The sequence below is a fragment of the Bos mutus genome, chromosome 8 (assembly GCF_027580195.1).
Source record: "Bos mutus isolate GX-2022 chromosome 8, NWIPB_WYAK_1.1, whole genome shotgun sequence".
NCBI lineage: Eukaryota > Metazoa > Chordata > Mammalia > Artiodactyla > Bovidae > Bos > Bos mutus.
In genome coordinates this window covers 48,260,140-48,504,887 of record NC_091624.1, presented here as the reverse complement: position 1 = coordinate 48,504,887, position 244,748 = coordinate 48,260,140, and the positions used below count along the sequence as shown (strand labels likewise).

Genomic DNA, 244,748 nt, shown 5'->3' with positions numbered 1-244,748 from the left:
AGGTTCGATCCCTGGGTTGGGAAGATCCCCTGGAGAAGGGAAAGGCTACCCACTCCAGTATTCTGGCCTGGAGAATTCCATGGACTGTAAAGTCCATGGGTTTGCAAAGAGTCAGACATAAGTGAGCGACTTTCACTTGCACTTTAGAAGGAACCTCAGATAGTGTAACATGCTCACTTTAAAATTATTAACTTATCTTTCAGTGGAGCCCATGACTTTATCAGTGATGGACGGTGTCTCCTAAAAAGAACTTTCTGTCATACTGTTTCACTCGTACAAATCCATGATTTAAAACTTGGAGAATATTTGTCGTTCAGTCACTCAGTTGTGTCCGACTCTTTGCGACTCCATGGACTGCAGCATTCCAGGGTTTCCTGTCCTTCACTATCTCCTGGAGCTTGCTCAAACTCATGTCCATTGAGTCAGTCATGCCATCCTACCATCTCATCTTCTATCATCCCCTTCTCCTACCTTCTGTCTTTCCCAACATCAGGGTCTTTTCTAATGACTCAGCTCTTCAAATCAGGTGGCCAAAGTATTAGAGTTTCAGCTTCAGCATCAGTCCTTCAAATGAAGATTCAGGGTTGATTTCCTTTGGGATTGACTGGTTTGATCTCCTTCAAGTTCAAGGGACTCTCAAGAGTCTTCTCTAACACCACAGTTCAAAAGCATCAATTCTTCAGCGCTCAGCTCTCTTTATAGTCCAACTCTCACATCCATATGTGACTACTGGAAAAACCATAGCTTTGACTATATGGACCTTTGCCGACAAAGTAATGTTTCTGCTTTTTAATATGCTGTCTATGTTTGTCATAGCTTTTCTTCCAAGGAGCAAGTGTTTTTTAATTTCAAAGGCTGCAGTCACCATCTGGAGTGATTTTGGAGTCCAAGAAAATAAAGTCTGTCACTGTTTCCATTGTTTCCCCATCTATTTGCCATGAAGTGATGGGGCTGGATGCCATGATCTTAGTTTTTTGAATGTTGAGTTTTAAGCCAGCTTTTTCATTCTCTTTCACCTTCATCAAGAGGCTTTTTAGTTCCTCTTTGCTTTCTGCCATAAGGGTGGTGGTGTCTGCGTATCTGAGGTTATTGATATTTCTCCCGGCAATCTTGCAACTTGTGTTTCATCCAGCCCAGCATTTCGCATGATGTACTCTGCATATAAGTTAAATAAGCAGGGTGACAATATAGAGTCTTGACATACCCCTTTCCCAATTTGGAACCAGACCTTCATTCCATGTCCATTCTAACTGTTGCTTCTTAATCTGCATACAGGTTTCGCAGGAGGCAGGTAAGGTGGTCTGGTATTTCCATCTCTAAGAATTTTCCAGTTTGTGGTGATCCACTCAAAGGCTTTAGTGTAGTCAATGAAGCAGAAGAATATACTTGGTTCATTCAAACCATGTCTCCTGAATGTCTCACAGGGAAAAGTTCTGTCAGGAGATTTAAAATTCTAAATCTGCTCTTTCTCCATTTATTCAAAAGAGCAGGTGTCTGTTATTTATCTTCAACAACAAAAATGAACAGTAGGGTAAAAGAACTGATGCTAGCAACTTCCCTGGTGGTCCAGTGGTTAAGACTTTGCCTTTCAATGCAGGGGTTGCAGGTTCAATCCCTGATCTGGCAGCTAAGATTCCACATGCCTGGTGGCCAAAAAACCAAAACATAAAACAGAAACAATATTGTAACATTGAATAAAGACTTGGAGGGAAAAAAAGAATTGATGCTGTCTTATTACTACATAGAAATTCCCAAATGCCTGTTTCTCAGTCCTTCCTTTTTCTAACTCAAGAATAATATATTAAGTGGCTTCTATTGGAATTTTAAATCGCATTAAGTAGCTGTATTGGACTAGCATCTGATGCAGTTATTCAAAATGATACTCACTCCATCCTCGGCCTGTGCCACCTCTGGATCACCCGCCCAGGTGGGATTAATGCCTCCCTGTGTTTATCAGTTACTGGACTTGCATTGTAGTCTCTTATTCTTTATACACCAGCTTCCTTGGGTAGAGGCTCTACCTGGTTTCTCTCTGTGATTCCAGCACCTGCCACACAGTAAGAATGAAAAGATCAGATGGAATGCCTGCCAGCTTTGTGTTGATGGAAGGCCTCCTTATCCACTGGCAGCAGTTCCTGTTGTGTTTTTACTGTCTTTGGTGTTGGTTTTGCTAATTCCTTGTTTCCTGGTCCTTCTTTAGAAACAGAAGTTTGAGAGAGGTGAACTTGTGGCCAGTATAGAATAGAGTGGGCTTCTGTGGTGGCTCAGTGAGTGGTAAAGAATCCACCTGCCAATGCAGGAGACAGGGATTTGATCCCTGGGTCAGGAAGATCCCCTGGAGAAGGAAATGGCAACTCACTCCAGTATTCTTGCCTGGGAAATCCCATGGACAGAGGAGCCTGGTGGGCTACAGTCCCCGGGGTCGAAAAAGAGTCAGACACAGCTTAGTGAAGAAGCAACAACCTAGGATAAAGCCGAGCAAAGCAAACAGGTCACTAAGAAGGTTAAAACTTCGATCTTGGCCATCTCTTAGTAATACTGTTTATCAGCTAAGCCATTTGGGACATTTTTGGTGGAAGGTGTAATTCTTGGCCAGATAACTCCGAGGTCAGGGGCGGCGGCTGAGAGGAGCTACCGGGCGTCCGAGGTCAGGGGCGGCGGCTGAGAGGAGATACCCCGCGAATGAGGTCAGGGGCGGTGGCCGGGAGGAGCTACCCCACGCCCGGGCACCCGAGGCCAGGGGCGGCGGTCGGGAGGAGCTACCCTACGCCCGAGGCCAGGGGCAGCGGCCGGGAGGACCAACCCCACGTCCAGGAAGCGGTGGCTGCGCGGGTGCGGGAGGGCCTAGAGGAGCTATCCCACGTTGAAGGTCAGGAAGGGCGGCGGTGAGGAGATACCCCTTGTCCAAGGTAAGGAGCAGCGGCTGTGCTTTGCTGGAGCAGCCGTGAAGAGATACCCCACACCCAAGGTAAGAGAAACCCAAGTAAGATGGTAGGTGTTGCAAGAGGGCATCAGAGGGGAGACACACTGAAACCATACTCACAGAAAATTAGTCAATCTAATCACATGGATTAGATTAGTCAATCACATGGATTAGGTCCTAATCACATGGATTAGGACCATGGATTGTCTAACTCAGTGAAACTAAGCCATGCCCGTGGGGTGGGTATGGCAGAGAGATCTGACAGAATGTGGTCCACTGGAGAAGGAAATGGCAAACCACTTCAGTATTCTTGCCTTGAGAACCCCATGAACAGTATGAAAAGGCAAAATGATAGGATACTGAAAGAGGAACTCCCCAGGTCAGTAGGCACCCAATATGCTACTGGAGATCAGTGGAGAAATAACTCCAGAAAGAATGAAGGGATGGAGCCAAAGCAAAAAGAATACCCAGCTGTGGATGTGACTGGTGACAGAAGCAAGGTCCGATGCTGTAAAGAGCAATATTTCATAGGACCCTGGAATGTCAGGTCCATGAATCAAGGCAAATTGGAAGTGGTCAAACAAGAGATGGCAAGAGTGAATGTCGACATTCTAGGAATCAGCGAACTGAAATGGACTGGAATGGGTGAATTTAACTCAGATGACCATTATATCTACTACTGCAGGCAGGAATCCCTTAGAAGAAATGGAGCAGCCATCATGGTCAACAAAAGAGTCCGTAATGTGGTACTTGGATGCAATCTCAAAAACGACAGAAAGATCTCTGTTTGTTTCCAAGGCAAACCATTCAATATCACAGTAATCCAAGTCTATGGCCCAACCAGTAATGCTGAAGAAGCTGAAGTTGAACAGTTCTATGAAGACCTACAAGACCTTTTAGAACTAACACCCAAAAAAGATGTCCTTTTCATTATAGGGGACTGGAATGCAAAAGTAGGAAGTCAAGAAACACCTGGAGTAACAGGCAAATTTGGCCTTGGAATACGGAATGAAGCAGGGCAAAGACTAATAGAGTTTTGCCAAGAAAATGCACTGGTCATAGCAAACACCCTCTTCCAACAACACAAAGAAGACTCTACACATGGACATCACCAGATGGTCAACACCGAATCAGATTGATTATATTCTTTTCAGCCAAAGATGGAGAAGCTCTATACAGTCAACAAAAACAAGACCAGGAGCTGACTGTGGCTCAGATCATGAACTCCTTATTACCAAATTCAGACTGAAATTGAAGAAAGTAGGGAAAACCACTAGACCATTCAGGTATGACGTAAATCAAATCCCTTATGATTATACAGTGGAAGTGAGAAATAGATTTCAGGGCCTAGATCTGATAGATAGAGTGCCTGATGAACTATGGAATGAGGTTCGTGACATTGTACAGGAGACAGGGATCAAGACCATCCCCATGGAAAAGAAATGCAAAAAAGCAAAATGGCTGTCTGGGGAGGCCTTACAAATAGCTGTGAAAAGAAGAGAAGCGAAAAGCAAAGGAGAAAAGGAAAGATATAAGCATCTGAATGCAGAGTTCCAAAGAATAGCAAGAAGAGATAAGAAAGCCTTCCTCAGCGATAAATGCAAAGAAATACAGGAAAACAACAGGATGGGAAAGACTAGAGATCTCTTCAAGAAAATTAGAGATACCAAGGGGACATTTCATGCAAAGATGGGCTCGATAAAGGGCAGAAATGGTATGGACCTAACAGAAGCAGAAGATATTAAGAAGAGGTGGCAAGAATACACAGAAGAACTGTACAAAAAAGATCTTCATGTGTGATGTGTGATCACTGACCTAGAGCCAGACATCCTGGAATGTGAAGTCAAGTGGGCCTTAGAAACATCACTACGAACAAAGCTAGTGGAGGTGATGGAATTCCAGTTGAGCTATTCCAAATCCTGAAAGGTGATGCTGTGAAAGTGCTGCACTCACTATGCCAGCAAATTTGGAAAACTCAGCAGTGGCCACAGGACTGGAAAAGGTCAGTTTTCATTCCAATCCCAAAGAAAGGCAATGCCAAAGAATGCTCAAACTACCACACAATTGTACTCATCTCACATGCTAGTAAAATAATGCTCAAAATTCTCCAAGCCAGGCTTCAGCAATATGTGAACCGTGAACTTCCTGATGTTCAAGCTGGTTTTAGAAAAGGCAGAGGAACCAGAGATTAAATTGCCAACATCTGCTGGATCATGGAAAAAGCAAGAGAGTTCCAGAAAAACATCTATTTCCGCTTTATTCACTATGCCAAAGCCTTTGACTGTGTGGATCACAATAAACTGGAAAATTCTGAAAGAGATGGGAATACCAGACTACCTGACCTGCCTCTTGAGAAACCTATATGCAGGTCAGGAAGCAACAGTTAGAAGTGGACATGGAACAACAGACTGGTTCCAAATAGGAAAAGGAGTATGTCAAGGCTGTATATTGTCACCCTGCTTATTTAACTTATATGCAGAGTACATCATGAGAAACGCTGAACTAGAAGAAACACAAGCTGGAATCAAGATTGCCAGGAGAAATATCAATAACCTCAGATATGCAGATGACACTACCCTTATGGCAGAAAGTGAAGAGGAACTAAAAAGCCTCTTGATGAAGGTGAAAGAGGAGAGTGAAAAAGTTGGCTTAAAGCTCAACATTCAGAAAATGAAGATCATGGCATCTGGTCCCGTCACTTCATGGGAAATGGATGGGGAAACAGTGGAAACAGTGTCAGACTTTATTTTTCTGGGCTCCAAAATCACTGCAGATGGTGACTGCAGCCATGAAATTAAAAGACGCTTACTCCTTGGAAGAACACTTATGACCAACCTAGATAGCATATTCAAAAGCAGAGACATTACTTTGCCAACAAAGGTCCGTCTAGTCAAGGCTATGGTTTTTCCTGTGGTCATGTATGGATGTGAGAGTTGGACTGTGAAGAAGGCTGAGTGCCAAAGATTTGATGCTTTTGAACGGTGGTGTTGGAGAAGACTCTTGAGAGTCCCTTGGACTGCAAGGAGATCCAACCAGTCCATTCTGAAGGAGATCAGCCCTGGGATTTCTTTGGAGGGAATGATGCTGAAACTGAAACTCCAGTACTTTGGCCACCTCATGCGAAGAGTTGACTCATTGGAAAAGCCTCTGATGCTGGGAGGGATTGGGGGCAGGAGGAGAACGGGACGACAGAGGATGAGATGGCTGGATGGCATCACTGACTCGATTGACGTGAGTCTGAGTGAACTCTGGGAGTTGGTGATGGACAGGGAGGCCTGTTGGTCTGCGATTCATGGGTTCGCGAAGACTCAGACACGACTGAGCTACTGAACTAAACTTAACTGAATGCCCTTCTATCAAGTTGCTTCTGCACATTTGTCTTTACCATTCAGTGATGCTGAGATTGATTTGAACAAAATCTGTTTTGAGAAATAATGACACCAAACATCAACACAGGGTTTTTGATTTACTGGAAAACAAAATGCTCATCTCTTTTATTAAAGATTTTCACACTCTTCCAGGAAAACATCTATTTCTGCTTTATTGACTATGCCAAAGCCTTTGACTGTGTGGATCACAATAAACTGTGGAAAATTCTGAAAGAGATGGGAATACCAGACCACCTGGTCTGCCTCTAGAGAAACCTATATGCAGGTCAGGAAGCAACAGTTAGAAGTGGACATGGAACAACAGACTGGTTCCAAATAGGAAAAGGAGTACGTCAAGGCTGTATATTGTCACCCTGGTTATTTAACTTATATGCAGAGTACATCATGAGAAACACTGAACTAGAAGAAACACAAGCTGCAATCAAGATTGCTGGGAGAAATAACAATAACCTCAGATATGCAGATGACACCACCCTTATGGCAGAAAGTGAAGAAAAAGTAAAGAGCCTCTTGGTGAAAGTGAAAGAGGAGAGTGAAAAAGTTGGCATAAAGCTCAACATTCAGGAAATGAAGATCATGGCATCTGGTCCTGTCACTTCATGGGAAATAGATGGGGAAACAGTGGAAACAGTGTCAGACTTTATTTTTCTGGGCTCCAAAATCACTGAAGATAGTGACTGGAGCCATGAAATTAAAAGACGCTTACTCCTTAAAAGGAAAGTTATAACCAACCCAGACAGCATATTGAAAGGCAGAGACATTACTTTGTCAATAAAGTCCGTCTAGTCAAGGCTATGGTTTTTCCAGTAGTATGTATGGATGTGAGAGTTGGACTGTGAAGAAAGCTGAGCGCCGAAGAATTGATGCTTTTGAACGGTGGTGTTGGAGAAGACTCTTGAGAGTCCCTTGGACTGCAAGGAGATCCAACCAGTGCATTCTGAAGGAGATCAGTCCTGGGTGTTCATTGGAAGGAGTGATGCTGAAGCTGAAACTCCAATATTTTCGTCACCTGATGCAAAGAGCTGACTCATCGGAAAAGACCCTGATGCTGGGAAAGATTGAGGGCAGGAGGAGAAGGGGACAACAAATGATGAGGTGGTTGGATGGCATCACCAACTCAATGGACATGGGTTTGGGGGGACTCCGGGACTTGGTGATGGACAGGGAGGCCTGGCGTGCTGTGATTCATGGGGTCACAAAGAGTCGGACACAACTGAGCGATTGAACTGAATGATCTAATGTGATCTACCTGGACTTCTCAAGAATAACAGGTTTAAATCCCAGAGGAAGTGAATCCTGTCCACCTTCTGAAATAAACTGAATTCCACTCTATTTAAATAGAAAAAAAAAAAAAAAAAGGTTGTTGGAAAAGATCCATAGGTCCTTATCAGCTCTCAGCTAAGTATGTTTAGAGCTGTCAGCCCCAAAATATTTTTCTCTCCAACATCACAGTTCTTGCCAGATGTCTCTTCAAGGTTTATTTTAAAAGAAGGAAGGGAGTTCACAGACTATGCTTCCTGTATAAGAACAATCTTTGACCCTGGCAGTGGGTGGGATTCTGAAACAGTGGCATCAATTATAGTTAAGGAGTAATCCAAAAGTGCTCAGAAGCCAAGAAGGAGTCCTTTCTTCCATTAGGTTCTGAATATTTTTCTCCATCTGTGGTTTGCTTATCTCCTGAGGTTCCCTAAGAATAAACTCAGGCAATAATCCACAGAGTTTTTGTAAGTATACACATTAAAAGAAAGCCATCAGGAAATTCCAAGGAGAGGCCCCTGAAAAGAAAATTTGTTTTCAAAATGTACCTTTTTTATGACTGGAAACAGCATAAGTGTACATCCATCATAACATCCATACATAAGCATACCATAAAAATGTCACAAAAACGTAACAAGCCTCCATACATTTTAAGTGTTTTGTAGGTTTTTCTTTTGTTTTCTCTTCCATTTCTTGTGAGCCATGATCATTCCTTTCATACACCTTTTATAGTCCCTCCCCCCTACATAGGGAGCCCAGAAACATGTGTTGAATCTCTTTGAAACAAGGAATCTGAAATAACATATTGAAAAGAAATCTTTGATGCGGTGATTCCAAATGAAACGTGGTCTTAAAGTATATATCATCCTGTAAAGTATATATCATCCTGTGTGTGTGTGTGTGAAGTCATTTAATAGGAGTAATGGGGTATTGTTATCACTGTCCGTGTAGGGGGTGGTAGGCAGACAAGCAGACCTGGAGTAAAAGGCTGTTCTGGCCCTAGGCTGGCGGAGGGGAGCACTGAAGGGACAGGGGAGACGTGTAAGGAAGGTACACAGTCTAGGCCCACCCAGTTAAAGCAAGAACTGAATGAAAAGGGACTCACCTAGTGGGCTTCCCAGGTGGCTGGCACTAGTGGTAAAGAACCTGCCTACCAGTGGAAACAGTGGCAGACTTTATTTTTCTGGGCTCCAAAATCACTACAGAGGGTGACTGCAGCCATGAAATTAAAAGACGCTTACTCCTTGGAAGGAAAGTTATGACCAACCTAGACAGCATATTGAAAAGCAGAGACATTACTTTGCCAACAAAGGTCCGTCTAGCCAAGACTATGGTTTTTCCAGTGGTCATGTATGGATGTGAAAGTTGGTCTACAAAGAAAGCTTAGCGCTGAAGGATTGATGCTTTTGAACTATCGTGTTGGAGAAGACTTAAGAGTCCCTTGGGCTGCAAGAACATCCAACCAGTCCATCCTAAAGGAGGTCAGTCCTGAATATTCATTGGAAGGACCGATGCCACTCCAATACTTTGGCCACCTGATGTGAAGAACTGACTCATTTGAAAAGACCCTCATGCTGGGAAAGATTGAAGGCAGGAGGAGAAGGGGATGACAGAGGATGAGATGGTCGGATGGCATCACCGACTCAATGGACATGAGTTTGGGTAAACTCTGGGAGTTGGTGATGGACAAGGAGGCCTGGCATACTGCGGTCCATGGGGTTGCAAAGAGTCGGACACGACTGAGTGACTGAACTGAACTGAACTGAACTGAACCAATGTGGGAGATATAAGAGATGTGGATTCAAACCCTGGGTTGGGAAGATTCCATGGAGTAGGAAATGATGACCCACTCCATTATTCTTGCCTGGAGAATGCCATGGACAGGGTAGCCTGGTGGGCTACAGTCCAGAAGGTGGCAAAGAGTTGGACATGATTAAAGGAACTTAGCATGCATGCACCTAATGGTCCAGTGGTTAAGATTCTGCACTCCCAATGCAGGAAATAAGATCCTGCATGCTGCATGGTACAGCCAAAGGAAAAAAAAGAATTAAATAAAGAGCAGCCCTGAGTTTGGGAGATGGGGAAAGGGAGGGCACCCATGCCCACAGCCCACATTCAGTGCTGCCAGATTTGTGGCCCACCTCCTGGCCAGACCCTCTGGTCCAGCCACCCCTAGGTATTTCCCTGCGTGAACCAGGCAGGCTCTGTGCAGCCACTAGTGCAGCACAGACCTTAAAACAGTGGTTTGTTGTAGCCTAGTTGCTAAGTCCTGTCCGACTCTGTGACCCCGTGGACTGTAGCCTACCAGGCTCTTCTGTCCTGCCTATGATTTCCCAGGCAAAAATACTAGAGTGGGTTGCCATTTCTGATTAGCAGTGATAAAGTATTCACATATTGCGGTCTGGGGAAGTCATTCTGGCTTATACATGACATAACTTGAATTTTACGCTAACTAAAACAGCCTTGTTTGTGGCATATCAAACATACATTGTACATCTGCTTTAATGATCAAGAAAAGGGTACACTGACCCAAAGTAAAGAATGTTGTGTGGAAAGTAAAGATTCAATGTCTCCCTTCCTGGGACACCAGTGCTGATATTCCTTCAATGATAAAACTCCCTTCCCAGGTGCCGAGGTCAAACTGACTCGCTGTGTATGTGTTTTTTTTTTTTTTTTTAACAAAACCTTGAAGGAATGTATCCCTGACTTGTTGAGTGCTCTTTATTCTGTGTGTGTGTGTGTGTGTGTGTGTGTGTTAGTCGCTCAGTTGTATCTGACTCTTTGTGACCCCATGGACTATATAGCCCACTAGGCTCTTCTATCCATGGAATTCTCCAGGCATGAATACTGGAGTGGGTCACTATTCCCTTCTCCAGGGGATCTTCCTGACCCAGGGATCAAATCTGGGTCTCCCGAGTTGCAGGCAGAGTCTTTACTGCCTGAGCCACCAGGGATGCCCTCTTTGTTTTGACAACATATAAAACTGCTGAAAACCCTGTTTCTCCAGAGCAGTTCTTCACAGTTATCTGCGATGCTGTCTTCCAAGCTATCGTCCCTCAGTTCAGTTTAGTTCAGTCGCTCAGTCGTGTCCGACTCTTCACGACCCCATGAATCGCAGCATGCCAGGCCTCCTTGTCCATCACCAACTCCCGGAGTTCACTCAGACTCATGTCCGTCGAATCAGTGATGCCATCCAGCCACCTCATCCTCTGTCGTCCCCTTCTCCTCCTGCCCCCAATCCCTCCCAGCATCAGAGGCTTTTCCAATGAGTCAACTCTTCGCATGAGGTGGCCAAAGTACTGGAGTTTCAGCTTTAGCATCATTCCCTCCAAAGAAATCCCAGGGCTGATCTCCTTCAGAATGGACTGGTTGGATCTCCTTGCAGTTCAAGGGACTCTCAAGAGTCTTCTCCAACACCACAGTTCAAAAGCATCAATTCTTTGGCACTCAGCCTTCTTCACAGTCTAATTCTCACATCCATACATGACCACAGGAAAAACCATAGCCTTGACTAGACGGACCTTTGTTGGCAAAGTAATGTCTCTGCTTTTGAATATGCTATCTAGGTTGGTCATAAGTGTTCTTCCAAGGAGTAAGCGTCTTTTAATTTCATGGCTGCAGTCACCATCTGCAGTGATTTTGGAGCCCAGAAAAATAAAGTCTGACACTGTTTCCACTGTTTCCCCATCCATTTCCCATGAAGTGACGGGACCAAATGCCATGATCTTCATTTTCTGAATGTTGAGCTTTAAGCCAACTTTTTAACTCTCCACTTTCACTTTCATCAAGAGGCTTTTTAGTTCCTCTTCACTTTCTGCCATAAGGGTAGTGTCATCTGCATATCTGAGGTTATTGATATTTCTCCCGGCAATCTTGATTCCAGCTTGTGTTTCTTCCAGTCCAGCATTTCTCATGATGTACTCTGCATATAAGTTAAATAAGCAGGGTGACAATATACAGCCTTGACATACTCCTTTTCCTATTTGGAACCAGTCTGTTGTTCCATGTCCACTTCTAACTGTTGCTTCCTGACCTGAATACAGATTTCTCAAGAGGCAGGTCAGGTAGTCTGGTATTCCCATCTCTTTCAGAATTTTCCACAGTTTATTGTGATCCACACAGTCAAAGGCTTTGGCATAGTCAATAAAGCAGAAATGGATGTTTTTCTGGAACTCTCTTGCTTTTTCCATGATCCAGCAGATGTTGGCAATTTAATCTCTGGTTCCTCTGCCTTTTCTAAAACCAGCTTGAACATCAGGAAGTTCACGGTTCACATATTGCTGAAGCCTGGCTTGGAGAATTTTGAGCATTACTTTACTAGCATGTGAGATGAGTGCAATTGTGAGGTAGTTTGAGCATTCTTTGGCATTGCCTTTTTTTGGGATTGGAATGAAAACTGGCCTTTTCCAGTCCTGTGGCTACTGCTGAGTTTTCCAAATTTGCTGGCATAGTGAGTGCAGCACTTTCACAGCATCATCTTTCAGGATTTGAAATAGCTCAACTGGAATTCCATCACCTCCACTAGCTTTGTTCGTAGTGATGCTTTCTAAGGCCCACTTGACTTCACATTCCAAGATGTCTGGCTCTAGGTCAGTGATCACACCATCGTGATTATCTGGGTCGTGAAGATCTTTTTTGTACAGTTCTTCTGTGTATTCTTGCCACCTCTTCTTAATATCTTCTGCTTCTGTTAGGTCCATACCATTTCTGTCCTTTATCGAGCCCATCTTTGCATGAAATGTCCCCTTGGTATCTCTAATTTTCTTGAAGAGATCTCTAGTCTTTCCCATTCTGTTGTTTTCCTGTATTTCTTTGCATTTATCGCTGAGGAAGGCTTTCTTATCTCTTCTTGCTATTCTTTGGAACTCTGCATTCAGATGCTTATATCTTTCCTTTTCTCCTTTGCTTTTCGCTTCTCTTCTTTTCACAGCTATTTGTAAGGCCTCCCCAGACAGCCATTTTGCTTTTTTGCATTTCTTTTCCATGGAGATGGTCTTGATCCCTGTCTCCTGTACAATGTCACGAACCTCATTCCATAGTTCATCAGGCATTCTATCTATCAGATCTAGGCCCTGAAATCTATTTCTCACTTCCACTGTATAATCATAAGGGATTTGATTTACGTCATACCTGAATGGTCTAGTGGTTTTCCCTACTTTCTTCAATTTCAGTCTGAATTTGGTAATAAGGAGTTCATGATCTGAGCCACAGTCAGCTCCTGGTCTTGTTTTTGTTGACTGTATAGAGCTTCTCCATCTTTGGCTGCAAAGACTATAATCAATCTGATTTTGGTGTTGACCATCTGGTGATGTCCATGTGTAGAGTCTTCTCTTGTGTTGTTGGAAGAGGGTGTTTGCTATGACCAGTGCATTTTCTTGGCAAAACTCTATTAGTCTTTGCCCTGCTTCATTCTGTATTCCAAGGCCAAATTTGCCTGTTACTCCAGGTGTTTCTTGACTTCCTACTTTTGCATTCCAGTCCCCTATAATGAAAAGGACATCTTTTTTGGGTGTTAGTTCTAAAAGGTCTTGTAGGTCTTCATAGAACCGTTCAACTTCAGCTTCTTTAGTGTTACTGTTTGGGGCATAGACTTGGATTACTGTGATATTGAATGGTTTGCCTTGGAAACAAACAGAGATCATTCTGTCGTTTTTGAGATTGCCTCCAAGCACTGCATTGCAGACTCTTTTGTTGACCATGATGGCTGCTCCATTTCTTCTAAGGGATTCCTGCCTGCAGTAGTAGATATAATGGTCATCTGAGTTAAATTCACCCATTCCAGTCCATTTTAGTTCGCTGATTCCTAGAATTGTCCTTAGTGTGACTCAAATAAATCTCTTCCATTCCTATGATAGATTATTGATTATGTTCTTTGACACCAGCATAGGCCACCACCTCATGGGCATCTGTGGTCAGTGCCAGGCCCTGTGGTGCTGTAGTGGCTCTGCAGAGTTGATACAAGGACTAGAAGGAGCCAGAGCCTTCGGATGGCTGGAGGCTGCACTTCCCCTGTTAGCCACAAGGGGGCTCCTCCTGAAGTCCACAGCTAACCCCATGGAGGCATTGAAGGGTCCACGGCCTCCTGTGGGAGGCAAACCTGAAGAGGAACTCTGCCAGGGGTGTCCACCTCCATGAACATTTATGGAAATCTATCACTACAATTGCATTCTTGTTCACAAAGTGAAAGTGTTAGTCGCTCAGTTGTGTCTGACTCTTTGCGATCCCAGCCAAGCTTGTCTGTCCATGGAATTCTCCAAGCAAGAAGACCGGAGTGGGTTTCCATTCTCTTCTCCAGGGGATCTTCCCGACCCAGGGATCGAACCCAGGTCTAAACTACATTGCAGGCAGACTCTTTACCATCTGAGCCACAGGCACTGCATAGTTAGTGGCCCCATGGCCTCCGAACTGGCCAACCAGCTTGCCACTGGCCCGGACGGTTAAGATGCATAACCTGTTACCATCCGTCCTGTGGCCACTCTCTTGGGGCTCTCAAGGCCACCTGGTCCAATCTCTGTCTTGAACCTGCCCTCAGAAGAAAAGATGCTGACCCAAGGGTTATCACAGTCTAGCACAACAAGGCCTCCGTTGGTGTACATGCCACACCTGTGGGAACCGCAGTTGCCCACATGAGGCCCTTGGATTCCAAAGTGGAACTTGAACTTGTCCTCAGTGGAGAAATCCTGGATACAGTGGTCACTGCCGCCTGTACCTAGCTGTGGACACACCCCATAAGTAGATGGAGTCACGCTTCTTGCTTTATGTGATTGCCAGTGAGGGTAATGAGCCGTCTTCAGTAGGGCTGTCCTTCCATTTGCCACCCTTGCTCTGCACAGAACTGGGCCTCTGCTGGCGGCAGGGACTGGGCGCTGGGCTTCACATTGTCTTGGGAAAGTGACAGGTCCCAAGATGCCAGGAACACACTCTGCTTGCTAAAACATTTTTTGTTTTATTTATTTGGCCACCAGGCATGTGGGATCTTAGTTCCCCAACAAGGGATTGAACCTGTGCCCCCTGCATTTGAAGATGGGAGTATAATGGGCCACCAAGGAAGCCCCAGGCTAACATTTTTAAAGGCACCAAAATCTAAGAATGACAGGCCAGTTAAAAGGAAATTCCTTCCAAAACATGACGTTAACCATGTGCATTTTAAGGAGAGGAAAACAACTGATTCAATAAAGGAGGACATTTTTTTTTCTTCCTTAAAATAAAGGATTAGGTCTTTAATTATAGATTCTCATAAGGAAGGAAAAAATTCTTTGATCTACTGTATCCTCCCAGAATAGGAGATTCTTTCAAGTGGCATGTTCCCCATAAGTTCTTGAGGTTAATGAAACAAGCTCTTTTGAAGCTGGTGTCTGGTTGTATCCTACAGGCATGCCCCCACTTTTTTTGAAATTGGAGTATAGTTAATTTACAGTGTTGCGTTAGTCTCATACGCACAGCAAAGTGAATCAGTTATACATATACATACAGCCATTCTTTTTTAGATTCTTTTCCCATATGGGTTATTACACAGGCATCGCCCTTGAGGAGAAATGTCTTTGCCCCAAATGTACATGGTTTAATGCAAATAATGTAGGTCCCTCCATCTCATTCCTCTTGAAAACTGCATGAGCAGAGCAAAGAGATTAAATTTAGATTTTTCTTTTCTGGGAAACCTAACTTTTTAAAAAAAAAGTAGATTAAATTGATTTTTTAGGATAAATGGTTCAGTTGTGCATCCTAACTGAAAGGGTAGATAAAATCTAAACATTCGAGATCTCAACATTATTTTCATTTGTTATATTTATCCTTGCAAAGCTATTTCCTCAATTATGTTCCACTTAACCTAATGGAACAGAGAAGGCACTGGCACCCCACTCCAGTACTCTTGCCTGGAAAATCCCATGGACAGAGGAGTCTAGTAGGCTGCAGTCCATGGGGTCGCTAAGAGTCGTGTCACTTTCCCTTTTCCCTTTCGTGCACTGGAGAAGGAAATGGCAACCCACTCCAGTGTTCTTGCCTGGAGAATCCCAGAAACGGGGGAGCCTGGTGGGCTGCCGTCTATAGGGTCGCACAGAGTCAGACACGACTGAAGCGACTTAGCAGCAGCAGCTAACCTAATGGAAAACTGTTTTGCACTCCTTGGTCCATACATTAAATTTTTGCTTGAAAAAAATTGCCTTGATCTAGCTGATGATAATTATTTTCATTGAAAATTTTAATGCAGTCTTATAAACTAGTTTAAATAAGAAATCTCTTAGAAAAATGTTTAAGTTCGATGCTTTTGGAAGCAAATGAAGTTAAGCAAGAGTGGATTCTGTCTTGGTCTTCAGCCAACAGGGCAAAGTGTTTTGAGTCCAGAAGAATGGATTTGTGTCAATTCCGTCATTGACTGGCTGTGCAAACTCTGATTTGTTTAATGTCTCCATACCTCAATGACTTTATCTACAAGGTAGAAAAGATCATTTCTATACTGTCTATCTGCATAAATGTAAGAGAACTAAATGTGTAAGAAACTTCTGCATTGCAGGGGGCTCAGGTTCCATCATGCAGGGTGGCCAAAAAAAGAATTTTTTTTTAAAGGGACAGTGCTTTGTAAATTAAAATTCTGTATCAGTGGTCATTAACACTTTGTTGTCTGGATTCCTTCGAGAAAATGAAAAATAAATATGCTTTCCTATACATTTCTCACACACACCCCAAAGCACTTAAAAATAAACTCAATACTTTGATTTAATTTATAGTTGGGAGCTGGATGGGGAGGGAATGATTTGAAATCCCTGTACCACAAGTTAAGAACTTGTGCTTAGGACCAGAGTAAGAAGATATTCATGAATTCAACAAATTATTAACCTCCAACCTCAGGCCATGGTCAGCATGACAACGTAACAGCAGTGAACAAAACAGACAAAGATGCCCCCTTAAGAAGTGAGAGTAGACACGCTATGGATAAGCTAATTTATGGAAATGAGGCAGAGAGTGGTGGGGTGATGTAGCTTTAGGCAGTACAGTGCTTAGGGAAGGCCAGCCTTCCGGAGGTGCACCTGAGTTGAGAGTAAGGAGGCAGCCTTGTGAAGATCTAGGAAAAGAATGTTCCAAGCAATTTTGTTGTTCAGTTGCTAAGTCGTGTCTGACTCTTTGCAACCCCATAGACTGCAGCATGCCAGTCTCTTCTATTCTTCACTGTCTCTTGGAGTTTGCTCAAATTCATGTCCATTGAGTCAGTGATGCTATCTATCTCATCCTCTACTGCCCCATTCTTTTGCCTTCAATCTTTCCCAGCATCAGGGTCTTTTCCAGTGAGTCAGTTCTTTACATCAGGTGGCCAAAGTATTGGAGCTTCAGCATCAGTCCTTTCAATGAATATTCAGGAAATGCAAGAGCTCTGGGAAACAAATGAACTTGGTCTGTTTGAGGCTATTTGTATGAATTGCAGTATACCCTGTATAAGGCCACTAGGTCTGAAATGTAGTGGATGGAGGGGAAGAGGTTTGAGCTGAGATCAATGAATTAGACAGAAGTCTACTAAGAAGTAGACCACTTTTAGAAAAAGAGACACTTGAGGGTTTTAAGCAGAGAAATGATAAAAATCAGATTTGTTTTAGTTGAAAAGGATCTGTTGTATGGGAAATGGACTGTAGGGGGTGTAAGTTTATAGGACATGATGTGAGGACTGGCCTCCTCCTCTGCCTGCCTCCCACTGTCAATTTTTGGCCCAAGCAACTTGATGAATGCCCCTGACGTTTACCTGTGGCATCTCTCACCTGTGGAATGCTGGAGCCCAGCAGTAAGAGAGGTATTAAATTCTATTCTCCTAGACTGTACTGTATTATGTAGCCAGTAATGACTGTTACCATCTTTTCCTGTTTTGTCATGATTTAAACAAAAGTAATCATGGGCAACTTTGGGGGGGCCTTTAATCCTGTTACAGTTATAGTAGTGGGTTCTCCAGGGAAGACCAAGGAGTAACACACTTCAGAGGCTTGCACATTACCCCCCAAATGACCTGCATATTAACCTGTAAATATATATTTGTTGTTGTTCAGTCACTAAGTTGTGTCTGACTCTTTGCAACCCCATGAACTGCAGCACACCAGGCAAGACTTTCCTTAGCGCTTTTTTTCCCACATGTCTACAGAGATTACTACTTTCATATCAGGCTATGATGGGTAGAAAGTTCCTTTGGGTCATGTTTTTCCAATTGTGAAAAAAAATTTTTTTTAATATAAATTTGCTAATTTTGTTTAGACCTCGACTGTTGGTGTAGGGGGGAGGGTATTCATGCCAAGGTAATGTAATCAAAGTTAAATGCATTCATGCGTGTGTGTTCAGTGTCTGACTCTTTGTGACTCCATGGACTATAGCCCGCTAGCCTCCTCTTCAGTGGGATTTCCCAGGCAAGAATACTGGAGTAGATTGCCATTTTCTCTCCAGGGGAATCTTCCCGACCCAGGGATTGAATCCACATCTCCTGCCTGGAGAGCGCAAATGCACTCATATAGAAAGAGATAAATGAAATATTAGTATGTGATGTCCATATCATATGTATTACCAATAAAAACATTTATGTAGTGCTTTTCATATAAAATGAAAAACTATGCACTATAAAATACCTTTTACTCTGTGTTGCTATTTTAGAAATGCTCATTTTATTCATTTAAAAAATATTCTGCAGTTCTCTTGCCTGCATTTAACACAGAAGTTTAATATTTAATGGCTTCATACAGAAACTAAAGCCAGGTTACTTTTATACAACAGTGGAAACTAGGTTTCCTTGTGCTTTTGTTAAATCAAAAGCATTCATAATTATTTCTCAAAAGAGTTAGTCATTAATTAAGGTTTATGAAGTGCTTAGGGAGTTTCATAAGGAAATAAAACAAGTCTCACAGGCCCTGTAACATGGAAACCTAGATTTGAAGAAATTAGTAGGATTGCCAATTAAGCATGAATCTTGGTAGTTTTAAATATTTAGTCAATTCTGACCAATGCAGAAAGTAAAAGGAAAGAGAATCAAATACATCAATGAAATGAAGATGCAAATGACCCTGGCTAGGTGGGTAGATGTACAGGTGAATGAACTAGAACTCCCCAGTTGTTGCCAGGAGCTATTAATATGATGACTAAAAACATTACCGCCAACACCAGTGCATTAAAGCCTTATTTACTTAAAATAAAAATTGTTTTTGAAGGGAACTTACTTAAGAGTTTTCTTTTTTCACTGAGTGGTACTAGATGTTTTGTTTGTTTTGATCAGAGAAGTCTCTCAGAAAGTTCTCCAAATAAATACTTAATGCTACTGGAAATAGGCATAGACAATAGGCCTTTGAAAGAAAAGAACACTTAAAATTTTTTTTCTCCTAGTTATAAAATAATACTTTCTTACCGTAGAAAACCTGGAAAATACGGAAAATTATGGTTCATTTTTTGTGACTCTTTTCTTTCTCTTTTTTTTTCCCTCTTATTTTTATATAAGTGACTCTTAATCATGCCACCAAGAGATGGCTGCTTTTAACATCTTTTCGTCATCAGCTAGTGCTCCACGGTGGTATGAACTGTGTTGATTTCAGTTCATCACTGTATGCCTAACTGCCTAGCACAGTACCTGGCATAGATGACATTTAATTAATATTTATTGAATGAATAACTATATTAACATTTCCCCCTAGCCTTTTTATGCAGACATTAGCTCGTTTGTTAACAACATGGAGTCCATATTGTACTTTTTCGCTTATCATCTCCTGAGATTTTTCTCATGATATCAAATATCTTTCCACCTAAAGTAGGATTTTTCATGATGTATAATGTTCCATCCAGTGTCATACTTCATGTAACCATTTTCCTATGCAACTGAAATCATATAGTGTCTATTTCGTGTCTTGCTTCTTCGTTTCTTTGAAAATTTATCTGGCTGCATTGGGTCTTAGCTGGAGGCATGCAGGATCTTTTCAGTTGCAGGCAAGCAAACTCTTAGTTGCAGCATGTGGTGTCTAGTTCCCTGACCAGGAATTGAACCCGAGCCCCCTGCATTGGGAGCATGGAGTCTTAGCCACTGGACCACCAGGGAAGTCCTGGTGTCTTGCCGCTTTTGTTCACCATAATGTTTTTAAGATTCATCCATACTGTTACATACATCATTAATTATTTTCTTTTTATTATCTGAGTAGTAGTGGGTATTTTTGCTGGGTTATTATGGCTGTTGGGTAAAATACCCAAGAGTAGAATTACTGAGTAATACTGTAGGTGTATATTTAACTTTTATAACAAACTTCCTAAGTAGTTGTAGCATTTTACTCTCCCACCAGCAATGCAGGAGAGTTCCAGTTGCTCCCATCCTTGCCAACACTTGCATGTTGAGAGTTTTTAATTTCAGCTTTTTTTTAATTTTTGTTTTCGAGTCTTGGTTGCACTGGGTCTTCATTGCTGCATGCAGGCTTTCTCAGTTGCGGTGAGCAGGGGTTACTCTTTGTTGTGGTGCATGGAATTCTCATTGTGATAGCTTCTACGGTTGCAGAGCACAGGCTCAAGGGTGGGTGGCTTCAGCAGCGGTGGCGCACAGCTCCGGTAGTTGTAGTGCATGGGCTTAGTTGCCCCTCAGCGTGTGGGATCTTCCCGGACCAGGGATTCAACCTGTGTCCCCGGCATTGGCAGGTGGATTCTTAACCTACTGTACCACCAGGGAAGTTCTAATTTCAGCTCTTCTAGGTTAGTAAAATGGTATCTCAGCATTTCCCTCATGACTAATAATGTTGAGTCTTCTCATTGGCCATACATATATCTCCTTTGATTGATACTGCCAAATTCCTTTCCAGAGAAATTGTGCTAATTTATAATTCTACCAACAGTTCAGTTCAGTCGCTCAGTGTGTCCGACTCTTTGCAACCCCATGAACCGCAGCACGCTAGGCCTCCCTGTCCATCACTCCTGGAGTTCACCCAAACCCTTGTTCATTGAATCAATGATGCCATCCAACCATCTCATCCTCTGTCGTCCCCTTCTCCCGCTTTCAATCTTTCCCAGCATCAGGGTCTTTTCCAGTGAGTTACTTCTTCACATCAGGTGGCCAAAGTATTGGAGTTTCAGCTTCAGCATCAGTCCTTCCAATGAATATTCAGGACTGATTTCCTTTAGGATGGACTGGTTGGATCTCCTTGCAATCCAAGGGACTCTCAAGAATCTTCTCCAACACCACAGTTCAAAAGCATCAATTCTTCGGTGCTCAGCTTTCTTTATAGTCCAACTCTCACATCCATACATGACCACTGGAAAAACCATAGCCTTGATTAGACGGACCTTTGTTGACAAAGTAATGTCTCTGCTTTCAATATGCTGTCTAGGTTGGTCATAACTTTCCTTCCAAAGAGTAAGCATCTTTTAATTTCATGGCTGCAATCACCATCTGCAGTGATTTTGGAGCCCAGAAAAATTAAGTCAGTCACTGTTTCCACTGTTTCCCCATCTATTTGCCATGAAGTGATGGGACCGGATGCCATGATCTGTTTTCTGAATGTTGAGCTTTAAGCCAACTTTTTCACTCTTCTCTTTCACTTTCATCAGGAGGCTCTTTAGTTCTTCTTTGCATTCTGCCATAAGGGTGGTGTCATCTGCATATCTTAGGTTATTGATATTTCTTCTAGCAATCTTGATTCCAGCTTGTGCTTCCTCCAGCCCAGCGTTTCTCATGATGTACTACCAACAGTATCACCTTTTAAAAATATTTTCCAATTTTCTATGTAAAAAATAGCACTTCATTTTAATTCTCATATTTATTACTTATGAAGTTTGGTGTTAAAATGTGGCTCCACTTTGAGATCCAAGGACTTCCGTAGCTCAGTCCAGTGGTTAAGACTCTGCACTTTCACTGCAGGAGGCATGTGTTTGATCCCTGGTCAGGGAACTAAGATCCTGGATGCCTCCCAGTGTGGCCAAAAAACAAAGAAAACAAAAGAAATAAACCAAACAAATAAAAACGAACAAACAAAGATATATCTGAGATCCAGAGAGTTGGTTAATTTCCCCACTACTATTATTGAATAACCCATCTCTTCATGTTGGTTTGCAGTGTTTTCTTAAACTCCTTGTTTTTAGTCATCTTGCGTACATTCTTCTAGATTAATTTTAGTACTATGTTGCAGGATGGAGAAGGCAATGGCACCCCACTCCAGTACTTTTGCCTGGAAAATCCCATGGATGGAGGAGCCTGGTAGGCTGTAGTCCATGGGGTCGCTAGAGTCAGACACGACTGAGTGACTTCACTTTCATTTTTCACTTTCATGCATTGGAGAAGGAAATAGCGACCCACTCCAGTGTTCTTGCCTGGAGAATCCCAGGGACGGGGGAGCCTGGTGGGCTGCCATCTATGAGGTCGCACAGAGTTGGACGCAACTGACGCGACTTAGCAGCAGCAGCATGCTGCAGGAACCAATTTATTTTTGACCACTAGAAAGTTGATCTGTTTGATAGAGGTGTGAAGCTCTGGTTACTTCATAGTTGAAGAACTTCCTCAGAATCTCTGAGCAATTCTCTCTGGTGAAAGCCTGAAATCAAGACCCAAGAACTCAGAACCAAAATCTGTCCAGTTCCTGAAGTGCTTCTGCCTTGCTAGAGTTGCCATGAATTGCCTTTAGGTCAAAACTGCAAGGCAAGGGCAGGAATAGAGATTCAGCTGTACAGAATGGACATGTGGACTCAGGTGGGGATGAGGAGGGTGGCATGAATTGAGTGATTACGATTGACATATGTACACTACGATGTGTAAGATAGATAGGTAGTGGGAAGCTTCCGTATAGCACAGAAGTTCAGCTCTGTGCTCATACACTATGACCTAGAGGGGTAGGATGGGGGGAGTGGGGTGGGAGTGAGGCACAAGTGGGAAGGGATATATTTATACATATAGCTGATTCACTTCCTTATACAGCAGAAACTAACACCACATTGTAAAGCAATTAACCTCCAATTAAAAAAAAAAAACTGCAAAGCATAATTCGGGGTCTGACTCTAGTGTATATGCCCAGATCACCTCCCATTACATCAGTCAGTTCAGTTCAGTCACTCAGTCATGTCCGACTCTTTGCAACCCCATGGACTGCAGCATGCCAGGCTTCCCTGTCCATCACAAACTTCCAGAGTTTACTCAAACTCGCGTCCATTGAGTTAGTGATGCCATCCAACCATCTCATCCTCTGTCGTCCCCTTCTCCCTTTGACTAGACGGACCTTTGTTGGCAAAGTAACGTCTCTGCTTTTTAATATGCTGTCTAGGTTGGTCCCATTACATAAATCTATGTTAAAGGAGATTTGGGTTAAGCTCTATAATCTTTTAGCTGGGAGCTGTCCAAAAGAACTTTCTGCGATGATGGAAGCGTCCTAGTCCGTTGTTATTGTTCAGTCACTCAGTCGTGTCTGACTCTTTGAGACCCCATGGACTACAGCACGCCAGGTTTCCCTGTCCTTCACTATCTTCCAGAGTTTGCTCAGATTCACGTCCATGGAGTCAATAATGCCAAGGAACCATCTATCTCATCTTCTGCCCTCCTCTCATTTTGCCTGCAATCTTTCCCAGCATCAGGGTCTTTTCCAGTGAGATGGCTCTTTGCGTTAGGTCTTATTCTGCCACATCCAATTAGATAGTCACTAGCCACAGGTAGTTATTGAATGCTTCAAATGTGGCTAGTACACTTGAGGAAATAAATATTTATTTACTTTAAATGTACAGAGCCACTTATGACTACTCACTGGCCACCACAGTGACTGTTAAAATCGGTTTCCCTGTAATTTGCATATACTTCCTTGGATCCCAGTTTTAACATTCCACCATCAGGACTAGAATCAAAATATTTTTGTCTTTGCCAGGCACTATACTAGAAGACAGTTTCTATACTAGGCTTGCAATTCAAGGAGAGAAAAGGTCAGTTTTTAATCTAGAGATGAGCCAGATTATTAAGACTCTATGGAGACTTGCCCATCGTTTTCCATGGTAAGAATGACGGGGTGTCAAAGGGGAAGAAGGATTGCTTCCAGCTGTGTAGGTGGTACGCAGAACTTCCAGGTCGGTTCCCTACACAGAGGAGGTCTGGCCCAGGGGTTCCTTGGAGGGGGCTGCGGTCCCCTTTCTGGCAAGTGGAAAGGAAGCTAGGAGGCTGTGGGACCTGACAGGTTGTGTGTGGGGGTGGGGGGGGCTCTTAGCCACCCACTCGGAAACCATCCCCCTCCACCCCCCACTACTAGATTAGAACTAGGATGCACGCGATCGTTCTCACTATACTAAGTGCTCTCGACAAATGTGACAACTTAAACCAGGGGTTTAAATGGGTTTGGTGACTGGGGGGAGGGTAAGCTGTGGGAAGGAGCTGGATCAAACTGATAACGACTCCTAGAGACAGAGTGGAGGGGAGACCCCGAGGAAAGGGAGGGAGGCCCCGCCGTGGGGAAGGTCTGGGAGGACGAGGGCGCCCTGCAAGGTGATCCCAGGCGGACAGGATGCGCACGGCTCCGCCAGACAGCCGCCGGGACGCTCGGGCCGGGTCACAAGATGGCCGCGGTTCCGCTGGGCTTTTGGGTGCGGGAACCAGGGCCCGGTGTTAGGTGCTCCAGGCCCGGGCGGCGCAGGCAGCTGAGAAGCAGTCAGAGCTGGAGGGGAGGGCAGGCAGAGGAGAGGGGGAAGACCGACATTCGGAAGCTGGAGGAGAGGAAGGAAGGGCGCGTGTACGGAGGGCAGCCGCGCGGGTCCGGGGGTCTCCGCGCGAAGGGTAAAGCCGGGGTTGTCTACTGCTCGGGGGCTGGAGGTCAGGCGACCGAGCTGCCGGGGAAACTTGCCGAGCTCAAGGCCTCGGCGCGCTAACCGCGGCGGCGGCGGCGCGCGCGCCGCAGGGAAGTTGGGGAGGTGCCGAGTCGGGGCAGCGCGCGCGCGCGCGCGCGCGCACGAGCCTCGGCCGCGCGCAGCCGCGGCTGCCCGCGTAGCCTCCCCGATCTGCTGTCGCGGGCGCTCCCGACTCGGCGCCTCGGGAGGGAGCGGTCAGTGGGCCCGCATAGTGTCCGTGGGATTCGAGGCCGGGCTGCTGCGGCCGCCTCCTTCTGGTGCCTTGGCCGCCCTGATTAAGCGGCGCCGGGGCACGGCCGGTAGACCGGCCCTGGGGAGCCGAGATCGCTGGAGGCGAAGGCGGGGGCGCACGTCTGGAGATCTCCCCGGACCGGGAGGAGGCCGAGGGGATCATGTCCGGGAGGAACCTCCACCTCTCCACCACCGAACGCGTCATCAAAGGTGCCAAGCGGCCCAGGCCTTCCAGTCGATCGGCGGGAAACGGCCCTCGGCCGGGCGATGGCTCGGGGCCGGAGGGAGGGAAGGAGCCGAGGACGGGAGTCGGGGGGGCGGCGGGGTCCCGGGCGGCGCCCATCCCGGAGGAGGACCTAGGGGGGTGTGGGAGACGGGAGGCGGGGATTCCCACCGGGGCTGCCCGGCGGGGGCGCCGGGCGTTTTCTGTAGCACCTGGACCAGTAGCTAGGTGGGGATTGCTCGTTTGTCTCCAGTAGTGTCGGATTTCCAGGCAGGGTGGGTGTTTCTAATCCTGTCAACCCCTAAAGAGTCTGGATCTCCATCTTTTTAGTCTCTTACCTGAGGGGAAGCCATCTAGGGTGATGTGGGCAGGGTGTTAAGAAGGCTCTTCCAAGTCAGATCTTTCTGCCGCTCCTCTTCTGAAAGGTCAGATATTTCTTGCCCCTTCCCCAACCTTTTTTAAGTATGAATACCATGTACCTTTTAGCCCACTTTCTCCAGATCATCACGTCACTGTTATTACTAAAAGAAAGAATATAGTGAAGTAAATACAAATAAATTCATTTTATGATATTTGAAAGGGATCTACAGATCTCTTGACATGATTGTTGGCGTTTTATTTTCTTTTTGGCCATAGAGACTTGGAGAATGATATTCTCTGATTCAGGTGTCCAACATCGACTAAAGTGTTCCTTATGTTGTAGTTGTTTCTGCCCTTAAGATTAGTGGTTTAAGCATAACCGCTAATTTATGTGCTTCTTTTGTTCAGACATAAGACTTAAGTACAACTCTTCTCTCTGTTTTAATACTGGGTTTGAAAGCACTATTTTATAAGAAGGGAATATACCAAGATCCAGGTGTGTTAGTGATCTCTAGATAAAGGGGTTAGTTGTAAGTGGGGAGAACTCTTAAAATACTTTTATTTTTTTATTTTGGTAATTATATGGAGAAAAGAAACCAAGATTGGTGATGAAAAAACATTTTTCTCTTAGTGGAGAAAAATGATTGGTCAATGAAGGAAAAGAGTTTTAGTTATAACTTAGGGCCCCCCCACCTCCAGAAACATTAAGCATCATAAATGTTGATTGTCTGCAGTATATAATTTTAATGTATCATGTAGTTTCCACCCAGAAAGTCATCATCAAAAGTGTTGCTCATAAATGTTAATTATCTACACTATATAATATTTATTAAATATAATGGGATTTTTGAGATTTACCTCCTCAGCATTTGTCTGCTATCATTGGGGATTTAAGAGAATTGGTCATATAACTGACAGCCCTGTAACTGCTAAATTATTTTGATCATTTTAATATCAGTTTTCATAGTATATAACTCATCAAGGGTATATAACCATCTCTTTAAGATTTAGAATCTATTAGACAGTCTTCTTGGATAAATCAAGGTCATCATAATGTACATTAATTTCTGTCCCATGCAGTTAATATGGCCGGTGCATTCTGCTATATAAGGGTGTTGGCAGTTTCCTCCTGTGCTAAAATGACTCCTCACTGCTATACCAGTTTAGTGCTTTTGTCTGTTTTTAGTTTATCTCCTTCAGTACTGTTCTTTATCTGTCAAAATATGCCCTTCTAATCTGCCACTTATAAGCTGAAGTAGGCAGGGAAACCAGATAAACCAGAATAGTGTGTCAAGTCAGAATAAATAGGATCTGAGTGAAGCTTAGTGGTAGTCCTCAGACCTTTACAGATCCCAAATTCTGATCGCCATTGTAGCACGTAATTTCTACCATAACGTGCAATAAGCTATAAAGGAAGTGATATAAAAGATACAAAGGTCATTGTAAAATGACCCTTTCAAATCGTTAAATGCAGAAGTAAAGTAAAATAAAATGCAGCTAATATGCAGGTGCTGACTTATTGCTAGGCATTCCCATAGTTAAGTGAACACCCTCATAGTCTGTATGATTCACATTTGTTTTTTGGTGAAACTATAAATGACTGCGTGTTATCAGATTACTCTTAAAGAAATGAAACATGAATGATTTCAAGCCCTTAGATTGTATGGGTTTGTCTAGTATGTAAAAACTTGAGCATGAGAACTTGAGCACAGCAATTGTGGCTTCTTGGTGACTTACCTTGCTTTTTATCTACATTTTCCTGAGTTTGAAATATTGAGATTTATTCTAAGAAAGTAAGGTGTCACTGTATTTATAGCTAAGGTCCCCTGGTTGTATTGGGTTCTAAATCTGATCTAATGTTATCTTGTCTGGCCAGAATTGTTTGCATTTATTCACAGCTGGAAATCTTTTTCAGAGGTGAGACCACACCCCAGTTATTTTTGGTTCTGTCATTTCCTGTTCACTTTAAAGTCTACTTAATTGTTTTGCTTGAGCGAATGGTGGAGAAGAGTGGGTGGGTGGGAGTGATTTGTATTTTAAGTGTCTTTTTTAAACAGCAACTTGCCTAAAATGAAGGACTAGACCTGTGGTTTTACTCCTGCTTCTCAAGCTTACTTGTGACCTTGCCTGTTTTTTTTTTTTCTAACCTTGTGTTTTTAGTTAAACCCTGTTTGTTTGTTTTTTGCTTCAATAATCTCATCTGCAAAATAGAGTTAATAATACTTTCTTCCTCAAGCATCTCAGCCATGCAAATGACATAATGGATGTGAAAAGCTTAAGACAGTGTAGTATTATGAACCATTTGAAAAATATCAGAAAGCATATGAAATTATAAGTTAAGAAGCTGTTCTGAGGAAAATACCTCTTCTATAATATAAAGGACATCTGGGTGGAATCCCATGGATAACAGCATGGAAACCAATAATACAGTCTGTCTTGTATTCCCTGGCAGCTGGTTTCTTCTCTCCCAGTTGAAGGTGTTCATTTTGTGTTTAAAAAATATAAAAATTCTTATGATTTCACTCACTCATTAAATGTTTATGGAGAGCCATCTGCAGTGTACTCCCAATAGGTGCTCATTTGTTTCCTCTTTGTTTTAAAAATTAATATATGTGTGAGTTTCTAGAACAGTCCATATGCACTAGAGCATCACTACTTGTGTCTGGAGCAGAAACTCAAATAATTGAATTGTGAAAATCTTTCAGCTTAATTTTTTTTTTTTTTCTGGTTTCCAAGTTTCTTTTCCTGTTGGAGGGATTTTTTTTTTTTTTTTCCTTTGACAGTGATTTTTATAAAAAGTTTTTATTCCTCTGGACTGAATCTTTTCAGCAGCAACAAGGAAATTTCACTGGGCATTACATGACAGATAGGGAGAATGCATTGTCTAAGTCTGTTATTTGGTGGCTGAATGGATTTTAACAGAAGTCAGGTTTCTTTTTTGATACAGTTCTCCCATTCTCTTGAAATTCAAGTAAATTGTATAGTCAGAGAATGTACAGTCATTTGTAGCACGCTTTGAAGACTGCTGGTTCTTTAATATTCTGGCACTGGGACTAGATGTGGCTATGGCTTTCTTGGACTTTCCAGGTAACTCTAGTGGTAAAGAACCTGCCTGCCAATGCGGGAGATATATGAGACAGGTTCGATCCTTGGGTTGGAAAGATCCCCTGGAGAAGGGAATGACAACCCACTCCATTATTCTTGCCTGGAGATTCCCATGGAGAGAGGAGCCTGGGGAGGGGGCTACAGTGCATAGGGTCACAGAGAGTTGGACACAACTGAAGCGATTTGGCACGCACACGCACGCACGGCTTTCTTAAAATTTTTTAAGAAGAGTAGTATGACCAGAAATGACTATTTCCACAAGTATACCCTGAACCCTTCTGTCTCTGGTACTTATACCTCTTTTATTTTCTGTTCATTCCCTCTCCCATTTTCATATCATGACAATGAATTTACCAAGGGTTAAAATTATTTTTTCTTGTAAATATATACTTAATCCTATAAATTGTGAAAGGCAAAAGGGAAGAAAACAAAGGCTTCATATTCATTCCTTACAGAAGCAACTGCTGTTAATACTTTTCATTACTGTACTTTCATTAATACTTTTCATACAGTTGAGCCTTGAGCAACACAGGTTTGAACTGTAGGCCCAGTTATACGTGGATCTTCTCAGTAGTATACTATGGTGCTACATGATCTGAAGATGGTTGAATCCGAGGATGTAGAACCATGGACAGGGAGGAACTTTGGGTATGGAGAAACCACCTGTGTGTATACAGAGGGCTAACTGTAAGTTGTAGTGGATTTTAGAGTGTGTGCAGTGTTGGCACCCTTCAGCGCCTCCTTATTCAAGGATCAGCTGTATTTCCATCTACTGGTATGCTTTGAATTTAATATATGTCATGTTAAACCTTTTATTGTGCAAATAATTCATTTTCTTTTAATGTAAATATGGTAATTTTACCTAAATCCTTTCATAATGGTTTCAGTCAACATGAGAATGATTTGAAAGTGCTCATATTCATATTTTGATCCTTTATATTTTCAATCATTTGATACAGTGCCAACCTAGAAGAAATTTTTTCAAGGATAAATATTCAGTGTGAGCAAGTCATATAGCACACATCTGTTGAACTTGTCAAAAGTATTTCAGTTATGCTTAGTTTACCATTGTAATTAATAAGCTGCCAAACTATCTGAACACTTGGACATCCAAGACTATTTGAAACTCACACGTCTAAGTGAAAGTCTCAAAATTCAGAAAGGATCTCTTAATTTAAACACTTAATTTCTTTTTTTTTGAGCAGGAATAAGGTGTTCTTTTTACCTGTATGATAATGGTTGTGATGAAAGCCTTATTTATATCAGACATTTGATAATACAATTTTCTTCTATAAAGTAACCACATTTTACTGTAGAGTTAAAAAAAAAGCTATTGGATCGTTGGGAGAGACAAATGCTAAGGACTTGTGTGCATGTTAAGTCACTTCAGTTGTGCCTGACTCTTTGCGATCCTATGGAACGTAGCCCCGTAGCCCGCAAGGCTCCTCTGTCCATGGGATTCTCTAGGCAATGAATGATACCAGAGTGGTTACCAGGCCCTCTTCCAGAGTATCTTCCTGACTCAGGGATCGAACCCCTGTCTCTTACATCTTCTGCACTGGCAGGCGGGTTCTTTACCACTAGCGCCAGAAGGACTCATTACTTAAAGTGAATTAAAGAATTGATTAAAAACTTTTTCCTAAGCAGTATTTGATAACAGAGTATCTTTCCATTAAAGTAACATTTGGGGGAAAAGTAATTTTTAGGCATATCTGTGAGAGACAAAATTATTCAACTAATTCTGTTATATTTGTAGTCATTTTGGGGCTTTGGTGCTACTTAATTGCTAAAGCCAACCAGTCCATTCTAAAGGAGATCAGCCCTGGGTGTTCTTTGGAAGGAATGATGCTAAAGCTGAAACTCCAGTACTTTGGCCACCTCATGGAGTTGACTCATTGGAAAAGACTCATGCTGGGAGGGATTGGGCGCAGGAGGAAAAGGGGATGACAGAGGATGAGATGGCTGGATGACATCACCAACTCGATGGTGGTCAGTTTGAGTGAACTCAGGGAGTTGTGATGGACAGGGAGGCCTGGCGTGCTGCAATTCATGGGGTCGCAGAGTTGGACACGACTGAGCGACTGAACTGAACTGAATTGCTAAAGGACTAATGGAAATAAAGAGGTGTTTTTTAATCATCATCCTTTGTTGCAGTCATTAATAGAATATAGCATTCTATTTTTACATATTTTATGTTAAATTTTAGCTTCATTCAAAGATAAAAAGCTGAGGTCTAAAAATTTCATCCTAACCTAAGTCATATCTGATTTCGTTATCTTTATAATTACCTAATTATTCAAATGTATGCAGAGAGAACTTTGGTTCCTTATATGCAGTTTTATTTTGTTGGCAAACTGGATTTTTATCATGAAATCTTTTAGTTTCTTGAGTCTTTGTTATTAGAAGAGGGTACAACTTGGTAACTAGGCTCTCTAGCTTGATTGACAGAAAAATATGCTATACTAGTTGGCCAAGGAAATATGTATCTTTGATGATTGTTATTAGATTTATTGAATGCTAACAAGTCATGATGTTTTGGTGCAATGTCCAGACAGTGTCAGCCCAAGAGAGTGAAATTCTGAATGAAATAAGCACTAGGAGATAATTGTTATTTAATCACTAGGTTGAGCCTGATTCTTTGTGCCCCCCGGCCTGTAGCCCACCAAGCTCCTCTGTCCCTGGGATTTCCCAGGCAGGAATACTGGAGTGGGTTGCCATTTCCTTCTCCAGGGATCTACCTGACCCAGGGATTGAACCCACATCTCTTGCATTGCAGGTGGATTCTTTACAACTGAGCCACCTGTAACCCTTGTTAAAAATATTTAACCTGTATCTAGTTATAGTAAATAATCAGACAAATCCAACTTATGGGACTTTCTGTAAGACAAATGGTCTGAACTTTTCAAAAATGTCACAGTGATGAAAAATTTAAAAGGCAAGAGGAGTATTCTAGATGAAAGAAGATGAAAGAGAAATGGCAGTCAAGTACAGTGCCAAGGCTGGATGGGGAAGATGAATAAGCCATAGAGGACATTTTTAGGACAACTGGGCAAATTTGAATATGGAGTATGTATTAGATATAGAAATTCAAAATTAAATGTCTTGGGTATGTGATAGGCTATTGTGGTTATAAAGGATAATGTTCCTATTCTGAGGTGATACCTGATGAAGCATTTAGTTGAAATGTCATGATGTCTGCAGTTTGGTTTCAAATGGTTTAGGAAAAAGAAATCTATTTGTTAAAAGAGAAAGCAAAAGTGGCAAAATGTTTACCGTGGTATGTGCTCAGTCGCTTCAGTTGTGTTGGATTCTTTGTGACCCAATGGGCTGTAGCTCCTCTGTCCATGGAATTCTCCAGGCAAGGATACTGGAGTGGGTTGCCATTCTCTTTTCCAGGGGATCTTCCTGACCCAGGTATCGAACCCGTGTCTCTTGCGTCTCTTGCTTTGGCAGGCAGGTTCTTTAGCACCTCTGGGAAGTCCAGTGGTGAATATGGGTGAAGAGCAAATGGATATTCATCTTAGTATTCTTTCACTTTTTGATAGAATTTCAGTGTTTCAAAATATAAAGTTGGAGAGAGAAAAAAAGAGTACAATTAAGAGATGCCTCCAGTAACCAGACTCGGGAAAGGTACTGTCAATTGAGGATGCAGTGGTGGCCCAGTGAAGGCATGCTGAAGAGAGGAACACGAGTTTTGTTTAGAACATGAGTTTTAAAGCACATACAGCTGATGTGGAGTGATGGCTACTTGTTTAGTAGGAAAAGAGGTGGTTGCAGCTACACAGTCGGGCATGGAAGAACATGCAGAAGTAAAGATGGAGAAACAAAGTGTACTTGACTAAGAGATTGAGAGGAGGGGTGAATAAGTTCAGAGAAGGGAAGCGGCCTGATGAAGGAGAGGAGAAGGATGAGGGGCAACTGAAAACTGTCAGTGATCAGTTGGCAGTGATTCCATTAAGGAGAAAGCAAGATTATTTTGATGGCTATGTGTTAAAAACAAACAAACAGGCTTAATCGACTTATAAATGTAATTCAGAATTATGGAACATTCAAACATTACCCAAACAGATATTGTGACAGACTTGTTTTATTTTTTGGGGAGACTGAAGTGAGAAAAGTGGTAGAGAGATAAAATAAATATTAAAAAGGACTAAGAAGCAGAGAAGATGGGAAGGATTTCCTAAGTATATTTCCCATCCCTGTTAATCACACCACTTAGCATTCAGTCACTGGCTCAGATGACAAGCCTGGGAATCAGGCCAGACTCTTTCCTGTCCCTTACATGTCATATCCCATTCTATCAGACTTAGTTCTGTGGACTTCTGGTTTCTACAAAAGCTACTGCTTCATCTTCCTCTCTCACTTCTTGCTTATATTAATACTGTGCTGTAGCCTCTTGCTAGGGCGATTTAATCTAATCTCATGCTGCCATCATGATCCTTGGATAATATAAAGAATCTTTTTTGTGCTTGAAATCCTTCATGAACTCTTGCAGCCCGTAGGGTAAACTTCAGCTTTGCTGATGCGGAAGTTTCCCTCGTGCTTAGCCTCTAACCTTGTGTTACTTCCTCCTTATTTCACACCCCCTCCCGAACCTACGTTCCTGCTCCTTGTTGCCCCTAGAATCCCATGCCGTGCTGTATCTGTGAAAGGATTCTTTGCACCACTTCTATATAAAATCTTGTCCCCTAACATGACTAATTCCTATTTATCTTTCAGGATTTAGCCAAGAGGACAGCTGAGAAACTTTTTCTCCTTTACTAGGAGGCTGTATGAGTAATTATCTTAGAACTTGGGCTTTGAAGTCAGATGAATGATTCAAATTCGGCTTCTTTTAGTATCTGCATAACCTTGGACAAATCACTTACCTTTGTTTTACCTCAGTTTCCCTATTTGAGGAAGAAGGACGATAAAACTTAGCTTGTAGGATGGTGGTGGTGGTTTAGTTGCTGAGTCGTGTCCGACTCTTACAATCCCATGGACTGTAGCCCGCCAGGCTCCTCTATCCATGGGATTTCCCAGGCAAGAATATTGGAGTGGGAAGCCATTTCCTTTTCCAGGGGGTCTTCCTGACCCAGGAATTGAACCTGAATCAGATTTTTTACCGCTGAACCACCAGGAAAGCCAGATAGTTATAAGGATTAAATAAACTCCATAGAGTGCAGTGACAGGCACTTGGTAAATGCTCAGTATGTATTAGCTGCTCTCATCCTCATCAGAAGAATGAGATATTTGCCTCCTACATGCTCCCATGAACACTTTCACTTGCTTTACAAATTTCTGAAAATATTTTAATGTTCTTTGTTCATTATAATTTCTAATTAGAAACTCTTTCTAATTTATTCTTTGTTTTAAACTGTTTTTTTGAAGTGCAAGAACTGTATTTTTTTTTTTTTTTAATTTTTTTGATGTGGACCAGTTTTTAAAGTCTTTATTGAATTTGTTACAGTATTGCTTCTGTTTTATCTTCTGGTTTTTTAGCCCCAAGGCATGTGGGATCTTAGCTCCCTGACCAGGGATTCAACCTGCACCCACTGCATTGGAAGGTAGAGTCTTAATCACTGGACTGCCAGGGAAGTTTCCAAGAACTGTGTATTCTTAATGCTGAATTCAGTGCCTAGACCATAGGTGCTTAGTAAATGTCTAAGTGAAAGCCTAAGAAACTTAACTTTACTGAAGACAGTGTAGAAAAGAGCATGGGAACTGCTAATTACTAGCTGTGTGATTTCTTTTCCTTGTTTTAATTTAAAAATGGGAGATAACAGTACCTACCTCAGAATTTAAAGATTATATTTCTTATTATATAAAGTGCTCAGCATATTGCCCATAGTGGGTGCTTAATAAATGTTAACTATTCTTTATTAAATGAATTCTTGAATCTTGGTGAGATTTGGCCCCAGATCTGTTTGATTTTAAGTGGTATATGTGCAATGATAGCTTAACAGTGTTATATTTTGTGTTTTCCAACTTTAGTGTCCCTAGCTTTTGAAAGAACATAAATGCTTAGTCAAAATAGTGAAAATTTCCTTTTCTATAGTATAGATAGAATTTGGAAATCATGTGTTCAGAAACAGATATTTGGTGAGTTCTTACTATAAGCAACATATTTTTGGTTATACTCAGAAGCTTAATTACTGTCTTAAAAAGTACTCAGTATAGCCTGTGATAATTTCCCAAAAATGTAACAGAAAATTAGAACTGTGGAGCTTCCTATGACTAATACCACCGGGAAGAGCAGATGACTAAACCATAGACTATATCTGGTAAGAAATGTTTGCCCCCTTCACTCTATAAATTGATAATCCTTTCAAGTTTAAACTTTAACGGTTGATCGGTGGCCCCACTAGGTAAGACTTAATTTGTGGGAGGTTTTTGGTTTTTTTTTTTGTATGTATGCCTTGGTACCTTTTATTCTTGTGACTTAAGGCTTTGTGGAAGTTTAAAAATAAAATAGGATAGTTTTAATGAAGGGCCAGAGTAATAAAGGTAATTGGTGGACTTATTCATGAAAGTAAGTTAGTTGTTGTTGTTTTTACTATTGTGCAAGTTTTATTGAACACATAGGATCACTGTAAAGTTATGGTTTCTTTAAGACAGGTGAGTTCAGTGACTATCAAAGAACAGAGAGAATAATCTGAAAGAGTGATATCCGATTATTGAAATAAAATTTGTTCTGATCAGTTATAAAAGGACCTGAAATGTACATACCACTTTCACTAATAATAGTTAATATAACCTCTTGCTGCTGCTGCTGCTGTGGCGCTTCAGTCGTGTCCAACTCTGTGCGACCCCACAGACGGCAGCCCACCAAGCTCCCCCATCCCTGGGATTCTCCAGGCAAGAACACTGGAGTGGGTTGCCATTACCTTCTCCAATGCATGAAAGTGAAAAAATAAAGTGAAGTCGCTCAGTCGTGTCTGTCTCCTAGTGACCCCATGGACTGCAGCCCACCAGGCCCCTCCGTCCATGGGATTTTCCAGGCAAGCAGTGTTTAACTGGTTCATGATTGGAAAGGCAGGTGAGGAGATTAGGAAATAAGCTGCAAAAGTAGGGCAGGCTTGTTGGCTTAAAATAGGAATGAAAGCAGGGTTATTTGCAGTGAACGGAGACAGCTATTTAGGTAAATCCTAGTGTCCCATGAGGATAAGACCACACAATAATCTAAAAATAATAGCTTAAAAGCCAATAACTTTTAAGGTTTATCTCCGATACTTCTACAGGATTAACGTGGTTGTCACCAATGTGGTCTTTCTCTTTAATGCAGTTCTGCATCAGATGTTAGGCATATGAAAATATGTATCATTTATGTAGTGGATGTATATTAAAGCAGTGTATTGAATTGAATTTGACCACGAAAAGGCTGCAGAATTTTTTCAGTGTACTGTAGGAACTTAGTTTTAAAAATTTATTAAATTTTTTTTTTGATAATTTTAGATTTACAGGATGTTGCAAAGAAATGTACAGGAAAGTCCTATGCACCCTCACCTAGGTCTCTTCCACAGTGTCACTATCCCACACTGCCAAAGTACTGTACCAAAATTAAGATATTGACATTGGCACGATCCAGAGAGCTTATTCAAGTTTCACCAGTTATACACGGATTTGTGTGTGTGTGTGTATATGTGTGTGTGTGTAGCTGTATGCAGTTTCACATGTTTATAGCTACAACCACAATCAAGATACTCAACTGAATCACCACCACAAGACTCTTGTGTTACTACCCCTCTGTTGCCACACCCGTCCCCTTCAGAAACTCATTTTTATAGTTTGGTTATTGTCTTGAATCATATATAAACTTGATTTGATTAGGGTTTTTGCTTCTGAGTTGAAAGCATTGTACAGTAGATTTTTTTTTCCCCCGGCAATCCAGGTAATCTAACAGCAACTGTCTCAGGGCAAAAACTAGGTTAAAATGTGTTGGCAATTTGGGAGCACTAAAAACTTTCTTGGATAAATGTATAAAGGCTTAGAATGATGATTCTGAACTCTGGTTACCAAACAGAATCACCTGTGGAGCTTTAAAAAAAAGGATACAATGTATCCTTACAAAAGGATACAGAGTATGATACATATATAAAATTTTTTTAAACTTAAAAAAGGTTTTATTGAGATATAATTGACATCATACAATGCACCCATTTAAAGTATATGATTCAATGGTTTTTAGACATATTCGCAGATATATGCAACCATCACCATTTAGAACATTTTAATCTCAAAAAGAAACCCCATATCTTTAAGCTGTCACCTCCCTAGCCATCCATTCCCAGCCCCTCAGTTCTATGCTGCTGCTGCTGCTAAGTCGCATCAGTCGTGTCTGACTCTGTGTGACCCCATAGATGAAAGCCCACCAGGCTCCTCTGTCCCTGGGATTCTCTAGGCAAGAATACTGGAGTAGGTTGCCATTTCCTTCTAAAATTTTTAAATATATTGTGTATAAATATATTTAAGCAAAATTATATATATATATATATATAAAGAAATTGACATTGGGAAGGATACACAAATACTTAATGGTACTAATTACCCCTGGGATGAAGGAAAAGGATGGAGGCTGTCTTCAATTATAATTGTAACATTCTAGTTCTTTAAAAATATTTGAAACAGATATGGCAGACTTAATGTTTTAAATCTACATAGTGGGTACATGGGTGTTCATAGTATTTATATTATTTCCTATACCATTTTATGTAAAATTATTTTTTTAAACTATTTCATTAAAAGTTTGTATAAAGTGTTAGTCGTTCAGTCATATCTGACTCTTTGTGACCCCATGGACTTATTAGCCTACCAGACTTCTCTGTCCATGGGATTCTGCAGGCAAGACTACTGGAGTGGGTAGCCATTCCCTTCTCCAGGGGATCTTTCCAACCCAGAGATCAAATCTGGGTCTACATGCAGTATATTACATCTGTGTTTGGAATTTCCTCTTTTCTCCCTTTTAGTATACCTTCTGTTTATTTTATTTTGGTGCCAACAGTGAAAATAAATACCTACAAATGAGGATTGAGAAAGTAGCTTTGGAATTTCCAGAAGACCCAGACTTTCAGCTCAGGTTTCAACTTTCTGATGCCCTTCCCTGATTTCTGTAGCCATCTACTGATAATCCCCTCTACAGTCTTTCATACAGCTAATACTTCCAGTACAGTATATTGCTTAACTGTTCTGTGTTGACATTACATCTTGTTTTTTTATGTAATATTGACATTACATTAATTATTTTGGGTGCTTAAATAGAATATAAATTTCTTTAAGGTAGACTCATGTGTTAAAGTTATATAATCTATACCTTACCTTCTAGACAGTATGGGTATGTAGTAGATGCTCGATAAATGCTGAGTTATTTAACTTAGAATATAATTACCTCCCTCGTATTTTCTACTTTTACTCAAAGAACCTTTGCAGTTTTTTGTTTCCTATAGATTTCAGAACTTAAGGTTTTAACAAATAATCACTATTAAATAAGATTTTAGGAAGGCCAGCCTATAGATCTCATCAGGTACTGAGTGTTTTATTTTTCAGTTAGTAACATTGTATAACCATGAATTCTGTAAAATCTCAAATTGTGTAAAATCCTGGATTGTATAATGTTCTTTTGCTTTCTTGAGTGTATCTTCCATATGAATTTATTTATTGTATGTTATGTCTACATAGTACTCATTTAATCTTAAATTTTAGTGGCTTCCCAGAGAGATTATTGGTATTCTAACCTTTTTTTTTTTTTACTTTGACTTATGTATGAAGAAAAACTATTAGAGATTATTTGATGAAGCACTATAGCAAAAGACTTCCCTGATAGCTCACTTGGTAAAGAATCCTCCTGCAATGCAGGAGACCCAGTTCAATTCCTGGCTTGGGAAGATCCACTGGAGAAGGGATAGGCTACCCACTTCAGTTATTGGGCTTCCCTTGTGGAACAACAGACTGGTTCCAAATAGGAAAAGGAGTTCGTCAAGGCTGTATATTGTCACCTTGTTTATTTAACTTATATGCAGAGTACATCATGAGAAACGCTGGACTGGAAGAAACACAAGCTGGAATCAAGATTGCCGGGAGAAATATCAATAACCTCAGATATGCAGATGACGCTACCCTTATGGCAGAAAGTGAAGAGGAACTAAAAAGTCTCTTGATGAAAGTGAAAGTGGAGAGTGAAAAAGTGGGCTTAAAGCTCAACATTCAGAAAACGAAGATCATGGCATCTGGTCCCATCACTTCATGGGAAATGGATGGGGAAACAGTGAAAACAGTGTCAGACTTTATTTTACTGGGCTCCAAAATCACTACAGATGGTGACTGCAGCCATGAAATTGAAAGACACTTACTCCTTGGAAGGAAAGTTATGACCAACCTAAATAGCATATTCAAAAGCAGAGACATTAGTTTGCCAACAAAGGTTTCGTCTAGTCAAGGCTATGGTTTTTCCTGTGGTCATGTATGGATGTGAGAATTGGACTGTGAAGAAGGCTGAGCGCCGAAGAATTGATGCTTTTGAACTGTGGTGTTGGAGAAGACTCTTGAGAGTCCCTTGGACTGCAAGGAGATCCAACCAGTCCATTCTGAAGGAGATCAGCCCTAGGATTTCTTTGGAAGGAATGATGCTAAAGCTGAAACTCCAGTACTTTGGCCACCTCATGCGAAGAGTTGACTCATTGGAAAAGACTCTGATGCTGGGAGGGATTGGGGGCAAGAGGAGAAGGGGACGACAGAGGATGAGGTGGCTGGATGGCATCACTGACTTGATGGACGTGAGTCTGAGTGAACTCCTGGAGTTGGTGATGGACAGGGAGGCTTGGTGTGCTGCAATTCATGGGGTGGCAGAGAGTCGGACACGACTGAGTGACTGATCTGATCTGATCTGTGGCTTAGCTGGTAAAGAATCCGCCTGCGATATGGGAGACCTGGATTTCGTTCCCTGAGTTAGGAAGATCCCCTGGAGAAGGAAAGGGCTACCCACTCCAGTATTCTGGCCTGGAGAATTCCATGGATTGTATAGTCCATGGGATCTCGAAGAGTCAGACACGACTGAGTGACTTTTGCTACAGCAAAGGAACTTAGTCTCTGGAATCAATCAACCTGAGACCAAATTCCAGCTCCTCCAGTTACTTGCTAGTTGTGAGATTTTGGATAAAGTTTCTAACTTCCCTGAACCTTGGTTTTCACATTTGTCAAGTGGGGATAATAATACTTCATAGAGTGTTATTAGGTTAGATGAGACTATGTATGTAAAGCCCTCGGCATAATGGCTGTTTTGTAGTTAGCAGACACAGTTATCATTATGATCACTATTATTTTTTGTGACTCTATAGTTAAAGTTGAAATCTGAAACCTATACTGAGAAGTGTTTTTCGGATACCTTCGACAACCTGCTGCTGCTGCTGCTGCTACTAAGTCGCTTCAGTCGTGTCCGACTCTGTGCGACCCCATAGACAGCAGCCCACCAGGCTCCTCCGTCCATGGGATTCTCCGGCAAGAACACTGGAGTGGGTTGCCATTTCCTTCTCCAATGCATGAAAGTGAAAAGTCAAAGTGAAGTCGTTCAGTTGTGCCCGACTCTTAGCGACCCCATGGACTGTAGCCCACCAGGCTCCTCCATCCATGGGATTTTCCAGGCAAGAGTACTGGAGTGGGATGCCATTGCCTTCTCCGTTCGACAACCTAGCACAACATAAATAATTTAGCATCAGAGATTGTAGCTAACTTATATTAGCAAATTTAATGTACTAACAAAAAGAATAATGCATTATTATCAAGTAGGATTTATCTCAGTAATGCAAAGTTGTGTTAACACTTGAAAATCAAGGAATATAATCTACATATTAACAGGGTAAAGGAGAAAACACATAGCATTACCTTCGTAAATTCAGAAAAACTATTTGACAAAAATTCAACACCCCATTCATGATTTAAACAAACATACTTCTAGAAATACTAAGGAAATCAACCCTGAATATTCACCAGAAGAACTGATGTTAAAGCTGAAGCTCTAATACTTTGGCCATCTGAGGAGAAGAACTGACTCATTGGAAAAGACCCTGATGCTGGGAAAGATTGAGGGCAGGAGAAGGAGGTACAGAGGATGAGATGGTTACATATCACTGACTCAGTGGACATGAACTTCAGCAAACTCTGGGAGACAGTGAAGGACAGGGAAGCCTGGCATGCTGTATATATGTAATATATATATGTTCTTTACTATTATAGTTTATTACAAGATTTTGAGTATAGTTCCCTGTGCTCTACAATGGGTCCTTACTTACCTATTTTATGCATAATAGTTTGTATCTGCTAATCCCAGACTCCTAATTTATCCCTTCTTTCCCTGTTTTGTAATGCTGAGTTTATTTTGTATGCTTGTGAGTCTGTTTCTATTTTGTAAATCAGTTCATTGTATCATATTTTAGATTATACATGTCAGTGATACCATATAACATTTGTCTTTTTCTTTCAGACTTCACTTAGTATGATAATCTCTAGGCCCATGCATGTTTGCTGCAAATGGCATTATTTTATTCTTTTTTTATGACTGAGTAGTATTCCTGTGTGTGTGTGTGTGTGTACACCATATCTTTATCCATTTATCTGTTGATGGACAATTAGGTTGTTTCCATGACTTGGCTATTGTAAATAGTAAGCAAACTGATTTTAAAAAGGAAGAACAAGCTTGAAGGACTCACATTACTGATTTCAAGACTCACTATAAAGCTACAGTAATCAAGACAGTGTGGTAAAGGTGAAAAGGACAGACAGACAGATAAATGGAAAGCAGCAGAGTCCAGAAATAGACGTACACATAAATGGTCACTTGATTTTTTGATAAAGCAATTCAGCAGTGAAAAGAAAACGTTTACAACAAATGGTGTTGGGACAACTGGATGTCCGTATGGAGAACAGTAAAATCTGACATGTAGCCTACACAAAGCTTATTTAATAATGGATCACAGACCTAAATGTAAAAGTGAAATGTTACCATTTTTGTAAACTTGGGAGAAATATCAATAACCTCAGATATGGAGATAACACCACCCTTATGACAGAAGTGAAGAAGAACTAAAGAGCCTCTTGATGAAAGTGAAAGAGAGAGAGTGAAAAAGTTGGCTTAAAACTCAACATTCGGAAAACTAAGATCATGGCACCCAGTCCCATCACTTCATGGCAAATAGATAGGGAAACACTGGAAACAGTAACAGACTTTATTTTCTTGGGCTCCAAAATCACTGCAGATGGTAACTGCAGTCATGAAATTAAAAGGCACTTACTCGTTGGAAGAAAAGCTATGACCAACTAGGACAGCATATTAAAAGCAGAGGCATTACTTTGCCAACAACGGTCTGTCTAGTCAAAGCTATGGTTTTTCCAGTAGTCACGTATGGATGTGAGAGTTGGATCACTGAGAAAGCTGAGTGCCGAAGAATTGATGCTTTTGAATTGTGGTGTTGAGAAGACTCTTGGACTGCAAGGAAATCCAACCAGTCCATCCTAAAGGAAATGAGTCCTGAATCTTCATTGGAAGTACTGATACTGAAGCTGAAACTCCCAATACTTTGGCCATCTGATGCAAAGAACTGACTCACTGGAAAAGACCCTGATTCTAGGAAAGTTTGAAGGCAGGAGGAGAATGGGATGACAGAGGATGAGATGGTTGGATGGCATCACCGACTTGATGGACATGAGTTTGAGTAAGCTCCAGGAAGTTGGTGATGGACAGGGAAGCCTGGCATGCTGCAGTCCGTAGGGTCACAAAGAGTCAGACACGACTGAGTGACTGAACTGAACTGAAAAGAAAACCTAGAAGAAATCTTTGTGACCTTGGGGTAGACAAAGTTTTCTTAAGTCACAAAAAGCAAGAACTATAAAAACTGCTAATTGGACTTCATCAAAATTAAAATCTTTTGTTCTTCTAAATATGTTTTGTTAAGAGAATGAAAGACAAGCCTTGGACTGGGAGAAAATACTCACACTAGGTGTGTCTTACAAAGGACTTTTATTAAGAATATATAAAGAACTTAACAACTCACTGATAAGCCAACCAGCAAAATTTAAAAATGGACACGATTTGAACAGACAAGTCGCAAATGAAGATATATAAATAGCCAGTAGTAGACAAGAAGATATTTGATATCCTTAGCTATTAAAGAAGTACAAATTAAAACCACAATGAACTGCCATGACACATCCATTAGAATGGCTGAATTGAAGGGACAGCTATCCAGTTTTAACAGGGATGTGGAGTGACAAACTCTCAGGCACTGTTGGTGGGAATGTAAAGTTGTAAAAGTCCTTGGGGGAGATTGCTCGACAGCCTCTTCATATGTTAATTATACACCTGCCTTACGTCTCTGGCACTCCAGCCCTAGGTATTTACCCAAGAGTAATGAAAATAAGATTTGTACACAAATGTTTATAGCAGCTTCGGTCATAATAGCCCAAACCAGGAAGTATTCAATGGGTAAATGAATGACCTCATGGTAAATCCTCACAGTGGAGTCTAGTCAGCAATAAAAAGATACAAACTACTGATGTATGCAACAGCACAGGTGACTCACAAAACCACTATGTTAATGAAAAATACCAGACACACACAAAACTATACACTGGACCGTTACATTCATATAAAAATAAAAAGTGCAAAATTCATGTGTAGTGACAGAAAGTAGAGCAGTGGTTGTCTGGTGCTGGGAGTCAGAGGAGAGGGTCTTTCAAGCGTAATGGAAATGTTTCATATCTTGATTGTGGCTGTGGTTTGACAAATGGAGACGTGTCATATTTTATCGAATTGTGCACATTAGTGGATACAGTTTACTGTTCCTAAATACACCTCAATAAAGCTTATTTTTAAAAAAGAAGTTAAGGGAGCTATACCCTAAAATTAATCTAGGATTTAGTGCAGATGACTTCAGTTCAGTTTAGTTGCTCAGTCGTGTCCGACTCTTTGCAACCCCATGAACCGCAGCACACCAGGCCTCCCAGTCGATCACCAACTCCCAGAGTCCATCCAAACCCATGTCCTTGTGTCAATGATGCCATCCAACCATCTCATCCTCTGTCGTCCCCTTCTCCTCCTGCCCTCAACTTTCCCAGCATCAGGGTCTTTTCAAATGAGTCAGCTCTCTGCATCAGGTGGCCAAAGTATTGGAGTTTCAGCTTCAACACCAGTCCCTCCAATGAACACCCAGGACTGATCTCCTTTAGGATGGACTGGTTGGATCTCCTTGCAGTCCAAGGGGCTCTCAAGAGTCTTCTCCAACACCACAATTCAAAAGGATCAGTTCTTCAGCGCTCAGCTTTCTTCACAGTCCAACTCTCACGTCCATATATGACCACTGGAAAAACCATAGCCTTGACTAGACGGACCATTGTTGGCAAAGTAATGTGTCTGCTTTTGAATATGCTATCTAGGTTGATCATAACTTTCCTTCCAAGGAGTAAGCATCTTTGAATTTCATGGCTGCAGTCACCATCTGCAGTGATTTTGGAGCCCCCAAAAATAAAGTCTGACACTGTTTTCACTGTTTCCCCATCCATTTCCCATGAAGTGATGGGACCAGATGCCATGATCTTCGTTTTCTGAATGTTGAGTTCTAAGCCAGCTTTTTCACTCTACTCTTTCACCTTCATCAAGAGGCTCTTTAGTTCTTCTTTGCTTTCTGCCATAAGGGTGGTGTCATCTGCATATCTGAGGTTATTGATATTTCTCCTGGCAACCTTGATTCCAGCTTGTGCTTCATCCAGGCCAGCGTTTTGCATGATGTACTCTGCATATAAATTAAATAAGCAGGCTGACAATATACAGCCTTGACGTACTCCTTTCCCAATTTGGAACCAGTCTGTTGTTCCATGTCCAGTTCTAACTGTTGCTTCTTGACCTGCATACACATTTCTCAAGAGGCAGATATGGTGGTCCGGTATTCCCATCTCTTGAAGAATTTTCCACAGTTTGTTGTGATCCATACAGTCAAAGGCTTTAGCATATCAATGAAGCAGAAGTAGATGTTTTTGTGAAATTCTCTTGCTTTTCCTGTGATCCAATGGATGTTAGGCAATTTGATCTCTGGTTCCTCTGCCTTTTCTAAATCCAGCTTGAACATCTGGAAGTTTTCCATTCACGTACTGTTGAAGCCTAGCTTGGACAATTTTGAGCGTTACTTTGCTAGCATGTGAGATGTGTGCAATTGTGTGGTAGTTTGAACATTCTTTGGCATTGCCCTTCTTTGAGATTAGAATGAAAACTGACCTTTTCCAGTCCTGTGGCCACTGCTGAGTTTTCCATATCTGCTGGCATAGAGTGCAGCACTTTAACAGCATCAGCTTTAGGATTTGAAATAGCTCAGCTGGAATTACATCACTTCTACTAGCTTAGTGATGCTTCCTAAGGCCTACTTGACTTTGCACTCCAAGATGTCTGTCTCTAGGTGAGTAATACAGTAATATGGTATAAACTTTTAAAAGGTGTATAATAAAAGTCTTCTTCCTATCCCTGATTCTAGGCCACCAGTTCCCTGTCTTGGGGAGGTTAAAGCCTGTTACCAGAGACCACCAGGAGCACATCTATATCTTATCAAAATGAAGTTACTCTTAGCTTGTTGCAGCAAGGAATAACATGTACTGGAATAACTGGTGGAGCATCTCAGAAGGAGGGAGTTAGAAAAGAAGATACACAGAATTTTCAAAGCAGAGATTGGTCATAGAGTGAATTTAGGGTGGAAGTTAGTAGTCTGGGTGGGGACTGGCTACACTATGTGATGTAGTTGACTTGCTGGAATGCTCAGTGATTTTATCTTTAGTACACCTGAGTCCCTGAGGTGTTTTTGTCAGATCAGTTTCTGTGTAGTACTGGAACATACATAATGAGCTAATGTCAAAAAAAAAAAAAAGCTTAAATAGTCTGTAATGCACATTGTGGTTTGATTTGGTTCACTTTATCTGACTTTTAAGTCATAGTGTTTTTTCTTAGAGTTTGGGAACAATTTGTGGTTTCTGTTTCAATTTTCACTCTTTGCTTCTGATCATTTTTTAACTAAACTGGAGGATTTACCATTTAGGAGTGATCAGTGAAGATCTGTGCCATGAGAGGTTGTGAGTGTTTATCAAGCTTTTGATGGTAGTAATTTTGACCTCTGTAAACACCAAGCCGTTTTGTTCTTTTTCTTAGATGATTTTTTTGTTTGTTTTTATTTTATTGGAATATAATTGTTTTGCAATGTTTTGTTAGTTTCTGCTGTACATCTTGAATCAGCTATATGTATACATACATCCCTTCCCCCTGGGGCCTCCCTCCCACCCCCCCATCCCACCCCTCTAGGTTAGATGATTGTTTTTTGAGTCAGAGTCACTTGGCATGATAATGACTGAATGCATTATTTAAGACTCTAGAGACCACACACATGGCATCTGTAACAGACAAAACTTCAGTAATTATTGTTAAAACTTGAGATAATGTCTCATATATTTCATATCTATCTGGATCTTCCTATGGTAACCAAGTCATTTTTTCCCCTTTAATTTGGATATGGATTATTTACCTTTCCCAGTGTCTGAGGAATTAGTCCTGCATTTGTTGATTATCAAGGATAAAGGTCTTGGTAGTACTAAGAATAAAGGGCAGGGTGTTTACTGACAGTCTAGAATCTTGAGACAGAAGAAAATATCCAAGAGAATAAAGGGCAAAATCATGGAATGTGCGCGGTAATCAGTGGCTTCTGGCATCGGAGAGATTGTGTTTTGTTGATTTTGGACATAAATGGTCTATTCACGTTATCTTCTGCTTTTGGAGCAAAACAGTTCTGGAAATCCTAACTCAGACACAGTGTCTGGCCATAGCAATGATGTCAGCAGTATGCGTAGTTAATTTGTTCCATGTAGTGTTAATCGTTACAAGTACATGATACATACCTTTACCAAAGTTCTTCTGACATGTCTCCCCAAGGTTAACTGTTGATCTTTAGATTATAGCTGGAACTTTAGGTGGATGTAAGGAAGAAGCAGAAACTCCTGGTAGGTGTTGAGTCTACAGGCTTTATTTATTCATTTAATTTATTATATTAAACATTAACCAGCCTTATCAGAATGGAAGAGAGTGGAATCTTCTGTTCAAGTACATAATCAGTTTCATAAAGAGTCAGTCATTGAGTATTCTGGAAGTAAGAATATGTCTTGAACAGAGAGGATATTGACAAATATCCAAGCCTTTTGATTTATCCTATAAAATGTACGAGGAATGTCACCAATACAAGCTTATTTAAACCTAGAGATAAATCTTTTGTCGACAGCTATTGTGTCAGTGTTTAATCTGAAAGATAAACAAACATTGAAGCATATCTACTTTAACACATTTTAAATTAATACATCATTAACTTAGGAAGGCTGAAGGCTGAACTCTTTTCATTTGTCGGATTTTTTTTTTCTTTTTACCCCATTTTAATGAAGCAAAGAGCTCTCACAATAGTTTTGAGTTAATTAAAAGTTGGAGAATGCCAAACAGAGCTAATAATTTCTATTAATCCTTTAAAAATATTTTTAATAAGGTAAAGGATCAAATCTTTGTGTAACCTAATGGTCCTTTAATTGGGTAGACCCAAAGATATTATAGGCGTAAGAGACATCTTTACAGTTTTATTGTTCTGAATTTGGAGTAGAACAAAATCAAAGGGAATTGTTGTGTGACAAAATACCAGTTGTGACTATCCAAAAGTGAGGAGTAGTTAAAGGCAGTATATTTAAAAATACAGCAATAAGTGACACTGTTTATTAGGAATGTCATCTTTTTTCTAAAAGTAAGGAATGTAAAAAAAAGAAGACTTACAAGTTTGTCAAAAGAAAAAAAAGCACAGAATTAACAGGATACTTGGATTTAAGGATTTAAGGAATGTCTTCTTGGCACAGACTAACTTTGCCCTTTTAATAGAAAGAAAATCAAATTCTAGTTTTCCTTTATTTATTACTCATGAAAGCATTTACATTAAAAGGATTTATAAGCCTTTATTCCTTTATGATAAATCCCTCACGTTTGACCAGTTTTGGCAGAAATTCTGATGTATTTTCTTTCTCTTGTCGAAGGTTGTTTTGTTTTTGTACAAACCCAGACAAATAAAATATACCAGTTCTCAGATTTTCTACTTTTATTAAGGTCTACTGTCTAATTTATCTATAGCTATACTCTGTCATTTTTGATACAACCAGAAATCCCCCCTCCCAGCTTTATTAAGATAAAATTGACATATATAATTTTGTGAGTTTAAGGTGTATAATATGTTAATTTGATATAGTTATATTCTGCAAAATGATTATTTACCACAATGGTGTTAGCTGACAACATATAAATACCGTATAATGACCATATTTTTTTTGTGGTGAGACAGACATTTCTTATTCTAAAATACAAGATTATTCTCTTTATTTCTAGATAACCAAAAACATATCTGATACTATGCATTCACATTTCCGTGTCTTTACATGGATTCTTTTACGTTCTTTCAAAATCAATAACAAAAGACATTGTTAAGAGTTAAAGGTTGAATGAGAGGGGAATAGTGAGGGTATTAGAAATGAGTAATCTTATAACTTTCAGAGAGTTACAAATTAAAAGGGCTTTTATTGCCTGTGGATTAATTGGTCTCTAAATTCTCTTTAGGGTAATGCCAATTAGTCTTTTCCAGGTTTTGTGTCTCCTGCCTGTGTGAATGCTAAGTTCATTGGTGTCCGACTCTTTGCAGCCCCATGGACTGTAGTCTACCCAGGCTCCTCTGTTCATGGGATTTTCCAGGCAAGAATACTGGAATGGGTTGCCATTTCCTCCTACAGGGGATCTTCCTGACCCAGGGATTGAACCTGTGTCTCCTGAAATGGCAGATGGATTCTTTACCACTGAACCACCAGGAAAGCCTCTTTGTATCTCCTGTGCTGTGCTTAGTCGCTCAGTTTTATCTGACTCTTTTTGACCCTATGGACTGTAGCCCGCCAGGCTCCTCTATCCATGGTATCAGATCCGATCTGGTGTCTATGCAGAGTTGCTGTTAAATTACTTTACCTGGGGTCTTATCTTGAAACATACAGATCTGAAACATCTGGTGTGAGAAAGTTTGAGCTCAGATAGTCTGTGATGTATGTTGTGGTTTGGTTTGGCTCACTTTATTTGTCCTTTGAGTCATAGTACAGTTATAAGTTGGGACTTCTGTTTCGATTCTGAGAGGTGTCTCATGTTAGTTTCTTGTGCGTATAAAAGTGTATTTGTGATTGTTGAACAGTCTAAGGAAAAAACTTTGACTTCAAGAATTCAATAGTAGTTTTCCACTGCTGTGTAACAAATTATCAAAAACTTAGTGGCTTAAAACAATGATTTTTTTAGCTCAAAGTTGTGTGGCTCAGAGGTACATTCATGGCATAGACTTCTCTGCTCAACAGCTCAAAGGCTGAAATCAAAGTGCCCACCAGGGTGAGTTTAAATGTGGAGGCTCGGGGAAGAATCTGACATTAGCACGTTCAGGTTATTGATAGTTCCTTGTGGTAGTAGGAATGAAGTCTGTATTTTTATCTGGGGGCCACTCCTTGCTCCTAGAGGCTGCCTTCATTCCTTATTCCATGGCCTCCTCTCTCTCCAAGCTAACGATGGAGAACTTATACGTCGAATCCTTTTCATGTTTCAGATCTCTCAACTCCTATGTCTAACCTCTAGATCCAGATGCAAAGGTCTCCTGTGCTTAGGTCAGGTGTACCTGGACAATCTCCTATTTTAAGGTCATCTGATATGGGACCTTACTTACGCTTTCAGACTTCCTTCCTTCCAGCAGTACCTACACTGTGGTTTGATGGAGTAACTGGGAGAAGGTGTGTGGATACCATGGGCCAGGCATCTTGAGGGGTCTATCTCCCACTCACCCCAGTGCCTTTGTGTGTTTTGAAGCATAAGCCACAGAGCTTCCTCCTTGTCATCTTAGTAACTCTTGGTCATTTATAGGTGTAACTTAAATTTGACGTTGAATTTTTGAATGTCGCTGCTAAGAGTCAGTTTGGGGTACAGCTCTGCTGATTTGAGAAAAGTCTTATTTATGTATGAAACTGATTAGCATAGGGAAGGTTATTGACAACGGGATTGCCTTTTTTGCCTTTGGCATTTCTTAGTTTTCTTTTAGTAAATTTTTTAAATAAAAACTTGGAAAAATGTAGGGCAAAGCAGATAGGGAAAAAAAAGCCATCTGTAGTCCAAACACATACTTTCATCCTATTCTTCTAATTTTTATTGTTCACTAAAAAGAATATCAGTATGCTCATGTAATGTACAAAATAATTATATACTAACTTCTTATATATATATATTTTTTGATTATAGAAGTGATACAGGGTAATTGGAGAAAATTTAAAAAATAGGCAAGCTGGAAAAATAAGATAATTTAAAATCTTGTTACCTAGCACTAATACTTGGGTATATTTCTTTACTGCCTTGTCTAATGCATTGAAAGTGAAAGTGAAGTAGCTCAGTCGTGTCCGACTCTTTGCAACCCCGTGGACTGTAGCCCACCAGGCTCCTCCGTCCATGGGATTCTCCAGGCAAGAATACTGGAGTGGGTTGCCATTTCCTTCTCCAGGGGATCTTCCCGACCCAGGGATTGAACCCAGGTCTCCCACATTGCAGGCAGATCCTTTAACCTCTGACCCACCAGGGAAGCCCAGGTCTAATGCATTATTTAGTCACAATTTAGATCATATTATATGAATTTATTTTTAAACAGAGTTAACACTGGGACACTTAACAATTTTAAATAAAAGATATTTGGTGTATTACTTATCACCCAGGAGTTTTTTTGTATCTTAATCTTTAAAAGTGACTTTGTTAATTCTGGGTGAATTTTAAATTCATAAATAAGTTTTTTATTTAAAAAATTTTACATGCATATGTACATATATATATATACACACACACACACACACATATATATATATGTATAATCACTATTTTGTGGGAAAAAGAGAATTCCATTGTCTTTTCAAATTGACTCACTCCCTCTGAGTCCCTGACAGCTGAGTTTTCACCCTACCTTATATTTTAATGCCATCCATGGACCAAGGACAGTGGTGTTTCCATTGGCTCTACTTCCCTCTTGCTTCTTGAGACAAGATGCCATGACCCTGGCTCCCTCTGGGGAATAGCAGCTCAGAAAAAGAAAGTGCTTTGAAAAGAGGTCTTTAAAGAACGTTCCAGACTTAGAGAGTGAAAGAGAGCACCATGTGCCTCCTCTCCCCTCTTCTCCTGACTTCTTAGACTGACTATGCTCAGTCCCTCAGTCATGTCCCATTCTTTGTGACCCCATGGACTGTAGCCTGCCAGGTTCCTCTGTCCATGGAATTTTCCAGGCAAGAATACTGGGATGGGTTGCCATTTCCTACACCAGGGGATCTTGCTGACCGAGGGATGGAACTGTGTCTCTTACATCTCCTGCACTGGCAGATTCTTTACAACTGGCATCACCTGGGACGGACTAGAATGCTAAAATGTCCTACCCGAAGATGCAGACTGATAGAGGTCTCAGTGCGGTATTTTCCTGCTGAAACATTAATAGACTGGGCATTCGCTATATGAATTATTAAAGAATACAGAAAATCACTATTTACTTGGTGATGAAAATAGTTTGTTTTATTACTTACTGTGCTTCTACTTTTGAGGAGAGAGATGAGGCAAAGACAAATGCTTTGTTTTGTAATATTCCTTGCAAAGTGTCCAAAATGTGATTTGGATTTGGTCATCAACCATGTCAACAATGATTCTGTTTTAACAGTGGGGTGAAAAAAATCCTTCTATTAATGCTTTTCTTAGGATTGAGAAGGAACTGAAATGGAAGACGTGTACATGAGTGGAAGTTTGATTCTCTGAGTTACATAATCTTACATAAGGAGCCGCTGACTCATTGGAAAAGACCCTGATGCTAGGAAAGATTGAGGGCAGGAGGAGAAGGGGGCAACAGAGGATGAGATGGTTGGATGGCATCACTGACTCAATGGACATGAGTTTGAGCAAACTCAGGGAGATAGTGAAGGGCAGAGGAACCTGACTCTGCAGTCCAAGGGGTTGCAAAGAGTCCATCATGGCTTAGCAGCTGAACAATAATAACAACAATGAAAACTCTTAAGATTTATTCTCTTAACTTTCTTATATATTATACAGCAGTGTTAGCTATTACCATTACAGTACCTTACATTCCTAGTGCTTATTTACCTTTTCACTGAAAATTTGTATCTTGCTACCCCTTTCCTCCATTTCTCCCTCCTCCCACCCTTCTCCTTTGGTAACTGTGAGTCTGATCTCCTGTTCTATGAGAATCGTTTTTAGATTCCATATGTAAGTGCTACCATACAGGATTTTGTCTTTCTTTGCCTGACATATTTCACTTTTAGCATGATGCCTTCAAATCCATCCATATTGTTGCAAATTATAAGACTTTCTCATTTTTTAAGGCTGAATAATACTCCATTGTGTACGTATGTACCATAACATCTTTGTTCATCCATCAATGGACACACAGGTTCTTTCCATAACATGTTAAATTGTACATGCCTCTTAGACATCTGAGTAGATGTTAAATAGACTGTGGGATTTAAGAGTCTGGAGGGCTCATCAGTTTTCAGAAGGTTTATGTTGAAATTCTTGGTTGTATTTGTACAAACAACTCCCTTTATAATCATGTTGCAGCTAGTTTAATTATGAAATAAAGTCATTTCTACAGTTTTTACTTTCTCATTTATTTATGTATTTGGCTGTGCTGGGTCTTAAGTTTTGACACACATGATCTTTAGTTGGCATGTGGGATCTAGTTCCCTGACCAGGAATTGAACCCAGGATTCCTGCATTGGGAGCACAGAATCTTAGCCACTGGACCACTAGGAAAGTCCCTTATTTTTAAAGATAAAAAGCTGAATGATTTCCCTCCACTGTTTTTTATGACTATTTTTTTTTAATGTGGATACACTTTAAGTAGCCTGTTCTTTTTTAAACAATTACTTAATTATTATTTATTTTTGGTTGCGCTGGATCTCCGTTGCCTTGCGTGGGCTTTCTCTAGTCGTGATGAGCAAGAGCTGCTGCCTAGTTCCTCACTGTGGTGGCTTCTCTAGTTGTGGAGCACAGTCTCTAGTAGCTGTGGCTCACAGGCCTGAGAGCGTGCAGGAGCTGTGGTGTGTGGGCTCAGTAGCCGCAGCTCGTGGGCTCAGTAGCTGCAGCTCGTGGGCTCTGGAGCGCGGGCTCAGTAGTTGTGGCGCATGGGCTTAGTTGCTCCATGGCATGTGGGATCCTCCCGGACCTGGAATTGAACCTTGTTTCCTGCATTGGCAGGTGGATTCCTAGCCACCAGGGAAGGCCTAAGTGGCCTTTTCTAGTACCAGTCATCTTTGAATAACAAGAACCTCCTCTCCCCCCCCAAAAAAAGTGTACTGTAGTTTGTTAACCCCTAAATTATCATATTTCTGGGTAAATGACGTTTTGATTCATAGTCAAAATTTTTTTAACTCTATGCTTGCGTTTTGAGACCCTTTAATCCCTCTATTAACCCGCTTTCTTGTTGATAAGGATTGTAGCTTTTAAAATGATGAGCCTAGGTTAAAAATAAAGGATCCAGTCCCCCAAGTGACAATATGAAATAACCAGTAAAGCAATAACTTGAGTGCTGGCACTACCGACATTTTGATTCTTTCATTTAAAAACGCCTAATTTGGTCCTGAAACATTGTAAGTCAACTGTACTTCAATAAAACATATATATATTTAGAAAAAAAATTAAAATGCCTACTTTGGCTAGCATAATTTTTTTAACAAATAAAATGTCTGGAATTACTTATTACTCTTGTAATTACACTTGAGTATCTTTTCTTGGAAATTTGAAAAATTGTCCTAAGACTTGGTTTTGGAAGGATGATAGGTTTAGAAATGGAATAAAGAGGCAACACAGCCACAGAAATGAAGAAGGGGAACTTCTATGTCTGGCGGCATATGGTTTATTTATGACTTGAAAGGATACAAGTACTAAACCTCAGTGTTACAGTCTAAATACTTCATAGTTTAAAGCATGGGTAAGATGTTAGAAGCTTAAACTTCAGAGTCCAAGTGCTTAGATTGTATTTTTTTAATCAGTGAAATTCTGTAGGTCATTAAAGGCAGTTTGAAACTTGTTAAAACTCAAACTTGGGCTTGAACACATGTATATACATAATATTTAAGTTTTCATTCTAGTCTTATTCTTGTTCCGCTAAATCCATATTTATCCAAACCAGTCTGACTTAGAAAGTGTGGTCTGTGAACCAGTGTCTGTCCACCAATTGGTGCTAAGTGAAGTAAGTACAGAGAGTAGTGAGCATTTAAAAACTTTCATAGCAGCTCGACATCAGCACAACATCTGTGCCTGTGATTATTTTTCTAGTAATTTATTTTTACTGCATTTTACAAAGTTTAGTTTTCTACCTGTTGGTGCTAGGGTGGGGGCAGTTCCCAAGACAGTTTATGAAGCATTTCTCTAGATCCCCTTTTTTTCCACTCAGAAATTCTGCACTCCTTGTATCCATGTGGCCACATAAGGGCTGGGAGTAAGGACACGAAGACGAGTAAACTGTGCCTGTGTGATGACTGAGAATGAAGGTGCTGATTATCTGAGCTTAGTGGGCATGAGCTTTGCAACCCCATGGAGTGCAGCACACCAGGCTCCCCCGTTCTTCACTTCTGGACTTTGTTCAAAATTCATATCAACTGAATCAGTGATGCTATCTAACTATCTCATCCTCTGTTGCTCCCTTCTCTTCCTGCCCTCAATCTTTCCCAGTATCAGGGTCTTTTCCAGTGAGTCGGCTCTTCGCATCAGGTGGCCATAGTATTGGAGCTTCAGCTTCAGCATCAGTCCTTCCAAGGAATATTCACGGTTAATCTACTTTGGGATTGACTGATTTGATCTCCTTGCAGTCCAAGGGACTCTCAAGAGTCTTCTCCAACACCACAGTTTGAAAGCATCAGTTCTTCAGCTCTCAGCTTTCTTATGGTCCACCTCTCACATCCATACATGACTACTGGAAAAAATGGGTCACCTGCTTGATGGCTCTGTAGTGGGTCTAATGGCAACCTCCTCCAAGAGGGCTTACGCCACACGCTGTGCCTACTCTATACTATTGCTTGTTTCTCCCATAATTTTGAAGCAAATCCCAAATAGCATTTACCTTCATTTAAAAATATTTCAGTAAGAATCACTAAAATACAAAAGGTTTATTATTATTATTTAACACAACCATAGTACCATTGCTATTTTAGTAAAAATGTAAGTAAACTTGTTCAGGACTAACCTTTACCCTGTTTTATAGACTCACTAGATGAGTGAATAAAAAACCCATCATAATATTTTTGTCTTATAATAGATGTAGATTATCCTATTAAGATAGTATATTGGTGTATGGTATGAATCACACAAGTTAACACTAAATTTGTCCTCCAAATTGAGGTGGTTTGAGAGTGAAAGGGGATGCTGTTAACAGTTACACTAGGAGAATGACTGAAATCTAGGACTGTCTTGAGTAAACTGGGGTGTATGTGGTCCCCTTCCGGAGAAGGCAATGGCAACCCACTCCAGTACTCTTGCTTGGAAAATCCCACGGATGGAGGAGCCTGGTAGGCTGTAGTCCATGGGGTCACTAAGAGTCAGACATGACTGAGCGATTTCACTTTCACTTTTCACTTTCATGCATTGGAGAAGGAAATGGCAGCTCACTCCAGTGTTCTTGCCTGGAGAATCCCAGGGACGGGAGAGCCTGGTGGGCTGCCGTCTATGGGGTCGCACAGAGTTGGACACGACTGAAGCGACTTAGCAGCAGCAGCAGCAGCATGTCATCCCCTGTCTCAGTGTAATATTTGCCGGTTGGATAGCTACTATGATTTCTTTCAGTGGGCTTTGAATAGTCAAAATGAGCCAAGTTGCAGCCAAGAGTATTACAAAACCTACTATAGGACTTTCTTTACTTTTGAATAATACAAAATGGTATGGCTAGAGCAAGTTTAAAATTGTGTAAGTGCCTGTAGAAGTTGGTTCTTAATAACACTTCCATAAAGCTAGAAGTGAAATCATCAGACATAAGCACAGATTAAAATGAACCCCTCTGTTGGGACTTCCCCAGCAGTACAGTGGTTGGGACTCTGTGCTCCTGGTTCACGGGGCACGGGTTTGATCCCTGGTCAGGTAACTTGGATCCCATGTGACCAAAAATGGAAAAGAAATAACATGAACCTCTTCTTTAAAATGTATGGTTTATAGACTTATGGCTATAGGTCACAGGAAATCTAAAAGTAGACTGTTTTAAAGATAGGTAAAAAAAGAGGTGATAGCCAGTTTTAAAACATCAAAAATTTTTTTCTGTTCAAGTTACTGATTTACTGTGATGTTGTATATAATCTTTATATCTAGTGTAAACTGAAGTTAGTTGTTAGCATTTCCAGATTAGAAAACAAAACTAGGCCTCCCATATCTATTTTTCTTAAGTTTGTGCTCTGTTACTATAGCAAGTTATTTTGTGAAAGAGCTCCATTCTGTTAGTTGTGTTCTTATTATGACTAATATTTTAAGCGACTACCTTTTAATAGGGCTTCTCTTGTGGCTCAGCTGGTAAAAGAATCCGCCTGCAATGCAGGAGACCTGGGTTTGATTCCTGGGTTGGGAAGATCCCCTGGAGAAGGGAAAGGCTACCCACTCCAGTATCCTGGCCTGGAGAATTCCATGGACTATATAGTCCGTGGGGTCACAAAGAGTCGGACACAACTGAGTGACTTTCACTTTCACCTTTTAATAATACATACATACACTTGTGTATGTATTATTAATAATAGAATCATACATTGCATTAGTAGTAAAATCATACATTTATGATTCCCCTAAATAGGAACTGAAGTCAAACTTCCAAGACATGGCTTCATTATGTCTATTCTTTGAAGGAAATAAATGCATTTTTAGTAGTGTTGTGGTTTCTTGTCCTTCATTTTTTAAACCGTAGTTTCTTTTTGAATACTTTTTCATAGAAAAAATATATTCATTGTCTCACTGTTAGCTTATTTACTGAATCAAGTGTTTCATGTTTATATGTAAGGCATAATTTATACACCTCTAGATCTTTTAAATGACTTTGTGGCCTTCTAAAAAATTAGAATCAATCATCTATAATATATAGTATCTTTAGTTTTTTTCCCCATGTAGTTCTGGTGCTGTGGATGTTAAATCATGGTGATGTTTTAGACTTAATTTGTTATGTAAAAGTGATGTGTTTATGGGGGTTTTCTATATCTTCAGCTGTTTAAATTTTTTTTTTCTTTTCTTTCTAGCTGTCCCCTTTCCTCCGACCCAGCGGCTTTCTTTGAAGGAAGTATTTGAGAATGGGAAACCTAAAATTGATGTTTTGAAAAACCATTTGGTGAAGGAAGGGCGACTGGAAGAGGAAGTAGCCTTAAAAATAATCAATGATGGGGCTGCCATACTGAGACAAGAGAAGACTATGATAGAAGTAGATGCTCCAGTCACGGGTATGAGAAGGGTCTGCACGGTGGCACTTAGATTTGCGCTAGATTGAGGAATGACTACAGATTTGAGCTAGTTTGAGGAATGATTACAAATCATCATCGACTAAAATGTGTAATAATTATTCTAGGAATTGTGAGCAGTCTCACGATTGTTTGATATGTTTATTTTTCATTGAAGAAATACAATTTAAAATGTCTAATATTTCCAGTAGGACTGTTTCAAATTGATAGATTACCTGCAGTTATCAAGCAGTCCAGTCAAAAGCTAGAATGATTTAAGTTAAAAGTTAAACTGTGGTCTTAACAGTGTAATGCTCTTTCTCTTCTAAAACATAATTTTTCACCTCACCTTATGTCTTTTTTCCCTCCTAGTATGTGGTGACATTCATGGACAATTCTTTGACCTGATGAAGTTGTTTGAAGTTGGAGGATCACCTAGTAATACACGCTACCTCTTCCTGGGTGACTACGTGGACAGAGGCTATTTCAGTATAGAGGTAAATATTAAACTGGATATATTGAAACTATCATATTGTATTCTTAAGATTTTTTAATTTTCTTTCTTCAGTAGAAGAAATTAAAATGAACACTTGCAGGATTTATAAACTTTGTTACTTTCATTAAGTAAAATGATAGAAATTGATATTAAAAAACTATTTCTTTTATTTGCCAGTAAAAATCTGACATGTGGAAGGCTGTATTAACCCAGTTTTGCAAACAACTTAAGTGTTTACCAACCTTTCCTCTTTGGAGGTAGTGTACAGGCTATATATAAATAACTTAAATTGCTTTTCACCCTAAATGGGGTTTGGATTAGCTTACCTTAATTGTAAAACCATAAGCTGTTGGGCTACACTGAATGCATAGATTAACTGCCAATGCTAAATAATCAGGCATTTAACCTATTGTAGGAATAATTTCTGATACTATTGCACATAGTAAGTACATGTTCATTGAAGGAAAAATAATTACAGTTAATGAAGTTAATGAAAACTCACAATTTGTATATTTTGAAAACTGTATGATGACAGAAAAATGGTTAGATTTAAAACAAAGTATTAATATAAGCTTTTACATATGAAAAATAAAACTATTTTAAAACCTAACAGAGGGACTTCTCTGGTGGTCCATTGGTTAAGATTCTATGCTCCCAGTGCAGGGGGCCCAGGTTCTATCCCTGGTCAGGGAACTAGATCCCACAAACCACACCGCAACAAAGATCGAAAATCTTGCATGCTGCAACTAAGACCTAAATAAATACTTTTTAAAAAGCTAGCAGAAGGACTTAGTACATTCATATTTAATGTCTATTGATTCAGCTGTATGTGGTCGGCAAAGAAAAGTAGCTTTTGAAATAGTTCAGGTAACTGAATTATTGTGTCCCCAGAGTAGGTTTGAGATGAGACATCGAGTCCGCTTGTTGTTCTCGCAGTCCTCAGTTCTGCCTCTCCCTCACAGCGGGGGCTCACTGAACTAAGTACGCTTCTGGTGGCTAAAGGTTTATTGTTCATGCAGCATGTCTGCTAAATACAAGTCAACCATGTCACCTGGTTCTTAACAAGAGAAGCAGCTGTGGTTCTAAAGCTGCCAAAAAAACAAGAAACAGGAGAAATGGATCTTACTCTTCAGTTAGACAGTCTAAATTCATGAGTCAGAAAACCTCAGGGTTGTCTTGCCAGTATCCCAAATTCTAAATGCCTTGCCTCCAGACTGCCCCTGCATTGGGAGCACAGAGTCTTACCTGCCGGATTACCAGGGAAATCTCTCTGTTAGGTTTTGACACATTGTAGGCACGACTGAGCGCCTTCCCTTTCACTTTTCACTTTCATGCATTGGAGAAGGAAATGGCAACCCACTCCAGTGTTCTTAACCTGGAGAATCCCAGGGATGGTGGGCTGCTGTCTGTGGGGTCACACAGAGTCAGACACGACTGAAGTGACGCAGCAGCAGCAGCAGCAGGCACTCAGTATTTGTTGGTTGAATGGATGTTAATAAATCATAGGTTGTATTTGGCTTTATCTTGTTACTTGATGTTTGGCTACCTTAAAGTGTTTTTCTGGAGTAGTTTAAGATATAAATTAATCAAAACTTTAAAGTGACAGTGCTGTATCACACCAGTTTTAAAATTAAACTGTAGGAGATATCTGGTGTTAGTTGGAAGTCACTTATAAACCAATAAGGTTATAGATTTCTGTAAGCTACAGCTTAGTCCAACATGATATAAGTATATAATTGAACAATAATTTTTTATCAATGTGCTTGATAAACATGAATGTTATGTTTGTCAAACAGGAAAATAAGGTAATGGAGCCCTGATGACAATTTTTTGTTATAAATAGTCATTTTTTGGGGTAGAAAAATTGGGAAATGCAGAATCTAACAAAAACATTTATAAATGAAATAATTACTGTTACTATTTTGTTATATTTCCTTGCATTTTTTTCTCCTTTTACATGTATATACAATTTTCAAAGAAAGTTGAGATTGTTTTGTACGTTCTCTTTTGTAATCATTTCCCCCTCCTGAACGTTGTGTTGAGAACACTTTTCTCTGTCATTAAAATTTCTCTAAAAACGTGATCAGCGGCATAAATACCATAATTTATTTCACCATTCCTCTTTGGATAATTCAGTTTGTAGCAGGTACTGCTTATTGTCTACTTTTTCTCTTCCTATTCCTTACTAGCAAAGTCCTTGTTTTGTTCAAAAAATGGGATTGGGGGTTCAGGGAGAACTTTCAATGCTGGGGAGGGAAAGCCCTTATCCCAGCCCAAGGGGATGAATTCTTCTGGCTGGTTTGAGCCAGTCGTGGCAGTCCACTCCCTGGTACTAGGTGGTTAGTCTAAGTAAACATGGGATCCTCTTTTACCCAGTAGTATATAAAGAGATCTTTTGATAATCATGACCTTTCTTTGTTGTGTACAAAAAATCATAAAATTGTATCCTGATCTATAGTACAAGGGAATAAAACTTGAAATTAGGGGCCAAGAAGTATACCAACCGAATTACATTGTAGAGTGGATGTGCATTGTGCTTTTTATAGCTCATTACTTCAGAAAGGTTAGTTGGTCATTTCAGAAGGCAGAAATAAGGACCAAATAAATCCAAAGGTATATCACGTTCTTGGAAAGGTAAGTATAGAAAAGAGAAAGTGCTTTCTATGTTTATATATGAATTTAATCTAATTTTTCCTTGGAATATTGTGAAAGTTGGTATGTTGCAAATGGAAGTCAGGCCCCAAAAGGGAAAAGCTATCTAATTATATTTGTATGTGTCTGTGTGTTTACATTTTATAATGGTTGTTTTGCATTATCTTCCTTAAAACATACACATATTTTGATCTAACAATTTCACTTTTTGTGAAATTATACTACAGATATAATTATGTACAATGACATGAATGGTTTGTCACATAAAGTTCTACTTGGCGAGCTACAGTCATGGGGTCGCAAAGAGTCAGACATGACTAAGCAACTTAGCACACAGGCATGCAAAGCATCCTGCAACAAAGAATTGTTTATGTTAATAGTACATAAGTTGAGAGACATTGTTATCATTCTGGGGATGTGAAGATAAACAAGCATAACCAAGTCCTTTCTTGTGTTTTCTAGTAAGAGAGACAGCATCTTTATATTTGTTTAGTGTCCATGAAAATCAAGTCAGGGTAAAGGACTAAAGGGGACAGGAGTAGCTCATTTGGGGCTTCCCTGGTAGCTCTGATGGTAAAGAATCCACCTGCAATGCAGGAGACCCACATTCGATCGCTGGGTCAGGAAGTTCTGGAGAAAGGAATGGCTGCCCACTCCAATACTCTTGCCTGGAGAATCCCATGGACACAGGAACCTGACAGGCTACAGTCCAGGGAGTCACAAAGAGTTGGACGTGACTAAGCAACTAACCGGAGAAGGCAATGGCAACCCACTCCAGTACTCTTTGCCTGGAAAATCCCATGGATGGAGGAGCCTGGTAGGCTGCAGTCCATGGGGTCGCTAAGAGTCAGACACGACTGAGCGACTTCACTTTCACTTTTCACTTTCATGCATTGGAGAAAGAACTGGCAACCCACTCCAGTGTTCTTGCCTGGAGAATCCCAGGGACGGGGGAGCCTGGTGGGCTGCCGTCTAGGGGTCGCACAGAGTCGGACACGATTGAATCGACTTAGCAGCAAGCAGCAGCAAGCAACTAACACTTTCACTTTCAATTTAGTTGGAGGTCAGGGAAGTTCTACTTGAAGAGGTAACATTTGAATAGAAAATGTGAATGACCTGAGAGAATGAGCCACCCGTAAATAGAGGTGGGGCGAGTACCTTCCAGGCAGAGGCCAAGTAGAGCTCTGAGGAAGGAACGAGCCTAAGACAGCTCAGGAACAGAAGCAAGGTCAGCGTGGCTAGACAAAATGAGTAAGGGGACAATGTGGATGGTGCATCAGAGAGATAGGCAGGGGTTGCATGATGTCAGGCTTTGCAAACCATGGTAGAGTTTGGGTTTTATTCTGAACGCAATGAAAATCCTCTAGAGCTTTTTTTGTTTATATGCTTTTTGTTTTTTAAGCATGGCAGTGATAAAACTTCCATTCATGTTTTAGAACAGTTACTCTAGCTATTATGTGGTAGACTGACTCTAGGAGCCCAAGAGTGGGTTCAGGGAGACTGGTTAGAAGTCTCATTCAGGAATCAATAGGCAGAAGATGCTGGTGAATTAGTAGAGGACTCAGAGAAGTGTCTGGATTCAGAATTTTGATGTCTTTCCTTTTAGGAGGTAGGAAATCTTGGTTGAATTCAGCCCTTCAGGTCATGGCATATGTATTGCTAGTTTTTCCTAAAAAGTCCCTCTACTGGTTTTTTTTTTTTTAATCTGTGACCTCTATTTTCCTTACTCCCTCTCCCAAGTGTACACTTTTGTGTTGTATTTGGTATATACCTCAGGATACATATATTAATTATATAACTTTTTAGCATATAACGTTTTTGAGGAAAAAATATTTTTTAGTTTTGCATAAATATATGGTGCTGTTCAGTCATTCTCAAACTCTTCGCAGGCATCATAATTACCCGGAGGGTTTTTTCAAAAACAAATTGCTAGACCCCACCCCAAAATTTCTGATTTTTTTAGGTCTGGGGTAGACCCTGGGAATCTCTGTATTCTAACAAGCTTCTGTTGATTTTGGTTTTCATGTATCATTATGTTTTACAGATCTATATGGGTTTCTGTCTATTCCATTGTATTCCGTAGTATAACATCTATGACATTTTAGTTCTCGTTCTCAATGGTGGACAGGTTGGTTGACTCCAGTTTCTTTTTATAATGAACACTGTTGTGAGGAACACCCTTGTATAAATCCATTTATGGTCCCATGTTTTATTAGTAGTTCCTCTATGGCTTTCCCTAGTGGCTCAGTGGTAAAAAATCTGTCTGCTAATGCAGAAGACACGGGTTTAATCTCTGGGTCAGGAAGATCCCCTGAAGCAAGAAATGGCAATCCACTCCAGTATTCTTGCCTGGAGAATCCTGTGGACAAAGAAGCCTGGGGGGCTACAGTCAATGGGGTCACAAAAGAGTCGGACGTGACTGAGCAAGTCAACAGCAACGAAAAACAAAATGATGTATGAATAAGACTGGGATTGCTAGGGAAAAGGGTATGACCCATACATGAATTGAGTATTTCAGATCACTCTTTAGAATAGCTGTAACAGTCTATATGCCTACTAGCAACACCTAAGAATTCATGTTCTCTTTCCAGAATTTGGTTTTATCTCATTTTCTAACATTTACCAAAATGATGGGTATATTGTTGCTTCAATTAATATTTCTTTGATTACTAGTGCAATTAAACATCTTCTAATGTACTAGCCATTGTACCCATACGATCCACTGTTAAGAGTTTCTTATATGATCTTTCAGAGATAGGTTAAACATATACAGATATATTTATATATGTTTTAAAAATAAATGTATGCCACTTCTCTTATATCTTAAATTTTTATGTATGCATGGATTCAGTTCAGTTCAGTTCAGTCATTCAGACGTGTCCGACTCTTTATGACCCCATGGACTGCAGCACACCAGACTTCCCTGTCCATCACCAACTCCTGGAGCTTGGATTTACGTGGATTAATACGTGGATTAATTTCTGACCATTTTGTTCCACTGGTATATTTATTTACATATGTGCCAGGACCACTGTTTTAATTTAGAAATTGTACAGTATGTCTTAACACTCTTTTTCAGTGTTTTTCTGGCTGTTTCCTGGCTATTCATGCATGTTTATTTTTTCATATAAATTTAATTATCAACTCATCTAATTCCATAGAATAGCTTGTGGTATTTCTATTGGAAATGCAATGAGTTTATAAACTTGGAAGAACTATATTCTTTTAATGCTGAATCATCCTATCCAAAAACAGGGAAAGTCTATTTGTTCATATCTCCTTTTGTGTCTTTCAGGAGTGTTTTTTCAAGTTATTCCTGGTTTGAGTTTTGCATATTTCTTGTTAAGTTTATTCTTATGTGTTTAATCTTCTTTACTGCTGTTGTAAATGGAGTTTTGTCTACCACTGCATCCTACATATTGTTTGTATATATGAAGGCTACTACTGGTTTCATATGTTGATTTTATATCCTTCCATGTTACTGGACTTTTTTGTTATTTTAGTTAGTTGTGTCATTGATTTTTCTGGAGTTTATCAGGTATGATACTATATTATCTTCAAATAGGAACAGTTTTATTTTTACTCATTCTTAAGCCTCTCATTGACTTCTTTTGTGGAATTCAGCTGACTAATACCTCTAGTACAGTGTTGAATAGTAGTGGTGATAGTCCATATCCTTTTCTTGTTCCTGATTTAGTGGAAATGTCTCTAGTGTTTCTCCACTAAATAAAATATAAGTTTTAGGACTAAGGTTGGAGAAGGCAATGGCACCCCACTCCAGTACTCTTGCCTGGAAAATCCCATGGACAGAGGAGCCTGGTAGGCTGCAGTCCATGAGGTCGCTAGGAGTCGGACACGACTGAGCGACTTCAGTTTCGCTCTTCACTTTCACGCATTGGAGAAGGAAATGGCAACCCACTCCAGTGTTCTTGCCTGGAGAATCCCAGGGACGGGGGAGCCTGGTGGGCTGCCGTCTATGGGGTCACACAGAGTTGGACACGACTGAAGTGACTTAGCAGCAGCAGCAGGACTAAGGTATGTGTGTGGGTGGCCTTATCATAGAGATCTAGATGTTTGGATAGAACATGGGAACAGAAAGTAAGAAGAGGTTTCTGTGAAGGCTACTCTCCTATGTTCTTTCAAGCGTTAGGGCAGAGAATTCCTTGGTGGTCCAATGGTTGGCACTCTGTGCTTCCACTTCATGGGGCTGGGCTCAATCCCTGGTCTGGAACAGAGATCCTGCATGCCACACAGTGAGGCCAAAACAAAAACAAAAAAAAAAGAATTCTAGAGCGACAGCAGCAGGTCACACTCAAAAGATGGATTCCTCATGTTTTGTCTTGGGAATAGCAATGAGATATGCCATTACAGCAAGTCATTTCAACTTGTATAAATCGTGATCAAAAATAAAAATTTTATCCTTATGTTTGTCTTGTAGTGTGTGCTGTATTTATGGAGTTTAAAGATCAATCATCCCAAAACATTGTTTCTGCTTCGAGGAAATCATGAATGCAGGCATCTTACAGAATATTTTACCTTCAAACAGGAATGTAAGTATAATCATTTCTTACACATATATATAATCACAGAACTTTTTAGAAGTTATGCTTTAGCTTGTCCCAAAGCAAATTAAACACAAAGAAAAGAAACTAATGGACCTCAAATACTTCCTGTTCTGTTTTGTTCTTGTTTTGTTTCATTTTCTAGTGAGAACCTAGGTTCCACTATTTAAGACACTTGTTTTAAAAAATAACTTTTGAGTTTCCCCCATGGGAATATTTGGAAAGCATTAAAAAGTCCAAAGATATAAATTGTCCACACAATTACATCACTTAAAATTAGTAACTATTAGCTCACTATTTCAGAGAAGACAATGGCACCTGACTCCAGTACTCTTACCTGGACAATCCCATGGACAGAGGAGCCTGGTAGGCTGTGGTCCATGGGGTTGCTAAGAATCGGACATGACTGAGTGACTTCATTTCGCTTTTCACTTTCATGCATTGGAGAAGGAAATGGCAACCCACTCCAGTGTTCTTGCCTGGAGAATCCCAGGGACTGGGGAACCTGGTGGGCTGCCATCTATGGGGTCACACGGACTCGACTGAAACGACTTAGCAGCAGCAGCTCACTATTTGAGACACAGATTTCTATTCTGTCTATATAAAAACCTATCCTGAAATAGTTCAGATCTATACACACATATATACATACATGCACACACACAGCCGTCCCTTGATGTCCCCAAGGATTTGCTCCAGGATTGCCGCAGATACCAAAATCTGCAGATTATCAAGTTCCTTATGTAAAGTGGGGTAATGTTTCCAAATAACTTCCATACATGCTCCTGTATGTGTGTGCTAAGTCACTTCAGTCATGTGTAACTCTTTGCAACCCCATGGACTGTAACCTGCCAGACTCCTTTGTCCATGGAATTCTCCAGGCAAGGATATTGCAGTGGGTAGCCATTCCCTTTTCCAAGGGGTTCTTCTCTACCCAGGGATTGAACCTGGGTCTCCCGAATTGCAGGCAGATTCTTTACCACCTGGGCTACCAGGGAAGCAAATGTCAGTAAGGAGCTGCTTAAATAAGGGATAATACATCTGAAAAATGGAATGCTAGGCAACTGTTGTAAGATCAAGGTGGATATAGATGTCCTGATATGAAGAGATGTTCAAATCTGTTGTTAGGTGACCAAAGCCATTTGCAGAACATGTATAGTGTGATTGCCTCTGTAAATTACAAACATGTAAGGTGCAGAAATAATTGATCACAATGATTACCTGTGGGGAGTTAGATCAGGAAAATTAGTACTTTTAATTGTTTGTCTTGCCCTAGACTCCTTGAATGAGCTTTTCATCACGGCTATGTAGTACTCTTAATATTATAAAAAGGTTTTAAACTGGTAACTTTCAAATTATCCAACTTTAAAGATTTAAAGTTAAATCTTTAGCTTTTTAAAGCATCTCAGGTGGCTCTGTAGCACACCGCCAGTTAAGAACACCTGTTACAGAGGCTTGGCACACATCTACTGTTTGTCACTTGAGAACCACTCCATTAAGTGATTGAAAAATTGGAAATATTTTGCACTGTTTTTCTAAGCCAAATGTTAAAGTGGTTCTCATTATGTCTCTATTTCTTTACCTGGGAAAATAAACAATTCATATTAAGCAATTCACAAAGGCCCTGGAATGCCCAATATTTAGTAATATACAAGAAATGAAGAAAGAGGTGTATGGATGCCTTTGAATTAAGATTCAGGGTTTTTTAGGTAAATCTAATTTTTCCTCTGTTTTGTTCAGAGTTTTTTTTGATGAGTATACTTGGTTTAAGGCTATTTTTTAGCAGATACAACAATAGTTTTGGGAAACACTTTGAGTGTGTCATTTTGCACAGAATTTCTTATCTCAGGTTTTTATTTACTTTTCACATGCTTTAATTTTTTAGTTAAACCACATTTTTTTCTCTCATCTACCAACATACTCCTGTTTCATTCTAACGCTGCATCTGAAATGTAAATAAATCTTTGAATAAACACACAAATTCAAGTACAGTTTCAATTTTTTTTCCTATATAAGGAAAGAGCATGTGTACTGCTTTGCACAAGTGTTTTTACTGATAAGCTGATCTTTCTTATAGAGACACCGTGGCATTTAGAATCAGTACTTATAATTACGGCCAAGTGATGCTTAGTTCCAAATTTTGCAGCTGCAGTCTTGTTAATATTTCCAAAAGGGGCAGGTGGAGGCTTTTATTATATCAGGTTTTTAAGTGCTTTATATTGCAGATATTTTTAAAATTTCTTTCAAATCCAGAGATAAGTTTTTCAAAGATAATTTGAGTAGCAAAGTATCACAGTTAATTTTTGACATATTATTTATCTTTGCAAAAACATTTCTTTATTGCTATAATATTTAGAAAGCAAGTAACCTAGTGGTTTTATGATTCCATCTCATAGCTCTAGGTTCAAATTTCTAAGTAAATTAATTTCTTTTTTCCAGGGGCCCTTTTTTGATGTGTAGTTAAACATTTATTAAAATTACAGGACGTTCCAGAAACTCCTATAATTTTGCTAATGAAAATAGTACTGTTATGACAAGTTGATTTTTTTTAATAAACAAATATTGTTTGCCATTGTTCATTACTTACATAAGCATTATTTACAGTAGCAAGAGATTGGTGTCCTTAGATTGTGTTATATCCATAAAGTGAAATATTATATAGATATTTAAAAATTACAAAGCTCTTCATATAATGATGTGGCATGATCTCCAGAATATGTTTTTAAGTCCAAAAAAGCAGGAATTCCCTGATGGGCCAGTGGTTAGGACTCCATGCTTTCACTGCTGAGAGGCTGAGTTCCATCCCTGGTCAGGAGACTAAGATGCAACATGCCACACATTACAACCAGGAGAAAAAGGTCCAAAGAGCAAGTGAAAACAGTGTACATATGCTGCTGCTGCTGCTGAGTCACGTCAGTCGTGTACATATGCTGCATTTATGTAAAAAACAAAAGGCTGTTGTGAGAGGGAAATACACATATTTGCATGTATATGCCTCAAATATCTTATAAAGACACCCAGAAAACTAGTTGCCTAAAGGAGGGGAAAGACACACTAATTTTGAGCCTTTTTTTTAAACCTATTACCTTTAAAAAAAAAAAAAAAAGAAAGCAAATAAAAATTAAAACAAATATATATAACCACTGTTTAGAGCAATTCATGGTTTTTTGCAAATAGTGTTGACTCTCAAAATTACTTTGAAAGAATATTGATGAGAATTTTGTTTCGTTCATGTTCTGTTATGGATACTGGTTAGAACTTGTTATCAGTGTGATCCTGTGACCGAGGTGCGCGTTTGCTTCATTATGGGATGTACCTTACAATTTATCATGAAAATAAAACACTCAGGTCAGCTCATTTAACCTTCGGTAACTATATATCTGGCGCTTTAGATTCTCCTACTAAATATTTAACTTAAAGACTGGAAGGAGTATGGCGTCATGTTAAGAGCATGAACAGGTTCAAGTTCTAGTTCCGTTACTTACTAGTTGCAGCTTTGGACAAGTGAGCCCAGTTTCCTCAACTTTTTAATGAAGTCAGTGATAGTACCTACTTCATAGAGTTTCTCTGAGGATAAAATAAGGTAATTTTATTGGTTAACACTTACTGGGACTCCCCTGGTGATTCAGGGTCTGAGACTCTGTGCTCCCAATGCATAGGGGCCTGGGTTCAATCAGGGAACTAGATCCTGCATGCCATAGCTAAAAATCCTGCATGCCACAATGAAGCTCAAATATCCTGCATGCTGTAACTAAGACCTGGTGTGGCCCAATAAATAAGTAAATATTAAAAAAAAAACAAAAACAAACTTACATAGTACTGACTTTGTGCCACACATTTTTCAGAGCATTTTACGTATGTGAATTCACTTGATCCTCACAGCAACCTTGTAATGTAGGTGGGTATTATTATTAGGCCCAAATTATAGATGAGAAGATGAAGACACAGAGTTAAGTAATTGTCCAAAGTACTATTACTAATAGGTGGTGGAGCTGAGGTTTGAGTCCAGGTAGTCAGGTTCCAGACTCCACTGTGTTTAAGATGGCACAGGAACATTGTGAGCCTTCAACAAATTTTAATAAAGATAATATAAATAAAGATATATAATGTAGATATAATAAAAATAATATAATAAATATTACTATACAAAAATTATATATCCATTATAGAAAATGCAGTTAAACTAAGTCATCTTCAGTCTAACCGCTCAGAAAAGAAGAATTGGTGTTTACGTACCTATTCAAAAACTTGAAGAACATAAAAATGATAACATTCTGTAACTCATATTTTGGTTGTGTGCTTAGTTTGATTCGTGACTTCCTCTTTCAATTTACAAAATGAGTTAAGACACTGTATTTCTTTCTTCAGACTTGGCATTCTTCTGGAAATAGGCTAAGGAATTATTCTGAGTCATTCTTACAGTTGAAAGGCAGTTTATTGGTGTAAAATGGTGTTTGGAGCATGAACTAATAAGTAATTAAAATCCCTGCCTGTATACACCCTTCGGACTCTTACAAAGGAATTGCTTATTGATGTTGGCAACACGGAGAACTCTGGCTCCATGGATTTACAAGAGAAAAAGTAAATCACTGGCCACAAATGAAAGGCTTTTTTTTTCCTTGCCTTTTTTTCCTTCAAAACTTTTTATGGCTGTTACTGGGTCTACTTTTGAAATAGCCAAAGGTGTAGTGTTCAGATGCAAAGGAGAATAGAAGGATGTAATTGCAAGCAGATACAAAGATGTAGAAGACATGGCTCTTGTTAACTTGGATGTTGTAATAGAGTCAGCATATAATGTGAAATGGATTTTAATTACCTTTGTGGTAATACAGAATTCTTTAAAAGTCTCTAAAGACCGCACATTGTTAGAGCTTGGGGTTGAGGCCGCTGGCCGGTGAACTCTCAAGTGTAGGTAGTGTGCTACACGAGCGGCAAGTTTTCGCTAACGCCACAAGGGTCTCTGGCCCAATGAGTGGAGTTGGATAGTAATACTTGCTACAAAAGTATGATTCTAAGGAGAGGTGAAAACATTTTAAAGATAGCCTTTTTCTTTTTCTCTTGAATATTCCTAACTCTTCAGGCAGTACTTGACTTTTCTGTTTTCTCAGCTCATGTATCCTGCTCTGAGATCCTGAAAAAGGTGGGTTACCTATGGTTCAAATTGGTCGTTTGTCACTGATCTCAAACCTGGCTACACGTAAGAATGGGGCAGAGGTTTTCTTTTATTTCTACCAATATTCAGGCACTGGCCCCATTTTGTTGAGTGGAGTCTTAATTAAACCCAGTTAGTTAATTCCAGTGGCAGACAAGATTAAGAACCAGAGATAGAGAACAGTCTTGGTATAAACTTTCATTTTTGTTTTAATTGGAGTACAGTTTTAAGTGTTGTGTTAGTTTCTGCTGTGCTATAAACACTTTCAGACTAACAGACACGTCTGCTCACGTGGTACCAAGGGACCTAGATGATGAGGGGACAGGTTAGGTGGAGTGGGGGGTGCTTATTGTTCGGGGTTTGCCAAGTGTCGCTTTAACCTGGCGCTCTTGCAGAAAAAAAAACAACAACAACAACAACAACAAAAAAAGTCTCTAAAGGAACCCACAGACTCCCTTAATGTCCTCAAATCCTAATCGGTATTGTCAGTAAAGGGACAGTATCCACCTTCAGGGATGAAGAGTGGTCCACTGGTTTACACCTTCCCTTCAGGAATCTCTCTCCAGTCATTCCTGCCACCGAGGAATTGCACTCTGACCCACATCTGGACCCATCACCCTGCATTTTATTCCCCAAAGCCTTGCCAGGACCAGGCTCTGATACTTGAACTCTGATACTTTTTCAAAAGCATGGAGGTTAGAGGAAGGCACTAAACACAGAAATAATTACCAGCTGGATAGTCTGACTCACTTGCTATAGCATTGCTGTCTGGGCCCTGTTAGGCTTTGTGTCATCTTCATGAAATCATGGAAGAGGAGAAGGAGCTCACAGTTCTGTAGGGCTGCCTGCTTGTACAACTTCTGGCCGTGTCTACCAATATGCACCTCCTAGCATATTGGGTTTTTGAACCCAAGGCCAAAGAAGATGTTCCCTCTGTCTTTAAACTAAAGCCATCTTCCAACTTTTTATTGTTTAGTTGCTCAGTCATGTCCAACTCTTTGTAAGCCCATGGACTGTAGCCCACCAGGCTCTTCTTTCCAGGGAATTCTCCAGGCAAGAATACTGGAGTGGGTTGCTATGTTCTTCTCCAGGGGATCTTCCTGACCCAGGGACTGAACCTGCATCTCCCTCATTGCAGGAGGATTCTTTACCATCTGAGCCACCAGGGAAGCCCTCTTCCAACTTTTCAACTATTACCTGTTCTTTCATGACCTCTCATGACCTCAACTATTATATATCATGACTAGATAACTCTCAGCCCATTGGAGTATTTTTGTTGCTGTTCTGTAGCCTCAAAAACAACCACCACGTTAAAATACAGTTCACTAAGATGAACATTTTTACCTAAAAGAGCATAGGACATAATTTGCTTAAAGTCCTTAAAAATCCTGAGCAAAAATATTATTGACATTTTATTGATGACTCCTAAAATTTCAGTTTCTATTTATATATTTTCAACACCACCAGAAAGGCTTTTTAGAACCAACAAAATTCTCAGACTCACGAGAGACCATGGGGCATGGGTGCTTGGCATCCATCCTAAACAGCACAACCCAGGAAGGCAGCGCCAGGTATCCATTTTCAGGGAGCAGTCCTCTTGGGAGTACAGAGTACATGCCTCAGTCCAGAGGTTTCTTGCCTCTTGCCTTCGCTTTCCCCAGTCTGCTCCTAGTCACAGCGCAGGTGCAAGGAAACAGTATCCACACTGGACAGATTAGGCAGCCACCCTGCCTTAGAAACCTCATGCATCACAAGTGCCAGCATCACTTGTGAAAGCTTTATTGGCATAGCTTTCAGGGTCCCACCAGGGACATACCTCATGAGTCACCGAACTCAGAGATGCCCAAAGCTGTAGCTTCCACCAGGTAATGGGTGGGTTTCTCAGGGGGTACAGTGGTAAAGAACCCACCTGCCAATGCGGGAAATGTGGGTTTGTTCCCTGGGTCTGGAGGATCCCCTGGGGAAAGAAATGGCAACCGACTCCAGTATTCTTGCCTGCGAAATCCCATGGACAGAAGAGCCTGGGAGGTATAGACCATGGGGTCAGAAAGAGTCGGACATGACTAGCAACTGAGCACTGAGGTGATTGGGTAATTTTTACCATAAACATCGTTGCCTAATGACACAGCTGATTACATTCACTTTATCAGGTTTCCAAGACAACAGAACTAGAAACTTAATCCAAGGTCACACTTGTCTTTAGAAAAAGATGGAGATTTTGTCTGCCCTTTATCCACAACTTTTCAGAAATATCTTTATAAAGATGATTTTTTTTTTAAATTTGCCTGCATTAAATGGCTTTGGAGTAGCTTTATAATCATCTGGCCTGTATCCTTTCTCAGGTATGATAAATTCTGTTTCTCTTCCTTTGTTTTTCCTTTAATAGGTCGAATCAAATATTCTGAACAGGTGTACGATGCGTGTATGGAAACATTTGACTGTCTTCCTCTTGCTGCCCTCTTAAACCAGCAGTTTCTGTGTGTACATGGAGGAATGTCACCTGAAATTACTTGTTTAGATGACATTCGGAAAGTAAGTAAGCATTCGTTAGTCTCGTGGAGTAAATATGCTTTTAATTTCGTCTTTTATTGCAGTTAACTAATATGTCTTTATTGCTGAAAAAATTAAATATGGATAACTAAAAGTAAGAAAAACAAATCACCAGTGATCTTTTATTGGGCAGCAGCTTCTATTAACATCTTTCCTGTGTATCTTCCAGTAAATGTCTAATTTTTAACAGAACCTGGCTTTTACAAACTAGAAACATAACATATTTTGAGTATAGTCCTGAAACTTTAAATTATGTTGCAATAAGGAAGGAAGGGATGACAGAAGATAAGATGGTTGGATGGCATCACGGACTCAATGGACGTGAGTTTGCAGTCCATGCAGTCACAAAGAGTCAGACATGACTGAGTGACTGAACTGAAGGAAGGAAGAAAACCAGGGTTCTAATCCCTTTTCTGCCATTAATTATGTGATAGTGAAGTGAAAGTGTTAGTCACTCAGTTGTGTCTGACTATGAGCCAATGGACTGTAGCTCAACAGGTTTCTCTGTTCATGGAATTCTCCAGGCAAGAATACTGGAGTGGGTAGCCATTCCCTACTCCAGGGGATCTTCCTGACCCAGGGATTGAACCTGGTTTACCTGTATCGCAGGCAGATTCTTTACCATCCGAGCTTCCAGGGAAGCCCCCATTAATTGTGCAACCCATAGCAAATCACTTAACCTCTTAGATTTTCTTCTCTGTAAAATGAGGAAGTTGAAATGAATAGGCTGAGGACTCTTCAGCTGTGAAATTCATTGACTTTGACTTTTTAGACGATAGAGTTTAATTGCTACACTTGCCTTAGTTGGTAATCATGATTTTCAGGATTGTGTATCTTCATGACTGAAAAAAGGCAGTCAGTCTTTTCCAATTATGTTGCTCTGCATCATCGCCTTCTCTCCCCTGCCTTTGCATTCTCTTGTTGTTTAGTTGCTAAGTCATGTCTGACTCTTTGCAAACCTGTGGACTGTAGCCCACTAGGCTCCTCTGTCCATGGGATTTGCCAGTCAAGAATACTGGAGTGAGTTGCCATTTCCTCCTCCAGGGAATCTTCACGACCCAGGGAGCAAGCCGGCATCTCCTGCATTGGCAGGAAGATTCTTTATCACTGAGCCACAGGGAAGCCCCACAACAGAATATTATGAATAGCTATATACCAACAAATAGGGCAACCTAAAAGAAACAGACAAATTTTTAGAATCATACAAACTTCCAAGACGGAACCATGAAGAGAGGTATTCTCTTACCTCTCTTACACAGGTATGGAAACTAAAAAATTTTCTGTTTGGAAAACTATTTTCTCTGACTTAAAGTTACTATTCTCAGGGTAAGAGGGTAGTAACAATGCACAGCCTTTTCTGCTGCCTTGTTATTAAATAAACAGCTGGTAGAGAATCTTCCTGCAATGCAGGAGACTCCAGTTCAATTCCTTGGTCAGGAAGATCTGCTGGAGAAGGGATAGGGTACCCACTCCAATATTCTTGGGCTTTCTTGATAGCTCAGCTGGTAAAGAATCTGCCTGCAATGTGGGAGACCTGGTATTCAACCCCTGGGTTGGGAAGATCCCTGGAAAAGGGAATGGCTACCCACTCTAATATTCTGGCCTGGAGAATTCCATGAGCTATATATAGTCCATGGGGCCACAAAGAGTTGGACATCCTGAGCAACTTTCACTTCCAGTGTTTTACATAGTGAATCTCAAATTTTACAATTCTAAATCAGTTGTGTTAATAAAAAGCTCCCCTTTCATTTAGTAGGGGTCCTTTTCTTGGCATTCAGCTCGCCTAGTTGCTTGGTGCATGTGGTTTCTTTTGTTTCTTTGTTTTCATTTGTTAACTAAAGCACCAGTGATTAGAGGCTTCAGTTAATAACTTACGGTGAAATGCCTCCACTGCAGAGAATGGAAAGGATGAAACCTTTTGCAAAAATCCCCCCCAGAACTAGCATTCTTTAAAATAAATCTCCACCGGAATGAGATAAACAGTGAACAGAGCCACTGAAAAACCCTTGCTGCTCTCATGGTAACCTGGACTCACCTAGGCAATTGAAATAAACATTACAGAGTCTTTCTCATAAATAGTATGTTTCTATAGTGATGGACTTCACATTCAAATTAAATGAGCACCATTTTTAAGATGAGGATGTAAGGGGGTCCTTTTCTACCATAGGGATATAGATATTAATTAAAATTTATTACCAAAAACTAGTAAAAACTATGCATGTAAATTTATTAAATGTTCATTTTCATACTAAAGGAAAATTCTTTAGGGGTTACCACCCACTCTCCTATTACAGTCTTATGATTGGAAGGGTCTTTTTTGACTTCTACCAGGGCTTCCCCGGTGACTGAGCAGTAAAGAATGTGTCTGCAATGCAGGAAACTAAAGAGACGAGGGTTCAGTCCCTGGGTCGGGAGATCCCCAGATGGAGGGCATGGCAACCCACTCCAGTGTTCTTGCTGGGAAATCCCATGGACAAAGGAACCTGGCGGGCTACAGTCCATGGGGTCATAAAGAGTCGGACATGGCAGAAGCGACTGAACATGCACATACAGTTTCCAAAAGCTCTTTTGCTTTCATGATTTCTCTTCTTTTGGCTTTTGCATGTCTTCTAGTTAGACAGGTTTAAAGAACCTCCAGCCTTTGGGCCAGTGTGTGACCTGCTTTGGTCTGATCCCTCCGAGGATTATGGCAATGAAAAGACCTTGGAACACTATACCCACAACACTGTCCGAGGGTGCTCTTATTTTTACAGGTAAGCTAATCCTCAGTTAAGATTAGATGGGGAAATAATGGAAACAGTGAGACACTTTATTTTGGGGGGCTCCAAAATCACTGCAGATGGTGACTGCAGCCATGAAATTAAAAGACACTTGTTCCCTTGGAAGAAAAGCTATGACCAACCTAGACAGCATATTAAAAAGCAGAGACATTACTTTGCCAACAAAGGTCCATGTAGTCAAAGCTATGATTTTTCCAGTAGTCATGTATGGATGTGAGATTTGGACTATAAAGAAAGCTGAGCACTGAAGAATTGATGCTTTTGAACTATGGTGTTGGAGAAGACTTGAGAGTCCCTTGGACTGCAAGGAGATCAAACCAGTCAATTCCAAAGGAAATCAGTCCTAAATATTCATTGGAAGGACTGATGTTGAAGCTGAAACTCCAATACTTTGGCCACCTATCAAAGAACTGACTCATTGGAAAAGCCTCTGATGCTGGGAAAGATTGAAGGCGGGAGGAGAAGGGGATGACAGAGGATGAGATGGTTGAATGTCATCACCGACTTGATGGATGAGAGTTTGAGCAGGCTCTGGGAGTTGGTGATGGACAGGGAAGCTTGGCGTGCTGCAGTCCATGGGATCACAAAGAGTTGCACAAGACTGAGTGAGTGAACTGAACTGAATCCTCAGAAAATTACTTAATATACTTTATGAAAATATTTTTAATTGCATATTTGGCATCTTGAATCTGTGTCATTCAGGGACATCTACTTAATTTTTTGCTTAATAAAAGGAAGAAAACGCTTTTCTTCCTTTGCTTGTTTTGTTTTTTATACTTTATTAAGTGTTATGCCCTAATAGGTGTAATATACCAAACACAATTGAACACACTATCTTGTAGTGCTTAAGTGTTGTTGTCTGACTCTACATGATCTAGATTATTTGTTCCCAAACATCGTATATTGGATTCTTGAAAAATAAAGATTTCTTGGCTCTTCTTTCAGAGATTCTGGTTCAGTAAGCCTGTGACAAGGGAGTCCTGTTATTTTTTAAAAAGCGCTCTAGCTTTTGAAACTGCTGGTATTGGCAAAGATATAAAAAGAACAGGACATTGTGAACTAAGCCCAGGACATTTCCTGGAAGTTGATTGTTGTCTTAAATCTCCCATGTGAGCTTTCACTGTGCTTTGCCACTCCAAACTAGGGAGGTTCAGGGAAGTTTGAAGCCTACTTTTTTTTTTAATTCCAATATTTTATTCCAATAAATAATATCTGTATTTAGTAACCTGGAAATCTCTGATAATTGTTAAGATAATGCATTCATTAAATGAAATCTACACACAAAAAGAAACCTCAGTTTTGCCATAGTTTTAACATTCTTCTAAGTAACTTTTTCATTCTATTCTGCCAACTTTAGCAGTGACTAATATGATGGAATCATTTAAATTTTTACTTCTCTTTACATTGCTTAAAATAAAGAACATAAAGCTTTTTATCTTTAGGAGAATATAAATTGGTACAGTTTCTATGACAGTCAGCTTGACAATATCTCTCAATTATAAATGGCCTTGGCCTTTATTCCAGAATTTCTACTTCTAAAATGTAATCCTTTGGCTATTATCATTCATGATCTTCGATCCTCATTATTCATGAATTCTGCTTTGCAAATCTGCCTGCTTGTTTTTATTTGTAACCCCAGAGTCAGTAGTCTCAGCAATTCCAGTCACTCACAGACATTCATGTGTACAGAGCAATGGAAAATTTGGGTCACCCGTTGCATGTTCCCACTGAGGTTGAAGGCACAGTTGCTCTGCCTTCTTATTTCAACTCTCACACTGTAAGCAAGTATTTTTTCCTGTGCTCTATTTAGTGAAACATTTCCCACATTTTTGTTGGTGTTTTGCTGTCTAAAATCACCCCAAGCATAGTACTGAAGTGTTGTCTGTTGTTCTTATGTGCCAGAAGGCTGTGGTGTGTTAGATAAGTTTCATTCTGGAATAAGTATGGCACTATTGGCCATGAGTCTCATGTTAATGAATCAACACTATATCTTAAATCAGATGTCTTTGCACAGAAACACAATAAAACAAGGTTATGTGTTGATTAGTTGGTGAAAATGTTGTGACCAGAGGCTCGCTGGACCCTAACCATGTATTTCCCCTAGGAGTAGTGGTTCAGTGTTCTGTCATTAAGTTTTGCAGCAACTTTATATAGAACATAGCTACTGCAAGTAATGGGAATCCACTGTACTTGAAAATGTGTAAAATGCATGTGCAAGGTTTTTGCTTCCTGCATTGTTTATGCTGAAGGATTTTAAACAACCTAAACATTTAATAGAAGACTAGTTAAATAAATGGTTGTACATCCCGACAAAGGAATATACCAGATGATGCAATGAGAATATTATTTTTTTTAATGAAGAAAAGAAAACAAATCCTTTATATGCTGATTGGAATAATCACTAGTATAAAGTGAAGAAGAAAAAAGAGACCTACAAAAAAGCTATGTGTACGATGGTAACATGATAACATTTCTTAAAGGGGGCTATGCATGTGTATGTGTATAGTTGCTTGAAATTGAGTAAAGTATCTCTGAAGGGGTCTCAAAGAAATCACGGACATTGGATGATTCCAGGGTAACTGGAAGATAGAGGTAGGCTGGAGGGAGATGTTTCACTGTAGAACTTTTTGTATCTTTCCATTTTATACCACATGAATAAATGTGCAACCTGTTTTAAAACTTATTGGACATAATAAGAAACAAAGACTAAACCTAAAGTAAATAATTAACACTTGGATAATTCTGGGATAATTTTGTATCCTCTGTTGGGATTTGCCATTCAGAAAGCACCTGTTCAGTTGTTAGTACCTACCACACACACATGGCGCACACACACTGCTGTGGTATTAATACTTTTTTAATATCAAGATACCAAGAAAAGTTTTGATGTTGTATTATTATTGTTATGAGTTTTATGGGTTAAAGAAAAAAATTAGAAGGTAGGGGAGCTCTCCTTCTGTCCCAGGTTGTCCGTTATGTACGTCCTTGATCTGGAATGAGGTGTATCAGTGACATGGGAAAACAAGAGTGATGATTGCTAAGCTATTAATAAAAGTTCAGTGGTAATGAAAACCTGTAAGTTTAAAACAGATTCATTTCATCTTAATTTTTCCCCTGCCTCCTATTAAAAGACAAGTGTCTTCATTCTGAATTTATGTTTTCTAATTTTCTTTTACAGTTACCCTGCAGTTTGTGAATTTCTGCAGAACAATAATTTGCTCTCAATAATCAGAGCCCATGAAGCCCAAGATGCCGGGTAAGTTATATCAAAACTGTACCAGGGCTTCCCTGGTAGTCCAGTGGCTAAGACTCCGTGCTTCCACTACAGGGGTTGTGGGGTCGATCCCTGGTTGGGGAAGTAAGATCCTGCTGACTGTGTGGCATGGCCAACAACAACAGCAATAATAAGCAAAACAAAACTCTGAACCCAGCAGCACTGCACAGTTGCTTCTTTTAATATCAAGACAGACGGGCTGCCATTTCTCTTCTAGGTATCGAATGTACAGGAAGAGCCAAATGACGGGCTTTCCATCGCTCATTACAATTTTCTCTGCACCCAATTACCTAGATGTCTATAACAATAAAGGTAAAGGAGACCAGCGATACTTGAGTTTGAATTTGTGAGTAAATGTGAGCTCTAGTTTAATCATATGTTATGTGCATAGGTAATTTTTAGAATATATTTGTAAATTTTAAATAAGAAAAAAAAGTCTTAATTGAAACAAAGGCCAAGAAACTTAGATTTAGGCTTCTGTTTAGTTTTCATCTCCTAAGGACTTGGGGACTCTCTGTGATTATAAGTAATGATTACAGTAGGTTTAATTGTACCATTGAATCAAAATATAAGAAGAAATACACTACTTCAGGTTGAAATTAAAACAGCATAAATTATTGGTTTTGGTGAATCTAATTTATTTATAACAGTCCCTCAATAAAATGTCACTATTTAGTGTTTTAATGTCTATTATTAAGCTGTTTTTGCTCTTGAAAAACGATGTAGTTAGAATGAATACGTACCAAAAAGTCAGAAAAATCTTCGTTTAGTCCAAGCCCTGCTCAAAACTAATAGTGTGATTTTAGGAAGTCGCATAGCTTTCTTAACCTCAGTTTCCCATTAAAAAAAAAAAGAGATTTGGATATACACTTGCCTTTTGATCCAGAAATTGTACTTTTAAGGCTTTCTTGTAGTCGTAGTCATTTTTTTAAAAATTTTAACTTTTATGATCCCTAGTTGATAAGTTTGTATCAGGACGATCTTCTACCTAAAAGCCTCTTCTGTAACATGCCTCTGTAACTGTTTTGTTGTTGATAAAGTATGACTATAAAATAATAGAACTTTTAAACAAACATGCCAGAACAAATATATCCAAGTGAGTATTGTCCCTTCAAAGTAGTTACCTTGGGAGCTTATACCCTTATTCCAACAATGCTGCCATTGTTCAAAACATTTTTGGAACTCCTCTTTTGGCATTGCCTTCAGAGTCTGCGACACATTCTTTTGATTATCCTCAGTGATGGGAAATCTTCGTCCTTTGAGGGTGGATTTGATTTTTGGAACAGCCAAAAGTCATTCGGAGTCAAGACTGAGGACCAAGGTGAGTGATCAAGCTAGATGATACCATTTGGGGTCAGGAACAAGGTATGATTATAAGGTAATGAGACTGATTTTCCTTGTGTTGCTTATAAAATGGCTCTGGAGGTAATTCCAAAAGAAGAGTTCCAAAAACATTTTGAGTAATGGCAGCATCTTTGGATTAAACATACGGTAAGGCAGCAAGGTACACTGATAAGAGCACTGAGAGCTAGGAGGCAAAAATCCTCGTCTAGTCCTGCTTCACTTTTAAATTCACAATTAATAAGATACTTAACTTCTCTGAGCCTCAGTTGATCTTAAATAACTGTCACATAGGCTTGTTGAAGATAAGTTGGAATAATCAAAATGAATATTAAAAGCATTGGTCAGACTATAAATTGCTACACTGCTGTAACATCCTACTGTTATTGTGCCTGGTGTGATTACATCAAAGGACCACACTCATCTGATATATAAGGTCTGGTGTGTTTGTCGTTGATGGTTTCTTAAGTCTCATTACTTTATAGTCATATCTTGTATATGCAGTTGGGGAGAGAAGTGTAAAAGAGGTCCATGGTATACTTATTTCCTCTATTTCAAAGTCAACTATGAAATGGCACATCTCATTTCAGTCTGATTTGGATCAGTTATCTCTGGATGTCCTTAGTGACATGCTGTCCATTTTTAAAAGGCATTTCTTTGACTTAAATTCTCTTCCAGTCTTATATTTTTGCTTTCCTTCTCATCATTCTTTTCTGAGTCTTGGCTCTCCTTCAATACTCTGCTTTTCCCTAAGTCCATTCTTTATTTCCCTTTTTCTAATAGAAACTTAGTTTTTGTTTTTGTTTCCTCCCTTCTGAATGGTATGTGCCACTCATGTTGTCAGACTTCCTCAAGGACAGTCTGTCCCTCACCCTCCTATCTGTGATGAAGACTTTCCCTTCTTACTCCCTTTATTAACCTTGCTATTAAAGTGTCTATTGATTGTCTGGTGGATTTATCAGTGTGCTAAGCTAAAACATGTCATCTAAATCAGCAATCACTTTACTAGCTTAACTAACTGCCAGCTTGTTCTTTGCCTCATTCTAATCTGGTCTTGTTTTGATCATTCCATTAGTAAACTATTTTAGAGTCGCAGTTGAATCTGAGTTTTTTGTCGGCCTTGACTTATCCTTTACCTTGCAACAATCTTGTTTTCCTTGGTCATTTCTTAACCTTTTAGGGGGGATGGGGGAGGAAGAAAATGTGGCATCTAAAATAATCTCTAGTGATGCTTAATTATTCCTCTTGAAGAAGATGACTCTGTCCCCCTTTCCATCTTTTTCTGTTGCTTTTCTTTCTTGCATATTCTTTAAACTTACTGGTATGAACAGACATTTTTTATCAATAGTTCTACTGGTTACGTGAAAGACCCCTAAGTCATGATTTTTAAAGATCTCTATTTCTATTTTTGTGTCCACCTTCCATCTCTTTTTCTTGTGTAGATTGAGGGAATTGTTGAATATTTATATACTCATCTAACTTAAAATACATATACATGAAAATAATGGGACATGTACATTGTACCAGTATTAGAAGCTTCTTAAAAGCTGAAAATCCTGTTTTCATGTATTTACTTAATAATCTGTGGTAAACATTTTAAATATTCAGTGACTTAGAAATTTGAGAATACTAGGCTATCTATAATAAGCAAAGAGACAGGAATCAGGAGATGACTTACACCTGTCATTTCCAGTGAACTATTGTACCCTATTCTATTTATGATCATAGTAAGAATAATTTAAGAGAATAAGGCAAACCACATTGCTTTGCTGGTGATGCAAACTAAGGGATTGGATTTTTAAAAAATTTTAAGTATAAAGAAAATCAGTTTGGTACCAAAGTGTGTATGTGCGCAATATATGTATATGAACTGGTTAATATTAAACATTTAAAGTGTGAGCAATATACTGACTGTGTATAGGAGAGATGGGCAATTTTTTATTCACATATTGTATGGAGAAGTGATTTAATCTACTTTGAACCTTGTTAAATTGCTCCAAGTTTACCATCTATCTGTATTCCCTACTATGAATTAATAACTGCTGTTATAAACTCCTAGAGAGTTTATAAAATCTTTGGCCCTGGCTAATGACTAGGAAAACAGGCTGTGTTCATTTAATGAGAAATGTTTGCCCTCAAAGGAAAGTTGTAATTGTAACCATTTGGCCTACAAAGGGAAATCATGATGAAATTTTTCTCATGTGGAATCTGAGATTTCTATAGATAGTTACCATGCAAGACCTTTGAAGTCTCAGAGCTGAAGTTTCTTTTGTACTTTTATTATATGAGCTCTTCAGGTAACTTTGTTCCTTGGGATAATTCTTAGAAGAATGAACTGTGTACAACATGCTGTAAGATTTTCCATGTGTCCTAAATTTATAAATGGAAAGTCAGTTCCTGAAATCTGGGTAGTAGGTACACAGCTGTATCCAGTATACCATTTACCATGTCCTGTTCCTCTGTGCCAGATATTTCTCTTCTTTTTCTGTTTTAGCTGCTGTGTTAAAATATGAAAACAACGTCATGAATATCAGGCAGTTTAACTGTTCTCCACACCCCTACTGGCTTCCAAACTTTATGGATGTTTTCACGTGGTCTTTGCCTTTTGTCGGGGAAAAAGGTAAGAGAACTAAGACAGAGGGACCACCAGTTATCCTAACTAGTGACACCCTCCTACTTGCCTGCATTCCCTGATGGTTCAGAAGTGTTTTTCTTAAAGTTATCAGAAGGGTTTTCTGTTTTCACTGTTCTCTACAAAGACTTTTAAGTGGCGCTTAATTGGATTTTAAATTATAATTCTAGTTGATGATGATTTTCTTATTCTAAGTATCAATTTAAAATAGCTGTCCTTGTATGATCAAGATGTTAGAATAACATAAGTAACGGTAAAATAACCTTTCCTTCAGTGATAAAGAGATTTAAATGGGAAGATTTATCCTTAGAATTCTATTTGTGCATCTGTACAAATAAGCTTCTCAGGTGGCACAATGGTTAAGAATCCTCCTGCCAATGCAGGAGATGCAGGTTTGATCCCTGGGTCGGGAAGATCCCTGGAGCAGGAAATGGCAACCCGCTCCAGTATTCCTACCTGGAAAATTCCATGGACAGAGGCATTTGGAGGGCTACAGTCCATGGAGTCATAAAGAGTCGGACAAGAGTGACTGAGCACCAGCAGATGAGCTATGCAGATATATAAGCCTGTCGTACATAGGCCTGGTGGCTTACTTTCTTTGTAAAATGGGAGGAAATCTTCTCCTGTGTGTATCAGTGTAGAAAAGGTTCTGGCAGCAGTCTAAAATGAAATCAAGTTGTTAAGCATTAGAATCTTCAAAGACTGTACTTTAACTGGAACAAGTAATCTCCCCCAAATCTGTATAAACTTGAAGGTCTGCATTTAATGCTGCTCCTTAAGCCACTCTGAATAGCAAAACAATCAATCATTTTTATCTGTGTTTATTTAATATATATATATTTATTTATATATCCACATCCTTTTAGAGAAAGTGCCTTATTAATTATACAAATTTTGGACTATTTTGTCTTATCATCTAGTTACAGAGATGCTGGTTAACATTCTCAACATATGCTCTGATGATGAATTGATTTCTGATGATGAACTTGAAGGTAAACTTGCCTTTTCCTTCTCTGAACTAGAAATGAAGAACTTTTGGTTTGGGTTTTAGTTTGTTTTGGAGAATTTTTCTTTGCCTTATTAAAAAATAATTATGTTTGTTGTAGAAAAGTAAAATTCGAAAAATACAGGAAGCCATAAATAAGGGGAAAAAGTCACCAGCAATCCTGCCATCTCATAGATACCCACTGTTAACATCGTGATATAAATACTGTTATTAGCATCTTTTTTCTCCTCTTTTTTTCTTTTTAACAAAAATAAAGTCATGTGATAGCATCACATACATTTACTGGTATTTTTGTAGACTAATTTTCAATGGCTACATAGTTGTCCATGTTGATTGTTCTTTGTTATAACCAATCCTCTGCTGATGGATTTTGAATTTTTTCCAACTTTTTTCTTTTAAAACTTCACAGTTTTGAAAATTTTTATAGATAAATCCTTGCATATTCTGTCCAACAATCAACATTTCTTATATGCCTTATATGCTCCTAGAACTGTATAGTTCCTTGCTCTCGATAAGCTTGTATTCTTGTGGTGGGAAAGACAAACAATAAAGTCAAATGTTGACATGTGGTATGAAAGAAAGAAAAGTACTATTAGGAAATGAAAAATAATACTTTCTTGATTATTTCCATAGGATAGATTTCTAGGAATTGAAAATCTGTGTCAGTTAGCACTTACAATTTTATTTAGACGCAGATAACCTGGAAGGGCTGTAACAGCTTACATTTTGCGTGTGCAGCACATAGCTCACAGTGCTCTCGTACATGCTGCTTATTTTAATTTTTATAGTCTGGTGTTTTTTTAATTTAAAATTTTATTTTTATGATGACTAATGAGCGTTTTTTCTTGTGCTTACTGACCTCTTTTAGTTCTTTTTTTCTTTTTTGTGAGTTGTCAATTCATGCATTTCCCCCACTTCTGTACTGTTATGTGCTTGTTTGTTTTTCTTATTCGCCTGAGAGATTTTTATATAGTTATATTTTGTTTATGTAGCCAAGTTGTTTTTTTTTTCCCCCTAGTAATTTGTGGGAGGTTTGATTTTAAAGATAGATCCTAACTCACCTGAGAACGCAGGAGATTCTGAAAAGATGGTGGCGCCTTAGCATAAACCTCTGACTGCCTCATTCTCTCCAAGCTTATACTAAGGTGATTCACTCAGCTGTTAGCATGAAGTATCCTTGTTGTGAAGAAAGCCCAGCTTACTTTGAGAATATAGACGAAAGTCCTGCACATACTTATGCTTCAGATTCCATGTTGAAGGTGCAGAGCAGATGGAGCATAACTATGTTTACCTTTATGAATGGGATAGGAGATCACTGCAGGGAACCAGTTCTTGTGAAAATAGTGCAGCCAAGTGAAAATTAAAACAAAGAATTCAAGTTAGGAAAGGATGAAATATGTAAGAAATAGATCTAGTAAATTTTGTATTTTAATCTAAGTGAAAATTATTGTGAACTCTCTTGTATGTATTAACAGTATTATATGTATCCTTGATTATTGTAAGAATAAGATTCCTAAATTATACCAAAAATTATATATGGGAATATTTATCAAAGTATCATATATAGTAGCAAAAGATTCAAACATCACAGTATCCCTCAGTGGAGAGCTGGGTAAGTCAATTATGATATATCCATATGGTAGATTCTCAACATGGAGTTAGATTATTTCCTTGCGGTAAGCCTCCTTTCCTTCCCACTTCTCTTCTAGTTAGTTCCTATTCAACTTATTGCCACTTTGTCATGGAAGGTATTTCTGATCTCTCAGACTAGACCCAACACACTCTTCACGTGTTCTCATATCAATGGTGCTAACTTCTTAGCATTTGATAGAGTTACAATTTTGCATTTATTTATACTGTTAATATATGTGTATTATTACAAGTCACTCAACAGGGACTTGAGTGATGAGGACAAAATTAGTTTTTGCTTACCATTATCACCTCAAAACCAAGTAGAGTAGGTAAATGAACATAGTAGGTAAATATTTGTTGAGTTAGATTGAATGGTATGAAGTACAGCCATTAAAAAGTGAAAAAATGAAGTAGAGCTATTGTTGCTGATATGGAAAGTGTGTTAGATATTAAGTACAAAAGTAAATGTATAGAATCTTCTCATTTCCTTTTTTTTAAACAAGGCATGTGGCTATAAACTGATACAGGCTTAAAAAATTTTTTTTTCTGAAGGGAAATGAAGAATAACCTTTTAGGGTAAGCTGGTGAATTGAGCATACTTCTAAATCCATTCCTTCCTAAAACCACACTAAAACTACAATTTTGGTTTTATCCAAGTGATATAAAAGCTAAGGATTTTTGCTTTAATAATGCCAGACAGTTCAAACCAAGCCTGACTCTTAAGTAGAAAAGCTAGACAAAATATTTTAAAAAGTTGCTTCAGAGGCATTCAGAAAGCTAAGAAAGTGAAAAAGAATTACCAAGTAGAGATCTGGGGAAAAGCATACATCCAGAGAAGTAAGACATTTGGTCACATTTGGGGCTAATTTTCTCCTAAACACATTCATGAATTTCAAAAGAGGGGGCTAAGAGATTGACCAGCCCTCTTGAAAGAAGCTAAGAAAGTTGGGAGTTCATGACTTGTCAAAAATGGATAGAGTGGGTAAGCTTCTGCTCATTGATTTTGGGCCCCTAAAGCTTGTATCTGTGTAAGAGTAAGGGTGAACTAGAAGTATAATTCCCTGAAAGGGACTATCCTCAATCATTTCAGTCTCTGAAATTTAAATAAGGTAGTCTCAAGCATCTAGCAAAAGCAAACCTTTTCAGACTAAGATAGCATTATATAGAACCTTAAACTGCTGCAGTTTTTCAAATATAATACATGGCTCACAACCAAAAATAAGTAGATTCATGAGAAGACATAACAGTACAAACGAAAATGAGCAGAAAGAGTGAGAAATAAAAACAGACCCCTACGTTCTTCAGATGTTATCAGACCAAGCTTTAAAACAACTATGCTAAAAAATTAAACAACGCTGTGTTCAAGAATGTAAAAGACTAAATTAAAAATTTTGGCAGAGAACTGTGAATTATAAAAATGGAATGTAGCAGAGCTGATAAAGCACCAAAAGAAAATTCTAAGAATGAAAAATAAAAAAAACTTAACAGATGAATTAATAGAAGACTCAATAAAGCTAAACAGAGAATAAATGAACTAGAATATAGGTCAGAAGGAACAACCTAGAATACATCACAGAGAGAAAGAATAAAATACTCAGAAAAAGTATGAGAGACATGGAAGACACAGTGAACAGGTATCAACTGTGTGTTTGGAATCAGTCCTAGAGAAGAGAGAGAGAGGATGGGGTACAACCAGTATTTGAAGAGATAATGGATAAAAGCTTTTAATACTGATTAGTTAAGCCGCAGATTGAAGAATCGCCAAAACCAAAGCAGAATAAATACAAAGAAAATAATATCTAAGTACATCACAGTAAAAGTGCTTCAGATGAAAGACAAGGAAAAAAAATCTTAACTGGACCAGGCTAAAGAAAAGATTACTTTCAAAAGAGAACAGTTAAACTGTCCATATATTCTTAATGGAAACAATGGAAGGAGGAAACCATGGACTAACATTTTTCAAAGCACTGAAAGATGATAATTGGTACACCTAGAATTCTATACCTAGCAGAAATATCCTTTAAAAATGAAGAAATAAGCACTTTTCAGGTATTCCTCCCTGTAAAAGCTACACTAAAAGAAATACCAGGAGACCCACACTAAGAATATTACTCGAACAGAAGGAAAATACCAGATGGAAGCTTGGAGAGTCAGGAAGAAATAACGAGAATAGTAGACAATACGTAGGTAAATAAAATGAATGTAGACCTTATTAAATAATAATAATGTTTTACTGAATTTAAATGACAATTAAAAGATATGACAATAGTAGTTGGCAGTGGGATAAAGTGTGTGAGGACTTTATATTATCTGGGGAAGGTGGGGGGAAGTACCTGTTAACATTGTATTTTGATAAGTAAGAGATGCATGGTGTAATATGCAGAGTAATTTTCAAGAAGAGAGAGGTTTTTTTTTAAGTGTGTAATCTTTAAATTATAGGGAAAGAAATGACTATAATAAAAAAACAGTCTAGATGGCAAGAAAGGAGGGAAGGTACGTATAATACTATGGCAAATGGGATAAATAAATGATGATAAATATGCCAGCAACTTCATTACATGTAAATAGATGAAAGATAGTCAGGTAAGATTAAACAAAGGAAAAAAATACTGTATGATGTTTTATAAGAGAGATAAAGCATAAAGACACAGAAAATTTGAAAGTAAAAGAAGAATATATTACTACTTTTATAAAAGAAGTAAAGAAAAGAAAGTAAAAGAATAATATTATATTACTACTAACCAAAGAAAAGCTGTTGTAGATAGATTAATATTACATGAAATAGGGACTTCCCTAGTAGTTGAGTGGCTAAGACTCTGTGCTTCTAGTTCAGGGTGCCTGGGTTTGATCCCTGGCCAGGGAACTAGGTCTCACATGCTACAGTTAAGAGTTCTCATGCTGTAAAAAAGATCATTGATCCCATGTGCTGCAACTAAGACCCAGCACAGCCAAATAAATAAATAAAAATAAATACTGAAAAATTACATGAAATAAACTCCAAAACAAAAAGATGAAAAATTTTTGTTTGTGTGAATTAGTGAAATGGCTTCATAATATATAAAGCCAAGATTAACCAAAGTACAATAAGAAATAGAAATGTCCACAGTGATAGAGAATTTAACAAATATTTTTCAGGGATTGGCAGAATAAGCAGACAAACAAAACTAAGAACGTTGTAGAAAATTAGAATGCAAATAATAAACTTGACCTACTGACTCAGTGGAGATGAATTTGAGCAAACTCTGGGAGCTAGTGCAGGACAGGGAGGCCTGGTGTGCTGTAGTTCATGGGGTCGCAAAGAGTTGGACACAACTTAGTGACATGAAATAGGGAAGTCCCTATTTCATGTAATATTAACACTCGACATAGAAAGAGAAAGCATCTAACATACCGACTATACCTTCTTTTCAAACACACATGAATACTTACAAAACTTGACCTTTACAAGAAATGTTCTGGGTTAAGAGCAAGTTTCACATGCAAAGCATTAAAATCACAGTGACTATATTTTGACAATATGCAGAAAAGATATGCTGCTGCTAAGTCACTTCAGTTGTGTCCAACTGTGCGACCCCATAGACAGCAGCCCACCAGGCTCCCCTGTCCCTGGGATTCTCCAGGCAAGAACACTGGAGCGGGTTGCCATTTCCTTCTCCAATTCATAAAAAGTGAAAGTGAAGTCGCTCAGTCGTGTCCGACTCTTAGTGACCCCATGGACTGCAGCCCACTAGGCTCCTCCGTCCACAGGATTTTCCAGACAAGAGTACTGGAGTGGCATGCCATTGCCTTTTCTGACAGATACGATATAAACCAATACAAAAAGATAACTAGAACACCACCATATTTTAGGAGATTTTAAAATATACTTAATAATCCAGCGGTCAAATAATAAATCAATTAAAATTTGAAAATAATTTGAACAGAAAATGAAAAGCAGTATACATTGAAACTTGAGGGCAGGCAGTGCACCAGACAGGTGTGGGTCTGGCATTGGAACCAGAATTTTAGTAGATGTTCGCTGGTTGACACCAGAGGAGAGGAACTGAGTTATACTTGACCTTAAAGCAGCTGGATGGTCAGAATTAAGTGAGAGAGATGCCATCAACAAGGAGTTCTCTTTCAGAAATTTTAATCAGGCATCTGGTTTTATGTCTCAAGTTACCTGCAAGCAGAGAAGATGAATCATTACCTAGAATGGTTCAATATGTACAAGGTCCAAGTGCCTCTCACTTCACGTATCTGTGGGAGACTGACCAAAAGGGATGTGAAACTGGCTAATTTTGTTGAAAAAGCAACTGTTTCTGTGTGATTCCTTCCAAAATGCATGTAAAGTTTTATACACATATTAGCTGCAGTGTATTTTGAAGACAATTTACATGAACAAATTAAATTATAAATTTAGTTGACCTTTATATCACATTTTGTAAAATGAGTGCTTAAATACAGAATGATTTAAATTGAACAAAAATAAACAATAATGCTTGAGAGATGCATCTAACATCATACTTAGAGGAAAACTTACAGCCTCAAATGTATATGTTGGAAAAGAAGAAAGGTGAAAAATCAAAATCTGTCTCAAGAAGTTAAGAGAAAAAGGGGATAGCACATTAAACCTAAAGGGAGCAGGTGGAATGAAATAAAGAAGTTAAGAAAAGCATAAGAAAACAAAATGAAATACAGTATAGGGAATTTCCTGATGGTCCAGTGGTTAGAACTCTGTGCTTTCACTGCTGAGGACCTGGGTTCAATCCCTGGTCGGGAAAGTAAGATGCCACAAGCTATGCAGTGCACCCCTCAAAAACTAACTAAATAAATAAAATATAGGATAGAGGAGCAGTAAAACCAGAATGTGCTCATTTCAATCAAATTGACAAATCCCTGATAAAAAAGACAAACATAACTGATGACAGAACTGAAGAAGAAGACAACATTCATTACCAATCCTATAGACATTAAGAAAATAACAAGAATAAGTTTATACCAGTAAAATTTAAAACTTAGACAAAATAGATTTCTAGAAAAATGTAACTTACTCAAATAACATGTTTGAAGATTTAGCATTCAGAATTCATTCAGGGTATACTAATGTAAGATATTAATAATAGTGGAAACTAGGAGAGGGTATATGGAAATTATCTATGCTATCTTAACATTTCTATACATCTAAAACTATTGAAAAGTAAAAAATATATATATGAAAAAATCAATCAACAGGGACTTCTCTGGCAGTTGAGTGGTTAAGACTCCATGCTCACAATGCGGGAAGCACAAGTTTGATCCCTGGTTGGAAAACTAAGATCCTGAATGCTGCAGGCATGGCCAAAAAAAATTTTTTTAATCAATCAGTTAATGTAATTCACTGCATTAAGGGAAAAAATGGAGAAAAATCATTACCTCTCTAGGTGTAGAAATGGCATTGGATAAGATTCATCCTTCATTTACAATAGATCTCTTAAACTAGGTTTAGAAAGGAGTTTTTTAATCTGACAAATTTATCTGTGAAAACCTATAACAAATATCATATGTGAAATATTGAAAGCTTTCCTTAGTGGTTGGGAATAGACAAGGATGCCAGCTATCAAAACCTCTTTATAATATCTTATTAGAAGTTGTAGCCAGTACAGTAAGGCAATAGAAAGAAATACAAGGTATAAAGATTGAGGAGGAAGAAACAAAATGATCATTATTTATAGATCGTGATTTATAGATTTATAGATTGTTATTTATATGATTATATATAGAGGCAATTTAAAAGTTTATAGATTATTTATTAGAATCAATAAACAGATGTAGCAGAGCTGCTGGATACAAAGTCAGAAAGCAAAAATCACTGTATTTCTATTTGCCAGCAAGAAACAAAATGAACTTTTTAAAAAGATACCATTGACAATATCATTCCTAGCAATAAATCTAACAAATGATGTGTAATACCTCTAAGCAACAAACTAAACCATTATTAGAGAAATTAAAGGACATCTAAATAAATAGAAAGAAATACCATGTCCATAGATTATTGGAAGACTCAATGTTATAAAGGTATGTTATTCTCAGATTGATCTGCAGATTCAATACAAAGTCAAATATTAACCATTTGACCCTAAAATTTATATGGAACTTCTAAGGGTAGTTTCTGAAATTCATACGGAAATATCTAAATCAAAGAAGAAAGTAACTGGAATTATTAGCTCAAGGACAGAGGAGCAGTGAAACAAAACAGATCCACGTATATACAGACACTTGATTTACACTAGAGGTATCTCTGTAGAGTAATAGGAAAATGATGATATTGGTATGGTTTGAGAAAAAAATTAAACCTAACTAACCCCTATTGTATTCTAAATCCAAGAATAAATTCCCAGATGGACTAACACATTCAAATATGATAGAACAATAAAGCTTCTAATATGTATTACATAGAATGCATTCATGACCTTGAAGTAGAGGAAAATTTCTTAAACAATACACCAAAAAACACTGGCAATATAGGAAATTATTGGACTGCATTAAAAATTAGAACTTGTGTTTATCAGAAGACTAAGTGTGTAAAGCGGAGAAGGCAATGGCACCCCACTCCAGTACTCTTGCCTGGAAAATCCCATGGATGGAGGAGCCTGGTAGGCTGCAGTCCATGGGGTTGCTAAGAGTCGGACACAACTGAGCGACTTCACTTTCACTTTTCACTTTCCTGCATTGGAGAAGGAAATGGCAACCCACTCCAGTGTTCTTGCCTGGAGAATCCCAGGAATGGGGAAGCCTGATAGGCTCCCATCTATGGGGTCGCACAGAGTCGGACATGACTGAAGCGACTTAGCAGCAGCAGCAGCAAGTGTGTAAAGACAGCTACAGGGACTTCCCTGGTGGCCCAGTGGCTCTAGAACTCTGCACTCCCAGTGCCTGGGGGCCCGGCTTCTGTCCCTGGTCAGGGAACTTGATCCCACATGCTGCAACTAAGGAGTTCACATGCCCAACTAAGGATCCCACATACTTCAGTGAAGATAGAAAGCACAAATAAGACCTTTGGAGCAGCCAGATAAATAAATGTTTAAAAAAAAAAGACAAGCTACAGAATGGGGGAGGGTATTTGCTACACAACCAACAAACAGTTCACTTGCAGAGTATATAAAAAACTACAGATCAGTGAGGTGAGACTTGAATGAGCACTTCATAAAAGAGGATATCCAAATGGCCAATAAAAATAGGAAAAGTTATTCAGCCACAGTAGTCATTTTGAAAGTGCAGATTAAAACCACAATGGGTGATTCTGCATACCTACCAAAGTGGCTAAAGTTAAACATGAGTAACACCAAATGTTGACCAGAACGTATAGCAACAGGGATGCTCATACACTAAGTATAAATTGGTACATCCACTTTAGTAGATAATGCCAAACCATTATCCAGAGTTGAACATATATATACCTTATATCTGAGCAGTCTAACTGTAGGAGTGTACTTAGCAGAAATATGTGCAGCTGAGAAAAATACACCAGAATATTCATAGCAGCCGAGTTAGCCAAAAATTGGAATCAACCCAGATGACCACTGACAGTGAAAAGGATAAATAGATTGTGACATATTCTTATAGTGGAATTGTATACAATAATGACAGTGAACTACAGGAACAGAGGGAACATGGATGAATCTTAAAAACATAATGTTGAACAAGAGAAGCCGGACACAAAAATGCATTATTTGATTGTTCCAACGACATACATTAAAAATAAAATTAAAACTAGTGCTTGTGAATACATGCTTAAATGGTAAAACTATAAAGAAAGAGCAAGAAAGTGATTCCAATAGAAGTCAAGAGAACAGTTTTCTTTGGGAAGAGGGGGACTCTTAATTATTAGGAGGGGCCCAAGTAGGGGGAAATCTGTGGTGCTGACAAGGCTCTATTTATTGTCCTGGCTGGTTATTTGGCCATTTGTGTTTTAGTAAAAAGCACTGAGTCTGTCTTTGTTTTATGTACTTTTCTATATGTTTATCATACTTCACAATAGAGGTTTTTTTTTTACCAAAGTTATAAGCCTACAAAAATGTAGAGATTTTTGTAGGAATTTTGGAAGCCAGGAAACAAACGAATTAGTATTACTAACTTGGCTGATTCAAGAAAGCTGAAGCCTGGCTTAGTAATGGAGAATGCTGAGTTCAGCACAGAATTCTCAAAAAGCAGAGGAATTGCTAGACTGTGCCAGTTGTTAGAACTGGGGCCTATTGAGAAGAGGGAGATGGCCTCTAGCTAAAATAAGTAGAGCAGGTAAGAGATATTTGAAAGGCAGTTAAAGTCCTAGCTGTCTTTTCTCCCAAGACCAGAGGCTAATATCCAAAAAAGTAAACCAAAGAATTTCTGGACAGGGATACAGTTGAGGGCATCGATAACTTTGCCAAAAATGGGTAAATTAAGTGATCGCATGCATTCTCAGTGGGCTTCCTTGGTGGTTCAAAGAATCTGCCTGCAATGCAGGAGAGCCGGATTCAATCTCTGGGTCAGAAAGATTCCCCTGGAGAGGGAAATGGCTATACCCACTCCAGTATTCTTGCCTGGGATATCCCATGGACAGAGGCACCTGGCAGGCCACAGTCCATTGGGTCACCAAGAGTCACACACAGCTGAACAGCTAACACACACACAGGCACATGTGCCCACGTTTTCAGTACTGATACAGAAAATACCCTAAAAAAAGACACACCCCGATCACTCTGTGTACAGAAAGCTGCAAGACAGCAGTCAACCACCAACCAGTTCAGAAAGCTTTCCAGTCCGTCATTCTTAACAATGAGCAAACACCAAGGATTATGGGACTTCTCTGTAGAGTCTCTGAGACAACAGCATAAAACAGCCTAAGTGGATGAACTTGAGATTCTAAAGATATAAAATTTAAACATGGAAAAACTATAGTATCTCCAGAAGGAGGTGAGAAGATAATTGTGTCCATCATACAAAAACATGATGCTCCATTTAGAGATGCACCTGCTGTTCATTCTGTCCTTTGTTCATTGTTTTCAGCATTATTTGTTACACAAATAATATCTTTTTTCCTTGTCTGATTTTATCTTCATGATCTGTGGGGATAGAATATGTTGGAAAATAAGAGATGTGAATTCATTTAAAACTTTGAAGACTCCATGCAAGAAGTCTGTAATTTAATATTCTATCATGATACCAAGGATGTCTCTTCTGAGCTGATAAAGATAATAGCCTGCTTCTCTCATTGCATTTCACTTTGATTTTTTTTTTCTCTCTCTTCCATGCAAACTTAAATTTCTCTTCCCATATTTCTATTTCCATCTCCTTGTTTCTTGGTGTCTCTTCTCCCTGAAGATCACTACATTTCAAGCTTTCAGAAAGGTATCTGAACAGAATGTGCTACGAGCTTAATACTCGCTGTCTGTCTCATCACAGTCTATTAATTAGACTTTTTTAGTTATAGTTGAATAATTTCAGACAGGCCCTCCATCCTCCCTTTCTGTTTTAATGTTTACGTTTTCTCTGGCCCCTGCTGTGTGATCCTGCAGGATTTTGAGAGCTGGGTGGGTGAGGAAGGAGAGGCCACGTTTCTTAGTTTCTGACTTTTGAATGCGGCCACCTGATGCATGCCTGGACATTGACTTCTGGTGTGTGAGCTGTTTCCTAAATCTGGTATGAGAAAAGGCCACAGTCTTCTGTTAACTTTTTTGATGTTTTATAAAATACCTTACCCGTCATCCTCATTTGTACTGCACAGCTGTCTGTGGTTGGAAATAACTCACCAGTGTGTACGTGAGGATGATAGAATGAAAGCAGCTCCTGCTCAGTTCAGGAGAGCCAGCTATGTGCTGTGTTTCCACGTAGAAGACAAGTGCTTAAGTCATCCCTTGCCATTTGGCCGACCAAGCCCTGCATCGTAAGGTGGCCCACAGCATTCTCAAGAGATGTTTTTGCTGTAGTAGCAACTGTCTTTGTTTGTATGTATTTCCTTCTTCACTATGTTCTACCTTTCAGAAGCACCAGTAAGTTCCTACCTTCATAAATCTGCTCACTCTGTCCTTCTTGTGGCCCCTCCATTTTTTTACTTCATCTTTATTTTTTTCCCCTGCTCCTTAAAACTTCCTGGGTTTTTTGTTTGTTTAGACAAACTTTGGCCTTGATTTCTTTGTTTAAAACCATTTCTTTAACTTAGAAAGGCACTTCATCCTGCATTTTTTTAAACCTGTTAGCATATTCCTTTAACTCACATATTGTTTGTATTCTCTAAGGAGGCACTACAGTTCGCAAGGAGATCATCAAGAATAAAATCAGAGCTATTGGGAAGATGGCACGGGTCTTTTCAATTCTTCGGTAAGGAAAAGCCTTGTCATTATGGTGTGCAATAAAAATGTTTTGAGAGTGATTTAGAAGTTGATTTCAGATCGGTAGTTTTAGAATTGGAGTGTGGTATCAAAACTGTGGGTCTTTGGGTTGAATGCAGATTGAATCAGTCCTACATATTAAAGTGACTAGAAATAATTCTGGCAAACATTTATTTGGTGTGAGCTTAGATACAGTGCAGTGAATGTTAGTGATTTAATGTGGATTCTGGAGCTCAGTGGCCTCTGTTCACATCCTGGCCCTATATCTTCTCAGCCATGTGATCTTGTGCCTCATTTTCTTGGCCTGTAAAAGATAATAGCAGGATCTGCCTTTTAAGGTTATTTGGAGGATTAAATAGGGTAATATATGGAAAACATTAGATCAGCACCTGACTATTAAGTGGCTCTAATTTAAAAGCAGGGCCTGGCTAATTGCTTAAAGTTGGAATATTTACAGAAAACATCCCTTTTGGGGGTCAGGGAAGAGGTAGAAGAAGGAGTATCTATCCTCCATCTTTGTGCATCTTTTCTTGTCTTCTTTCACGTATCTTTGTAGATACTAAGTGGTAGACACCCTGCATGGCATTAACCTGGGGCTTTGATCTTCTCTTGCAGGGAAGAGAGTGAGAGCGTGCTAACTCTCAAGGGCCTGACTCCTACAGGGACACTGCCTTTGGGTGTCCTCTCAGGAGGAAAGCAGACTATTGAGACAGGTAAGTATGAGCAATACTTCTTTCATGGAATGTGTGCTCTTATTATCCAGCATTCAGTGTCAAATTGGAAATTAAGGCTTCTTTCAAATTAATGGCACTGAAGCAATTGAATATTCATCTCTGGAGGGGAGAAAATGGATTGCTCCTTCTCACCATATGTAAAAACTAAATCAAAATGAATTATAATTTAAGTGTAAAAGATAAAAAAAATAAACTTCCCAGAAAAAAACATGCAAAGTAAGCACTGAGGAAGATAAAATTTTAAATATGACACAAAAAGCACTAAAATTAAAAGAAAAAAATAATTAATGGGTTTCATTAAGATTAAGAATGTCTATTCACAGAAATTCATGACTAAAAAAGGGAAAAGACAAACTTTAAACTGGGATATTTTTGTAGTACATATGTCTAACAAAGAACTTACATTCAGAGTCTATAAAGAACTGCAACTCCATAAGAAAAATACAAACAACTAATTTTTTTTAATGGTCAAAAAATTTTAACAGTACTTCACAAAAGAGAGTATCAAAATGGCCAAAAAGCATATGAAAATTTGATGCTTAAAAATGGATATAAAACCATGGTGAGATACCACTACACATCCTCTAGAATGGCTAAAATTTAAAAGTGTGACAGTATCAAGTGTTGGTGAGTTTGTGGAAAACAAGATATATTGCCAGTGCATTTGCAGATTGGTTCAGCCACTTCAGAAAATTGCTGGGCAGTAAATCAAAACATTTGTCTACCCTATAACCAGGCAATAAAAATAACGTTATGAATCTATGCAAAAACATTATGAATAAATGCAAAAAATATTCCACTTAATATTTATACAGTGGAGTATTACTCAACAATAAAGGTAACATCATGAATATATAAAAAAAACAGCACTATGAATATATGGTTGAATTTCATAGATACCATGTTTAACTAAATACACTAGATACAAAAGAGCACAGACTATTTGATTTGTATGATGTTCAGGAGCAGGCAGATGAACACTTCTGGGTGGGACCAAAGTGAGGGTGTGGGGCAGGGACTGGCAGCTCTGGCTACAACCATGATGAACACAGCCTCATGATGCCTTCATCGTGAGGAACGTGTTCCTGGGGCTTCGTCAGCTTCCTGGAGCCCTGGTTCATCCCTGAGGGTCCCGACTAGGGAGTTATCATCCCCTTGTTGATGACCGGGTCACTTAGCTGTTGTCTTTAGTCATGAAGAGATACAAAATCACCTCAATACCCTGACCACCTCCCTTGATGCGCCTGCTTTGGCCATCCACTGCCTTAAATACTCACAGCACATTGGAACGTCTTACTGTACAGTGCAGTACCTGACCACCTCCCTTGATGCGCCTGCTTTGGCCATCCACTGCCTTAAATACTCACAGCACATTGGAACGTCTTACTCTACAGTGCAGTACCTGACCACCTCCCTTGATGCGCCTGCTTTGGCCATCCACTGCCTTAAATACTCACAGCACATTGGAACGTCTTACTCTACAGTGCAGTACCTGACCACCTCCCTTGATGCGCCTGCTTTGGCCATCCACTGCCTTAAATACTCACAGCACATTGGAACGTCTTACTCTACAGTGCAGTGCTATTTTCCCTGTCACTTTTTTCACCTTTTGATGAATTGTATACCTACCTAATGTAAACTGTACAAACTCCATAAAATGTTTGTGTGCTCTGCTGGGATAGAAAGACACTGATGCTGGGAAAGATTGAAGGCAGGAGGAGAAGGGGATGACAGAGGATGAGATGGTTGGATGGCATCACCGACTCAGTGGACATGAGTTTGAGCAAGCTCCAGGAGTTGGTGATGGACAGGGAAGCCTGCAGTGCTCCAGTCCATGGGGTCGCAAAGAGTCAGACACAACTGAGTGACTGAACTGAACTGAGACAGAAAGTGCTGTTCTTGGGGGGAGAGCCTAAAAATATTAAATAAGGAAAGAAAAAAAAGGAAGTGCTGTTCTAGAAAAAAATACAATTAAAAAATAATAAAATGGAAAAATAAAAAGTACTGTTTTTCTAAGAAAAATACATGACTGTCTCTGTGAAACCTGTGGATCTGAAGGCTGATTCTGCGTACTCACTACATGAGCATCAGCGAAGGGTTTAAGAACTGTTACAGGATACTGGGGCCACCAATAGAAGAACATACTCAGAAGGAAGATCTGTCCCACCAGAATTATGCCTAAATATATTTTCAGGATGAATTTACTTCTGCTCTCTTCTGGATTAAATTATTTTTCTGCTTTAAAAACAACAACAACTGGCAGACTCATAAATAGTAAAAGAAGTCAAAATGGCTCCTCTGGTGGGAGAATATGGACCCAGAAAGGGCAAGGGGACTTTTGGAGTAGGAGTCATGTTCTGTATTACTATTGGGGTGATAGTTACACAAGTGTGTGCATATATATAAAGATGTATTAAGCAGTGCACTTCATATCTGTGCATAGCATGTGCCTCACTTGTGTGCATTTTATATCTTAATTTGATGGGGAGTGGAGGTTAAAGTTCCTCAGTCAGAGAAGGAGTTTGCCTCTTTGCCTGCAAACCATATCCTGCAAGATATGGTTTCCTCTTCAACCATAATGTCAGTTCTGAAAATCATGTGGGTGCTGACTTCCTAAGGAGAGGGCCTGATAGAACCCAGGAATGAAAAGGTTGATGTTTGTCAATATAAATAGATCTGGTCAAGCAGGGGGAAGAGACATGAGATCAGATCACTGGATGACTAAATTCTAGGCTTGAAAACTGGAGTTGAAGCATTAACAACTTAGAGTTCACTGCTTTTTTGCCCTTTTTTTTTTAAATTGTTTCTACTTCAGTTTTTCTTTTTTCCTCTTCTCCTATAGGAATACCTCTTACAGGAATTCTTTGTGTTTTGTAAATATTCCAAGGCTATTGATTCTTAGGAACAGCCTCGTTTCCCCATACTTTTTATAGGATTGGTTTCCTCTTTTCTCTTTCAAATCAAATACTGAAATATTAGTTTATTTATGAGGAAGAATGAATATTTCCTCTTTAGAAGTATATAATTAATTTTCTTAGCTTCTGTAGTTTCACAGGAAGAATATTGTTTCCAATTGAATTTTTCCTGTCAAATGCACAGTTTCTTGTAAGCAAAATACTTTTCCATCATTACTTCATTGTTAGCCATGTGAGATATTCTGAGAGCAACTCTGACAAGGCATTTTAGAGTTAATAGGAAGTAACGTGGGTAAAGGAAAAAAGGAACACCCTATACATCCTTGCTTGAAATGATTCAAAAATTTGCTGATCCACAAAGTTGTTTTAATCTGAACCAAATTTTTCTAGATCTTGATTTGAAAAAGTAAATCAGCAAATCTGGGATAAGTAGCAGAATTTCATAGATGTGTTGTTTGGAGATTTGTTGTTTATAACCCTTAATCTACCTTTTGTTCTCAGTCCCCAATATATGCAGTTTCTCTTCGTTCCTGACTTGAATATGAATGTTTTAATCAATATAAGATTGTTATTGATACAACCCACTCCAGTATTCTTGCCTGGAGAACCCCAGGGACAGAGGAGCCTGGTGGGCTGCCAGGTATGGGGTACCACACAGTAAGCGACTTGGCAGCAGCATTGATATTTGAAAATTGATAGAAAGCTCAGGAATGTGTCAGAACATAACTAAAGTTGCAGCAAACTTTTTAGAGCCTCTTATTCTATCATTGATTTGCAAGAACTGAGTTAATTTTGTCATTTTTCCATCAGAATCTCAGTTCCACAGGTTCAGTGACAAATGAGCATTAGCTGAAAAGACCTTTTATTGTTCATAGAACTTTACTTGGACAGCCTTCAATGAACAAGGTCCCAACCCATATAACCTTATAGCCTACATTCATTTATACTCCACCTTATTCCAAGGGGGATTTGAGTAAGTTACAGTATACATCCAACATGGTGAAGGGAAATAAATATGCTGAGAAATTGGAGCACAAAGGAAAACAAACCAGTGAAATCCAATAATCACACATTTAATTCCAGGCTTCCAAGTAGCCAAAATAAAGAGGAAAGACCATAAGATTAAAAAAAGAAAAAGAAAAACAGATCAGTTATAAATGGCACTCCACTGAAAGTTTTAAAGTTTTGTACTACAAATGGAACCATCAAGAAAGTGAAAAGACAACCCACAGCATGGGTGAAAATACTGAGTTGACCAAAAAGTTCCTTTGGGTGTTTTCATAACATCTTGCAGAAAGACCCAAAGGAACTTTTTGGTCAACCCCATCTTTACAAAGCATATATCTGATAGGAGACTAGTATCTAGAAACTGTAAAGAACTCTTGTAACTGAATAACAATAAGACAAATTACCCAATTAAAAATGGGTAAAAAATTGAATAGACATTTTTCCAAAGAAGGGATACAGATGACCAATAAGCATGTAAAAAGATATTCCACATCATTAGACATTAACCACAATGAGAAACCACTTTAATTAAAGACCCACTGGATAGTTGTGATCAAAAAGACAGACGATAACAAGTGTTGGTGAGAATGGAGAGGAATTATGATTCTCATATACTGTTGGTAGGGATGTAAAATGGAGCAGCTCTTTGAAAACCAATCAGGCAATTTCTTTGATGATTGAACATACAGTTAATCATATGACCCAGAAGTTCTATTCCTAGTTACATACCCAGAGAAATGAAGATATAACCACACAAAAACTTGTACACAAATGTTCATAGCAGCATGCTTTGTAATAGCCAATAAGCAGAAACAACACAGATGTCTATCACCTAATGAACAGAGAAACAAAATGTGGTATATCCATACAATGAACTATACTATTCAGTCATAAAAAGGAATGAAATACTGTTACAATCCTCCGCATGAATGAACCTTGAAAACATTTTGCTGTGTGAAAGAAGCCAATCACTAACACCACATAGTATGTGATCCATTTATGCAAAATGTCTAGAACAGCCAAATCTGTAGAGACAGAAAGTAGGTAAGTGGTTGATTGTAAGGTTAGGTGAAGGAATGAGGGAGGGAGATCATTTTTTTTTGGTGGGGGGAGAGTGATGAAAATGTTCTAACCATAGATTGTGGTAATGGTTGCACAACTCTAAATATATTAAAATCATTGAACTGTACACTTTAAACAAGTGAATTTTATGGTATATGAATTATATTTCAGTAAAGAAATCTCATTCAATAAAAAAAAGTATTTCAGTACGGGAGGGGGGGAAAACCAGTTCTTCAGTTTTATATGACTCTTACTTATAAAGAATATCCCTCATGCAGGCTAATATCTTAATACCTAGTGCAAAAAGCAATTCTAGGAGGACCCAAAATAATGCGATGTTAGTACACATTTTACCGCAAACATAGCTTTTAAAGTCTAATTAAACCAACACTCTATACAATTTCAGGTAAAGCTTTGTTCTCTCACTTCCTAACAGTTGCTGTTATAGTATGCTGTCTGAAGGCACTGTCCTTTCCTTCTGAGAGTTTGTTCTCTGTGAAGTGATTTGGGAGGATGTGACATTGCTTTAACACATGCCAACATATGGTTGACAAATGTAAACACTCACTTGATAAATTGATCCCAAGTTGCCATTTTTCACATTTCTTTCAGAAGTTAATTTTCAGTTCTTCCGGTTTTTCCTCTATGATTGATTATAAAAAGCTTCGGGAACAGCAAACTGTTACTGTTCATTATTCTTCCCTGCCTTCTTTTAAAAAATTAGTTTTGGGGGAGCTGACAGGATTTTCCTAATAAGGTCTTTTCTCACTACAACCTGTAACATTTTCATACGCAGTAAGTCCCCTACATAAGAAGAAGTTTCATTCCAAGAGCACGTTCGTATGTCCAGTTGGTTTGTAAGTTCAACAGAGGTAGCCTGGGCACCCAACTAATTTCACATAATACATGAAAAACAAACACAGAAACAAAGGAAACATTTTCCATCTCACAGTCCAGTACCTTGAAAAGTACAGTAAACAGCTGGCACATAGGGGCTGGCATCGAGTGAACAGGCAAGAAGAGTTACTGCCTGGAGGAGGTGAGAGATGGTAGAACTGAAGGATGGTCATCAATCAATAGAAGACAAGCTGCAACTTCACTAAAAGAACTTAGGTGACTGAACGTGAGAACACATGTTCTTCAACTTGAAGGCTTATATGTAGAGGACTTACTGTAGTACTGCTTTTACTGTCTTAAAAAACAAATGCAGGAAAGTTTACCTGTTAGTACTAATTTTTGAATAGCTTCCTTTTCCATCACTAAAGAAGAGGGCCTTGTTAGTAACTGGCCTGCTCTCTCATGTGGAGAATGGAAGCCATGTCAGTTGGATATGTCAGCCTCTGCTGTTTCTCTAATTCCAGATGGTACATGAATTTGTATTTGAAATTGAATAGCTTTATGCCTTTCCCAGCTTAGTAATTCACCCCTTGGAAAAGAAATAACCTCTCACTTATATTCCATTTTTTCTTTTCCTTCCAAATGCCAGTCTGTTATTCAAAAGCCACTCTTTTAAAAAATATATATATTATTTATTTATTTTAACTGGAGGATAGTTCCTGTGGCAAAAGCCACTGTTTTTTATTAAGTAATTTTAAAGGATAGCTAGACCTTATACAAGTTGCTTGAAATCATCCATAGTTTTAAATAACTTTTTTTAATAGGATGCAGCAGCAGCTCAGTTAGTACCATCTGAACTATCACAAACTAAAGAACGGTTGTAATATCAGGTGATTTGACTGGACATGTCATTATTTTGGATACATGAATGTCAAGGCATAAATTAGCAGCTGGCTACTTAAAATGAGGAAAGCAGCATTTCGTTTCTCCGAGTCAGCTTGACTGTCTTAGCCGTGGATGCCATCAGCTAAAAGGTTCTCGTGCCACTTGCAGTGTGAGAAACCTCAGTAACTCTCCCCACCTCGTGTTCCCCCAGCCCCACCCCTAGTTTAGTTTTTCGCAATAAGCCTCTCGCTTCTCTGACTAGTTCACTGTTACTACGGATGGGAACAGGCTCGAAGGTCGGGCCCGGGATGTCTGCTGGCAGCGGTGCTGTTGGTTTACTCACTCTTTCTCTGTCTTCCTTTTTGCATGCCACTGCTCCTGCCTCTTACAGCCACAGTAGAAGCGGTAGAGGCCCGGGAAGGTATGGCCATGTTCCTACGATAGATGTGATCATGTGTCTGTGTATTAGTTCTTAAAAAAGCTTTGTCAATGTTAGACATCTTTTATTATTGCATCACCAGAACTGTTAACACTGAGAAAAGGAAAAGATAACTCTAGCTATGCTCACAAAGTATTTCCTTTGTGTCCTTCATCTGTGTAATATTAACTCAAATGACCCTCTCCACAGCCAAAGTCCTTTCTGGGCTCTCTCAGTTTTAATGCAATGGCTGAAGTTTAAGCCACCAGTCATGGGGTGTTCAGATGGTACATGCTGATAGCCCTTCCATAGCTATGAGGTATCCATTTATTTATTGGAAATTCAAACCATCAACCTCTTTATCTAATGATTCTGAAGCATATCAAAAGTGGAGGCAAGAGCAGATAGGAATGCAGTCTGATTTGTTGCTGAGGTTGCCCTCAGTCAGCCAAGCTAAATTATACAAATTTTAAGTAACAAATTATCTATGAATCTGAGGCTGAAAGCATCACAATTGATAAACTTATGTTATAAATTTAATTGTTCTGTTAGATAAGGTGGTTCACACTGGGAATGCCTTTCCTTGGTGGATACAGAAGTGCAGACAGAAAGAAAATACCTAGAAACTATTTTTTTAGATGGCTTTTAACTTATGTTCAGCTCCTGGTTTTGCAAGATTAAAAAAAAAAAAAGCTATCCTAAACAAATGGATTAGCTCTTTTGTTACTTTTTTGTGTGGTCAGTGTGATGTTTGTGTTAGAGTAACTAGTCTGCTTAACTTGTTCTCTTATTCTAGTGTTGCCTTCTTTCCTCTCTCTGAGCACGTTTCTGGCCCATAAGAGACTCTTTCAAAGATGTTGGGGGCTTTATGTCAGGTCCACTTCTGCTGTGATGAACTGAACTATGAAAATTACTTTCACAGTTTCAGTGGCCCTTTGGGCCTTAAGGAAACAATAGCTTCAGACCAGGCTAATTGAAATCAAATATCGTTCATTGCCTTCACCAGATATGTGCTCCACGGTCACCCTTCTATATTTTCCTCTAGGAGGTTGCTGTATGCTAAGAAACTTAAAAGATATCTAATGGAGCTCCTCCCTTTCCTGTTTTCCTGTAGCCATCAGAGGGTTTTCGCTTCAGCACAGGATCCGAAGTTTTGAAGAAGCCCGAGGTCTCGACCGGATTAATGAGCGGATGCCACCCCGCAAAGATAGCCAGTACTTTGATGGGCCGGTGAAACTGGTCCAAGCCAACGCTGCACACAGGAGCGACAAGGGAAGAAGAGCCAGTAATGACTCAGAGCCCTGCGGTGGCACTGGTGGCTCCAAGACTTAACAGTCCGTGTTATTTATTTATTATCGGAAAGCTAAACACAAACAACTTAAACAACTTAAACCTGGAGGTGCATTCAAAATACACTCTGCATTTACTCTGTAAGAAACGTGACCCTTTTATAAATTCTTTTAATTTATGTTTAATATATATGTAAAATGCATCTGTTTCTTTTTTCCTTTTTTTTCCCCCCTCTAATTTTTAGGAACTGATCTGATTGTCTGACACATAGTGAAGTCGTGTGTTATAAAGGGGACTGTCCCCAAATAAAAGGGCCTTGGAAACTGCTTCCCTGGCTTTCTGACTTGAACTAGTCAGCCTTTTCTCTTGTTTTTGGAGGTAGTATTGTTCATTTCAGGCTAATCATTTTGCAAACACAAAAAGGTGTTTTCTTTTTCCTTTTCTACAGGGTACCACTGAAAAATATCTCTTAGATTTCAGTGGCTAAAACTTCTCTTCTTATGGAAAACTTGATTATAGTAGAACTCCTCAGTGAATAACCCAAACCCAGTGATTTTAAGGGCCAAGGGAAATGCTTTCCATAATAACCTACTCTCTTCTGGACTCTCAGTTACTCTTAATGTATCCTGGTATGGCAAAATAAAAAATAATGAGGGATTTTTTTAGAATGACTTAAAATTTATTCATCTAACCTTGAGCATGATTGGTTTAAACTTCCCTTAGAACTTTGGAGATTTCTTAACTGTTGCCAGATTCTTTTGCTTTTATTTTTGAATCCTAGGTAATTTACCTCATCTGCAAAGGAAGTGACATTTCTAAATATTTTATAAATGCCCTCTGTAGAACCTTCGACAGTTATGCCCTTCCGTGTTATTGCATCAGCTCTCACATCTCTTCTCCCTGTCTTCCATCTGTTTTTCTGTGTCGACATTTTTGAAACCAACTGGGGCCCCTGGAGGAGGGCATGGCAACCCACTCCAGTATTCTTACCTAGAGAACCCTATGGGCAGAGGAGCCTGGTGGGCTACAGTCCATAGGGTTGCAAAGAGTAGGACACGACTGAAGCGACTTAGCACGTGCGCACAGGGTCGTGGAAACTGATTAGGTTAAAACGGTCCCCTTGTGAACTGCAAGTCTTGCTAAAGGGCATTCCTGTCTATCAAATACTGGGACGTTCCTCCATGTTTTTAGCACTCACTAGGTTGAACTGTGTATTATTAGTCTCTGTCGCATATTTTAGAATATAAAAACAAGTGTTCAGATATAATGTTTGAATAACCTTCCCTTAGTTTTTCAGGTCACAACCAACTAGTGAAGAACGTTTCAGGGATCCTTAGGCTCCCATTTTTGGTTTAGCCTGGTGACAGGTGCCATGTCGTAATAACTCATCGGTCAGCCTTGAAACATGTATCCCAGGCAGTAGTACTTTATGTTTGGAGCTTCGAGGACACCAGAAAACGTTTTTCAAAAAAATACAACTTCAGGGAATTCTCTGGTTGCCCAGTAGTTACAACTCCTCCACACGTTCACTGCTGAGGGCTTGAGGTTCAGTCCCTGGTCAGGAAACTAAACTCCCTCAAGCCACGTGGTGTGGCTCAAAAAAGAAACAACAGCCAAAAAAAACCGAAAACAAACATAATTTCATAAGGAGAATGAGGATTAAGCCCATCTATCTCTGTTTTCCTATACCTTGCTAACAGTTCCCGATTTGTTTATGACAGAAATCAAAGTATTTTGGAGGTTGGAATCTGATGGCATAGATTGCTCTCTTAACAAAAAAGATAGGAAGGATATTGGGACGAAGAGAAAAACATCTCTTTTTGGATTGTGAGTAAAACTTCTGAAAGGAGGGAGAGTCTCCAGTAGCTGTCTTTACTGATCATCATTTCTTTATAATCAGAGGAATTGATCACCTAGATATCCTCATACTCCTCTTTCCCCCAATCCCAACAGAGAAAGGGCTGCCATCTTGGAAATCTCATGTAACACTGACCATCAGTTCACAAGTCTGATGGATGGATGTCCCTGATCCCATTCTCTTGTCCATCGAGGCTATTCTTACACATACACGGTCCACAGGTAGAAACCTTGGGCTTCGATCGTAAGGGCTTCAGTCAAGAGGCGAATAGGGAAGTAGTTACTTTAAATCCTTATAAGCAAAAATTATATTAGTTTTTTAAAAAAGAAGTTACTTAGGAAGGTCTTCATTTTCTTCTCAAAATGAAGTAGTATGATAAAACAATTTTCCTTGACAAAGCTGAGTGAAAAGATGTATTTTACAGGTACCCTTTGAGCAGTTGAAGTACCAGCCAAAAGTTAAGTGGTCACAATTCAAGAAAATTAGAAGGGGTTTAAAAGAGCAAAAGCTCTTATAGGAAGTTGGGTTTGGAAATCCTGTTGAATGCTAGAGGTAAAAGCATTTCTTATGTTCTGTGGAAGGCTGGGGTGTGTACTTCAATGCTTTAGAAAGTTGTGTGGTGAGTATAATACAGTGCGTGCATGCTAAGTCACTTCAGTTGCGTCTGACTCTGTACAACATGGACTATATGTAGCCCACCAGGCTTCTCCACCCATGGGATTTCCCAGGTAAGAACACTGGAATGGGTGGCCATTAAAACCAGACCACAGTCAGTGTACCTGTATGGGCATTTGCACCTGTGATTCAAGACAGTTTAGAAGATGTGAGCCTTAGGAATATATTGTAATAATGGTACTTGTTCTTCCCTTTAGACTTCATTGGAGGATTTTAACCTATTTTTTTAATGTTTTAATCTAAACAACAGCTCCCAAGAGGGCTGGTGGCCTGCCGTCAGTTTGTCATAGGACTACCTTGGGCCTGATCGTTTGCCTGGAGTCATCATTTCAAACATTTTAATGTTCTCAGTGCTCTGCAGTGTCGCTGTTTTGAAAACCTCTTCTGTTTTTACTAAATCTTTCCTTTGAATGTTTGCTCTAAACATACTGGAAATACTTTTCTCTTGTTCTCCTTCACTTTAAAGTTCACAGGGACCTTATTCAACTCTTCTCATGGTGGGGGGCAGCGGGGGCATGGGGCACTTTCTATATCTTTGTGAACTTTTCTGAAATAACCATTTTTGAAATGACACTTCCCAAAACTCAGTTTTCCCAATTTTGTTTACTTCCATGTTATACAAAATTTCAGAGTGATCAGTTGACAGTTCTCATTAATCAAAATTTCAGTACTTATCTAATACAAGTTCAAAACATACATCCGTTTTTAATTTCTGTGTCCTGAATATTTACAGCAAAAGCAAAACAAATAAACTGTGTGTGTGACAGAATGCTAAAACAAAAGCAGCCTGTTTTCTTGAAAACCGTAGGTTATAGGTATAGACATTGCTAATTCACTGGGCTTTTTTGACTAGATATTGACCATCAAAGCGAAAATGGCTTATCACACCAATGGGCATGATGTGCCTTCTTGCCTAAGACAGAAGCATCAGACTCTCCAGGAATATCGGTGTTTTTCATATCTTTTAATCTATGTTTACATAGCCTTCTCTGTTCCTATAGAACAGATACAGTTCCATGAAACAAGTTTTTCTCAATAGCAAAGATTTGCTTTCTTATCCTGGTAACAGGATATCTGATTTCATGACACTATTCAAAATAGGGCTTCCCTGGTGGCTCAGATGGTAAAGAATCTGCCTGCAATGCAGGATACATGGATTTGATCCCTGGGTCGGGAAGATCCCCTAGAGAAGGGCATGGCAACCCACTCCAGTATTCTTGCCTGGGAAGTCCCATGGACAGAGGAGCCTGGCACGCTTCAGTCCGTGGGGTCGCAAAGAGTCGGACATGATTGAGTGACTAACACACATTCAAAATAGGAAAAGAAATGTTCTTACTTGTTTTGTAAACAGAATGTCATTATTTAATATCCTTATGGAGAAAGGGTGGGATTCCTTAGAGTTGGATAACTTGGGGCCTTGGCATTGTCCCTTAGATCCTCTTCTGAGTTATTTTAACACACAAAGTTTGAGGTGGCTGCTCTAAGAAAAATATTATAAACCATGCCTACATGAGATACAGCTGGATTCACTGCTCATGGTCATTACTCAAGAGTCTCTCTAGCCTCAGAGTAAATAAGGCTGAAATCTGTTCCCTCTACTCTCCCTTGTTTTATGTAAATATTGTTTGCTGATCTCCAGAATTTTCGATTGTACCATACCTATACATACAAAACTCAAGCTCTTGAGAATTAAGTTTATCCTGACCACTCTGGGTGACCAGTCAGTTAAAATGGTTTAGAACAATCTTATTACTGGATTGGCTGATTCATAGTTTTTCTCTATATTAATTATCAGGGGTGTTTCTTTTTTCCCCTCTCATTTTTGTATTGAAAATTATTTTCGCACCCATAAAGACTTGTTGATGTATCATTCTAGAATCTCCAACATTTATCATAGTTGTTATAGTAACGTGGAACCCAAGGTTTTCAGAGCATTGTTCAGCTTTCCATATCCCTGCAGAAAAGACAAGAGGGAAGGTGAACCCAGAGCCTGGGGTGTGGGAGTGAGGCTCCAATTTCCTAAATCATTTGTGATTATAAACATGGATTCCCATCTTGCCTGGCACCCAGGTCTACAGGTTTTCTGAAATCTGCTATACTAGAGAGTAAAGAGCAGGCTAGGGGAACCCAACAATAGCTGGAGGAGGGTTTTTATTATCTGGAGCATAGCACTGAAGCATCGACATCCCACAGTCCCTCTTCAGCTCTGCTGTGATCAAAGGCTCCTAGGAGAGTCATAAGAAAGAGCAGATGCGTGTAGGGGAAGAAAGTCGTGTAGTCGAAAAACAGGGTCATTCCTCTTGAGTCCAGCAGAGAACTGTATTCACAGGAGAGCTCTGTGCCATTGACAAGAGTGCGAAAGAGGAAGCCTACATGACTTTGAGACTTGTGACCTGACCTGCCTCTGTCCAGCCAACCACATTGAATGGGGTCAGTTAGCTGCCTTCATCTATGGAGTCACAAAGGTAAAGATGATCCTGGAGAGTATATTCCCTCCAGGGAGGCCATGGCCTCACGCCCCAGCAGCCTTGGCAGGACTTGCTAAATAACACCTTTGTCCAAGACAGGGTTATGTGTCTTCTCCTCTCTACACCCTCATGAGCAGTCCAGGTGGCTTAAGATCAAGAAGGGAGGACATGGATGTGGACCATCCCTCTGAGCAGCCCTAAGGGAGGGCCATGCACACTGCCTTTTTGTAAGTCTTTGCCCTGATTCCCTTCACTCCCTTAACATAGCTGTCTTCAAATAACTTTATGTTTTTTTGCATGTTAAAGTGAAGTGCATGTAATAAGGAGGTGGTCTACTGTAGATTTTGTTTGTGGCAACAAAGATAGGATTTTTGTCTGTCAGAGAAACTTTTTGGAGACACCATCACGAATGCCTCACTTCCTTTCTCAGCGCACTGTGACCCAAAGCTGTGTTTCCTAGTAGAGATGTCAGCAGGCGTTTTTCCAAGAAAGGATCTGGGCTTTGCTTCCTAAATGAGACAGTTAGACATATGAGACTAGCTGGTGGTGTATTTTTTTGAGGCTTTTCTGAATGATGGATTATTTGCTTGTGCTTAGAGATTACTGGCTTTTTCTTGCTTTCTGTTATGTTAAAGCAAATGGTGTAAATGTTATTTATTAGTAGAAATCATTTAATAAGTTTTTTGTGAACAAAAAATTAATTTGTTAGAACTTTCTTACTGTATGGTGGAAGTCATCTTGGAAAAAAAAGCAGAAAACACACTTCAATTAAATGTTAACGTTATTGGCTCCCTGTGTCTTTATTTCCTATGTTTCCGGGTGGAGGCACTTGTATTTGGCTCTTGCTGATTCATGCCCGACTCTTTTGCAGCCCCATGATCTGTAGCCTCTAGGCTCCTCTGTCCTTGGGATTCTCCAGGCAAAAATATTGGGGTCAGTTATTTCCTTCTCCAGGGCTCTTCAGTTCAGTTCAGTTCAGTCCCTCAGTCGTGTCCGACTCTTTGTGACCCCATGAATCGCAGCACTCCAGGCTTCCTGTCCATCACCAACTCCCGGAGTTCACTCAGACTCACGTCCATTGAGTCAATGATGCCATCCAGCCATCTCATCTTCTGTCGTCCCCTTCTCCTCCTGCCCCTAATCCCTCCCAGTATCAGAGTCTTTTCCAATGAGTCAGCTCTTCGCATGAGGTAGCCAAAGTACTGGAGTTTCAGCTTCAGCGTCATTCCCTCCAGAGAAATCCCAGGGCTGATCTTCAGAATGGACTGGTTGGATCTCCTTGCAGGCCAAGGGACTCTCAAGAGTCTTCTCCAACACCACAGTTCAAAAGCATCAATTCTTCGGCGCTCATCCTTCTTCACAGCCCAACTCTCACATCCATACATGACCACAGGAAAAACCATAGCCTTGACTAGACGGACATTTGTCAGCAAAGTAATGTCTCTGCTTTTGAATATGCCTTCTAGGTTGGTCATAATTCTTCTTCCAAGGAGTAAGTGTCTTTTAATTTCATGGCTGCAGTCACCATCTGCAGTGATTTTGGAGCCCAGAAAAATAAATTCTGACACTGTTTCCACTGTTTCCCCATCTATTTCCCATGAAGTGATGGGACTGGATGCCATGATCTTCATTTTCTGAATGTTGAGCTTTAAGCCAACTTTTTCACTCTCCACTTCACTTTCATCAAGAGGCTTTTTAGTTCCTCTTCACTTTCTGCCATAAGGGTGGTGTCATCTGCATATCTGAGGTGATTGCTATTTCTCCCGGCAATCTTGATTCCAGCTTGTGTTCCTTCCAGTCCAGCATTTCTTTCTCATGATGTACTCTGCATATAAGTTAAATAAGCAGGGTGACAATATACAGCCTTGATGTACTCCTTTTCCTATTTGGAACCAGTCTGTTGTTCCATGTCCACTTCTAACTTGCTTCCTGACCTGCATACAGATTTCTCAAGAGGCAGGTCTGGTCTGGTATTCCCATCTCTTTCAGAATTTTCCACAGTTTATTGTGATCCACACAGTCAAAGGCTTTGGCATAGGCAATGAAGCAGAAATAGATGTTTTTCTGGAACTCTCTTGCTTTTTCCATGATCCAGCGGATGTTGGCAATTTGATCTCTGGTTCCTCTGCCTTTTCTAAAACCAGCTTGAACATCAGGAAGTTCACGGTTCACATATTGCTGAAGCCTGGCTTGAGAATTTTGAGCATTACTTTACCAGCGTGTGAGATGAGTGCAATTGTGCGGTAGTTTAAGCATTCTTTGGCATTGCCTTTCTTTGGGATTGGAATGAAAACTGACCTTTTCCAGTCCTGTGGCCACTGCTGAGTTTTCCAAATTTGCTGGCATATTGAGTGCAGCACTTTCACAGCATCATCTTTCAGGATTTGAAATAGCTCAACTGGAATTCCATCACCTCCACTAGCTTTGTTCGTAGTGATGCTTTCTAAGGCCCACTTGACTTTCACATTCCAGGATGTCTGGCTCTAGATGAGTGATCACACCATCATGATTATCTGGATCCTGAAGATCTTTTTTGTACAGTTCTTCTGTGTATTCTTGCCACCTCTTCTTAGTATCTTCTGCTTCTGTTGGGTCCATACCATTTCTGTCCTTTATCGAGCCCATCTTTGCATGAAATATTCCCTTGGTATCTCTAATTTTCTTGAAGAGATCTCTAGTCTTTCCCATTGTGTTGTTTTCCTCTATTTCTTTGCATTTATCGCTGAGGAAGGCTTTCTTATCTCTTCTTGCTATTCTTTGGAACTCTGCATTCAGATACTTATATCTTTCCTTTTCTCCTTTGCTTTTCGCTTCTCTTCTTTTCACGGCTATTTGTAAGGCCTCCCCAGACAGCCATTTTGCTTTTTTGCATTTCTTTTCCATGGGGATGGTCTTGATCCCTGTCTCCTGTACAATGTCACGAACCTCATTCCATAGTTCATCAGGCACTCTATCAGATCTAGGCCCTGAAATCTATTTCTCACTTCCACTGTATAATCATAAGGGATTTGATTTACGTCATACCTGAATGGTCTAGTGGTTTTCCCTACTTTCTTCAATTTCAGTCTGAATTTGGTAATAAGGAGTTCATGATCTGAACCACAGTCAGCTCCTGGTCTTGTTTTTGTTGACTGTATAGAGCTTCTCCATCTTTGGCTGCAAAGACTATAATCAATCTGATTTTGGTGTTGACCATCTGGTGATGTCCATGTGTAGAGTCTTCTCTTGTGTTGTTGGAAGAGGGTGTTTGCTATGACCAGTGCATTTTCTTGGCAAAACTCTATTAGTCTTTGCCCTGCTTCATTCCGTATTCCAAGGCCAAATTTGCCTGTTACTCCAGGTGTTTCTTGACTTCCTACTTTTGCATTCCAGTCTCCTATAATGAAAAGGACATCTTTTTTGGGTGTTAGTTCTAAAAGGTCTTGTAGGTCTTCATAGAACCGTTCAACTTCAGCTTCTTCAGCGTTACTGATTGGGGCATAGACTTGGATTACTGTGATATTGAATGGTTTGCCTTGGAAACGAACAGAGATCATTCTGTCATTTTTGAGATTGCATCCAAGTACTGCATTCGGACTCTTTTGTTGACCATGATGGCTACTCCATTTCTTCTGAGGGATTCCTGCCTGCAGTAGTAGATATAATGGTCATCTGAGTTAAATTCACCCATTCCAGTCCATTTTAGTTCCCTGATTCCTAGAATGTCGACATTCACTCTTGCCATCTCTTGTTTGACCACTTCCAATTTGCCTTGATTCATGGACCTAACATTTTAGGTTCCTATGCAATATTGCTCTTTACAGCATCGGACCTTGCTTCTATCACCAGTCACATCCACAGCTGGGTATTGTTTTTGCTTTGGCTCCATCCCTTCATTCTTTCTGGAGTTATTTCTCCACTGATCTCCAGTAGCATATTGGGTACCTACTGACCTGGGGAGTTCCTCTTTCAGTATCCTATCATTTTGTCTTTTCATACTGTTCATGGGGTTCTCAAGGCAAGAATACTGAAGTGGTTTGCCATTTCCTTCTCCAGTGGACCACATTCTGTCAGATCTCTCCACCATGACCCACCCATCTTGGGTTGCCCCATGGGCATGGCTTAGTTTCATTGAGTTAGACAAGGCTGTGGTCCTAGTGTGATTAGATTGACTAGTTTTCTGTGAATATGGTTTCAGTGTGTCTGCCCTCTGATGCCCACTTGCAACACCTACCATCTTACTTGGGTTTCTCTTACCTTGGGTGTGGGGTATCTCTTCATGGTTGCTCCAGCAAAGCACAGCCGCTGCTCCTTACCTTGGATGAGGGGCATTTCCTCACCGCTGCCCTTCCTGACCTTCAACGTGGAATAGCTTCTCTAGGCCCTCCTGTGCCCTCGCAGCCACCGCTCCTTGGACGTGGGGTTGGTCCTCTTGGCCGCCGCCCCTGACCTCGGACTTGGGTAGCTCTTCTCGGCCGTTCCTGCGCCGTCGTAGCCTGGCACTCTCGGCCACTGCCCCTGACCTCGGACATGGGGTAACTCCTCCAGGGCTCTTATCCATTCAGTAATTCTGTAAGTCAAGGGAAGGCTGCTGCTTGATGTCTGGTCTGGTCTCTGGTAATGCTAATTCTGCTAATTCCCCTCTCAAGTAAAGGAGTCCCATCACAATAAAAGGAACCTCTTTCCTTGACCTCCTCAGCTCTCTCGTTTTCAACCTGCTTTGCTGGCTGTGGTGTTGGTTCTATTCCTCCCACTCAGAACCCACTTCCTTATCCTGGTCTCCTTCCTGGCACTCGGCCTCTGCCAACTCACTCTCAAGTCCCAGCTCCTTCTATGGCATCTCCGGCAGAGGCCGCTACTTGAAGAAAAGGAAGAAAGACATCCCAGAAAACACACAGTCTTTACAAAAGATAAAAATAATTTCTATTAGAGCAGTTTGATAGCTTTGCATTTGATCCTAATAATAGACACAAATGAATTCCATCTTGCGAGAAGTCAAATAAGCCAAAGAGGAGTCAAGTGTTGAACCCCTAAGAAAGGAAGTGTCAGGCCAGCTTTTAATTCCTCTGGGAAGTAGAAATAACAGGAGGTGCTGTGGATTCATAAGAAAAATAACTCCTCTGGCCAGGTGGGGGTTAGGGGACAGGCTCTTTAGACTAGAAAAGGCATCAGTGAGGAGATTCTATCAGTTATGGCAGTAGAGGTAGAAAGTGTCAGTCAGGCCCGACCACGCCTGAGTAAGGTGATTTCACCGTCAGTACAGACACAGCAAGGACCACAGTGCAGCTTTGGGGCTGGAAGACAAGCCCAGATTGCTCATTCCGAAAGAGCCAAGTATGCATGTTGGGCTCTTTGCAATCTCAACAGCATCCTGACTTAACAATGTCCTCAGCCAAATCCTCAGTAAAATAAGGTAATATTTGCCCTTATTTCAGTCTTTTTTTCTTATTTTATTAATTGATTTACAATGTTGTTAATTCCTGTTGTACAGCAAGTGATTCAGTTATAAACATTCTGTTTTTAATATTATTTTACATAATGATTTTTCATAGGGTATTGTTTTAATTGGAGGACAATTACTTTACAATGTTGGGTTAGTTTCTGCTATACAACATGAATTGGCTATATGTATACCTATATCCCCTCCCTCTTGAACCTGCCTCCCACCTCACCCCATCCCACCCCTCTAGGTCATCACAGAGCACCCAGCTGAACAGACATTTTTTTTAAGCCTGAAAATTAAGAACTCAAATGCAAATTTCTATTTACCTCTCACTACATCTAGATCCAATCTGACTTTCTTGCCGGCTCTATGTAATTGCCTGATCTTTTTATCACAACTTTCAGGTTTTAGAAAGAAAATCTGTTCCATTTTGATACAGGGGATTAACACTGGTAAAATTATTCTTTTTAATGTGGCTGTGCTTCAGGAGAAGGTTCATTTTAGAATTCGAGGAGGTGGGAAGACAAGGTCATTCTATGTTTGGAGGCCAGACCTCTTACCTCGTGGTGTCCACTGGCCAGCAGATCAGCCTCCTTATCTCCCTTATCTCAGTTTACCTGCTGGGAAAGAGTCATGCAGACCTACTTTTCCAGCTCCTGGTCTGTGTGCCTTCTTTGTGGCTGAGTTAACTTGGCTGGATTTTCCCTCTGAGGTCATCATTTATTTATCTTTCCCTTATAAAATCTCTCTGAAGAACTGACAGCCACTCGCTCTGCTTTTCTGTCCTGAGAACTAAAAGAGGTTCATCCAGCTCAGTTCTTCTCAAAGACATCCCATCTGCACATTGTGCTTGTTTGCTCATCTATAAAAGGAGGGGGAGAGAGAACAGTCGTTAGTGTGATGTCAGTGTAAAGGCCTCCCTGAAGATAGACTAGATAATTGGATAAAAGTCTGAGTTCTCTCTTAGCCTTCAGGGTTTGGACGTGGCTGACTCTGAGAACCTTGAATAGATGGCTGTTACATCATGTGTGCGCTATGGAAAGATTTGTGCCAAGCTGGCCCAAAGCCCTCATTCTCTGTCCCAGGGGATCCATTCACTGTGGTTACCAGGCTCCAACGAGGACCACAACTGACCTGTAATGGGTATTTTTTCCCTAGCACACTTGAGTTAGGCCACACCACTGTCAGCTTCAGAGGGTCTTCCAAGACCCACAGTGGGTCACTCGTGTTCCCCTTCTGTTGCTCCTGCTTCCATGACTGTTTGGCCTCATAGAAGCTCTGGTAGAACTTGGCTGGCAACATAAGCAAAAGCTGGAGTCAGGTGTGGACCCAGGAGAAAAAAAGATGAAGTCCAGGGGATGAAACAGTGCAGACCTGTACTCCTGTCTCTGATGTGACTTGTTTTCAGTTCCTCACTAATGGGTCACCGTGGCCTTGCCCTGTAGAGAAGTCCAAAATCCTCAAAAGGAACAGGGCTTTCTATGCTAATCCATTCTGGTTGGTCTGCTTTGCTCAATGTCCCTGGCAGGAAGAAAACACTCTTCTGAGAGCACAAATTAAAACCTGCTCATAGCCTAACTAGACTCTATAGCAAAGTTTGTTCATTCCTGTGGAGAGGAAAAGAAGGAATAGCAGATGCTCTTCCTCCGTCTAATATGGGGGGACTGAGGCACAGAGCCAGGGGGCCACTTGGCTGTTAAGGGCTGATCTGACTGTGACATTCAGACTCCAGACTCCCAGCACCAGACACTCTTCAAGGACTGAGAGTTCAGGGTCTTCTTTTAAAAAAAAAAAATTATTTTTAATTGTAGGATAATTGCTTTACAATATTGTGTTGGTTTCTGTTGAGGCAGTCCTAGCATGGGTTGGAAAAGAATTTCCAGACAGAGCATTTCAGAAGGCAGTGAGTTTATTAAGAACAAAGAGCAGAGATAATGTGGGTACTTGAAAACGCAGTGGGCCGACCTCCTGACAGACCAGGGAAAGCCAATGCTTTTCGTGGGTTAGTGGCCAATTTTTATAGCCTCAAGACAAAATTCCTGCCAAAAGGCCAGCTTTAGGTGATTGGTTAGGATGCTATAGGATGAGCACTGGGGTGGCCATTTTTGCCTAATATGGGTCAGGGAGTTTGCTGGTGATGATCAGGGGGACTTTGAGCAAGATTACACGGGGCTCAGTCAGCTTCAGAGGTGACCTTTGTTCTGGGCTCCACTTCTGTGGCCTTGGGGCAAGGCCTCGCACCTGTGGCCTTGGGGCAAGACTCCACAGTTGCTTCCACACATCAACATAAATCAGCCACAGGCAGATACACACGTTGCTGAGAGTTCAGGTTTATGTCTTCTGGGATGCCTGGCTGACTTTTTCTCACTTGAGAAACGAAACTGAATTCTCCGCTCACCGTATTCACTTACATTAAAAAGCTACTTAAATGCTCTTTCCATTCATCCTTTCTTTTGGTGACTGAGGCTGATGTTCAGAGCCACCCACATTCCTGTATGAACACCTACCCTCTTCTCCCCTTCCATGTAAAGAGCATAACATCTACCAGTAGTCTCTTGGCTAATCATCCCTGAGTGTGGCAGGTGTGGACAGACCTCAGTTGACATGGGGGCCGTGGGGGGATAATCCATGGAACAAAAGGTGGCGGCCTCAGGGGGCAGGGTGGGGGCGGGGCACGCGGCCAACCAGGATCAGATAGCTAGAAAAAACAGAGCGGTTATGTAACAGTGTTTACTATGGCTCAGGTGGCTCTGAGAAGACACAGGCAGCAGCCCCCCTGACAAAAGATGGTGCCAGAGCCCCGGAAGAGTCAGAGGGAGGGAGGTCCCTGTCAGGCGATAAGGCAGTCGCCAGAGGAGAGAGTGCACTGGGATGAAAGGAATCTGCTCTGTTGTTGACGACAGCCCGGTCACCTGGGATGGCCCTCCCTAACCTCAGCTTCTCCTGAGCCATGCCAGCTCTCTGCCCCATCAGGCCAGCAGCCAGCGAGCTGAGGCTGGCAGGAGGAGTTGAGAAATCAGACACCTGGCTTGGGGTTGAATCTCTGGATGTCGCGACTCTTTTCCTTTTAATCTCCCACTTTTCAAAGAGAAAGGATTCTTCTCCCTAAAGATGAGCAGAAAAGGAGGCGTCAGTTCATTTCCTTAGACTCTGTGCTCCCACCGATTGCTCATCCTCTCTTCCATGAGGCTGTGGGTTGGAGGGAGCTCCTCCTTGGTCCAAGTACACAGCCTCTGACTCTCAGAAGGAGAATGATTCCTACAGGCACCATGGCACAGCAGGTTCTGACCTGAGACAGAAGGTGATAAGCCCAGCAGGACCTGAAGCAGACAGGCAGAAGTCAAAGCAGCTCAGGTCTCCGGCAGAGCTTCCCCCACTGCCTCCTACAAAGCTGGTTACTGGACTCCCCATTCCTATAGAGATGAGGCTGGTAGCCAATCCCCCGCTCCTCGCCCATGGCTGCCTCCTCCCCCTTGTGAGAAACAGGAAGCTGGGGACCTTTGTCGGCTCAGCTGCACCCTCTACATTAAATATTTATCTTGGAGTCCAGGTCAGAGCCCTAGAGAATAAGAGAAGCTTGCTGCTGGTGAGAAGCGGGTATGGCCAGGATTCCTGGAGTAGGAAGATCGTCAGCTTCACCATCTTTGGAGAACAAGGAAGAACACGAAAGAGATGTGGCCCTTAATCACCAGGATCCTGACAGGTGGGGAAAAAACTGGTGACAAGGGAGATGGGCACAAGCTTTGTCCCTCAAGGAGGGAAGAGGGTGGTGCCTGGGGGTGAGTAGGTGTCCGAGCCTTAGGGGAAGGGCAATGCACTGCCGCCTGCGCTCAGGTACTCTCAAAGCTCCTCCCTCCTCTCTGACGCTGACTGCTGTGGGCAGAGGTTACCCCGCCCATGCCCGTCCCTACAGCTTTCCTGGAGAATCAGAGATTCTTCAAAGTGATCTGGTTCAGCTCCCTGCTGTTGTTTAGTTGCTGAGTCCTGTCCGAGTCTTTTGTGACCCTGTGGACTGTAGCTTGCCTGGTTCCTCTGTCGAAATTCCTAGGCAAGAATACTGGAGTGGGTACTCAGTGCAATAATTACTTTTATGAAGATTCCCCACAATTGGCAGACTTGGAACTCCTGAAATCATTTAAAAGCTCTTTCTTGGAGACCTTGGATCTGCCTTGGAGTATGTACCCAGTGGTGCCAGGTCTGCCAGTGCAGCCAGACAGTTTCCACGCGGCAGCCCTGCAGACACTGGAAGCTAGGTGGCACGCCTCTCTCTTTCTCTAGCTTCTTAACCTAAACCTCCCCTCCTTCCGCGCTTTACATGTGAGATTGTTTCAAGCTGGTTCACCGCAAAGCAGACAGCTTTTTTAACCTGAATCAGGGAATGATATAGCTAATAGTATCTGTGATGGCAGGGATTTAAAAATAAGGTTTCATCTTTCTCCATTCCCTTCTCAACTTTTGTACTGAATGGGAAACACTCTGAAGTGCATGGTGGCCTCAGAGTACCAGTCTAACTCCTAGTTATCGTTTATTTGCTAAGTTGTGTCCGACTCTTTGTGACTCTCTGGATTGCAGCCTGCCAGGTTGCTCTGTTCATGGGATTTTCCAGGCAAGAATACTGGAATGGGTTGCCATTTCCTTCTCCAAGGGATCTTCCTCATTCAGAGATCCAACCCATTCTCCTGTATTGGCAGGCAGGCTCTTTACCATTGAGCCACTAGGGAAGCTCCCTAACTCCCTGTAGGTCCTAACAAATGGTTCCATATTTTCATAATCTATAATTGATCGCTTCCAAAGTAGATCTGAGATTGCCCGGCAGGTATGTACGATTTAGTTGATTTGGGGCATGGGGTCTCAGAGCCAAGCCAAGGACTAAGAAGTAGCATCCCAGAGTCTGTCCACTAGCAGTAAGCATTCATTAATAGTAAAGCATTCATCAAACCTTCACTATAACAGGCTCTGTGCCGGCACAGAGGCTCTCTCACACAGGGGAGAAGGGGTAGTGGGCATGGCCAGAGGGGATGAGAGCCAATGGGCCCGGGCTCTTGGGACCGGTGTCAAAGCAGTGGGAACAACGGAAAAGCAGCAAGATCAAAACAAATACGGTGTATGGGAACACCAAGACCCCGGTAACCCCATCCCTGCCAAAGGGACCTCGCCCTCATCCTCTTCAGGGGCGCGACACGCCCAGCGGGCCGCTGCCTCGGTCCAATTTCCTCCCGCGGCTGTCCTCCGCGGGGCCTGCACGTGTGTGAGCATCCGCCCATTGGCCAGTGCACGCGTGTGTGTGTGTATGTGTGTGTGTGTGTTTCTGTGTGCACACGCCTGGGACGCGCACTCACGCAATCAAACTCTGTCTTCAAGAGAGGAGGGAAACGGTCGGGCCTTAACTCGGCCCACTAGGCCACTCTGTCCGTGCAGCGACCTTATCCCGGCCCCAGCCTGTCTGCATCCGGGTCCCGTATCAGTGGCTGGCTCGACCCGGGTTCTTTAATCACTCCTGCTCTCTGTCCTGGCTCCGCCGAGCAGCGGCTCCCTTCCCACCCGCTGGAAATGTCGCTGGAAACTCTGAGTGCCGCTCGCTGGCCCCCGCCCCCGCCCGACGCCAGCCCTGCGGTGGAGGCGGGGGAAGCAGCTGGGAAACCGGAGCGGTCTCCCTGGGGACCCTGGACCGCCTCTCTCGGCGCCGCCTCGCGGCCGACCCGGCCCCCGGCAAGGCCCACAGCGTCCCCGCGGCCCGCCCGCTCGCACCCCGACGGGGAGCTCTCTCGCGCCCCAGCCGGCCGGAGCCCCCGCCCTCCACCCCAGTCCGGCCCAGGGGCCAGATCACAGGGAGAGACACACTCCGCCCGCACGCCTGCCGGCCCCGCGCGCCTCTCACGGTCCTTGCTCCCAGCGCTCGCCCTCGTCCCCACTTCTCCGGCCCCGCCGATCCCCCTCTTCCTCCTCGGGCGCCCAGCCTCGTGGAGCCCGTCCTGACCGGGTCACAAGGGCGGACGGCACAGCCCGGACTTCTCCCTGCCCTCCTTCCCCGAGGGCCCGCCGCGGCCGCGCCAGGCAGGAGCCGCGCAGAGATGCTCTTGTGTCCTCTCGGGCGTCCGCAGTCCCCTCCACCTGCTCTCCTGGGAAGGTAGGTGCCCCGGAGGAGAGGTGGCGGAGAGGAGGCGGGGGCTGCAGTCGGGGAGGGACCCGCACTCCAACCCGGGGGAACGCGGGAAGCCCCTCCCTCGGGGGTCCTGGTCCCAAACTCTGGGGGAGGGAAAGAGGTGAGAAGTCCCCCCTTAATCCAGATGAGACGAAAGTCGAGAAAACCTGAACTTGTCCACGTGGACTTGTAGCTGGAAAATACCCCTGGGATGCACCTAAGGCGCAAGCCCCCAAAGTCAAGGCAGTTCTTGGAGGGAGGGAGGAGTCTGCCAACTACAGTGGGCTATTTCACGTTTTTCAGCCGTTAGCGGGGAAGGGCTGCCCGATTTCAGGGAGAACCTGGGGATTTGCTGTCCCCTTCTGTTCTCTGCCAGATGCGGGACCCACTACCCCAGTGCCTCTATCCTCCCTATGAGAAGTCCTCCTTATCACCTCCTGGTACGAGAGGAACACTCAGCCCATCCTTCCCCACCCACTCCTGCATATCCTGAGAGGTGCATCACAGGGTGCTGTGTTAGGGAGAGTCAGACAGCTGGGCGACCAAGGATGAGCAGCATCTGAAGAATCAGACCTCCTACGGGCCTCTTCCTCCTGCAGGGCAGTTCTCAGGGAATGCAACAGGGTATGGCAATGAGAGGGAAGGAGGCTGGGTCAGCTGATGATCATGGCTGCCTGTGCTGACCTTGCATTTTGGCCTCGGTTGTCAGCTGTCTAGGGTGGGGTTGCGGCTAGGAATCAGCATGCCTCAGGGCTCCAGATCTCCTACTCTCCCCTGCCTCAGTTTCCCCCGCAGAGAGGGGGAGAGTAGCCGGGAACTGGGGTGTGTCTGCCTGTTTTGCTTTTGGTAGGAGTCCTAATTGGATCCAGCTGGTGAGCTGCCCCTCCTCCAGCCTCAGCCATTCACTCTCCCCCACCACCCCAGCTAGGGATGGGCCCGGAAAAGCTGTGTCCCCAGTAGGTCTGCTCAAATGTCAGAAGGAATTGCCACTCCCTGACTAAAGTCAGAGAGCTGCCCCCAGCTTTGTTTGTACCCTACAGCCCCACCATGGCTGAGCAGAAACTGGGTGCAGCAGTAGTCACAGCCCCCAAGGCACGTTCATCTGCTCTGGTCTTCACAACACTTACACTGCTCGTGTGACCCCCCAGCTGCACACCGCCTCCCACTGCATACCTCCCACCTACTATTCAGCTGAACCTCCTCTGTACTTATAACTCCCATACTGCTCATATGATCCCCGACCCAGTAACCCTGCACAAGCCACGTTCTTACATTCCATCCACCATCTTAAGTATCCACCGTGCTAACACTCCATGCTACACAAACAGCACCTCACAAGGTCCTTGCCACCCTCCTGGAGCCCCTAGATCCCACAGGCACACGCAAGCCTTAACTCTAAACAAAAGTGCCGGAACCGGTCCAGCGCCAGAAGGTGGCCGAGGTTGGCTCAGCCTCTGGCCACGTTCAATAGGACGGGTGAGGGGGGACAAGACGGCCTGGGCAGCTCGGCTCTCTGGTAGAAAATCCCCATTGCCTCCTCTCCTGAATGTGGGAGCCCTGTCTCTTGACCTCACCTTTGCCTGGGGTGGAAGGACCCAGCTGGCCAGTCTGGCATGATGCTCCCTGGAAGACCCTCTGTCCAAAAGACAGCCTGGAGGTGTAGGAGAAAGTGGGGTGTGTGCACACCTCTGTGTGTGTGCGTGTGTGTGACAGCACCACCTCCCTGTAGCTGGCCAACTCCCCGCTCACCCACTAACTCGCTGTCCAGCCCAAGCCTCGGCCCAAGCTGCCTGACCCCTCATGGCACCCTGAGTCCTGTGAGGCTTCGGTCTGAGCCAAGAGGCCAAAGAAGGGAGCTGATACTACTTTGAGCTCAGAACAAATGGTTCCTGCGGACTGGACATGCCCAGCCTCCCTAGAATCTTGGCCCCGCTGGGCAGTGGGCGGGTGGCCGCTTCCCACCCCACTGCCTGACTAACCCTTTGTGCCCTCTGGCAAGCAGATGCTCACGGGGCCTGGGGGTGGCAGAGGGAACTGAAACAAAGTCCTGGTACCCGGGCCCGCCTCTACCAGCTGCCCCAGTTCCCTCTGCCTTCCCTCTGGGGGAGAGGGCCATGCTGTTCAGTGAGAGCCCCAGAGGGGCAGGCCGCTGGAGGTGTGCTCCCAGCCAGCCTCCCTCCTCCTCCTCCTTGCCCGGCCTCCCCCTCCCCCACTCCCACCCAGAGCTCCTGCCTGAGGCCTAACAAGCAGCCCATTGTGCTTCTAGGAGCCTGCACGGGCAGCCTGAAGGCGGGTGCCCACAGCGGCCTGTTTCCTGGGTCTCTGAGCTCCCACCGAGTTGGCCCGACCCCCTCCCTCCCACAGCCCCAAGGTTGAACCCAGAGGACAGGGGCAGCCTGGACCCAGCAGGGCTTCCCTTACTTCTTCCTTCCCCACAGAGGACACGCCGAGGAGCAGCTCTCCAGCCCTGACCCGAGCATGCAGGCCCCACCCTACAGCCTCCCAGCTGGGCTCAGCCTGGATGACTTCATCCCGGGCCACCTCCTGGCCCACGTAGGGTCATCCGCCCGGGGGACACGGGTGAGTGAGACAGCAAGGGAGCGGGTACTATGGGCCCCTAGTTGGGGAAGGGGGCTCAGGACAGGTCAGGGGGCAGCAGGAGGATCAGCGCGGGAAGGGGGGTGGATGACAGCTCTAGAGAGCCTCGCTGGTTCACCAGACAGGGTCCAGCCCTCATCTTTTAGCCATCCCTCCTGCCCACCTGCAGAACCCTCTGGGCCTGAGCTGCTGCTCCTGGCCCCTCCCCACAGGTGCCTGTGATCCGGAATGGTGGCTCCAACACCCTTAATTTCCAGTTCCATGACCCTGCGCCCAGGACCGTGTGCAATGGGTACTTCCAACCGAGGAGAGATGCTTCCAGACACCCAGGTGGGTCTGCTTGGGAAAACCAGCTCCAGGGTTAGGGGTTGGGGAGAGGGGTTCAGTCAGAGGTTCTTGGGCTCAGCCTTCTGGCACTCACCCTGGGTCAGGTGGAGGGACAGGAGGTGGGTGAAAGTCTCTCAAGGCCCTGGGGCCAGTGAGCTCAGCTCACCACCCCTCCCTGTAGGCACGTGCTGGCCTGTAAGAGTGAAACTGCTGTGGTAGAGACCAGGCTGACACATCCCTTCCCCTGCCTCCCCCACCCAGTGCCAGGGGGAAGGAAATGTGCAGGGAACATAGCCTTAGGCCAGGGGGACCTCCAGCAGGCCAGGGGATGGCTTGGATTGGGAATGGAGGCTGAAGGAATGTGAGCATAGGTGGGTTGAAGAAGGGATGGGCGCTGAACACAAGACATGCCCCCTAAGGGCTGCCCCCATCCCCCATCTTTATGCAGCAGCCCAGCAATAGGTTGCAGAGACAGCTCTGGGACTCTGCCAGCTCCTGGGCTCCTATGAGTCAGCCCAGCCCAGCCCAACCCAGCCCACGGGGTCTGGGAGATTCCTGGAACCTCCTGTGTGCACGTCCACCCCCAAGGCCCCTCTCTTTAGGAGGATGGCAACATTTATAGAGCATTCCTTTGAGGCAGCCAATGTGTTGAGTAGTTTACACATTTAACAAATAGTCAGTAAGCACATAGAAAATCCTGGACACTGTAAAGACACTTTCCAGGTCTTACCTCACTTCATCCCTCCATAGCCTAGCAAGATAAGGTGTCATTATTAGCATCTTCTCAGTGAAGGACCCGTAGGGATGTTCAGTCACAAAGGCTGAGCTGAGGTTCAAACACTGGTCCATCCTGCCCTGAAGCCCTTTTGTTGTTACACCTGGAGGCCAAAGGTGCTGGTGAGTGAGTTTCTGCCCCTGGTTTGTCGATTATGTTCAGGCACTGTCCTGAACACAGTCACACACATTAGATCTCCCTGCAGCTCTGCTGTGACTACCCTCATTTTACAGAAGTTGGAAACAGAGGCACGGTGAAGTTGATTGCTGTGCCTAAGACACACAGCCAATAGGTCTGCATTCAGGTCTTTGCCCCCAGCCCCCCGGCCCTTTTCTGCCACACCCCACTGTCTTCCCCAGCTAGAGATGCCTCTAGCATTCTCTGCATGTGACAATTCTAGCTCTCATTCTGAAAACTCTGAGGACATCCCCAACAAAGCAGGGTGGGTTGGGAACGGGCATAGATTTCTCAAGATAAAATCCATTTTCATTCACTTTAACTAAAAAGTAAACAAACAGAGCCCTGTGGTCCTGCCAAGGATGGGGACATTTGTAGAGTCTGCGTCATCAACTTAGACAAACAAGGAGTTGTTGAAACTTTTGAACCCACAGGGCTCAGTGGTCTGAGGAGATGAGGGACAAACAAGCCTAGGTGGGGCCTCTTTGCTGAAGCTCCTCTCCATGTCCCCCACAGACCCTGCTTGGTATCAGACCTGGCCGGGTCCTGGGAGCCGGCCCCCTGGGAACCAGAAGACCCCTGCCTCCCAGCATTCCCAGAAGTGGTCAGCCACATGGACCAAGGACAGCAAACGGCGGGACAAGCGCTGGGTCAAGTATGAGGGCATCGGGCCCGTGGATGAGAGCGGCATGCCAATTGCGCCCCGATCTGTGAGTCCAGGGCTGGGGCTGCTGATAGGTGGGGCCCAGGGGTCCACCCTGAGCTCCACCTCTGATACAAAGGCTGTTCCCAAACCATACCAGACTAAAGCAGGGGTTCAACCATTATGGGTCTGGGGCATCATGAGCCCCATAAAATTATGAGCACTCTGGCATGTCTGAGTTGCACAAGTGATTTTTTTTTTGGCGGGGGGGGGGTGGACAGTTCTAGACTACCCCATAGGTTCTCAGTGGTAGAGAGCCACTACTGTAAGGGCTGACCCTGGCAGGGACTGCCCTGCTGCCCCATTCACGGCCCTGGGCCTGGCATGGCACTGGTGAAGTGGTTGCTGAGTAAGTGACTGACTGAATGGGTGAACGAGAGAGTCCTGCGTGAGGCCTGATGGAGCAGCAAGCTTGGAGGATCTGAAGGATTCATGCTGGGAGGACCTGCCCTTCCACCACTCCCAGGCCTATCCTGAGCCACCTGTCTGCCTCTAGTTCCTTATCGGAAACTCAGATTAGTAACATAGCCCTCTGCTTCCCAAGGTTCTTTGGCGTCACAAGTGAGGTCAGATCAGATCAGATCAGATCAGTCACTCAGTCGTGTCCGACTCTCTGCCACCCCATGAATCGCAGCACGCCAGGCCTCCCTGTCCATCACCAACTCCCGGAGTTCACCCAGACTCACGTCCATCGAGTCAATGATGCCATCCAGCCATCTCATCCTCTGTCGTCCCCTTCTCCTCTTGCCCCCAATCCCTCCCAGCATCAGAGTCTTTTCTAATGAGTCAACTCTTCGCATGAGGTGGCCAAAGTACTGGAGTTTCAGCTTTAGCATCATTCCCTCCAGAGAAATCCCAGGGCTGATCTCCTTCAGAATGGACTGGTTGGATCTCCTTGCAGTCCAAGGGACTCTCAAGAGTCTTCTCCAACACCACAGTTCAAAAGCATCAATTCTTCGGCGCTCAGCCTTCTTCACAGCCCAACTCTCACATCCATACATGACCACAGGAAAAACCATAGCCTTGACTAGATGGACCTTTGTTGGCAAAGTAATGTCTCTGCTTTTGAATATGCCTTCTAGGTTGGTCATAATTTTCCTTCCAAGGAGTAAGCGTCTTTTAATTTCATGGCTGCAGTCACCATCTGCAGTGATTTTGGAGCCCCCAAAAATAAATTCTGACACTGTTTCCACTGTTTCCCCATCTATTTCCCATGAAGTGATGAGACCGGATGCCATGATCTTCGTTTTCTGAATGTTGAGCTTTAAGCCCACTTTTTCACTCTCCTCTTTCACTTTCATCAAGAGGCTTTTTAGTTCCTCTTCACTTTCTGCCATAAGGGTGGTGTCATCTGCATATCTGAAGTTATTGATATTTCTCCTGGCAATCTTGATTCCAGCTTGTGTTTCTTCCAGTCCAGCGTTTCTCATGATGTACTCTGCATATAAGTTAAATAAGCAGGGTGACAGTATACAGCCTTGACATACTCCTTTTCCTATTTGGAACCAGTCTGTTGTTCCATGTCCAGTTCTAACTGTTGCTTCCTGACCTGCATACAGGTTTCTCAAGAGGCAGGTTAGGTGGTCTGGTATTCCCATCTCTTTCAGAATTTTCCACAGTTTATTGTGATCCACACAGTCAAAGGCTTTGGCATAGTCAATGAAGCAGAAATAGATGTTTTTCTGGAACTCTCTCTTGCTTTTTCCATGATCCAGCAGATGTTGGCAATTTGATCTCTGGTTCCTCTGCCTTTTCTAAAACCAGCTTGAACATCAGGAAGTTCACGGTTCACATATTGCTGAAGCCTGGCTTGGAGAATTTTGAGCATTACTTTACTAGCGTGTGAGATGAGTGCAATTGTGCGGTAGTTTGAGCATTCTTTGGCATTGCCTTTCTTTGGGATTGGAATGAAAACTGACCTTTTCCAGTCCTGTGGCCACTGCTGAGTTTTCCAAATTTGCTGGCATATTGAGTGCAGCACTTTCACAGCATCATCTTTCAGGATTTGGAATAGCTCAACTGGAATTCCATCACCTCCACTAACTTTGTTCATAGTGATGCTTTCTAAGGCCCGCTTGACTTCACATTCCAGGATGTCTGGCTCTAGGTCAGTGATCACACCATCATGATTATCTGGGTCGTGAAGATCTTTTTTGTACAGTTCTTCTGTGTATTCTTGCCATCTCTTCTTAATATCTTCTGCTTCTACCAGGTGAGGTAGAGGATGTGAAATACCTTCCTACCCTACCCCCCACCAATACTGTTTATTTTTCATTACATAGAAACACATATTCTTTGTAGAATCATCAGAAATACATAAAAACAAAAAAATATAAGCCACCCCAGATCTCACAATTTAAGGCTCATCATTGGTGGAGATTCTTCCATATATCTGGGTATTTTTTTTTATAATTGAAAAAAATTTTTTTGGCCATGCCACATGGGATCTTAGTTCCCCAACCAGGGATTGAACCCATGCTCCCTGCATTGGGAGCACTGAGTCTTAACCACTGGACCACCAGGGAAGACCCCTTCTATATATCTTACTCAAACATAACAAACTACACGGAGGTATTGTTACTAAAGATGTCACAACAGCCCACCCAGGGGGGCTTCAAGGGTGGCCAGAGAAAAGACTCAGTGAGGAAAAATGTCTGTGGCTTGATATTGGGAGGGTGGCCTGACTTTGCCTTCTTTGATCCCAGAGTGTTGACAGCCCCAGGGACTGGTACCGAAGAATGTTCAAGCAGATCCACCGCAAAATGCCGGGTGAGACCCCTTTCTGGGGCCCTCTCTCTGCCTGAGTGGGCTTGGGAGCGAGAGGTGGACAAGGAGACTTAACCTGTCCGGAAAGTGTCTCCACTCACCCCAGGCTCTGTCGTAAGTGGTCGCTAAAACAGACCAAAGGAGGGAACCGCCAATCTCCTCCCTGTATGGGGAACAGTGACCAGACGCTGTCCCCAGTGAGGGTCTGGGAAGCCGTGCAGTCACACATTCGTTCAGTCAGTCCCTTAACCGTGTGTTCAGCACTTGCTGTTTGCTGACTACTCTTCTAGGTGCTAAAGACAAAACAGGGAACAAACAAAGGTTGTTCCTGCCTTAGCAAAGCTTAAGACAGAAGGCATCACAGAGTAAACACACAGACATTTAATATGGCAGATGGTGGTAAGGGCTAGGGAGAAAAGGTCGGGAGGGTGCCCAGGGCAGGAAGGCTGCCACTTCACGCGGGCTGGTCAGGAAAGGCCCCTGAGAAGTGGCTTCTGAACTGAGAGCTAAGGTTGTGAAGGAGTTGTCCCTGCAGGGCTAGGGGAGGAGTGTTACTGCATGGGGAGCCTGGGGAACCCTGAGGCAGAGCAGGCCAGATTTGTTCTGGGGCCACAGAGAGGAGCTGGACTGCAGTGAGAGGGGCACGTGGTGGAGATGGAACCCAAAGATGCTGGGGTCAGGTCACCCAGGGCCTTGGGCTTTTACTCTATAAGAACTGAGGAGCCCCCAGGAGGCTTTGAGCTGAAGAGTGAGTGACAGGCTCTGACAGGTGGTGGCTGAAGTGACTCCCTCTGGCTGCCAGGTGGGGAAGAGATGGGGCCGGGTGGAGGCAAGGGACCAGTCAGGAGGTCTGTCCAGAATCCAGGCTAAAGACGACAGTGTCTCAGATCAGGGCAGTAGCAGCGGGCCTGATGGAATTCTGGAGACAGAATCATGGTAATTTGATGATGGATTGGATGTGGCATGAAAGAGACCAGTCAGGGATGACTTTAAACCTGAGTGAGTCCATGAAGTTGCCCTTTATAAATGTATATACACACAGGAAACGCAGGGAGGGGTTGTGTGTGTGCAAGTCTTAAGGGGCTTTCAGTTTTAGATACGGTTCATAAAAGTGGCAGTTGATGTTTGACTCTTTAGTGATCCCATGGACTGTAGCCCACCAGGCTCGTCTGTCCATGGGATTTTCCCAGGCAAGAATGCTGGAGTGGGTTGCCATTTCCTTCTCCAAGGGCTCTTCCCCACCCAGTGATCAAACCTGCATCTTTGGCATTGAAGGCAGATTCTTTACCACTGAGCCACTGGGCAGTTGATAAACAGGTCTGTAGTTTCTAGGGTGAGGCTTAAGCTGTAGATGGAAATACCAAGCACCCACTCAAAGAGATTTTTGGTGTAAAGGTTCCCCAAGTAGCTCTGATGTACAGCTAAGGTTAGGAGTCCCTGAATAGACAGTATTTTTTAAGGTAGAAGACTGGACCAGATCACCCAAGGAGATGGAGAGACAGAGGCCCAGGGACTGAGCCCTGAAGTACTTGCTTGGAGAGATGGGCAGGAATCAACTAGGCTGCCTGGGAAGGGGCAGCTTGGGAGGCAGGAGGAAAACCAGAGTAGTCTCCCTGAAGCCAAGTGACAAGAAATTTCTAAAGGAGGAAGTGAACCTGTGTGACTGATGCTGCTGCTGATCAAGTGGGACTGACTATTTGATCTGGTAACATGGAGGTCACTGGAGTCCTTGACAAGGGTGGCTCAGGCTGAAAGCCTGCTTATCAGGAAGTGGAATTGAAGACACTGAGTTTCTTATGGCCAGCATGCATGCAACCCTATGAACTGTAGCCTGCCAGGCTCCTCTGTTCATGGGATTTTCTAGGCAAGAATACTGGACTGGGTTGCCCTGCCCTCCTCCAGGGGATCTTCCCAACCCAGAAACTGAACCTGTGTCTCTTATGTCTCCTGCATTGGTAGGTGGGTTCTTTACCACTAGCGCCACCTGGGAAGCCCCTTATGGCCAGTAGTTGGCTGCAAAGGAAAGCAGAAAACTCCAAGAACTGGAGGAAGGTGTGGGATCCAGAGAGGGGGGTTGTGGTTTGCATTTAAGGTCAGGGCTGTAGTTACGTGTCTGTGTTCCAAGGAAATCAAGAGGGTTGGCTGGTCAGTAGCTCTTCCTTGGAGGCCCCAGAGAGTCCTGAGCACCTTGAAGAGTGGGTCTGGGCAAAGGGGGAAGATTTAGAAGAGGGTGCAGAAAGGGCAAGAGGGTGAAGGGGAAATGGAATTCTCTAAATTGACCTGGCGAGGGCAGGTCTCCAAAGGTCAGGGAGAGGGTGTGTGTGGGAATGTAGGGAGGGAGGGGCAGGAGGGTTTGAGCAAGGCCACTGCCCTCTTGGCTCGCTCGGGTCCTAAGGCAGCCAGAGGCATTTCAAGCCCTCCTGAGAACTGCCCTCCTAATTCCTTCCCTCCCTCGAGACATTTTTTAGGCTCTGACTCAGCCCCTGGGCCCCTGCTCTAGGCAGGAGGGACTGGGAGCCTCTGGGGCTGCCTCCCAGGGCTCCCCATCCTTGTCCTCGCTTGCTGTCCCCACCCTGATCGAGTCCTTTCTGCTACCCTAGACCTACAGCTGGACTGGACCTTCGAGGAGGCACCCAAAGGTGAAGGCAGGGGTTGGGGGGTGGCATGCCCTAGCCTGGTGCCTGCATTTACCCCTCCCTGCAGCCACGCCTGGCTTTGGGGCTCCCCAGTTGGCTCAGCTCAACTTGTGAAGTTTGTACAGCCCATTTCCATGAGCTCCAAATCCCCTGGTCCATGGTATTAATAATTCAGAGCCCCTGAGTCACTGTCCAGCAAATGCCTAGCCCTGGCTCTGCTTTCTCTGGGCCTCTCTTTTCTCACGTGTAAAACAGGAACACCCCAGAGATGTTTCAAAGGTTTGGTAAAGAGTGTAAAGCTCTTGGCACCCAGCCCATAGTTACTGGTCCAGAGCATCACCCCTGTTCCCACCAGCCACCCAGGAGCGTGGGTAGGGGTGGGCCAGAACCTTCTATGGTCACCCAGGTGCCCTCAACCCCAGCCTTCACCTTCCATCGCTCCTGTTTATTTTCTCTCACTTTCAGTGGATTCTTCCTGTGCCACCTCTGCAGACTCAAGGCATCCAGGGCCCCAGCAGAGACCACCTGCCAGGCCAAACCAGATGTCGCCTCTGAGCGGGTGAGCCATCAAGGGGAGGGCCCCAGAGCTTCAGAGGGGTGCTGGCTTCCTTGAGGGGACTGGCACCCCCTGGTGGCCACAGCTGGCACAGTCTCGCACCAGGCCAGCAGGCTCCTGCTCATGGCTTTGCCCCTTCTCAGCGTTCCCACTGCTTGAGATCCTCCATGCCACCAGAGCCGAAGGGGGATGACCTGACTGCTGTTTGTGGTCAGGACCACCTGGGATGCCTCTGTATTTGGCAGCAGGAATTCATCACCCCAAAGGTCCATGCCTCATTTGGGGTGGAGAGCGGGGTAGCCTGTGGCTAGGTGTGGACCTGCAGCCATCCATTCTGAAGCCTGTGAGAAAACAAGGGGCATAGAGGATCACAGGCTTTGTCCCAGATGCCACTTAGAGAGGAACCCTGCAGACAGGTCAAGGACGCAGTGCATCTTTTCTAAGCAAACCACACAGGCTCAGCCCGAGCTGCAGGGGCTCAGCCCAACCTCAGGAATCAGGAGGCTCTCTGTCACAGTGTCACTAATGAGTTTCTGATTCCTTTCTGGGAACAGAGTGACCTCATTAGCCTGGCCTTAACTGGGCTGTGGCTCTTGGCATCATCAATAAGGTAGAAACTAAGATTTGGTCAAAATTTGGACCCAGATTTCTGGATTCTTGCCTGGAAAATTCCATGGACAGAGGAGCCTGGCGGGCTACAGTCCATGGGGTCGCAAAAATTTGGACGCAACTGAGCACGCACGTGCACCTCTGGATTCAAACCAGTGTGCTGCACTAGCCACGTGACCTTGACCAAGGTAACCAGTCTAAGCTTCTCTAGCTCCATCTGTTAAATGGGAATCAGAGGGTGGCATGAAGATCAAAGTACACTGCAAGTCTCCACAAACATGATTATCATACAAGCTTGATTATGACTAGTTGTTGTTGGTGTTCAGTTGCTCAGTTATGTCCGACTCTTTGTGATCCCATGGACTACAGCATGCCAGGCTCCTCTGTCCTCCACTGCCTCCTGGAGTTTTCTCAAATTCATGTCCATTGAGTCAGTGATGCTGTCTAACCATCTCGTCCTCTGTTGTCCCCTTCCCCTACCTTCAGTCTTTCCTAACATCAGGGTCTTTTCCAATGAGTCAGTTCTTCCCATCAGGTGGCCAAAGGATTGGAGCTGCAGCTGCAGCATCAGTCCTTCCAATTATGACTACAGCTTCCTTAAATTAGGAACAATGTATTCCATTCTCATACCACTGTTGTTAGTGATGTTAAATTAGGAACAATGTATTCCATTCTCATATCACTGTTGTTAGTGATGTTCTTCCTAGAGTAGAGTCATAGTAACAGCCGACAAATCCTGCCCCTCCCCTCAGACATTCCATCACTTGATAAGCTTGGTACAGTGGTTCCACTTGGTGGAAATATTCAAATTCAGCAGAAACTGGAAGATTTCAGCCAGCCAAGAAGGGAGTCCTGGAAGGACACTCAGGTAACTGTGACAGATGACATCGATGATCTAGCACCTCAGGGAACTGAGACCTGTGGAGCAGAAGTAACTTGTTCAGAGCTCTGGGGTCAGGCCTGCAGGCTCTTTCCCCTGACCTGGGTTTTCCCGGAACTAAGATGTAGTCTCACACCCTTGAGTATGGGTGCAAGACCACTTGGTCATGGTGACCAACTTCATCGAAGCTGCACAGACGTACATACCCACAGTCATGGGGCCAGACAGAAGCCAAATGCAGGGTATTTCACCAAGGCCAGCAGGAAAGGGACTGGCCACTTCTGGAGCAGATGTGTATGTGTTACCCCTGTCTTGGGTGTCTCAGGTATGTTCCCTCACCTAAGATTCCCCACACCCTTATAAAGGTGGGAGTCATTCTCATAGGTGTTGAATCAGAGGCTCTGAGACCAAAGGAGACACAGCTAAGTGGTGGGACTGGAATTTGAATTCAGAGCTAATAACATTTTACTATTTAACACTGCTTCCACAGCCCAGAGCAGGTGGGGAGGGGGTGCAGCTCCCTCTCCAGGACTGTGTGCTCACACCTGCCTCTGTTTCCCTAAAACGAAACTGAAAGATGTCTTTGCCTTTCTTTAGAAGAAGCTGGGACGTCTCTGAAGAGTCTCTTAGAAGCACCTTCAGTTGCAGTCCTGGAGCACCCTCCTCCCTGCACCAGACCTCAAAGCAGGTAGCTTGCCCAGCATCCCCTCTCCCTGCCCAGCACTTCTCCCATCACCATGCTCTCTGGTCAGGCTCTCTGCTGCAGTAGTCGGTATAGTCTGTATAGTCCATGGGGTCGCAAAGAGTCAGACACAACTGAACGACTTTCGCTTTCTGCTGCAAGCACAGGTAAAGCTGTTCTTCATCTTGGAGCCTGTGCAGCCAGAAGATCCTGGAATTCTGGGGAGGGTGCTGATGGGCACGGAAGTGGACAGTGGCTGAAAGCCTGCTTTTCAAGCCTGGCCAGTGTCCCAGTACCCCTCTCTTCAACCTAATGCCTACTCCCTGCCATGCAGGTGCTCAGACGCCAAGAGAAAGCGGACAATGTCTGGACGGAAGAATCCTGGAACCAGTTTCTGCAAGAACTAGAGACTGGGCAGAAGGTGTGTGGGCCTGGTTCTCTGGAAAAGGATGTACCCTCAAATCGTGCATTAGGGGAGCGATTTCACCCCCTCTGACTCACTCTTCCCACTCTTAGCCCAAGAAACCACTGGTAGACGACCCTGTTGAGAAGCCCTCCCAGCCCATTGAGGTGCGTACTGTGGGCAGGTGGGTGGGAGTGGACACAGTTTGTTGGGGGACCAGTGAGGGATTTTCTGGGTGGTCAAGGTCCCCATGACCATGGGCCAAGGCCATGGACTCAAAACTCTGACCCTCTCCAGTCCCATATGGTTTAGCTCTGTACCCCCAGCATCCAGGACAGTGCCTGGCATACAGTGTGTGAAAGTGTTAGTTGTTCAGTCATGTCCGACTCTTTGCAACCCCATGGACTGTCGTCCACCAGGCTTCTCCGTCCATGAAATTCTCCAGGCAAGAATACTGAAGTTGGGTAGCCATTCCCATCTCCAGGGAATCTTCCCAACCTAGGGATCGAACCCAGGTCTCCTGCAGTGCAGGCAGATTCTTTGCCGTCTGACTCACCAGGGAAGCCTCTGGCATACAGTAGGTGCTAAGTAAACACGTGTTCAAAATTGTGTATTCATCACAGCAGGCTGAGAAGAGACTGATCAGGGTGGACTGGAATTGTCAGGAAGTATTCTTGGAAGATGGAGCTTGGAGGCCAGGCAAAGAGAGGGGGTGCCCAGGATGGGGGTGACACAGGCAGAGGCTGGAAGGGTGTGTGTGTGTGTGTGTGTGTGTGTGTGTGTGTGTGTGTGTAACACTCATCAGCTGGACTGGCTGTGGGAGGGAGGGCAGGGTTGGATAGAGTGAAGCCAGGCTGTAGAGGGCCATAAAAGACTTGACAGGAGAGGAAGTAGGGAGCCTGGTCCTGAAACACATCAGGAAATACTGAAGTGTTACCCTGGTCGTAAGGGATGGGTGAGCTGGGTCAGCAAGGAGGGCCCTCCTGACACCCCAAGACACACCTCCTGGCAGGCCCAGAGGTAGTCAGCCTGGCCTGGCCCCGCCCCCTGAGCCTGCCCTTTACCCCAGCGCCTCGAGCTTTGACGTGTTGCCATTGGGCTTCTCACACCTGATTTTCGCCCAGGCCAGCGCCCCCCACCGTATACTCCCCGCCCCCAACCTTGCCCCTGGCCCAAGTCTCTCCGCACAACCCGCCCCCAGGTCCTGCTGGAGAGAGAGCTGGCCAAGCTGAGCGCCGAGCTGGACAAGGACCTGCGGGCAATAGAGACTGGGCAGCCGTCCCCCAAGGTACCGGCCCCCCGGGGCCCTCCTGGTGGGCGCAGGAACCCCGAGCCGCCAGGCATGGCTTTGGTGGGAGGGGCAGGCCGACGAGAGGCATCGCCTCCAGCTGCACTCGCGACCTTGGGCGACTCCATCCAAGTCTCCTCCCTAAAGTGCGGGGCGATCACTGTTCCTAGCGACCCCTAAGAGCCCTCCCTGGGCCGACTCCACGTCAGCTTGCCCTCCGGAGCCGGCGGGGTCCCTCGCCCCCGGGACCTCAGCCCCGGGGCCCCATGTCCCGGCCTTCCCTCCTCCTTCCACACCCGCCGTCCCTCCCCCGGCTCCTCGCTCCTCCCGCTCCCGGCCCGCCGCCCCGCGTCCCTCCCGCCCCTCCTCTCCCGCTCCCCCTCCCGCTCCCTTCCCGGCCGCAAACTTTTCCGGAGGCGGCGTCCCGGGCCTTGACCGCGCCGTCTCCCGCACAGAGCTCTCAGGCGCCCCGACGGTCCCGGGAGCCGCGGCCCCCAGCGCGGTGAGTGGCGGTGGAGACGTGGCGCGGGGAGGGGTGGCGAGCCCCGGACGCCGACGGCGGGAGGAGGGGCGGGAGCGCGGAGAGGGGCCGGCGGGGACCCGATCCGCCGCTCGTCGGCCGGGTTGGGGGGCCGTCCCTGGTCCGCCGAGGGAAGCTGGTTCCCCGGCCCGGGGGGACTCGGGTCGCAGCAGCGAAGGGATCCTGCGCTCACTCCCGCCTCCCCCACCCCCGGGCCGCACCCTTTCCCGGCCTTGACCACTCGGGAAGTAGGACATCCTGCTGAGGGCCCGGGACCTGGGAGACGCCTCCAGAGAAGGAGGGGTGGGGTAGGGGAGATGGGGGGAGGGAGTACTGAGGGTGGGGGGCGTTCGGGCGGGCAGTGGGGAGCCGGGTCGAGGGTGAAGCTCCAGACAGGTGGCTCACTCCTGCGTCGTGCCCGCGCAGCCCGGCCTCCGCCTGGAGCTCCAGCTCCCCGAATGCACTTTACCCGAGTTCCTCCCTGAGCCCCCACAGGATGGCGGATGGAGGAAGCCCCTTCCTAGGTCGGAGGGACTTTGTCTACCCTTCCTCAGCTCGAGGTGAGAACCAGATACTGCTCTTGTTCTCACCCAGACGGCCCCCTCTGCCAGCACCACTGCTCCAGATAAGGTGGTGCCCCTGCAGAGGTGGCAGGAAGGTCACGGAACCCCCCTGTTCCCACTGGTTCCTGTCCTGGGCAGGGAGGGGGGGACAGAGCCCCATCCCAGCCCTGCCCCCCAAGACATGGCCTTCCGAAGCTGAGGCAGTGCTTCTCCACAGACCCTAGTGCCTCTGATCCAGGGGGCAGTCCTGCCAGGAAGGAAGAGAAGAAGGTAAGGGCGGGTGGGACCATCAGGGTGCAAGGAGGGCCTGGGGTGGGTCCCTGTGACTGCTCTTGCCTACTTGCGGGCTGAATGACTGAGGTCACCTGCTCTGTCCTCTCCCCCTGCCCAGAGGAAGGCCGCCCGGCTCAAGTTTGACTTCCAGGCTCAGTCCCCTAAGTAAGTACCATTCTGCCTCTTGCCTTCCCTGTGGCAGTCCCTGGGAGGACAGGACTGCAGTGTGCCCCCCTAGAGGGTGGGGAGGGATTTCGGGGACACTGGGCAGAGTCTGGAGGACCCTGAGGACTTCAGATTGCTGAATGTCCTTGCTCTGGCCTTCAGGGAACTGACTCTGAAGAAGGGTGACATTGTCTACATCCACAAGGAGGTGGACAAGAACTGGCTGGAGGGAGAGCACCATGGCCGCCTGGGCATCTTCCCTGCTAATTACGTGGAGGTGAGTGGGGCGACAAGCAAGGGGCCCTGCCAGGAGGGTGGAAGGGTTTGCAGAGACTTAGAGAATGCAGACCCCCTTTAACCAGCCAGGGAACCTCTCCAGAACTGGCTGCTCCCTCACACCTGGCAAGTTTCCTAAGACTAAAACTGTGAGCTGGGGTAGGGGCCAAGTCTCAGCCTCATTCATGCCCTCCAGGAAATGTTTGTTAACGAAGGCCTAAAGGTGGAGCCCAGACCAGGGGAAGAACAAAAAATCCCAGTTCCTGTACTGGAGGCCATCAGTCCTCTCAGCGTCCCCCACTTTCACCACTCAGAATCCACCTCTCAAAACCTACATCTCCAGCTGTCTTTTGGGAAGAAATCTAATTGCAACTGACAAGAATATGAAGTCTGAGATGGTTCACCAGTCACATATACTTGTGTCCTCTCCTTCCTGTGTATCACCTCCCTCAATCCCCCGATCAACCTGGCAAAGTAGTAGATCACCCCCATTTTACAGATGCACTAAGGTTCAGAGCCAAGTTGTTAAGTAGAAAATCTAGAATCCGAATCCAGAGACAAGGTTGTGGGTTTGATAGATATGGGGCTATGAGTTATTGAGTATTTGCATCTTTTAAGGAATTTCAGATTATCTGATATATCAGCATAAAGTTGTTCATAATATTTCATTATTATCCTCTTAAATATTTATTTTTGACTGCACTGGGTCTTCATTGCTGTGACTGGGCTTTCTCTAGTTGCAGCAAGTGAGACTACACTTTCTAGTTGTGGTCCATGGGCTTCTCCTTGTGATGGCTTCTCTTGTTGCAGAGCACGGAGTCTAGAGTGCTCAGGCTTCAGTAGTTGAGGTGCACGAGCTTAGTTGCCCCGAGGCATGTGGTGTCTTCCCAGACTAGGGATTGAACCTATGTTTGTTATTATCCTCTTAATGTCAGTTCAGTTCAGAGGCTCAGTTGTGTCTGACTCTTTGCGACCCCATGAACCGCAGCACTCCAGGCCTCCCTGTCCATCACCAACTCCTGGAGTCCACCCAGACCCTTGTCCATTGAGTCAGTGATGCCATCCAACCATCTCATCCTCTGTCGTCCCCTTCTCCTCCTGCCCTCAATGTTTCCCAGAATCAGGGTCTTTTCCAATGAGTCAGCTCTCTGCATCAGGTGGCCAAGGTATTGGAGTTTCAGCTTCAACATCAGTCCTTCCAATGAACACACGGGACTGATCTCCTTTAGGATGGAATGGTTGGATCTCCTCACAGTCCACAGGACTCTCAAGAGTCTTCTCCAACACCACAGTTCAAAAGCATCAATTCTTCAGCACTCAGCTTTCTTTATAGTTCAGCTCTCACATCCATACATGACCACTGGAAAAACCATAGCCTTGACTAGACAAACCTTTGTCGGCAAAGTAATAACTCTGCTTTTTAATATGCTATCTAGGTTGGTCCTAACTTTCCTTCCAAGGAGTAAGCGTCTTTTAATTTCATGGTTGCAGTCACCATCTGCAGTGATTTTGGAGCCCCCAAGTCAGCCACTGTTTCCACTGTTTCCACTGTTTCCCCATCTATGTGCCATGAAGTGATGGGATCGGATACCATGATCTTCGTTTTCTGAATGTTGAGCTTTAAGCCAACTTTTTCACTCTCCTCTTTCACTTTCATCAAGAGGCTCTTTAGTTCTTCTTCACTTTCTGCCATAAGGGTGGTGTCATCTGCATATCTGAGGTTACTGATATTTCTCCTGGCAATCTTGATTCCAGCTTGTGCTTCCTCCAGCCCAGCATTTCTCATGATGTACTCTGCATAGAAGTTAAATAAGCAGGGTGACAATATACAGCCTTGACATACTCCTTTTCCTATTTGGAACCAGTCTGTTGTTCCATGTCCAGTTCTAACTGTTGCTTCCTGACCTGCATACAGGTTTCTCAAGAGGCAGGTCAGGTGGTCTGGTATTCCCATCTCTTTCAGAATTTTCCACAGTTTATTGTGATCCAAAGTAATGTCCTTTCCTTCATTCCTGACATTGATAATCTCTGTCTTTTCTTATTCTGGCTAGAAATTGGTTAATTTTATGGATCTTTTCAAAGAAACAACTTTCGATTTCATTGATTTTTCTCTACTTTTGTTTTCAATTTCATTGATTTCTGCCTCTTCATTATTTCCTTTATTCAGCTTGTGTTAAGTTCTTTTTCTAGTTTCTTTGAGTGGTAGTTCAGATTATTGATCTGAAACCTTTTTCTCCTAAGTGTAAACATTTAATGCTATAAATTCCTCTCTAAGCATAGCTTTTACCTACAACCCACAGATGTTGATATTTTGTTTTTGTTTTTTTTCATTCAGCTCAGGCTATTGTCATTTCTTTGTGGCTTCCTCTTTGACCCATCGATTGAGTCGTCTATTTCAGGCTCTTTATCTCCTAGGCATCAATAGACCTCCTCTATCCTTAAAACGATGTCCCTGATCCTGAAGTTCCACAAGTATATACAGTATTGCATATCATCAGTCATTTACATCTTGAAATGCCGGAAGTGTTACTCAGTCGTGTCCAACTCTTTGCAACTCCATGCACTGTTGCCCCACCAGGCAATCGTCTGAGCCACCAAGGAAGTTTTATATCTTAGTATGAACTAGTTTATTAGCATCTTGATTTTTCTGAGTAGGATGAAGTGACGAGAGCATGGGGACCCTGGGCACATGGTGGGGTAAAAGTGGAGGGGGAGGAGGGACACTTGGTTCTAAGCAGTGGTGAAATGGTAGATCCTCACTTTTAGAACAGGCTACCAGGAGTTCCCTGCTCCTTGGTACCTCTCATATCCTTCTGTGCCCCAATGTAAACTCTCTCCTGTTTGCACCGCCATTGTCCACTCTGATAATGCCCACTCCACATAACTTCTGGTGAAAATTCTTCCTCCAGAAGCATTCTGGGACTGACTACCCCTGTGCCCTGTGCTCACTGCTGGCTCCCCCCAGGCTTGTGTTTGGTATCTGTCTCCAGTGTGGTCTGGGGACAGACCTTGGTCATATTGCTTCCCCAGGAGCCCAGGTCTGTGCCCAGTTGATACCCAAGCTGAATCACATGTCCTCTCTTCCTCCAGGTGCTGCCAGCAGATGAGATTCCCAAGCCCATCAAGCCTCCGACCTACCAGGTGCTGGAGTATGGAGAAGCCGTGGCCCAGTACAACTTCAAGGGGGATCTGGAGGTGGAGCTTTCCTTCAGAAAAGTACGCTTGGCCAGGGGGAAAGGGGGGTGGGGCAGGGTAAGGGCAGCTGAAGACATAGGTAAATGTGTGCAGTAAAAATATTCTTTAAAAAAAAAAATCAGATATACCTATTTTCACTAGTGTTTCAGATTTTTATTCTCAATCTCTTTGGATATATTTCCCTTAATTGTGCCCATTTTAATTTATTTACTTTTATTATTTTTTTTTGCTGCATAGGCTCTTTGTTGTGGCACGCAGGCTTCTGTTACAGCACGTGGGTTCTAGAGCATGTGGGCTCAGTCGTTGTGGTGCTCAGGCTCTCTAGTTGTGGCATGGGGGCTTGGTTGCCCCACGGCATGTACAATTTTAGTTCCCTGACCAGGAATTAAACCGAGTCCCCTGCATTGGTAGGCGGACTCTTAACCATTGGACCATCAGGGAAGTCTCCTGTCCATTTTTATTTGTTTATTTATTTTAATTTATTTGGTTGTCCTGGGTCTTAGTTGCAGCATGTGGGATCTAGTTCCCTGACCAGGGACCGAACCTGGGCCCCCTGCATTGGGAGTGCAGAGTCTTAGCCACTGAAACACCAGGGAAGTCCCTTGCCCATTTTTAAAATGTTCAAAACTTCTAGAGTAGTTGTGCTTTTTCTCAAGTTGCAGGTTGGTAGGCTGTGAGGATCACATCAGCATTTTAAAAATAATAGAATGGAAGTCTTAGAATACCTTGCATGTAGAAAGGGTATTTCATCCAACTCTTAGACAGGTGTGTGTGTGTGTGTGTGTGGGTGGGTGTACTGGATTGATATTACAACATATTCTTTTTACTATAGATAATGGTTCAGAAAGCTTGAAAAATGTTGAGACTTCCCTGACAGTCCAGTGGTTAAGGCTCTGCACTTCTAATGCAGGCGACACAGGTTCTATCCCTGGTCAGGGAATTAAGTTCCCACGTGCAATGCAGTGCAGCCAAAAAATTCAAAAACAAAGAAAAAAAAGAAAATGGAGTAATGCCCCAGAAAGCAAGGGAACTGGTCCCTCTTGGTTTATTTTGAGGGCAAAGGGTGTGAATGCACCTAGTGAATGTTGCCCTGGAAGAGCTGGCCTAGCGAGAGAGGAGGAAGGGGATGGCTGGATGGAGAGAGGTGGGAGCAGGAGGGGGGCTGGAGACCGTCCTTCCTAGGACAGCCCCACTAACAGTAGTCAGTATGTGGGCTTGGGGACACACCAGCTGTCCTCAGGGAGTTTGTTTTTGGATGCGGTGATGACCTCCAAGGTGGAGGCAGGAAAGGACCCAGTCATGGCAGTGGTGCTAACACCTGCGCGGTACTCCTTACCAACCTGCCATGGAGCTGTGTGACCTGTATATAACCAGCTGGTGCCCTCCAAGCCTGATCCCTCCATGCAAGGTGTTAGGTTACAATGACTCTGCACCCTCCTGTGCCTGGCAGCCAAGGGCCTGCAGATACTACCTCCCTCCTTCTCTGTGACCAGGGGGAGCGCATCTGCCTGATCCGCAAGGTGAATGAGCACTGGTACGAGGGCCGCATCTCGGGCACCGGGCGCCAGGGCATCTTCCCCGCCAGCTACGTGCAGGTGACCCGGGAGCCCCGGGTCCGGCTCTGTGATGACGGCCCCCAGCTCCCTGCATCTCCCCGCCTGCCCACCGCCCGCCTGGTCTGTCGCCCCAGCTCTCCTTTAACGCCACGCAGCCCAGCTGACCCCACTGACTGGGGGGTCCAGACCTCCCCCCGCCGCACCGGCTTCTCCCTCCCTCCCCAGGAGTCCAGACCCCAGACCCAGGTAAGGTGACCTGCCTCAGACCCGAGAGTGAGCCCTGCTCCCTGTGCTGTATTCCCCATTCCTGGGAGGCTCTGTGTTGTGGAATTCCCCCAACTGCTCAGGATAGTCTAGTGGGGTGACTGAAGAGAACCTTGTGTTGCAGTCCTTGAGGACCCCAGACCCTGGAGCTGCAGCCCAGGGAGGCAGGGGTCTCTAGATGGGACCCCCAAACCAGCACAGGCCTCCTGACCTTCCAGAGTCCACTCTTGGGATTTACCTGTATCAGCGTCTTGGGACAGGGTGTGCTGGGAGCCGGGGTGTCTGCCATTCACCTGCTGTGTGACCTTGGGCAGATGACTTACCCTCTCTGGGTTTGGGTTTCCTCACTTGTAGAATGGGGATAGCGAGTCCCACTGCAGAGGGTGGTTAGTAGGAAGTAGCTGATGGGCAATGATGGCCATTGGTCATCATGCTGACATTGACCACAGACAAGGGCATGTGCTCCTATGTTCATCCCTCACTCAGCAAACTGTTATGGGCAGATAGAGCCCATGCACAGGACTCCTCCTGCTCCCAGCTCTGTGCACACGTACAGATCAGCCACCTCCCCTACCTGGGCCCAACTTCCCAGTACCTGTGAGGTTGCAGTCAGACAGGTCTCCCTGTGCTACGGGGACTGCGAGATGAGATGAGGCAGCGTGGGATGCTGTTCCTGGGGAAAGGGGCAGGCCGGTTCATGCCTCCTTCCTCATGTTTGCATGTGCCCACCTGCCCTCCTATGGACCCAGAGTCTCAGCACCCCCAGGTCAGCTCTGTCCCATCCTGGAGGCTCCAGCCATCCCCCGGACCTGGGGACCTCGTCCTCTACCACCAGCGAGATACACTGGACCCCGTGAGTACCATCTGGGACACTTGGTTGGGGTTGGGGGCTACTCCACAGGCAGTGCTGAGCACATACTAATTTACTCCTCCCTACCCAGGATGGAGTTGGGAAATTTCTCCTAAGGAGTGCTTGTCCTTATAGTGCTTACGGGTGATTTTAGTGGGGTGTGTGTGGGGCAGGGGGTGCGGGAGTGGAAGGACACTTGTCTGTAGTGTTCCTGACCTGTCCCTCCCAGCTCTGGGCCTGAGAGCAAGCCTCCCACACTGGGCACCTCTCCCCTCCATCTCTCACTGGGTTTCCAGGGCTGAGGTCAGTGTGGGTGTGTGCACAAAGTGGAACACAGATTTGAAGGCATTGAGAGCTCAGGGGAGGTGGAGTGTGGGTGATTAGGGTTTGGAGAGCAAGGAGCAGGCCTCGGATGGAGGCACTGAAGCTGGAAAGAATCGCCATGCCCAGAGCTGGGCCAGGGACTAATGGGAGCATGGAGGGATCTGGGAAATTCCAAGAATGTGTCCACCTTGGTTCGGGACTAGCCAGGCCTGGTCTGGGGAGGGGTCAGGGTCCTGGTGGTTGCTATGGCAATGTTTCCTGCAGGTACCGGGCGATGTACCAGTACAGGCCCCAGAATGAGGATGAGCTGGAACTGCGGGAAGGGGACCGTGTGGACGTTATGCAGCAGTGTGACGACGGCTGGTTTGTGGGTAGGTGGGCCTGGCGGGCACGCTGGGGGCAGGTGCATCTCAGAGTTCTAGGGGACTGAGCTGGGGGACAGGCCAGAAAGGGTATCTCAGAGTCCTGGGGGCAGGGCCTGGGAGAGAGGCCAGAAAGGTTATCTCAGGATCCTGTGGGGATTTGAGTGGCTGCTCCTGCCTGCCAGGACTGGTTCAGCAAAGATTCATGGGCTGACCACCTCCCACCCTTCCAGCCCAGCACTGGCTGCTTTCCCAAAGCCAGCACTCTGTTGTTCTCATTCCCTGAAGAAGGGTGAGGCCTGGGAGGAAACCAGACTTGCTCAGGGTCATTGTTGAAGCCAGTGGGACTCAGGGGTTCCTGACCCCCAGGCCTCTGTTCCTTCCATCATACACCTGTGTCTGGGAGCAGTCCTTGGGTGGGAGGGTTGTGGGGGGACTTGTCTCCTGAGACGCTGAGCCCTTGGTGGAGAGAACCAAGTCTCACACCTGTATGTCCCCACCCCCACCACCCAGAGCTAGAAGCTAGCTCTCTCACCCCCAAGAGAAGAGAGAGGAAAAAGATCTGAGCCCTCAAGGCTGACTCAAGGGCAGCTCAGGCAAGGACTAAAGCAGGAAGTCTCAGGTTGGCCTTGGCCTGGTTCACGGTGACCACTCAGCATGCTTTTTTCCCAGAGTGAGCGGGTCAGGTCCAGGCTGCAGCTTCAGGGGATGGGGTCATCCCTAGAGAGCAGTGAGCATCCAGAAGCTCTGGCTCAACAGGCTCCAGGGCCTGAAGCGTTGTGGGGGTACCTTGGGAGGAGTGGCCACAGGAGTGACAGCCTTCCTCTCTCATCTGAATCCAGCACCTCAGTGCTGACCACCCTTCTGACACACCAGTAACTATGAAGCACCAGCTTATTAACATGGGGCTTCCCAGGTGGTGCTAGTGGTAAAGAATGAGCCTGCCAATGTAGATGTAAGAGATGCGGGTTTGATCCCTGGGTTGGGAAGATCCCCTGGAGGAGGGCTTGGCAACTCGCTCTGGTATTTATGCCTGGAGAATCCCATGGACAGAAGAACCTGGCGGGCTATAGTCCATAGGGTCGCAAAGAGTCAGACACAACTGAACGGACTTAACACACACACACACCCACACACACCACACATACCCCAAACACACACACACACACACAGAGCTTGTTAGCAGTCCTTTCCTTGGATGGGTGGGCTTGAGGGCACATTCTTTTTTTTTTCATTCACAAGTTTTATTCCATGCAGTTAACTTTTTGTATCTTCAAAGTCAATTTACTTTAAAAAATTAGTATTTCTTATTCATCATAAAATCTATCCCCCTCCCCCAAGGAAACCAAATTCATGGAAGGAGTAATTTAGGTCTAAGGTGTTAGTTGCTCAGTTGTGTCCGACTCTTTGCAACCCCATGGACTGTAGCTTGCCAGGTTCCTCTGTCCATGGGATTTCCCAGGTAAGAATGCTGGAGCGGGTAACCATTCCCTCCTCCAGGGGATCTTCCCAACCCAGGGATCAAACCTGGGTCTCCTGCATTGCAGGCAGATTCTTCACCATCTGAGCCACCAGGGAAACCCAGTTGTCAATTTTTTGGCTACACCACACAGCTTGTGGTATCTTAGTTCCCTGACCAGGAATAGAACATGCATCCTCTGCATTGGAAGCACGGAGTCTTAACCACTGGACTGGGGGCAGCTGAAATAGGTACTATAGGTTTGTGACAAAGGCTTTGTAGCCCACCATGCTGTACATATATGGCAAAATGGCAGCACTTTGTGCATGAGTGCAAAGTTGCTCAGCTGTGTCCAACTCTTTGCAACCTTATGGACTATACCCACCAGGGTCCTCTCTCCATGGGATTCTCCAGGCAAGAATACTGGAGTTTGTTGCCATGCCCTCCTCCAGGGGGTCTTCCCGACCCAAGGATTGAACCCTCATCTCTTACGTCTCCTACATTGGCAGTCGGGTTCTTTACTATTAGCACCACCTGATCAAGTTCACCTAAATGAAGTCTTGGGGACACATTCTAATTTTAGTCTGTACACTTCTGCATTTTTTTCTTTTTTTACAACTCCTATTAAAGACAGGAGGAAAAAGTACCACTTTTGTGGAATAAGCCCCAAGGGCTTTTTTAGAGGGAAGGTTGAGAACAGTTGTTTTCTCAGTTACACTGGCACATTTCAAGTGCTCATCAGCCACATGTGAGTATCATTTTGGACAGTGCAGATCAGGGAAGGCTTCCTGGAGGAAGTGAGGGAGGCGGTGGAAGGGTTTGTGGAGGCAGAGAGGAGAAGGGAGGCCCTCTAGGGAGGGGAAGAGTATCAGTAAGGCCTAGGGGCAAGAGGGCCCTCAGCTGCTCACAGAAGTGGGTGGCTGCCTGAGGGGAAGGGATGGTCAGAACTTTAATTTAATTTTATTTTCCTGTAGCTCCTAGCATTTCTCTTCCTCTACCCCAGGACACAAATTTTGGGGGGTTGTAGTAGACAGAGGCCTGGATTTTGGTCCCACTTCTACCTCTGAGCAGCTGAATGCTTTGGGGGAACTGACATGGCCTTGTCATATACCTTACCTGCCCCGTCTCTAAAATTAGGGTGTCATACTAGACCAGTGAGATTCCTCCCTACTTAAGTTCTGTGATTCATTCTCCTGCCTCCTTGCTTTCCTGAGGGGTTATTCAGGGCTGTGTGCAAAGTTATGCACAGTTGGTTGAGTGCTCAGATTCGCCCATCATTATCAACATCATGATGCGTGGCTGGGCCCATCTTGGAGGCTTCTGCTTCTAGGGGCCAAGAGTGAGGAAAAGCAGACTCCTCCTTCCCTGAGACCTGGATTCCACCTGCAGTTCTGGGTACTGCCAGCAGAGGGCAGGGCTCTCACTCCCCGCCCACCCCCCCCCACCACCGCCCCCCCCCACCACCGCCCCCAGCTCACCCCATTCCTGTTTTTAAAAGTGGGGAATGTTCTTTCTGTCTTTCCTCTTTCAGGTGTCTCCAGGAGGACCCAGAAATTTGGGACATTCCCTGGAAATTATGTAGCCCCGGTGTGAGTGGTCTCCGTGGCAACTCAGAGCCCACCCAGGATGGGGTGGGGAACAGAGCACTTATGGGAAGGAGAGAGGACCCCCCCTACACATACCCCTCCCCCAGGACCTGAGCTGCTGGCATCTGTAGACAAGCCCAGCAGTCTTTCCTACAGAACCTCCCTTGAAGCCCCCTGGACTGATTCCCACCCACGACTCACAAGCATTCCTCTAATAGCCCTTTTATTTCCTCCCCTTCCCCACTCCCCAAATATAGAGGTCTGCTTTGAAGTGGAGACTGTTTCAGGCCTTATTGAGACCAGACCCCTGAGTCCCCCACCCCACTATGGCGTTTCCTTTTAACAGGGACCGGCTCCCAGCTTTACCCCCATGGGGTTCCTCTAACAAGAACCAGCTTCCTAACCTAATAGAGACCAAAGGCCGCCTGTGCCTGGAGGGCTTTCTCCCTTGTCACTGCAGCTTGCTTGCCATCCTCTCTGCCTCCCTGCCTCCAGCTGGGCCTGGGAGTGTGGTGGGGGATGGACACGACTCTTCCTTAGTATTTGCTGCCTGGCAAGAGGTCTTGCCTGAAGGCTCCCTCTTCCCAAAGGCTGCCAAACCCTGCGCCTGGGCCGTGCTCATCATTCCGGCTGCCTTGGTGCCCAGGAAGAGCGGGGCTTCCAAGGACTGGCCTGTCCCAGATGTATTCCAGGGAAACGGGTATGTGCTGTCCTCCTGCCAGCTCAGCAGCCCTCAAGTCCCCCCTGGAAGCAGAGAATGTAAAATAAATCTGGGTACCAGGGACCTTGCCTTCCTGTCCTTTTTCTTTGGGTTATGGAGAGGGCTCCTCCCTCTTAGGATTATGGGAATTCTTTCTGCCGTAGGCTGATCTGGGAATCAAGTGGGATGTGAATGAGTGAGTGTGTGTGTGTGAAAGGGAAGGCTGGAAAAGCACCATCATTATCTCTAAAGATCTCAGGTCTCAGGAAGGATTGGGCAGCCTGGAGGATCTGGCAAGCCGTGCTGAGAGAACTAACATCACAGGGACCAGGGCAATGCCTGATTGTGGGGAGAAACCAGAGATGGGAGCGGAAGGTGGCCTTGTTTGCAGCAGTTTGATCCTGGAGCTGCCATGGGGTTGCTGAACTAGACATTTCTGTTTGCTCTGCTCCTCATGTTTTCTTTCTCTGGGCTCTCGTGTGTTTGTTTACTTTCTTTTTTGGGCTTGGGTTTTTGAGCAATCGATGGCAGGAAGCTGGGAGTGGTGGAGCACAGCTAGCCAAGGCCAATCTTCTGGCCCGAGGACAAAGTCCTGGGGCCTGGCGGTGTCTGAGGGGGCACAGTCTGGGCCTGGCTGCTCTCATTAGGAAGGAAAGCTCCATTCCTTGGCCACTGCTGAGAGATGAGCCAAGTGTAAGGTGCTACCCACATGTTTGATGTAAGCATCCCAACTGGCAGGTTATAGGTCTGTTTTACAGCAGGAGAGACTGAAGCAGAGAAATTAAGTTGTCTGGGTCACATCATAATAAAATGCTGAAGTCAGGTCTGATGATTGTTGCTGCCTCTCTGCACAGCCTACCAAATGCCCGGGCAGTTCTTGTCCAGAGGCCCTGGAGAAGGAAGGTCATGCATGAGGTCCCTGAGGCGGGCCTGGGCTGGGCCTCTCTCACATTCTTCCTGGCAATCATGTCATCTGGGCCTGTCACTTAGGGCACCCCCACCCAAGGTGGGTGGGAAGAGGTGATGGTTCCTAATTCTGTCAAGACAGGTGGGAGAGGTCTGTGAATGATGGGGCTGTGGCCGGTCCCTGGCAGGTTCCTTGAGCCTGGGTGTGGCCTGGGCTCCAGTGTTGGTTAAACAGCAGCCTGAAGAATGAGACATGCTTTCAGTCCTCCGTCCACCCCAGTCCTCGCCATGGTCTGCTGATAGGGTGGCAGACCCAGCCCATGCCGTGGAAGTGACCCTTCTCCATGAACCTGCTAGCCTGTTCTTGATCACCCATCCCATCTCCTTTGAGTTGCCTGATGCCCTCAGAAAGGAAAAGATCTCAGGGCCGAGACTTCCTTTCCTTAAGGCAGATACCAAATCCACACCCTCTCCTTGGTGGGGCCCTGGAGCCTCTGCAGCAAATTAACCCTACGCCCTGCCTGTACATGATTCTTTCTCTGCCTTGACTTGGCACAAGGCAGGAGGGGTGACCTGGCTGGGGGGAGGGTCAGAGCCAGGAAGGACCTTAAGTCACTAGGGTGCTTATCCCAGTGAGGTGAGTGACTTGCCCAGAGGACCAGAGTGGCTAAGGGCAGAACAGTCCACCTTCTGTTCCATAGGGACGTGCCCCAGGGTCGGCTGACTTTCTCTTTGTTGTGAGTTTCATGATTGTAAATCACAGAGCAGAAATCCTGCTGATGAACCTGCAGATCTCTCTAGAGTCTATCCAAGGCAAAATCTGAGCCGAAAGATGTACAAAACCAAGTCCCTGTTACAAACTGGCAGGATGGGAGTGGGTGGGAAGGAGAGGGAAATTAATCCATTAGATCATTCAAATAATATCCCTTTTATAAAATTTCTTGGAGCAGCTGCTGAGGGGGCCAGGCACGGTGCTAGACCCAGGAATGGAGCAACAAGGCAAACAAAATCCACCCAGCCCTCCAAGGAACGGGCAACTTTATGAGGAGGGGAGTGTGTACAACAGGAGGGTAGTCTGTGTACCATCCCAGCTGATGCAGAGGAAACTGAGGCTGGGAGGGGCTGAGGAACTTGCTCGAGGTCACAGAGCTAGGTAGAGCAGATCTGGCATTTGCGGTTAGGTCTGCGGGTGAGCCCCGCCCCAGGCAGCACCTGTCCTACCCACAGCTTCCAGCTCCCTCAGGGGCTTCCAGCCTAGTTGGGAGGCAGGACAGATGCATCAGGCAAAGATGGGGAAGACTGGGATTTGTTAGTGTGAGAGCGGCTAACACACACCCAGAGCTGTGGGAGGCCGGGATGGGCAGGTAGCTGCGCTAGAGGCAGGCTGGTTCAGGGAGGGCATAGGCAGGTGGGAGGGGAAGTGAGGGGACACCTTGCAGAGGGAACTCAGAGGGAATGACTCACACCTGACACAGGCAAGTTACAGCTGTGCCTACAGGTGTGCTGTGCTGCAAACAGGCCGGCCTGACAGTGTTAGTCTCAGTCGTGTCCGACTCTTTGCAACCCCATGGACGGTAGCCCCCCAGGGCCCTCTGTCCATGGGATTCTCCAGGCAAGAATACTGAAGTATTCTTTCAGTATTCTTTCCCTTTTCCAGGGGATCTTCCAGACCCAGGGATCGAACCGGGGTCTCCTGCATTGCTGGAAGATTGCTTACTGCTGAGCCCCCAGAGTAAAGTGGAGACCTGCGGGAGATAGGAGAGCTGGCTCTGGTGGGTCCTGAGGTTTCCCAGGGTGAGGTTTGCCTGGTTTGGCTCCACAGGGAACCATTTGCTGGATGGTTCTGAGCTGATGACACCTGGGGTGTCCTCCTTGACTGTCCTCTCCTGATCCCTAGAGCCAGGGACCCAGGTGGCTGGCAGAGGGCTGGGGGCACAGGGGAGCGTGGGCCAGTAGTGGTTATTGGGAGTGGCAGGCCCCGGGCAGGGGCGACCCAGAGGCTGAGAGGGAGGCAGTCAGGAATGGAACGGGCATCAGCGCACAAGATCGAGGGATGTGTGTAATCCCGGAGGGGGGGTCGATCATCTCCAGCTGGAGTCCCTCTTCATCTCCTACTGGGCCTGGAACGTCGCCCTGAGTGGAGCAGGCTGGCGGTGCATCTCAGGCTGAGAAGCTCTGCGCAGCCAAAGCACCGCAGCAGTCGGTAGTCACCGCCCCTCCAGCGCGCTGGCCGGGCAAGGAGGCGGAGGCGCGGCCCCCGGGTTGGGATCTGTGGGTGTCAGGGCTGCATCTGCGCCAGCGTCTGAGCCTGGAGTGGGCGGAGGAGCCGGGCAGGCGGACCGCAGACAGACCCAGCCGGCCTTCCCCCACCTCGTCCCCGCCCCCGTCCCTTGGAAGGAGGGCGAGTTTCGGGGGTCAGCAGGCTCAGCTGTCTGCGAAGTGGGGCTCCGGGCCCGTCACCAGAACGCCTCCCCTGTCCCCGGGAGGATGGGGCTACCCCAGAGAGGACGGCTGCAGCCTCTAGGGGGCTCTCGGGAGAGTAGCCCCGGGCCCCCAGCGGGCGCGGGCCAGGTGGCAGCGCCCGGGCTGGGCTGCACGGAGGAGGCGGCCTCCCCGGCCAGGGGCGGCGGCTGGGGCGGCGGCAGGGGCGGCCCTGGGATCACATGGGTGGAGGCAGGTCCCGGAGTCCCGGGCGGGCTCTCCCCTGAGTCAGGCAGACGGCGGCGGCGGCGGCGGGAGCGGCGGCTTCTCCTTGCCTCCCTCCTTCCCTTCCCTTCGCTCTCGGGCCTTGCCGCCCAGCCCGACAGGTGAGCGGGAGCCAGGTGAGCGCACCCACCTGTGCTCGGGGCGCATGGCTGGCGTCCTCCCCGGCCCCGGCGCCTTGGCCGTTCTGTGCGCCCGCGGCTCCCTGGGTGCCCGAACCTCTCTGCGCACGGCCGCTCCCCGCAGCCTCGCCTGCGGTCGGTTCCCCGCCTGGAGCTGGGCTTTCTCCTCCCGGGCGCTCCTACTCCAGCCCCCAGGCGCACCGGTACTTTGGTCTCAGAACTTAGAAGGAGCCTGAACTGGGCGAGCCGGGCCGACGGGCTGGGCACTTCTTAGCTGCCCCGGCGCAGAGTCCACTGACCAGCTCAAAGGTCTGGGAATCCAAGGCATTTGCTAGCCGCCACAGCCGACTTGGGGCCTGTGGGAGGGACAGAGAGGTTGGGCCCGGGCAAAAGGGGAAGCCAAAGGGTCGAGAAGTGGGCAGACAGCCTCACTTGCCCGGGCACCCTCTCCCCAGTCTCCTAAATGCAGGAAGTGGTCCCAGTGTGCTTGATAGATTTGGGCAGCATTTGTAGTCCATGGGCCTCCCCAAGGGCAGCCCCAGGGTGGGTGCTTGGTAGGGTGGTGGCCCAGCTTGGCATTACAGCTTCCTGCCTGGGTTGGCTCCTGACTCCAGAACGAGAGGGTCAGGAAATCCTACAAGGGCCTGGTCTACAGGGACACTCCCTTACCCAGTGGAGGGGCCCTGGATGGGAGTCCTGTGGCCCCAGCTCGGCGGCAGCATCTGTCAGCTCGCCCTGCTGGTCAGCGCCCAGGGGTGGGTGTGCCCAGCTTGGCAGATGAGCCTGTCCTTCTTGCAAGAGCGGCTGGGAGGGCAACAGGCCATTGGGGGAGGTGGAAGCCTTGTCTTGCCACTTGAACCATGTTCCCAGGGGCACAGTAGGCAGCTGGGAGGCCCCCAGCCAGCTACTTGAAAGCCTGCTGTGGTGCAGCCCCTTTCTGTTCCCCGAGTGTTGTCCTCCCCCAGAGCAGGGAGGAAGTACCTTGTGCAGTCGGGTTTGGGGACCGGAAGCCAGCACTAGGGGCACTTAGCGTTGATAGTGGAGGAGGGGAGAGGAAGTGCTGACATCCACCACCTGCCAGCCCTGCCTGCCTGCCTGCTCTCAGCAAGCCCCAGTGTCTAGCACCCCGACAGCTGGCCTCCAGGGAGCTGCTCTGCTGAAGACAGACGCTAAGGGGGAAACTTAGAGTCCTGACTTCCCAGGGTGGGGGAAGTGGAACTGAGGCCTGCGGGAGAGGTTAGTCACTTCCTCTACCAACCTCCACCCGCTGACCCCCCCCCCCCCCACCTCAGCCCCTAACTGGCTGCTCCGGGACCTGTCACACACACCTCACCTCCACTTCACAGCATCCCCCTGGGGAGCTGAGGGGCTGGCTCCATCTCTCCATCCTTTCTGCCTCAGGTATGGCACTGACGGTGGATGTGGTGGGGCCAGCGCCCTGGGGCTTCCGAATCTCTGGGGGCAGGGACTTCCACACGCCTATCATGGTGACCAAGGTAAGTGCTAGTTCCAGGAGATGGGGAGGTGCCCCCAGAGTCAGGTTCTTCCCTGTCTGTCCAGTCCCCACAGACACCTTTCTCTTTTTTTTTTTGTTCTGGAGTCAAGGCCTGCTTCTGAGATTGTTGGCCGGGGTAGAGCTGGGGCCAGGTTGCCATGAGGATATGGTGGCCACTTCTAGGGAGTGAAAGGGAGCTGGGCCAAGTGCAGGGCCTGCTCTTTCTCCTTGGTCACCGACCCCATACCTACTGGCAGCCACTTTGGTGGTTAGTAGGAGAGGCCCCCTGAGCTCTTGGTGATTCTCCAAGGGCAGGCAGCACCTGCATGATTTGGTTTGCACAAGCAGGGCTCTTTTCAAGCACAGTTCCTGAAATTCTGCCATTGCATATTCTTTGAGAGGCCCTGTTAAAATCCCAGTGCTGGAGTCAGAAGTGGGGGGGCTGCCACTCCAGCTTCTGGACCCCTCCAGGAGGGGATAAGCTAATTAACTGGGTGGACACTGGTGGGCAGGGAGAGTGATGTTAAAGGGAGATATGCAGGCCAGCCTGGTGCAGGTCAGCTTCTGTGTTTCTTGGGCTGGACAAGGACATTTCCTCTCCTCATTCCCACCTGAGTGTCACCTGAGACGACTTGATCCTCATCCCCTCCAGGTAACTGAGCGGGGCAAGGCCGAGGCTGCTGACCTCCGGCCTGGTGACATTATTGTGTCCATCAACGGTGAGAGTGCAAAGGACATGCTTCATGCCGAGGCCCAGAGCAAGATTCGCCAGAGCCCCTCACCCCTGAGGCTGCAGCTGGACCGGTAGGCCCTCCACCTCCACTAGGCCTGCCAGTATTGTTCTGCCTTCTGCCAACCTGCTGCACAATGACTGCCCTTATCCCCTACCCTCGGCTCCAGTCTGGCCTCCCTGGGCCACTATGGTTCATCCCTGGGAAGGTTTGGGGCTCTGGGGCTGCAGCAGGACAGCTGAGGCCAACCGGGTGCCCAACCAGAGTCGGGTGAACAGTCAGGGTCGGGCAGGCTGGCATCAGCCACCTGGATGCCCGGGTTTGACTGGTTCCCAGTGTGTGGGGTACAGGGCGTGGGCATGAAGTGGGTTGAAGAGGAGGAAGGTGTGCCTGAGGCTGGGTCCCCAGGGTCCCTGCCTCCAACAGCCTCTGTTCTGATCTTGGGATGGTGAGGAGTTTGGGGTCTCCCTCCCCATAGAACCCCCTGTGGCTCCCCATTTCCTCTCTGGACCCTGTTGGGGAAGGCAGATTCCCAGCCTGGAACCCTGGGCTGAGTTGGAGGGTGGACAGGTGGCTTCCTGGGGTGGAGCATCCCAGTGAGTCAGAGGGCAGGAATGCTGGGAGATCCCCCTGCCAGGAGAGCCCTCTGGGCGGGTCTTGAGCCTGAGTCAGGTACCTCCTATACCTCTGCCAATGCCTCCACCACCAGCTTCCCTCTGAGCTGGGGCTCCATGCCCTCTCCTCGCCTCTGCCGCCCCTCCAGTGCTGTGGATGCTGGTTCCCGGGACCTCTCATGACCCCAGCCCCTTCAGTGCCTACGTCGTGCCACTTCTGGCTCCTGAGTGTTTACAGGAGTGCGGCCTGGAGGAGGAGGGTAGAGAATGGGTCATGGCATCTGGGAGGGGACCAAAATCCACAAGAAGCTGCAGAGTGGGGTGGGGGAGGGGTGAGGAGCTGCTGACACCATCACTTCCTCTCCTATGCTTCTTGGATGGGACCAGCCCCATCAGAGAGGTGGTACCCCCAGGCTTCCTCCAGTTCCACATGGGGGCAGGTCCAGACTCCCTGCTTCTTCTTTCTTTTGCTCAAACCCCTCCTAACCTCTCCCAACACCCCAGCCCCAGGAGACCTCTCAGGCACTCAGAAGCCCCAGGCAGGAAGTGGTGCTCTGGGCGGGGCCAGAGCCCAAACTCCCCTCACTCAGGCCCTAAACTCTGTCCTGGGAAAGAGCCGAGGCTGTGGCTGGCATGGAGTGTGGGGACTGAGGTTCCTATTGACCTTGCTGGAAGTGGTCAGACCTCCAAGATTGGTGTAGTGGGACATGGTGGGCCCATTCCTCACCCTCAGCAGCTCCCAGCCCTCTAGTCACCTCCTGTTCAAGGCTCCAGTCAGATTCCACCGGAGGGGAGTCCCTGGGGAGCTGAGGCTGGGGGTTGGGGGTGCCTTGGTGATTAGCTGCCTTGTTCTTTAGGTCCTTCAGCTCCCTGCCTGGCAGGAAGTGGGGCTGGCTCCACCCTCTGTTTTATTGGGGGAAGCCTGCAGAAGGGGCAGAGAAGTGATTCTTTCAAAGGCTGAGCTGGCAGGGGACAGGCCCCTGGAGAAAAGGGGGCAGTGGGCCCAGCCATTGTAGGCCTTTAAGAATTTTGGCAACTCTCTCTCTCTGGTCTTGAGTTTCTCCAGGGGTGAAGGATAAAGGATTATTTATATATAGTCAGCTGTCCCCTACCAAACTGATCCACAAACTGATGCTGACCAGTGATATAGTTTGGGTGAAATGTTCCCCCACCACCACCAAAAAAAAATAAAGAAAAGGAAAAACAAAGGCAAGGCAGAGGGAGGGGTGATATTGTTTGGAGTTTTTAAAAAAATTTGAATGTATTGAACTTCTTGCTGAAACGATGTCCTTTCTACTTTGTAGTGCTGAATTGTCCTTTGTTGTAAGAAATGATGGTGGCCATTGATGATAGTTACTTGTGAATTTGGTAAAGTTGAGATTTAGCTACCTGATGTCTGAATGTTATGTACATTTTCCTAATCTTGAGAACCCAGTGTGGGGACAGCTGGAATCTACAGGGCCTACCAGCTTAGTGGAGGTGCCAGGACCCCGGTGACACTCACCTCCCTCTGTCTTCTCTTCAGGCCCCAGGCTGCCTCTCCCGGGCAGGCCAATGGGGAAAGCTCCCCGGAAGTGCTGGCCACTCGCTTCCAGGTAGGACGATGCCTCCTGCTGGGAGCCCCATACCCTGAAGTGATGGGGGCCCCTCCCTTGCTCCTCTCGGCCCTGCTCTTCCAGGCCCCTCTCTCCACAGAGCTCCAGGAGGACACACACTGACAGCCAGGCCTCCCTCAGCCCCCGACCATGCAGCCCCTTCTTCACCCTGCCCCCGACCAGCCCCCAGGCTCCCACTGGAGAGGTGGTGACCAGCCACAGGTGAGCGCAGCGGGTGGGCACCGCATCCAGAGGTGCAGGCTAGCCTCTCAGAGTCTCCGAAGCTGAGGTTAGGGGGCTCTGGGGGTCACCTCTGTTTCCTTAGGGCAGCCTGGTGGAGAGGACCCAGGCACCCTCTGTCCATTTCCCCATTTCAGTTTCCAGAGCCTGGCGTACTCCCTGGAACCTGCTTCTGCTGACCACTTGTACTATGGGGGCCGCCGTGGAAGCCGACAGGTGAGGATACCTGGTTGGTTGGTAGTGGTGCCTGTAGGGCCGCAGGTGGCTGGCCCCACCTGGGCAGTCAGCACTGCGGTTTCCTAGCAGTGGTGGGCTCCTTTCCGGAGCTAGGAGGCCAGCGCTCTGGTGAGGGAGACAGTCCTTGTGCTGGCTAGACCCAGGTGGCCTTCTACATCTTACATTCCTACTCGCTGCCACCTCCTCCTTGCTGATGGCTTCCTCCCTTCTCCAGTGTTTCTCTTGGGCTGGGACCGAAATAGTTTTGCTGCTGTTGTTGGGATGATTCCCTTTGGCTCTGGCTGCATCTCTTGAACACATTCCTCCCCATTCCAAGCCCCATGCCCGCCCCCAACTCCCATCACCCATCCCCCCTCTTCCTCCTCTGACTCAGCCCCCAAGAACCACCAGAGAACCACCAGCCGGACTGTGATTCCGACTCCAGTTGCATTTGGCTTATTGTCTGTTTTTTCCCCCCTCCCCAGCCCTTTACTCCTGGTCCCACTGTCTGACAGACAGGACCCCCCAGGTCCCACTGTCTACGAGTGACAGCCCAACCCCCACCCCTTGGTGGTATTTCTCCTCTCCAGGGGCAGGGTTGGGGAGGTGAGGAGTGAGGCGGCCAAGAGTCCTGGCCACAGCTGCTGGGGGCAGAGTTTGTGGGGCAGGTCCAGCCTTTGGGGTGAAGGGGATGAGGCCCAGCTGCTGGAATCCTACCTCAAGTTGATTCTGCATTCCAGAAAGCAGAGCCTTTGGAGATGGCTGGGGGAGGGTGCTAGAAACTGGGGGCTCTGGAGAAGGACAGAGCAGGGTCTTTTGGAGGCTTCGTAGTAGGGGCTCCCTGGTGACCCGCTGCAGGGCCTGCCCAGTGGCCCTCCATGCAACGTGGGCATAGAGATGTATATATTCAATGAGACACCATCTTTAAGGAATTTCAAACATAATTGTAGAGATAAGAGAGACATGCAAAACAACTTTGGAACAATTAAGCACTGAACGGTATGGTCTTAATTATAAAAGCAGGAGGCGTTCTGGGAGGGGACAGCTGAGTGTGGGCTGGAGTGGCCTGAGAAGGCTTTGTCAGGAATTTTGCTGGATGTCAGAGGTAGATTTCGGATTAGAGATGATGAGCCGGGGAGATGGGAACACAGCAGTTGGAGCAAGACCTGGCGTGTCTGGGCCTGGGGGCCTTCTCCACAGAGATACGGGCTGAGACCAGCTAGGGATGAGCTTGGTCCATCCTGGCCTCCTTCCTCCCGGTGTCTGCAACCAGGGCAAAGGGGAAAGGCAGATGAGATGGGGAGTGGCTTTCAAAGTGGCAGCAGCAGCACCTTGGAACTTGTTAGAAATGCAGATTCTCAAGCTCCAGTCTAAACTTACTGGATCAGACAGGGGTGAGGGCCTGGGTGGGGTGGGGCCACCCATCTGAGTTCTCAGGAGCCCTCAGGGATCTGCTGTACACACAGCTTTGAGGACCACCCATGTGGTGTGAAGAGGAGCTCTGGGTGGGGTGGCAGGGAGACCTGGGTTAGTCTTACCTCTACCGTGTCACTTTGGACAAGGCCCCCTTCCTCCACTCTCTGGGCCTCAGAGTTGGACCTGAGGCTCTGAATTCCCTTCTTTGATCCTGAGGCCTCTTGTCATTCTTTCGACAAATATTTGTGGAGCAGCTGATTCGGTCAGGCACCCTTCTAGGCTCTAGGGATACATTGGTGGAAAAGCAGAAATTCCTAACCCTGTGAAACTTGCCTTCTGGTCTACAACAATGAGGCTGTGGTCAGATGGGGTGGAGTCACCAGACACATAGCTCCCTCTTGGGAACCACTCATGCACTTGAGCACCTTAAAGGCTCTGAAAAGTCCTGTGAGAAAGATGCTTAATTTTATTAATTTCCTAAACTTGTTTAACTGCAGAATTTCTCCTGGGGTTCCCCATTGTCCACTCCCCCAAGCACTCAGTTATTAACATCCCCCGCAATACATTTTGAGAAGTATTGGCTAGTGACAGCTCTTGATGAGCAGATAAACAGCTTTGGAGATGAAAGGTGGTTTGGTAAAGGGAAGTGTCACCTATGGGTGCCTCGAGGGGAGGAGGGAGGTAGGGAAGGGAGGGGAAAGGTGAAGCTGCTCCAAGTCAGGGCGTTGGGCTTCTCTCTTTACAGGCTTGCCAGGTGGCTCACCTGTAAAAGTACTCGCCTGCCATGTAGGAGACACAGGAGACGTGGGTTCAATCCCTGGGTCAGAAAGATCCCCTGGAGAAGGAAATGGCAACCCACTCCAGTATTCTTGCTTGGGAAATCCCATGGACAGAGGAGCCTGGTGGGCTACAGCCCATGGGGTCAGAAGAGTTGGGCACGACTTAGTGACTAAACCACCACCACCTTGGGGATGAGGTGGTCTTGCAGGTAGAAGGGGGCAGAGGTGACTACAGATGAGGTGCCACTGCCCCAGGCTGCAGTGGTCATGGCCTTGCCTCTGGCTCCCGAGTTGGCTAAGGCATCACTGGGCTCAGGAAGTAGGACATTACCAGTCCTTATGGTGCCCTTCGGAAACCAGAAGTTGCCCGCTTCTCAACAGGCACACTCTTGGGTGACCAGATATGAAGTAAAAACAGCCCTTGTTTCACTGGCTAGCATGAGGACATGGCCTACGAAGGGAGCCAGGGTGGATTTCAGCTCTCCCTCCCTGCTGGCCAGTGCCCCCATGCAGGGCACATGCTGGCCTGTCTGGGACAGCAAGATGAACATTGTTCTTGAGTACCTGGTGCTGGCTGTCCTTCCTAAGGGAACAGCCTCACCATCTGTCAATTGACTGCATGGCACCAGCCGGGCACCCAGGAGCCCAGCGAGGAGTCCTAGCCCAGCCTCCCACTCCCTAAGGGACTTGGACCAGCCAGTTTCCTTTCTGACCTTTAATCTCCTTACTGTAGAAGCCGAGGAACAGAAGAATGCAGGCTGGTGCAGGGGGTCTGGTGCATTGAGAGTTTAGGGCTTTTTTTTTTTTTTTAAGACTTTGAAGTTTGTTTTCAGCTTAAGAAGTCATGAAGTTTTTCCACTTGACAGTATACTTCAGCCCCAACTTTTTAAAAACAAAGCATTTGATTTGGCCGCGCTGGGTCATAGTTGCGGCATGCAGGAACTTCTGTCTTTGTTGCAGCATGCAAGCTCTTAGTTGTGGCCTGTGGGATCTAGTTCCCTGACCAGGGATCAAACCTGGGCCCCTTGTTTTGGAAGCTTGGAGTCTTAGACACTGGAACACCAGGAAAGTCCGATCCCTGACTTTGAATTTTAAAGTCGAAAGTGTTTGGCTTTCCGGGAAACTGTGCCCTCAGCCTGGTCTTGGCGAGCCTAGTTGTCTCTGAGGCTCTCCTCTCCTTTGGGGATGGCTACAGAGAGAGTGCAAGATGCAGGCCAGAAAGCAGAGCAACAGGGAGACTGCAGGCAAGATTTCCAGGTAGAGAACAGGTGTGAGAGGCCCAGAGGGCAAGCACACACTGAGCAGTGGACTCTGCTGTGAGCCCCAAACAGGCCTGGCTCCTCAAGGCTCCATGGGGCAGGACCAGACTTCCCAGGGCAGTCGGGAGAGGCTGGTGAGCCCAGACCCTAGTGTTATCAGAGGAGAGATCTCCCCCAGCATGTGGGGGAGACGGGACTTTTGTGTGGCCCCAACTCTGACACCAAGAAGGGTCTTGGCCCTTTATGTTTCCTTTTCCTCATTGCAAAAGGGTCAGCTTACTTTCTCTCTGCTTGTCTGCCTCCCCCCGCGCCAGTGAGCAACGTCTTTGCAAACACAATCCGTGAGATGGCAGAGGAGCCGGCATGGTGGCCCCACATGCTCGTCTTCATTCTGTCCTGTGCCTGTTCCCCTTTGGGCAGCAGCTCACCCTTCCAGAGCTGGGTGCTGGCCTCCCTCCCTTCTCGGACCCAGTAGGAGCAGCTACTGGCTGTTGCTGGTGCAGCAGGGGGAGCCTGCTGGTCAGCGAGGGCCGGGGGCCCCCTGGTGTTGGCCTGAGGAACAGCTGAGCCTGGCCGCTCAGATGGGTGTGCTGGCCCAGGGCCCCACTGCTGACTCCTCCCCTGGTGCCTCTCCTTCCCACAGGCCAGCCTCAGCCCTGCTGGCGACTCAGCGGTGCTGGTACTGCCGCCACCGCCCTCCCCGGGTGCCCGTTCCTCCAGCTCCAGGCTCAGGTACCACTGGGGTCTGGAGGGAGGGATGGGATCTTGGAGGGTCTGGGAGCAATAGGAGACTGTCAGGTTTCCCGGAGAAGGGTGGGGGGTTCCCAGCTCTGTAAGCCCAGTTGGCTTCCCTTTGACCCCCAGAATCCTTTATCCCGCCCCGGGACACTCTTTCTCTGCCCTCCTGCTCCTCCTAACCCCCGGGCATGGGTCCCTCACTCCTGGCTGGCTCCCTCCATCCCTGCAGTGCGGCCTCAGAAGGCGAAAGCCACCTCCTGAGAGAGGACTCAGAAGTCTTCAAAATGCTGCAAGAAAACCGCGAGGCACGAATGGCCCCCCGGCAGTCCAGCTCCTTCCGGCTCCTGCAGGAAGCCCTAGAAGCTGAGGAGAGAGGTGAGCCCCTGGGGGCTCGGGCAGGAGGACATTCCCCCAGGACACTCTGAACTGCTGACCAGATGTGTTAATAAATTAGCATTTAAATCAATATTTTTTAAGGCTCTGACTTATAGAAGCCACCTTCCCTGAACTTCAGGAGCCTCTGGTCTGGTAGGGGTTACTGGGTTGCACCCAAAGGTGCTGGCTAGGTTCAAGGACGTGCCAAGGGAACCATAAAGGTAGGTGGTGGGCCCTGGGTCTCCAAGGAGGATTTCATGGAAGAAGAAGGGTTTGCCTTGGCCCTTGAAGAAAGATCAAGTCTTTCACAAACGGCCTTAAGAAGGTGGCCGGGAGCTGTGTGGAATGTGGAGGTCTGAGCCAGAGGGTTTTCGGTGGGATCAAGAGGACTCTGGCTGCATGGAGGGGGGCTGTGGAGGTTAAGTCCTGGCTGTGAAGCCTTGCATCCAGGCTGAGGAGTGTCCTAACCCAGGAGGGCTGGGTTAAATAGTGCCAGAGGATACATGAGGGGCCGAAGTAGGCAACAGAGGTATGGTCTCCCACCAGTGGGTGAGTTGTTAATTCATCAGACGTTTACTGACTCATCCAGTGGACCAGCCTTGAGCTATGTGGCAATCGAAGGTGGTCGGGACCACCACCGCCTCCTACTACTACTACTACTACTACTAATCTACTCCCGAGGAACTCCGTGTATTGGGCAGACTGGCTGCTCAGCATTCTGGGAAGTGGATGTTTGTGTGTGTGTGTGTGTGTATCTATGTGTGATGCCGGGGGAGGCGGGGCGCAGGGCACTGCCTCCTTCCAGGGGAGAGATGAGGAGGGCCTGGCCTCGGCAGTGGTATCAAGGGGACAAATGATGGGACTGTCAGAAGTATTTGATCGGCAGAATGACTGGTACCTGGTGAAAGAGAAAATGTCAGTCACTCAGTCGTGTTTGACTCTGCAACCCCATGGACTGTAGCCCGCCAGGTTCCTCTGTCCATGGGATTCTCCAGGCAGGAATACTGGAGGGGAACCTGGTAACTGGTTCCAAGTCTGATGTTTTGCTCCTGGAGGTGTTCACAGAGGGAAAGGAGACAGGGTAAGAAGCTTTGGAGCAAAGCGCATCCATCACCACCCCAAGGCCTTGGCAGGCCCTGGAAGGGGGCACAGAGAGAGGTGGGGAGGGGGGCAAAGTGTGTCCATCACCACCCCAAGGCCTCAGCATGCCCTGGAAGTGGGTAGAGAGAGGCGGGGTGGGGGTGGGGGCGGTGAGGGCAATGCAGACAGATGGTGACTTCACCCCTGAAATCTTGGCATCCTCAGCTGTAGACAGGGACCATACCTGCCAGGTAACATCTGTGCTTCATCTTCACTTTGTTCCAAGGCTCAGACACCATAATGCACATGAGAGCCCTTTGAAAAGTGCACAGAGGTGGTATGGTATGTGTTATTATCTGTTATTACCATGTCTCTTAGTGTCATTATGACTGGATCAGTAGAAAGGAACCGCCTGCTTGGTCTGATGTGTCAGACACTCAGCACAGACGCTGCTCAGGCTGCCTTAGCTTGGGTAGCTCAGCCTTGAATCTGCTCCCTGCCCTTGACCAGCCTCAGCCAAGGGTCTGGCACGATCATCTCCTTCCTCCATGACCCCCACTCATACCCAAGGTTGCGTTGAGGTCCACTTGGAAGTGTGCCTTTGACAACGAGTCTCTTTGGAGCTAGTGCTGGGGAAGGTGGAGTGAGCATCAAAAATACAGCCTGGGGACTTACCTGGTGGTCCAGTGGTTAAGACTCTGCCTTTCAATGCAGGAGGGTACGGGTTTGGTCCCTGGTTTGGAGACTAAGATCCCACATGCCTTGTGGCCAAAAAAAAGAAAAAAAAAAATACAGCCTGATGCTGCTGCTATGGACAAGCTCTGATGTGTCTGTCTGTCCTCCCCCCTGTCCAGGTGGAACACCTGCCTACCTGCCCAGCTCGCTGAGTCCGCAGTCCTCCCTGCCCACCTCCAGGGCTCTGGCCAGCCCACCCAAGCTCCACACGTGTGAGAAGTGCAACACCAGCATCGCGTGAGTGTTGGTGGCCTGGGGCGCAGGGCCTGGGATAGGGAGGGCAGGGCCCAGATGCTCTGTGTGAATCCACTAGCCAGAGGCCCAGGGGGGAGTGCTGCCACAGGGGACTTGTGATGGGCTCAGGGGTCGTTTCAGCCTTCTTGGGATGCTTGCACTGGCTTTTTCCTGCAGTCTCTCCTCTTGCTCCATTTCTTTCCCTGCCTTCCTGGAGGAGGAAGAAATGCTACTGTTTTTGATTTCTCTCCAATCATCATCTCAATGCCTCTGGAGATCTGCTCCGCCTCCTCCTGGAAAATCTTGCTCTTACTCCCTTCTTCCCGCTCTTAGGCTGCCTTTTCCAGAGGTGGGTGCATTTTTTCTTAGTGGGTGGCGTGATAATGTAGCTCAGAGAAAACATTCTCTGGAAAATTGAACCTTGGCCATCCCAACTTCCTGGTAAATTTCTTCCATGCTCAGTGTTGACGGTCAGATAACTCTAGGCAAGTCCCTGGCCTCTATGGTTCATCTGCAGAATAGCAGACTGCCCACCCCTGCTGTGCATGCCCGAGGAAGGGGATCCTATGCCTTGGTTCTCAAAGAGCTGCAGCTGGGCCCCTGAGGGATTTCAGCCAACACCCCCAGAATTTCCCCTTCAGGAGGTCCCCAGCCCCAGGATTTGCATCTCCGATTCATCCCCTGGTGACACGATGCTGTGGGTCTTGGCACCTGGGACTTCACTTGGAGAATCACTATTCTGTTAACAGTCCAGAAGATTCAGGATGGTGCTTGTCTGCCTTTGTGCGGGGGAGGAATGACTTTAAGATTGGGGTCCTGTGGGTGTGGGCTGGGTTTTCCCTGAGGGTAGGCTTGAGGAGTCAGGTGTTTGAGATTTTGGGACCTTCCAGGGTCCTGGCTCTGGGCTGGGGACTAGGCTCCATGAGAATGGGAATGGTGGCATCGTGCTAGGCACTCCTGTCCCTCCCTCCTGCCCCCCAGGTTAATGGCTGTCCCCTCCCTGTCCCTGCAGGAACCAGGCCGTCCGTATCCAGGAGGGGCGGTACCGCCATCCTGGCTGCTACACCTGTGCTGACTGCGGGCTGAACCTGAAGATGCGAGGGCACTTCTGGGTGGGGGACGAGCTGTACTGCGAGAAGCATGCCCGCCAACGCTACTCTGCACCCCCCACCCTCAATTCCCAGGCCTGAGCTCTCAGCCCACCCTCCACTCTGTGGGCACCTCCACGCCAAACCCATGCTAATAGCACATTGGCCTGGAAAGGTGATGGGGAGCGGGGTGAAGCCAGAGGCTGGGACCTGCCTGAGCTGCAGGTGAGGGCAGTCCACATCCCCAGGCCTCTGCTGGATACTGTTGCATCCTCTTGATGGATGGGCTCTGCATCAAAGCCCGAAGTGGGTGCTGCATTGGACATCTTTGTGCACCGGGGATTAAGCAGGTTGGGACACAGATATAAGTGTCCAGAAGGAGAGGGGTGGGCCAGAGGCTACAGGTATTCACTGTGTAAAGTTTTCAACATATGAGCACTAAAAATATATACTGTACGTGAACAAAATAAAGTAGGTGCCCCTCTCTTCTCTCCTTCCCTGCCCCAGCCCCTGGAAATGAGCTTCCCATAATCCTAGGTGGAGAGTCTCTCTTTTTTTTATTTTAAAAAAATGTTTTTTAATTTTGCACTGGGTCTTCACTGCAATGAGTGGGCTTTCTTGAGTTGCATTGTGAGGGCTTTTCTTATGATGCACGGGCTCTGCAGCATGCAGGCTCAGTAGCTGTGGTGTGCTGGCTTAGAAACCCTGTGCCATGTGGGATCTTAGTTCCCTGACCAGGGATCAAACTCACGTACCCTGTGTTGGGAGGCAGATTCTTAATCACCCCACCCCTAGGGACATCCCTGGAGAGTATTCACATGTAACAATTTTTCGCCCTCTTATTTCCCCCCCTCCCTCCAAGCCCACTCCTACCAGATTGCTTCGCCATGTGACATTCCCTGCTGAAGAGACTGGCTCCTTTTAGTGGATGCTCATGCTCTCCCTGGACCATTTTGTAAAGATGCCTGTTTTATTGGGATGATCCCTGGTAGAGGAATGAGTGTCTCACTGGGAGCCTGGAGAGGGATGAGGGTGACAGAGCGCTGGAAGCAAACAGGAAGCAGGCCCTGAAACCGCTTCTGCCCAGGCCCATCTCAGTAAGACAGCATCTTCCTCTGCCAGCCCTGCCTGGGCTGGCGCTCTGCCCCTCGCTCTACTTCGTATGGATGCTGCCAGCCCTGCTGACTTACTCAGAGGAGCTGGGGAGGCAAGTGAGGAGACAACACCTAAAGCTGTGGTCCCCAACCTTTTTGGCACCATGGATTAATTTTGTGGAAGAAAAGTTTTCCACGGATTGGGGCAGAGAGGGGGATGGTTTGGGGATGATTCAAGCGTTTTTCATTTACTGTGCACTTGATTTCTGTCTTGTGGCAATCTCAGGATATTCTGCCCTGACATTAGGGCTAGGGTTCATGCTCCTGTGAGAATCCAATGCCTCGGCTGCTGACAGGAGGTGGAGCTCGGGTGGTAATGGCAGTGTTGGGGAATGGCTGTAAATACAGATGCTTTGCTCACTGGGCCTCCTGCTCACCTCCTGCTATGCAGCCTGGTTCCTAACAGGGCACGGACTGGTACCAGTCTAAGACCGGAGGGTTAAGGACCCCTGATCTAAAGAACTTTGTCTACTTGCCCAAGGCTGTCTGTACCCATTTGAGAAAGATCATCCCTAGGGGTAACCTTGGACAGGGCTGTGAGTTAGCTTTGCCTGGGAGGGACAACCCAGCAGTGCCCCCACCCTCCCAGCCAGGGTTTGTCTGCCAGCCTCTCCCCTGGGAGCCCCAGCTGCTTCACAGGTGGTAGATTGGAAAGCTGGTGCTAGGCGTGCCTGCCCTGGGGCTATGTTTGAGTCAGACAGGGGGCTGTGGTCCTCTGCCAGATTTTTGGCTTGATTCACCCATCACTTCTGGTCCTAATCCCAGAGGACATTTTAGAAAGGTGCATGGGTGCTGCTGGGCTGCAGCACCTACCTTACCACCCAGTCAGTCTGGAGAGAAAAGATAAAAGCTGGGGGGTGCTTTGGTGCTATCTGGTTCTTTTTGAATGGAATCTTGGCAGAGACTGTGTGTGTTGCCTCCTCAGGCACCTTGATGTAATTTATACCTTGCTATAATTGTCCCACTTTTTGCCTGAATGACTGCCTTTATTTTTATAGGAAAGATCAAGCCTGTCTGTGGCTCAAGGAGTTGTCAGGCCCCAATAATCTGGTCCCAAGTAGGACAGGGTCCTTGGCGCCACCTAGTGTCAGGTGTAGCCCTTGGCAGGGAGAATGCTCACAAAAGGGGACTGATTGACTCCTCTGTAAATTCTTGGGTCCTGGCACAGTGGGAATACCGGAAGAGCACTTTTATGGGTTTCCTAAAGATGTATAATCAAGTGGCAGCAATAGAGTTGACATGATGAAAAGTGCTATATGGTAGTGAGTGTGAAGAGCTTACGTGGAACACACAGCAGCATCTGAGAGTTCAGAGCCAGGGCCATCATTGTCAGAGGAACAGGACTCAGACAGATGGAGGAGAGACATGCAGAGTGAGGGGGTTAGTGCAAGTGGAATGCTCAGCTTAGGCGAGAGGCTGAAGGCGATACTGAGACAAGATTGGAAAGGAAGATGGGAGCCTTGAATGCCGTAAGATATGGTTTGAATTTCACCTTGAGGCTCTGCGGACAGTAAAAAAAAATCAGCAGGGAAGTAACAGGTTGGAAAAGAGAACATTGGGGTCTTAATATGGTCAGATCCCCACGCATAACAAACCATTCTCTTAGACTCATGGTAGCTCTAAGGAACGGAGAACAAATGGGGTATGGAGGCCCATGTGAAATGGGTCGGCCAGTGAGCTGTTGAAGGCCTTTCAAAGGCTGGACAGGTTTTAACTAATAGTAGTGTAGTGTTAAATGGCAACCCACTCTAGTGTTCTTGCCTGGAGAATCCCAGGGATGGGGGAGCCTGGTGGGCTGCCGTCTATGAGGTTGCACAGAGTCGGACACGACTGAAGTGACTTAGCAGCAGCAGTGTAGTGCTAGTCACTTAGTCGTGTCTGACTCTTTGCGACTCTGTGGACTGTAGCCTGCCAGACTCCTCTGTCCATAGGATTCTCCAGGCAAGAATACTGGAGTGGATTGCCATTCCCCTAATTGTGGCAGTCAGCTCTCCTCCCCAGGGCCCAAGTGTTTCAGCATCAGAGTTCTTTGCGGCCACCAGCCAGCCCGAGCCTGGGGGAGGACTTCTTTGGAAGAGAGTTATTAGTCAATCCTGGTTGCCAGAGGAGAAAGTGGGGGGCAGCCTTTGGTCTCTGCCCAGCTGTGAGCATCCACCTGCTTTGACCCAGACAAGCTGGGGAGGGGATGGGATACCACCCAAGCAGGCAGCTGCTATTTGTCCAGCTCAGTGCCCTCTTTACTTTCTTCTGTGTTTTGGGGAATGACTTCAGAAATGATGACAGATTCGAGTTACAAGTGACCTGAGAGAGCATCGGATACAGCCCCCTGCTATTGGAGATGAGAAAATGACTTTCCCAAAGTGACACTGCTAGGTAATTCTCAGGTGCTTTAATGTCAGTTCTCACCATTCTGAAATAGGTACTGTTGTCATCCTAGTTGTGTCAATGAAGAAACTGAGGACAGGAAGGATAAGTCGCTGGTTCAAGAACTCCTGGCAGTAAGGGCAGGGGGCTGAGGAGCCAGGAGCCTGAGTCCTGGGTTCCTGGCTTTCCCTGGGCTGCTCTTGTCCCTCCACCAAAGGCAGCCTTCCAGGCCACGGTGGAGGTCACCACAGCTTTCAGCCATCTCTAGTCTGCCAGAAGCTGCCCTGGGCTCTTGGCTTTGCCTTTCCTCCCACAGGGCCTAGCTGGCAGGAGATGTGCTTCCTGAAGCTGGGACTTCCCCCATGGAGGCTGAGGGATGCCTCTGCTGGGGCCACCATGTGTCTCAGGGACTCATGGTAGCTACTCATCCCTCAGGTGGGCAGCGAGGGTGTGCCCCTCCTATCCCTTCCAGCATCACTAAGAGAGAGAGATGATTCTTCTCTGGTAGAAGGTGGGGGGAAGGAGAGACAGCCTTCTGGGTGGTGAAGGCCTGGCCCAGCTCTGACACGCGCTTGCCACAGTTAGGGCAGTAAACGGCAGATGGGAAGGCAGCATGTGGCCCCCCACTGTGGGGGATCCCAACCACCTTGAAGGTTCCGGCATATCTACATGGGGAGGAGGGAGTGGCCTGGAGGAGAGTGTGCCTGGTGTGTGTGTGCCTGGTGTGTGTGTGTGTGTGTGTGTGTGTGTGTGTGGTTTGAGCCCACACAGAGCCCTGTGCTGAGACACTGCATTCCTGGCGGGCTGGCTTCCTGCTCCAGATACATTCCTGCCCCAGAGTCACCACAGAGACTGCCTGGAATCTGGCCCCACATTCTCGAAATTCAGGACAAGATCTGGCAAAGGTTCCCTCCCTTTACCTCCCTATCCTCTGACTCAGGAGGGGGAAAGCCCCCTGACAGCCAGCCCTCCCTCCATACCCCCCAACCTCCGCCTCCTCCCCTGGGAAGCATGGTGCACGATATACCGGGCTGTTGGACTTGTACTGTCCCCAGGCCCAGGCTTCTCTGTTTTGTACCTGGGAAAGAGTCATGGGGGTGGTTTCCAGGAGGACAGGGCCGCAGCGGGCAACCCAGAGAACTCAGACAGCAGGGAAGGGCCTGGCCTGAAAGTCAAGGTGTCAAGAGTAAATTTGGGCAGTCATTGTTCCCGGGGGGAGTTGTGGGGAGGGGCGGGGGTGAGGGCTTCGCTGCAGGCCTGTTTCCCCATGTCATAGAGTTAGAATCATGTAGTTTTTGATTACTGACCGATCCTGCGGGGGCTGTTGGAGGACAGGTAGGAGGAAGCAGAGGGTGAGCAGACTGTCTTCTCTCTCCCAGATAATTACCACTTGCGACTAGAGCCTCCAGCTCCAGCCTGCCCCTCTCCCTACTCCCGGAGGCTCAGGTGCAAGCTTGCACGTCCGCCAGCTCCCTTATCTCCCTTCAGGGAATTTGGGTCCTGCTGGGATTTTTCCAGCCCCAGTGACCTTCCTCAGGGGAGTGAGATTTCCTTAGAGGCCACCACCCCATCTGGTCTCCAGGCTGTCTCAGCTTTTTCGGCTGCCTGCGGTGGTGGAGTTCCATGGACTCAAAGTGGGTGGGGCTGAGAACTGGTGAGCCTTTACACTCCCAGACCTCGGGGCTGCCCTTCGGTCCCCCTGTTTCACTTTACCGGATCCTGAACCACACCCTCGCCCCCGCCGGATTCTACTCTAGCCCAGGATCCAAGGCGCCCTGCAGTTATTGGAAAGGATTTCTGTGCCGAGAATCCCTTTCACCTTTGATTGCGCCAGGTTTCAGAGTGGCTGAGTGACTTTCCCGAAGGCACACAGCTGGGCGCGCGCGGACGCGGACGTCCTGGCCTGCGATCTTTCCACCGCCTGCACGTGCTGATCCATTTCCTTCCGCGCTCGCGTCCGGTCGCCGCCCCCCCCCCGCCTCTCCCAGCTTCATTTCGGCCGCAGTAAGATAGACTCGGCTTGGGAACAGTGGGCAGGGTGACCCCACGCCACGGGCGAGACCGCATCCCCCGCCAGGGTCCCTGCTCTTCGGCTAGGCCGGCTGGGCAAGGGAGCCAGGGGCCCGCCTCTTACCCCTGCCCCCTGACCCCGGCCCCTGTCCCCGTCGACTATGCTGGGGGGCCCAGGCCCCGCCCTCGCGGCCCTTCTCGTCGCGTTCGCACACCTGCGCACCCCTCCCCGCCCCGTCCCTCCCCAATGCGGGTTGGGAGTGTCCCGGGGCCGCACCCTGCCGGGTCCGGACGCGCAAGCCTAGCCGCCCGCCCGACAGCGGCTCCGCGACGGCGGCAGTGATAGCTCGGTCTTTCTGCAGCAGCCACGGCCCGGGCGCCGCATTGGGGCCGGATTGGGGCCATGCTGGGCCGGCGGCGCGTCTTCGCCGTGGAGCCGCTGGGCGGCCAGGGTGAGTCGCCCACTCAGGGGCAGGCCCGGACCTTTGGCCTGGAGCCGACTCTCGTGCCCTGGCCCCTGTTTGCGCTCCCCGCCCCACCGGCAGAGCCCGCACCACCTGCGCGGCGCAGCCCGCCCGACCTCGGTGCGCCCTCCTCGCCGCCTCCCTTAGGAAGGGCCGGGGATCGCGTCCTCACGTTGGAGGCCCTTTTACTTTTTGGCGTTAAACCGATCGTCACCTCCATCCCATTTTCCCCGGGCCCACTTACCTCTAATTCCTGGTCAGGATCCTCGTTTCCCTGGCCCCTGCCCCAGCCGGCGGTCGCGAAAAGCCCTCATCTCTGCGGCGGTGGACCTCTTTCCAAAGGAGCCGCGCAGGGGTAGACTTCCTGGTGGACTTTCTTGCCCAGAGGGGCCTGGTTTGGCATCCAGATGCGGCAGGCCGGGGAAGGAGGCCGGCCTCCGTCCCCTCCAACCTCCAATTCTGTATTTTTACGATTGGGCACCTAGATTGCAGGAGAGCCTGGCACAGACCAGGAGAGCTGTAGAGAGGACAGTGATTGGGCGACCGCGCTGCTTCTCCTACCATTTGGGTTCCCTTTCCTCAGTTCAGATTTTTTTCAACTCTCCCAAATTTTCTGCTTCTCATTTAAAAGAACAAAAGTCCAAAATGATTATGGCTATTGTGATTTTTGGTACCTTTTCCCTCCAGGACTTCCGGGATGGACTTTCTCTTGCATCCTGATGCCAGTTTAGACCCCTGCTTCCCTCTTTGTGTCCTTTCCCCTCTCCCTGAGGCGGGGGCACAGCCACACTACTCCTTGGGGAGCAGCCGAAGAGGCTATAGTTCCCCAGTGATGGTTCAGAGGTCTTAGGCTGACCTCAGGGGCCAGAGCGCAAGGGCTCCCTGGAAGCAAGTGCCCACCCCTCGAAGGAAGATATCATTAACAATTACTTTTGTAAAAGGGACCCCCATCCTAACCCAATCTCCCAGACAGGGATGGAGAGATCTGGACCCGGCTGTGGTCTGCTGAGCTCCTCCTGTCACCTTTGACCCAGGACACTCCTCCCCGGGAAACGCCACCAGTTGCAGGAATGTTGGCGCAGCCGGCCCAGCCTGATGACTGACTCTCCTTGCAGATGGGGCTGGCGAGGACCTGGCACATGGTTGTGTAGTGCCTGGAGTCAACAGCACCTACAGGCAGATCCCAGATGTGGCTCCAGTTTGCTCATCAGACTCCTGGAAGAGGCAAGACCAGCTGAGAGGTCCCCAGGGGCAGGTGCCGCTTCTCAAACTGGGCTCCCAGGACTCAGGAGTGGAGATGGCGGTTGGGGACAGCTCCCTGGCCACCTCCCCCAGCTTTTCTCAAGACTCTCTGAACTTTGAGCCCCTGGAGAGCGCTGAGTCCCTAGCCCTTGGTGCCCTGGAGCCTCCTGCCCACCTAAGCCGGCTTCTAGCCAGCCGTAAGCTGGAGCAGGTGCTGAAGCGCTCCCACCAGCTCTCAGTTCCCCCTACCAGCTTGTCAGAACACTGCCACTCCCCAAAGTTGTCGCCTAAGTGTGAAATGCCCCATTCTGAAGCAAGGGGACCAGAGGCCACTGAGGCAGAGAGTGATTTGGAGGATGGCCTGGAACAAGCAGAGGTGGTAAGTGCCAACTCTCAAGGGTGGGATGGAGATGGACTCTCCCCTACCTCCTCCACCCCTCCGCCCCAACCTTGTTCTCCCTGGAACTCTCCCAGGCAGGGTATTGTGTGTGTGTGTGTGTTAGTCGCTTAATTGTGTCCAACTCTTTGTGACCATCATGAACTGCAGGAGGAGACAACCCTGGCGCCTGCAGCTTGCCAGGCTCCTCTGTCCATGGAATTCTGCAGGCATGAATACTGGAGTGGATTGCCATCCCTTCTCCAGGGGATCTTCCCAACCCGAATCAAACCTGAGTCTCCCATGTTGGAGGGAGACTTTTTACCATCTGAGCCACCAGGGAAGCTGGGGCAGGGCATTCCTTGCCTCTCATTGATGGGTTGGATGAGATGTCTCACCTCATCCCCAACCCCCAGTTGTGTGGAGATGAGCAGGGCCTGGGCCCTACCTGGACCTTTGCCTGGTTGGGCACGGGGTGAGCAGCTGGGTGTGTGTTCTCCTCTTACTTATTCTGCCCCATCTACTGGCCCGTTGGGTGGGAGTCTGGCTGGGTTCAGAAGTCTCTCTGACCTCACTGTGTCCCACAGGTGGAGGACTTGGAGCCTGAAGCCTGCTCCGGCCTTCCGGGGCAGGGTCTTCGCTATCTGGAACACCTATGCGCGGTGCTGGAGCAGGTGGCAAATCTACAGCAGCTCTGTCTGCAGCTGCAGACTCAGAGGGGCCCTGCGGTGAGTGAGCTGTGAGTGGGCAGGCCGGCTGGTGGGCAGGTGAGGGGGAGGCAGAGGATCGGTGGGACCCCTGAAACCAGGACTCCCTTCAGAACAGCCTCAGCCCTCTAGCCAGGCCCAGAGAGCCTGTCTCTCCTGTGCACAGGATCCTGAAGAGGAGGAGGAGACAACCCTGGCGCCTTCACCTCTGCCTTCTTACGCCCCAGGCAGTGAGGTGCGCGGACCGTGGGAATGGCTCAGCCAGACAGAGGAGACAGGTGAGCTCCAACTGCATCTCTCTCTGCATCTTGCCTAACCAGGGCCCCACAGGCAGACTGCCTGAGCTCTGGGCTTGATGAGTGCCTTCCTGTTCCTTGCCTGGGGTAACCGGATTATCTTTCTGAAGGAGCAAAAACAGCTTCACCCTCAAAGGTAGGGGCGCCCAGTGCCAGCCCTCCCAGGCTGTCAGAGGCCCTGATGGAGCCAGCTCACACCTCATCCTCCCAGGAACACAAGGTAGGTGAGGGCTATATGTGGGGCCTGGCCTGCTGTAGTGGGAAGCCTGGTGTGCTACAGTCCACGGGTCGCAAAGAGTTGGACACAACTGAGTGACTGAACTGATACGTGGGGCCAGGTGACAGGATGGGGTGGGGGTGGGATGGTTGGGATGTGTGGATACCCTGAAAGCTAGAATATGAGAGGATTCCTATTTGGAGCAGGTGACTTGTCCTGATTATGGTGACAACTATCTGTGGGAGCTTGGTCCGGGGTATGTTGTGAGGAGGGACCTTGGGTGACCCCCTCACCCTCTGCTCAGGGGGATTGCTCCCACTGGAACAAAGTCAAAGTCCTGCTCAACCGGATCAGGTGGGGCAGCCCTCGACCTGCTGAACTTGCCACCTCTGCCGATGGTCCTGTGACACACAGGTGAGTCCTGTGACCCAGCCCCCAGGTGAGTTCTGTGACCCTGCCCAGGGCAGGGCAGAAGGAGGAGCCTGATGAGCTAGGAGGCTGAGGTTGTGCTGCCAGTTGTTATTTTTGTCCCTGCAAAATTTGAGAGAGGCAGTCTTGGAGAAGGCTTTCCTGGTGGCTCAGCGGTAAAGAATCTGCCTGTGATGCAGGAGACCCGAGTTTGACACCTGGATCTGGAAGATCCCCTGGAGAAGGGCATGGCAACCCACTCCAGTATTCTTGTCTGGAGAATCCCATGGAGAGTGGAGCCTAATGGGCTACAGTTCATGGGGTCACAGAGTCGGACACAACTGAGCAACTAAACAAAAAGTCTTGGAGAGGTTGTGGGAAGAAACAGAAAGTAGTTAAAAAGCCCCATTTATAGATGAGGAGTCTGAGAACAGGGCTGGGGAGGGAAGTTATCTTCCTGAGGCCGCACGGCGAGCCAGTGGCAGAGCCAGGACCAAAAGATAGGAAATCGTCATGTGAACCCAGCAAGCCCTCAGCCCTCAAAGCTGAAACTTAGGCGACCTCCCTGGGTTTTCCCAGGAAAGCAAGGTAGTGCACACAGAATGCCACAGTGGGTGCTGGGAGTGAGGGTCTTTACTGAATAACTCTCCAGGATAAGCTCCATCAATTAATATCCTTAGGCTTTTCGCAATTGTCGGTCAACTCAGGGGCCATCATTACTTTTTTTTTTTTTGAAGATTAATTTTTGGCTGTGCTGGATCTTGGTTGCTGCTCGGGCTTTCTCTAGGTGTGGCCACCGGGGGCTACTCTGTTGCGGTGTGTGGGCTTCTCACTCTGGTGGCTTCTCTTGTTATTGAGCACAGGCTCCAGGACATACGGGCTGTAGTAGTTGGGGCACATGGGCTTAGTTGCCTTGCAGACTGTGTGATCTTCCCAAACCAGGGATGGAGCTCATGTCTACTACATTAGTAGGCAGATTCTTTTTTTTTTTTTTTTACAAAAAAACCCTTTTATTTTGTATTGGGATATAACTGATTATTCCAGGGCTATATTGCAACCCTGGTGATTTCCCAGTCAGTTATCACCAGGGCTTTCCTGGTGGCTCAGATAGTAGGGTCTTACTGCAATGCAAGAGACCTGGGTTCAATCCCTGGGTCCTGAAGATCCCCTGAAGAAGGGAATGGCAACCCACTCCAGTATTCTTGCCTGGGAAATCCCATGGACAGAGGAGTCTGGTGGGCTATAGTCCAAGAGTTGGACACATCTGAGTGACTACACTTTCACTTTCATGGCCAGTTAACAATGTTGTGGTAGTTTCAGGTGAATAGCAAAGGGACTCAGCCCTACACGTGCTTGTATCCATTCTCCCCCAACCGCCCCTCCCATCCAGGCTGCCACATAACACCAAGGAGAGTTCCATGTGCTGTACAGTAGGTCCTTGTTGGTTATGCATTTTGAATACAGCAGTATGTACAAGACCTTTTCAAACTCCCTAACTATCCCTCCTCCCCACCCTCCACCCGACCCCTGCCCTGAGTAGGTAGATTCTTAATCACAGAAGTCTGCCATCATTACCTTTGTTTTTTTCCCCTAGCCTAGAGTTTCCTTCCTTTTTCCACAGGATTGCATCAAGGGACCTCTCTGAAAAGCCTCTGGGCCATCCCCTCCAGAAGACCTTTATGCCATCATTAGTGGTTAAGAAGAAACAAGACAAAAACCTCTCTGTACACTGAGACCTCCTGGTGCAGGGATGTGACCCCTGTGGGGCGAGTGCAATGAAGTCTCCTCGCCGTCTGCCCTGATGCTGCTTCTGGGCACTGCCAGAAAAAGCTGTGGATGCTCTGTCTTCTCTCTGAACTTCTCTCTGAACTCAGGCAAGGGCTGAGTCCTTCTCTTCTGAGCAGCCAAGGAGCCCTGGGTCCCTGAGAGGCCCCAAAGTGCAGCAGCTCTGGGGCTCCTCCTTGGTTGCCAAAAATCCCTGGGCTTAGGCAATGTGAACCTCACTGATTCATGGGGCATCCATGGGGCGTGTCAGGCACAGTGATCTCTCGGCACCCAGTGTGTCGCTGGGGACTGTGGGACTGTCAGTGTGGTGAACTGACTGGATCCAGCTGTCTCTCTGGAATCATGCCCTCATGGTGAGGTAACCGCAGGACGATGGACCTGACCTTCACTCCTGAGTGGACAGTTACTGATCTGGAGTCCTGTCTTCTTCCTCATACTCAAGTGGGCAGCCCTAGAACAGAGAAGGGCACTCTTTTGGCTGCCTCTGCCCTGAATCTTGCCTGAAGACTGCACCAGGGATGGGAGAGTCAAGTACAACACAGGGAACAGCAGAGTAATCTTCAAGGTCTACTCTCTGCTGCTTTACTGCTTACCTACATCATAGCTGAAACCAGAGGCCCAAATTAGCATTTAGACCTTGACAAAATTGCTTAACTTTTCTGAGCCACAGCTGCCCACTTAATCTCCCAAATGGTATAATGATGCCTGCCTTGCCTACCTCACAGACTTGTTCTGAGGATAAAGTGAAATTAAGCTGCCTCAAAATGCTTGGTGAATGTTAAATGAATAGGAAAGGGGGTTGGAGGGAGGCTAAACTGGAGGGATGATGAGAAGGTCAGAGGATAAGGGGGAATTGGGATTGCTAATTGGGACTAAAATGGCCAGTGATTAGTGGCAAGACTTTGAGCGAGTCATTTGAGTCTCTCACGTATCACATCTGAGAATTAGAACACTAACACCTGACCTGCTCATTCCCCAAGAGTTGATGTGAGGACTAAAGAAAATGACTGTGAGAATTCTTTGTAAATGTATATTGTGAAGGTGTGTTGACTGAAAAAATACACGCAACCTAAGAGACCTTTATTCCGTGGGAATTTTTAGGACTTCAAGCCTTGGAGACAGCATTTCCTCAGAGAACTCTTTCTAAGGAGGTGAGGTGAGGAGTCAGGTTATATAGAAGATTGCAGCAGGGGATGGGGCTCTGAACAAAAGTTTATTGTTAATTAAGGAAAACCAAATATCTCAAATCAAGAAATTTAGCAGTCTTCTAAGTATGGGAAGCTGCAATCGTCTGGGCTCCCTGAATTCATTCTTTTCATATGCATCTCAGCTATCGGGGCTAAATCCTACTGCATGATCTTTCACATCTTTAATTCCTCTTTCAACTTAGGGAATGGGGGATGTGGTGGGTGGCTGCCTCTTGCTTTTTCTTGCACACACCTGCCCCCTGCCCCAAGCTCCTCAGCATTTACCAGGGAAGTGGCTAAGTGGATGATGGCTGCCAGATAGCTGGTATTATTCTACCTGGGCTCAGAAAAGTATTTTTCTGAGGGAGGAAATGGAGGAAAATATTTTCTATGGGAGGAGGACATAGTCACCATAGTCAGGACACCAATATGGGAGGAACTATTCCATTTCACACCTTTTAGGTTCCAAGCTCTGTTAACTGAGAAGGGGGTAAAGTTTAGTCTCCTGCAGGCACCCAGAAGATGGGAGGTACAAGTGGGGGCTGCCCTCAACACAGGGTAGGGCTAGAGATGGGGTCATTGGTTGAGTCAGACACAAGGATGTCTCTATAGAAACGGGCACTGATCATGCATCCTCCTCCTCCAGTCAGCTGGTTCTCTTGCTGCTGCCGGCTTGGGGGTCCGCCAGAATGAAGCATAGGTGCTGCTTTATGTTTGAGGGTCCAGCTCCATCTGTCTTTGGACCAGGAACCAGTTCTCTGAAGTCTGCTTTTCTCATGGGACACGTAAGCGCGGACACCACCGACGCGCGGCTTCCTAACGCATATCCGATCGGGGAAGGCGCACTTCCGCTCAGCAGTTGGAGCGGGATGGCAGGCCGGTGTGGGGGAAGGGAGAGGTCGGTGGAGAGGAGGGAGGGACTATATCCGGGAGAGTGGCAGCTTCCGACCAGTGGTCGTGCTTCCGGAGAGGCGCTTCCGGTGGCGGCGGCAGCAGCGGCTCTGGTGGTTCCGGGTGTCTTTGTCCCCCCGGTGTCGCGGCCCTGGCCCGCAGGTGGGTTGGGGGGGCCTTCCGCCGCCCCTCTGCCTCCTTGCCCCTCCCCCGGCCGAGGGGCTGCGAGAGCCAAGCCGCGAAGATGCACTGGGCGCGGAAGGGGCCGAGCCCCTCTCCGGACTGCAAGTCTCGTCTCCCTGGCAACGGCCTCGGCCCTGGGGGCGGGCGGGAGGAGGAGAAACCGCGCGCCTTCGTCCTCCCACGGCGGCCTGGCCGCGGCCCGGCCCGGGAGATCCGGCTCTGGTGGCTGCTGAGACGGGAGCCGAGGCACGGGGAGCGGGGGAGCAGGAGGGCGGGCGCGCAGCCGGATTTGCGTTCGCCTGGCCGCGGAGCTGTCTTCTCACCAGCCCGTCCGGGGAACAACGGGCCGGGCTTCCGGGGAGAGGGCCTACACCATCTCCTCTCCGGCACCAGCCTCCTCCATTTTTCCGGGCCTTGCGTGGAGCTTTTTGGCGGATGTATTTGAATGAATGAATGTCACCAGGGCTCTTTCCAACCCTTCACTCTCCCCAACCATCTGAGGGTGGCGTGGCATAGTGAGAGGAGCGCTGAGTTGTCGGGAGACCTGGGTGTGAGTCCTAGTTTTTTACGTACCTGGTTCTGTGCCTCGGGCAAGTCTCAGTCCCTCCGAGCTTCGGTTTCCTTTTGTTTGAAAGAGTATAACAGTATTACCCATCACTAGGTTATTGTGAGGGAAACTGAAGCATTGTAATTTCTCTGTTTCCTGGTCCATTTCCTGTTCTCTTCATCTGTCTTCCCTGTTCATTCTCAGTATACATTTCCCCACTTTCCTTCAGATCCTTAGTTCCTTTTTGGGGGGTAGGTGGAAAATCTTCCCTGTGAATTGTTAATTTATTTCTTTTCTGATTGAAGGTTTTTTCCCAAGACTCTGAAAGAGGACAGCATTCCCAATGTCACAGTTTAAGCGCCAGCGGATCAACCCGCTTCCAGGGGGACGCAACTTCTCAGGTGATCACCTTTATCTCTACCTGGCCCCACATTGGGAAGTATGTGGTTTGAAGTTAGTCTTTAACAGACGTTAGTCTTTAAATCCACCAGGGGTTTTCCTGGTGGAGTGCAGTTTGCTGCTGATGTTTCTTAGGAAGCTAGTCGATGACCACAGTGGTTGTCAGCAAAACCCTGTTGGGACTTGTACGGATCCACTTTACCCTTTGGGTTTCCTGTCTTCTCTAGCTGACTTTAGTGCTTACCACGGTAGGTGCAATTCCTGGATTGCTTCTCTTCCAACAGGCGCAGCTTCGACATCCCTTCTGGGCCCTCCTCCTGGTTTGCTCACTCCTCCTGTGGCCACAGACCTGTCCCAAAATGCCAGGCACCTTCAGGTAAGTTGGGCATTCCGTCTAGTGAGTTTCAGCACTTGGGAGGACCTCAGCATGCATGGTTGTCCGATGCTTTCATTCTTACATGACATTGTTCATCCTTCTTGACACTCCTATCGTCAACCAGTCCAGAGGTAACTAGACCTCTCTGACTGGGGAGTCTTTGGTTTTGATTCTAGGGAAATCTCTAGGGTGCTTTTTGGAGTTAAGGAAGAACTGGGAATCCTAGAAGAAGCTTATGGCCCAAGAATCAGCATGACTTCTCCCACCTTCGGTAGATTATGTCCACTAGACACATGTGCTTCCTTCTACAGGAAGCTCCGTGCAGTACTTTGATCTGGGGGTGGAGAAAGATGAGATGCTAATGGCAGAGCATGGATAGATGCTTCCTCTTACCTTTAAACTTCACTCTTCTCATATAGGGTGGAGAGAAACAGCGGGTCTTCACTGGCATTGTTACCAGCTTGCACGACTACTTTGGGGTGGTGGATGAAGAAGTCTTTTTTCAGCTAAGGTAGGCTGAGGCCGTTCCCCTTCTGGAAATGCTTAACGGGATTCGGGTCTGTCACTGTGCTGGTGGGGCCTTCTAAAGACATTGCTTTGCTGTTATGCAAGGTGTGAGAAATCTTGATGGGAAGGGCCTCATAGGGACAGTCAAGGTGGCTTGGCCAGGGTCTCTCTCCTGACTGGGTCTCCTGGCTTGTGTGCTGGCAGTGTGGTGAAGGGCCGGCTGCCCCAGCTGGGTGAGAAGGTGCTGGTGAAGGCTGCATACAACCCAGGTCAGGCAGTGCCCTGGAATGCTGTCAAGGTGCAGACGCTCTCCAACCAGGTATTCATCTCTCCTCAGCATGTGCATTGGAAAGGGGTAGGAGGGACACCCTGGTGCCCAGAAAGATGGACAGGAACCTTTCTTTGGTCAAGGGGGTAGGGCCACATTTTTCCAAGGTAGTGAGCACTTCAGCCATGGGATGCCCTGAGTTTCCTGGTTACTGTTCTGCAGCCCCTACTGAAGTCCCCAGCACCTCCCCTTCTACATGTGGCAGCCCTGGGCCAGAAGCAAGGGATTCTGGGAGCTCAGCCCCAGCTGATCTTTCAGCCTCACCGGATTCCCCCACTCTTTCCTCAGAAGCGTGAGTACCAGCGACATGGATATTGGGGGTGTGGCTTTATGGAGTACTCTGGTTGAATGGACTTGTAAGAATTAGGTTGTTGCTCTCAGAGTAAAAGTGGAGACTAGAATAGGGGACAGGAAAGTTGGGCAAATATTTAGGTGTTTTGAGTCACTATCCATTTCCTTTCTGCAGCTCTGAGTCTCTTCCAAACATCCCACACACTTCATCTGAGCCACCTGAACAGGTTTCCTGCTCGGGGCCCTCATGGACGATTGGATCAGGGCCGAAGGTAAGATGATGATCAAGCAGGAAAGGTGCTTCATTTCTTTGCCTCTCAGAGAATGTGCCCCATCCCCCCTTTTTTTGACCACTTCTTAACACCAGCATTCTCTTCGTGCAGCTAGATCCTAGTCCCTTTACCCTAAGATAGGCTGACACATTGAGAAATATTGGAACTTTATAAGCTGGTTCAACAAGTAGGGATTTGGCATAATCATCTTTCAAAATATCACACTGAATTTGTTTTTAATATATAATTTTGTCTTTTATTTCTAGTCTCTAAGATTGGGATACCAGGAATCAAAACTGAAGAAAATAGTAGTGTCCAAAAAATTTTTTGCAGTGTGTTTTTTTAACTGAAGCATAATTTACAATATAATACCAGTAGATTGGAAATTTTATGTATTATGAGATGATTACCACAATAGTTGGTTACTATCTGTCACTCTACAGAGTTATTAAAGTATTGATTATATTGTCTGTGCTGTATATTACATCTCTATGACTTACTTATTTTATAATTGGAAGTTTGTACTTTTTAATCCTCCTTCACTTGTATTAGGGCTTCCCTGATAGCTCTTTTGGTAGAGTCTGCCTGCAATGTAGGAGATCCTGGTTTGATTCCTGGGTTGGGAAGATCTGCTGGGGAAGGGATAGACTACCCACTCCAGTATTCTTGGGCTTCCCTGGTGGCTCAGTTGGTAAAGAATTCGCCTGCAATGAGGGAGACCTGGGTTCGATCCCTAGGTTGGATCCCTGGGTTGGGAAAATCCCCTGGAAAAGGGAAAGGCTCACTCCAGTATTCTGGCCTGGAGAATTCCATGGACTGTTTATGTATAGTCCGTGGGGTCGCGAAGAGTCGGACATGGCTGAGTGACTTTCACTTTCACCTGTTTTGCCCGTTCCCCCCACAACCCCCTCTGCTCTGGTGACCACCAGTATGTTCTCTATATCTGTGAGTCTGTTTCTGTTTTTTTGATGGTTTTTTTTTTTAGTTTCCTGCAGTGCATGATTTAATTCTTAGTATAAAACATGTTTCTTCCTATACACCACAGAAGTCAGCGATGTGATAGACTATGTATGTTGCACTCTGTCCAGAAATCCTGTGCTGTGGACATGTAGACGTGGCCTTGTGTGGAGCAGGCATGGTGGCTTTGGGCCTTTGGGGCATTCTGGGCCATCGTGTGTCATCTGTGAGCGTTGGGGACTGCCAGGAGCATGCTTCCTGTTCTCTCTGGCTCACATGTTCTGATCCTGCCATACCCTACCTAAAAGTTTTAGTTTCTATCCCTAGGAGTTATGCTCTAGACTAGTTTGTTGAAGACACATTCAAGTTATTTCTGTCAGTCTTCTTTTTAACTTTTTATTATGGAAATTTTCAAATATAAGCATAGTAAATACCCTCATATACCCATCACTCAGCTTCAACAAGTATCAATATCTGCCATTCTTTTTCATCTGCCTTATACTTTGTTTTTGTTTTTTGTTTTTTTTTAAGGTAAAATTTATGTAGGTTGATGTGCACAGATCTTAGATGGGCAGTTTTGACAAATGAAAAATCCCATGTGACTCTCACCCCTTTTAAGATACAGAATATGTCCATCACTCCAGAAAGGGTTCTCATGTTCTAGTTCTCTTCTGAAATGAGGACTGTTCTCAGAAGGAAACCGCTTCCTCTCCCAGAAGCCAGTGATTATTACTTGTAAGTAAGGGCTAAGCACGCAGTCTACTGCAGACATGTAAAGGGGGCATGGAGTTCCTCAGAGAAAAAGCTTTAAGCAAAGTGATGGAGCTAGTCTGCTGAAGCTGCTGTGTGCTGCCTCGGGGTAGGTCATTGGGAACTCTGGAGTGGGCAGCTCTGATTGTGTAGGATTTTTTTCCACAGCATCTCCACTGCTTAAAACAGTTTCATTCAAGTTACTGGTGTATAATTCACATACACCCGTACCTCTTGTCCTCTGCATCTTCTTGGTCTTCAGTTTCCAAGGACTCTCCAACTCTCCCGTTCTGTGAGTTTATTAAAGACTTTGTTACAGACTGAGGACAGCAGGTGCCCTCAGGGATAATGTAGCCTGGGTAGAAATCAATGGCTGCTATTGACTTTTTGCTTTAGGTTCAAATTCAGCCTTCCTGTAAAGCCAGTAGCATTTGATTGTCCAGGACACACCAAGCCCTGTGCAAGTTCTGTGTTCTGTTACTTTGGCCATAATGGTTCAGTGTCACGGTCTCTAGAGATAGAAGACATGACTTTTGGGAGTGAGATACTACCATGAGTCTGTAGAAGGGATTTGCAGAGCCGGGGAGGGGGCAGTAGCAATGAGGTCACCCTCTGGGGGAACAACCGTTTATAACTGAGTCAGCCATCTTAGTGTTTGACTGGAAACCAGGCTTTCTTTTGAACTTCAGGTTTTGGGAGGCAGAAACCAGTGTCTCCTTTGGATTGCTAATGCTGAACTACTGAGGGGTTTAGACAAGGATACTCAGCCGGGTAGACCATCTCAGTGTCCTGCTGAAGTTACCCAGATGGCTTCCACTGTTCGTGCTTTATAGTCTCTTCCTGACATTGACAATAAAGATTACAGGATTCAGTGGAACATGCACTTCAACTTGAGGTTGACAGCCTTTACTGAAGAGTTCACTTCAATCACGGGTGAGCTGAAGAGAGTTATCAAAATGACTTTGGAGCAGTTCTTCTGTTAGAGACACAGAAGCACTGATATCCCACAAGGGCAAGATTAGAAGGCAGCTTTTGGAGGGAGATACTGATGAATAAGGAAATTACCCAGGCAGAAATGTGAGAAAAGAAAAATTCTGCATTAAATATAATCGAGTTAGTCAATCGGGTGTCATGACTAGGGAAACAACCCAGGCAGGTCTAAAGGAAAAGAGCAGAGACCTGGTAAAAAAAATAGAATTAGCTCAGCATTACCTCAGCATGAAGAATTGACAGTCGATTTCATTTCCCCTGAGAGACATGGCTCCCCCGTCAGTCTGGCGTTTTATAATGGCCTGAAGGCTTTGCTTTTCCGCTGTTCTCATTGCTCGCAGCGTACCGTAGTGGCACCGTAATAAGTGATTTATTATAAAACATAGTGCATGACATTATGTAAAGTTAAAGTACTACAAAAATTATCATTCCCTCTTTCCCTTTAAAGGTAAGCATTTAAAAACTTTATTTAATTAAAGTATAGTTGGTTTACAATATTGTATTAGTTTCAGGTGTACAACATAGCAGTTATACTCCATTTAAAGTTATGTGCTTTTATAGATCACACTCCATTTAAAGTTATTATACAATGTTGGCTATAATCCCTGTGCTGTGTATTACACCTTTGTATTTTATTTATTTTGTACATAGTAGTTTGTACCTCTTAGTCTCCTATTCTTATCCCCCCATCCCCCTGTCCCCAAGGTAGCCATTCTTATATTTGAAGACCTTTAGAAAAGCAAAATTACTTCCTGTCACTTTTTTCCCCATTGTTCTTTCCTAGTCTTTATATGTATATGTATATATATATATATATACATACACACACACACACACACACACACACACACAGTTTTTATAATTTTAATCTGAGTTCAGATTTTTTTTAATACATTCTTATTTAACATGTGTTCCATATTGCAGAGTAATCCTCAGAATTGTTTTAATGGCTGTATGATTAGTGAATTTTTATGACTTAAATGTGTAGGGTTAAGGGTTTGTGGGGCTTCCCTGGTGGCTCAGATGGTACAGAATCTGCCTGCAGTGTGGGAGACCCAGGTTTGATTGCTCTGGTGTGGGAGACCCAGGTTTGATTCCTCTGCAATGTGGGAGACCTAGGTTTGATTCCTCTGCAGTGTGGGAGACTCAGGTTTGATTCCTGGGTTGTGAAGATCCTCCAGAGAAGCAAATGGCTACCAACTCCAGTATTCTTGTCTGGAAAATTCCATGGAACAGAGGAGCCTGGTGGGCTGCAGTCCATGGGGTTGCAAGAAAGTCAGACATGACTGAGCAACTAACACTTTCTCTTCACTTTTTTCAAGGGTTTGTTACCAGATCTCTCTCTCTCAATTAAACTTGATAGAACCCATAGCATGGTACCATATATGTATCTCTTGTTAAAAAAAAAAAAAAAAAAGTTAATTTTCTCATTTCAAAAATTTACATGTTAGCTGTAACTTACAATGTTCGTAAAAATATTAAAAAATTATTAGCTTTATCAGTCAGAGGCGTCCACCATTAATATTTTCTCTCAGTCTTTTAAAGCTGTTTTTGCTCATTTGAGGCACTGTTTTCTATACAGTGTTCCATACTGTACTTTTTGTTTAACATGAATGGTTTTCTGTGTTATTTAAAGCATTTAAATGTATACTTTAATATCTTTAATAACAGTCTCTTATATGGCTGTTAGTATGGCTTATTTATCCATTTCTTTAAAGTTCAGGATTCAGATGGTTTCCAGCTCTTTTTAGGCCAACATGTCCTGAAGCTGTATTTAACAGTATGGTTTCTTCCTTCTGGTGATGAATCAACCTCCAGCGATGACTACGACTCCAAGAAACGCAAACAGCGAGCTGGTGGAGAGCCTTGGGGTGCTAAGAAACCAAGGCATGACCTGCCTCCTTACCGAGTCCATCTCACTCCCTATACTGTGGACAGGTGAGTGGGGAGGCTGGGCTGGGGGGTGAGACTTGCAGGTGGTAACATTTTTCTTGTGTAAATACGATATAGTCTGGTAGTAATTGTGTATGTGTATTCTTATGACCTTTTTGCTCACTTCATTTTTGTTTTGTAATGTGACAAATTTATTTCAGAATCTCAAATTCAGGCCAGCATAGCACCACTGATTTATGATTTAATCACCAGAAGTTGTTATGTCAGCCTATAATTATGGCATCCCAATCAAAATCCAGGTGCCCAATACCAGTTATAAATCAGGTGGAAACTATGGGTCATGGGAACGGTGGGACTGGTTTCTCAGGGAAGCTCTGAATGATTTCTTGAGTGTGACAGCATGTACGAGGTCACAGGTCCCCATACAAACTTACTTCTCAAGCGTAGAATCTGAGTAGATGAGTGATCCCAGATGCCAGCTAGCAGGGGAGATGCAGGGCTCCAGCTGCTGTGTTAGAAGCCCCCCAGGGCAGATCCACTTTGCTCCAAGTAGAAGTGAGGGCGGCCTCTTAGCACCTCCTCCTCATGACGGGCAGGGAGGGCGGGCTGCCCTGCTTCCACCCCAGGAGCAGGCCACACCTTGTACTCTCCATGCTGACCCACCTGCCTCCCTAGGGTAATCTCAGGAGACCCTGGTCCCCACATCACCACTGCGGCAGGGTGCATCTTGAGTGGTCAGGACACCGATTGCTGATGATTAGCCACACACACAGCTGTGTATTTTTTTAAAATCACAAGTGGAAGCCTGTTGTACATACTATTTGGCACTTTGCTTTTTCACTTATCTTGGAATTTATTGCACATTAATGTTTGTTAGACTGATCTCATTCTTTTTAGCAACCACACGGCTAAGTGGATGGACCAGAATTTATTGAACCAGGTCTCCATTTTTAATCTGCAGTTATTCTAAATCTTGTTGTAATAATAAACGTTCTTCTGTAGACATGTCTGTGGACAGGTGCAAGTATTTTATTGGGCTCAGTTCCTAGAAATGGAGTAGCTGGCTTAAAGGTCTGTGAACCTTGAAGGTATGGCCAGGCTTCTCACAGAGGCTGTCAGTTTACCTTCTCACACGAATTGTGAGGTACTTGCACCCCCAGCCTTTGCCAACACCGTGTCAGCCAGCTTCATGATGTTTGTCAGTCCAGTAGGTGAAAAGTGATACCCTGATTTGAATTTCTTTAATTATGAGTGATACTGAGGATATTTTCATGAGCTCTTCAGTCTCATTCCTTTTTCTAAGTATCTGTTGCTGTCAGTTTTTCCAGTTTTCTCTTAGACATGTGATTTTTTTTTAGTGATTTGTGAGTTCCTTTTATATTAACTTTAAGATAAAGACTCTTTGCTGTCATATATTGCAAATGTCTTTTTTCCTTTCCCTAGATTGACTTGTAGCATTTAGTGGTCAAATCTAATCCATTTTTCTCTCTTCAGAGGTGTCTTCCTTAGAAAATTCTTCTCAGATTATAAAAGAATTTGCTTCCCTTTTCTTTCAAGTCTTTTTTATGGTTCCATGTTAAAAAAAAAAAAAAAACAGAACAAAAAAAACACTTCATCATTGTTCAATCTGGAACTCCCTGCTTTCTTCCCACAGCCCCGTCTTTGATTTCTTAGAACTCCAGCGCCGTTACCGCACCCTCCTGGTTCCCTCAGATTTTCTGGCCGTGCATCTGAGCTGGTTGTCGGCCTTCCCTGTGAGCCAGCCCTTCTCTCTCCATCATCCGAGCCGCATCCAGGTATCTTCGGAGAAGGAGCCAGCTGCTGATGCTGGTGCAGAGCACCCCCCTACAGACAGCGACCCCACCTACAGTTCCAAGGTGAGTTGGCTGGGGTCCTGCCACTTGATCCCCTTGTTGAGGGCTGAGAAAGCTCTCGAGTGTCTCCTTCACGCCGTCCCTACCAGGTACTGCTGCTCTCCTCCCCGGGACTGGAGGAATTGTATCGTTGTTGCATGCTGTTCGTGGATGACATGGCTGAGCCACGGGAGACCCCGGAACACCCTCTGAAGCAAATTAAAGTAAGAGCTGGAGCCCAGGAGGCAAGACACACTTACTGACGATGGTCAGTCCCTGTCAGCTGAGATGCTGCTCATGAGCTCAAAGAAACAGAGTTGAGATACTAGTCGTTCTGCCCGGAGCAGGGTGTGGCCCAGAGATGGTCTTACTAGATTTACGTGGGGTTCAAGTTCATGGGTAGAGAGCTGCCCCCCACGTGCAGTGTGGTGGACTCTGTTCCCCAGTGGTGCAGGTTGTTTCCCAGTAGGAAGCCCAGATGATTGGTTTTTCGTGTCTTATCCCTGGTCTCTCTTTGCAGTTTTTGCTGGGCTGGAAGGATGATGAGGCAGTGCTGGTTGGTGGTGAGTGGTCTCCTTCGCTGGATGGCCTCGACCCCAAGGGCGACCCACAGGTGCTTGTCCGCACTGCTACACGCTGCGCGCAGGCCCAGGCTGGCATCGACTTGAGTGCCTGCACCAAGTGGTGAGTGGCTGCCAGAGCTTGCCTGTGGGCACCACTGAGTGGGTGAGACCCAGGCGGAGGCCAGGCTTCTGCTGGGCCTTTCTGACCTGTCAGCTCCCGTCAGTTCCCTCATCCCAGCTCATCTCCCTCCCTCTAGCCCTGCCAGTGGTTGCTGTAGTCCCGAGCATGGCTAGGGATGTGTAAGTGTGTTGAGAGCCAGCTGACCCTCCAAGGCTCCTCAGATGTGGTCCCCAGCCACATTCCGAGCTCCTTACTGCCACGGCACCTCGGATAGTAACTGTTGGGTTACCTGTCTCTTCCCATGGACCATTTCTTGAGGACTTGGACTGTATCTTTTAGAGCTTGGCCCACAGTACATGTTCATTAAATGTTGACTGGCAGCTGAAGCACTCACTTGTGAAAGTCATGGGTCAGCACTTCATTTCTCCTTTCACTGTGAGCAGGTGGCGCTTTGCTGAGTTTCAGTACCTGCAGGCGGGACCCCCGCGGCTCCAGACTGTGGTGGTGTACCTGCCAGACATCTGGACCATCATGCCCACTTTGGAAGAGTGGGAGGCCCTGTGCCAGCAGAAAGCTGCAGAGGCAGCTCCCCCGCCCCCAGAGGTGCCAGTGGTGAGGCCAAGGCTTACGAACCAATGAGGGAGGGAGGTACCTGAACCCCGGGACCCAGGTGGTCATAGCCCTTGACATCTGCCACAGGAAACAGAGCCTACAGAGCAGCCGGCTGATGGATCGGAGCAAGCAGCAGACACCTCTAAGAGTGCCGAGAATCCAGAGGTCACCACACAGCAGGAAGTGGACACTGACCTCCCAGAGGCCCCCCCACCCCCTCTGGAACCTGCTGTCATGGCGCGCTCCCGCTGTGTAAACCTGTCCCTGCAAAGTATCGTGGAGGACCGGAGGCCAAAGGAAAGGATCTCTTTTGAGGCAGGTGTAGGAGCTGGCGGCTGTGGGGCGGTAGCGGGTGATGGGAACACTCTCTGTCCTGAGGCTCATGGCCTCCCGCCACCTCCCCCACCAGGCCACGGTGTTGGCTGAGCTGTTTCTGGAGATGCTGCAGAGGGACTTTGGCTATAGGATTTATAAGACGCTCCTGAGCCTTCCTGAAAAGGTTGTGGCCCCGCCTGAGCCTGAGAAGGAGGAGGCAGCCAAGGAAGAAGAAGCAGTCAAGGAGGAGGCCAAGGAGTCCAAGGATGAGGTACAGAGTGAGGGCACAGCTGCCGAGGCAGACGCCCCGCCGGTGAGTATCGCTGCCCTTTGTGCGGGCACTGGGGCGGCAGGTCCTAAGGCCCACCAGAACTGGAGCACAGAGCGTGCCTCAGCTCTGCTCACTACCCCACACTCACTGCACGCACCTCCTGACCCCGGTGTGACTTGGGCACAGGGCATGTAACTCTCCTGTGTGGCTACACAGCTCGGAGGTGAAGCACCTGGGAGAAGGGAGGAGGGCCTGGAGCTTCGTGAAGGGAAGCGTGGTTGACAGGGCACCATGGACATCTGTGTTCATAGCAGTGTTTTGATGGGTACAGGTGTTTTCATGACCCTATGGTTAACTACAGCACTGCATTTTCTTAACGGTTTCTAAAGTCCATGGGTCTGCTTCTTGCCTAAATATAATCAAGTAAGCAGATTGCTTATGGGACTGGGCTTGACTCCCAAGGAGCACCCCAGGTGTCTGGAACTCGCCCTGGTCTGCTCTGTGACCCCTGTGTAATGAAGTACATTAAATGAGACGCTGCACGTAAGCCTTTATACCATTGCCTGAAGACGGCCAACGTGAAAATGTTAACCGTTGTTATGGTGCGTAATTCCAGGGGCAGCTCTTCTCCTTATCATCTGGGTCTGCTTCTCCTAGAAGGAAGATGGGCTTTTGCCCAAACCCCCGTCTTCTGGGGGAGAAGACGAAGAGAAACCCCGGGGTGAGGCGTCTGAGGACCTGTGTGAGATGGCCTTGGACCCAGAACTGCTGCTCCTGAGAGACGACGGGGAGGAGGAATTTGGTATGTGTGGTGCCAGCCGGATGGTGGCTTCTTGACACTGTGGCTTACTGCTCTCTCGTTCTGGATGGAGCCAGTCTGGACCCACGTGGGCCTTGCTCTAGGCTCACCTCAGGCTTTCTGTAGCAGGAGCCAAGCTGGAGGATTCCGAGGTCCGGTCGGTTGCTTCGAACCAGTCAGAGATGGAGTTCTCGACCCTTCAGGACATGGTGAGACCTTCAGTGTGCTCTTGGGGCTCCGTGACCGGGAAGCCTGGCAAGGCCTCTGACTCTCCTGGGAAAGGGATGCTTTTACTAAATGGCCTCTGGCATTTTTTTTTAATAGATTGATAGTTAAAAAAAAAAATTATTTATTTTGGCTTCATTGGGTCTTAGTCATGGTACACCGGGTATCTTTTGCTGTGGCACACTGATTCTCTAGTTTTGGCATGTGGGCACTCTAGTTACTCCATGGCATGTAGGATCTTAGTTCCCCAACCAGCAATTGAACCTTTGTCCCCCACGCTGCAAGGTAGATGCTTATCTGCTGGACCACCAGGAAAGTCCGAGACACCTGGCATCTTCTCATTGATCAAAGACAAAGGTGGCTCTTGGCTCGTGGGATAGCACACTCATAGGATCCAGGAGAATCCTTCAGTGTCTCTATCAGTGTGGTTCTGAGTGAGCTGTCTGATCTAGGAGCACAGGATGGGTGCTGGATGACAGGCCTTGGGGCGGAAGTGCCCCAGAGAGAGATCTTTGCTCACAGGCCAAGGGTCAGATCTCCAACTGGAAGGTGTGTCTGGGTGTGAATGTGTCAGCCAAGCTGCCTTATTTTGAAAGGGCTTCATCCTGGGTGATTTAGCATTAAGAGAGCTATTTGTAAATCCTGTTCATCCTTGTTTCTCTTGCAGCCCAAGGAGCTGGAACCCTCTGCTGTGCTCCCTGTGGACTGTCTTCTTGCTTTCGTCTACTTTGACGCCAACTGGTGTGGCTACTTGCACCGGCGAGACCTGGAGAGGATCCTGCTTACCCTTGGGCTGCGGCTCAGTGCAGAGCAGGTAGCGTCTCCCAGCCCTCCCTGAGATGCCTCCCCCAGTGTCGTTGTGTGCAGGTGTGGCTTGGGATGCTGTGGCTCTAGGTTCTTGTGCGCCATTACAGGGGCCTTGCACCTTCTTCTCTGTGGGCATCGTGGGTGTGTGTTTCCTGCAGGCCAAACAGCTGGTCAGCAGGGCGGTGTCCCAGAACATCTGCCAGTATCGGAGCCTTCAGTACAGCCGCCCGGAGGGCCCAGACGGGGCACTCCCTGAGGACCTGCTCTTCGGTGCGAACTGGGCCCTGCGGCCTCCAGGGGACGGGGGCGGGTGGGCTGCTTTCTCCCACTTCCCGTCCCTGAGTCTTCTCCTGGCCCTCCTAGGAAACCTGGACCTGCTACCTCCTCCGGGAAGAGTGGGAAGCCGGGTACGACCCCAGTGGAGCACAAGGGCCTGGTGTCCCACAACGGCAGCCTCATCAACGTGGGGAACCTGCTGCAGCGTGCGGAGCAGCAGGACAGCGGGCGGCTCTACCTGGAGAACAAGATTCACACACTGGAGCTTAAGCTGGGTGAGTGGCCTGTGGCTTGGGGACATGAAGCGGGAGGCCTGCACCCCAGACTCCAGGCTGCCCGCCATCTGCTCCCCTCTTAGCTGAGCAGTCTCTCCGGCCTGCCCCCACCAGAGGAGAGCCATAACCGTTTCTCAGCCACTGAAGTGACAAATAAGACACTGGCAACGGAAATGCAGGATCTGCGGGCCCGGCTGGCCGAGGCTGAGGAGATGGCCCGGACAGCCGAGCGACAGAAGAACCAGCTTCAGCGGCTGCTTCAGGAGTTCCGAAGGCGCCTGACCACCTTGCAGCTCGACACACAGAGGATGCTTGAAAAGGTGAGCCTCCTGGAGAGCCGGCCGTTGCGTGGTGAGGTGGGTCAGCACAGCCGGCTCAGCTTCACTGGCATTTGCCTCCATCTGCTAGTTTCTTATGGAATCCATCAGTCAGCAGCTTGCGACCGGGAGCCTCCCAGGAGGAAGTGGTTAGTAGTTCTCGGATGGGATCTCGGATCTCAGCCCTTCCTCCTCCAAGTCCTGATTCTCGTGTGTCTGTTTCAAACAGGCTGACAGCTGGGTAGAGAAGGAGGAGCCAGCACCAAGCAACTGAGGGGCCTGGTGCAGGAGCCCTATGAGGTCAGCGATGGAGCCTGCTGAAGTTAGAGCCCAGAAAGCAGCCAGAACAGGACCTGGGAGCTGGAGGCAGGGGTGGCTGACCTGGCGGCACTCGGCCTCTGCAGGGGCGCTCAGGCCGTCAGGGGGGGTCTGTCTGTGCCACGTGGGTCGGATGAGTGAGGAAGCCGGTTCCACGCGCAACTAAATCCAACATCTTGTGCACCCCTCGAATGTCATTTTGCCCTCTACTTTGGGATTCCTCCTGGGGCCCTTTCGTCTTGTGCTGACTTTCTCCTGTCCTCTTCCAGTTTAGAATAAGACAGGGCAGGAAAAGGCTTTTCAAGTCTGTCATAAGGTCTGATGCCAATAAACTAAAGGAGCAGACGTGGAATCTGGTTGGGGGTAAGAACCCTTACGAATGGCACAAATCCTGCCAGCTTCCAGGAGCAGGTTTTTGGGGAGGGGGCTCCCTGGCCATCACGGGAACGGTGTCAGTGCTAGCGAGCGTTTGGTGTGGGGCTGTGTCTGCCAGTCAACACTGTGTTCAGCTGCCCCAGGTGTGCCAGAAGAAACCAGCACCTGTCCCCCGGCTCCCTGTGTTCAGAATGTGGTATTGGCTCTGGCCCGGCCTTTCCCCTTCCCCACAAGTCTTGCCTCTTTCCATTAATCCGTGGTTTCAGTTTGACTTTGTATATAAAGTTGGTTTTCTTTCTTTTTTTTTTTTTTGGCTTTTTGTTTTTTAAATAAACCAAAGTCAAAAACAAACCCAGTGTGCTCCATAGCTCTCCCCTTGACTCCTTGTCTAGGTCTGATTCTGCACTCTCCTCCCCACCCTCAACCCAGCCTCTGCTGGTGGAGGTGTCTCCTCCAGAGGGTGGCTGGTAGGGGGCAGCTCTGGGCTCCATGACCTGTTGGTCAGGAGAGGGGATGCTAGGGGTGGTTGGGGCAACCCTGCCCTGACCACCCCCCTAAGGGGGTAAGGGGGCAGCCTAACCCAGAGAGAGACCTGGGGTGGCCCTTCCCTTCTTAATAGTTACAGCACAATAATATATGGACATTTCATTGAAAATTTTACTTGGAAAAATAAAGTTCCAAATAACCAGGTGAGACATAAACCCACTCTTCTTGCTCTGAGGCCCATGACTTGGTCGGTGATGTTTAGTGTGGTAGGATGTTTACACACGTTGAGTCCCAGCTTCTAGGGAAGCTGTAAGACTAAGGGTCTCCCCTGCAGGTGACCCAAAGGCTAGAAGTGGGCTGAGCCTGAGTGCTGGGAGACACTCCAGGGCAGTGTCGCAGCCTCTCCCAGAAAAGGTGAGTCTGAGGTGAAAAGGCAGCGTAGGTGGGGGACTCCCAAGGGAGCCCTTCTGGAGGTAGATGTGGTCCCAACTGTGCAGCCAGGCTGAGACCTCTAGGGAGCTTGACAGTCCAGGCTCTGGCCCGAGGCCAGGAGGCACTTTGGACGGTTCTTCAGGAACAGACAGCCTACACTGCTTACCTGTCTGCGGGTTTCTGCTACGGTGGGGTAGGGACACAGCAGCCTGCTAGGGCTCTTGGTGTCAGGCCTTCCCAGGGGCTGGGGAGGGGGAGCCACCACTGTCCCCATACTTCTCCCAAGGAGGGGCCCTTTGCTGGCTGATGCCCGAGCTTTTGAAAAGGGCAGATGAGGGAGGCTGGCTTGTGTTCCAGAGTTTTCCCCAGGCCAGGCTCAGTCATCCGCCACGATGGAGAGGGCTCGGAGCTCGCTCAGCCTGGCCTCGTTCTCCCGCTCCCGCTGCTCGTCAGGGCAGCCGGGCTGGTCAAGCTGCTGGGTCAAGTCTCCGAAGATCTTGTGCATTTCTGAGTAGTACACGACCTGGGGGGGAAGAGGAGAGGTCTGCAGGTGCTGTGCTCAGGACACGGGGCCCCAAAGCACTGCACCCCTGGGATGGCGAGCAGAAAAGTTGGAGCCTATGGGCTGGCCCCCTGCTGTTCCGTCACCTCCCCTCCGCCACCACCCTTCCCCTTGGACTGCAGGACAACCACGGCCCTGAGCCCTTCAGGAACGTTCGCTGCCCACTGCCTGGGTGCAAAGGGGAGTGAGGTGGAGGCTTGAGCTCTCCAGGCAGCTGAGGGGAGAGGGCTGGGGGGAGTGGGTGGACCCTTGGATCCTGGGGGTGGGCCTAGGGAGTCAGGGGCTACCTGCTTTATGGAAGCCAGAAGCTCTTGGCCGTGGGGGAGAGGTCATGGTAGCTCCCAGAGCCCTGGGACAGTCTTAAAGGTTAAGGTGAGAGGGGACACAGTTCTGGCCTCTGTCCCTTCTCAGCCCTGACCACGCCTCAACTGCAGACCCAGGAAAGCCAAGCCAGAGACCAGGATTGTTCTGTGTCTTCTGCACAGACATGAGTAGGAAGGAGGCCTGCAGGAAGGCGGTGGGGGCAGCAGGCTGAGGAGTGAGGACCATCAACTTCTCTCAGGTGGTGGAGGGCTGGGCAGGCCCCAGGGAGGCCGGGGGCCCCTTCTGCCTCAGCCTCCACCTCACGACCAAATGAAAGCATGGGCTTTGAAGAAAACGTTCGACACTGCTCGAACACCCTGAAATTTTACCAGCTCCAGCTCTAAGCTGTCTCTGGGAAGGAGGAACTCTCCTTTTCCAGAGGCTTGCAGTGCTACTAGGGGCAAGGCCAGGTCACGTCACCTTCCACACTCCCAGAGCTGGGTCTCCACTGGCTGAGGGGTAGTTGAAACAAGGTCTCCAACAAATCCTGTGTCACCCGAGGGGCTGGGGCCTGGGCTGGGGTGGCAAGGATGGGTGGCTCCCTCCCCCAGCTCCCTGCCCCGAGCCGCACTGCGCAGGCTGAGTCACTCAGAATGCTCACTTCTGTGACTAATGACAGCAGCAGCCGCGGGAGGGGGAGGCTGGCGCTGACGAGGCAGTAAACAACCCCTCACCACCCTGCTGCTTGGTTACAGGGCACCCAGAGCTCCCCGCTCGGGCACTTGGAGGTTTTCCTCCTGCGCACAATGCAGGGTGGAGGGGCCGTGCTGGGGGCCTGGGAGCACGGCACAGGAGAGGGAAGGCTAGGGTCTTCTCAAACCACTGCCCCTTGGCCCAGGGAGAAGCCGCTGGAAGCAAGCCTGCATGCACCTCCAAGGGCAGGGCTGCCCCACGCACTCAGCTCTCTGCTTCACTTTCCCTGCACCCCCGGGGTTCTGGTCACTAATATTAATCCTGCTCAGGGCTCCGGATCCCATGATTCCCATGGGTTTTGGGGTTCTCCCAAGATAGGCTGGGAGGGAGAAACCTGGCTTTTCCTCAGTGTCTGCAACTGTGGATGCTGCAAGAATGAGTGTGTCCACTAGAGGGCGCCAGAAACCCAGGCCAGGAGGTGAGGTGTCGGGTTGGAGGCGGACTGCTGAGCCTTTAGCTTTGTTACCTGGTGGGAAATTGGCAGGATGCTGACTACCTGCAGTCACCTTGTTGGGGGAGTAGGGGTAGGCGGCGGGGTGTCCCACATATAGAAAACCTCTTGGTTTTGGCACCTCAACCTTCTCTCTTTTCACAAATGGGGAGACTAACTCCTGCTAACTGCTTGAAGAATGTGGGGCGGAGAAGGAGGGCAGCGGTGACTCTGTCTTTACACCCTTGATGGCAGGAGGCATGGTTCCTAGGGCCACCTCAGTGCACCTCCACCCCAGCCCAGCCCGAGTGAGCCTACCTTTCCACCGAAAGTGGTGCCCCAGAGGGAGTGCTGAGCATGGTTCTCTCCAGGGTTTAGGGACCCTGCCCAGGGCTGCTAAAGGTCAAGACACTCCCTAGTCTTCCACCAAAAGGGCTAATCAGGGAAGGGCAGGGGTGCAGGGTCCTTAGGAAAAGGCCTCTGTTCTTCACCTGAGCCCACCAGGCAAGGTACCTGCCCATCAGGGTGAGGCACTGTAGGTGCGGCCTGGTTTCTTCCTGCCCTTGTGGTTGAGTGGGAGTGGGGAGAACTTGAGGGAAGGACTCATGGACAAGGGGGACTCCGTCCCAAGGCTGGGATTAACCATAGAGCAACGGAGGAACCAAAACAGGAATTCCAGCCAACAACCAGAGGTGCCTGGATTCCTCCCCTCAGGCAGTGCTGGGGAGTTGGGGGAATGGGCGGGGGTGGTGGGAGAAAGTGGCTAAGCCCACTTCAAGTGTGTGGGGTGGGGCTGGGCTGGTCTGAAGCCCACAGCTGCCTCTCCACCAAGGGAAGCAGCGCTGGGCCATCCTCCGGGGCAGGAGGGGTGGCAGCCGCCTCACCTGTGCTCTGATCAAGGACTCAAAGCTGGGCTGGAAGTAGTCCAGTCGGCTGTTGTAGAAGCGCGGCATCTCATCCAGGAGCTGCTTGTTCTTGGCCTCAAAGTCATCCCGCACTGGCCTAAGCTCTTCTCGGGCCTGGGGAGCAACACGCTGGGTGTCACGGCTCACCCAGAACCCTGACTGGGGCAAGATGTGTGTGTGTGTCGGGGGTCGGGTGGGGTGGTGGAGGGAAGGCGGAGGTGTCAGGACATCTGGTGTCTTAGCCCCTTGGTGAAGGAGGAACTTGCCGTGTCGGACCACACGGCTTCCGGTCCACCCCCAGCATTTCTTCCTGGTACCTGGTGGAGTTTGGCCAGCACCGGTCCCGTCTTCTCCTTCTCCTCGTACTTCTCCACCTTGGCTTGCAGCCTTCTGTAGTCCTGCAAGGCCTGCTCCCGCCGTTTCACTGCCATGTTGAGACTCGGGAACACACTGCCGAACCTGGGAAGACAGGCCTGTTCTTAGAGCTGCAGGCTGGCAGTTCATCGCTCATTCAGAAACACATACTGAGTGTCTACCAAGTACCAGGCTTCATTCTAGATCTTGGGGATCTTACTATGGATGAGACAGATGTGGCCCTGGCTTCAGTGGGGTACATGCTGAGAATATCACCAGGGGGTAAGGTCGGGGGAAGGAAGACAGGGTGAAGGGCCTCTCCATGGCCCCTAAGGAGACTCAGGGGGTCGTGAATACAAGATGCCAAGGATGTGGCCACTGCCTTTTAGCCCCCACCTTATATGACTCCACACATTTCAGAGTATGGAGGAGCTGAAGACTCCTTGGAGTATTTTTTTTTGACTTGGTACAAAATGATTCAGCTTCTATTAATTAGCATCACGCTTCTGAGAAGAAACAAAAGACAGATGAGCTAGCAGAACCAGGAGAGCTCCCTAGACAATCACGAAGGGACGGGTGGACAGGGCTCAGGAAGCCATTTGAGCAAATGGAGACACACCCCTCACGACTGGGCCTGGATCCAAGGGTGCCCCAGGAGCTGGGCCAAGGGCAGCCACTCTGAGGGCTGGTGTCAGAAAAGCCTGGAGGTCAAGCTTCTGTCCAACATCTTCCTTTAAAAAAGTGCAAGAGCTGAGACCAGAGAGATGACATGAATTGTCTAAGGTCACAGTTAGGTAGTGAGGGTCCAGCAGAGGTCCACTCAAGGGGCCCAGCTCTCCATCTGGCACCTTCCCACCACCTCACGCTGCCATCAGGTGCAACCATACCTACTCCCGTATTACTCAGCCATTAAAGAAGAATGAAATGATGCCAGTTGCAGCAAGACTGATGGACCTAGAGATGACAATACTAAGTCAGACAGAGAAAGACGAGTATCATATTGTATTGTTCATACACAGAATCTAAAACACGACACACATGAACAAAACAGAAAGAGATTTGTAGACAAAGAAAACAAATGTAGCTACCAAACGGCGAGACTGTCAGTCACTGAGTCGTGTCTGACTCTGCAACCCCGTGGACTGCAGTTTACCAGGTTTCCGTGTCTTTCACTATCTCCCAGATTTTGTTCAAACTCATGTCCATTGATGAAGGGGAGGCGTAAATTAGGAGTTTGGGATTAGCCAGATACACACTGCTATATATAAAATAGATGAACAAGGATTTACTGCAAAGTAGTCGTTGTTTAGTCACTAAGTTGTGTTGGACTCTTTGCAACCCCACGGACTGACTGTAGCCCGCCAGGCTCCTTTGTCCATGGTATTCTCCAGGCAAGAAGACTGGAGTGGGTGGCCATTTCCTTCTCCAGGGGATCATCTGGACCCAGGGATCAAACCTGCATCTCCTGCATTGGCAGGTGGATTCTTTACCACTGAGCCACCTGGGAAGTCCTTACAGCATAGCATTGGGAACTATATTCGATATCTTGTAATAACATATAATGGAAAACAATCTGAAAAAGAATGTTTATAAAATACACATATATACACATACACACACACACATATAACTGAATCGAGAATGCCCTGGTGGTCCACTGGTCAGGACTCTATCTGCACTCTCACTGCCAAGGACACAGGTTCAACCCCTGGTTGGGAAACTAAACTCCCACAAGCCACATGGCATAGCCAAAAAATAAAAACAAAAAACAGAATCACTCTGATGTACACCTGAAACTAACATAACCTTGTAAATCAACTATATTCCAATAAAATAACAATCTACTCCTGCCCTTTTCTACCAGTTCCACCAGAAACGCAAGAATCCGCATGTTCTGCTGTTGAAATGGCCAAACTGTCAAACCAAATGTTTGAGAAAAATGACTCAAGGAGCTCTGCCCCACCAGGATAAAGGAACCACAGGGAAACACTCTAGCAGCTGGTCAGAAAGAGCAGCAGCAGAGGCTCTGGTGTGGTTGGCCGCCGTGGGCACAGTCTTTGTGATGAGGGTCCTCTTTGACTAGAAAGGGCAACCCAGTCTTGAGACAAACCCAGGGCACGACCACATCCAGGTAAGGATGCTGCGTTCTCCTCGACTAATGAGCGTGGGAGGAGGCCAGGCAAAGCCGTGAGTGGGTTTTCTGGAACTGGACAGGAAAAGACAGGGTGGTTTGAACACTAAGCCTGAGTAGCTGGTGGAGATGCCACCTCCAACTGAGAAGATGACGGCCCAGCGATTATTCTATGGCTGACAAGCATGAAGAGGGAGGCTCAGAAAATGGAAGTTTGGGCAGGAAAAAGACTCAACAGATCAAGAGTGCAGTGACCTAAGAGTAATGACCACTTCTGCCAGAGAACAGAGGACAGAAACCTGCCTGGAGCATGATGTCCCAAACAAAGCTGTGGACCCAGGCAGTAAACTTGGATGAAACAAACAGGCCACTGAAGAGGATCCTTCTAATTGCCTGGGTGTCTGTAATGGGCTCACTGTGTAGCTGGAGATGCTAATGTGGGCCAGAGCAGCCACCCATCTCAGAATCCTCAGTCATGGACCCCTGTACGCTGTAATCAAACCAATACCCGAAGGACTGCTCTGCCGGGCAGAAGACTCAGGCCTACTTGGTGCTGAGCAAACTGGAGCAGATGGCCACCTCCACAACACATGGTCCCCCAGGTAGGGCTGGACACCTAGGTGGCTGAGACCCTCCAGAGAAGGTGGGACTCATTTCACCTCTTTGGCCTCAGGCAGTGCTACAAGGGGGTCTCAGGTACTGGGGGAGCCCCTCCCCTTCCACCCAAACTGGACATGGACCACCAGCAGCTGCCCTGACTCTCTCATTAGCAACACCCCTGCTTGGCAGCCCCAGTGTTCCTAGCCTCCGCTCCATCTCTCTGGCTGCCCGGGAGGTGGTGGGTTGGGGCGGGCACAGAGACAGGACAAGGACCAGGCAGGCAGAGAGCTGCAGACAGTTTCCTCGTCTTTGTCAAGGTGCTGTCGCCTCAGCTCCTGTCCTTAGGAAGGAGGGTGCCATGACACAGAAGCAGCGGGTGCGGGTTGTTGTACAGCTCTGGACGGGCCACCGTCCCATGGTCAGTCAAGCAGTTCTTGCTACTCTGGCCCCAGTAGCACCTGAACCACACACAGCTCATAACTTCTCTTTCCCCGGTGGTCAACCAGGTTGTATCTCCAAGGCCAAGGTCAGATACACTTTGGAAGACTGACTCAACACGGGAACTGGGCTAGCCTACACAGGAAGTGTGTGGAAGATGAGATGGCAAGAGTGAGCATCGACATTTTAGGAATCAGTGAACTAAAATGGACTGGAATGGGTGAATTTAATTCAGATGACCATGACATCTACTACTGTGGGCAAGAAGCCCTTAGAAGAAATGCAGTAGCTCTCATATTCAAGCAAGAGTCTGGAATGCAGTACTTGGGTGCCATCTCAAAAACGACAGAATGATCTCTGTTCTCTTCCAAGGCTAACCATTAAATATCACAGTAATCCAAGTCTATGCCCCAATCACTAATGCTGAAGAAGCTGAAGTTGAACAGTTCTATAATGACCTACAAGACCTTCTAGAACTAACACTAAAAAGAGATGTCCTTTACAGTACAGGGGACTAGAATGCAAAAGTAGGAAGTCAAGAGATACTTGGAGTAACAGGCAAGTTTGGCCAAGTGCAGAGTGAAGCAGGGCAAAGGCTAACAGAGTTTTGCCCAGAGAATGCAATGGCCAGAGCAAACACCCTCTTCCAACAACACAAGAAACGACTCTACACATGGACATCACCAGATGGTCAATACCAAAATCAGATTGATTATATTCTCTGCAGCCAAAGATGGAGCTCTATACAGTCAGCAAAACCAAGACTGGGAGCTAACTTGGCTCACATCATGAACTCCTTATTGCAAAATTCAGACTTAAATTGAAGAAAGAAGGGAAAACCCTAGACAATTCAGGTATGACCTAAATCACACCCATTATGATTATACAGTGGAAGTGACAAATAGATTCAAGGGATTAGATCTGATAGAGTGCCAAAGAACTATGGACAGAGGTTCATGACATTATACAGGAGGCAGTGATCAAGACCATCCCCAAGAAAAAGAAATGCAAAAAGGCAAAATGGTTGTCTGAAGAGCCCTGAGAAAAGAGAAGCTAAAGGCAAAGGAGAAAAGGAAAGATATATCCATCTGAATGCAGACCTCCAAAGAATAGTAAGAGATAAAGCCTTCCTCAGTGATCAATGCAAAGAAATAGAAGAAAACAATAGAATGGGAAAGACTAGAGATCTCATCAAGAAAATTAGAGATACCAAGGGAACATTTCATGCAAAGATGGGTATGGACCTAACAGAAACAAGAAGATATTAAGAAGAGGTGGCAAGAATACACAGAAGAACTGTACAAAAAAGATTTTCATGACCCAGATAATCATGATAGTATGATCACTCACCTAGAGCCAGACATCTTGGAATGCAGTCAAGTGGGCCTTAGGAAGCATCACTATGAATATAGCTAGTGGAGGTGATGGAATCCCAGTTGAGCTATTTCAAATCCTAAAAGATGATCCTGTGAAAGTGTTGCATTCCATATGCCAGCAAATTTGGAAAACTCAGCAGTGGCCACAGGACTGGAAAAGGTCAGTTTTCATTCTAATCCCAAAGAAAGGCAATGCCAAAGAATGCTCAAACTACCACACAATTGCACACATCTCACATGCCAGCAAAGTAATGCTCATAATTCTCCAAGCCAGGCTTCAACAGTACGTGAACTGAGAAATTGCAGATGTTCAAGCTGGGTTTAGAAAAGGCAGAGGAACCAGAGATCAAATTGCCAACATCTGTTGGACCATCGAAAAAACAAGAGAGTTCCAGAAAAACATCTACTTCTGCTTTACTGACTACACCAAAGCCTTTGACTGTGTGGATCACTACAAACTGTGGAAAAATTCTTCAAGAGATGGGAATACCAGACCACCTGACCTGCCCTCTGAGAAATCTGTATGCAGGCCAAGAAGCAACAGTTAGAACCGGACATGGAACAATGGACTGGTGGTTCAAAATTGGGAAAGGAGTATGTCAAGGCTGTATATTGTCACCTGCTTTTTTAACTTATATGCACAGTACATCATGCGAAATGCAGCACATGAAGCACAAGCTGGAATCAAGATTTCCGGGAGAAACATCAATAACCTCAGATATGCAGATGACACCACCCTTATGGCAGAAAGTGAAGAGGAACTAAAGAGCCTCTTGATGAAAGTGAAAGAGGAGAGTGAAAAAGCCGGCTTAAAACTCAACATTCAAAAAACGAAGAAGATGGCATTTGGTACCATCACCTCAATGCAAATAGAGAAACAATGGAAACAATGATAGACTATTTTCTTGGGCTCCAAAATCACTGCAGATGGTGACTGCAGCCATGAAATTAAAAGGACTCTTGCTCCTTGGAAGAAAAGCTATGACAAACCTAGACAGCATATTAAAAAGCAGATATTACTTTGCTGACAAAGGTTCATCTAGTCAAAGTTATGGTTTTTCCAGTAGTCATGTATGGATGTGAGAGTCGGACTATAAAGAAAGCTGAGTGTCAAAGAAATGATCCTTCTGAATTGTGATGCTGAAGAAGACTCTTGAGAGTCCCTTGGACTGCAAGGAGATCCAACCAGTTAATCCTAAAGGAAATCAACCCTGAATATTCATTGGAAGGACTGATGCTGAAGCTGAAGCTGCAATACTTTGGCCACCTGATACGAATAACTGACTCACTGGAAAAGACCCAGACGCTGAGAAAGACTGAAGGTGGGAGGAGAAGGGGATGACAGAGGATGAGACGGTTGGATGGCATCACTGACTCAATGGACTTGAGTTTGAGCAAGCTCTGGGAGTCAGTGATAGACAGGGAAGCCTGGCGTGCTGCAGTCCATGGGGCTGCAAAGAGTTGGATGCAACTGAGTGACTGAACTGAAGTGAACACAGGAAGTAGGAATCCAACCCTAGGTTGGACAGGTCCTGAGCTGAGGCAGGGAGGAATGGATCCAGGGCAGATTTCCAGGCAACCTCAGGGGATGAGTGTGCTCACAGGAGGCTACCTTCAGCCTTGTGGGAGCGAGACCACTTGTCCTCTGGAGGGGAGCAGCAGCAGCTCTGTGAGACCCCCCAGGAAAACGGTCTCTTCACCACACTAACTCCTGTCTCCCATCAGAGCACTCCACAGTCAAACCAGAGGCCGAGGGGGGCTGCTCCACTCACTCCGTTTGCCACCGAGGATCATGAACCACTTACTACCTGGGTGGCTTTGGGCCCTGGACTTCAGGACCCCTAGGGGTGGGGTCATGCCCTTCCCATACGCAAGCAGGGAAACTGAGGTGGGGCAGGGGGGGTCAGCCAGTGTAATCTGAATCCCTGGCTCTGGTCACTGCCTCACGGAAGCCCCACCTCCTCATTTTCTCCTCAGAAGTTACAGAACTCTGCCAGCTCCATGTATTAGAGAGTATAAACACCACAGTGCTGACCCCGCTCTCCTTGTCTGGGGTGTGTAAGTGCCGCCTCTACCTTCACGTCGGGGCAGGGACGTGGGAGGGAGGTTAGGACAAGCACAGGCTGGTCCCCAGGGCCTGGGCCCCTTCCAGACATGGCTCTGGGACCCTACAGGGCACCTTCGGAATTGACCTGACAAGGACAAGTGGCCCAGCTCTCCCTAGGGACCAAGTCTGCACTGTGACTGGGTGGCCATGAAGAAGCAAGGCTGAGGGCTCAGAACATCTCTGCCCAGTGCCGGGGGTCCCCCAAAAATTACTGGTGAGGGGGACATGGGGTCCCTGGGCCAGGACCCCAGGAGGGTCTCTGCCCTCCATGCACAGAGTGACTCCAGTCCATGACAGCTCCTTCAGGGAGGTGATGATGGGCTTGGTCATTTCAAGAGTTTAGCCCTGCTCCCCTTCCACAGACAGGAGACAAGCCTGGCCTGTGCACGGCTCTTCCCGCTCCACTGCACTGACCCGCCTTGGCAGTTGTCACTCTGGACCATTTTTTTGGAATGCCGCATGGCTTCCTCACTACATCCCAAGCTCCTAAAGACTGAATCACATCTACCCACGGAGAAGCAAGAGCAAGGCTGGGCCTACCCCGAGCGCTTGCTGAAGCTCTGTCCATTTCTTGCCCATCCTGAGTGGGGAACAGCAAATGTCTCCCGGGTGAAGAGGCAGCGGGAGGCAGAGGGAAGGGAGGCCGGCTGGGAGGTGGGCTGGGAGCAGCCGGCCCTGGTGGGGAATGCCTGCCATTCCTCAATCTGTGCCCACACAGCCGGGATCTTCCACCCACCAGGAAAGGGAAATTGAAAGCATCCCCATCCGACCATGTGAACACGGCCCAGAGACTGGGATTAGAGGCCGAGCCCCCCAGGGGAGGCCGGGGGCGGTGGGGAGGCCATGTGGCAATGTTCCTCATCAGAGGACAGGAAAGCTGCAGTTTCCTGTTTCCGGTGCTGGGGTCCCTGGGAGCTTCTCGCCTGGCAAGAGGCGGCAACAGGCAGCGCCGGGTTTACCCGGTTGGAGGGGATCGCATGTCGGCCACGGGATGCATAGAAGCCAGGCAGGCAGGCAGGCAGGCCGGCCAGGGGGCTCAGGCAGAGGTCAGCGGATCTGCTGCGGAGATAGTGGCCGCCCCCTCGGCCGGCCACTCACCCACCTTCCTGGCAGGTGGTGGGCTGCTGGGGTGGTGGGAAGCAGCCGGGATCTCTCTCCAGTTGGCTTTAGAAGCCAGGCATCAAATTTCAAGGCCGCCTCGTTGGTGGTGAAATTGAGGCGAGAGTCAGTCCCCCAGTTCTCCAGGCTGGTGTCCCCTGCCTCACCCTGCCAGCCTGGGTGTCCATAGCAGCCTCCGTGATAGCCCCTGGGACCCCCGTGGGCAGGGTGTGCTTGGCCCGAGGTCCTTCCCACCCAGCTCTGAACCCTCACACCTGGAGACTGACTCAGAGAGCCATCAGCAGTGGAGCTCTGATACCTCCCTCCTGAACTGCTGGCCCCTCCAGCACCCAGCTCCTTGGGTGACTCTGCCACCTAGGCATGGGCAGGGGCTGGGGGCAGGGGCCCAGGGCAGGAGTGGGGAGAAATCCCTACAGGCCAAGGTCCGTCTCCCTGCGTGGCTGAGCCTCTAGACGGCCTGGCTTAGAAGGAGCTCTCCCTAATCCCACCCCTTGGACCCGAACAGGGAACAAGAGCTCAACAACCCCAACGCCAGGGGCTGGAGGATCAAAAACCTGCCCTCTTCATCTCCCTCCGGGCCCTGATCCAGGCCTAATGGTAATTAGCACAGCCTCATTACCCAGCCCTGGTGAGGCAACGGCCAGGGACCACCACGGAAGAGGTAATAAAGAGCAGCTGCTGGGCTGGCGCGGGAGCCTTTCTAGGTCAGAGCTGGGCTGGGAGAGGCCAGGGAGGAAGATGAAGTGATTCGGGAGCTTCAAGGCAATGTTCCTGCCTGTCCTCCCCACCGCTGTCCCACCCCCCCACCTCAGGGGACCCAGGGAATAGGCCTGTCTGATCACTGACCAGAGCCTGCCAGACTGAAGTTGAGCCTCACACAAGAATTTCTGACCCTGACAGGTCACGAGTTGGGGGACCTTCCCAGGCGGCTGTGCCCCTCCCTGTGAGTGGCCACCCCCACATTTTAAAAGCCGGGTGCTGCAGGCAGCTGCTCTCCCAGCCCGGTTGAGATGAAAGGCCTCGCTCATCTCCGCTGAGGGCTGGCCAAGATCTCTGCTAGCTTAACCCCACAAGCTCTGGCCCATCAGGAACAAAGGGACAACACGGAAAGACCGCGGGGCGCCAGCCGGCTGCCGTGGAGGGGCAGGTGGGCCCTGTCGTCACTGAGCACTCCCGGCCACGTGGGGTGCTCTGCAGCCACCCCGAGGGTCAACCCCAGGGCCACAGGGCAGGCCACCGGTGTCCCCTGGAGCTTCCTGTCTGCCCAGTGACTCTGGGGACAGGTTAATAGAAATGATATTCAGTTCCCAAGTGGCTAGCTGAACTGCCTTTTCAGTACATGCCCTGAGGTCCAAGGACCCCACGACTTTTACTCACTTTTTTAAGGGTTCAATCACAGTCTTCTGTATCTGGTTCACCTGTTGAAAGAAAAACCAGGTGGCGTCAAGACTCGGGGGAGGCTAGACTCTTCCCCAAAGGGGAAAAGAGAAAGGAAATGGGCCTGACAGGGGTGCCCTGAGAGCTCCAGGCAGGGAGGAGCACCCCTAACTGTTGAAGGAGCAAGGCAGAGACGATGAGCAGGGAGCCTGAAGGGCGACCAGAGGCACTGTCTTGTCTCATGGCAGTTCTCATCCTGTGGACCAGGGTCTGGAAGGCCAAATGTGGCCGTGTCTGGTGGGGAGGCTGGGTGGGTAGCCACAATGAGTCTGAGGGGCTATGGGTGCAGGTGGGCAGAGCTGGCCTGAATCTCCTTTGTGGCCTCATGGTGAGTGACGTGAGCTCACAGGAGCCATGGCAAGGACCAATTGCAGGGGCACGGTGGCTAGGACAGAGCTCACAGGGCTGGGACACTGAGGCGCCCGGAGAGATTGAGCCTCCGCAAAGACTCCATGTAGCACTTCTCCCAGACAGAAGCCTTGAGAAGGGGGAAGACCAACCCCTCAGTCACCCTGGAAATCCCCTGGTGGTCCAGTGGTTCAAGACTGCACTTCCACTGAAGGGGGAATAGGTTTTATTCCTGGTTGGGGAACTAAGAGTCCACAAGCCGTGGAATGTGGGGGGTGGGCAGAGACCCCAGTCACCTTTTCCTGGTTGAAGGCATCCATCCGCTTCATGGCTGTGTCCAGGGCAGTCACCATGTTCAGAAAGTCCTGGTCTTGCTCGCACAGGGGGTTGGAGAGCAAGTCCAAGGATATCTTCACAGCGGATTTAGACATGGCTTTAAGAGATCAAAGTTCAGTGAATTGATGACAGGACAGGCTTCAAGGTCTTGTCTGCAGGCTCCCTGTCCTTCCTGGGGCCAGAGTCTTGCACCTGGATGACCTCCACCCATGGCCACAGGCCATCAAAACCACAGTTACCCCAGAGGCACCAGGCATTGGTCCTCATGGCATATAACATGCATGCCTGACGCTGCTAACGTTCATCGGATGCTGCTTGTGGGAATTCTTCTGAGCAGATTTACCTGCTGCAATGACCTATTTTCCAAACTCTAGATTCTAACAGAATCATGTGGATGGGAAGCTGTAAGGAATCCACATTTCTTAGCTCTAAAGATTTATTTCAGTAAGCTTGGAATCCAGGAATATGTGTTCGAAAAAATCTCCAAGCAGTTTGGATGTGAGGCTTGTTTGGGGCTCCCTCACGTAAAAAGTAAAACAGTATCTACATCAGGGAGGCAAAGGTACTGTACAGGGCTACAGACGAGATTTTAGACTTCCAACAACTCAACTCTGCCACAGGTGATACCCAAAGAATGGGTGTGGCTGTGTTCCAATAAAACTTTATTGACAAAACTTGGCAGGATTTGGTGTGGCGAGGCAACCTGTTGGCAGTGTTGGAGTTCTTGGCCCCATAGACTTTTTCAGGCCTCTATTACCAGCAAACAAAATCCCGGAGGGGTCGGAAAGGCTGGAGAAGGACCTTGTTTGCCCTGTAGCGCCTGTACCAGTTTTAGGGGCTCAGGGGAAAACAAATCTTTGAACTATTTCTTACTATTTTATGTCATTACATTAAAGATGCCGTCAATTGTAAGACATGCCATTACTGTATAAGCCATTAAAGAGAGAAAAAAAAATGCTGCCAATTAAACCAAAGCACGCTATTGTAATAAGCACCTTGATTTCTCTTGACTCTGGGAGTGTGCTGCAGATCCCCCCAGCTGAAGGGCAAAATATGAGATGACTGGAAATGTAAACCTCCCAGAGATGTTGACGCAATGGAGGGAAAAACCCTCTTAAAAAAAAAAAAGTAGATAACTTTGTAGGTTTAGGCACAAACTCATGCACCTTGACTGGATCATGAAATGGCTGCAGACAACATCACTAAAAGATGAAAAAACCTGGACAAATCTAGAAATGTTTTTGAAAAATTTCTTCCACCTTTTTTTTTAATAGTTGAGGAAAAATCCCCAAAAGGCAAAGGTCAGGTGGGAAGACTTTCTTCCCAATTTTCCTTTTCTTTCCTACAGGTGCCACATCTTCATGTGGTGTCTCTTTGCTAGAACCACCTGAAGTGAATGAAAAGTGAGTATCTGCAGGGTGGCACTGGGTCTGGAACTCCACTCTGAGATATGACTGGCCTGCATGAACAGAGGGCCCCCCGCGCTCCACTGGAGCAGCTCACAGCCCTCACCCTAGCTCTGCAGGGTCAGGCGAGGGGCATGGCCAGACCAGTACAAACCAGGAGGCTTTGGTGGGCTTTGTACCTTGGACAGCTCGAGGTCTCAGACCCCACATGAGTCTCTAGGGCCTTAACACAACCCGGGAATGCCAGGGTTGATGAGGACCCAGTGGGGACTGGTCACGCCTCCTTGATCTTATTTTGGACCCACAGCTTCAGACGTGAGATCCTGTCTAGGCACCAGCTCAGGGATTTCCAAGACCAGGAAAGGCATAATCTGATTCCCCCCCGCCACTGTCTGGGGCAGTAGTTTTCAAAGTGGGGTCCCTGGACCAGCAGCATCAGTGCTGCCTGGGAATTGGCTAGAAACACAGATTTTCAGGCCTTGCCCAGACCTGATGACTCAGAGCCTGGGGGTGGGCCAGGCCATCCGCACTATAGCGGGCACTCACTGCCTCTGACGCACCAGCTGCCAGGGTGTGAGGCTGCCTGGACTGGGGGACGCAGGCTTTGTGATGGGTGAGGGCACCACTGTGTAAGGAGGGCTTTCTCTGCCCAGACTCCACTTCTGACTTGGGACGGAAGAGGTCAGGAATCTGAGGCCCCAGAGGTTGGCCGTTTATCTTGGTTTATTTGTTAAAAACCTGTGCTCTCTACAGTCAGAATCCACCTCACAGATCCCTGATGTTCTATTCCTTCCATTCACATTCTGAGGAGTATGGGGAAGCAGGAGGGAAAGGAAGCCCAGGCTGCAGCATCTCCTGCTGGGAAGACAGTAGGAGCCACAAAGAAAGATGGACTCCAGGTGACTCGGAACTAACTCGTACAAAACAAATAATGGACGGACTCAAACTCAGACCTTTGGCTTGCTATACACCGTGTGGAGACACCAGGACAGGAGAGTGGGGGAGGTCACGGCCAGAACCTCCCATCCCTTGGATGAGCTCTGGCAGGAGGTTCTGGGGCACAGACCCCAGAAGCTGGCCTCCACCTGTTGCTGGTGGTGGCTGATGTTCCAGGGAAAGAAGAGAGCGGTAGTCTGCTAAGTGAAATGTGGCCTCATGCCACTTCTCAGGGACATCTGTGGGGCAACTGCTAAGTGCAGCTTCTTCAAAGCCAGCCCTACAGGGACTGAGTGAGGAGGGTGACCACCTCTGCCTTTCTCCCATCCAGGCTGAGTGCGGGGGAGGGGTCACCTACCCAGGTCAGCGTCCGTGCTCTTCTTCATGTCCTTCTGCAGCCTTTTGGTCTGCTCCTCCAGCCTGCAAGGCAGTGGTATGGGCCTGGAACCTGGCATTGCCCGGCTGCCTCTGCCCCTGTTCGCCCACCCATCTGAGCTGTACCCTATGTGGGACTCAGGGCTCCTGCCAGGAGGAGGAGGAGGAGGAGCCCTGCTCTGCGAGGATGTTCCTACTGACCGAAGGGCCACTACAAGCCTGGCTCGAGGCCACACACCCAAAGGCTACGAGATAATGACTATTAGGCGGCCACCTCAGGACAGAATTTCTGGCCAGTGGTGGACTGAACTGCCCTGGCTCCCGGGGTGCCGACAGGATGGTCGGTCAGTGGATGAGGTGATGTGGGAAGTGAGACTGGGCAGGAGAGTCTTTCCTTTCCCGAGCAGAACCCCCTTCCCGCCCACCCTTCTCAGGGCTGACACTCACTGCTGGAGTTTTCCATACTCTCGTTCAAAGTCTCTCTCCACCTGAAAAGGAAGTGATAACTCAATCACTAGAAGACTGACAGCACGTTGGAAAAAATCTGCCACCTACGAAACTCCCGGCCCGCCCTCCCAGCCACCCCTTCTGCAGAAAACAACGCCATCCAGTCCACACAAGCACCGCTCATGACACAGGAGCCTTGTGTTCCCAAATTAATTGTTTCATTTAGGGTGAAGGCCTCCCCTCCCAGACGGGCCAGCCAGGCAGGTACCAGCGGATCTCAGCTCTGTCTGCCCCTGCAGGGAGTGAGGCTGGGCTGTGCTCCCGACACCCATCCCCTGCCCTCCCCATGGGTGGAGGGGGGCAGGTAAGGGGCTCAGAGTGTGACAGAAACTCCTCACCCAGGCTTGGAAGAAAGCAGGTGGAAACCAGTCCCCTCCCAACCCGGTTTCCTCACAAGTCCTGAGCCTGAGAGGTTCAGGTGGATCGTGAAAGACACAGGATCACCCTCTGTGCACTGGGATACTTAGGCCCATCACAAATATCATTATTGACTCAGTAAGGCTATCTAAACTCTGGATGAGTTACCAGGTTTCCTCGATATTTAAACTGAGTGGGTGTGTGCCTGGACCCCAATTCCCTGACTGACATGGCAGGTGAAGTGAGGAAAGTCACCCGCACTTCTAGAGCCTGATCTCCCCATTGGTCACGCGGGGCCCAGGCGGTGGTCTCAGCAGAGTGGCCAGTGGAGTCCCATGGGAGGACTGAGCCTCGCCTCTGCTTTGTACTCTCCCAAGGAGGCCTAACTGCTCCCCGCACGTTCCCAGAGCTGGCTTGTCCTCCATCAGTCACTTGGCAGGCAGGTGTGCTGAGGGCCCTCACCACAATGAGGTCCCTGGGACAGAAGGGTGTCAGCTGATCAAGGTCACACCGCTACTGAGCGGGAGGCCTAGGGTTTGAATACGGACAAGGCAGCCCGGCTCGCAGGTCTGTGCCCTTAACTGTCATGCTACCAAAGTGAGGAAAGCCCCAGCTGATGAACTGAGGCCATGACCTCCGAGAGGGCCTTCCTGGCTGCCACCCAGAGACTCCTGCTAGGGAGAGCCCTAAATCCTGTCACTGGACATACAGGTTAGAGGTTAGGCACACAAATCTGTAGTTATCATCAAAGACTCATATGCTGTTCCCCCACACAGACCTCACGCTCCACGTCTGGATGGAGGTAAATTCAACACAGTCACAGACTAGCAGAACATTATCCGGGCCAAGGATTTCATGGGATAAGTGAGGAGCATGCTGCCAGAGGGAGTGATTTACTTCAGGACACAGGCCTACTTTGTGGGATAGCAGGGCTAGAATGCAGAATGCTAGCTTAGGTCTTTTAAAAAAAAAAAACTACATTCACAGGACTTGCCTGGTGGTCCTGTGGCTAAGACTATGAACTCCCAATGCAGAGGGCCCAGGTTCAATCCCTGATCCAGGAACTAAGACCCCATAAGCCACTTGGCACAAACAAAAAGAAATCAAACTCCCAAAACAAACAAAAAGCCTCATCACTGGTGCCCCAGCAGAGTCTTCACATCTTATAGGCATTTTTTGGCCAAAAAAACATAATTGAAATGAAGGTCACCATGGCCCGAGTTTGTTCTCCTGAAGATCAAGCACAGACAGGAGGGGCCCCGGGAGGTGGCGGGGAATGCGGGTGGGGGAAGGGGGAAAAGGAGGTGAAGGCCTGGCTTGCAGCACACTCTTGTGCAATCCCCAGGGTGCTGTGCGGGGTGTCAGGGAACCTGGTCTCCCTGGGTACCACTGCTGGTCCTTGCACGTAGAAGGGCTGAAGGTTTCCAACTGGCTCAGGAGAAACTTGGGGATCTTACGCTGGAAGCAGAGAGGTGTGTCGGGTGGGAACTCAGGGCTTTTGCTCTACACACTGACAGCCTAAGAGAAGGTCAAGGATGCTTCACCTCCTGTCTCTGGTAGCCACCTGGGGCTACTTCCACAGCTCACTGTTTCGGAGGTCTCTGGTCCCCTGGGGAAAGATCTAAGAGGCATAGCACCCGGATTCTAGACTCTCAGACGATGGCTTAGGGGATCAAGGGACACAATGAAGTCTCGTTCCAAGGTGTATCCGTGCTGAGGAAAGGAGCCAAACACAAAAGATTTGAACATCTTTGGACGCCCAATGCCTTTGCCAAAAAGGCAACTGGACCCCAGTCAACAATGCAAGTGTAAACACATGTGTGTGACCGTCAGCGGGTCAGGTCTGGCTGGCGAGGTCAGCGCTGGGAGGATCAAGCACCAAGACCGCCTCGGCATTCATGGAGGCTCAGGGTGGCCAGAGGGGCTGAGCGGCTCATGGCTCATCTCCAGGGCCTGGGCCAGACTGCCGCATGGTAGGAGCTCAGTGGTTGTTAAGTGAGTATGGAGCAGAATTTCTGCCCACTCACATGCATGGGGAAGACAGGGAGGCCCATGGGCAGGGCCAGGCTCACATCCTGGGGCTATAAGCTGAGGTGGGGAAACAGGAACCCTGGGCCAGCTGAGAAACTCTTCCAGGAAGCAGCCTCTCTTAGATTTGTTACAAAGGGTCCCTTCACTTTGTGTGTGGAAACAGTTCTCAAGGGAGGGATCAACCTGCTGTGACTCCCATCTCCTTTGACCTTCCAGAATGCCTGCCTGCCTCGCTGGGACTCTGGGCGTGTGTGAGACCCAGGGAAAGCCTTGCTTTAAAGGCCAAAGTCTGGGACATCCTTGGTGGTCCAGTGGCTAAGACTCTATGCTCCAGATGCGGGCGGTCCGGGTTCAATCCCTGGTCAGGGAACTAAGATCTCATATGCTGCAACTAAGACCTGGTGAGGCCAAATAAATATTAAAAAAAAAGAAAAAAAAAGAAGTCTTCCATCTTCCAGGCTATAGAGGGAGGTACAGTTTCTTTTCTGTACCAAGACACTACAGCTCCTTGATGGGCTGGGGCAGCGGGAGGGGACTAAGCAGAAGCTGAGGAGTAGGAGGTGGGCGAGTGCCCATCCTTCCATTTCTGTCCCAGGGGTCAGCCCCTGCAGAGAACACACCCTCCCAGCCAAAGCTTTGACAACCCTGGGGTTTGTGTCAATAACCTGGGCACAGGAGAATGGGGAGGGCAAAGGCACAATGCTTTCTTTGTGTCTGATGGTTGGGTGCCTCAAGCCAAGAAAACTCCTGGAACTCCCTGAAGATAACATGAGCACTTCTTCCCATGACAAGGGTGCCGCGACTTCCAATAACCCAGGCAGCCACATCTGTTCCCTCCCCGAGAGGGCCTGGAAAAACAGAGTGCGTCACCCGAGTTCGGGGGCAGCTGCCAGAGATGCTGAGACAACTGCACGGCTTGGGCCTGTGTGGGGGCCAGGAGGGGGCTGGTGGGGTGGAGGGAGACTCCAAAGAGGCAGGGTCTAGCTCCACAGATTCAGTGCCTCTGGGGAGTTGAGGAATCAAAGGCCTCTATTCCAAGCCATGAGTTGGCTCTGATTTCCTCTTGAGAGACTGAAGGCCCAGGTGACTGGACCGTTTGGTTGCAATGGGGAATCCAGCTGTTTGGGACAGGCTGGGTCCTTGGTGGTTTATGCAGCCACGTCAGCTATCATCTCGTTATGTAGTGCGTACTTGCTGAAAGCTCACTACCTGCCAGGCACTGTGTTAAGTGCTTCATCTGCTCCTCCTGTGAGATACATCACACATCAATGACATAGGAGCTAGTAACATCCTCACTTCACCAAAGAGAAAATGAAGGATCAGAAGGGCTTCCTTGGCAGTCCAGTGGTTAAAACTCTGAACTTTCAATGCAGGAAGGGGGTGGGGTTTGATCCCTGGTTGGGGAACTAAGACCTCATATGCAGCAGCGTGGCTTGACCAAACACACACACACACACACACACACACACACGCCCCCCCAAACAAAGGCTCAGAGAGGATAAGGAACTTGCTGAGGCTCACAGGCAGCATGTGGCAGGGCCAGGACGGGAATCCAGACAGAGAAGCTTACAAATCCACTCAGTGCTACCCAGTCTGTCTGGAGGAGCTGACGCCAGGAGTGAGAGGACTGCAATTCTGTCCCCAACAGGACGGACTCTAGAAAGGGAAGAGGGAGGCCTTGGGCCCATCCACGGGCACTGAGTCTGCCATCTGCCCTTCCTCTGGGGAGTCCTGGCCATTCCCCCAAACAGAAGACCCAGAGACTTTTCAACAATGAAGTCTGCCAAGGAAGCTAGAAACTTCATTCTTGTCTATACTTTTCCATGGAGGACAAAGGCTATTTTGATAAAGGCTGGGATGTTAGGAGTCATTTTTGTTTCTTTGCTTGTTTTTTGGTAGTGAGTGCTGGGAATAAAAGACCCTTCTTGAAACCACTTCCCTTTCAGATCTGCCCTGGATTAAACTCTGGAGACTCAAAGCCACACCTTCCCACTTCCTGTGGCCAGCTGCAGCACGCCCAGATTCTCCGCTCCTCAGCCTCCACAGCTGCTCAGCCTCTGCATGGGAGGTAAGCTCTGAGTCTGTCCCTGGCCTGCCTTTGCTTGAAAAACAGGAGGGGTCTTTTAATGCAGGCCCATTTCCTTCTAAGTGACCTGATGGTGGATTTCCCAAAGATGAAGCCAGTGCTCAGATGTGCTCAGAACTTCCCTTGCTGCCAAACCCAGTCCTGAGTCCTGCTTTTGCTGCTAAGTCACTTCAGTCGTGGCTGACTCTGTGCGACCCCATGGACTGCAGCCCACCAGGCTCCTCCGTCCATGGGATTCTCCAGGCAAGGGTACTGGAGTGGGGTGCCATTGCTTTCTCTGGTTCTGAGTCCTGAGCCAAGGTTATTAAGACTAGAACTGCCAGTGGCTGGGAAGACAGTGCAGAGCCTCCAGCAGGCTGACCAGTGCTAGGCTTACAGTTACGGTCTCCCACATTAGACCCTTAGGAGTCTTACTCAGATTTGTGGGTGAGGGGTTAAAGAGGCCATTCCTGACGAGAATTTCAAAACCTCAGGTCTTCACAGCCCAAGTGAGAGCACACAAAGCAATGGCAAGGGTCCTGAACGCGAGTCCTAACTCCAGCTCCGTCAGAATTAGGTTAAGACCTTGGAAAGTCACCCCAACTCTACGGCCACTGGTCTCCTTATCAGGAAAACTGAAGGCTGGACTGGACAGTCTCTAAGGGTGTGGCATGTGGGATCTCAGTTCCCTGACCAGGGACTGAACCTGTGCCCCCTGCAGTGGAAGCAGAGTCCTAATCACTGGACCACCAGAGAAGTCCCACAGTTCCAACTTTCTAAGAATCTAGATTTTCCTCCTCTTCTGTTGGGATGATAAAATGGGGATAAAAACTGTGAGCTTACAAGAGGGTTGCTGTTGATGAGTCGCTAAGTCATGTATGACTCTTTGAGACCCCATGGACTGTAGCAAGTCAGGCTTCCCTGTCCTTCTCCATCTCCCAGAGTTTACTCAAACTCATGTCCACTCAGTCAATGATGCCATCCAACCATCTCATCCACTGTTGTCCCTTTCTTCTCCTGCCCTTAGTCTTTCCTAGCATCGGGGTCTTTTCTAATGACTTGGCTCTTCATATCAGGTGGCCAGAGTATTGGAGCTTCAGCATCACTCCTTCCAATGAATATTCAGGGTTGATTTCCTTTAGGATTGACTGGTTTGATCTCCCTGCCATCCAAGGGACTCAAGAATCTTCTCCAGCACCACAGTTCAAAAGCTTCAATTCTTCAGTGCTCAGCATTCTTCATGGTTCAAGTCTCATACCCGAACATGACTACTGGAAAAACCATAGCTTTGACTATATGGACCTCTGTCAGCCAAATGATGTCTCTGCTTTTTCATAAGAGGGTAGGAGTCAATCATGCCCTTCCTCTGAGTGGCTCTGGGTCCTGCCTAAGAATGAATGTGGCAGCAGAGAGAAGGGGACCTGGGCATCCCAGGGAGGCTCCCTGGGATTTTACGCAGCCTGAGGAGGCTGGACATATAGGTCTGGGGCACATCCCTGCTGAATTTCATGAATGCTTTCAGTAAAGTGCAGGTTGTCACAACCAGACCCCTGTGACAGGCTGCTCAGAAGCGGGGTGTCCGTCCTCACCTTGTGACCCACGTCTGCCACCTCCATAACGAGGGGGAGGGGCCCAGGCTGACTTGAGGGAATAAAGTGTCCTGGGACAGGAGGGCCCTGCAAGCCCCTACCAATGCAAGGTCCTAGAGTGACACGACTGGGAATAATAAGGCCCCGGTTCTGCTTCTCCAGTCCCACGACCCGCTGAGTCAAAGCTCCAGTTCTATACAAAGGCCACGTGAGTCTTGGAGTCAAAGAACTGGTTACTCACTGTTTTGGGGACAATCTGTTTCTTGGGCTGCCCAATCTTGAAAGGAATCCTGTGAGAGAGACAGAGAGAGATGAAGAGGGAAGTTAGGAGAAATGGGGAAGGATGTGGCTGAAAAGATTCAATGAGGTATGGCCACTTCTCCCCTGGAAGGGGTGCCTCACCTCAGGGCATTCATTCCACATGACTGCGGGTCAAAGACCATCAGCAGCCAGGCTGGGCTCCAGGGCAACGGTCCTCCACGGACACACAGGTGGAGATGCCCCTGAGCACTACTGTCTGTTGTCTAAATACACTGCAAAGGTGAAGCCAGGAAAGCCAGGCACTGTACTAGTAACAGTCGCTACAAAACTTGCGTCTTGGGGAGCGGCTAGGGCAGAGAGGTCACATGCTCACTTGGAGAGTTCTCATCCTTGAAAACGTGCCTTTAAAAAACCACCACAAAACCCACTATCATCTCCCCCCAAATAAATAAATACATAGACGACAAACAAACAAAAACCCCACTCTCATCTGTAGTAGGTGCTTCCCTATTTTTCTACAGAGAGACACACTGTAGAGGGCTTCTTTTTTTTTTTAAGCTGATTTTAAAAATATATATTTATTTATATATTTGGTTGCACTGGGTCTTCATTGCAGCATGTGGGATCTAGTTCCCTGACCAGGGGTTGAACCCAGGCCTCCTGCATTGAGAGCATGGAGTCTTAGTCACTGGACCACCAAGGAAATTCTAAAACTGTGGAGAGCTTCTTGTGGGGCTGGGGAGAGACGACAAACTGCAGGGGCATTAAGGATCAGTCAGGCTGGGTTATGTCCCGCAAGAACTGACAACATCTAAATAAAGCTAGCTTGGTGAAGAATCTGAATTCAGCTCAAGGTTGGCTCGAACTTGCTGGGAAGCTCTGCCCCTCAGGTTGTCCACCTGGAAATGGAAGACAGCTTGCCCTGAGGGGAGGAAGGTCGTGGTGGAAGAGTCTAACCCCACCTCCCCTCTCACGGACAGGCGGCCCTTCACCAGGACTGTGCCAGGACTTAATCTCCTACTCTGGGAAACCAGAGGGTTAAACTGGGAGTCTACAAGCTTCCTTCAGGTGCTGAAAATTCTACGATCCTATAATTCTGAGACTTAAAGAAGCCACAAGGCAACCCAACAGCTACAGAAGCACAGGCTTCTCCTACCGAGGCAGGAGGCAGGGAAGCCTTCCTGGCTGGGATCAGCTCAGGGAAGAGCCCTCGGGGTGCGGGCTGGACCCCCCCTCAATGCTCTCCTTCCAGGCTCAGGACCAGTGGGTCCCTTCCATTCAAACCTCCCGCTCCCACTGCATCCCTCACCCCCTCCCTACACACATCCCTCTCCTGGAGCCTGACTTCTGGCCCGCACTGACCAACACTGCCACTAAACCCAATGGTATAATTAACCACCGATAATAACCCCAGACAACGATCTGGTTGAGAGGATGGGCCAGCCTGAGTCACAGTGGTTTAAATTTAATTTCTGGAGGACATCCTGTTTATTGTTAACCCAGCCCCATAATTTGGGAGTGTTAACCCTTTGGGGGCTGGCTCATTCACGTGGCTTCTGTAAACAAATCAGCTCTGGCTGTGTCATTACCAGGGAAAGGGAAGTGATGGAACCGAAAAGGAAAGGGAAAAAAAATGAAACTGCCATTTCCCTTTCTCAGACCTGAAGAAGACAGGTTAAGAGGAGAGCCTTAGACTCCTCCCCCGCCCCCCAGTTACTTTTCCCCAGATCAGGGACTCAAGCTGATTGACACAATGGTTTTGGACAGTGAGACACTGCCTTCAAGGACCATTTTGGTAACAGTGCAAATGAGGTCCTGGTGGCATTGCAAAAGGACTGATCCCACTCTGTGGCAAGCATACGGCCTATAAAAAGCTGTATAAAAGGTTTCAGGAATCTGAAACCCTGGTCTCTGCCTCTGACTAGTTTCTTAGACAAACTATAAAACAAAGGAGTTGGACTAGATGGCCCTTTCAGCTTATCTAAAACTTGAATTCTACACTGAATTCTCCCTTCCAAGAATGTGGGGAGCAGGATGAGAATTCTAAACACGACTCAGAGCAGTCGTCAAAGAGATTCTAACTCGGCGTCTAGTACTACTGCCTCCCTGGTGGCTCCGATGGCAAAGAATTCGCCTGCAATGCGGGAGACCTGGGTTCCATCTCTGGGTTGGGAAGAGCCCCTGGAGAAGGGAATGGCAGCCCACTCCAATACTCTGGCCTGGGAAGCCCCATGGACAGAGGGGCCCACATGCAGGCTACAATGCATGGGGTCGCAGGAGTCGGACATGACTGAGCAACTCACACACACACAACATTACCACCAACTAGAGACAAAGGAATTAGGAACTTCGATTCCATTATTTGTGGTGCCACAGCCTCTCTCTCTCTAAATCTTAATTTAGAATCACGGTATTTTTAGAGCTGCGAGTTACCATAGAAATTTTTCCAGTTCAACCCTCTTATTTGGTGGATGGAGAAGGAGATATGGAGGGGCGCAGTGACGAGCCCAGGGTCATGCGACGACAGGACGCAGAACAAACTGTCAGGGCCTCGATTTGTCCATATTTCTCTCGGCTACTCAGAATGTAATACTCTTTCACACAAACATGTTCCTTCACGTGTATTTGAAGAAATTATGAAAAACCATCTGACCACAATACCTCATCCTAAAATACTATGGATTTTACAAAGGGTTCATGGTTATGAGACAGGAAACGAAAAGAGGACCGTGTTATCAGGAGAAGGAGGCTGGTGCTGAAAGGGGTGCTTCTACACACAAGAGGCTACGTGCACCGTGTAGACGGAGCCAGGTCTCTGTAACCTCACTGTCAGCACCTGACAATCACCTATAACTTTATCATTCAATTCTGATCAGGTTTCAGTTCACCTCTTCAAAAGCCATCTCCCTGCCTGAAGAATGCTTTTCTTTTAAAAAAGTTACTTTTAATTTTAAAAGGTTTAGGTTTACAGAACTGTGAAGACAGTCCCTAGCTCCATATATTCCACACCCAGTTTCCCTTATTATTAACCTCTTACAGTTGTATGGTATATTTATTACAATTAAGAAGCCAATCCTGAGATATCAAAGTCTATGCTTGATTCAGATTCCCTTAGTTTGACCTCAGGTCCGCTTGAAGTTCAGGATCCTAGCCAGGCTACTGCATTCCATTTAGTTGTTAAGTCTCCTTAGCCTCCTCTTGATCTTTTCTCAGAACTTCCCTGTTTTCTGATGACCCTGACCATTTTCAGGAGTGCTGGTCAGGTATTCTATGGACGGTCCCTTGGTTGGTTTGTCTGCTCTTTTTCTCATGACTGGATTGGGGTTACGGGTTGTAGGGGGAAGAAGTAAAAATGCCGTTCTCGCCACATCACACTGAGGGTTTGAGCTATCAATGTGACTTTCTGAAAAAAAAAAATTTACCATTGGAATTTTCTAAAACCTCTTTACTTTGTAAACAATATTTCTTCTGATCTATGTTTTGCCTTTTTTTTTGGCCTCGAGGCATGTAGGATCTTAGCTCCCCGACCAGGGATCCAACTTGCACCCCCTGCACTGGAAGGCGCGGTCTGAACCACTGGACTGCCAGGGAAGTCTCTCAGTGTGACTTCTTACAGTTGACGTGAGCCTCGGTCACTGGGCTGAAGCAGTGTTTCCCAGGATTCTCCACTCTATGGTCACTTCCCACCCCCACACCCTGGTATGCCCCCTCCCCTCTTTGGAAGGAAGCCACTATGGAACAGCCCATACTTAAGGAGTTATACTCCACCTCCTGGAGGGCAGAGTATTGGCACAAGTTATTTGGGATTCTGCACGGGAGAATTCTGTTCTTCGTTTATTTATTTATTCAGTCATTTGTATCAGTTTAAATGCATATTTATTTTATATGAGTTATAATCCAATACTACTTTATTTGTTCTTCCAACTGTTCCAGCTTTGGGAGCTCCTCTAGTTGGCTCCTGTGTCCTTCTGACACACCCACATCAGTGTGTGTGTGTTTTGTTAGTACTTCCTTGCTTTCTGGACAAAAAGATGCTCATTGTGTACATTTCCTGCACCAGCCCTAGAACTGGTGAAGGAACTTCCGAAACCAGCAGTCACTGTGCCTCTATAATATGGTCTCGCTCTGCCTTTTAGCTTCCTTTCTCTTTCAGCCAATACAGCTACCACCTTGATTCAGCCAAGTGGCTGTCCATTTATTCCCCAAATCCTAATTCCCTGTCCCAAAGTGGGACGTCCATTTTTTTTTTTTTTTTTAGCATCAACACTGTCATTTACAATTTCATCAGGACAAAAGGTATAAAACTTGGGGCAACTGGGACATACAGCCATCCCACCCACAGGGAACCCTTCCCTTCTCCTGGTTTCATCAAAGCTGTTCTGAGTCTCAAACTTTGCTGACCTTCTTTGAAATGTCGATGACTTTATTTGGCATTTAAAAATATTCTACCTTTTACAGTTGATTACAGTTCATCTCTTTAAAAAGTAAACATGCTCATCAGAGAAAAGAAATACAGAAAAGCCTAGAAGAGAGAAAAAAGAGAGAGAAAGAAGGGGAAAAGAAAAAGAAAAAACCCCAACAGCCCCCAGTCTCCTATCCAAAGACAACCAAGGTTAACGTTTTGGTGTTAATTATATTTTAACATTTGCAGGAAAAAAAAAAACAAAAACACAAAACAAAACAAAGCTTGAAGCAGATATGCCAAATGTTAGTAGTTAATTCCGGGTGGTGAGAATATGATTACTGTTCTCTTCTTTGCACTTTCCTTATTTCTCAAATAAGCTTAAGAAAAAACGTACTCTTTTTTCTTGACTATAAAAATAACACCTGATCAGTGTCAAAAACTTGGAAAACTATGAAGAACACAACTCAGATACAAACACACAAAATCCCAGAGAAAAAGTACCACCTCGAATCTCAGTGTACATGTGTGTGTACACGTATGCATTACTTACACAATTTTTAAAATATAAAGGGACCATATATCAGGAGTGTTTTTATACGCCAATTTAGTTTTCATTGGCCTTTTTCTTTTTTATTATTTGAATTAATTTATATTGTTTCTAATTGAAGGATAACTGCTTTACAATATTGTATTGGTTTCTGCCATACATCAACATGAATCAGTGATAGGTATACATATATTCTCTCCCTCTGAACCTCCCTCCCACCCCACCCCAACCCTCTAGGTTGTCGCAGAGCCTTGGTTTGAGTTCCAAGTCACTCACCAGATTCCCACTGGCTATCTATTTTACATATGGTAACGTATATGTTTCCACGCTTCTGTCTCCATTCATCCTCGTCTTTCCCTCCTCCGTGTTCGTAAGTTGGTTCTCTACGTCAGCATCTCCATTGCTGCCCTGCACCACCTTTCTACATTCATCAGCACCATCTTTAGATTCCACATGTATGTGTTAAAATATGACATTTGTTTTCTCTTTCTGACTTCACTCTGTGTAATAATTAGCCTGACTTTTAAGCGCTAACTAGTATTTCATTAATCAACTGTACCACTAGTTTTCTTTTTGTGCTCACATCGCTCACTTACTGTTCATTTCAACTGCTTCAAGTTTTTCTTCTCTTGAAAATGAAAATGAATGGCTAAATCTTTGGGCACATCAAGGATTAGTTACAATTAGTTGGAATTGCTGGGTCAAAGGATACCTGCAGGTTCAAGGTTTTGATTCACTTGCCAAATGGACCCTGAGACAGATTCAAACAGTTTACATATTTTTAAAGGACTGAAATAGTTTATTTCAAAGTATATGATACTTTGGACAGTGTATCAGGATTCTTTTCCTGCCTTACTTGTTTCCCTCTCCATTTTACGTGTGTGTGTGTGTGTGTGTGTGTTTAACATACAGAGGGTTTTAATTAGTATGAAGTCAAAATGACCAAGTCTATCTTTTTCCTTTATGATTTCTTCTTTTGATATCCTACAAAGACCTGCCTCCTCCACTCCAACAAGAAAAATTCATCTAGATTTACTTTATTACTTTTATGACTTCCTCTTTAAGCTTTGCTCTTATCAAAGCTATACATGTGCATTGTTTAATAAGGGAACAATGTTTGCTAAGCAAAACATTAGGTTCTAGGCTCCCCAGTCTCACTCAGTTGCTTGAGATGAGCACTTCTAACTTGGCTGTTCTTTTTTTGTTGTTGTTTTTTGATAGGTACCTTTGCATCTTTAAATAGAAAATGTGAGCATTGCCCCTCGTTGATTATTAGGTTTCAGGTCCTAGCTACTGACTTTTTATCGTGGAAGAAGATTTAACTAAACAAACACATGCACCTCTTTTGGGTCTTCACCCCTATTACCAAAGGCATATTTGCAACTCTGTCTTCTCAATAGAGTTATACTGTGATCTGGTTAGATTCATATGAAATACACTATTAGGAACATAATGTGATTTGTTTTCCTTCCTTCGTGTGGCAGCCAGCAGACTGTTCAGCTTCAGCCAAATCTTCAGGAGACAGCAGAGTTCCCTCCCCAGATGAGCCACTCCCAAATTCCTGACAATCAGAAACTGGCATTGCTGGGAGGCACTGTTGGTGGTAGGGTGGAGGGGTGGGGGAGGGAGGTAATCTGTTACACAGCAACACAAAACTCAGAACACTGCATAAGTTTCCCTAAAAATAGTTTTTACTTTCACATGCTTAATTTTCTCTGTTTAGCCCTAATCCTCTCTCAATTGTCTAAATCTACGCAGTACATTCCCTTGTATTAGGTGTTCTATCATCTCCCCTTCCTGAAAGTCTCTACTGGAGCGTTGAACCTAGTCTGGATGGACTACCTCTCCTCCTGGGCTCTCCCATCACCATCTTTACAGGGATTTCTTTGGCTTCTCTCCTAGGAGCTTCTCCACCTGGACTGTGGGTCTTCCCCTTTCTTGGTTTACTCCTCATTTGGGTGCGTAAAGTGTGAGGGAGATCATTTAAAAATATGTGTTTTTATTTGGTTGTGCCAGGTCTTAGTTGAAGGATGTGGAATCTAGTTCTCTGACCAGGGATTGAACCCGGGCCCTCTGCATTGGGAGTGTGGAGTCTTATCCACTGGACCACCAAAGAAGTCCTGGAGATCATTTTTGAGACAGCACAACCCAAACTCTTTTTATCCTATCCTCACGCTATAGTTAGTTGGACTGGGTATAGAATTGTAGGCTAGGAATGACTTCTTCCAGAATCTCAGAGGCACTGGTTCCTTGGCTTCTCTTTTCCCAGTACCGTTTAGGTGGTGAAGTCTGAAGCCACTCCGATTCCCAAACCTTTGCATGGGATCTGCTTTTTATTTTCTTCATGCAAGCTTCGAGGATCAGATGTGCGTCCTCTGCAGTGCAGAATTTCACCTTGTGGTGTTTTTATCCGTTGTGCTGGGGTATTCACAGGACTCTGTCAAGTTGGCCATTTATAATCTTTAGTTCTTGGATTAAAGGAGACTTTGTTGTTGTTGACCCACTCCCATTTTCTGTTTGCCTTTTAAAAAAATTTCTAATTCTGATGTTGACCTTGGTTGGTCCTCTAATTTCTGTTTTTTTTCAACGTTTCCTTACTTTTTAATATTTCTAAAGAGATTTTCATTTCTGCTATCATGTTTTTCATTTCCAACAGTTCTTCTGGTTAAACATGAGTAAGTATCACCAAAGATCCTAGTTCATTTGCTCCATTGTTTTCCAAACATGTAGCAATTCAGTGTAACTGGGGATGTGAGGGTGGCCATTGCGTTCATTCTTGCCAGGCAGTGCTTATACATTTGAATTTTCTCCCTAATTTCATACATCAATTATGAAACTATTTTTTTTTTTATTCCTAGAGAAGCTTAACCTTTTTCCAACTGTTTATATTGTGTGTTTTTGCTGTGAATTTCTCTTCGTGTCCTTTAATCATTAATGTATTTGGGATTTTGTGCTTAAATTTCTTATAGCTTGTTATTTAATAAAGAAGTTAACTGTCAAAAAAAAAAAAAAGAGTAACCTGTTTTTACTTACCAGATGCTTTATCTGAAACTTTCAATGAGAGCTTTGAAAAGAGCTTCCTCTTCCTTTACAGTCTCAGTTTCCCTTCAAGTTGCTTTTCTGGTTTGTTTTAGTCTCCGTTTTTCACATTAAATACGTCCCTTGGACGAACAGTAGTTCTTGGTTATCTTCTCGAATATATGACTAGGAGCCAAAAGGCAGCTGTGAGTACATGAATAGTGTCTGTCTATTGTGTAGGATGATCTGGCTGAGAAGTCTTATAGGGGATCCTTGATGTCAGTATCTGGTCTTTTCTCTGAGGGAGGTGAAATTCCTTAGAGAAGATTTTTCCACTCCCATCCACTGGATATAAAGACCCAGCTCACTGTTCTGGGATCTCAGGGAGTAGACGAGGCCCTGTGTGTGTGCATGTGGGGAAAGGGTGTGTCAGCACTCCATATGCATTCATCCACTTCATCCCCTGTCAAGTCCTACCCTCACCTGTACCTGAAGTGGGTCTAGGTGTTGTGGCCCTGAAGCTTACACAATTCTGCATGCCCTTTTAAAGAGATTCCAAAGCTGCAAATGTAAAATTAGGTCTGAAAGTGAATGTTTATTTAGACAGAGAAAAGAGCATAATAAATTACAAGTTATAAAACCTGACAAATAACATGAACATCAGAAAATCAAGAATAACCTAATATTTTTATTAATCATCTGCCTGACACACCTTTATATTTACTTCTCTACATTTTTTTTTTTGGCTGCATAGTCTATGATTGCCTCTTCATATGACACAGACTTGATAAATCATTTTCTTAGAGAGAAAAGAAAGATAATTCAGCCTTTTTTCCAGTGGCGTTGATTGAAATTTGTTTTCTATTACTGACAGTTTAGAAAAGCTTTTTTATGCAGCTTACTGGTAACATATAAATATAATACAAATTTTAGGACTGTTGTAAAATTTATGAAAATCTCATGTTTCTTTCATAAGTAAACTGTAAGATTTCAGGGCACATTTCAGATTTTCTTGTACAATGACTAATCTTAAATGCTCTCTGAATTAATGAGAGAAAACTGGCTTGTCACTGATGTCCTTGTAGGAGGGCATACCATGAGTTTTAGGTTTTCTTTGTTATGTCTTTCATGTTAAATCCACTAGAAATTTAAATGTTTTAGCAACACGTTCATATGATTTGCTCCTCCTCTTCATTAGCTGGATTATCAAATAATCATCACTTCTATTTAAAACTGACCTATCCTCTTAATGAATTGCTAGCTTTCGGCACAATGTGACATTGTTTTGTTACACTTTACTTGATTTCAGAATAATATCTATGATTTCATTGCTCCCCTTTGTCACTTGTTTTGTGTTTTATTTTTATCGAATTTTCCTTTTAACTATAAAATAAACTTGAAGATGACCGAAAAAGGTATATCCTTTGTATATTTCCAACTTAGGGAGTCTGCAATTTCTCACTTGGCTTATTAAAGATTTCCAAAAATCTCCTTACAAATTGAAGTCAAAACAGCAAACTTTCGATTCAACATCCCCCCACCCCAACCCTGTCCCATCTCAAAAAAGGTCTAGGCTATTCTAAGCTGCCTGACATGAAGGAGAGTATATAGAAGAAAAAGGAGGACCTAGAGATTATAATACCGAGTGAAGTCAGACAAAGACAAACATCATACGATATCGCTTTTATGTGGAATCTAAAAAAATGGTACAGATGAACCTTTTACAAAACAGAAACTGAGTCAGATGTAGAAAACAAACTTATGGTTACCAAGGTAAAAAGATCAGGGAGGAATAAATTGGGAGTTTGGGACTGACATATACATACTACTACATGTAAAATAGATAACTAAGCAATAAGGACTTAATGTGTAGCACAGGGAACTCTACTAAATACTCTGTAATAATGTGTTAGGGGGGCCTCGCAGGTGGCTCAGTGTTAAAAAAAAAAAAAAAAGAAAACAAAAAACCTGCCTGCCAATTCAGGAGATGCAGGAGACTCAGGTTTGATCCCTGGGTTGGGAAGATCCCCTGAAAAGGAGATGACAACCCACTCCAGTATTTTTGCCTGAAAAATCCCATGGACAGAGGAGCCTGGTGGGCCATAGTCCACGGGGTCACAAAGAGTTGGACGTGACTGACCTACATGGCAACCTACACACACACAACCTACATGGAAACAGAATCTAAAAAAGAGTGGATGCATGTGTTTGTACAACTGATTCACTTTGCTCTACAGCAGAAACTAACACAACATTGTAAATCAACCGTACTAAAAAAAAAAAAAAATTAGTAAAAAAAAAAAAAGAGAATGGAAGAAGAGAAGGCAGAGGTATTAACTGAGTGCAGTATAAATACATTTCCAAAGTTTATGGAAATAGGATTATTTGCACACATGGCTAGGTTTCCTACCAGGGCCCTGGACAAAGTCCATGTAAGCAAGGGGCCCTGAAGTTAAAGCTTTATTAGTTTCACACAGTAAATCCACCTTTGTGTGCCCTTGTAGAGAAACTCTCTGCTTCACACTCTCCAGGGTACAGCCCCTTCATTCTTCTGCGAGGGTGAGGTAGGGACAGTCTCTGGGGAAATGGACTTGGGGAGGAGATGGTAGGACTCTCAACTTTTTCACAGGCAGCTTTCAACCAGTCTTCCTAACCTGAGTGTTTGGCTTTACTTCACTTCTAGAGGTGTCCAGGGCCACCAGTTCCTGAACCTTTGAGGATTTTATAACAGAAGTTCTTGGTTTTCCTGAATGCTAGTTCATGATCTGGCTTCCTAGGAAATGCTAAGTCCATTACCCAACGTAACTGCATTCTAAACCCCAAGTGTTGTTGATAACAAATACCAAAAAGTGAAGATTAAAAATCTAGAGTAGAGGTTAGACTCTCAAAAATACAATATTTAAAAAACAAACAGAACAAAATCACAAAGGTTATAAAAAATATATATGAAGTTTGCTTTAAAAATAGGGTCTTTTTTTTTTTTTTTGCAAGACAGGAAACACAGAAAAGGTGTATAAACTTGAACCCAAAACAACAAAGTAAATGACAATGGGATCATACTTATAAATAATTACCTTAAATGTAGATGGGTTGAATGCCCCAATCAAAAGACAAAGACTGGCTGAATGGATACAAAAACAAGACCCCATATATGCTGTCTATAAGAGACCCACCTCAAAACAAGGGACACATACAGACTGAAAGTGAAGGGCTGGAAAAAGATATTTCACGCAAATGGAGACCAAAAGAAAGCAGGAGTAGCAATACTCATATCAGATAAAATAGACTTTTAAATAAAGGCTGTGAAAAGAGATAAAGAAGGATACTACATAATGATCAAAGGATCATTCCAAGAAGAAGATATAACAATTATAAATATATATGCACCCAACATAGGGAACACGAAATATGTAAGGCAAATGCTAACAAGTATGAAAGGGGAAATTAACAATAACACAATAATAGTGGGAGACTTTAATACCCCACTCACACCTATGGATAGATCAACTAAACAGAAAATTAGCAAGGAAATACAAACTTTAAATGATACAATGGACCAGTTAGACCTAATTAATATCTATAGGACATTTCACATGAAAACAATGAATTTCACCTTTTTCTTAAGTGCCCACGGAACCTTCTCCAGGACAGATCATATCCTGGGCCATAAATCTAGCCTTGGTAAATTCAAAAAAATTGAAATCATTCCAAGCATCTTTTCTGATCACAATGCAGTAAGATTAGATGTCAATTACAGGAATAAAACTATTAAAAATTCCAACATATGGAGGCTGAACAACACACTTCTGAATAACCAACAAATCACAGACGAAATAAAAAAAAGAAATCAAAATATGCATAGAAACAAATGAAAACCAAGTGTTGTTGATGTCTCTATTTTCCTTGAATTTGTAGATTCATGATTTTTAAAAAATCACTTCATTGTGTTTCTTGTAGGATTTTAAGAGAGATAAAACTAGATGCACATTACACATTATAATGTATAATGTGCTATATATTATAGATACATTATATTATACTATATATACCTAGTTTCTCTCTCACAAATCCCACAGCCTGTCACCTCTACTCAGAACCTGCTTTATTAATTTTAAAAAACAACTTTATGAGATGAAATTCACATTCTGTAAAATTCATTCTTTTATAAGTGTACAATTTGGTGTTTTGGGTATATTCACAGACTTGTACAACTCTCATCACTACCTTTATTTTATTTTTGGCCATGCTGTGCAGCTTGTGGGATCTTAGTTCCCGGAGCAGGGATTGGACCTGCACCCTTGGCAGTGAAAGCAGAGTCCTAACCACTGGATTGCCAGAGAATTCCCACCACTAACTAATTTTAGAACATTTTCATCACCCAAAAGGAAACTCTGTATCTATTAGCAGTCATTCACCATTTAAAGCTCAACATTCAGAAAGCTAAGTTCATGGCATCCAGTCCCATCACTTCATGGCAAATAGATGGAGAAACAGTGGCTGACTTTATTTTTCTGAGCTCCAAAATCACTGCAGATGGTGACTGCAGCCATGAAATTAAAAGATGCTTACTCCTTGGAAGCAAAGTTATGACCAACCTAGACAGCATAGTAAAAAGCAGAGACATTACTTTGTCAACAAAAGTCCATCCAGTCAAGGCTATGGTTTTTCCAGTGGTCATATATGGATGTGAAAGTTGGACTATAAAGAAAGCTGAGCACCGAAGAATTGATGCTTTTGAACTGTGGCGCTGGAGAAGACTTTTGAGAGTCCCTTGGACTGCAAGGAGATCTAACCAGTCCATCCTAAAGGAGATCAGTCCTGGGTGTGCACTGGTAGGACTGATGTTGAAGCAGAAACTCCAATACTTTGGCCACCTGATGCGAAGAGCTGACTCATCTGAAAAGACCCTGATGCTGGGCAAGAATGAGGGCAGGAGAAGAAGGGGACGACAGAGGATGAGATGGTTGGATGGCATCACCAACTCAATGGACAAGGGTTTGGATGGACTCCGGGAGTTGGTGATGGACAGGGAGGCCTGGCGTGCTGCGGTTCATGGGGTCACAAAGAGTCGGACACGACTGAGTGACTAAACTGAACTGAACTGAACCGAACCATTTTGTAGTGTACCCGAAAGACACTTTCAGTCTCTAAGGATTTGCCTATTCTGGATATTTCACATAAACAGAATTATATAACATGTGGCCTTTTGTCTTGGCTTCTTTCACTGAGCAAAATGTTTTCTACGATTAGCCATGTTGTGGCATGTATGAGTATGATGTTGAGCATCTTTTTTGGTGTTTATTAGTCATTTGTGTATCTTTTCTGGAGAAACATCCATTCAAATTGTTAGCCCATTTAAAAACTTGATGTTCTTTTAACTGTTGAGTTGTAAGAGTTCTTTATATACTCTGGGTACAAGTCCCTAATCAGATATATGTTTTGCAAATATTTTCTGTCATTTGTGATTTTTTTTTTTCCACTTTCTTCATGGTGTCCTTTGAAGAATTAGTTTTAGATTTTGAAATAGCCGAATCTATGTTTTCTTTTGTTGTTTGTGGTTTTGGTTTTTGTATCTAAGAATTCTTTGCCAAATCCAAGGTCAGGAAGATTCACATTTGTTTTCTTTACTTAGAGTGTTCTAGTTTCAGCTTTTACGTTCAGGTCTTTGATCCTTTCTAACTTTAGTACATAGTGTAGGTAAGGGTCCTACTTCATTGTTTTGCATGGGGCCATCCAGTTATCCCAGTACTGTTGGTTGAAAAGACTTTCCTTTTCTGTTGAACTGTCCTGACATCCTTGTTAAAAATCAACAGACCATCAATGTAAAGGTTATTTCTGGACTCAATTCTACTCCATTGATTTGCATCTTAATGCCAGTACTACACTATCTTAATTACTGTTGCTTTGTAGTAAGTTTTGAGATTGGGAAGAGTAAGTCCTCCAACTTTGTATTACTTTGCTAAGACTGTTTTGGCTATTCTGTGTTCCTTGCATTTCCAAATGAATTTTAGTGGTTTGTTTTTTATATTCAAATCTTTACTCCATGTAGAGTTTGAGTGTATGGTTAGCCAGCTGCTTTAATGTGATTAAAAAAAATAATCTTTAAAAAAATATATTTTTAAAGATTTTTGTTTTAAATGACCATTTTTAAAGTCTTTATTGAATTTGTTACAATATTGTTTCTGTTTTACGTTGGCCATGAGGCATGTGGGATCATAGCTCCCCAACCAGGGATTGAACCTGCACCCCCTGCATTGGAAGGCAAAGTCTTAACCACTGGACCACCAGGGAAGTTCCCTCCACCCCCCAAAATTAATCTATCTCTGAAAAATAATTTTATTAGTGTTAAACATTTCCACTCTATACCACAAGTAGGTCCACTCTCTTTCGAACAACACAGATTTAATTATTTAGGTTTATAACAATTCAATATCTAGTAAGCAAATCCTTCTCATTACATTTCTTTTTTAGGTAATTTCTTGGCTACTTTAACTTTGTTTTGTTTTCAGATTTAAGATGAAATTCAAAATCATGTGCTGTATCCTCCCTTTTAAATCAGGATATTTATTACTGAAAATATATTCAGTTCAGTTCAGTTGCTCAGTCGTGTCTGACTCTTTGCAACCTCAGGCCTTCCTGTCTATCACCAATTCCTGGAGTTTACTCAAACTCATGTCCACTGAGTCAGTGATGCCATCCAACCATCTCATCCTCTGTCGTCCCCTTCTCCTCCTGCCTTCAATCCTTCCCAGCATCAGGGTCTTTTCAAATGAGTCAGTTCTTCACATCAGGTGGCCAAAGTATTGGAGTGGCATCGGTCCTTCCAATGAATATTCAGGACTGATTTCCTTTAGGATGGACTGGTTGGATGTTCTTGCAGTCCAAGGGACTCTCAAGAGTCTTCTCCAACACCACAGTTCAAAAGCATCAATGCTTCGGCACTCAGCTTTCTTTAGTCCAGCTCTCACATCCATCCATACATGACTAATGGAAAAACCATAGCTTTGACTAGATGGACCATTGTTGGCAGAGTAATGTCTCTGCTTTTTAATATGCTGTCTAGATTGGTTATAACTTTTCTTCCAAGGGGCAAGCGTCTTTTAATTTCATGGCTACAGTCACCATCTGCAGTGATTTTGGAGCCCCCAAAAATAAAGTCTGTCACTGTTTCTACTGTTTCCCCATCTATTTGCCATGAAGTGAAAATACATTATATTTATAAATTAACTTATGAAGAACTAACATCTTTATCAATATTAGGTTTGCTCGTTTAGGGCCAAAACATTTCTTTCCAGTCATTCAAGTCTTTTTATCACTTTCTTTGGCCTTAAGAGTTTTTTCATATAGGTCTGCTACATTTATTTTGTTAAATATTAACATCCCAAAGTAACACCTACTGGTGAAATTTTTTGCCCTACATGTCTTAGGTGCACTCCATGGAATTTTATATTTTGGTTATGCTACGAATGGATCCTCTTTTTCACTTCATCTTCCTGGTACACAGGAAAGCTATGGGGTGTTAAATATTTACCCCACAACCAGTCACCACACCTATATATTTAACCTAGTCTTAATAGCCCAAGAAATTTGGCTGGCAAGAAAAAAAGAACTAGGTTTTCCAAATAGTCATATCATTTAAAAATAACTGTAAGATTTTCCTCCTCTTCCCCAATATTTAGTATCTATTTATTGTCTTGTATTATGGCATTGGCTAGAAATTGCAGAAAATGATGCTTCTGACTTTAGTAAGAATCTCTGAGTTTAATCTTCTGCTGTAGAACAAGAAGAAGGTTCCTGGTTTCAGCCAAGAAGCCTCCCACTGGGTTGGCCAAAAAGTTCACTTAGGTTTTTTCTGTATGATAGTAGAAAAGCCTAAAAGAACATTTTGGCCAACCCAATAATAGTAAGGAAATATTTTTCTGTTTCCAGTTTACTGAAAGATATAAAGACTGGACTTCTGAATTATATCAATGCCTTTTCAGCATGCATTAATTGACCTGTTGGTTCGCCTATGACCTTGTGCTGTGATGAACTGTGTGAATGCATGTCCCCAGAACGAGCCATCCTTTTATTACCGAAGTAAGCTCTATTTGGTAAAAAGTACAGGTTAATTAACTCTGACGTGTACACATCTTGTTTTCTCATTACAACACATAAGCACCTCAAGGGTAGGGACTCAATGTTATGCTTCTGTGCATCTCCTGCAAGTGCTGGACTTGGCACAGTGCTATTTTCAACCTTTTACTGAATGAACAGCCGGTGACTATGTATTAAGGGTATCCTTCATGCCTAGTACTATGTGAGGATTAGGGATCTCAGGATGAACAAGGCAGACTCATTCTATGATTTCATGGAGCTTATAGTCTGGTTTCATACACATAGTAAGCAGGGAATGAATGATTAAATGAATGAGTAAAATGAGACCATTGCCCTCAGGGCCCTATCAAATACCACACTCTAATTTAGGGCTCCTGAAAAAAGCTACTCTTAGATCAGGCTATATACAGAACAAAGAAAGGTAGTATCATTGTCCTTGGTCTCCCAATCCTTATCTGGTTATAATAAAAACCTAAAAGGCATCACCAGCCACAAGCACCAGCCGGGGCCAAGGCAAAGTACATTCAATGGAGACCGAGAGAACAGAGCTGACCTTTGGCACTGGCAGTGAAGCCTGGGCAAGTTAGCAGCGTGTGGGTCAAGGGAACACATTTTCAAGAGCCTGAGAGGAAATGTGAAAGGAGAAGAGTCTCCTGGGTTTCTTCTCAGGCTGCCAAAGGGCAAAAGTGCTCTGCTCTGCCAGAGAGAGAGCCAGAGAACTTGGGCAGGTGGTCTGATGGAGGGATCAGATTCTCTGCTGCTGAAGTGGTAAAGGGTGGAGAGAGAGCAAAGCAACCTTAAGTCAACTGACTCCTCTGCCTCTTCATCTCCTTGACCTCTGGATTTCATCCTATGGTTCAAGGCCCCCACAGGACATCCTCAGAAGCAGCAGCTAGAGCGACGGCAAGGCAGCATCTCCTGAGAGCACTGCTGCCCTGGCATAGCTGGGGCTCTGGGATGAGGGGCTCACTGGGCTTCCAGACTTCTGTTCTCCTCCTCGTCCTCACAGCTCTCCCCTTGGAATCAGGGGGGGGGGGGAGGAGTGGTGTCAGCAGAGGTCCAGAGAGGAGACAGGGCTAGCTCCCCAGAGAACCTCTAAACTCTGGGAGCTATCAGAAAGGCTGTGAGCTCCCGACCCAGGGAGTGGGCTTCCTTACTTGGTTCTCCTTGCCATTCCATAAATATGAGCATCAGAGGGCAGGGGAAGAAATATTTTGGTCTCAGGAACAAAATGGAGAAAATATTTCTCTCAGCCCTGCCCTTCTCCAACCCCCAACCAGCCCCACCTCAAAAAAAAAAAAAAGAAAAAAAGTTTTATGTGTACAGAGGGAAAGGGGAAGAGGGGGGAAAGGGTTCTATTTTCTTTCACAATAAAGAAAAGTCAACAGGATGTTCTCCAAAGCTACAAATATACTTTTCAAACAGTAAATATCTCTATTAGCAGCAGGATGCCAGTTGGCTAATTCTGTCTCAGTAAAACCTTTCCCAAAAAACTCCTGCTCTTGTGTAATGTCTATTTACAAAACCGGCTCTTGTGCCTTTTCAATTTGCTGGGTTTCTCAATCTTTTGTTTCCCCACCCCCTCCACAGCAGAGGCAGAGACTGAGAGGCAGCCCCAGATGGCAGCTGCGTGGGGATCCCCCTGGTCACCCCAGCACATCTCTCAAGCCCTGCCTTCTTTGGAGAGTCCTCCAGTCCATCACGAAGAAGAGCTGAAAGAAGCTAAAACCTATGTCCTCCTCCCTGGCCTTCACTGGGCCTCCTGGATTTGTTTCTATGGAGCCTGAACGGGCCTAGGCCCCCGCCGAGGGTGGAGAGAACCCTGGAATGATTCAGTCTACCCCCACCCCGCCATCTTCCAGATATCTCCAGCTGAGCAAAGATCAGAGTTCGGGGTGGTGGGGAGAGGGAGGGCTGAGCAGAGAGTAGGAGGCAGTTGATAGTGGCTGAAATCCTGGCTCCCCAGGGAGTGGTCTGGGCCTGAGTCACCGTCTCGGCAAGAGCAGGAAGGTGGGCGAAAGGCAGCAGCTTCTGCAGGCTGGAAGGACAAGCCCCTCCTCCCCCAGCCTTCTGTCACTCTATTCTCGGGTCGCTGCTGGCTCTGGTCTGAGGCCCCCACCAAGGCTACCACCACCTTGACCATGAGAGAGAGGAAACAGCAGGCCGGGCCAGGGCAGGGCTTACAGGGAGTCAGCTGGCTCCGGAGGAGCAGCTGCTCAAGGGATGCCATCTTCTCTGAAGGGCCAGCTGGCCACGATGCCTGGGGCCAAGGAAAGTTCAGCTGGAGCAAGGACGGGAGAGATCCCATCAGAAAGACCAATGGCCTGAGCTATGAACGACCAGTTTCCAGTGCCTACGACCACAGCCTCTCCAGCCCCACCTCAGTCCTTCCCCTAAATTAGCCGGATCCCAAACCAGAGCACAGAGGACACCACCCTCACTTGCCACTGGACTGAGGAGGTGTGTGTGTGTTTAAAAATAAAAGGCATGACTCTGTGACTTGGCCGATTCAGAGCTTGGACCAGTACAATCGCCCAGCTCAGCTGTGATCCCTCCTTCCCCATGCTCCTGGGGCTGACCTCTGAAAGGAAAGGCAGAATGAATCACAGAGTGTAGAGTAAGTTCATCCAATAAAGAGGCCATTTACTGAGCATCTACTATTGCCAGTTTCTGTGCTTGCTGCTTCCGCTACGTCAGTTCATTCAAAGTGCTGCCCTCCCGTATTTCACTCAAGAGACAGCGCACTGTGTGAGGGGATAGACTCTGGATCCAGGCTGCCTGGGTTCAAGATCTGGCTTTGCCAACTGCCAGCTGTGAGACTTGACAAGTGACTTAATTTTTGTGTGTCTCAGTTTCCCTGTCTATAAAATAGGGTCATAATATAGCTATTGTATAGGGTGGCTGTGAAAGCTAAATTAGTTTACTCTTTACAATAGTTCCCGACCTATAATAAGCAGCCCGTATCTGTCCGTCATAAAGATGAGGGTGGTGGTATCCTGACGATGCTAATCAAACTGAGGCCTAGATGGGACTTGCACAGAGTTAAACAGAGGTCAAGTACGTCAGGAGACCCGAAATGGTTGTTTTCTGTTTGGGGAGCACGCAGCAGTCCCACAACATAATCGCCACTACCAGGATCAAGTTGATATATTTGCTTACAATTGAGTGGTGACTTCCTCCTGAGCAGTAAAAGGATTTGTGACAGAAGTCCGGAGACTTTTGGAACATCCAAAGATCAAGAAAAGAAAGTAAGGAAGGCAATTCAGAGAGGTGGCTTGGACTTTTTTTTTTTTTGCCTCTCTTTAAAAAACTCCTAATTATTTGACAGACATTTTTAAAAAATGGTTTTCCCATTTTATAAAAGGGGACCATAAGGGACTTGAAGGTATAATGTTTGTCCTGCTTACTGGACAAGCCAGAGATAAGTCTTCTTTGGCCTGACCTCCACTCTGATGGGTTCGCGGAGGCTGAGATGCAGAGACTCAGAAGCACCAGACAAGCTGAGGCACTAGCTCTGATCTCATTCTCACTTCTGTACTTCACCAACCAGGAATCTTAAAAGCGCTTTTACTCTGTCATTTCCTCTTCTCTGTTGAAGGTCTGGTCCTGAGAAGTGAGAGGAAGGCTGGGATGGACATCCACCTGTAGGCCCCCCTCCCTTGGTCATCCCCAGCTTTTGATCACAGGAGGCAATGATTCTTTCGCTATGAGGTCAGCCCTAGCCATGATGCTGGTCAGGCGAGGCATGACAACAGTTACAGAAATATTGGAAACAGAAAATTTTGGCATGTGTATAATACTCATATATCTACCACAGAGCAACGTGAAACTCTAACACTGAGCCACACTTACTTCAGGTCTTATCTTTCAATCTATACAACAGCACAGATACTGCTGAAGCTCCTGGGGTTTTCCAACCTGATCCCACTTCTTTCTCCCCACCCCATTATCCTCGACATAACCACTACCCTGAATTCAGGGTGTATTATTCCCATATTTTCACTTCATAAATTTGAATCCATAAGCACAACACAGTACTGTTTTACAGGTCTAAACTTTATACAAATATGTGCTGGGCTTCCCAGGTGGCACTAGTGGTAAAGAACCCGCCTGCCAATGAAGGAGACGTAAGAGACGTGGGTTCGATCCCTGGGTCGGGAAGATCCCCTGGAGGAGGGCATGGCAACCCACTCCAGTATTCTTGCCTGGAGAATCCCATGGACAGAGGAGCTTGGTGTAAAAAAGCTCCTCTATGGGGCAGAGTTGTGTAATCACAAAAAATGAGAAAAAGCAGTTCCCCACAGGGTTGCAGAGTCTAACATGACTAAAGTGACTTAGCACACACAAACTTTATATAAATAGTACAATATTAAATGTACCATTTGGAAACTTTATGTCTAGCTTGATGTTTCTGAGACACACATGACTTCAATCATTTTGACTACAGCTTATTTTACTATGTAACGATACCATGTTTTATTTTCCCTTTCTTTAGCGTCTGGACATCTATTAATACAAACAATGAAGCAGTGGACATTTCTGCTGCAGGTCTCCTGCTGCACAGGTGTGAAAGGTTAACTGGGTGAGGGGTAGGCCCAACTCTGACTGCGTGAGGAGCTGCAAAACCTCCCAGTGGGCGGATCAATTCCCCGCCCCCACCCCACGCAGTGGCTGCAGTTCCCACTGCTTCCGCAGACACCTGGCATTGCTAGACGAAATTTACCGAATCTTTTGCCAGTCCAGTAGCTGTGAAATGGCATCTCATTTCTCACTGTTGGTTTAATCTCTCCTTGAATATTATTTTTTTTAGATTTTTTTTATGTGGACCATTTTTTAAAGTCTTTATTGCATTTGTTACAATATTGCTTCTGTTTTATGTTTTGGTTTTTTTTGGCCCCGAGGCTTGTGGGATCTTAGCTCCTGGACCAGGGATTGAACCTGTACTCCCTGCATTGGAACCTGAAGTCTTAACCACTGGACCACCAGGGGAGTCCTCCTTTGATAATTAATTCACAGAAAATCTTGGCTGAGGCTTTTGTCCACCTGGTTCTCTTTTCTGTTAAGTGGTTGACAGTTTCCAAATCTATGGAATAAATTCTTATATAGAACCAACCAGTGTTCTTTACAGCCGCCCCTTCTGTATTTATTATAACCTATGACAAAGAACCAAATAAACAAACAGCACCATCTTGACCAGGCTGGAGTCACAGGCAGAAGCTTCTAGTCTGAATATCTGTAATAAACTCTGGGTCCTGTGTAGAAGACCCATCACTCACTGATCATTTACACTACTGCATGTCATTCCACTGTAAACATCTATCAAAATCAGTCATGAAAGCAATGAAGTGGGTCTTTCTTTAAAAACCAAAATAGAACATAATAGAAAATATCTGAGTGCATTGCACACATCCAATGTGAAACTAATTTCAAGTGTGTGTGTGTTGACATCAAAGGCATTTCTAACGGCAAACTGTGGTCAAAAAATTTCAGAAGCCACTGTCCAAGTTGCCCCGCCCCCATCTCCATTCTTTCGCTTCTGAATTATCCTGCAGACCACTGCCAAATTAACCTGACAAAAATCATTGCTTTTGCCCTGCCACTTCCCTGCTCAAAAACCTGCAATTTTCAAAAGCCTAGGCTTGATTTCAATTCCTCAGCATGGCACTGCAAGTGCTTGCAGTAGGGCCCCAACCAGAGTGCCAGCTCTCATCCACGAAGCTTCTACCTGAATCACTATTAATTAAATACAAGCTGGCCTCCTGACTGCCCGCCCCAACACTCTAGAAGCATTCCATCTCCATGCACTTCTCTCACACCATTTTTCCAACCTGTACACCCCTCTCTGTCATTCCCCACTGCAATAGGACACGCTTGCTACGTCAACGTTGAGTTACAGTCACATCCTCTGCTTGACATCTTTCGTGATGATGCTACATGGACGTTTAGTGATCCGCTGTCATTCCTGTGAACCCCTGGCACTTTTCATACACCAGATGAAGGCAAGGATAGAGTCTTAAAGCCTTCGGAATGTCCCCCAATGTTTAGTGCTTGATATATGTTAAATCAACAAAGATTCATTGAGCGCTATGTTCAATGAACTACAGTGGGCTCTATTTAGTAGATCAGCCACCAGACTAATGGTTTGGGGACAACTGTAATAGTTTAACTGCCAATTTGAAAGCTACCTTAATACATTTACTTAGAGTAGAATAATCGAGTTGGCCAAAAGGTTTGCTCAGGTTTTTCCATAAGATGTTATGGGAAAACCTGAACGAACTTCTTGGCCAACTCAATATAAGAAAATGCCTTTGACTAAGAAGCGGTGGGACTCAAGATGCTTGACTCTTTCAAACTGCTCCCAAATCAGGAAAAAGTCCCTTCCCCTCTTGTTACAAATGGCGGAAAATAGAGTTTTACATCTGTGCACAAAACAGTGTTGAATACAGAATCCCACGGGCTCCTCAATGGGCATTGCTATGCTCTTTATGGGTTTCCCAGGTGGCACTAGTGGTAAAAAATCCGCCTGCCAATGCAGGAGGCATAGGAGATGAAGGATTGATCCCTGGGTCTGGAAGATCCTCTGCAGGAGGAAGTAGCAACCTGTTCTGGTATTCTGGCCTGGAGAATCCCATGGACAGAGGCTACAGTCCATGGGGCCGCAAAGAGTCAGATAAAACTGAGCATGTGGCTCTTTATAGAGGAGGAAGAAGCTTGGGGAGAGGCTGGCCTGTCCAAAGTCACAGGAGTGAGTGGTAAGGCTACCCCAGGCGGGGAGGCCCCATAGTCGGAAGGAACCAAGATGGCCCAGAATAAGACCGGTCACTTCCTATAATTCACTACCAATCTGCTCATGTTAATCAGCCGACTCTGGGATCCAGTCAACTTGGGGATGGTCTTCCCCTTTCCTAATGTTCCTTTTCAAGCATAGGAATTCTCAGGCTTCAGTTCCAGTTCTGGGAGGTGAATGAATTCAGATAAGTTGCTGAAGGGAGATAATCAGACCTGAACTGCAAACCTCAAAGGGTAGACGCAGGGATGCTATCAGATAATGGATGGGAACATAATTTGCAAAGTTAAAAATACTGTATGAATGTAAGATAGCAATGGTAGTGCCAGAGGGAAAAGAGCCTCCCCTAAGAAAATGTTTGCCATTGAATGGATGTCTCCCTCTGACCCAGCAGTTTACTGTCCTTCCTTCACATTCCATCCAATTCATTTGACAATGACTGATTAGGTATCCACTATGTGCCACACACCATGTGTACACACAGATGGAGAAGCCATAGATCCTGCTCTCAGGGACTTTACCATGTGAGAGGCACATGTTTACGATATGTGGAGAGTGTGGGAGAACTATATGAGAAGCACTGTGGAGCTGGAGAATAAAGGCGTTTGGGTGGGGGGTGGGTAGGGAAGGCAAAGGACAGAACAGACAGTAGACTGGGAAGCCACTTCTTCATGTTAACGACAGCATACTTAGACCCTCTTCAGTTTGTAAAGTAGCTTTTGCACATTTTTATCTTACATTTTTCCTGAGCAAAGGCAAGTCAGTATATGGGAATACAGTCCTCATTCATACATTTAGTCAACATTTACGGATTGCCAGGGACAGTGCTAAGGTTACTACGGTGGCCAAGAGACAACTGTTTTCAACAACTCATCGACTAGTGGGCTGACTGAAAAGCCAGCAATTCAAGTATAGATGCTAATGAGAGCCAGAGGAGGGGCACCCCACTCAGCTTGGCAAGGTGTGCAGGGGCCATTTAGGAAAGACCCTCAGAGGAGGTGACACCTGCCCTGACTTTTTTTTTTTTTTTACTTCTGGCTAGGCTGGCATTTGTTGTTGCATCGGGGCTACTCTCTAGTTGGGGTGCACAGGCTTCTCATGTGGGTGCTTTCTCTTGTTGCAGAGCATGGGCTCTAGGGTGCGCAGGCTCAGTGGCTGTGGCACACGGGCTTAGTTGCCTTGAGGCATGTGGGATCTTCCCAGACCACGGATCACATCCATGTCCCCTGCACTGGCAGGCAGGACCACCAGGGAAGCCCTGCCCTGACTCAAAGGATGAGCGGATGTGGGCCTGGAGGATGGTGGGGCACGGGGAGGAAAGCATTTTGGGCAGGAGCAGTGGGTAGAAAGGAGCAGGGGCACAAGAGACCAGGAAAACCGTGGACACAGGAGTGAAGGGGGATAGCCAGATCCAGGGGGCCTTATAAGACATGGCACAGAGTTAACCCTTTATCCTGAAGATGATGGGTGAGAACAGGGGGTGAAAAAAAGATGTTCCCTGAGGAATACCAATGTTTAAGGGGGCAGAAAGAGGTAGGAAAACCCAGAAGAATCACAAACACAAAAAATCATCTGCAGGGTTTCCATTCTTTTCACAACAGATCTGGGTGACAAAGTGTCAGTTGAAAGTATCCACTGGAGAAAACAAGATGGAGAAAGATCAAGCGCCTGACCAGGCCATACTGTGAATGAGGGAACCAGAGCCTGAACTCAGCACGCCAACTCCTACCAAGTTTATTTGTGCTGATTTTAATTTCCCTTCTTCTCAAACTCCTGAGCCTCTAGGTACAGGCCGATTTCCTTCAGCAGTGCTCCTTTTTCCTTGTCGTTGAAGCCTAACATCATTGTCAAGGTGTATGGTTCCAAGGAAGACAGATGAGTAAGATTAAGGCCACTATCCTTAATACTACTTAATTCTTCCTCCACATCATAATAAAGACACACACACACCCAGGGAGAGAGGGAGTGATGGGGAAGAGAAGGGGAAAGAGAGAAGCACTTGGCTTAGGGCCAAGAGGTGGATCTGTGATCTGATATGTGAACATCAAATGCCTTCCTCAGAGCAGGGCCCACCACTTGGCCACCTTGCTGAAAGGCAGATTGGTGGATGGTGCAGGAAGGCAGCAAGGGCCCACTAAACAAACAGGCAGTGGGCGGGCTGTATGCACTGAGGAAGCAGAGAACAAAGGGCTCTCACTCTTCATGCAAAGTCCACAGTGTGCAAAGGGCACCAATATTGGACATTTCTCACTGTGACATTTTGAAAGCCCAGTCTAGCCCAGAACAATGGTTGCCCTCTGGGGACTAAGGGCTGCGTGCCCCTAGGCCTTATTCAATGATGGCTGGCATATCCTATGTGCTTGGTGAACTTGACCTTGGGCATCAGCCTCCCATGACGGCTCTACGTCACTCTGGTCTCTTCCCCCACTGAGAATTCCAGTCGCAGATGAATGGATGGATTCATTCTGGGAGCAGGAAAACCACTCCAGGAGTGAATCAGAAGGATCCAGCCCCGGTCCTCTTGCCAGCCATTGAGCCAGGAACTGAGTGTGATTGTGTGCCCAGGCGCCCGTGCTGTTCCCCTCTCAGGGAGAGAGGGTCAGGGTCCACGCAAGAGATGACGTAGAAGCCCTCTAAGGAGGAAGAGAAAGGAACCTCAGCTTTGAGGGACAAAGCCACCCTTTTGGTTGTGACCCTCAGTCCAAGGAGGAGCCAAGACGTGTGTGTACTGGTAAATTAATTCTACTGGAAAAAATCTCAGCTTTGGCTGGACAGTTACTTGTCAATTTCAATTCTCTCCAGCCTGAAAGGCTTTAGGAAATAGGCTACTAGTTTTTTTTTTAAGGAAAAAAAGGGTTCTGTGAGACAGGTGGAAACAATGCATCTCAGATCACCCACAGAATCCTTTGGCTTCAGTGGTCTCTGCTCTGCTCCTCCGATTTGTGAAAAAAAGATCGATTCACTCTTAAGAACTGTAAATGCCAGTCTAAGCAATGTAAAGCACCTGTACTGTCTGCTTTTCACTTTGAGGAAATTAGGTAAGAGAACTCCAAAGATTCAAGATGCAGCAAAGAAGACGTCTATCTCACAAAGTAAGGGGACCCTGGTTGACCCTTTAAGGAAGCAATTCCTCTAGGAAGTGGAACTGAAGGATCGCCACTTTGCCCGTCACTGATTAGGTTATAACAAGCTGGGAAAATTAGCTTTTTAAGGCTCAAGCCCGCTATCCGCCTCCTGGAGCAAAGGTGAAGGGAAAAGGAGCAGCTCCTGCTGGGGCTTGTTAGAGCATTGCTCCGGGCTGCCCTCCACGTGCTGGTGCTGATTGTCTTATATTTGTCAATCTTCATCTAAGAAGCAAGGGGGGTTAGGTAGAAATGGCTTACTTTTACACCAGAGATCTGTCCTTGACACTGAATGACATCAGCTGCTTGTGGCTAGAACTTAGTTTCCACAGATGGCCAAATGAGAGCCTGCAAGAGCCTTCCTGAAGAATATTCTACCATCTTTGCTCATTCATAACTCGCTATCGTGTACTTTTGGTAAAGAAACAGACTAGACTCTGAGAAGAGAGTGGCAAAGATGATCCCTATGCTAACAGAACTTGGATTCCAAAAGGACTGATTCATCCTGTACATCTCTGGTGGGGGGGCGGTGGGGGAAGGGGGGAGCAGTGCATTCAGATCAGCACATCTATTGTGTTGGTTGGATGCCCTGAGGTTTGGAGTTGTGAATATGTAGGCCCTTGGGTCTGAGGGTGAAGTCCTTCAAGCAAATTGAGTTTTACAAAAGAAATCAACCATTGAACAATATCAAATGTTTATCACCAGTCAAGTATCAGACAGTTTCATAGCAACGCACCTGCCAGCTCTTTAGTTGTGACTCTACTCTGAGACTCCCTCCTTCCCATAACATTTACACTTACTTATGCTAACAGGGAAAGCAATGAGGGGGTAATGGCCCTGGAAACGATGAAAACTAGTCTGGTCCTGTGCCGACAGGGTGCGTGTGTAATTCTGGCATCTTCCAAAAAAGAAGCACGGTTTGCCTCTTGAAGACTAAGTGGGGCAAAGGTTACTCTTCTGAAAGCAAGGGGGTTTGATCCGTAAACTGGGCTCAGATTGTCAGAATGAGGGCCACCTGGCAGTGGTGGAGAGACGCTCACGAAGGGAAAAAGGAGGAGATATTTCTCAACGGATATCTAGAAAAGGAGGTAACAGGAGAGTCGCTCCCTTCACGTTGTCGAGAGAAGACGGACGGTACCGGCTCCTTGGAACAAAGTCAGGAAACAAACGTCAAGATCCCACGCTAAAGGGATCCCACGCCTCACTTCCCGATGAGGCCTGCAGAGAGATGAAGCCTGCCGGCAAGCACCGGAGCAAGGCCCCTTGAACGACCCTAGATCCCGAGCCAGTCGGGCCCTGCTCTGGGGTGAAGGGTCCGCGAGCAGCAGGGACCAAGGGACACAACTCGGACAGACGCAGGGCAAAGCGCATTGCGGGCCGGGGGCTCCAGCGGTTCTCGCCGCCTGGCCTCACTCACCAACTCATGATCCCGAACCTTGCCCTGCCACCGGGGTCCTCAGCTGCAACTCTGTCCTGGGAGATCGCTTCCGGATTCAACCAGTCTCCAGGAAGTGACGGTAGCCCCGCCCCCTCTGCCCGGAAGAGGCGTTCGGGAGGGCGGGGGTGGGGGTGGGGCGCGGCGCGTTAACCCTTCCGCTGCCGCTTGCTTCCGAGGTGTTGCCCTGGCCCGCGACTCTCAAGCGTTGGCTTAGGGGGTCCAGAGGACTTAGGCTGTGGCGGGGGCTTGAGGACCCCTGGGTGCGTTTTGTCCCTTAAACACTGATTTGTAAAATTCTCTTCCACAGACTACACGTGTTGCATAACCGCCGATTGCCTTAGTTTTTCAGTCTGTAAAGAGATTTCTTATTCAGGGACGGTAGCAGTAACTAATTGTCTGGGGATCCGGGTTGGGGAGGGCGAGAGGACGAGGATGAAGGAGGGGGTGTGATGGACGGGAACTTATATTCACTGTATGGTCTTTTGTGTCTTTTAAATTTTCTACTGGGTACATAGTTACCTGTTACAAACAAAGAAATAAATGGATCTTTCTCTCCTCCAAGATGGCACAGGACTGTGAATAGAAATAGAATAGGTGCTTTTCAGGTTGGAATGTTCTGTGGATTTATTCAACAGAAGAAGACTAAGAGTAAATGTTGTTTCCAGTCTTCCGTCTGGGCTCCACTATAGAACGCAAATGATGTGAATGGTCCCAGTCTTTCTACTCATTCATCTAACAAATATTCACTGGGCTCCTACAGTGTGCCAGGCACTGCACTAACTTCAAGAATACAACCATGGAAAAACAGTATAGATCCCGTGTTTACGCTCTCCTAGAGCTACCTACCTGGCAGTTAGGCAGATATAAGTGTTCGCCAGGCTCCTCTGTCCATGGAATTCTCCAAGCAAGAATACTGGAGTGAATAGCCATTCCCTTCTCCTGGGGAATCTTCCTGACCCAGGGATAAAACCTGGGTCTCCCACTTTGCAGGCAGATTCTTTACCATCTGAGCCACCAGGGAAGCCCCTGTAGGGAGAGGTAGTCAGGCAACTAAATAATAGTGTATAATGGGAAAGAACAAGGCACTGTGGCAGCCTGTAAGGGGCCCCCCTAAACTGCACATGGGTTTTTACTGAAGGCTTCTGGGAGAACCCAATGTGTAAGCTACATCCTGATGGCAAATCAGGCTGGCTGGGTGATACCAAAGCGGGGCTTGGTGAAGGTGCAGGCAGTGGGAACCTATCCTGGCCGAGAAGAGGACTGAGTTTCAGGCAAGCAACTCATTTGCCTTGGGTCTTCCAAAGTCAGATTTCAGGGCCTTAGTTCCTGCTAAGTTACCTGGGGGCCTGGGCCAAGTTGGTCTCCTTACCCCCCAGAAACACCCTGCCTTAGAAGAGAGAGCAGCAGGCAGTGAGGCTACAGGTTACTTCTGGGGCCCCAAGGGCCTTCCCTCTAGGTATTCTCCTCCTTCACATAGGCTTCAACATTACTGGGGCTACTTGGAGAGTAGTTAAGCCTGTAAACTAGAATAGCGGTCCCCAATATTTTTGGCACCAGGGCCTGGTTTTGTGGAAGACAATTTTTCCATGATGATGGCTGGGGGTGGGGTGGGGCAGATGGTTCCAGTGGTAATGTGGGTGATGGAGAGTCACACATGAAGCCTTGCTTGCTCCCTGCTGCTCACCTTCTGCTGAGTGGTCCATTAGTGGCCCCCCTAATGGGGGTTGGATACCCTTGAACTAGAGCAAGGAAAAGTATGATTTTTTAAAGATTTAATTTTTTTTTAAATTGGAGGATAATTGCTTTACAACATTGTGTTGTTTTCTGCTGTATATCAACATGAATTGTGCTAAGTGCTAAGTCACTTCAGTCGTGTCCAACTCTCTGTGACCCGATGGACTGTAGTCTGCCAGGTTCCTCTGTCCACAGGATTCTCCAGGTAAGAACTGGAGTGGGTTCCCATTCCCTTCTCCAGAAATATTCACAATTCAGGGATCAAACTTGAGTCTCTTATGTCTCCTAAGTTGTGTTGTTTCTGCCATACATCATTGTGAATCAGCTATAAGTATACATGTATCTTCTCCCTCTTGAGCCTCTCTCCCACCCACACCCCCCCAGGAATGTTTGACTTATTCTGACCTCCCAGGGTAGGGAGGAGGGCTTGACCAGGGGAAACAGGGGAGCGCATAAGATCATCCACAGGGAGTAGTCTCTCATTTTTATTT

At 45.8% G+C, this 244,748-nt stretch overlaps 6 protein-coding genes and 1 non-coding gene across 19 annotated transcripts; 6 read left to right on the top strand and 1 right to left on the bottom strand.

The window, feature by feature from the left end:
- Positions 1-24,063: 24,063 nt before the first annotated feature.
- Positions 24,064-110,150, top strand: PPP3CC (protein phosphatase 3 catalytic subunit gamma). 5 transcript variants are annotated; one of them, XM_070375584.1, is made up of 15 exons: positions 24,064-24,295; positions 56,612-56,809; positions 57,179-57,303; positions 64,393-64,504; positions 72,055-72,200; positions 74,832-74,971; positions 78,177-78,254; positions 78,490-78,584; positions 82,108-82,233; positions 83,166-83,237; positions 94,205-94,231; positions 95,119-95,200; positions 95,827-95,924; positions 103,044-103,073; positions 104,185-110,150. In XM_070375584.1, the coding sequence occupies exons 1-15, from the start codon at positions 24,079-24,081 to the stop codon at positions 104,400-104,402; spliced, it is 1,764 nt and encodes a 587-aa protein (XP_070231685.1). In that variant the 5' UTR covers positions 24,064-24,078; the 3' UTR covers positions 104,403-110,150. The 5 variants fall into 5 exon arrangements, with proteins under 5 accessions (XP_070231685.1, XP_014333579.2, XP_070231687.1 ...); XM_070375588.1 differs by lacking the exon at positions 24,064-24,295 and adding an exon at positions 24,470-24,807; XM_014478093.2 differs by lacking the exon at positions 94,205-94,231.
- Positions 69,371-69,519, top strand: LOC138989020 (small nucleolar RNA SNORA62/SNORA6 family). The gene has a single exon (XR_011465266.1). It is a non-coding gene; the product is annotated as a small nucleolar RNA SNORA62/SNORA6 family (small nucleolar RNA).
- Positions 110,151-118,326: 8,176 nt separating the features above from the next.
- Positions 118,327-147,502, top strand: SORBS3 (sorbin and SH3 domain containing 3). 7 transcript variants are annotated; one of them, XM_070375577.1, is made up of 21 exons: positions 118,327-118,486; positions 123,364-123,505; positions 123,736-123,853; positions 125,319-125,512; positions 128,211-128,274; positions 130,872-130,910; positions 131,373-131,466; positions 133,550-133,640; positions 133,969-134,055; positions 134,151-134,204; positions 135,239-135,325; positions 135,781-135,827; positions 136,272-136,405; positions 136,626-136,678; positions 136,800-136,846; positions 137,009-137,123; positions 140,213-140,338; positions 141,811-142,119; positions 142,887-142,990; positions 143,576-143,682; positions 146,664-147,502. In XM_070375577.1, the coding sequence occupies exons 1-21, from the start codon at positions 118,383-118,385 to the stop codon at positions 146,723-146,725; spliced, it is 2,178 nt and encodes a 725-aa protein (XP_070231678.1). In that variant the 5' UTR covers positions 118,327-118,382; the 3' UTR covers positions 146,726-147,502. The 7 variants fall into 7 exon arrangements, with proteins under 7 accessions (XP_070231678.1, XP_070231682.1, XP_070231683.1 ...); XM_070375582.1 differs by lacking the exon at positions 118,327-118,486 and adding an exon at positions 120,224-120,910; XM_070375580.1 differs by lacking the exon at positions 118,327-118,486 and adding an exon at positions 120,297-120,910 and having other exon boundaries at positions 123,781-123,853.
- A 3,294-nt stretch (positions 147,503-150,796) lies between these two features.
- PDLIM2 (PDZ and LIM domain 2) lies at positions 150,797-164,089 on the top strand. The gene is given in 11 exon segments (XM_070375573.1): positions 150,797-151,081; positions 151,083-151,458; positions 152,551-152,645; positions 153,297-153,448; positions 155,515-155,584; positions 155,685-155,806; positions 155,962-156,040; positions 160,138-160,226; positions 160,462-160,607; positions 162,542-162,659; positions 163,669-164,089. Coding segments are annotated over 11 exon segments (1,695 nt in total). The 5' UTR covers positions 150,797-150,811; the 3' UTR covers positions 163,847-164,089.
- A 4,858-nt stretch (positions 164,090-168,947) lies between these two features.
- On the top strand, positions 168,948-176,269 carry C8H8orf58 (chromosome 8 C8orf58 homolog). Of its 2 annotated transcripts, XM_070375574.1 has the most exons (7): positions 168,951-169,724; positions 170,852-171,357; positions 171,942-172,082; positions 172,228-172,339; positions 172,468-172,577; positions 172,879-172,988; positions 174,604-176,269. In XM_070375574.1, exons 1-7 carry the CDS (start codon positions 169,676-169,678, stop codon positions 174,713-174,715), a joined length of 1,140 nt encoding a protein of 379 aa, XP_070231675.1. In that variant the 5' UTR covers positions 168,951-169,675; the 3' UTR covers positions 174,716-176,269. The 2 variants fall into 2 exon arrangements, with proteins under 2 accessions (XP_070231676.1, XP_070231675.1); XM_070375575.1 differs by lacking the exon at positions 174,604-176,269 and having other exon boundaries at positions 168,948-169,724; positions 172,781-172,988.
- A 583-nt stretch (positions 176,270-176,852) lies between these two features.
- Positions 176,853-191,816, top strand: CCAR2 (cell cycle and apoptosis regulator 2). Its single transcript, XM_070375572.1, is given in 22 exon segments — positions 176,853-177,007; positions 177,881-177,976; positions 178,259-178,350; positions 178,770-178,861; positions 179,062-179,176; positions 179,348-179,477; positions 179,652-179,748; positions 184,264-184,383; positions 185,993-186,215; positions 186,302-186,415; positions 186,712-186,875; positions 187,319-187,487; positions 187,575-187,802; positions 187,897-188,115; positions 188,731-188,875; positions 189,002-189,081; positions 189,765-189,911; positions 190,063-190,174; positions 190,268-190,294; positions 190,297-190,455; positions 190,570-190,775; positions 191,002-191,816. Coding segments are annotated over 21 exon segments (2,742 nt in total). The 5' UTR covers positions 176,853-177,007; positions 177,881-177,918; the 3' UTR covers positions 191,047-191,816.
- Positions 191,817-191,960: 144 nt separating this feature from the next.
- On the bottom strand, positions 191,961-242,605 carry BIN3 (bridging integrator 3). 2 transcript variants are annotated; one of them, XM_005895323.2, is made up of 9 exons: positions 242,503-242,600; positions 215,090-215,138; positions 208,747-208,787; positions 208,283-208,344; positions 205,543-205,679; positions 204,839-204,879; positions 195,654-195,795; positions 195,316-195,450; positions 191,961-192,906 (listed from the first exon to the last, which is right to left on the bottom strand). In XM_005895323.2, exons 1-9 carry the CDS (start codon positions 242,508-242,510, stop codon positions 192,760-192,762), a joined length of 762 nt encoding a protein of 253 aa, XP_005895385.1. In that variant the 5' UTR covers positions 242,511-242,600; the 3' UTR covers positions 191,961-192,759. The 2 variants fall into 2 exon arrangements, with proteins under 2 accessions (XP_005895385.1, XP_070231677.1); XM_070375576.1 differs by lacking the exon at positions 215,090-215,138 and having other exon boundaries at positions 242,503-242,605.
- Positions 242,606-244,748: the final 2,143 nt, after the last annotated feature.

What these genes read in the sequence shown, in the direction of transcription:
- SORBS3 (XM_070375577.1), top strand. Translation starts at nt 118,383, where the DNA reads ATGGCCAGGATTCCTGGAGTAGGAAGATCGTCAGCTTCACCATCTTTG. An exon ending in AATCACCAGGATCCTGACAG is followed by an intron (nt 118,487 to 123,363) that starts GTGGGGAAAAAA and finishes CCTTCCCCACAG; the next exon opens with AGGACACGCCGAGGAGCAGC. An exon ending in AGTCCAGACCCCAGACCCAG is followed by an intron (nt 142,120 to 142,886) that starts GTAAGGTGACCT and finishes CTATGGACCCAG; the next exon opens with AGTCTCAGCACCCCCAGGTC.
- PPP3CC (XM_070375584.1), top strand. Translation starts at nt 24,079, where the DNA reads ATGGCCGCGGTTCCGCTGGGCTTTTGGGTGCGGGAACCAGGGCCCGGT. An exon ending in GGGTGCTCTTATTTTTACAG is followed by an intron (nt 74,972 to 78,176) that starts GTAAGCTAATCC and finishes TTTCTTTTACAG; the next exon opens with TTACCCTGCAGTTTGTGAAT. An exon ending in GCCTTTTGTCGGGGAAAAAG is followed by an intron (nt 82,234 to 83,165) that starts GTAAGAGAACTA and finishes CTTATCATCTAG; the next exon opens with TTACAGAGATGCTGGTTAAC.
- BIN3 (XM_005895323.2), bottom strand. An exon ending in ATGCCTTCAACCAGGAAAAG is followed by an intron (nt 204,880 to 205,542) that starts GTGACTGGGGTC and finishes TTCTTTCAACAG; the next exon opens with GTGAACCAGATACAGAAGAC. An exon ending in AGTCCTTGATCAGAGCACAG is followed by an intron (nt 192,907 to 195,315) that starts GTGAGGCGGCTG and finishes CTTCCCCCCCAG; the next exon opens with GTCGTGTACTACTCAGAAAT.
- C8H8orf58 (XM_070375574.1), top strand. Translation starts at nt 169,676, where the DNA reads ATGCTGGGCCGGCGGCGCGTCTTCGCCGTGGAGCCGCTGGGCGGCCAG. An exon ending in GCCTGGAACAAGCAGAGGTG is followed by an intron (nt 171,358 to 171,941) that starts GTAAGTGCCAAC and finishes TGTGTCCCACAG; the next exon opens with GTGGAGGACTTGGAGCCTGA. An exon ending in CATCCTCCCAGGAACACAAG is followed by an intron (nt 172,578 to 172,878) that starts GTAGGTGAGGGC and finishes CCCTCTGCTCAG; the next exon opens with GGGGATTGCTCCCACTGGAA.